Genomic DNA, 288,358 nt, shown 5'->3' on the forward strand with positions numbered 1-288,358 from the left:
TTCGTCGCGAATTATTATAGTCATCGTCAACATTATTTGTCCTCTTCATCATCTTCTTCACCATCTTCGTCATCACCACCATCATCATTATCTTAACCATCGCCATTTGTCATCATCACCATCATCATCATCACCATCATCTTCACCATCTTCATCATTACCATGAGTTACCATCATCATTAACATAGCAAGAATCAAACACACATATAACAATAACACTATAGACAGATAAAAAAGGGCTTAAAGGAACTACATCACATTTGATTAGAAATGTACAAATCTAAAGACAACTTTATTCATAACATCTTTTCAATAAGATTATTACACATTGATATAAAAAAAACATAACAATCATTTCATACAACATAAATAGTCAATGAAAAGGGTTGCAATTTAATCAGATAACGATTACGATTAGAATAGATGGATTCATTCACCGTGATTTTGGTGGAAATTTTTTTTTGAATGCACTTAATGATTATCATCACAAACACAAAATCTTTACTAGGAAAATGACATATTACATGATATTAAATGATGAATAAGAAAAAAATAACTGCCCTTGGACTACAACCAGGTATGGTTTTATTGGCAAGAAAAATAACTTTATATCAATGTAAAGATGTACAACCACAAATTGTTTTTTAGTAGTTTTAGCCCAATTTAAACGATGTGTGCGATGCATCTAGCATGTTTATGAATAACGTTTTAAAACTCGAGGGGAAATATATTTCTGGATTCTAAAATCCCACATGAGGCGTTTCCATCTGGAATTTAGTGCAACAATGGTATCGTAGTACAATACAATCAATAATGTAAACATTGTTGTATACCTTGAAATTGTGCTATGACGCACAAGAATCCGAAGATGTTTCAAGTTTTATTATTGCATATTTCATGGAGGTTAGAGTGTAACTAATGAACATCTGCAAAAGGGGTATTTTCCAGCATGATATTACGACACTATTCTCATTACCGTCCTAAAACTAGTTTACTGGAAACTAGTTTAACATGTAATGAGAACGGTTGAAGCAATTTCCAAACCAGTTCAGAATCATCTCGCGATCTAATGTTAAAAATCTCTTTTTAACAATTTAAGAGGCGCGATAGCTCAGTCGGTAGAGCGGGTGTTTCGGATTCCGGTGACCCGGGTTCGATTCCCAAGTGGTGCGCTAGTGCCCTTTGGTAAGGCATTTATCCTCATTACCAGGTCCCTCGGAGAGGACCTTAAGCCGTTGGTCCCCTGGTTGCTTGCTCACAGGCATTCGTGCTTTCTTAGCAGTCAGGTAAAACAACCTCGGTATAACAATAACAAAAGTGAGGACAAAACCTATCTTCGAGAAGCGACAATGTGCTACTCCACACACTGTGTGTAGAATGCGTACGCAGTGGTTTCAAATTTTGCGTGTACGTGTCACCCCACTGAGAGTGTTCGCATAGCAACAAGATCGATTACGTGAAGTGGTCTTGAAAACCACTTTCAGGTGATCGAATGGGAACAATAGCAAAGCGATCTTCCAAACTGGTTTCTGAACTGGTTTCCAGTAAACTAGTTTTAGAAAGTATAATGAGAATGAGGTCTAAGATGGTAAAAAAAATATCACTATTAACATTTTAAAATATTCAAACAATTGTTGCTGATTAATCGAGCATATTTACATTCAATAGCAAACACAATGCACTTGATGGCGTAATGGATACACAATCTGGAACTGCCAAAAGAAAGCATGTAGATATAAACGTGAATAGTGTAATAAGTTGATCAATCAAAATAAATGTATTTCGGGGTGGTTTGAAAACATGTGGTCAAGAATGAGTAGAAAAAGCCCTACAGTTGATTGCCCCCAATAATTGATAATCGTAACAAGAATAAACAATAAAAAGAGTATTCTACATTGTACACATTATATTCTTACTAGAAAATTTCATTCAGAGCTGAACATACCTACCATGAAAGAAAGAAAAAAATAAATCTATTCACAAAACACTGTCATGAAATCTGAATTAAGCAAGCATCAATCCCAAACTGAGGAAAGAATACCAATTAAAGCTAACAAAATACACAAAAAATCTCACTGATGGTGACTGAATATGATTTTCTATTTCACTTACTTTATACTCTACATCATTTTACCATATATATGATTTGCACATTGTTTTTATAAATTAAAGTCCTTTATTGCATTTTCCGTATAGATCATTAACCTAACTTAAGTTTACTTCACATGAAATTCAAAGCTTGAGATGAAAAATATACTATTTTCATACAATATAATAAAAAAATATTGTTGATAAAGACACATACATTTACACATAAATGTACTACTCTGACAAGTATTACTAATATTTCACAGCACAAACTTTTTCCCTACTTGTAAAGTATTAGATACAATGAATAAACCATACATTTGCAGATTGAAAAAAAAATATCAAGAGTTTTTAAGCTGAAAATTATAAATATAAAGATTTGGCTATCCTTTACAGATTAATGACATTAACAAGATGATTTGAGTATCAAAAATAGTTAAGCTTGAGTTGTAAAAATTCAAACATATTCCACAACAAGTGGAATGCCTCTGGCCGTCTCACCTGCATCACGCGATTCAATATAGCAGCAGTGCTGATTTTGAAAACTACTATAACTCGCACAAGATGTTCAGTGATACTTGGTTACTCTTATTTCCACGTTTTATGAACTAGACCAATACACTTATAGAGATATGATGGCAATTCAACAAATACCCCCAACGTGGCCAAAGTTCTTTGACCTTACATGACCTTTGACCTTGATCATGTGACCTGAAACTCGCACAGGATGTTCAGTGATACTTGATTACTATTATGTCCAAGTTTTATGAACTAGACCAACACACTTTCAAATTTATGGCTGTAATTCAACAAATACCCCAATTTGGCCAAAGTTCATTGACCCTAAATGACCTTTGACCTTGATCATGTGACCTGACACTTGCACAGGATGTTCAGTAATACTTGATTACTATTATGTCCAAGTTTCATGAATCAGATCCATAAACTTTCAAAGTTATGATGGTAATTCAACAGATACCCCCAATTCGGCCAAAGTTCATTGACCCTAAATGACCTTTGACCTTGGTCATGTGATGTGAAACTCATGCAGGATGTTCAGTGATACTTGATTAACCTTATGTATAAGTTTCATGAACTAGGTCCATATATTTTCTAAGTTATGATGACATTTCAAAAACTTAACCTTAGGTTAAGATTTTGATGTTGATTCCCCCAACATGGTCTAAGTTCATTGACCCTAAATGACCTTTGACCTTGGTCATGTGACATGAAACTCAGGCAGGATGTTCAGTAATACTTGATTAACCTTATGGCCAAGTTTCATGAACTAGGTCCATATACTTTCTAAGTTATGCTGTCATTTCAAAAACTTAACCTCAGGTTAAGATTTGGTGTTGACGCCGCCGCCGCCGTCGCCGTCGCCGCCGCCGTCGCCGTCGGAAAAGCGGCGCCTATAGTCTCACTCTGCTATGCAGGTGAGACAAAAACTGTACAAACAATAAATCAATCAATAAAATACACTTTGAAGACTGAATGGTCTTTTTATAATAAAAAATACATGATAAAATATTCATAAAACAAAAACCTAACTTACTGTTAGTTCATAGCATGAATGGGAACTGAAAGAACTGCTTGTAAATTTAAACACAAGAGGAAATTGATAAAATTAATCTATTACAATATATTTCATTATCAACAAAAAAGTATTGCCTTTTATTTGCTAGTTTAATTGCCTGCATTACACACTATACATACTGTGAAAAGAATTTACATTATGTAAAAATATGGCATATGACAAAAATATAACACTATAGAAAAGCAGAAGATCAAAAGAAGATTTCATCTGATTTATACAAGGCAGATCTAAACAAAAAATCATAATGTTAGACACAAATATTAAGATGAAAGACTACATGATTTAAATGTTTCATACACAGTACTGTTTAATAGTATTCATTTCATTTCTTTGTTCTTAGGAGGTAAACTTAAATATGTTGATTTCTAAATTTGGTTACTAAAAATTGTTACTTTGTATTTGAATAATAATTCTTATAATCAATGCTTAACACTCATAGTTATCCGTTTCATTCACATGTGTAGAACTGTTTGCATATATATATAGGGATATACCTTTGTAAGGTCTTGAGGTCTATTGTTAATCCCACCACTTTCTGTTATTTACTTTATTTATAATGTACCCTTTTGTATTCATGTTTGAATGCATTTTTGAATGTGTTTTTATGCTATTGTACCTGTATTTTTATCAGATTGTGGAAAATAAATAAATTTAAATATACATGTATTCATAAGTGAATGGATCATAAAAACTATCTATGAAACCCCAATTTAGAAATTAATTTTAGTGCCACATACATGTAAGTTAATCTGGAATGATATAGCAATTGGTGTAACCTAAGCAATTCTTAACATACACTTTTTTTCTTTTCTAGACCTCCAACATGTACATGCATGTAATCAAATTAATCATTACATTTAATACACACAGCTGGTGACCCTTTCTTGTACTAAACGAGATAAACTACATTTCCTGGTTTAACCCATAAGAGACTGAATGATTTCACTATAACACATGTTTTCCATAGACTCCATCCACATATATGCGGCTTGGTCCCTGATGGGTTAACATAATGGCATAAATGAATGTTCTCAGGCACATGTCAAGTTTAGTTTGAAAAAATAAATCTTTGGTTTCGTTGAGAAAGAAATGATGCATTGAACTGTTTGGTATGTATAAGCCAAAAAGAAATTCTTCAAAAGCTAAATTAAAAAAAACCCTGTGTTTACATATGCAAAAAAAAATATTCAGTATTGTGAAGATGAGAGATACATTACATGTAACTCTATATTGGGTTTGTTTAAGAAATTTTAAAACCTATTGGATGTCACTTCATTCTTTATTTACTTGAGAGAAATGTGAAGTATTATTAATGTTTTGAGTTCATTTACTGATTGTGTAATAATGTTTGCTGGTGTATATTTTGATATTATTTGACTCAATAAAAGGCATTTGGGGGGCTAAAAAGTTAAGGGAAAAAAATCATAATAGGAGTGCAATTCCAAAAACAATAATCTTATCATGAGAAATATTTCATTTTTCATTCAGACTTTTGGCTCAAAATTTGATATTTCAATCAGAATGACTAAAGTTCAATTTTACCTGATGAGAATCAAAGGAGTGAAAATCTTAATAAGCACCCTAAAAAAAGGTTACCAGTCATCAGTTATTAATTCCTATGTCATACATGATATACAGACAACTTTATTTAAAACCATCCAAGTAGGATTCACAATAGTAGTAGTAATATTATTTCAGTACTAATTCGGTGCCATTATTGCTGTAACCAAAGAAAAAAAATTCTGATAGCTGCATGATTTATATTCGCATAAATTAGTAATAATTGCTTTCAAAGTGATCTAAGGCTTATCAAGAAGATAAAAGGGAGTACTGGAATTATGAATACTTATATCTTTGGTGTAATTACTTAAAAATAAGGAATGACTTTAATAGTTTCATCTATGTCTGTTGCTCAAGCATTCTGTTATTTTATTCATGGAGTTTCATCAATACAAACATGATAGAGGTGAAATCAGTTTTGGTATTCATAATGGGAAGCCTACCTCAAAATCTTCAAATTTTCCAGTTTAGAGTGACTGTATATGTGAATTTGAAACAGGCAAACAATATTTGATTGGAATTTTATATGAGCATATAGACCAGAATACATGTCTAAATTCATGTTAAATCAATATTTTAGCATGCAGATAATTTCAGGTAATTTGAAAACTTGGCTATCTATTCATTTTCATTTACTTGATTCTTGTGTCGTTTTTATTTGCAGCAATGGTAATGTAAAGAAGGTAAAAATCTGGAGAGCATTTCATCAACATGTTTGTCTAACAAATTTTATTTAATTTGATTGGCTGAGAAGCTATATTACTTTGGCAACTGTCAGATGAAACTGGACTTGTCAGATAAAACGTCCACCAAGTCATTTCCTGGGAATTTCCCACTGCTTCTTCATGAGATTAAAGACTCCTATTCTACAAAAGCTTATGTTTCCTCCGAAGAACAATTATCAATGAAGTCTTCCCATGTCTGTGCTAATGAAAACAAACATATCTGCATAGGTGTCCAAGAGAGGACAGCATAACATTATCTCCCATTAGTACTCAAGTTTCCACTGAGAGCAAATCTGTGGAAAATGGACACAATGCACTGTTCTGTTGCCATTTTCAAAAAGAATACAAAAGGGCTATAAACAGGGAAAGAAAATGGCTAAAGAATGACAAGTTCAGCACATGACAAATTTAGCCAAATCAAAGAGCGGACATTGGGCCATTTTTCAAGTCTCTTCATGATACACATTGGTACCCAAGCGATGTATTCAAGACACCAGCGACACAATCTCCCATTACTATTCATGTTCAATGTGACAAACTCCTATATTGCAGAACTGGCCTGAAGACCGACTCCAAAGCTAATCCATGATACATATTAGTGTCCAAAGAAGCTTTCAACACTGCGACATCATTATCTGCTTTCTGGATTCAGATTACAGCATGTGGTGAACCCTCCCATATTACTGAACTGGCCACAGACTGCTTCTGAAGTTCCTCTGTCATAGATGTTGGTGTCCAAAAGAAGTGTACACGAAATAAGCAACACCATCTCTCATGAGTATTCAGTGACACACATTAACATATTGCAGATTTATGCAGAACTACATTATCAAAACACTGTTTCTAAAGTTCCTTTGTGATAAATGTTGGTGTCAAATTGAAGTGTCCTCGACATAAGCAACACTATCTGCTATCAGTATTCAGATTACTACATGTAACAAACCCTCCCATCATATGGCAGAACTGACAGAGGTAGGCTGGTTTCTCTTGCCCTGCCATGATGGTGCGTTTGCATAGCATGCAGCTCTTAGCGTTTGGAAATCGTGGACATTTCAGAGGATGCTGCTGACATCGGTAGGCTGAAAGATTAAGAAACAACATAACACAGGAGGTAATTATAATAATTGTGCATTTATATCGCACAATTTATATATGTATAAACTCAATTGCGCATTACAATGATATTATTATTACCCCAGCTATAGCCGTGCTGCCAACATGCGCTCTGGCATTTGCAGGAATTTCTTCCTGCCAGTACCCAATCACCTCACCTGGGTTGAGTGCAGCACAATGTGGGTAAATTTCTTGCTGAAGGAAACATTCCATGGCTGGGAATTGAACCCACATCCTTCAGATTGAAAGACAAGAGTCATAACCACAAGACCATGACCTCAAAGATGTTATAATGCAAAAGCATATTCCTGATCAATTATACAAATCATAAATCTGGCATAAATTAATGAGGCACTTAAACCCCTGTATAATATTATAATCATTTGGTTCTACATATTCTACACAACCTAACTTCTATTTCAAATCTTGCTTACCTTTATTGCTGTCTTTCCTGAACATTTGGTTCACAAAATGGCCACATAGAATACAGCTCTCTGCATTGCACCAGACTTCGTTGCCAAAGGCATTACGTTGAGGACCACAGAAATTACAAAGAAAGAGTTGGGTTTGGAACGGTCCTTTTGTGTTGATCATCGCTCGACAACGACAATGCTGGAATTCAGAAAAATTGTATAATTTACCTTGTTAAAAATTGAGCTGCGAGAAGTTAAAAAAAATTGAGCTAATCTATTGCAATGTCGTCATCTTGACCGAAGAGCAAATGGAGAAAACATCTCAAGCTTATCAGATCTGCTAATTAGACTGAAAAACTTCCATACCTCTTAATGAGCATATCAAAGAAAGACAGAGAATCATAGAATGGGTATGTCATTAGTTGAAACCTGAAGTGACCTGACATTAAAAAAAGATAAGGCTTTGCAGAACTTGGTGACCATGGCTAGTTCTTCTCCTCTTCTATCACAACCATGACTATCATTTTTACATCTGCTATTATATCCTACATAGAGTAAATCCTGTATAGTGATTGGTTCAAGTAGCATCATGTGACCTAATATATTTCAACTATGATGTTGCGCGACGTCAGACCTCGATATATTTTTGGATATACCAATATTATGACGTCATTATTTCACAAAACTGGATATCTCGGCGCACCGGCTTGCGCGCTCTCTCTCCCGGGCGCGCAAGTCCAGCGCGATGCGTCAGCGCAGACACTAATCTGCGTTCCGCTGAGCGCGGTGGAGAAAAGTAGGTAATTCAACGCAAGTAACAGGACTTTGCATGCTTAGCGCATAGATTTTGGTTATAAATTATTAAAAGTAGGATATAAAACAAATATATCAGGCGTTTCATTCGAAAGTATAGTGGGAATTATTAATCCTCGGTTGGACTGGCAAAACTACTATATTTCCCTCGGGGCTTCGCCCCTCGGGGAAAAATAGTAATTGCCAGACCAACCTCGGATAAATAATTCCACTATACTTTCTCAAAGCCTGATATATTTGTTTACTATTACGACCCTATTACCATGACTACTATGACAATAACACTAGGCCTCCTACTACTACTACTACTACTACTACTACTACTTTACTACAACTACTACTACTACTACTACTACTTTACTACTACTACCACTACTACTACTGCTACTACTACTACTACTACTACTACTACTACTACTACTATTACTACTACTACTACTACTACTACTACTACTACTACTACTACTACTACTACTACTACTACTACTACTGCTACTACTACTACTACTACTACTACTGCTACTTTACTAATACTACTACTACTACTGCTACTACTACTACTACTACTACTACTACTGCTACTACTACTACTACTACTACTACTGCTACTACTACTACTATTACTACTACTACTACTACTACTACTACTACTACTACTGCTACTACTACTTCTACTATGTATCCACCATCACCACCTCCACCACAACTACTTCTGCAGTACAATGAGTACTTCTTCTACACTAACATCACTACTACTACTACTACTACTTCTACTACATCGAAGTATATCACTGTTATCAAATCTCACCTTGAGGTAGCCAGATTTGAGGACCGGTCCTAAGAACCTGCTACGTTTGTCCTTAGTGAGGAAGTTCACCAAGCGGCCCTTGTCATTGGACTTACTGAGATGGAAGGCTGCATTCTTTGCTGCCAAATCATCACTGTACTCATACCAGTTCAAGTAGTACTCTGCCATGTGAAGATTGTATTTTGCCAGCTCGGTAGCATCGGCAAGCAACGTCTTTCTCACAACCTGGTAATGACGTGAATAAAACATTCAGACATAAGAGCAATCCGTTGCTGGGCTGACAAAACCTCGTATCTCAAAATTCAAAAATTTTGAGTGCAGCGTAGAAAAGGCTGTCTTTTAAAAATATAGCAATGGTGGCAGTCTTGTATTGTCTGAAAACAGTCCCCTGATACCTGTGAAAAACTCTTTTGAGGCAAAAGAAGGTTGCTACCAAAGTCATAACTATAAAAGCTAGCTCATTCTGAGCTGTCATCAATATATTTAAATTTTGAGATACAAGGTTTTATCAGCCCACCCATCATATGTATGTTTACTCTTAAATTGCATAAGGGAAGGGGCTTGTTTGCATATGCGTGTTTGGTCCCCTGACATTTTTCAGAAACTCTAGACCATAAAAAAAATCACCTTGATGTTTCATGACTTTTTTTTATTTCTCATAAAACCTTATAAACCAATTTCAGGATGCCCAAGTAAGCGGTTCCTAAGTTATGGAACCTTTTGTTAGGCCATGTTAGACAAAAAAATTGCTCAAATTAGGGGCTAATTTTCTCAGAATTTTGGGAGCTATTTCTTTCATTTGAAGGGCTACTTTTAGGGGTAAAAGTAATCGTGCAGTAAAAGTAAATATTATTCTTCTGCCACAGTTAGAACATTGATTTTCTAAAAACTCTAGAACATTTTTTGGAACAGATCTTGAGGCAACTCTAGAAAGAATGGCCGCCCAAAAGCATACATGGTTTGGGGGGGTCAGGGGCAATTTGAGCTGTCATCAGGGCGAAATGGCCTGTCGCCTTTATGTATGTCCTATGCTGAGACAAGATCTTACCCATCCAATAGCATGATGGAAGAATGTGATGCATTCCACTTTGCACATACCGCTGATTCTCCTGAGGAATGGTTTGAGGGTTCTTCGTACCATGGCAAGGTGTAGCTTAGGTATGGGTGTCTTGGTCTCCATGTCCCCTAGGAGACACTCTAACTCCTGTTCTGTGAGACCTTTCATACAGCACTCCAAGAAGCAAAGAGTCTGGACAAGAGGTAGACAAAAGAAGTTAATATTGAATACTGATTACAGTCACTGACTATATCAGGTCTTTCAATAACCAAAGGCGATAACTGCGATTAAGCCTTTCTCTAGATCTGACCTTAAATAACCCTGTTACTTTTATGTTCTCAATATCTGGAGGGTATCTAACATGTCATTCCAAGATCCAAAAATATAAATCAACACCTAAAAAGACACAATTCTTTACAGGTACCTACATGCTTAATTAAATTCTTTACCTTCTCAACTAATCCTGTCTCATCTTCTGATCTCAATCTCTGCAGGATGTCACACACCATACCTTCTAGGTTATCTGGTAGATCCCTGATCAGTGCAGTCAATGCTTCAAATGCCCCAAAGACTCTCAGTTCTTCACAGGCTAGAGCTAGCCACAGAGCATTCTCAGCTCCAGGAGAGCGTGTCAAGATTTCCAACTGCTCTGGATCAAGTTTCTGAAGGTCAAAGAAGGGAGAAAAAAACGACCTGATGAAATTAACAGAACCATTTCAATTTGGCTATAAAAAATTGATGTCAATGAATCAAATTGTAAGACAGGCCGACCCAATATGTCATGGATCATTGTGGTGTAGAGGTTCTGACTTTCATCTTGCACTGAGAGGATTGTGTGTTCAAATCTCAGCACAGCCTTGTGTCCACTGGCAAGGCGTCAGTCCACAATTTGCCACTCTTCACACAGGTGTTAAATGGGTACCTGGTACGATGCAATTATAGCCTATGCCTATCAATCGAGTTTGAAAATCTTATTGGAATGTTCCCCAGGGAAAGGAGAAAGTAAATGGTAAATGGTGGTGATTTTTTACCAAATTGCTAAGAAAGCATGAAGGCTTGTCAGCAAGCAACAAGAGAACCAACGGCTTACAGTCCTCTCCGAGGGACCTGGTAATGAGGATAAATGCCTTACTTAAGGGCACTAGCGCACTAAGTGGGAATCGAACCCGGGTAACCGGAATCCGAATCCTAGCTCTACAGACTGAGCTATCGCGCCTCTGAGATAGTGCTTACATTGTGTGCGGGCAAGCCAGGATCCATTGACAGGGGTAATGATATATCTCTATAGCACTGAGAGACATTGTTCTGTTGTACAAAGTGCTATATAAAAGCAGAATATCATTATCATGTCATATCTGTAAGTGTTTAGAAGCATTAGCAGGTAAACTATAACACTCACCTTGTTGTACTGGTCAAAGAAGTTCTCAACAATGGTCACTCGAGCACAATGGTCAAGATGACCAAGCTCAAGGTACCGAAGAGAGGGTACCTTTGCTTTTATTTCCTTCATTTTATATTCCTCTTGGACGAGACTGAATACCATGTAGACATCACCCTCTAGAGAATCAGGAATCCAGTCTGACCAACTCGCATCATCAAGTTGCAACTAGAAAGGTTTGAAATTAGAAATAAATATTTTATTTTGAATAAAGAAAATATCAGTGTCCTCTTTTTTTATGCATCTTTCGACTTATATACACTAAATTATCTACGATATACTAAAAGCAAATTTTTTTAATACAATTTGCACTTTTCAGTTGGGTTCCATTATCAAATTGACTGCACACTGCTTCTGATTTCCTTATTATTTCTTTCATCTTATTCCATTCCATTGCCTGGTGATCAATCAGCATATTTATTCATTATATATTCCATGTACATAAACTCATCACATAATCTTTACATAGGTGCATAGACAGAAAGGGGACTAAAAATGCTCTCAAATAATAGAAATTTTTAAGTATTGTACCGGTTAAAGGAGACACGAATGCTCAAACATTAACTACAGAACTTAAGGGATCGATACTATGGCACATTAGATCTACGTGTAATACTGGCAACTGCACATACTTTGTGTAGTTATCAAGCTTCATAAAGTTTTGAGCTAGTAAATGTAATGCTATTAACTACTCTGTTGGAAAAGGGTAAATTTGACTACAAATGTAAATTTGATTTACCTGAGTTAAATCATCAATGACGATGACAAGCTGTTTTCCTTCATCCATGTATTCTTTGAGAAGAGTTCTACTCAACTTCACAACATTCTCTGTTGACATGTCTTTCAACTTAGATATTCTCTCATCTAAAGGACGAAAATGTAACAGATTTGAACTAACTTGCATCACAGTAGTTGAACTGATAAACAATGCACCTAACTGATCAATGTGATATACATTTGACAGATGAATCGAATGGGTCTATACGAAACTTACTTGTGTTGGGCCGAGCTCTATTGAATCAAGAACTATCAAAACCCTAAATGATTTGAACTGATCTGTATTAAACTGACTTTTATAGAAATGATAAAGGACTTACAACTGTTGTAACTTCGTCATCATAAAGAGTTATGACTGTTGTAACTGTCATAATGGCAACTACCATGGTAACCTTGATTTTGATTGGCTGCTGAGCCCTGTTACCATGGTAGTTGCCATTATGACAGTTACAACAGTCATAACTCTTTATGAAACAGGTCCCTGTACTGCAAATATTTGTATTGTATTGACAACACTAGAGTTATCAGTATGAGATTTTAATAACTCAATCTATATCTCACTGATTACAGTGAATAGAAATGACTTAATTATCTTGACATTGACATTAGAATTCATCTCCACACTTTGCACAATTTGTCTGTACTTCTGTTATAAACAGTTTGTGACTAGTCTGCTGTGCAAACCCTTCACTCAGGTGGTCTGAGAAAGTTTTATGTGTGCTAGTCTTGTTTGAACACCCACTTGTTGAACAAAGTTTCAATAAGAGTATGCCCCATCAAGCTTTTTTGTGTCTGAAGCTTTTAACTGTGCGAAGGCAAAAACATTTATTTTCAGTTCTTCAGGAAATAAAAGATGATTATGCAACTATGCAACTAATCACTCACTGACTGGGACACATCTCACCTTCAGAGGGCGCCAGATAGTGACACAACCTTGCTAGCATCTTGATCAGGCTAAGACTGTCCCCACTGCAACCTACAAGGTGGAAGAATACATTCAGTCCAGCCTGTGGTGGGAAATGTAAGGGAAAATTGAAGCGAACAGTTTTTATATCAGGTTATATGTCAGCTGGGGGAACATAATATAAGCAGGTGGTTACTAAAGTAGTGATCATTTGTCTAAGCACTTTTAAAAGATATATTATTACCTAGGCCATCGGATTCAATCACTTTCCAAACCCTCCACCATTAAAATTGTGATCTCTTTCATTCTGGCTAAAGAAGTTAGAATCAAGATGATTTTCCTCACCTGTTTAGCTTCCATGATGAATCTGGCCATCAATGATGATTTGCCCTGACCGGACTGGGCTACCACGGCAACAGGAGAATGCCGAGTCTTATTCTCTTTTTCACTTTCCTCTTCATCCTTCTTTTCATCACTTTCTGGTTCATTCTTCTCTTCTGCTTCAACTTGGACAATAAAACAAGGAAAAAGACATGAAAAAAACATGTAGGCAACTAGACTCCCTTAACTTTCACAACTAAATATAAACATCGAAGGGAAATAAGTGATAAATTTTACTCACAAAGGACTTGTTTGCATTTTTCAGGATAGAATCTAGACTGCCATTGCTCTGCCAGACTTTCTTTGGAGTAATCTCCGGCACCTGTCACATAGTCCTGTAGATATTTGATTTCTCTTTCCCGGCCGTAGATCAACTGACCCTTGTGACCAAGATACAGAGTCTGACGATCACTTTCTGTTTGGAATGAAATAGAAATGCAGAGAAATAAATACTTAATTTGAACTAATAGTAATATTCAAAATTGAAGGTACACTCAAGCTTCTATCATTCCTCTACAAGAATGGTTTAACAGCAGCATCATCATCTCACCATCATCAACATCATCATCATTACTATAATCCCCATCATTATTATCATTATCATAATCATCATCATCATCACCCTTATCATTACCAAAACCATGATTACTATAATAATCATCATAGCAGTTGCATCATAGTTATAATCATTACCATAATCACCATTATCATCACTATCGTCATCATCATCATCATCATCACCACCATCACTTACATGACCACCACCACCATCATTATCATCACTTTAGTATTGTCCTCACCTTGCTCTTCTGGTGTGAGTTCCACAGCTTCCTTAGGGTATTTACGATCGATAACAAACTTGAAGTATTCAAGGACCCCCTGCCCAAATTTTTCCAATCCAACAAGTTTAATCTGAAATATAAATAAAGATATGGATGTTTACAAAACAAGTGGAATGCCTCTGGTAGTCTCGCCTGCATTACAAGATTCGATATAGCAGCAGTGCTGATTTTGAAAACAGCTATTGAATAATTATTCACAAAAAAAACATTCATATGATAATAAAATGCTATGTCCATTGACCCAAAATGACCTTTGACCATGATCATGTGATCTACGATGTGTGCAAAACAATCATTTATACTTGATTAACCTTATGTCTATGTTTCATGTACTAGATCCATAGACTTTAAGTTGTGATGCCAATTCCACAAACTATACCTCCAACATGACCAAAGTTCATTGACCCTAGAAGACCTTTGATCTTGGTCATGTGACCTGAAACTCGAACAGGGTGTTCAGTGATAGGCCTACTTGATTACTCTTATGTCTAAGTTTTATAAACTAGCTCCATAAAAATTTAAAGTTACTATGGAAATTCAACAAAATAATACTCCTAACATGCCCAAAGTTTATTGATCCTAAACGACCTTTGACCTTGGTCATGTGACCAGAAACTCTGGCAGGATGTAGAGTAATACTTCATTACCTTTATGTGTAAGTTTCATGAACTAGGTCCATATAATTGTTAAGTTATGATGACATTTCAAGAACTTAACCTTAGGTTAAAATTTTGATATTGATCCCCCTTACATGGTCTAAGTTCATTGACCCTACATGACCTTTGACCTTGGTCATGTGACCTAAAACCAAGGCAGGATGTTCAGCAATACTTGATTACCCTCATGTCTTAAAGTTTCATGAACTAGGTCCATATACTTTCTAAGTTATGATGACATTTCAAAAACTTAACCTTAAGTTAAGATTTGATGTTGACGCCGCCGCCACTGTCGGAAAAGCGGCGCCTATAGCCTCGCTCTGCTATTAAGGCGAGACAAAAATTATGAAAAAAGTATGAACATACGTTAGAAGATTGCTTGGGGACTGATCTACAGACCTAGATAAATATACTTAAAGCCATCAAAAACTACACTTAAAGCCATAGAAAGTACACTTAAAGTCCCCCGAAAAAACACACTTAAAGCCATGAGAAATATTCTTAAAGCATACTTACACAACTTGTATCTGATGGGTCATACTGACAGGTGTAATTGTGTGCTTGCTCTGGAAATCTTGAGGCTAACTTTGTCCTCAATCTCTGTCAATCAAAGGAAATTAAAATGATTTATAGAAAAAATATATATTGAACTAACATTTCAGCTAACATTGAAACTCTGCCAAAAGATTGTTTCCCTCTTATGGTGTCACTGGTCATTATTAAATGAAATTACAAGGTTGAATCCTACAATAAATGAAAGAAATGGTAAAAAAAGGGAAAACATTCAGAAAATTTTATTATGGAAATAAAACTATTTTACTGCCATTTCAATGTCATCTTACAATCGCTCAGTAATTATCCTCCATTCGAAATGGAATCTTACATCAATCTGTCGAAGGCCAAGATCAGTGGGGTCTGCAAACTTTGCCTTCACATCATCCGGCATGTCTTCCACCTCTCGCAGGAAAAATGCAGCGTTGCGGTTGCAGAATCGGTAAGCCCCGTGTAGGATCTCCATGTGGGTGATAGAACTATTGCCGACCCAGTCATACTTCTTAGCTATGTCTTCAGGGACATCATCTTTGGTCGGAACCCAGCCATATCTACAGACAGGAAGTCAACAGGAAAGGGAAAAAGGATACCGGATTTATAACATTTCATCAAAATTACTACTTTCAGCCAGAATTTTAGGATTGTTCAGACATGGCATGAAAAATCAAAGCTCGATACTGAGGCACAATGTCAGAGCACAGCATCATGTTTGTGTTCATGGTCTTTGGGTGAGTGAGACATCCAAGAATTCTATTAAGGTAGAAGATATTATATCTCTTGTTGCATGGTGACAAATTTCTATGAAGTCATCGCAAATTTGTACAAGAATGCCTGGACTAACTCATAATACCAATTCAAATAATTTGTGATATCATAATGAAATCATTATGATATCATGGACAGGTACATGAAAGACATAGTAATTTAACCATTATGACATCCTGAGGTTATCCTTGGAAGATCTCTTGAGACCTGAACCATGTAATTCATAAGTGGGCCACTTGTTAGAACGCATCTGAACAAGGATTCATCAGGAAGTCATAAAACTTGGCGTTTTCGTTATTGTTTTCACCTTATTGACTCACATGCATGTACATCCTGTTTGGCTTCAAGACAAAGCTCCTGAATTGTTTTGCAGAAATTCTACATTGTATTCGGTGATCTTAAAAATAAACTAAATGAATACAAATAAAAACCCCACAAAAAACCCCTATGACATTAGAATGGCATCAATTTCATACATGACTGTAGGTAAATAACATGAGCTTTTCCTGACCTTTCACCGAGCATGTTAAGGAAGAATGGTTCTCCCTCCGTATCTTCATGGCATCGGTCGATCTCCTCCATGCAAGTGCAGAGGACTGTCCGCGTCGTCGAGTCTCGCGGCACGCCCCATCGTAAGTCACACTCGATGAAATGGATCCGTCGTTTCTCACACCACTCACGTAGCTCAGGAAACACCTGGTAGTATGAAACAATGATGGCAATAAAAATGAAATATATAACAAAAAAAGTAATAACAAAGGTAATGATATAAATAATGAGCATAAGGGCAATTCCATAGGTTGGTGGACATAAGCTCAATGTGTCTTTGTACATATAGCCCATCTAAACCGTAACGTGAGTAACCACTTTATCTGCACCCCTTGTAAAAACCATACATGTGTTCTTTATTTTTTTAATTATATACAAATTTGTCTCCCTAATATACTTCTTTGAAATGGATATAATCAACTTTCATAAAAGCCTTGCATGAGGACACTTTTCACTTATGTCCACTTTTCATTTTATGCATGTCCAAATCATGTAACATGAGTAACCGACACATTTCAAAGATTTGCCAGGAGCATAATGAAATTTCCCAAGTTTTGTTTTTATACAAAGGATAGTCAGACTGCGTACTATGTTGTGATAAAGAGATGTTTAGTTCCTATCAATAATAATGGAGTTACAGCTCCAAGTATGAGTCAAGGTGTCTCCAAATGTAACGTGAGTAACCATGGAATAGCCCATAACCGTAATCATGATAATAATCACAATATTAGTAAGAAAAATCAATAAAAATAAAAACGGTAATTTAGAATAACGACAACAAAATAATACTGATTTAACAACATAATAATAATAATAGTTGAATGTATAAATACGTTGCTTGATACTTTGTTTCTACTTGCAAGTGTTACTATCATTATCATAATGTAAATGTTAAAAGTGCACCTTCTCCATCATCTATTAATTCAAGTACGTTACTACATATATTCAAGCATACACAACACAATGCTCAGTCTAGTCATTCATTTGAAGCCAACCTTAGAACATATCTATCATCATACTTCAAATAACATCCCTTCCCCCTTCTGTGTAATAATTCCCTCTGCGCCTCTGAATAGGAAACTAGATAGAAAGCGCACTCTAAATGCTTTATTACTATTAACCCAAGGCATACTGTATGAATATGATTCATATTTACATGTTTCACTATACAAGTACATTGTGCATTTTAACCATTTAAATACAAACCCACTCGATATGTCCTTATTTTTATCCCAGCACCCACTTTATACCATTCCAGACACTAATTGCATGAAAATAGAAACTTCCCCTACAAGGCCTTGAAATGTGCCATATCAATGAATAAGAGAAATAACTACAGTAACTGCTTCGCACAACAATAGTTAACAACAGAGAGATAGATTTACTTGCAAGTTTTAAGCAATTTTACACTTTCATGAATGAATTGAATACACAGGTGTGGGAGGGCTAAAAATACAATGCATAATATATGTCCTTGATCTGCATGGTCCATATTCACTAGCAAAATACTGCCATGCAAAACTGCAACAAACAAATAATTTGAAAATGTGTGCTACTGCATTTATACATCTTGCCTTCATCTTTTTTTTTAATTCTCCTGTTTTATTGTTGGTGCTGCTGTTGTCTTGTCTGGTCAAGGTTATACATATACATGTACATGTATATGTATTCAATAACAATTATACTATCTACTAAAACAGGGTACTATAAAATAAATTAGTGTTGTAATGCTAAGGTCCCAGCTCTACTATTATGCTTTTCACACTGTACTTTTTTCCTTAACCCCGGGAAATTGGTGGGGCTAAGGGGGGAGCCTTAGCCCCACCAATTTCCCGGGGTTAAGCTTAGCCCACTTCATTTTCACACGTTTTAGCAAAGTGGGCTAGCAGTAGCACGGTAAATAGTACGGTACTATCTGGCCCTGCAAAAAAGCAGGATTAGCCGGCTTATTGTGGTGCTAGCACCACAATTGCGGTGCTAACGAAACTGGGCTAAGGAAAAGTGGGGCTAAGCAATAGCCAATCACAGAAGTCAAAATTGCACGTTAATCACGCTCTGTATGGTAGAATCATCAATATTCATGAGCTGTGGGATAATCCGGGGTTAAGGCGTTAACCCCGGCTAAGCAGATAGTATGGGGTGAAGAAAGACAGTGTGAATCAAAAAAAAGATAGTATGGGTTTAAGGATAGTCCGGGGTTAAGGATAGTATGGGGTTAAGGAAATGTGAAAAGCATATATGTGTACTGGTCATACTGAATCAAATTATTTTCTCACTTTAAGTAAAAAATATAAAATATCATTCAACCATTGAAAGAATTCATTAACAAAGAGCCAATTTCCATTTGGTTCATTTGTGCATATATATGTATCATTCCAGCTGGAATCATGAAAATTTACATTGTACATTTATGTAGGACGGCATGTTATCCATAAGTTTGGATGTGGATGCAAAGTAAACCACCTCTTCATAAACAGATAAGGGATACTAATTGTTTGTATAGTCATCCCAAAGAAATGTTTGCATACCATTCACAAATATTTGTTTGCTGTAAAAGTAAACAAAATAGCTACAGTACATGTACATATATGTACCTTCACAGTTTAAGGCAAATACCAGGATCATAACCATTTTTTATTTAATAATGACTACATTCTGCTATTGACATTTTTTTCTGTATCTCTTTCTCTCTCGCTCCAAAATAGAAATAAAGATAAGCTTACCTTCTTGACCAATATTTCTCTCTCATTCTGAAAATCATGAAAAGTTGAAGACACAAAGAGTCTAACAACCTTCCATCCGGTCAGTGTCTGGGTGAGATTGGTGTGAGACAATGGATAGAGCAGACATTGGTCATCGATCTCATTCCAAACCTCAGCCACCACCTCATTGACGGTGGTTGCGTTGGTGGGCCATGGCCATTTGGTTGGGGTAGGGTGAGATGGGGGAGGCTTATTGTGTGCACCGTGAGATACTGAATGGAATTTAAGAAAAATAATAATCATGTCCATGTAGTAGAGGAAATAATCCCAATTTATTCATTATTTATCATTTCTTTGTCTTCTTTACCAAGGGGTGAGAAGGGGGAGGCTAATTGTGTGCACCAGGAGAAACTGAATGGAATTAATAATGATCATGGTAATTTATAAAGAAATAATTCTGATTGTAAAAGTTAGCAGTTTGGGACATTGGGAAAAGGATTTATAACAAGTGGAATGCCTCTGGCCGTCTCACCTGCATCACGCGATTCAATATAGCAGCAGTGCTGATTTTGAAAACTACTATAACTCGCACAAGATGTTCAGTGATACTTGGTTACTCTTATTTCCACGTTTTATGAACTAGACCAATACACTTATAGAGATATGATGGCAATTCGACAAATACCCCCAACGTGGCCAAAGTTCTTTGACCTTAAATGACCTTTGACCTTGATCATGTGACCTGAAACTCGCACAGGATGTTCAGTGATACTTGATTACTATTATGTCCAAGTTTTATGAACTAGACCAACACACTTTCAAATTTATGGCTGTAATTCAACAAATACCCCAATTTGGCCAAAGTTCATTAACCCTAAATGACCTTTGACCTTGATCATGTGACCTGAAACTTGCACAGGATGTTCAGTAATACTTGATTACTATTATGTCCAAGTTTCATGAATCAGATCCATAAACTTTCAAAGTTATGATGGTAATTCAACAGATACCCCCAATTCGGCCAAAGTTCATTGACCCTAAATGACCTTTGACCTTGGTCATGTGATGTGAAACTCATGCAGGATGTTCAGTGATACTTGATTAACCTTATGTATAAGTTTCATGAACTAGGTCCATATATTTTCTAAGTTATGATGACATTTCAAAAACTTAACCTTAGGTTAAGATTTTGATGTTGATTCCCCCAACATGGTCTAAGTTCATTGACCCTAAATGACCTTTGACCTTGGTCATGTGACATGAAACTCAGGCAGGATGTTCAGTAATACTTGATTAACCTTATGGCCAAGTTTCATGAACTAGGTCCATATACTTTCTAAGTTATGCTGTCATTTCAAAAACTTAACCTCAGGTTAAGATTTGGTGTTGACGCCGCCGCCGCCGTCGCCGCCGCCGCCGTCGGAAAAGCGGCGCCTATAGTCTCACTCTGCTATGCAGGTGAGACAAAAACTTAGTTTGCAAACTATTGTGAAATGCAATACAAAGGATATTTTGCGTCACAATCATATTGAACAAAATACATATAAAATGCATAGCAAAATCATAATGTAACGCTACAACATTCTGACTTCGCTTTTTCTATACTGCTACTATGAAATTAATTTATTTTCTACACAATAATATTTGAGTTACAATACTGACATTCAACCTTAACAGCAATAACTTTCAAGGTTTCATTTTTATATCTGCCATTATCATAGCAATACAGTGTATCTAAGCACTTTACAGATTACCGAGGTCATTAGAAACTTACCCTGTGCCCCATGACTGATTCCTTCAGTCTGCTTTGCAGAGGCATCATTATCTTTTTCCTTGCTTATTGGATCCTGTTTTTCTCCGGTGACAACATCCTCATCCTTTTCCTTTTCTTTTGCTGTCCTTGTCTCCTTCTCACTAGCCTCCTCTTTCAAATCCATCCCCTCATCATTCAGTTCTTCTCTTTCTTTAATCTCTCCTGCATCACCCTTTGGTCCAACTGCAATTTCCTTGTCAGGTTCATATGCCTTTGAGGTATCCTCAAGAGTCCTTTGTGCTTCTTTTACCTCCTCTGCCTCCTTAACTTCCTTCTCCTTCAATTTCTCACCATCCCCTCCTACAGCCTTCCCCCTCTCTTCTGCAGACCCGTTGCAAGCACTATCCCTCTTTTCAATCTCATCCTTCCTCTCTGATTCCATGCTGCCTTTCTCCTTGTACTCTAGCGGCTGTTCCAGACCCCCAGACTCTGATCTGCTCAGGTCAGTGGCATGGTATGATCCTCGATTGCTAACGTTGCTGGTTTCATTCCCAGGAAGATGGGATCGAGGACGTGGACGGGAGCGTACGTTTCCCATTGTCTCTGGAGATCAAGTGCAGGATTCTGTCAACAAGGAAATAAATAATATTTTGAACAGTGTACATGATAAACACTTGCAAATCATGATCATTTCCTAATCAATAAACTTTGATCAATAAACTTACAGGGGAACCCAGCCTTGGTCATAAATATTGTGTTGGAAAGGAGAAAAATAAAGAATGGTGAAAATTTGAAAGAATTCAGACAAGTGATAAGAAAGTTATTTCTGCTTTAAAATTGAGATCCCTAAGACTAAGTAGATTTCAAATTGGCAACTGGGTAAGTAAATCATGACAAGGGGCAAGGACAACTTTCCCATAGGCCACGTACTTAATTATCAGGTATTGTGGTTTTCTCAAGTACCAATTCCCCTGGGGTAGTAATCTAAATATAACCCAGGTATATGAAAAAAATATATAATTTGAAGTATAACTTTTGAAAAAAAATGACATAATAGCCATTTTACATGTATGTAATGGAGTACATGTAGGGGGACCATTGCCTTACATCACTTACATATGCGGCCAATTTGAAGTCTCCATGGGCATAATGATTTCCAATTTTTACACCTTATAGAATTGATAACTTTCTAATTGTTGCTCCGATATTGTTCAAACTTTCACCTATCATCTTGTCTGATTTTTCTTTTTTCTCAAAAAACAAGTTTTTATTTGGGCTGGATTCCCCTTACGAAGCCTCGATCAAATAAAATGTACAATATAATCTGGCATGACGAGACGGCTGGGACTGGTACATAGCATATGAAACAGATTTTTTTTATCCAAGTCTGTTAATGTATATTACCTGTACATGTACATACAGAGAATTAAACGTTGTATAGTTTAGCAGAGAGTTTATATATCATCATTTTTGTTTCCAGTACACTTCTCACTCCCCTCTATCACCCTCTCCCATTCAAAACGTACCTCTCTCTATACTGTACTTGTTTCATAGCAAAGCATTAAATTTAAGAGTGTCAAAGATAGTTATATTCATTTATTTAATTAGTTTTATTTCAACAGGGTAGCCCCATCAGTAATTTGAATACTGTTTTACATGGGGGCCCTGCAAAAACAAAAGAACACATAAAATTACAAACATATAAACAAAAGATAGTAATAGTAAAATAAACAGTCAACTGAAATCTCTGCCAGTCAAAAGGGGATCATATCCTTTAGATACTTTAATGAAAGGCTATGTCTACTGCAATCACCTTCAATGGGCAGAGGCATAAAAGATATCCTGGTATGGATAGAGTTCAAATGAAGCTTTTAAAATACCTTTGGATGAATGTAAATTAAAATAACACGTGGAGGGACTGCTCTATAAAATGCTTATAACCAGGTACATGTAGATGGTCTAAATTATGAGCAGGCAGAGAATATAGACAGGTCCCTGTATGACTCAGGAGGGAACATTATTCTTTATAGACAGATGGTAGTCTTCTACAGATTTCTTTTTTTCTCCCTTGCTTCCACTACAATATCCCTCCTCACTCTCTCTGCTTTCTTTTGTCAATAAGCAAAGATAATACTTTTTAATGCCAACTGCAAGTTATGCCAATCTTTTGAAACTGCAAGTTGCATCATATACAGTGTATGCTACTTCAGTTCAGATGCAATCAACTGAACAGAGAATGACTGGATGCTGTGAAACATTCAAGGATATGAAAGTGATATAATTGTCAGGGATAAATCATGTATGAAGAGAATATTCTCACTACAATGATTCTAATACATTACTGTAAATTATAAAAGGACTACTGAAAATCTAATACCTAGTTCCCACTTCTGTGATTCGCCCCCCGATTGAAACTGTGATCTTAATCAAGGGATCTTCATCATGTTATAATCGTAGTGATCATATCAGATCAGTCTTTGCAAACATACTGATTTTTTTTTTGAATAGTTCACAAATTCTCATTATCAAAATATGGAAAGCAAATCGTGGTGTTCATAAAGGATCGCATAACAGTGGGAACAAAGCATAAGGGACATTGAAGATTCAGATTATCAGTGTTTTTGAATTTGAAGAGTAGTTTAGGCTACTTCCCTGCCCAAGGAAAAACAAACAGAATATTTCAACACACTGTGTACATCTGTACACACTATTTGTGTACTGAGGAGTCAGGACAATTTGATACAAATTATGCAAATGGGATGAACAAAGGTCAATGTCCTCTATAAATGTATCAAATAATGGTGCACTGATGAACAGTACTCAACAAACTTGTCTCCAATATCAAACTTTAAAGCCTCTTTAAGTTTTGGTTTTTCAAATGTTAAAAGAGCTTTCTTGTGAAAGATGCAATATAAGATCCAACATAACTATCCCAATTAAAACATCTAAATTATTGTTGTGTCCCTGTTGTAATCAATGCTTATTTTTATTTCTTTCTTTTTTTATAATTATAATACACGTCAAAGGGATCTTGTTCGTCAGCCATTTGCGAGAACAAATGTAACTCTGACCCCCTTTCATATATCCTGCATTAAAGAATGGAACAGTTTACCTATTGATATGAAAAATAGTAAAACTCTTTCCATGTTCAAAAGGTTATCCAAAACTTATTTTCTTGAAAGATTATGACTATTTTCCTTCAATATGTATTTTAGTACTTTTTTGCATTTAAGTTGATGAACAACATTGTACTCAGTATGTGCATGTGTCGGTTGATGTGGGTGTGTGCGTATATGTGTGTTTGTAAAATAGTTTTCCATTCTAGTTTAGCATCTTAATCTTATTATATAATTCTTTTTATCTTTTTTGTATTTTGTAGTTACCTTGTTACCTTGAAGTTACCTTGATGGCCACATCTCACTGTCTTCACGACGAGGGTGTAAAGATGAGTGTGGCAGGGTTAAGGAGGCTCTTAGAGCCCATTTAAAAACCCAGATTAGTATATCCTATATTTTATGTTATTAGTCATGTTAAGTATTCCATGGCCCCGCTCGCAAGCCTTGCTTTTAAAGGGGTCCTAAACCAATTTGTCTAGATGGTATAATCTATTAAAAATTGATACATGTTTATGAACTCATTTACATTGTACAGGTATGTATATTTATTTTGATTTAAAAATGTTTTGGTTTTGAATAAATAAACTTCAACTTGAATGCAAATTTGTTATCTAGACAAAATTCATAAAAGTATCATTATTTCTACTTTTAGTTCCTGATTAAGAAAAATAGAATTCCTACATGTATCACAATACAAGTATGATCAAAATAGTGCCGCTTGCAATTTCCATTGGAAAAAAATGAGCAATAAAAAGTAAGACAAAGAAATGTATAAGATATTGAAAAACAAATAAGATACTTTTAAGACAAATCTTTGAAGTACATTTTCTGTAAATCCTATCGAGTGCCTATAGATACCAAAAGTCAGTATTAAAGGGATGCTCCAGGCTGATAATATTTATATCTAAATTAATAGAATAAAATTCACAGAGCAAAATGCTGAAAATCAAAATTTCATCAAAGTTGGATAACAAATAAAAGTTATTCAATTTTAAAGTGTACATGTAGCAATATTTTGTGAAAACAATTATATGCACATCATCATGAATATTCATTAGGTGGGCTGATGATTTCACATCCCCACTTTCCTTTTTCTTACGTTATTACATGAAATCATAATTGTTTCATTTTTTTCATACATGATGTGTCTCCATTATGATGAAATTAGCTGCAGTAATAAATAACTAATGCACTTAATCAGTTGTTAATCCAATTGTTTTTAAATTTTAAGTTCTTAGTAGAAAATTTGTGAATAAACCTAATTTCATATAATACAAAAGAACAAGTGGGGATATGACATCATCAGCCCACCTAATGAATATTCATGAAGACATGCCTATCTTTAAAAATTCAATTCAATTCTTTGAACTTTGTTATCAGATTTTGATCAAATTTTCAGCAATTTCCTCTGTGAATTTTAATATCTTCAGCCTGGAGCATCACTTTAAGTTCAGAGCTTTACTTAATGATTGACAGCCAAATTCACAGAATATATACATAAAGCAAAATTTGAATACTTTCAGCAATTAGCTACACAACTCAGTAGATTTTATTGTATGACTTTCATCAGGATCATGTGATCAATAGCAGAAATCTGAGGGAGAGGCCTAATACATGTAAGCCCCCCCCCTCATCAATAGACTATATGCACTTTAAAAATAGCTCAGGCCATGTGGGGGTTAATGAAAATGTCTCCTGTTACAAATGCACAAGAAAACAAACTGATGAAAACAAAATTAATTGTACCTTCTTTTATAACAGTAGTAGGCCTGTAGTGTCAGTGTTTGTGATCCATCCCCTTGTTAGACACTTACACACTTACATATGTAGCTAAAGTGCTGAGTCATTATATCATAACTTGCTTATATCTGGCACAATGACAATGACACAGCAAAAAAAAATCAAGTCACCTTCTCTCTCTCACTCTCTTTTTAAAGCTACACTTTTTCTTAAATATTGCTCGTCAATCCCCATGTACATGTAAGATTTTCTTGTTCTTTTTTTTCTACTTTAAACTGTTTAAAAGTCCTTTCCTCGTTTTGATAAATCCCCTTTGTTTGTCACGGTACCTGTTCACATATTTATGTCATTACATGATATGAAACATGGACAGTAATTTATAATCTTACAGGAATATCTATTTTGACTGATTGCCTGTATTTTTTTTCATGTAAAACCACTTTAAAATTTAAAGAGAACGAAAAATACAGTGGAAAAGAGCATAAAAGGAGAACTAGTTTCAAATCTACTTCTTTTTAATAGAGGGGAAGTCTTCCAAATGAAGGTAAACAAGCATTTGTGTAATCCATCATGTCAATGGAATTTTATTTGGAGAATTTTAACTTACAGAAAAGCTACTTGTCCTCAGCATGACAAATGAAAAAAAAAAAATTATTGTAATCACTGACAATCAAAATGTTCTACCCCCAAACAGTTACAACTAATACAAGCAAACAGAAATTTGATCAAAAGGGTCTAGTGCCTACTTTTACATTTAATTTTCAGATTTACCCCCTCCCATGGCCCATGCCCTTGTCACACTTCGCAACAAGCCAACATCAAATATCATGATATTAATTAACATTATCAATGTCACACACTCAACTCTCAAGTTCAAACTTGTTTACTTAATTTTTAAAGCTGCCAGCTGCCGAAGATAAATTGGTTCTGAATCCGCCCACCCTGTCCCTGTCCTTGATATTGCCCGTACCAGCGGACAGCAAGATAGACAGGAATAACCGTCGTTTCTGGGGAATTATTTAACAATTTCTGACATGTTACTATCATCCCCATTATTTTTTTTAGTGGAGCCAACGCAGTTCAACGGAACAACCAAATACATACCCAGGGTCAGGGAGCGCTACGGCAGCCCTCGGTTGACCGACTGCCTCGCAGTGTCGCACCATGGTAAGCCATGGGCTAACCCAGGGAGCTCCGGCCCGCTTCGCGAGCCGGAGCTCCCTGGGTTAACCATGATTATCATCATTCATGGGCATGGCCGTGGTGCTCGCATCATCACCACGATCACGGTGCACATGAAGCCTTAATGTTTTTTTTTCTGAAACCGTGAATCATTATGTTATTGTAGAAATCTGATGATAATTTGCCTACCTTATATCAGATTGAGCATCACTAGAATTTAGAAATACGCGAAGAGTTGCGAACGGTATTCGAAAATGATCGTAGGTATTTGTCGAAATGTCGTCAGCTAGCGTACCGGGTATGCTGTCTTCAAATGAGCCAAATATTGATAGATGGGGGGGGGGGGGGGGGGATTCAGACCTTAAAACCGGACATCTAACTAAAACAGGATGTTATCTAACTAAACAATCAATACGAGCGCGAAGCGCGAGCTGAAAACTTTTCATTTCGATACTGGAGACTGAAACCTTTTAAGCATGTTTTTAATTATATAAAGAAAAATACACTGTAATGGAAAAGAAAAGAAAAATAATGCGAGCACAAGTCGCAAGATGCTATTTTTTGATGGAAATTAGATTTAAAAATTCTAAGTACTTATTTTTGTAATGAACAGGATTCTAGCTGTAAACGATTGCTGTGAGCTGTTTTTTTTTTAGATGTTCTGTTCTGGAAGCGAGGCATTTTAAACAGGATTTAGGATGCCTATCTCACTAAAATGATTAATGTGAACGCAAGGCTCGAGCTGCCTTATTTGCGAGATTTAGATATAAAAACCGGGAAATTATGTGATTAACAAAATGGTACTATATATATACAAGCGCTAGTCACGAGTTGAAAATATTTTACTGACCCCCCAAAAGGAATATTTTAAGGACGTTCCACAGTTATGTTTGTGCGCATTATGATCTGCGCATAGTTTACACTCTGCGCGCTGACGTCACAATGGATGAACAGGTGATTAATTAGCTGCGGGTATGTGCTGATTTTTCTCATCTTCTGCACTTTAACTGCAGATCCGATGCGTTATTTCATGAAGCTAAAAAATTGAATTATTCCATGGACCATTCAAAAAAAGATTCTCTACAATTTCAAAATACTTTACTCTGCAGTGCTGCCAAGAATCACGAGTATTACCCCGAGTTTGAATAAATGGTAGAGTGGTTTTGATTTTTTCTTCACATAGATACAAAGCATTCGGCGCATTTTTGGTGTTTTAAAAAGCACATTTGCTCTAATAAAAATAATGATAGTTTAAAAACAAGCACATGAACCCCTATTTTTTAATGTTTGTTCCTCTTAGGTATACCTTCCTCTACAACTCTACAAATTTTGGTGAAAATGACATGGATTTTGAATAAAGTGCAGCATTTATTGTACTTTTGTAGTTTGTTACTGAAATTTCACATTTTTTAGATTGGGATTTTGTTATCTTTTACGCCATTTTTAAGAACTGACAGTGCTGTTAAACTTAAAATTGCAAACAAATAGCACTATAAATATATTCTCCATTCTAACGATACAATTATTAACTCTCTTGCGAAATTTGATGACTTTTTCATGTATTTTGACTGAGTAATACAGGTTTAAACTCATTGTAGTAATCTTGGGCGGTCTAAAAATGCCAAATTCTTTTAAATGCGCAATTCTTAAGAACATCAATTTGGGTGAACTTTGAAGTTCTATAGCAAAAAATCAAGCACATGGACCTATGTTAATTTTTGCATATTTCGAATATTAAGGTTCTAAAGTATCTATGTGCAAAGTTTGGTGAAAATGACATGGATTTCACTTTAACTGTGGAACGTCCTTAAGGACTCTTTATGGGAATTCATGAAGAGGATATACTATCTCAGAGGGGGCGGAACGTCAGGCTCATACAATGAAGTGTCTGAGCCTGATGTTCCGCCGCCTCTGTACTATCCAACCTGGTACTCCCGACCTTTCGTTGGAGAACGCGAACGCTTATTTGCGACGGTAGTTGATTTTGGAAGAGACTTTTGGGCCCCGGGGGGGGGGGGGGGCACTCGACCAAAAAAGTAGTGGGTATGTGCCGCGGGCGAGACAAAAAAACGGGGGCCTTGGATGGAGCGCGCGGGCTTATTGTAAAAAGGAGGGTCCTCGGAACGGGCTTCGGAACTACAAATATTTGTGAAAACGGGGGTCCTTGGACGCGAACGGGTCCCTGCGTGTGAGTGCGTATGCACCCCTATGGAACGTGCATGCAGCTGCTTTGCAGCTAGCCCAGCGGCACGGGCGCCGGGTGCGCTAGCGCAGAGGCGATGGTTGGACAGCGCTCTGCGGCCGCTTTTCACCAAAATTGCGGCTCATTGTAGCAAAACAATGCGACCAGAACGGCGTAACGGAAAATATGCGAAGCCTTGGAGCGGATTTATTTCTTCTTTTTCTCGATAAGAAGAAAATGCTATGCTTTGGAGCGGCTTTCTTTGTTCTTTTTCTCAATATTAAGACAAAAATGATATGCCTTGGAACGGAAATTTGAGTGTAAAAATGGGGGTCCCCTCCGCGGCACATACCCACTATATGCATTATATACTGAGTGCCCCCCGGGTTTTGGGCCCGTCGTCATTCAATTCAATTCAATTCAATCATTTTATTTTCCACTTTCAATTTCATATTTACAATTTTTGATACAATTGACATAGTAACATATAATCACATTTGAAGTACATACAAAAAATTGATAACATTATAAAATTACAATAGACAATTATCAAATCGAAATATAAATAATTAAAAGGGAGGGAGGGCCAACTGATAAGCAGAGCTTGTATAATGTAGGCCCCCCTAATGTTGTAATTACGTGTTTATAGCAACTGAATTGCTCTTTTGTAAAAACAAACAAACAAACAAACAAACAAATAACAATATTTACATTATGTAATATATACATTATTATACAAATCATATGCATCATATTAAAAAATATATGAATCACTCATAGTGTATACAAATTATTAAAGGTTTCCTTCTTAGCACTGAAGGCTTAATTTGTAATTGATGAATTAAATATTTAGTAATAATTCAGGAGAAATGATTTAAGTCGTTTTTTGAACATTTGTATAGAATTGCTTTGTTTTATATCAATTGTAAAAGAATTCCATAGCTTAGGACCCATAAAAATAAACGTTTTTTGAGCAAATGATGTTCTGTTCAGTGGTAAATGAAAAGAGTTTGCTTGGCGTGTGAAGTGACTATGAATCGAACTATTTTTAAAAAACATATCAATTAGAGGCATAGGTAGTTGTTTAGTATTAAGCTTGAACATAAACTGTCCAAGTTGAAAAGTGTACAGTTCTTTAATTTTCAGAATTTTATTTTTCAAGAATAGATTATTTGTATGTGCCCGGAAATCTGCATTATTTATTACACGAATAGCTCTTTTTTGCAATATAAATAGTCTATCGATCAGCCAAATTGTTGCATTACCCCAAGCAATAAGTCCATAATTTAAGTAAGGGAGGATTAATGTAGAATACAAGGATAACATAATAGTGTGTGGTAAGAATTGTTTTAATTTACCAAGGATCCCAGTATTTCAAGCAATGATTTTGCAGACATTGTCAACGTGCGGTTTCCAGGAAAGCTTGTCATCTATGATTAGCCCAAGGAATCTAGTTGATCGGACCCTTTGGATGACAGTACCATCAAAAATTACATCATTTGGTAAAGCTTCAAATTTATTACTAAACAGCATATAACTAGTTTTATCAAGGTTTAGTGATAATTTGTTTGCTTTTATCCAATTTGCAACGTTTTTAAGTTCTTTATTTAACATTTGCGTCAATTGTTTTGGATCATGATGTGAGAAAAATATATTTGAATCATCAGCAAAAAGAATGAATTGAAGTAACCTAGACGACTTTTCAATGTCATTTATATAAATTATAAACAAAAGTGGACCCAGAATACTGCCCTGCGGAACTCCGCAAAGGACAGGCTTGTGTTCAGAGAAATCGTCATTAAGTGAAACGAACTGGGAGCGCCCTTTAAGATAATTCCTAAACCATATCAATGGTTTTCCCCGAATGCCGTAATGAGAAAGTTTGAAAAGAAGGATGTCGTGATCAACAGTATCAAATGCTTTAGAAAAATCTATGAACAAACCAACCGTATTAGAAGACTGGTCACTTTCTTTAGCTACCTTTTGAACTAAAGAAAGTATTGCATGAGTAGTGCTACTCTTTTCTCGGAAGTCATATTGAGTATTAGAAAGAATATTGTGCTTATGAAAGAAATTTGTTGTACGAATGTGGACCAACTTTTCAAGGATTTTGGACAAAGTTGTTAGCAATGAAATGGGTCTATAATTATTTGTTAGCTCTCTATCACCCTTTTTGAAAACCGGAATTATTTTCGAAATTTTCATTGATTCTGGAATATGTCCAGATGATAAAGACAGATTGAATATATGAACGAGAGGATGAACAATATAATTCATAGTTTTTTGCAGAAGGTTGTTATCGATTCCATCAAATCCTGCACTCTTATTCAATTTCAGCCCATATATGATTTTGATTATTTCTTGTGGGTAGGTAGGAGAGAAAAATAAAGAACTTTCGTTTCTATCAGTCAGATAATTATGAAAAGAGTGATCTGTTGATGGTATAATTATGGCTAGCGAGGTTAAAACCTACATTGGAAAAATAATTGTTAAAAATATTTGCCATTTGAATTGTATTCTCAATTATAGCATTATCATGCCTAAGCTTAGTAATCTTAGGATGCTTTGATCCATTGTGAAGGGTAGAATTTATTATCTTCCATGTTCGTCTTAGATCATTTTGACAGCGATTAAATTGGTCATGATAATATACCTTTTTTGCTGTGCGGATGACACTTGTAAGTACATTCTTATAACTGGTATACTGAATCCTTGTTTGATCAGTACATTTAGACAAGTGTTTATAGTATAACCTATATTTTTTCGATTTATCGATCGCAGAATCGAATTCGTAATCCAAGGAAGTCTTGGCGACTTCTTATAATTTTTAGACTTATGTGTAGAATAAGGAATATTTCGATTTACGTGAGACATGAAAATGTCAATAAATTTATCATACGAATGATTAACATCTTCGTTATTAAATACATCATGCCAAGTTTCTTCCTCAAGGCTTAACTTCAAACGATCAATGTTTTCGTCACTAAACACGCGTCTTTTTGTAAAATCACTGGGGGTATTATTTGGTTCAAATTTATCAGTGTAATGCATAAATATCGGAAAATGATCGGATATATCTGACAGAACAATTCCAGCATTAAACTCTGACTGTATATTTGAAAAGAAGTTGTCAATGAGAGTTGCTGAAGTTCTGGTTATTCTATAGTGGGTTTAGAAATGAGTGGCAGGAAGGAAGCAGAGAGGAATGTCTCTAAAAATTCATGTGTGGAAATATTAATATTACTCGATAAAAGATCATAATTAAAATCTCCCATTATTATACACTTTTTGTTTTGAACAGAATGATGATTTAATAAATTATTCAATGAGTCAAGAAAATCAGTATGGTTGCTTTGAGGTGGCTTTGAGGTGGCTTATAGATAACTCCTAAGATGGTCGTAAAACTCGGTCCTGCAATGCAAATTGTGTGACATGAGATTTTTTTCGTTTCGCATCTGGAACGGAAACATTCAATCTGCGTTTCGTGTGCAAAATTCTGGTTGCTACTATGGTAACAGCGATATATCCGATTTAGGACGACTTTCCAAAGCCACATTTGGTTCCTCCCAGAGCTCGAGAGGCCGCCCGGGGGGCCCACTTCCATTGAAGAGTGGATACCAGGCGCGATCACGCGTAAAAAGGGAAAGAGTGGGCAATACGTTACGTATAGGCCTATGTAACGTTATAAGGGTGTCAAAAACGATGTTTAAAATACTGAAAAGGAGGATATGTTTTCAATACTTGTAGGGTTTCACAAGCTAAATACTTGTTAAGAGATGCATTTTCATATTCTGGAAAAGCATTGCTTCCCTTGTTTAGGGTGCTTTTCGAAACTGCATGGTCGTGCCTGGTATCCACTCATCAATGGAAGTGGTCCCCCCGGGAATTCGAATCTAATCCCCATTTCTGGGGAAAGTAAAACTTAATGCCCATGATATTGTGTGCTAGAGGCATATCGTTTGTGTAGAAGTAAACAAAAGAAATTTCGGCTGGTACGTGTTCAGACCGAGATAACTCCTTGTTCAGACGTATACATGCTGTGTACATAATCAACGCATGCGAAATGGTTTCTGCTGGAGAGCTGATTTGACCCATGGAATCAATTGCCAGAGATCCACCAATAATCCACATTAAATGCAATATCGATTCGATGGACTGTAATGATCTATATCTAAGCCTTAATTCAGTAACTTTTTCTTCACTCAATATGTACTCGATTTGTTTGAAAAACCACTTTCTTATCCATGTCATAATCTTTTGTAGGTCCTGCATTTCGAATATCTCCAGCCATCAGTCGTAATGAACATGCATGTATGGTGCGGGTGTCGCGGGAAAGAATTTTGCACACGAAAAGCAGAACTGTAGGGCCTGTAACCCCCCTGTAACACAAAGCTTAGCATTGATTAGACAGGGCCGTAGCCAGAAGCATTTTGTTGGGGGGTGTACCAGCTAAATTTGCCAACTAAATTTGGTGTGATAGCGCCAATGTGAGCACAGGGGGAGTCTGATGGGGGATGTGACCCCCTACAATAATCACATGCTAAAAGATTTTGAATTTTTAGAATTGAATTAGTGGCATTTGGTGAATACTTTAAGGTAAATTATACAAATATATACAAAGATATTTGCACTGTAAAAATAAACATTTTGGATCAAAATAGAAAGGCTAGTGTGCCGTAATTGCTAACTTGCAGTATAATGATATACCCTATGCATTAATAATATCAAAATCAAAGATTTGTTAATTTTTAATTGACCTAATTCTGTGCAAGATGTAACTAAAATTTCAAGAGTGCTACTGCTAACATGTATCTCTTTCAGCCATTAAAAATGTTACAGAAATTATTGAAGTTATACCTTTATCTTGTATATTATTCTATACCATATTTAACGTCTTGGGCAACCCCAACCTGACCCCACTCCCACCCATCCCCACCCCAAGCACATTCTGACACCATAAATAAAAAAAAAATCTTCGGCGACAGAATTTAGTAAAAATAACTTAGAACATTTTGTGTTTTTTTGCCAACTGCAAACTTGTAGACAAGTCTACAAGTTGTAGACTTGTCTTCATGAATTTGCCAACTGCAGAGTTACCATTTTTAAAGTATTGTGTTCTGTTCTTTTCAGATCTGAAACGGGGCAGTACTTGTACATCACTTTGCTGACTGGTAGAGCGTAGTGTTCTGCCACTTTATAAATTATTTGCCAACTATACTTTGGCTTTGATTATTATTCAACTTAAACCTTGAAAATTCATCCCACCCCATATTTCTTTACTTAGTCTTGCCTCTAATTTTACAAAACTAATGTGTTTGTTAAATCGTCAATAATTGTGGTATAATTTGCAAACTCACAAGCTTGTTTATATTGGGGGAGGACCGGGGGCTTACTTTGTGTGTTATAGCTCCGTCTGTTTTGTCCTTTGTATTTTGCTGACTAGTAGGGCTCTAAGCCTGGCTACATGGACTTGCCAACTGGTTGTCTTTACTCTATAAGTCGTAACCTTCTTCGAAGTTAGTACCCCTGTTTTTCTTTCCCTTTTTTTCTTACTTTCTTTCTTTCTTTCTCTCCCCCTCTCTCCTTCTTTCTTTTTTCTCTTCCTTTCTTTCCCTCTTTCTTTTTCTCCCCTATCCTCCATTTTGCCAACTGGTACATGATTTTGCCAACTGCCATGTATGTTGGGGGTGTGCCATGAATGTACACCCCCCAACATTCATGGCAGTCGGCAAAATCATGTACCAGCTGGCAAAATGGAGGATAGGGGAGAAAAAGAAAGAGGGAAAGAAAGGAAGAGAAAAAAGAAAGGAGAGAGGGGGAGAGAAAGAAAGAAAGCACACCCCCATACACCCCTCTAGCTACGGCCCTGATTGTAGAGCAGTTTTCTACGTTTGATTCTATTGACCATAATGTACAATCAATCTTAAAAATCAAGTGTATGATTATGCGTTAACTTTTGTGTTAGGGGACCCCAATATTAGCGTCCGTGAGGTTTGCGAAAGGTCCCAACTGTCTCACTCATGCGATCGAGAGCGAAGCGTGCGCTGATAATTTTGGAGACGTATTCAGCACTTTCTTAATCACAATGATCCGCAACTTGCTAAACAAAATATTGAGAGCCTAATTCGCGAGTAGAGAATATGACGGAATATTGATTGAAAACTTCTCCAAAAAAAGGAAAGAAATGTGAAGGAGAGGAAAAAAGGTATAAAAAGGATAAAAAAGTATATCCCGTTTTCAAGTCAATTTAAACAGATTGATATGCTCACGATTCGATTTTTTTGTAGCTTTTTTTCAGCGAGACACGCGATTACGCATCCTGTTCATGTTTACAAAAAGTGCTGAATATGGAAAAAATGTTCAGCTCGCGCTACGCGCTCGCATCATTTGATTAGAGAGATAATTATATCCCATTCCCGAACTCCATAACAGTCTTCGAAATATCAACTTTTCATGTCAGGAGGCCACTATAGGCCTATAACAAATGCATTCGCATTAATTGTTTAGTTATAGATACTCATCCTGTTCATGATAGTACAAAAGGAGTTTAGAATGTTGAGTTGGTATAGAGCTAAATCCCCCACCAAAATTCTGCTCGCTTCACTCAGGGGTGGCGGAACCGGGGGGGGGGGGCAGGGCCCCCGCAAAAATTCCCCGTAGGAAAAGATTGCCCCTTTTCAAAATGGAACCCCCTTTTTGAAGTAAAACATTATTAATACATTTTAGATTAGAAAATTACAAAAACATTTGGCTCGGGCTCGCATCAATTATTTTTTACAAGAATGCTTAGAATGTTCAGTTTTCAGGTTGGAAAATCGCAATTTTTTGGCTCACGTTTCGCACTCACATCAATTATTATTTAGTAAGTCACTCATTGTGCTTTTGGTCTGCAAAACATAGTGTAATCAAAAGCTCGCCCAACCAAATGTGAAAGCCCCTGTAACTATAAGGGGGAGATGAGGGGAAGACAGAGAGGGATATACATAATATATATATATATATATATATATATATATATATATATATATATATATATATATATATATATATATATTCTAAACTCCTTTTGTACTATCATGAACAGGATGAGTATCTATAACTAAACAATTAATGCGAATGCATTTGTTATAGGCCTATAGTGGCCTCCTGACATGAAAAGTTGATATTTCGAAGACTGTTATGGAGTTCGGGAATGGGATATAATTATCTCTCTAATCAAATGATGCGAGCGCGTAGCGCGAGCTGAACATTTTTTCCATATTCAGCACTTTTTGTAATCATGAACAGGATGCGTAATCGCGTGTCTCGCTGAAAAAAAGCTACAAAAAAATCGAATCGTGAGCATATCAATCTGTTTAAATTGACTTGAAAACGGGATATACTTTTTTATCCTTTTTATACCTTTTTTCCTCTCCTTCACATTTCTTTCCTTTTTTTGGAGAAGTTTTCAATCAATATTCCGTCATATTCTCTACTCGCGAATTAGGCTCTCAATATTTTGTTTAGCAAGTTGCGGATCATTGTGATTAAGAAAGTGCTGAATACGTCTCCAAAATTATCAGCGCACGCTTCGCTCTCGATCGCATGAGTGAGACAGTTGGGACCTTTCGCAAACCTCACGGACGCTAATATTGGGGTCCCCTAACACAAAAGTTAACGCATAATCATACACTTGATTTTTAAGATTGATTGTACATTATGGTCAATAGAATCAAACGTAGAAAACTGCTCTACAATCAGGGCCGTAGCTAGAGGGGTGTATGGGGGTGTGCTTTCTTTCTTTCTCTCCCCCTCTCTCCTTTCTTTTTTCTCTTCCTTTCTTTCCCTCTTTCTTTTTCTCCCCTATCCTCCATTTTGCCAGCTGGTACATGATTTTGCCGACTGCCATGAATGTTGGGGGTGTACATTCATGGCACACCCCCAACATACATGGCATATATATATATATATATATATATATATATATATATATATATATATATATATATATATATATATATATATTATGTATATCCCTCTCTGTCTTCCCCTCATCTCCCCCTTATAGTTACAGGGGCTTTCACATTTGGTTGGGCGAGCTTTTGATTACACTATGTTTTGCAGACCAAAAGCACAATGAGTGACTTACTAAATAATAATTGATGTGAGTGCGAAACGTGAGCCAAAAAATTGCGATTTTCCAACCTGAAAACTGAACATTCTAAGCATTCTTGTAAAAAATAATTGATGCGAGCCCGAGCCAAATGTTTTTGTAATTTTCTAATCTAAAATGTATTAATAATGTTTTACTTCAAAAAGGGGGTTCCATTTTGAAAAGGGGCAATCTTTTCCTACGGGGAATTTTTGCGGGGGCCCTGCCCCCCCCCCCCCCCCCGGTTCCGCCACCCCTGAGTGAAGCGAGCAGAATTTTGGTGGGGGATTTAGCTCTATACCAACTCAACATTCTAAACTCCTTTTGTACTATCATGAACAGGATGAGTATCTATAACTAAACAATTAATGCGAATGCATTTGTTATAGGCCTATAGTGGCCTCCTGACATGAAAAGTTGATATTTCGAAGACTGTTATGGAGTTCGGGAATGGGATATAATTATCTCTCTAATCAAATGATGCGAGCGCGTAGCGCGAGCTGAACATTTTTTCCATATTCAGCACTTTTTGTAATCATGAACAGGATGCGTAATCGCGTGTCTCGCTGAAAAAAAGCTACAAAAAAATCGAATCGTGAGCATATCAATCTGTTTAAATTGACTTGAAAACGGGATATACTTTTTTATCCTTTTTATACCTTTTTTCCTCTCCTTCACATTTCTTTCCTTTTTTTGGAGAAGTTTTCAATCAATATTCCGTCATATTCTCTACTCGCGAATTAGGCTCTCAATATTTTGTTTAGCAAGTTGCGGATCATTGTGATTAAGAAAGTGCTGAATACGTCTCCAAAATTAGCAGCGCACGCTTCGCTCTCGATCGCATGAGTGAGACAGTTGGGACCTTTCGCAAACCTCACGGACGCTAATATTGGGGTCCCCTAACACAAAAGTTAACGCATAATCATACACTTGATTTTTAAGATTGATTGTACATTATGGTCAATAGAATCAAACGTAGAAAACTGCTCTACAATCAGGGCCGTAGCTAGAGGGGTGTATGGGGGTGTGCTTTCTTTCTTTCTCTCCCCCTCTCTCCTTTCTTTTTTCTCTTCCTTTCTTTCCCTCTTTCTTTTTCTCCCCTATCCTCCATTTTGCCAGCTGGTACATGATTTTGCCGACTGCCATGAATGTTGGGGGGTGTACATTCATGGCACACCCCCAACATACATGGCATATATATATATATATATATATATATATATATATATATGCCATGTATGTTGGGGGTGTGCCATGAATGTACACCCCCCAACATTCATGGCAGTCGGCAAAATCATGTACCAGCTGGCAAAATGGAGGATAGGGGAGAAAAAGAAAGAGGGAAAGAAAGGAAGAGAAAAAAGAAAGGAGAGAGGGGGAGAGAAAGAAAGAAAGCACACCCCCATACACCCCTCTAGCTACGGCCCTGATTGTAGAGCAGTTTTCTACGTTTGATTCTATTGACCATAATGTACAATCAATCTTAAAAATCAAGTGTATGATTATGCGTTAACTTTTGTGTTAGGGGACCCCAATATTAGCGTCCGTGAGGTTTGCGAAAGGTCCCAACTGTCTCACTCATGCGATCGAGAGCGAAGCGTGCGCTGATAATTTTGGAGACGTTGTAGGGTCGTTTACAGCTCACGAAATAAACTTCCTACACGGAGGGAAACTATAACGTTCTAACGCACACAAACTTGAAAGTCACCACGACGCTTAATAAATCACCACGAAGACCTTGTCTTAAAGTTCCAACCAATAAAACCTTGTTGCATTTATTCAATGGATAAAGATCGACGAGCAATAACAAATGTCGAAGTGTCACTTGATTCGTAACATAAACTTGTGTGTGAACACGACTTGAGCGTAATGTGTGAACACTGCCTGAGCTTATATGACGTACATGTGAATACAACCAGTCGCACGTGTTCCACTGTGCGTAGGTGTGTATGTATGACCAACGTGTGTGTGTGTCACTGCGTATGTGTGTGGTTAGCTGAAACAAATAAACATAAACATGAATTAATAAGTAAATTGTATAAGTTAAATTAAACTGTCTGATTACATACATGAATAGTCTATATGATATTATACTTGTTTAACTACATGATAAACACCAAATGTAATATTGTGATATATGATTAATATTCTTATTAAACCAAAGTAAATTGTTTGTGGACTTATCTTTCAAATGTGACTTGGGCTCTTAATAGCATAAGATGCGTTAATGATACATCGATCATAACTTGTTATTCATGATCTATTCTATACATTAGATACTGAGATTAAATATAAGCAATAAACATTAACTGAATACATGTATACGTAACACATGAATTATTCCTTTAACTTTGCTGTAGTACAACAACTAATAAGAACTTCAAACTAAACTTTTGTTTCTGTCTCTAAATGACATTCCTATAAACCCCATTCACACTGACTTGGATCAGTGAGAATTAAGTTTGGGTCGGAACAGATCCTCTAACAGTGGTTTTCTCTGAAACTCTGCTCTGGAGTCCGATTCATCACCAGCCAGAGAGTGGTCTGCATCCCCTCACACACACACACTGGTATTGGTGTATTGCATGCATTGTATGCACAGTGTAGGGCTTCCCTTTGTGAGGAGATGCGAGCACTGTCCAGAGTATGATGATGAGTCATAAACTCCTTCTCGCTCTAAACTTACTTTCACTTCTTTCCCTAACTTGACTATATACACAATATGTGATATATAAGCGAGGCTACTAATGAATTACATACATCTATAACTGAAACAACTTATCCCAGATAATATACAAGGATTAAATGAATCTTAAACTAAGATGAATCTATCATACATATAATAGAATATACATCAAATGTAAATTATATCTTGCTGGGTGTGCCCATTTATATGCTGCACACATAATTATCTCGCATCACAGAAACATATATATAATCCATGAGAGAGTTGGTATAATTACTGACCAACTTGCAATATGTATCTTCCTAAGTTAAATCTTGCAATTAGTACATTAATATATAATTACAACATTATGCAATATAATAAATGAAAATAATTAAACTCACCAACTGTTATATACCCCAAAATGATGAATTCTTGTCAACTTGCTGTGAGCTTCTTTAAGAGCAACTGCATCCAACTTTCTTTTTCTAAGCAAAGAGCTCTTTGTGCAAGTATGATGCCCACTCCTTGGGCTTGACCACAGATATGCAAATTAGGGGTTACACTCCTAACATGCCTAATAGGGGTGTTACTCATATATTCTTTAAGGTAAATTTTGGGAACTAATTCTGACTGGTAGCCGCCGTAACATACCGGCCCCAATGAACTGACCACGGGATGATCATTTTCTAACTATCAAAGGCGGCGTGAATATCACACCAAACATGATATCATCATGTTATAACATACATAGTAAACTTTTCTTGAACAGGCATATAACAAATTAAACATGATATAAGAAACACATTTATAGATTCAGTACATGGAATACATAACAAGAGCAATATACCTAAATTCAAGTAATTTGTACTTGATTGAATACGCAACAATCAAATTTCTTCTGAGTTACACAATAGAACTTAAACACAACCTCGAGAGAGATAGAGTAAATTAGATACCAAATTAGGAATTATGACCATGAGCTTCCAGTAAGCATAATTTGGAAATGGGACGTTTTAGAATTTTTGACCCAACCCTGACTTCAACTTGTCGGACCCTACCCTGCTTGTCTGGATAAGTTTCGACAACCCTACCCAGGGGCCACTGACCACGTGGGAAGTTGTCATCGGCTATGAGGACTAGGTCATTTGGTTCAAAGTTTCTTTGTGGTTTTGTCCACTTCTGTCTTTCTTGCAGAAGGGGTAGATACTCCCTCACCCATCTCTTCCAGAATTGATCGGCCATATATTGAACTTGTCGCCACCTCTTCCTGACATAGCAATCTTCTTTGTTGAAGATGCCAGGTGGAAGTGATTGGCTTCTTCTCAGAAGAAGGAGATGGTTTGGAGTTAGAGGTTCGTGGTCTCGTGGGTCTAAGCTTATCTTAGTCAAGGGTCTGGCATTAAGAATTGCCTCTACTTCAGTTAATAGTGTCAAGAGGGATTCGTCCGTTAAGGTCTGTTGATTCAGAAGGCTTTCTAGGATCTTCCTTACGGAACGTATGATCCTTTCCCAGACTCCACCCATATGGCTTGCTCCTGGTGGGTTGAATTCCCACTGGATTCCTGTCTGGGCAAGATACCTTCCGACCTTCTTCGAATTTAGAGCGGTGATGCTTTCTTTCAGCTCCCTGTGCCCACTCTTGAAGTTGGTGCCATTGTCACTGTATATCTTGTCTGGGCATCCTCTACGGTTGATAAACCGTCGTAGAGCATTGATGAAGGAGTCCGTATCCAGTGAATGTGCAACTTCAAGATGAACTGCTCTTGACGCAAGGCAGGTGAAGACACAGCCATATCGCTTCTCCTGACTGCGTCCTCTTTTCACAAGGAATGGACCGAAATAGTCCAATCCGGTGGTTGTGAACGGAGGTCTGTCTGGGGTCACTCTTTCCTCAGGGAGGTCGGCCATGAACTGCTTCCCTCTAGGAGAGTTTCTTCTTTTGCATTTGAAGCAGTTGCCGATGATCCTTCTTACCGTTGCTCCTCCTCTGAGGACCCAGAACTTTTGTCTCAGAGCTGTCCATGTGATTCCAGCACCTGAGTGCCCAACCTGTTGATGATGCTCGTTGATTATCAAAGTTGTCACATGGTGGTCATTAGGGAGGATGATGGGATGCTTTTCCTCATCCGTCAGAGGAGCTCTTGAAAGCCTTCCTCCTACCCTCAATAAACCATCAACCTTGATTGGATGGAGCTTATCCAGACGAGATGACTTTTGTCTTGAGGACGATTCGCTCATCTCTTCTGGGAAGCTCTGATTCTGTACGTACCTGATTAATTCTACTTCCGCAGCCTTCAACTCTTGAGGCGACAGGTCATCAGTGCTTACTGTCTTATCATCACCCCGAGATTTGAGGTACTGCTTGTATCGAAGTAGCCAGGCTACACCTCTCAGAAGACTTATCCATGATGAGTATCTTGTGATGAGCTCGTCTATGGAGTTCTTGGAGGTAATCGTATGGACTTGTACCTTTTTAACTTCAAGGTCTTCTGCTGAAAGTTCCTGGATGACATCTGGTGGAGCTGGCCAATTCTCCTCATCCTGCTGCAGGAATTGTGGTCCTTGTAACCAGCGAGGATTGTCTATCAACTCCTTTGCAGTCATGCCCCTGGAACCGTCATCAGCTGGATTGATCTTTGTTCCAACGTGCCGCCACTGTGATACATGAGATGCTTCATGTATCTTGGCAACTCTGTTGGCGACGAAAGTATGGAATCTCCTACTTTCGTTCCGAATATACTGCAGGACTGCTGTTGAGTCCGTCCAGTAGAAGGTCTCATTTACTGGAACATCAAGTTCCTCTTGCAGGAATCGATTGACGTCGACTGCGAGAACTGCAGCAGATAATTCCAGTCGTGGAATAGACACCGTCTTCAATGGGGATAGTCTTGACTTACCCATGACGAAGGCGCAGTGTATTCTCCCACTTTCATCGGTTAAGCGCAGGTAAGCCACTGAGGAGTATCCGATCTCGGATGCATCGCAGAAGTGGTGGAGTTGAGCTGACACCACGTCCTTGAAGTAGGTGGGCTTGAGGCATCTGCTTATCTTGAGGCCGGTTAGAATGGGGAGACTTTGGAGCCAGTTGCTCCATTCCCTTTCCTCGTCCTCTGGGATGGGCTCATCCCAACCAAGTCCTTCCCTACAAAGTTTCTGTAGCAGAGCTTTGGCAGGGAGGACAAAGGGAGCTACGAACCCTAGTGGATCATAGAGGGAGCTTGCGGTAGATAAGATCCCTCGTCTTGTGGTTGGTTTCTCTTTGATATTCACCTTGAAACCGAAGGAGTCTTGGTCCACATCCCAAAGTATACCGAGTGTTCGCTCCACTGGTAACTTATCTAGATCCATATTCGGTACAGATGCTGCTCTTTCGGCTTCTGGAACAGACGACAGTACATTACGGTCATTACTAATCCACTTTGTGAGCCTAAACCCACCTTTGCTCAGCAGCTCTCTCAATTCATTAACTAACCTTGAGGCTTCTTCAGCAGACTTTACTGACGTTAGGCAATCGTCTACATAGAAATTCCGTCTGACGATCTTGGTTGCCTGATGGTTGTCAGTTGTCTCATTGTCGTCTGCTGTCTTTCTCAAGGCGTATCCAGCAACACTTGGTGATGAGGTTGCACCAAATAGATGCACCGTCATCCTATATTCTGATGGTTCATGGCTTGTGTCGCCATCTTTCCACCAGAGAAATCTAAGGGCGTCCCTGTGGTCAACTCTCACCTTGACTTGGTGGAACATTGCTTCCACGTCCGCTACCAAGGCAATGGGTTCCTGTCGAAATCTTGTGAGTACTCCTACAAGGCTGTTTGTATAATCGGGGCCCTGTAGAAGCTGATCGTTCAGGGATTGGCCTTTCGACCGTGCCGCACAGTCGAAGACCACCCTCACCTTGTTTGGCTTATGAGGGTGCAGGACCGGATGATGCGGTAAGTACCACAGAGGCTTGGTAGGAGAACCTTGGTCCTCATATGGTCCTACTTCTTCCGCATAGCCCTTGTCTATGTACTCTTGTACAGTTGCATTGTACTTGTTGTACATCTCTTCATTCCTATTGAATTTTCCCTTCAAGTAGTGAAGCCTTGAGGCAGCCATCTTTCTACTGTCTGGTAGGAATGCTGGACTATGGCGCCACGGAAGACCAACCTCGTAGTGACCTTCAACTAGTGTAGTACTTTCCTCCATCATCTTTCTCGCCCTTCTGTCTTCTATGGACTCTCCTACCTTGTCTCCAACCATATATGCTCCGAAGTCTGTTGTCCAGAATTGCTTAAGCTGGTCATCAAGCCTCTGGTCCTCCAGACGAGCAAAGTTGACATGGTTTGGAGTGTTGGCGTCTGCTGACCTTGTTGGTCCAAGAAGAGTCCATCCTAGCAAAGACCTTACTGCATAGGGTTCCTTTCTCTTCCCAATCCTCTGCTCCATCACCCAGAAAGCCTCTGGAGTGTCTGCTCCTATCAGGATCCGAACTTCCCTTTCTTCGATACGGGGAAGTTCGATTCCTCGTAGATGTGACCATTTGTTTACATCTGTGCCATCTGGGATGCAGGATTCGGATATAGGAAGGCTTTCAACCGTCCATACCCTTGACATGGTTATGCTTTCATTGTCGTGGATGTTTTCTACATTGAGCCTTACCTCCAGACCAGTCTTGATGGTGCCCACAGTGTCCACTGTGGTGAGTTGGAAGCTTCTTTTGACTCCCTGTATGCCCAGTTCCTCGACTAGTTTCCTGTCACACAGCGATACATCACTTCCTTGGTCCAGGAGTGCCCAGGTGAAAACGTCCTTGTCTTTGCCCCTGACTTTCACAGGAACAGCTCTCAGGCACACCTTCTTTCGGGAAGACACACTATGGCATTGACCGGCTTCTGTGACGTCACTTGCTGGCTCAGGTGGAATCCCTTCCCTTTCACCGGCCCCAGTTGTAGCTGTCCTGGAGCTTTGTTTCGTGGAGGAATGAAGAAGGGTGTGATGCTTCTTCTGGCATCCTTCTCGCCTGCACCTACCTTCGCTGGTGCAGTTCTTCGCCATGTGTGATGGCAGGAGGCAGTTGAAACATACCCTCACCTTTTGTGCCAGCTTGAATCTGTCTTCATAAGGCTTTTGCTTGAAGACCTTGCAAGCACTCAGCCTATGATCTTCAGAACAACAGGGGCACTTGTTGCCTGGCCTGCTATCCTGTCCCGGCGTCTGCTGTTTTGGGCTCTTACCTTGCGTTGTCAGGGTGGTGCCCTTTCTCTTAGGTTGCATCTTCGAAGATTGTGTATTTTCCTTCGTGGAGGACCGCCCAATGTTTTGGCCAAACATATTGTTGGCCAGTTTAGCGGCCTTCTCCACGAAGGTTGTCATCACTTCGAACGTCGGAACTGCGTTGTTCTCCATCAACCTGTGTGCTTGCTTGGCCCACTCTGACTGGAGATGGATTGGGAGAAGCTGTTGAATCTTTAGTAAATTATCTGAGTTATTGACGTTTGCCATATAACCCATTTGACTAAGAACCATCTGACATCTTTGCATGTCCCTAGCCAATGACCACATCCTAGCCCCATCATTCGATTTTACTTGGGGGCGATTTAGGACTTTCTTTAGATGGTCCTGGGCTACTATGTAAGGTTGTCCAAACTGTTCCCTAAGTATTCTTTTGGCTTCTAGGTACCCAAGATCCCCACCCATTAGGACACAATTCTCAATGCTGCTCCTTGCTACCCCTGAGCAGTATTGAATAAGGTACATCAACCTTGTCCTATTATCTGTAATCTTTCCCTCTATATTGATTTCAAAGTTGTTAATAAATGACTGGTAATCTATTGGTTTACCATCAAATGTCATCAAATCAGGTTTGGGGAGATTTACAGAAAGATTCAGGGCCTGAAAGAGTTGAGGTAAATCGAGTCCCTGTGCAACATTTTGATTGGTCTGCCATACTGGGGCATTAGGGTTCAGATTAGACAGACCTGTGTTACATGTATCTTTAACTACATTTTCAGTTGGCCGCTCTTCCTTATTTGGTTCCTTATTTACCCTATGTGGTACATGTACATGCATAATATCATTAACATCATAGTCACTTCTTACCTTTAACTCAACTTCACTCTCAGTATCTTCTAAGAGCTGAGCTTCTACCTCAGCATTTTTTATTTCATTTTCTATCTCCATAGCGTCCAACTGTTCTTTGAGCCTTTCCTGCTCTCGTTTAACTTTTTGAGCTTTCTTTAATTGTTCTAACTTGAGCTTGGCGAGATGCGCTTTCACCTTGACATCCCTTAGTCGCGATGAAGATGAGCTCAAGCCGCTTGCCCGACTGGAACCGCTTCTTCTTGTTGCCGATGACCGAACAGATAGCTTGTCTGAGTTCTCAGATTGTAGATCTTCCACCATGGGTTGTCTCATCTGATCGGCCCATTCTGAGTATCGGCGGTCAAATTCAACCTTATTTTCCATCTGAGATTCATATAATTTCATCTCGGCTCGCTTTTCATCGGTTGATAGTTCGCGAAAGTAGTCTTTGCACTTCCTTTCATATAGAAGGAATGTACCTTTAAGTTGGCTGTACTTGAGTTCAGCTTCATCAAAGTTGTCTCCACTTAGCATGAGAAACTCAAGTTCTTGGAACTGTCTTGCCAAGCTTCTTATGTAACCTTGGCAAGAATGCCGCATTGACGCGACATCTTCTGACTGCTCAGTTTTTGCTTTAATTGGCGTGCTATCATCTGACGGCGAGTCCCTTGATGTATCCTTGTGATCAACAGGCTTGCTCGTCGTCGAACTCTTTTCTGAAGAAGACATCTTAACTAATATAGCGAGTTGTTAACTGACTTATATATCGAGTTGCTAACTGACGTGTAGGGTCGTTTACAGCTCACGAAATAAACTTCCTACACGGAGGGAAACTATAACGTTCTAACGCACACAAACTTGAAAGTCACCACGACGCTTAATAAATCACCACGAAGACCTTGTCTTAAAGTTCCAACCAATAAAACCTTGTTGCATTTATTCAATGGATAAAGATCGACGAGCAATAACAAATGTCGAAGTGTCACTTGATTCGTAACATAAACTTGTGTGTGAACACGACTTGAGCGTAATGTGTGAACACTGCCTGAGCTTATATGACGTACATGTGAATACAACCAGTCGCACGTGTTCCACTGTGCGTAGGTGTGTATGTATGACCAACGTGTGTGTGTGTCACTGCGTATGTGTGTGGTTAGCTGAAACAAATAAACATAAACATGAATTAATAAGTAAATTGTATAAGTTAAATTAAACTGTCTGATTACATACATGAATAGTCTATATGATATTATACTTGTTTAACTACATGATAAACACCAAATGTAATATTGTGATATATGATTAATATTCTTATTAAACCAAAGTAAATTGTTTGTGGACTTATCTTTCAAATGTGACTTGGGCTCTTAATAGCATAAGATGCGTTAATGATACATCGATCATAACTTGTTATTCATGATCTATTCTATACATTAGATACTGAGATTAAATATAAGCAATAAACATTAACTGAATACATGTATACGTAACACATGAATTATTCCTTTAACTTTGCTGTAGTACAACAACTAATAAGAACTTCAAACTAAACTTTTGTTTCTGTCTCTAAATGACATTCCTATAAACCCCATTCACACTGACTTGGATCAGTGAGAATTAAGTTTGGGTCGGAACAGATCCTCTAACAGTGGTTTTCTCTGAAACTCTGCTCTGGAGTCCGATTCATCACCAGCCAGAGAGTGGTCTGCATCCCCTCACACACACACACTGGTATTGGTGTATTGCATGCATTGTATGCACAGTGTAGGGCTTCCCTTTGTGAGGAGATGCGAGCACTGTCCAGAGTATGATGATGAGTCATAAACTCCTTCTCGCTCTAAACTTACTTTCACTTCTTTCCCTAACTTGACTATATACACAATATGTGATATATAAGCGAGGCTACTAATGAATTACATACATCTATAACTGAAACAACTTATCCCAGATAATATACAAGGATTAAATGAATCTTAAACTAAGATGAATCTATCATACATATAATAGAATATACATCAAATGTAAATTATATCTTGCTGGGTGTGCCCATTTATATGCTGCACACATAATTATCTCGCATCACAGAAACATATATATAATCCATGAGAGAGTTGGTATAATTACTGACCAACTTGCAATATGTATCTTCCTAAGTTAAATCTTGCAATTAGTACATTAATATATAATTACAACATTATGCAATATAATAAATGAAAATAATTAAACTCACCAACTGTTATATACCCCAAAATGATGAATTCTTGTCAACTTGCTGTGAGCTTCTTTAAGAGCAACTGCATCCAACTTTCTTTTTCTAAGCAAAGAGCTCTTTGTGCAAGTATGATGCCCACTCCTTGGGCTTGACCACAGATATGCAAATTAGGGGTTACACTCCTAACATGCCTAATAGGGGTGTTACTCATATATTCTTTAAGGTAAATTTTGGGAACTAATTCTGACTGGTAGCCGCCGTAACAGACGTATTCAGCACTTTCTTAATCACAATGATCCGCAACTTGCTAAACAAAATATTGAGAGCCTAATTCGCGAGTAGAGAATATGACGGAATATTGATTGAAAACTTCTCCAAAAAAAGGAAAGAAATGTGAAGGAGAGGAAAAAAGGTATAAAAAGGATAAAAAAGTATATCCCGTTTTCAAGTCAATTTAAACAGATTGATATGCTCACGATTCGATTTTTTTGTAGCTTTTTTTCAGCGAGACACGCGATTACGCATCCTGTTCATGATTACAAAAAGTGCTGAATATGGAAAAAATGTTCAGCTCGCGCTACGCGCTCGCATCATTTGATTAGAGAGATAATTATATCCCATTCCCGAACTCCATAACAGTCTTCGAAATATCAACTTTTCATGTCAGGAGGCCACTATAGGCCTATAACAAATGCATTCGCATTAATTGTTTAGTTATAGATACTCATCCTGTTCATGATAGTACAAAAGGAGTTTAGAATGTTGAGTTGGTATAGAGCTAAATCCCCCACCAAAATTCTGCTCGCTTCACTCAGGGGTGGCGGAACCGGGGGGGGGGGGGGGGGGGCAGGGCCCCCGCAAAAATTCCCCGTAGGAAAAGATTGCCCCTTTTCAAAATGGAACCCCCTTTTTGAAGTAAAACATTATTAATACATTTTAGATTAGAAAATTACAAAAACATTTGGCTCGGGCTCGCATCAATTATTTTTTACAAGAATGCTTAGAATGTTCAGTTTTCAGGTTGGAAAATCGCAATTTTTTGGCTCACGTTTCGCACTCACATCAATTATTATTTAGTAAGTCACTCATTGTGCTTTTGGTCTGCAAAACATAGTGTATATATATATATATATATATATATATATATATATATATATATATATATATATATATATATATATATATATATATATATATATATATATATATATATATATATATATATATATATATATATATATATATATATATATATATATATATATATATATATATATATATATATATATATATATATATATATATATATATATATATATATATATATATATATATATATATATATATATATATATATATATATATATATATGTGTGTAAAGTTTTTCGGGGTCGCCCTAGCCACTAACCCGTCTCTGTGGTCTAGTGGTTAAGGCACCGGCGTTCAAAGCTGGGGGCCCGGGTTCGATTCCCGGCAGAGACATTTTTTCGGCATCACCAATTTTTCCAAAGGGTAGATAGCTCTGGGGAACCTTGATTTAAGCTACGCCTACCATTGTTCTCTTCATCCATTTCTTTACAATATATATATATATATATATATACATATATATATATATATATACATATATATATATGATACTTATTCCTTTTTTTGTAAATCATGGAAAGGATAGGTAAATCGGGTATTTTGCTACATTAATAATGGGAGCGCGAAAGTGGATAATTCAAACGCGTTTTAAATAAAGAACAAGCTGTGTATCTCAATAAACATGAGTGTTTTAGATTTAGACCTAGAATATGTGCATTATCTAAATACATTTCTTTTATTATGAAAATCAGTGATGCGAGCGCGAGCTGAAAAACAGGTGATATTCCGACCTAAAGAAGGGTAAATTTAAGCATTATTTCAAGCACTGCGTAGGTAAATTGTGAAGTGGTTACGGTTAGCATTTTATAAACGGTGCGAGCGCGAAGCGCGAGCCGAATTTTTTAAAATTATTATTTTTGACCTAGGATCAGAACATTTTAAGGACATTTTGTCATAATATATAAAATAATGACTACTTTCCTATTCTTCTTCCTAAACTCGAGATGAACTCGTCGATATTCCATTCTGAAAAAACGGGGACACTGTAATTATTATAGGAATTCATGGATATGTTATTATCTTATTTATATATCTAATAACCCTTATGAGAGCGCGAAATTTGTTGATATTAAGACCTGAAGTGAAAACTTTACACTTTCAGCACTTTTTGTCTCACCTGCAAAGCAGAGTGAGACTATATAGGCGCCGCTTTTCCGACGGCGACGGCGGCGTCAACACCAAATCTTAACCGAAGATTAAGTTTTTGAAATGACAACATAACTTAGAAAGTATATGGACTTACTTCATGAAACTTAGCCATAAGGTTAATCAAGTATTACTAAATATCCTGCCTTAGTTTCAGGTCACATGACTAAGGTCAAAGGTCATTTAGGGTCAATGAACTTAGACCATGTTGGGGGAATCAACATCAAAATCTTAACCTAAGGTTAAGTTTTTGAAATGTCATCATAACTTAGAAAATATATGGACCTAGTTCATGAAACTTGGACATAGTAGTAATCAAGTAACACTGAATATCCTGTGCAAGTTTCAGGTCACATGATTAAAGGTCAAAGGTCATTTAGGGTCAATGAACTTTGGCCAAGTTGGGGATATTTGTTGAATTACCGTCATAACTTTGAAAGTTTATTGGTCTAGTTAATAAAACTTGGACATAAGAGTAATCAAGTATCACTGAACATCTTGTGCGAGTTTCAGGTCACATGACGAAAGTCAAAGGTCTTTTAAGGTCATTGAACTTTGGCCATTTTAGAGGTAATTATTAGATTGCTGTCATAACTTTCAAAGTCTGTAGATTTAGTGGTTCCCGATATAGTGTATAAAATGTGGATAAAGTGGTAATCAAGTATCACTGACAAGTTTTAGGTCACATGATCAAGGTCAAATATCAATGTATTGTATGAATGGTGTTTTTTGTGAATAATTATTTTATAGTAGTTTTCAAAGTCAGCACTGCTGCTATATTGAATTGCGTGATGCAGGTGAGACAGCCAGAGGCATTCCACTTGTTTAAATTATGAATTGAATAGGATGCATTGGTTCATATATTATTCAACAATGCAATCGCAAATCGCGAGCCGAAATTTATGATAAAACTGTAATGAAAATGGAAATTTTAAGTACGTTTTTTTATAGCGGTATACATAACTCACCTGGATCTGCCTATAAAAATCGTTTGCATTTTTTTGTTTATTCATTGGCAAAAAAGAATGGCAATATATTAAAATTCCTGCGTAAATGTTCCAATGATAATTTATGGAATCATTTCCCGCCTGGAGCGTGCGGAAAATCATAATTTCGTATTATACTATAGATGTAAAACCCAAATTGTACACTGTATTTGGTTAATTTACCAATTTTTTTGTTTTATTTATTTATTTATTTTTTTTTTTGGGGGGGGGGGGGGACAAAACGCTATGCTTGCCCCAATATTTTCGTTGGTGCACGGGGCGATCGCCCCCTGGCCCCTGCCCCCCAGGATCGACGACTCTTATATCCTGCCATCATAAAAAGCAACAAATGGGTATGAAAATTCAATCTGTATTTTTTTCGATGTGCCTTTTGGGATTCCGTAAAAAATCAAATCATATAATTATGTAACCGCATGGACCTACTACAGTGCGTATCAAAAAAAAGTTTACACTTTGAAAAAGCCCTGGGAATTAAAAAGATACAACATGTGGGTAATTTTTTCACGTACAATCTTGGGTTTGGGTCTCATCTATCCAATGAAAGTAAAAGTTTGACAGAATGTTACACCTGAGAGAGCACTGTCCATTTTTGTAAAGCTCGCAGAAATGCTCGTTTTCACGCTGTGTCAAGGGGAAAGGGTGAAATCAAACTTACCCTGCGAAACATTTCTCATACATTTCCCACTGCACTTTTTGTCAATTGTAATAAATGGATACATTCAAGCATTTTGTTACAATTTTTTCACCAAAATTGAACTTGAATTTCAACACTTAGTAAGCACAACCTTTACCCTTTTTGTGCTTTGCAGCTGCATGCCGATCTGAGGACATAACGAAATCTGAACAAAAGTTTATATCAGACATCTCCAGCATTTTTTCACTAAGTTTTTATCATTTAAAGTGGGTTTACATTTCATTTTTCATTTAATACTTGTTTCTCCACACTTTTTCCAAGCTTGACAATGATTAACAAAATGAAAATCAAGCCTAAGCCATTTCATATAAATCACAGCTCAGTGTAAAGCAAATATCGTCACGATCGATAGCCTCGGTGTGTAGGGGAGTGGGGTGGGGCGCAATGCACTCTTCGAAGTGTTTTGGGCAAGGAAACAAGTTAAAAAGGTAAAAGATATCTTCAAATCAATTTTACTAGCTAAATTCAACGTGTTCTTCATGATTAAGGTCTACTTTTATTCGCATAACTATTTCAAAGTTCTGCGCAAATCATTTTTCACTAACTTTTCAAAAGTAAGTGGTGCTCACTCAAGCGGAAATATTTTTCGACAGTTACATCGTCATTTGCTTAAATGGATCTGTACCAATGTTAAAATGTGGAAAAATCTTCAGGATATTACAAATGCATAATTTTACAGGATTTTTTCTAAGTGTAAACTTTTTTTTGATACGCACTGTAGAGAGTATTAAACCGTACCTTGGTATTCTGATTTTTTTTCTCTCTTTCGATTTGACGTTTCGGCGACACAACACACTTTGCAGCAGCTTTTCAAATCGAGGAAGTCTGTTTGTTTATTTACAGCAAGTTGAACTTTTTTCATGGTATCTGAGATATCCCTGTATCGGTATGTACGTGTTTTAATTGTAATTTTTTTCAATTATTGTCCTTAAAATTAATCAATTGACATATTTCTAAGTTATTCTAGATCTTCGCAGATGAGAGAGGGAGAAAAGAAAGTTGTTGTGCCATGCGTATAAATTCATGTACCGGTACCGTAAGGGCGCTAGTATACACCCAATTTCGGAAACTTGCTCGAATAACCATGAAAATTGAATTTACCTTTTTTACTTTCCTATCATACTTTGAAGAGGAAATACTGGGCTTCTTGATACCAGAGCTCGATTGAAAAAAAATTCGCCGATACGCGCCAGAGATCGAATTATGCGCAGGTAATTTTCACCACTAGTTTCCACCCAGACGTCACTAGTATACACCCACTGATAGATGGCGCTATTCCCATATCCTATAGTGGGATAATTGACTTTCCTTACGCACAGTTCCATGATAATAAACAGACGTAATATTGTCATTGTGATTATTTCAGGGAAATATAACCATGATAACCAACTTTCAAAGGAAAGATATAAACATCTACCTCCCCCCTTACCCTCCCCCCCAAAAAGTGTTGGTGATAATCCCTCGATCACAGGCGGCTCATCAGGACACTGAAGATATAGTTGGATTTGGTGGGGGCCCTCGGTTGGGGCAATGGATGAGACGCTCTGCTTCAGTTGAAACATCGAGCATTTTCCCTGAACTTGATACATTCCAATTTAATTTGTATATATATACCCTCATTAATTTTTTTTCTCTGTGATATAAAAACCCCTTCTATTTTTTTTGTTTCTACTAAAAATGCTGTTTAAATATGTGAAAACCTTACTTTTAACTCTCATTCTCTTTTCACATATCAGTTTTGTCTCATTAATTATCATTCTTCCTTTTAATGCCAATTCTCTTTGCCATTTGTATACCACGTTTTTCTTCTTGTTTTTCGCTATTTTTTTCTCCTCCTCCACCTCCTACATCCCCCTTCATTAAATATTTCACATCTTTTGCTCTTTATTTGATTTGGTTTTTATTATAAGTGTCATATAGTCTTCATTATATAGGCCTATTTACGTATTTTCCTCCTCATGCTCCCAAAAATAGTTTACTTTCATGTCACTCTCTATCAACAAACGTCATAAACTTAAAAGAATTCAAACGACAAGCAAATTAATATACATCACGGTAGAAGCCGTTTTTTTTTCTTTTTGAAAATAATCACATTTAACAGTTATACATAAAATGTAAATGTTAACAAATATTGGCATTGATGTAGAAGCCTTTTAATAATTTATTCTTGCTAGAAAGAACAACATGTTAAAGCAGATACTCCCCTTTAATACATTTCGGGGAAAAAAAAACAAAAGAGAAAGGGGACAGGTAACTGCGCTATGCCAACCGAGCAGCAGGAATCTACATGTTATAGCAGAAACAAGTTCATGACGGATGAATATATTGTTATGTGATGATATCTCACATATTCAATATATTAAAAAACAAATCAATACATATTTAATAACATATCAATACATAATCAATACTTAATCAAATCTTCTACAAGAAGTATAACAGGAAACTATATGTCTATCAATTCCATCTTTCTTAAGAAAGTATTACTCATTCTTCTTCCAGCTAAACTTTTGACGCACGCACATAAACCGGTTTCTTATTTACTATATTTCATCTTCTCCCTAAAAGGTCAACTCCCTCCAATTCAGAATAATTATATTTTGGTCAAGCATTCAAGGTTGACAAAAACCTGTTTGGCTGTAAAGTCTTGACCAGAACAATTATTAAAGGGGTTAGAGAACTTCTGAAACCAATTAATAATATAGATTGCATGGTTACAGAATAGATTGCAGATATAGAGATTGGAGTCTAGATTAGAGAATGGTGTAGAGATATAACTATAGAATAGTTTACATTTTACACTACATTAGATTGCAGAGGTTATATTATATATTCAGAGTATAGTCACCATCAGACTTGCTCATGTAAGAGAAATTGCACTTTTTGACATAACATAACTCATACTTATTCAATTTTAACAGAAATTACACTTAAACATATACTTATTTACATCTACAATTGGTACATCACAAAGAGCAGAGCACTTGTGATGTACCCACGCCATACAGTAATCACATCCAATCCACTCATCATCATTCATCATCAAACATTCAGGGCATACATACACATCATCGTCATCATCATCCACCCTCACACTCTTCTCTCTCCTCTTACCGCCCTTTTTTTTCTCTCTCTCTGCCTCTCTTTCTTTCTTCTCTCTCGCTTTCCTCTCAATCACTTCTTTCATCCGCTGTAACTTCTCTCTTACTCTCCTCTCCCGTTCTAGTTTCCTCTGCTCAAGTTCTTGTTGTCGTTTTCGCCTCTTCTCCTTTTCAACTTCCTTCCTTCTCTCTTTTTCCACTCTATTCTGTTCCCGTTCCTCTCTTCTCTGTTTTTTCCTCTCCTCCTCCGCTCTTTTCTCTCTCGCTCGTTCCTCGGCGAATCTTATAAACGTCTCTCCACTTATTGCCTCAGGCAGTTGCCTTTTCCTTCTCCTTTGATTTGAGACTTCAATCTCGGGATAAACGAGGCATTCATCTAGCGACGGCGAGATGAATGCCTCGTTTAGAGGCCTCTCTCCACATGGAGCATCACCATTGATACTCGAAGTATCCACGATGCAGCTGACTCCATGTTCCCGATGAGCTGATGACGAAGATGGTGCATCATCATCAGGTTCATCGGGTTGAGATGACCTCATGTCATCGTCTACCGGAATAAAAGCACTATTCCTAGATGATGGTGTCTCTCCTTCTTGAGGATTCTTATCTATGAAACTGTACAAGTCTGCTGGACGTAGTAGCTCTTCACGAAACAATTTCGTAAACGGGTAGATCCCTGCTGCCCGAAAACCAGAAGATGCAATTTCTGGCTTCCCCAGAAGCTCCTTCCACGCGCCGGCGAACACGCGCGAAAACGTCACTCTTGTGACATAATCACCGGGGTTTTGGTAACGGAACTGCTCCTCTGCTCGATTCCACGATGCCTTTAATGATCTGAACACAGACACATCGCACGGCTGGAGGATGTGCGTAGCATTGGGAGGGAATCGGTACAAAAGAATCCGATTCGCCTCACAATGCTTCGCTACCTCCAGCGTTTGATGTGCCGAAAGGCCATCGACGAGCAGGAGCACTGGAAGGGGTACTTTCATCTGGACCAAATACGGCTGGAAAAGATTAGCAATGAAACCATAAAAGGCTTTGCTATCCATCCAGCCGTTTTTGGTCCTAGCAAAGAAAGCACCCCTTGGCGCTCCTTGGTATGCAGAACCGTCACCGTGTCGCCCCGGTAAAACAATCATTGGTGGCAAAAAGCTACCACTCGCGCATGCAGTGACAAGCACAGTTACCTGTCCCTTTTCAGCATTCTTAAATTGTTGGATGACTCTCTCGCCTTTTAATGACAATACCCGATCAGAAGCTCTTCCACCAAGCGGGAATCCTGACTCATCGGCATTGAAGAGTCGATTTGGCTCTTCAAGAATGCTTCTTGCATTGTTTTCTCCTAAGTAATCTTCTAATTCTTTGAACCATCTGTGAATGAGGGAGAAACACAAAGGTATGTGGAACACCTTCACTCATATGTATTTAATTAATGACTTGCATGTATGATGGGGATTGGGTGTCCAGACATTTTAATATTTTGAAGCCTTATTTTTGTCTCTTGATTAACACACACACACAACATGATTATTATTTCAGTAATTTGTTCCATATATTATTGTCATCCATTTAATTTTGTACCAAAAATGAATGAAACTTATCTGGTTACTTTTTCCAAATGGCTGTTTAAAAATCGATTGTCCAAACACACAACAACTAGGATTATGCCATTCATGAAAATCTTGATGAAAATCTTGGGCAAAATATCATCATAGAATATGACTCGTTTCCTAGAAGAAGTAGAAGAAACAGGATAAGAAGAAAATGAAAAAAGGGAGAAGAATAAGAAGAAAATATTAGGAACAAGAAAAATAAAAGGAAGAAGAAAAATAAAAGAAGGATATAATGGCAACATTTTATTTAAAAAAGAATACTCGGTCTGTATTGAACCTATTTTAACAGAAATATATATATAATTGTGAAGACATACTTGTCTATTCGATTCTTTGTCACTGCTGTTCGCTCTTTTCCAATTGGTTGCGGCTTCCTGAAAACTAACTGAGGGTGCCTTGCACGGAAACTGCTCCACCAACGCTTCCCAGGCTTGTTGTCTACAAAGGGGTTTGCCCTACCATCTTTGTCAAGCATTTTCTTCACGACCTGAATAGCAAGAAAAGCAAAGACTTTCATTTTATTATCCATCTTTATTTTAGTGGATTAAATACCTTTCTGCAATTTTCTTGAAAGATCATGGTGTTATGAGGAATATTTCCTCATATTATCATGGTGTTATGAGGAATATTTCCTTTTCTTTTTTAACAGTTACATGTAAGGGCTAATGAATAATTTATAGTGTTATACAGTTATTATTCATTACTTTATTTGTCTTTATTTTAATTTATTGTATTATTAGCTGTGTTAATAACATTATAATCTATATAACAAATATAATTGTCAAAAATTATCTTCCATTATTACTATTAGTATCATTGTTGTTATTATTATTATCATTACCATTCATATTATATCAATTTTTACTATCATTATTATTGTTGTTGTAATAACAGTAAAAAAGCAGTAGCCCTTAATAAGCAGCATTACTTATCGATTAATCACGTTAGCTACATGATGAAATTTGTTTTGTTAATGACAGACAAGTCCACCCGAACCCGAAGGTTATTCAAATAATAGGAGAAAAGTCAAATTTCATCAAAATTGGATGTAAAATAAGAGTTAAACATTTTAAATTTTTTCTTTAATTTCAGTCACAAAACAGTTAAATGCACATCCTGGTCCAGTCAGTATGCAAATGAGGGGATTGATAACGTCACTCACTATGTAATGTGCATGAAATATGAAATAATTTCATTTTCTTCTCATTCTTACGTGAAACAAAAAGTTTTATTCATCCAAGAATATGTAGAATTAATTCAATTTTATATCATTTTATGGTTCAGTCAAGTTGGTCCTAATTGTCAAATCTGTAATTCGACATGATAATTAAAACAATAAAAAATAGTGAGTGATGGACATCATCCATTCTCTCATTTGCATGCGTGTCACTGAGTTGTGCATAAAACTGTTTTGTGAAAAATAAGTGAAACTTACAAATATCATAACCTCCTTATTTTACATCCGATAACGATGATATTTTCAGCGATATTTTTGTTTGATTGTTTTCTATTGTTACCAATCAACATTTTTCTAGGATGGACTCGACCTTTCCCGAAGCATCAGGAAGAAAACTTACGGACTGAATGTCTCCCCTGGTTTGTCCAAAACCGATTCTCCCCATCTTGATTGTCCATCGGACTATCTCCTCCTCCTCTTTCTCCGTCAGGAATGGCCGTGGACCGAATCTTTTAACTGATGTCGGATTTCTCCCTGACACTTTGTCCCGCAGGGTTTCGTACGGAATTCCATATTCCTGCGAAGCCTTTCTTATCGAAAGTTCCCCGTAACGTACTCTACGTAACGCCGCAGCGACGTCGTCCTCTTTCCATTTAGGAGCACGGGGCATGATCTAAGGGAGAAATAGAATTTGTTCATCATCAAATCATCATCATTATCATTACCCACCAATATCATTTCCACCACCATCATCATCATCATCATCATCATCATCATTATTACATCATATTCATCCATCATCATCACCAAATTATCATCATGAAATTATTATAATCATCCATCATGATCACCAAATTATTATCACCATTATCCACCACCACCATCATCATCATCATCATCATCATCAGCATTCACCATCATCGTCATCATCATTATCATCATCACCAAATTATCATCATGAAAATATTATAATCATCCATCATTATCACCAAATTATTATCACCATTATCCACCACCACCATCATCATCATCATCATCATCATCATCATCATCATCATTATCATCATCATCATCACCAAATTATCATCATGAAATTATTATAATCATCCATCATGATCACCAAATTATTATCACCATTATCCACCACCACCATCATCCATCATCATCATCATCAGCATTCACCATCATCGTCATCATCATTATCATCATCATCAAATTATCATCATGAAAATATTATAATCATCCATCATTATCACCAAATTATTATCACCATTATCCACCACCACCATCATTCATCATCATCCATCATCATCAGCATTCACCATCATCGTCATCATCATTATCATCATCACCAAATTATCATCATGGAATTATTATAATCATCCATCATTATCACCAAATTATTATCACCATTATCCACCACCACCATCATCATCATCATCATCATCATCATCATTATCATCATCATCATCACCAAATTATCATCATGAAATTATTATAATCATCCATCATGATCACCAAATTATTATCACCATTATCCACCACCACCATCATCCATCATCATCATCAGCATTCACCATCATCGTCATCATCATTATCATCATCACCAAATTATCATCATGAAAATATTATAATCATCCATCATGATCACCAAATTATTATCACCATTATCCACCACCACCATCATTCATCATCATCCATCATCATCAGCATTCACCATCATCGTCATCATCATTATCATCATCACCAAATTATCATCATGAAATTATTATAATCATCCATCATTATCACCAAATTATTATCACCATTATCCACCACCACCATCATCATCATCATCATCATCATCATCATTATCATCATCATCATCACCAAATTATCATCATGAAATTATTATAATCATCCATCATGATCACCAAATTATTATCACCATTATCCACCACCACCATCATCATCATCATCATCATCATCATCATCATCATCATTATCATCATCATCATCACCAAATTATCATCATGAAAATATTATAATCATCCATCATGATCACCAAATTATTATCACCATTATCCACCACCACCATCATTCATCATCATCCATCATCATCAGCATTCACCATCATCGTCATCATCATTATCATCATCATCAAATTATCATCATGAAAATATTATAATCATCCATCATTATCACCAAATTATTATCACCATTATCCACCACCACCATCATTCATCATCATCCATCATCGTCAGCATTCACCATCATCATTATCATCATCATCATCACCAAATTATTATCATCATGAATTTATTATAATCATCCATCATCATCACCAAATTAGTATCATCATTATCCACCACCACCATCATCCATCCTCTTCTATCATCATCATCATTATTATCACATCATGAAATTATTACATCATCATCCATCATCATCGTCATCATCATCATCACGTCATTATCATTATCCATCACTTCATTATCCATCATCATCATAATTATACACCACCATCATCATTATTATCCATAATCGGTTAATCACCATCATAATCATCCATCATCAAGTCACTTTTATATTCTTAACATATCTCATAATCTCCTTTATTTTCATCACGGAGTAATCACCGGTGAAACTAAAGCTGACTGTAGTACTAGTACATATTTTCAAATCAATCAATTAATAGATCTAGAATATACCGGTAAGTCTACCTCAGTAACTGTAGTAACTTAAGAGTAAGGCTAACTGTTGTTAGTTAAGTAACTCACTTACATGCAGGCCTGCTTACATGTAGACTGAGTCTTAGACGGCTGGCAGCCGTCTGTTTCAAGGATTTTTTTTTTAAATCCTCACACACGGTTTGCAATACAAATACAAAAAACCCAGGCGGGGATCGGATCTTTCATTCTTTGTAGGCCTACATCATTTTTTTGCATGTGGCAAATCATCCATAGACTGTGTACAACGGATAGATTGTCTCTGCTCAGCGAATCGGAGACCGCTGATTGGTCACTCGCGCAGATCACGTCATGACTCCGTGGTCGCCAAAATAATTCCTTCGGACTGCATGCGAAAGTATCGATAGCGATAACGATATCCGATCTCATTGTCTATGCGGGAAATGGTCTTGGTTTGTGATAGGATCGCTCCATTATCGATCGCAAATCATCGAAACTCTGCAATTTCATGCATATTCAGGCGACGCTCCGAAACCCGGAAATCAATTGACTTTGTGCATGTTGCGATAGACTCTACAAACTCCAATGAACACGATGCCATATCGACGCTAATTCGTGAGATTTTGACGGAAAAGCAAGAAGTAATCGAATTTCGCTTACCTGTGCGGTATTGGTGAGAAAATTGATTCTCCGAGAATACCTTTCATTGTCTGAAATGCACCAAACGGGGGGAAAAAAAACTTAAAGGAAAAAAAGCAGTGACTTACTTCGACTTTCGTGCAAGTGGTGCAACTCCCACTTCCCTGGTATATCCGAAAGTGCTACACAAACATGGCCATTAGAAAAAATTCCAGGTCGAAACCATTGGCCAATCACATCATCCCTTCAATATCGGGTTGGATGGCTTGTCGATCGTACGCAAGCGACAAACGTTCAACTCACAGAAATATCCGGGCACTGTAAATGACGTAAGGGTCAAGGGGTGGAGTCTGTCGTCACTTTCATGAATGTTCTGAGCCATTAAGATGGCAGCTTACAGATTCCAATGAATGATTGGAATCTCATGAAGAAATTGATCATAAACCAGTTTCCAGGCCGGAATATAGGATAAGAAATTATTCCAAGTGTACGATATAAATACAGTGGTTGTTTGTTGGGGTTCTTTTTAACTTATCTATTTCTGCCATTGAGTCCCTGTACAGATCAAGTTAGAACTTCCCTCTGTAATAGATGAGTGGAGCCAACGGATTTCAGCGGAACAACCAATATAACAGAGACCGAAGCTTTTGGTCTATTTCCATTACAGCTATTCATCATATTACTTGGGCCTTACTAAATTGAATTCTTTTAATGAAGTAGCATTTTTACAATTTGTAGTTCAGGTGAATGTGAATCTTCCAATCTAAATCCTTTGGAACCTAAGAAATCTTCTTCAAGATTTTAATTCAATAGAATACAAATAATTGCTTTGCATGTACACTTTATGATAATTACTTCAACTATGAAGGCAATTTTTCAATTCAATTCAATATTTGACTTGTAGAAGGCTGACCTATGCAAACTCAACTCTATTTATTATTTGATCTTGAAATACTAATCTGGAAACTCCTATGATCCCCCTTCCTCTTCAATAGATTGTACATGGACATTGCAGAATATACCAATAGTCTTTTGAAGATATGCATTTCTAGATGACCACTATAGACAGATAATGAGAAGGAGTCAGCAGACTAACTTACCAGGTAAATTATTTTTTTCAAGTAAATAATAATATGCAACATTCATATAATCCTCAATACAATATTTCTATATGCTGCATACTTTGACCCCAGCTTTAGCACTGCTATACCCTTGTCAGGTGTTCAAGCAAGAATACATTGTATATTTTTAAAAAAGAATTTATAAGTGTTCATATCAAAGCCCTGCCTGCTTTGATATTCTGGATCGGGATATGAGTTGTAAATGGGTGTAGACGATGATGGTGGTGGATTGGTGGTGATGATGGTGAGGAGGAGGATGGTGATGAGTATGGTGGTGGATGTAATGATGATGGTGGTGGTGGTAATGATGAAAATGATGATGGTGTTGGTGGTGGTGAATGTGTTCACTATGTATATGATGACGGTGATGTTGATGGTAGTAATGGCGGTGTTTATGGTGTTGATTACAGCTTGTACATGATAATGCCTGATGATAGCAATGATTATGATGATGGTGGTGGTCATGGGCAAAAATCCCAGGGGGGATGTGTCCCCCCTACCCAAAATAGTAGGGGAGACAGAATATCAAATGTCCCCCTACTATTTTTGGTCTTTTATGATGGAAAGAAATACATCATTCAAAATCTAAATAAAACATGTATTTTAGTCCTAATAACCTTACATAAAGCAGGATAAAGGGTGATAACCTCTTTTTTTTTTTTTGCTTGTCAAATTTTTCAGACCCTGGTCCCCCCTACATTTGGGGAGAGATTTCCACCCTTGGTGGTGGTGATGGTGGTGGTGGGTGGTATGATGTTAATCAAATGTATGATGTTAATCAAATGTATGATGATAGTGATGATGATGAGATAATCAAAATAAGAGTCACACAATAAAAACAACAACAGAAAAACATGCCAAATATACCCCCCAGCAAATGAACATGTTCTGTACTGTAAATGAAGGCTTTTTATTAAACACTTTATTGCAATTTGCATTTTTTTAAAATATTGCTTTATATGTCTTCACAGGTGAATGTATATCAGGGACCAAGAAGATGGCCTTTCAATCCCGTGCCTCCAGATGGAGCCCTCGTAAGAATGATAGAAAGCCTGTATTTCCAAAAGAAGGTAAAATTGTTTAACCTATCATTATCATACTTGTAATAAAAAACTTGATATGCATGTACAATGTATACATGTATCGATTTTCCTCTTTTATGTTCCAATGATTTGCCTTTATTTAGCATCTCATATTGAATTAATAATTTAGAATTGCCTGGCAATGCAGATTTCGAATGTAAAGTATCAATCTGTAAAACGAGGAGTGTCTTTAGCCTCCCAGATTACTGCAATTTCTTCTCTGAACATGACTGTATTGTCTTTGACACAAGAGGGCAGTATGTAAAATTAAATATATTTGATTGTTGGCTGTGCAGTGATTATTGGACCAAGAGCTTTATAACTGCACCAGGGTGCTACATAACTTTTTAGAAGCACTTGCCCAGTTGGGCAAGTAAATTTTAAATAGTTGGAATATACATGTAATTGCTCAAAAATCTATTTCACTTGCCCAAAAAAATCATTGAAAAAAAAAGTTTTACCTCTTCAAAAGAAAGTTTTGCAGTTTTATAAACTTACCTACTTTGATATTGCATTTCTTTTTCCAAAGTGATTTTATCTTGCCTGCCATGACCAAAATTAGGGTCAATATATCATATCGACCCTAATTTTAGTCACTCTACTGTGAACATTTTGTTTGCTCAATTCGGGCAAGTAGTTTTGGTCTTTACTTCAAAACACTTGCCCAACTCTAACTTTTACTTGCTCTGGCAATCGGGCAAGTGCTTATGTAGCACCCTGCTGCACTCATGATGAAAATAAAATGAAAACATAAACAAGTCTTGTGATTTTTTAAAAATAAATTTTCTTATGTAAATTATATAAATGAATACTTCACAGCCTTGACTTTTTACTTTATATTGTTTATTGAGTAAAATATCAAAGCAAGGATGAATGTGTACATTTATCAAGTATAATGTAAGGCATTTATTTTCATCATCTTTAAAAGAGGCATAGAGGAGAATAATGAAGGTTGAAATATAAAAAGCTAAATGCTACATGTTCTGAACAAGTACTTATCATTTCTAATATTGATGTATACAATTTTGCAAATGTGTTTATCATGTTTCAATATAATCTGAAGGGTGAGGGCGGATGGATGAGATGGGGACAGAGGAAAATAGACAAACTAAAAGAGCAATGGTATCCTATGGTTGAGCAGGAATTAAAAAGAGATGTTTAATTTCTAACTAAAGGCTGAGACCTCTCCAAAAAGTTCAGAAAATCAAACAATGTATTGTCAAAATTTCATCAGAATAGAACGATTTATACTGTGAACTAGGAAAGTTATGATGTGAAAAATACATGTACAGGATACCCAGTTGTTGGGTGTCCAGACGATCAATAGTAAACAGCCATTTGGAAAAATTGACAAGGAAAGTCTCATCAATTTCTAGTACAAAATGTTTTAGAGAACAATATACATGTAGAAGATGATTACAACTATTGAATTCATATTCGTAGTATAATCTAATCTATAGACAAAAAATGAAAGCTTCAAAATTTTAAAATGTCCGGACTTTAAACTTTCATTTTAGTGTCCTATTTCATCATCGGGAATATATCTTGATTGTTTCATGTTATTACGCATTTTATGATTTTATGATTGAAAATAATTGAATTAGGCTGAACTGAGCTAGTTTATATCCTACACACCATAAAACAACATGTAATTTGGAGATATGAACCAAACTAAAGATGGGCTTTTAAAAGCATTCTGTATCAGAGCACCAAATAAATTTGACACAAGTGATTAATTATTTCAAGCTAAAAGTACTGGGACTGTGAGGTTATCAGGCTTCACTACTGTCAAAGTGCAACAAGTGGACATTTCACACAATTAAAAACTCTGATGCAAGATCCCCCTGTTCTTGACAAGCACATCCAAACAAAGACCCCTCCCCACAAACCTTCTATAAGAACCAGGTTATGCAATGTCTCCATTGTTTGATCAAGGAACTGACGAACAGTTATAATCATAATATAGTGCTGTGTTGTTGAGTGTTCTTGAGTTTGGTTATTAAATGTTTGCTCTACTTCTAAACTTTTTAAGCTAGTGCATGGATGGGGCTTTACTCAAAATGTTCACATTTACACCCACCCTAACAGAAAAATATTGAATAAATGGCAATAAATGTATCACAATCATGAAATGAAATCGGTACATACATGTCTTTTGAGGAAGATCTAGGTCCACTGGACATTTAAAATATAATTAAAGGAGAATGAAACCCTTGAAACCAGCTGAATCCATATCAAAGAGAAAAATCAAAGAAACATATTGTTGAAAGTTTGAGGAAGATTGAATGAATAATAAGAAAGTTATGAGCATTTGAATATTGAGATCACTAATGCCATGTAGATCTTCCCATTGGCAATGCGACCAAGATCTGTGATGTCACACATGTACAACTCCCTCATTACTTTAGTACTTATTTCAGTTATATTCTCACTTTTATAGAGTCTATCACAAGGTGAGGTGTTCTCTTTATATGAGAGGACAAGTACAGAGGTTTCACAACATTATATCATTGATGAATCGTTTGTCATATGATTAGAATGAGCAAAAAGAGATGTTTTGGGGTATATTTTCAGTGTCCAAATGGGGAGAGTTGTTCATCTGTGACATCATAGATCTTGGTCGCATTGCCAATTGGAAGATCTCCATAGCATTAATGATCCCGACATTCAAATGCTCATAACCCTTCTATTGCTAGTCCTATTTTACTCAAACTTTTGTTAATCTTATTCTTTGATTTTTCTGCTTTCACAAAAGCTAACTTGCTCCAAGAGTTTCATTCTCCTTTAAGAATTGCCTTTTGAAAAAAATATGCATGTGCCTGCCTGAAGTAGGTAAAGTTCTTGTTGTTCTAAGCCTGTACGGTGCACATAATATCCTTCTTAAGTTTTCGTAATTTTGCCTTCACTCTAGGCGGTGCTGCACCATCCCGAGTTTGCTCAATCTCGAGATTTTAGCCCGATCGGCCCTCTTCGCGATTAATCTCGAGATTCAAGAAACCCCGTCTCCACCATCGCAAGAAGAGCGATTCCTGCTCGAGCGAAGCATCGATGCATTATGGTCTGACGCCGTGAATAAATAATCCCGAGTGCGTCTGCACCTACGAATTAGCGTGATAATTCGTAAAATAGCGCTCTTTTTTTCAAATAATCCCAAGTTGACTTGGGATTGCAATCTCGAGATTAATCCTGCGAACTAGCGCGATAATTGCGTCTCCATTGCAAATAATCTCGAGATTGTTTAGATCGGGATAATTTGCCGCATCAGAAATAGCGTGTTAATTTGAAAACTCGGGATGGTGCAGACGGCCCTTCTGCATACATCTCTGTGACCTTGGATGAATTAATCTTTTGGAAAGCTCCGATAATATTGAAAATCACCTACTAATTTACAGGTATTTTTTGTAAGAATATTTGGAAAAAGGGATTTTACACTGGCAGAATGCCTGATATTTTGGGGTTTAATTTATCTGGGTAGCCTGTGCTTTGCTTTGACACTGACTGTCAAAACACTCTGATCCAGTAGGTGTAAACGTGCTTTGACACCGACTGTCAAAACACTCTGATCCAGTAGGTGTAAACGCACAATCTTTTCTTTACACTCTTGAACACACTAAGCTATCTCTGTTATGCAAATAGCATAGACAGCTAAGTCCGCTCTTTTTTACAGGTGCTTTCATGGTTGAATTAGAGCTTGTGTCTCCCTCTCTCTAGTCTTGCAAGGCAATGATTTTCATCTGCAATAGAGATTGGATATATACTGAGGAATATCAAAGCTAAAAGATGATCTTTCCAGAAAGTTGTGATGGTTGGATCGGTGAGAGGATTGATTATCAGGCGAATTCCACAGTGGGTCTACAGTACTTCTTGAAATTCAGATTTGATACTGACTTGTATTGGATTAGCTTCGGGAATATTAGCTTTCTACTAGTAATTGGATTTTCATTCGATAGGGGTTACATACATGTACATTGGAGACGTGGTACTGTGTATGGCTTGTCCTGACTGGAGCATCCTGACTGAAATGATCTTTAATTTGCATATTTCATTGCTGAAACCATTTTCTTTTTAAATGCTTGAGGAATATATTCTGTGATATTAGACTTTCTTTACATACTCAGTCATCTTCCATTGGTTTCGGGGCTTGTTTCTATGAATCCAAATATTTGATTTCGATCATAGGTCTTGATGAACATATGATTGTTTTTAAAGACAGTTGTGTTTAAATATATTTCAATGTACCAATATTTATTGGTTATTTTGCCTTTGGCCTTCTATTTTTTCCTCTTCTATTTTCCCTCCTTTGTTCCTCTCTCTGGTGTGTTTTTCTTTAATGAATTTGCATATTTCAAGATACAGTATGTGTAATATAAAGTATATATGTCTTGAAGAATTTTAGCCTGGATAGTTAATTGCAAAAAAATATGCTTTTGTTCTTCTTTGCAGAATTAAATACCATATTTCAATTTTCTCATTCTGTCAGGTTAATTAGAAAGTTTTCCACCTCTTTATCGAGTACCTACATTGCTACAGTGTAGGCTAATCTATTTGAGAAAAAAAAGTTGATTTCCAGAGAATATCACAGTCAGAATGAATAATGGGAATACATTTTTCCAATTTACCAAGTCACTTGTTATGATGTGGCAATGAGTGGGAGTACTACAGTATAACCATTGAGTCACCTATCTTGGATGATACTCTCTTTATAGTACCAATGACACATTCAGGGGTGTTGTCTCTCGTCCCGCCCCCAGTGGGATCAGTGATCTCATCCTCTTCATTCCTTTCCCAATCTATTTTTCATTAATATCAAACTTATTTTCTCCCCGATTGAGTTTAGAGCATGCTTTTAGGCGTATCATTGCTCCATGTTCATCTGTTTCCATTAGTTTATCCGGTGATGCATTGGTGCATGGATAAGAGAGCGTGAGTCATTTTTGTAGATGCCATTCACCTAGATTTCTTACTTCGTAAAGGATGGCATGCAGTCAAGTGTCCACTTTGTCATTGTTTTTGCGTTGACCAGTGTAGGTTGTCTCCAATTTTGTCCTCGGGTCTACCTTTATTTGTTGTGTACCGATCTAATTTTAGGCAATAAAACTGGAAATTATTAACCTGGATGTTACTGCATTGTGGATAAGTGTTTTGATCATTATTGTGTCTAGAGCTGTATAGAAGAGGATATGGTTTGTAAGGTTTTGGATTACAGTTTGCTTTGAGATGGAAAGAAATCACAGCAAATGGGATATGGATTGAGCAACGTATGATTTCAGAATATCAAATAGGAAATAATTAAACCTGGATGATAATTTTTTATTAATGTTGTGTTCCGGTGTGTGGAAGAGGATACATGTTTGTAGTTCATTCTTCTAAGTTTTGGATATTGTAGTTTGTTATGAATGGAGTGGAATATGTATTTATACAAAGGAGGATACAAATTGGTAGTGGGATTTAAAGATGAGATTGTCAGAATTTTTGTTCTAAAGCTTTTAATATCTGGTGGTAATTTAAAAGAGAGACTCAGTCTGTCTCTCAGTTGCATTACTCAGGGTTCCCAGCCCATCAGCTGGGAAAATTATTTTACTTTCTTCAGTCAGGGAATTTGATAAAAAATATCTAAAATCAGGGGAAAATGCCTCAAATGAGGGAAAATTAGGGAATTTTGATCGGCCCAAAAGTCGAAAGCAGGGTAGTCAGTCAGACTCTGTTATATTTTGTTGCATATCAAAAGAACATCCATTGAATGAATGGTTATGGTGGTACTAATTAGTTTTACATTGTTTTTATACTGAAAATACATGTACATGTAATTCACTGCAACAACTTTGAAAACATGCGAAACTTGGAATGGGTTAAAATAATTGTCAGGGAATTTTAAACTTCATCAGGGAAAAATCAGGGAATTTTGTATTCTTGAAAAGCGGGGAACCCTGTTTACTTCTCCGACTGATTTTTTTTTACCAGGATGACCAGTAAACTTAATTTTGAATTCTGCTTGTGGTGCATTTATATACTGATATCAATATCAGTAGTTTACATGATTCCAAGTTGTTAAATTTTAGATATTTTGGTAAAAAACATACTACTACATGTATCATTCAGATTTGATGGGTAACACTTATGTAAATATGTCAGAGTGTGAAAAAGTGTACTGGTATTTACAATTTTACCCCATTTCCCTTTTAAGCAATGACTTGAATGTCAATACATCATACCCAGTCTGATATTTGTGAATTAATTGAGATATTAGGTTGATTAAATATAATGAAATTTTAATATTATATACCGTATGTATTTGGAGCCCCTGTGTACATTAGCAACTCATTACTGCCTAATTTGATCTATGCTGAAACTGAAAAGCAATTATCTCTAGCCTCTATGGGGACTTTGCGATGGAATACATGTAATTGTATCACTATGTTGCTTAGCAACAAGAATGTGGTGCATGCATCGTTTTCAGGGAGTCTATTAATTTCAGAGTTATTATAAGGCCAATTTTGTTAGGGAACATGTGTGAACCATCTGCAGTGTAGCTTATTTTATTTATGAATATTTCATAAATTGCCTGGGTAAGCCATCAATCGTATGACTCACTCATCTTATGTACAAGAAAAAGAAACACTAGAAATCATTGATACACTTTTTGTCATTTTACTATTTAGACAAGATGGTATTAAAGGGATAGTTTTACTTTGATATATATGAAATGCATAATAATTTAGACTAGAATGTGAAATTCATTCCAATTTTAAATTAATTTGAATTGAATTTGATTCAGCACTTTATCTCATATATTTGTATGTACTTTATTTTATTTATAGATTAAGATTAAAAATAAATTTTAGATTTTTATATGTTTTCTCATTAGACAATTGATATTGATTGCTAAATTTTCTCTTCTCTTCTTTTATCTTGAGTACCTTGTTATTTATGTATATACACTGTACATGAATACCGGTAGTTACATGTATAATGGCTCTTTTATTTGAATTGTTCGCTTTGCGATAAAAAAAGACAAAACAATATACACTACACAACCATATGGTTCAGATTATGTATGACTTTGGGAAAATAAAACAGAATCCATACATTTATCTATAGATACAGTACTGTTGTTGCATTAGAAATATGGTTATGGAAATTTAAGGGGTTGAAAATCAATTATATCCAGCTTTCCCTGCAGGCTCTCTCCATTAGAAACAGCTGCTCAAATTCTGACCGTGAGACATCTCCCTTGTGCATAAAAAAATCCCACAAAGCAATATGTTTTCATACAGCAACACATCAGTCTTATGAGGATTGTTGTACACGTATTCTGGATCTGTATAACATGTGTTCATCATCTTCAATGCATCATATCAATCATTTTAAGCTTGATGTATGGAAAATAACTGTTTATGAAAATATTTTCTCTTGTGAATTGGATGCAGGACAATAGAAGCGTATTACAGAGCGCTTGTTTGATTACGTGAGGACGTGCACAATTTGAATTATCTGATGATTTATTTTTTGATTGGCTGAGATGGTTTGATATGAATTCATTTTAACGCACTATTTGTGGATGTGAATTTCATTTTGAGGAAAACAGGATACTTTAGTGGATTGGATGTGCAGAAATGCATTTTGGAACCTTCTATTGCATGAATATGAGACAAGCGGTATGAATTGTTTGATAATCTTCACAAGTGACAAGTGTCACCTGTATGTGTACTAATCTACTAGATCCGAGATGTCATTCCTGGTGAATCATTTGGATTTAGAGTTCAATTGGATGCAGATTTTAACCTTTAAACACAGTGAGAGCGTCAAATTTGATTGGACTGATTTGGGTTTTTTGTTGTTTTTGTTTTACACTGTATTTTCTGCTCTGTCTTTGCACTTGTCCCTCATTTTTTGGTTTCATGGTTGTCAGGGTATAGCTCAGCTATGATAGCTCTAACTCATATTTAATACAGGAAAGGTACTCTTCCAGGATAATTACTGTTTTAAGACCATTACAATAGCAGAAAGGAGAAGCCTTTGAAAGGCAAATTCATTGATGATCAAGAATAAGACAGATTAAAAGAGGATTAGTGGATGTGATACCTGGTCAGATTTAATTTATTAATCCCAGAGAGTCCCTTTCCAATGGATGATATATAATAAATGAGAGAAGGGATTATCCCCCTCTTTTCAGGTCAATGGTTTGATCCTTCAAATTTTATGAGAGTCCTTTGAAGTATAAAACTGTCATCTGATAAAGACCTGATTTCAGGTGAAAGCTGCTTCAATGACTTGAAGGTTGTAGGTTTTGTATCACTTTTCTTTTTCATTGAAGACAGAGAAAAGTTTATCTTTCTTTATGGCTGGGTGTATATTTGGTTGTATTGTAGTCAATACAGTGATTCAATCAACTTGTCAGAATTGTGCTAAAGATTTCATATCATGTGTTTGCATTTAAAAAGCAACCCTTTTAATAGTTGGAGAATGTGTCTATCTGAGTTACTATGTTTTTTTGTAGAAGAATTTACACTTTACAGTGTAGGCACTACATACATGTATGGATGAAAATTGAACTTTTAAAAATAAACAAACTTGGCAGAGACAAAATGGTATCAATTGGTTGTATTTTTATGATGTGAATATCAATGTTTCATATGTTTATAAAACAAGAATTACACATGAGAAGTAGTATTTTTTCATTTGAAAATATCAATTTTCATTATATTTGCAGGGAATCTAGGATAATTCCAGACTTCGGCTGTATTCTTTTGATTATAAAAATGAAATCTTCACAATATGTGGCATTGCTAATTGATTGAAATTATTCGTAGACCTAAACAAGTGCACCCAATATTGAATATCAATAGTCATTGTACAGGTCCTTTTTGTTCTTCCTAGATTGGTCAAACCACAAATTCTATTTTTAGCTCAAGTGAATTGTTTGAAACCAACAATCAATATTACCCTTCACTGCTAGCATAGTGATATGCATTGGTCATGGTTATTACAGAACTTGTATTGTTTGGTAATCAATGATCACAATTGACAAGTAAGTTTTGGAATCTTGTTTGGAATGAAGTGAGAAGACTACATTTATCACCTTTGATTGTAGATGCTATAGGCCCTACATGTCTTTGATAGTTGATACTGCTGTAAGAAATCATGTGAAGGAAATCTTGAAGTTTGGATACTGAATCAGTTGCTTCTTGTTGTTTATCTTTTTATGCAACTGATATTTGCTGATTTTGCTCTTGGATATTTTGTTCTCTATAATTCTGAACTTGGAGGAATGAAAATCTAGCAGTCTGCTCTCTTCTTGTAATTTAGCGCACAGTTAACTGAGATTTTTGCACAATGTGCATGCTGTTTCATGATGGAATAGTGGGAATATTTTTTTTAATTTGTACATGACTTTCGATTATTTTGTTTTATTGTCCTTATTGTGTAACAATTATTATCTTTCAAGCATCAAAGCAGATTTGGTTCGCTTATTCAAGAAGGTTACTTTAGTCACAATGCTGGCTCTACAGTACAATCATTACATTTTAGCATGCTGATGTTTCTGGTAGCTGTAAAGTGTGGAGAGCTTTTTTTAACAGGGGGGGGGGGGGAGGTAGAATTCTTCATGTATGAAGAAACTGTAAAGGTGTTTATATGTACTATGGTGGATTTTATTGGACTCTGTTTAATTAATTTAATGACTTCCAAGCTTTTAACATATAGCCGAGATGTTTTTTAGTGATCATGTTGAAATCCTTTTCAATTTAGTGTTCTTGAGGGCACCCTACCATGATAAAATGTGTTGTCCATTTTATTGTGATTACATGTACATGTATGTGTCCCCGAGGTCTTTTATTTAGAAGGAAAGACTTTTCTGAAATAACTTTCTAGGAATAGTTGCTTAGGTTTTTTTTTAGCTCTTGTGTGTTGAGAAGGTCTGTTTGTTTGAATAAAACCTGAGTTTGTTACTGTTGGCATATTATTTTGAAGAAGGCTTGAGGAGATGTCTGCATGATTCAGTTCTGTTGGTACCATGATTTCTAGAGGAAAACTGGATTTCTTTGATATTCTTCTTCTTAATCGTCAAAGTGCTCTGTTGCGTACGGAATCTCGAATATTAGCTCTAAAAGGTAAGGGATACTACACATATAGTATTTGCATAAAGTTGCCTGTGATTCATAATTTGTCAATATGAGTCAGATATTTGACGGAAAATCAAACTTATATAATTTATGAAAATTTTCTCCCCTTTTCCCACTACATTTAAAGTCAGTATACTGTATGCAGTTTTCTTATGGAGTTGATACTATATTTTGATTTTTACATATATGTATATATTTTTGGAAATCTTTCCAGTACAAGTGTATACTCAACCTGCTTGACTGTTTTTGATTGTCCCATTCTCTTTTGGCTAGCTCTCGAGTAACAGGCTAGATAAAATATATTGATCGGTATGCAGCTTTTTAATTAGCTGGTTTCAGAGACTGGCTAGTCAGAGATAGAATCTCCTCTTCTGCACTCTAATACATGTACACACACAGTCACTGGTTTATTAATTAAGAGAGGTTGATTAAAATCACACAGAGTTGATAGGATAGTAATTGTCAGCTTTCAACTGTAAACATGCATTTATTTGTCATGGAAATGAAAATGTGTGCTCAAAATTGCTGGATGCTGGTGCTGCAGAAATGAAAGGAATTGAAGCCAAAGAGGATGCATCAAAATCTTGCATTGATTTTTGTTCATTCTGTGCTTTATGTGACTTTGTACATCGGGCAAGCCAGGTTATATTTCATGGATTGACTTTATTACAAAGACATGATTGATATTTCTGATGTAGAGGATTTCGATCAGCTGTTTGTTTGATTGACAAATATCTTTGATGACATTGTAGGTTAAAAACTGCATGAACCATACTGAATTTGGAGGGAAGAATCCCGATTTCTTACATTCAAAGCTCTTGTTTACATCTGATTTCCTTTTTAAAAATATTTTTACTGTCTGTTCATATGGAAAATGTAATTAATTTCATATCTTTGAGCAAAATCATCCTGAGTTTTCAATTAGGAAGGCTGGGAGGTCTGCATTTTGCAAAAAAGAGAAGAGTTAGGAGACCTTAAATTTGTCAATATATCAAGCACTATTGAGTTTGTAGTTAGCTGCATAATTTGAAGGATTTATTTCACACATGCAATCCATAATTCAAATATTTCCCAGAAGAACCACGTTTCTTTACTGTTGATCTACTTTTGATCTGTATTTCGGAATGTTTTGCAACTGAAAATTTGCACGGAAAACGCTGAAAAATAAGACTGGATTAGTATATATACATGTACAGTATGCACATGAATATAATCAGGTTAAAAAAAGAGACTTTATTTAAGTTTGCTTTTCTGAAAGTCATTTGATTAAAACATTTCCACCTGCAAGCAATACAGCTAAAGTTAAAATGTAGAAAGAGTACTTATTCCCTTAATTTTCAGTAGATTTTCATATCTTGCTTGACTGATTCTATTGACGATTCATTGGATAGTGTCCCGAGTCTTCATGGTCAAAAGTTTTATCTATCCATGGTAATTCACCTGTTTTCCTTTCTTAAAAAATATACTATCAATATTCTTGGTTGGTTGGAAGATAAATTGCATTGAATGCATTTCTACTATCAGATACTCTGGGAGAATAGGATGAAATATTTTCAGTGCTATCTCCCATCTTTATACCTTTTAGGGGCATCAGGTAATTATCTGATCGATCACTCTGTGTGATTAATGACAACAAGTCATTATACATTGTATGTGCCTCTCTGGAAATTAATGAAATATCAAGGTCTACATTTTTGTTTGAGCTGTGCAGAGCTGTTTTGTGTGTCTGATACTGTTCCGTGGAAATGGTTGAATTTGCTCAGGGCCTGACATCATCTGGTTGCTATAGCAACAGGAATATATATATCCCAGATCTTGGTATCTCTTACCTCATCAAGTGTTATGTTCCTGTTTCATTAAAGACCTTAAAAAGTCACACTGGTAAAGTGTTTTACATTAATAGGTGGTTTCAGACCGCCTCGAAGTTCGCCAGTTCCAGGTATTCTCTGATCGGGAAATTTTCCCCGATCAGAAAATACCAGGTATTTTGGCGGTCTGAAAGCAAACTACGCGTAATATCCCCGAAAGAAAATACCCGATAAATAGTAGGTACTTGGCGAAATTACGAGAACTTTCGCGGGGATTTTTCCAAGGTCGTGGGTATTTTGGCGGTCTGAAAGCAAATTACGGGAACTTTTAGCCCAGCGTGTCGTTGGGTGCGGCGCCGTGCATGGGTTGCTGCTGGGCTAGTGATTTTGAATTTCGCGCCTTGCTGCTTATCAGACCATACTGCGCATGCTCGTAACTTCAGGAACTTATCCCGAAGGGTATGTTTCAGGGCGGTGTGAATGCAGGAATAATTAATGGGTATTTTTCAGCCTAAAAAAGTTCTCGTAATTTAACGGGGATTCTTGTGATCGAGGCAGTTTGAAACCACCTATTTTGAATGACATTCCATTTGACAGTTTGGGTATAATTTGTTGGTGTGGCTGTACATAGCATTAGGGTTGATAAGATCTGCCTGTGACAGGCATATTTGAACATTCATTGTGGTATGTACATACATGATGTTGTTACTAGTATCTTGATGTTGTTGTAGAGATCAGTATACTTCCTTTACTTCCTAAAAGTGTTTTCAGGAACTGTTTATTATTCCTATTTCAACTCTCCCCGTGACATACATGCATTTCTTTGGGGTGTTTTCACAATTTTATCGGTGATTTTTTTTCACTGAATTCTGTTGTAAGCTACTGAAATCCTTGTATCTGATTGGTTGAGGGCAGATTTGTCAGTCACAGGGTACTTCATGAAAGAACCCTGTACGTTATTTCCTACATGTATGGCATGTTGGTACATGATTTTTAGGCTGATGATATCATCTAATACGGATAGATAGATTATCATTGGTTATCAATCATGGACTTTTTCTTTATAAAGTGACATGATGATGATGAATAACATCATGATTTGTATGAAAGGACAGAACTGATACATTTTCATTTACAAATCATAGGAATCAGAATATTTCACCCAAGAATAGAGCGATCACATATGTAAACTGACGGCAGCATTAGGATGATTACATGGTGTGCAGATTTGATAATCATGAGATCGACAATGTGAATAAGGGAACCAGCATTATTTCAACATAAATCGGAATACATCATGAGTGCAATAAAGAGAAAAATAGCGAGGAGGAAACACAGGGATGACTCTGATGTCTTTCTTGAAGACGACCATCGCAGAGACGTTGATCGCGGTGAAAATAAAGGCTTTTTTCAAAAATACCTGAGTCGGTCACTTCAGAACCTGGATGACTTGTACTGTTTAGATGATGATGGTGAGGTGGAATTGGACAATGAATCGGTTATTTCGCTTCCATTGACGGCTACAACGGTCACAGACAATGAAGGAAGTGATTATGACCAACAGTTTGCAGGTAATTTCAAAGAATGTTTTGTTAGTTTTTTTTTTTTGTATGAGTTGAAATGCTCTCTTTTTGTGAGTTCATTGAGATGTCACAGCCATTGTTTCTGTTCTCTGCTGTATGTTCTACAACTTGCTTGTGAATTGTTTTGATTAAATTTTAGGATTAATTTTCTTTGTTTACTTCATTTTAGTACTTTGTCTGTCATAGTGATTTACATGTATACATGCACATGTAGATGATTTTTTAATCGTGTAAAGAGTGAGACAGTTATTGGTGAGTATACAACTTTATGTTTATTCATCAGAGTGCTCATGTCCATACTCCCAAAGTGTAAAGAATGTGGTACTAGCAGGATTACATGATTTGTACTACATGTAGTGTTTAGATTTATGGACTTTAATGGAAACCTTAATATCTCATTATTGCCATTTTAGTTAACAACTTCATGAGCAATCTAGATGCCATCATATTGTGATTTGATGCCAATGTACAGTATAGAGCTCTGCAAAGTTTGCATTGATCCGAAACAGCAATATATACGAGATAAGCATTTATAAATGCAAAGTCCACATGATTATGACATGATTTCTTTAAAAAAAAATCACAGACGCTATGAGCAATACCATGGCAACGTTTGTTTGCATCTCCACATGTGCAAGAACAATGCATATCTTTGTTTGTTTATCACTGCACTGTTTACATTTTATCCAAAGAAGAAGTGTATCTTTAATGTGATGATCAGATAATACCAGCCATAGTTTATTTATTCAGACTTCGATGTCAATACTATTAACCTTTGATTCATATCATGATTATTCAATGAATGTTGACATTGAAAGATAGTCAAAACACTACCTGTAGTAATCCTGCACAGACTTTCAACCCAGTGGAGAATCTTGAATGTTCATTGTTATTTGAATCTCAAAATTCAAAATGCAAAACACTCGATGATGTAAAAACTTTTTCTACATTTTGTTTTTGTCGAAAAAGTATAGGCACTTGTGTATTTCAGTATTTGAAAGGAAATATGCTTTTATAATGACCATGTAAGAGGGAATGTAAGAAAATAATTGATTTTTGTGACTCAATAGACACATTGTACAGTAGAGGTATGGGGACTTCCATTTATACTCTGTCTGAGACTAACTCATATATAATGTAGCAATTGCACATGTATACCATAGAGCTATTACATAGCTCTATGATACTACCAAGATGGAAAATTTATATTGAACTTCAGGTACATGTTGTTGTATAATGTTCAATTCACACAGGAATTTTCACATCCTTGTGTAGTATTTTTACCAGAGCTGTTTTGTGTAGGTGTAATTAAGCCTACAAACATCTGGTTGGAATATGAATTAAAAATCAGGCAATCAATACTAGTATGGCAGATGAGAGGGCAAGGGATGGAGAGGGGGAGAGAAAGGGAGTGTGTGAGTGAGAGATGGATAGGGGTGGGGGATACACAGGCACAGAGAGAGATAAATAAACATATGTTGTTGTTGATTATCTCCATGTTTGCAGTCATTACATAGCTCTATGATACTACCAAGATGGAAAATTTATATTGAACTTCAGGTACATGTTGTTGTATAATGTTCAATTCACACAGGAATTTTCACATCCTTGTGTAGTATTTTTACCAGAGCTGTTTTGTGTAGGTGTAATTAAGCCTACAAACATCTGGTTGGAATATGAATTAAAAATCAGGCAATCAATACTAGTATGGCAGATGAGAGGGCAAGGGATGGAGAGGGGGAGAGAAAGGGAGTGTGTGAGTGAGAGATGGATAGGGGTGGGGGATACACAGGCACAGAGAGAGATAAATAAACATATGTTGTTGTTGATTATCTCCATGTTTGCAGTCATTTTTATTTCTTCATAGGAAAAATTATCAACTTATTTGGATTTCAACAGTTATTTTGTTTTCATTGCTAGAATATTGCACAATTCAAAGGTCATTATTCCACCCACCTGTATTATTATGAAGTATCATACTTAGTATCCCGTAATTAGTAACCATCTGGAATAAAATTATTGGAAATGGTTTTTTGACTGATTTGAGTAGGTATGGGTGTCAACATTTACCAAAAAAAAGTTAGGAGGAATACGGGTTGGGGAAAGTGCTTTTTTCAAGGTCAAAGGTCAATGACCTTTTTAAATATACTGTATCATGGTATCTCCCAGATAAAATATTACAGGATGGTGATAATGGTGTCAAAATGCACATATTCTAACAAGAAGATCAAATAAAATAAAATCAAGCACCTACAATGCTCATTCACCCATAAAATTCAAGGTCAAAGCCTTTCAAAGGTCAATGACCTTTTTTACATTATATACCATATACGGTATAATGGTATATCTGAGATGAAAAGGCGCAGGTTGGTAATCTTGGTGTCAAAATGCAGAGGTTCTTACAGGAAGATCAAATGAAATAAAATCAAGTACCCAGAATGCAAATTAAACAATAACATTCAAGGTCAAATCCTTTCAAAGGTCAATAACCTTTTTTACATTATATACCATATACGGTATAATGGTATCTCAGAAAAAAGAAAAGGCGCAGGTTGGTGATCTTGGTGTCAAAATGCACAGATTCTTACAAGAAGATCAAATATAATCAAATTAAGTGCCTACAATGCTCATTCACACATGAAATTCAAGGTCAAAGCCTTTCAAAGGTCAATGAACCCTTTTTACATTATCATGGTATCTCCGAGATGAAAAATCGCAGGTTGGTGATCTTGGTGTCAAAATGTAGATTTTCTTACAGGAAAATAAAAAAAAATAAAATTAAGTACACAGAATGCACATTAAACAATAACACTCAAGGTCAAAGCCTTTCAAAGGTCAATGACCTTTTTAACATCATGTATCATACGGTATAATAGTATATCTGAACTGAAATGGCACACTTGGGTTGGTGATCGTTGTGTCAAAATGCACAGATTCTTACAGGAAGGTCCAATAGGATAAAGTTAATCACCTAGAATGAATATTGATCCCTAAAGTTCAAATTCAAAGGTCAATGACCTTTTTTACATAGGCTATATATCGTATAATGGTATCTCTGAGATAAAACGCTGCATGTTGGTGATTTTTGTGTCAAAAAGCAATTTTTGCAATAAGATAAAAAGGTACAAAATAATCAAAAGGAATAATCCCTCACCTTTGATATCCAAAGTCAAAGGTCAAAAGTTAATAAATATTTATATATCCATGCATGATTCCCCCAAAAGAAATTAATCCAGTCTATTCACATTCTATTTGTGAATAATAGAAATAAAGATAGCTAATTGTTATGAAAATTTGGATGTTTAAATAATAATTCTACTCTGAAATAAGGATAAATAATCATGATGGCCATGAAAATAATATTTAGGGGTTAGAGGTCAATCAACTATGTCAATAACGTCAGGTCAACGTACTTATTTCTCTGTAGCAATAGGTCACTAACTTCAAATGCTACAATCAATACTATAAACTATAACTTAATCTGTAAATGAAAATGATAGGCTTAACTCTTATGGCAAGCATCATCCGAGAATATTTTCATATAGCCAGGGACAATGGGGAAGAATTAAAATAAGGCAATCATTACAGCTGCAGCTTTTGTCATAGTAAATTAAGTGTCTCAACTTCAGCAAAGATTAATTAAACTCTTGAAAAACTTCTGCCATTTTCAGGACTTTGATCTGGCCCATTCAATGAAAGCCTAAAGTTCTGTCAAGGGATATGATACCAGGATCTATATTATTACTGATATGTTGCACAGCTTGATTCTCAAGAACTGGAAGTGGTGCTGTAGGAGTTTTGTTAGGTCGATGGATGTGTACTTATAAGCTATTATCTCCTTTTGAATTTCATTATTATATGCCAAATTTGGGCATGATAACAATCAGTTGTTCTGGACCAAATACATGATCCTACCTGGTAGAAGTAGCATCCTGGGTGAAGTTCAGCAGAGAGTGGATAATGAAGTTTTGTCCTGCAGCATTAGCATCTCAAGAGATTCTGGCAGCTCGCAATGAGAGGTAATTAATCATAAAACAGGAATACATCTCTGTTGAAGTTTAGATACATGTCATTTACTAGGACGGAAGCTGCAGCTCTAATGGCGGCCTTCATTTCATCTTCATCATCATCCCTCTGTTGTTTGGAAATGCTCTTAGATGATGTTAGCTGTGACATGAAAGTTAGACCTATCCTATCCATTTTCAGAAGATTAAGCTAATAGTTTAGTATTTATTATAGCATTGAGGTGAGTGGCCTATCGCTGGAGAGGAAAAGAAACGACAGCCTTGATTTAGATGATGCATTAAATGATGCTACTTAAGATAAAATCATTTCAAATTATATACTTGATTCTATTCATTTCCATTGATATTTTGGAAAGAGTTCATTGACCTCTGACCCCTAAATACATTCTCCATGACCTTCATTATTTCAGATTAAATTATGAAACATCCATGTTTTCATTACAAATTAGCCATCTTTATTTACAATATTCACAAATAAAGTATGAACACAGAGGATAAAGTTTGGGTTTTTATGTCATATAGCTTATGTATATATTTCCTCTGATCTTGGATTTCAAGGGTGAAAGTTTATTCTTTATACTTATTTTGGTGTTGTTTAATCTTCTTGCACAAATCTTTGAATTTTGGCACCAAGATCACCAACCTGCAGTGTTTTATCTCAGAAATACCATTATTATTATCTTATGTTAAAAAGGACATTGACCTTTGTCCTTGAATTTCATGGGTGAATTTGCACTCTCGATGCTTAATGTTATTTTATTTAATCTTCCTGTACGAATCTGTGTATTTTTACACCAAGAACACCAACCTGCGCCGTTTTATCTCTGAGATACCATTATACTGTATATGGTATATAATGTAAAAAAAGGTTATTGACCTTTGGCCTTAAATTTATGGGTGAATGTGCATTCTTGGTACTTAATTTTATTTTATTTGATCTTCTGGTAAGAATCTGTGCATTTTGACACCAAGATCACCAGCCTGTGCCATTTCATCTCACAGATACCATTATACGGTATGGTATATAATGTAAACAAAGGTCATTGACCTTTAAAAGGCTTTGACCTTGAATTTCATGGGTGAATGTCCATTCTAAGTACTTCAATCATTTCATTTTATCTTCTTGTAAGAATCTGTACATTTTGACACCATGATCACCAGCCTGTACCTTATCATCTCAGAGATACCATTATACAGTATGGTATATAATGTAAAAAAGGCCATTGACCTTTGAAAGGCTTTGGCCTTGAATTATATCGGTGAATGTGGATTCTAGGTACTTAATTTTATTTTATTTGATATTCCGGTAAGAATTTGTGCATTTTGACACCATTTTCAACAACCTGCGCCTTTCCATCTCAGAGATACCATTATACAGTATATGTGAAAAGGTCATTGACCTTTGACCTTGAAAAAAAGCACTTTCCCCAACCCGTATTCCTCCTAACTTTTTTTTGGTAAATGTTGACACCCATACCTACTCAAATCAGTTGAAAAACCATTTCCAATAATTTTATTCCAGACTGGCTGTTTTGAGGTCTAATTTAGGGATACTAACTGTATATTTCATTGAATAATACTTGGTAGTACAATTACTCATGGGGTTTCTTAGAAGTATAATGGCAATCCCATGATTGTTCTAGTTACCAGTACTGCCAGCATAATGATAACTTGAGTCAGTTATCTAATTTGTCAAGAATCAGGATACAGATTGGCTTGATAATGATAGTGAAGAGTAGTGCTGTAGTATAATGCTACAGGTGGATGCCAGAAAACTCTAGTTGAAAGAATGCATAGAGCATCAACAATTTGTGCAAAAGGTATCGGCATACTATTTACTTGTTATTTGTGTGTTTTGTTGTTTTCTTTCAAATGTGTTATTAGAAATAATTGTACATTGTAAATTTATGAATTATGAGAAGACTCACATGATCCTGATTTCCCTTCTAATCTATATTTCATGTTTATTTACCGGTATTCCCCCCATCTTTCCGTTCTATCCCTCTTTCCACCCTATCCCTCTCTCCCCCCTTTCGCTTACCTCTTCTTAAAGGTAAATGCTAGTTTTGGTAACGATATCAAAACGAGTTCGTACAGAATCCAATGAAATGACCACCAAAGTGTCTGTTTGTATAAATAAAACGTATGTGCCAAAGGATTCTGGAAGAAATCGTGTAGTTGCTGAGAAATCAGCAAATAAGCACAGGATTCGGGTAGAGCGTCGGGCCCGACATTCAAAGCAATAATTATACACTGTCCCACGTGCGCTTATCTGTGTTGGGGATCTTCAGTCTGAACATTTTTCAGCGTAGATTTCAAGATTTCACGAAGTTCAGTTTATGTAACTGTACCAGATCTAGATCTTCGATGATATACTGACAATTAAGACTTGTTTTACAGACTTTCTCATGAAATCAGTGTTTACTGCAACTACTGGAATTTCTCTTTAATGTCACTCTGCTTGTTTGCCCCATCATCCTCCTGTCTGCCCCACCCCCTCTGCCCCCCTTCCCTCACTCTCCTGCATCTCACTACATTTTATCCCCCCTCTATACATCAATATTTCTATACCTTCTACCTGTCTCCATCTTCCTCTCACTCTCGCACCTCTTTCTCCCTCTACCCCTCCCTGTGCCACCCCTTGTTCCCCCTTTACAGAACCAACCCGCCAGCTGAAGGTAGCCCAGGTCCTGCCCAATAACAACCAGCTAGACAAGCCTAACACTCACTCTCCTCGATCTAATGGACATGCTGGTAGATATGGTACAAACTCACCTCTCTATATTATGTAATCAAATCTTTTACATTGGTGGTACATGTCTGCTCATATCATATCAATGTGAAATGTTGATGATAAAACATTCAGACCGCCTGTTCAATTCATGTCATTAAACTATTTAATCCAAATATCCACCAGCATATTACATAATTAGTCATTGTAATATATAATATTTGAATTAGAAGTATGTTTTAACAGCAGGGGCCATTCTGTAAAACTGCTTTGAAAATAATCACTGGAACGTGTATTTGCGTGAAAGGAGAAGTCTCAATCGTCCTTGGAGTGTTATCAAAGTAGGACTGATCTAACCTTCATCAAATTTTGACTTGTAATAAGTTTTCCATTCAAATGCTTGTTAAACAACAAGAATTTTAATGAATCTACAAGTTAAAAATCTACAAGTTATGAAATAAAAGTGATTTAGATTCTGATTTGAAATGTCAAATTGAACAGGCAACTCTGATTCACTGTTTTTTTTTTTTTTTTAATAAATCATATGTGAACAGGGAACCACATCAGATCACCAGAGGGGGAAAGGCTGATGAGTCCTAGAGCTCGCATAGGTGATGGGAGTGAAGACATCACAACCATGACAGACGGATATGATCCTGCCTTTGTTGATAATGATCTAAATATATCTAATCAAGACATGTTCCACCCTCTAGACTGGGACTATACTCTGAATGAGTCGAACATGGTTGCTGATACCACTTTAAAGGAAGTAAACCCTTCTCACCGCTCGCCAAAATCTCATTCTCAACTTTCCTCGTACTCCAAGGTTTCCCATCATCCGTTGAACAAGAGCCCTCGTCAGCACGGTGCGTTTGGAGGTATCGGCTACGGCCCCCCGGACTATACCGCGTATCCTGGACCTACGGATTTGGGTCTTGGTTCCAGGAGTGCTGGAAACCCGGTCCCATTCCACACCAAAATGAACTTGACTCAATGGCAGCAGAATTTAGACTCTCACTTCGGTCTCCAGCAGCAGATGCAGCACCTCCAACTCAATACTGGTTACCACCCCTCCGGTAGGAGTGGAACAGGCCATGATATGCATGTGCATAGTGCTGGGATGGGGTATCCTGTTGGAGATTCCAATTTTAGTTTTGGGCCTGTGAGGGGTTCAGAGTCGACTAATTTGGAGGGACTGATTCGAGCCAAGGAAAATATGCTTCATGAGAGGAATATCATAATTGAGAGGTGTGCATATAAAGTTTATGTATAAATAATAGGGGAAACTGATATAGCACCCAAGAACGGTTCCATGACATTTGCTTCGGCGGCAATTGCTTTGCTCTATTCCACACACTAATCGAATGACCAAATTTAACCCCGGGTTTAACACTACACCTAAACCGAAACCTTAACCTAACATAAAGCCCTACAGCAACCCTAACCTTACATCTTTGACGAAATTAAGCCGGGAGCTATTGTCGCAGGAGCAAATGTCATGTCGCCCCCATGAACATGCTAACATCAAATGTCAGTAGTATGTTTCAGTGTACTGTATATTTTTTTAAGAGAATATATTTAGATTTACAATCAAACCTATTTAATTACTTATAAGACAAACATAGGGAAAATAAAGCAACCTAAAAATAACCGGGAGTTCGCACCTCGGCCGCGTCAGACCAAAACATGTATTAAAGATGGGAGTTGCTGCTACCCTGTTTGGCGTTTTAGAGATAGAGCCTCGTCGATCTGGTGCTGCACACTGGTTGCTGGGCCCATGATCAATTGGGCAAATGACTTTTCCGAATATTTATCTTCTCAGATTTTTATTTCGAAAAATAAAATATGGATTTTCATTTTAAAAACATGAATTTTACCTTTATGAACAGTTCAATGAATGTGATTTGCTTTAATGCTGCCGTTGCAGTCACAAAATGTGACAGTGTTACCAGAAAAATCCAATTTGTGATCATAGGGGATATGGTTTTTATGTCTTTGAGGTGTCTTATTTTGTGTCACACTTTTGCAATTAATTGAAACAATCACAGTGTAATATAAGATAAACAAAAATTGAATATTAGTCTTTTCTCTTTTTTTAATCTTTGAGTTGTATTTTGTTGTGTCACATGTTTGCAGGCAAAAATTAGAGATTGCACACCTTACGAAACAGAATGATGAGCAAGAGAACATTGCAAGGCAACGCATCTATACAAGATCAAGGGATGAAGGGGATATGCTCTTTCTCAAAATGCAGGTTGGAATATTACATCAAATATTAATTTGAGACGAGAAAGCTTTAATAGTGATAATTTAACAGTATCTTTTTATTTGGTATTATTATATCATGCACCATTCAGTAATCATATGTACATGTAATCAGTTCTTGTATAGCTTGTAACATGTGTCATTCATTTAACCCATTGCCTACTGGAACCGAATGGGAATTACAGAATTCAGTATTCAACAGGTTAACATCTCTAGGCACTTCCGAAGGGACTTTGATATTATTACCCTGACTTTAGCATGACAAAATTATATTACAAAATAAGAATAACATGTTTTTAAAAAATACATGAAAAACATGGAATCAAATGTAGCAGTAGGAAACAGATTACAGTGAGTTAGATAAAAATGGTATAACAATAACAACCAACGACAACAAAATAATACAGACAGGGATGCCAGTTTTCCGGCAATCGTAAATTGACAATGTAAGATGTGAGAGCTTTATAATCATGTTTGAATTCAGTGTCATATTTCTATTATTTCTCTCTACCCAGGAGTACCAGTATGAGATAGCATCATTGAGAGCTCAGTTGGCTGAGATATCTACTGCTAAACTGGCTGAAGGAGAGCAATTGAGCAGAAAGTTAGGGTAAGAAGGGTTATGCCAAATTTCCCCCCATTAACCCCCCCCCCATGTATTTAATTGTGCAACATATAGTAACTTGATATTAAATAACTGAAAAACAATGAAGATGCAATATAATACTGTCATTTAAAAGTCACTGAAGAAGACCATTGACAGAACCTTCTAATCATCCCTGTGCCTTCTCTCATCAGATGTGTTTATGCCTAGTAATCATCATTCACATTCACATTCAGATGTATGATATGTGAGAGGTTAGAAGCATCCCATTAGAAGACTATTAACTGCATTTACTGGTATTGTGCCTCAGTCATTTATAGAGAATGGTAGTTTCAGTGGAGCTTTTTGTTTTATTAGAACAAATTGACAGTAGACAGAAGGGGGCAACATTTACTATGTAGGGGTGATGGTGTTTAATAGACAATTACAACATCTGCTAGTAGACTACATGTAATCCATCTCAATTATTCAATGTTCCTTTTTTATTTATTCCTGTAGTGAGGTTGAGGAGTCACAAGTAACCAATGAAATGACCATCAATGACCTCAAAACAAAGGTATGTAATTGATTTAAGGTTTCTTCACGCTCCATAGAGTGGGGAACATGTTTTACTTTGTGTATTGGTTTATAAGCCACGCTCTGATGACGAGGTTAATATATTTGTTGTTGGTTATTTTTTACCTTGATTGCTGAGAAGCATAACTGCTTGTTGGTATCAAAGGACTATAAACAGCTTAAGGTCCTTTCCAAGGGACCTGATAATGAGCAATATGCCTTTCTAAACTTAGTGCATTGACATATCAATCCTAGGTCGCCAGCTTATGAGACCACTGCTATGCCAACATGAGCTATCAAGCCTCCTATTTATGAAGTGGGGGGGGTGGGGGCAAAGCCGGCCCATGGCCACCCCCCCCCCCTTTGAGAAGTTTGAGAAGCACAATTAAAATTTGTAATGTAAAAATGTTAAAACAGAAGTGTGCCCCCCACTTTTGGAAAATGCTGGATCCGCCCCTGATTATTCATGTGGGCTTTCATCAAAACCACATTTCTTCTCTTGTTATACCTTTTCTGCTGAACTGTCATTTAAAAATAAGTGTATCTTAATTTATTTTCAAGAGTAGCATGAGACAATTTGTACATGGTATTTTCATTTGGTATGATGTCGTTATCTCTTCTTTGCCCTTAAAATGTTTCTTAATTTGGTAGTTTGTGCTTCTTGATGTGCACTAAAAAATAAAACCATCTGATTTGACATTACTGTTTGATTAATGACAATTTCTTCATATTATCTTCCAGTTGAAGTTGAAGGAAGCAGAGCTACAGGAGGTCAAAGGTCAACTGTTACATAGCAAGAAGGACTATGAGAAGCTGAAGAAGAAACTAAGTAAGATTGAGAAATATATGCAGAACCTTCCAACGGCTGAGGAGTACAGAGAGAGCTGTGATACTATATCCTTTACAGGGAGCAAACAAATAATGGGGGGGAGGGTTCTATCCTGCTATTGTTTATCCGCTAGTAATTTATGGGTATATATTTATTCATTTCTTTATATCCCATTTGTTTATTATCTTTTTATTCTTTATTTTATTATTATTATTATTATTATTATTATCATCATCATCATTTTCATCATCATCTTCATTTTCATATAATTTTTTCTAAATTTTATTTATTGATTGTTTTTTTTTTTTTTTTTGGGGGGGGAGTGGGTGTTAATTACCCTCATCCACATATAGTTTTCTTTGATTAGATTGATTAGATGAATAAATTGTATAATTAAGAGCTGGTGCTTTATGTCTTTTGCAAAAATCTTATTTCACCAACCAAAACATCAAGCATTCCTTGACAACATCTTTGATGCACATCCGAGATTTACGAGAGGAAGAGGAGTTGCTAAGGGAACGCATCGTCAGTCTAGAAGCATCTCTTTCCAAGGCTAAACAGAAAACTCACAGGAGCAAACAGGAATCCTCAGACCTTGAGGAGAAGAATCTTAGTCAACAGATGGAGATAGAAAGGTATTTATTCTAAAGGGGTCAGTTTCATGGAACTGTTGCAAGGATTAAGCTTAAAGACATACATGTAGAGATGTCTGTGGAATGTGCTGGAAGTTTGTTTGATAATGGTTCCAATGAATGTGACCCCATGGGTATTGCACAATAATTATGCTCTTTTTGTTCTTATATCTGTTTTATGGGTTTATATTATCTTGGTCTATAAGTAGTTGGTCTTTCTCTTAGATAGTATAATACCTCATGGGCTAGACCCGTTGGCCCGTATTCTGAAGTCAGGTTTAACTTAGACCATGGTCTAACTCTGTGCTAAAATTATGGGAAGCCAAAAGTGTCAAATTTTTATTAAGCTGTATGTTTCTTATGTTTACCGTGCTCTTTCCTGATTCATCGACGGTGAAAACAATCATCTTTTTATACTTCCTGGACAATTATGAATGATTTGAGAGCCAAATGAGCTGAAATATGATATCTCTACTGTTAGTGATTGATGTAACAATTGGCTATCCATACTTAAACCACAACGTTAAACCTTAGTTTAAGTTAAACCCGACTTCAGAATATGGGCCATTTGGTCTATCAACAATTTGGTCCGGTTACCCTTTAGTCCAGACACAACACTTGTCTTATAATTGTTTTACCATGTAGAAACCTTTTCATGAGATTTTGTATTTATGGGGCTGTTGAACCAACTTTTAATATGTGTTTTAGAACATCGAAATAGCATCTGGAGTAGCACACTCCACGTAGAGCCAAAGTATTATGAATTATTATTTATTCGATATACTCTCATTGTTATTAATTGAAGAATTATTTATTTTTGTTTGACTTAGTTTTTATGTGACATTTTTTTCGTATTATACAGGATGAAGAAGGAGCTGTCTAAGCTACAGAAAGCAATAGGATCCAAAGAGACTGGTGACCCAACTGATCTTGAGCTGTGCAGTAGGGAAGACATTGAACAACTTAGGGAAGAGAATAAGAGACATTCTTCTACTGTTGATCATTTGAAGAAGGTTTGTTCTTTCATATACTCCTCTGTTTCATTTACTGATTGATAATAATGCAGTTTAATACCAGAATGAATGTAATTGCCAGAAGCGACAGGGTGGTTTGATAATAAACAATGCGTTTCACTATGTAATCATGATAAACATGACTATTTCATTAGTTTATGTTGTACAATACCTAGTTGGCTTGTTGTATGCAATCTTGGGGGGGGGGATGGTAACTGCACAACATTTGTACCATCGCACAATTACTGTTCAAAATGTACTGTTGTACGGGAAGGTTACATCACAATACGATTCAATTCATAGCACTTGAAGAATGTGCAATACAGAAAGGGCCTATGGACTAAATGCGCATTACTGTTGATTGCTGTTGGAGATGTGATCCTCACTTGAATTAAGGAGAAACTTTGAATTGTAATTCAATAATCATGCATTAATGTTCTTATTCATGCAACCGTATGAGATTTTGCATTCAGTGAAATAGACACTCTCTTGAAATCGGATACACCTCATTGAATAGAGCATCTTTCTTTCACCTCATGCAAAGTCTCTTACTATCACACTCATTGCACCCATTCCTGTGCCTTGTAACATAAAAAGATATGGTCAATCTTTCAACAGGCATAGCTTTCAGTCTATGGCAAGCTATGTACAAACAACTACAATTGATTTGTGAATTCAAGCATATTGCTTTGTGTTACACACCCCCTAGGTAATAGACAGCAAACATCATCATCTGCAGAAGATCCAGAAAGAACACCAGAGGGCGCTAGATGAGATGGAATCTCGTCTAATGCAGGAGGAAGGTGTCATCACAGCACTCAGGGTTGAGCTCAAGAATAAAGATTCTGCTATACAAGACATGACAAGATCTATGAAAGAGGTAAACTTTCTTTCATTTAATTAGAAATGAATATTTGATCTGGAAAAATCTTTGTCTTTAATATTTTGGTAAATTCCCAGGTTTCGGAAAAAGCACCATAATATTACCTGATTAAATTGGATAGAATTTGAGTGGATGATAAAGTTTATGTGAGATGAGGAGGGTCCCAGTTCCCCATGTGATCAGTCGTAAAAAAGACTGTTGGGATGATGGAATGAACAGAAATTGATAAGAAATGAAAATATAGGAAATTTAGTGGGCATTAATTGGTAAGAAAATGTTTGGTTAGAGAATAGCATGGAATGTGTGAGGTGAGGTGCCGTCCTTTCAAGGGCTGCAAACCAGATGAGCTGTGATTACTTGGAGAAGGAGAAAAGATCTCCCAATAGCTTGACTACCCATCATTATCAAGGGAGCATTTCATGAAAGGATTCATCAGATATTTTATCTATCTGACAGTTACCATAGAAACTGTTCTTCTTGGCCAATCAAAACCAAGGATAGTTGTCAGATCTGACAATTTGTCGGACATCAAATGTTGATGAATTGCTCTCCGGGAACCTCCTTTATGTTTCCTACACTACCTTCAAAGATCATTAAACTTTCATGTGTTATCCTGTTTTCATGCTATCTTACAGCTTGCATCACAAAGCCAGGAGCTCTATGGCCACAACCTTTCCCTCCAGGAGAGCGTCCAGAGCCTTGAGAGACAAGTCTCTTCTGACAAGGCTCGTTGTACCAGTCAGTTGGTCAAGGAGCTTAGTCAGTGTGTACAGGAACTACAGAGATTAGTTGAGCTGATAAACCAACGGGCAGAGGGCCAGGAACCTAATGTCTCACTTCTTTTAGGATTTAGACGTAAGTTGAAACTTGTCTTTAGTTGCATGTTCCAGTGGGGGGTTCATAAAGCTGTTCGTAAGTTAAGAGCGACTGGTAAACCTTTCTTACGCGCTAAATAATCACAAATGAACATTTTATGGTCAATGTCATTTACCATAAGAAAGGATCACCAGTCGTTCTTATAGTCACTTAACTTACGAACAGCTTTATAAAATGGCCCTCAGGGGCCTCCGTTTCATAAAGGACTTTCTATTATGGTAACTGCTGCGGTAACGTGGCTCAGCAGCCAATCACAATCTAGGTTTTCATGATACCATAATGGCAAACTTCCCATAATCATATGTCTTTATGAAACAGGCCCAATCTGGGTCTCTTGTGCTGTAGGACACCTGCCAGTCATCAAGTATGTACACACTCTCTGTATAGTCAGTGCATGATGTGAACCCTATAGCCATTACTCTACAATGAATCCATATACATTGTGGTTGAATGGACACCTATTTTACTGTAATGCCTTCAAGATTATATTCCAGGGTCCTGTATTCAATTGTTGAAAATAGTCTAAATGGTTACTTGCAAGTTTTCTTCTTACTTTTGTTAAATATGTTAATGTAATTTTTTTTCTTTTTTTCCTCCCGTAATCCCTCCATCCCTCTGCGCCTCGGAATAGTTTCCTTGATTGATGGCGCATGATAAATGCTGTGTTTATTATTATTAAGCTTTTTTTTATACCTTCAAGCTTCAAGCAGGTTTGAAAAATAGTGCAAATGGATTTTATTACCTTTATATGAAGGAGGGACCTTCAATCATATAATCTCTTCAGAAATATAAGCACTTTGATTAATACATTTAACCATCTCTCTATGTAACTCCATCTATGAGATATCATGTCAAAATGTTAGTGCCACATCTTTCCTGCAGAGAACTTGCAAGCGTATTTTCGTTACTAATTCTCACTTACTTCATAGATGAAACAATGGGGAATGCCTGAGAGCCTTAATGGAAAGCCTTATCACACCTTTATAGTGGGATTTCTGCTAAAAGATGTGGCAGAGACTTTTGACAAGGTGCCTAACATTTCCCATCTTTTCTTTTTCCCATTCTCACTTGAACCTCAGCATCTTCAGCGATGTCCTTCGATGTCGACGACGATGAAAAGGCTGGAAGTGAGGACATGATCCGAGCCATGTTGACACAGGTCCATAAGCTAAGAGGTGACATTGATCTCATACGAAGCCTCATCTCAGATAGATACGCAGAGGACGTCGGTGCAAGCTGCATCACGCAATGACGAAAACAGGACTAAAGTACTTGACTGATTTTTTTTCAAATGATTCCTTAATGGGATTTAATTGGAGTCTATGCATTCTAATTTGTATTCTATGAGGAGACTGTGTGGTGTTTTTTATTTGGAACAAAGTTGGTACATTCCGAGAACTGCATTTTGAATAAAAATGAAGATAGAGATCAGCGGAAGATGTCTTTGCCACGCGCTTCACACAATGAAGAACAGGAGACAAGGGTCCATTCGTTCTAATTGCCCTTCTTTGTGGAGATTGTGTGGTGTTTTTTATTCTAAAGAAAGTTGGAACAGTCCTAGAACTTTCGGCCAATACGAGGATATGATTTTGATTGTTTCCTCTACTTTCCCTGAACCAAAGGGATGTTCTGCTCATCCCTTGCAGGTCTTATTTTGTAATCGAAGTAAAAAGCAAAGTCAAATGAGGAAAACATGAAAAATGTTCTATGCATTATAATTAGTCTCCTGTTTAGAGATTGTGTGTCTCTTCTTGATGTGGAACAAATATGGAACATTCCTCAAAATGTTGGCCAATAAGAGAGATGAATTTCCTTGTTAGCATTCCAAATGATAAGTAGAGGAAATGAGGAAAGTAGGACAAGGGTCTATGCATTCGTAAGTGTCTTCTTTGTGGAAATCATATGATATTGTTTATTTTCAACGGGAAATTGATTTGGTACATTCCTACAAGTATTGGCTAACATGTGCATGTAAGGATGTATTTGTGTCATTGAAAATGAAAATGATAGAATTTGTGAGAGGTTGTTAAAATTGGAAATCAGAAAAAAATACTATTGAGAGAGAGAAGAGGAGGGGAGGGGAAGAAGAGAGAGAGAGGGGGGTATGATTGATCAAAGGTAGAAGATGAGTTCATATTTGAGAGGATTTTTTCTTAAATCACTACAGAATAACTTTAGTTTTGAAATACATGTATGAAGAACATCATATACAATTGACATGGTCTTTAGACATCTCAAATTGTCTTTTTGAAATTTTTCTCATCTCCAAATGTGTTTTTGATGTACTAGTACTTGTATATGCAAAAGGGATACTTCTCCTTAGATATTTTAACTCTTGTGGAGCATTTCATGAAAGTTTTTTTTTCTAGTGATTTTCACTGATAACTTGCTCTTGGAGAATCAGATGTATGGATTTCATTAGCTTACAACATCCGTTGGTGAAGTCATTGACAAAACTCTTTGTGAAGAGTTCCCCTGGACCATCTGCTTGTAGCAAGGCTTTGTCAAGTATCATTCCATTGCCCTGTTTAACTGTACAGTACTACTGTCAATATGTACTAAATGCAACTGAATAGTGAATTGTATTTGTGATACATTTCAAATGTATCAAGTATCTCATATTTTCATCAAATCAGTGTGTTTTTTTCCTGAAGTAATCATCATCCAACTCATTTTATTTCTTTTTTGTTGTTCTTGGGGTGGTCATTGGAAAACATGGTTTGGTATGATCTGTTTTGTTTACTGTACAGAGTAATTTCCTTTGCTTTACAAAGCACAAAATTTATTCACCTTGTAACTTTAAATTGTTACAGCTATTCCAGCCTGTATAATGACACTGTAAATATTCCTATTCTTTATGCTGGGATGTAAACAGAGGCCTTCAGGTCTTAACCTAATTCCATTTTTATACTTGGCCATTTTCAAGCACTTAATTTATGTTAAGTATAAAGCCTCATGTGTGCATACTTTGTATATATACTGAAATAGTAATATATTCTGGACAAGTTATGAATATTAAGAAATATATGCAAATTTTTGTGATATTTTCTACATCAGATAAGTATGACAAACAGTTATCAGTATTTATTACAGAGATTACTAGATAGAAATATTACAACATATAATTTCTCAATATTTATCATTATTTTTCTTATTTATATTCCCCCCCAAAAAAAAAAAACTTTGAAGGGGGTATAGAGGAATCGACATATGGTGAGGATGCAGTCGGTCTGTTGCAAATCTTGTGGATGAAACTACTTTTTGCTCATTAGACTTTGCACAAACATTATTGGAGTGAATATGTGCAAGACCCATGGTTTAATGCATCAGATACTATATTGCCATGGTAACAGGCATCTTATGTCAACAAAACATGAAAAAAATTTGCGTATCAAACTACTTCCTCAGTTTATTCCCAATGCTCTTGAGACTTGGCTCACATAGAGATCGGAGTGAAATGTGTTTGGTATTGCATTGCCATTCCTCAGATAAGAATGTTGTGATAGGGCAGGGGTATTAATTGCCTTCAGTGATATTTCTAATTTGTTGGCTTGATCTCAGTACACTAAATTCAAATTATTGAGTTGAATATTGTTTATTTGTTATTACATTTCTAGAAAAATGGTTTTGGGGACATATGCTCTTCTTTAATACATGTTTATTGGTCTTGTACGAGTAACTGTATATTTGTTTTATTATTTGGGATTTATATTGTTTTGTCTTTTGTATTTTTCAATATTTCTCAGGTTAGTTGTGCTTATCAGAGGCTGTATTGTAACGAGCTAGTTGTATAGGGATATGTACACTGAAAGTGAATTTAATGCTTAGCAATTGATTATAAAAGAAATTGTCATGATTGATTGCATTGATCACAATACAATCAATTGTGAAATTAATTGCATGATCAGTCATTAAGCCTTGTGTGACAGTATGCAAATGTTGATATTTGATTTGTACTACCAATTACGTCGTAATGGAAAGAAATAAAATGTTAACATTCAACATTCAAATAATGTAATCTTGATCTCTCTAAAAAAAAAATCCTTGTCACGGATTTGAAGAAAATTAGGTATTCTGGCCAACGTTTTAGATGTATGAAGTTGAATTAATCAGTGCATTTCTTGTATGAATATTATTCAGAATTTAATCTAGATGAGGTGAATTGAATATTATTTTGAATGATTTGAATAAGATGTTACAACATATTTATAAATCATTCAAGAAAAAAATATTCTTATACCTTTTCTTGAAATGGTAATCCATTCAATTAGGGTATTATTGAAATATTGAAGATAAGTTATTAAATAATATTAATCATTGTATGACATAGATATGAATGAAGATCTGTCATTTATATATATATGTATGTTTGGTTTACTGTAAAAGAATGAAAGTACTATGCTGTGATAAAAATATTTTAAATATAGGCACTTATTAATTTGATTGGACATGATTGTCAAGTAAAAGGTATCTAGAAATGTATATCATCATATTCAATTTTAAAAATAATGTAGTCTTCCAGACAGTTAATGCCAGGGGTGTTGAGAGTAACGATTGTTCATTGTGGGCCACAGTGACCCTCATCTATCATAATAATTGATATATCAGATTCTTATGGATCACATATTAATTCATATCGATTGTAAAATCAAGTTTATGTTCTGTCCATCGCAACTTCAGAATGAAATTCGTACTATTCAAATTGAGATATATTTTGCATAATCTATGATGTAATCCTTAAGTATACCACATTCCTAATGATTACTTGATACTTTTCTTTAACTCTTCTTGATATTATCGATAATTTTTGTTTGTTTTCCTGACTACCAAGAAAGGATGAATGTTTTCTTGTGTTAAATCATTATTCTGTACAATGTATGAGTAGTCTCTGTATCTTTGTGTGTGCTTCTTTTGTATTCAGTTTACTTGTTTTATCAGTATTTGGTGAAGGAGAAACGGGACGGGCAAAGAAACCTTGTTAGACTTTGTATCCTATTTAGTAAATTTGTTGGATTTTGTATCCTATTTAGTCATCTTTTGTTGGATTTACATTCCATTACTTGTGTATGGCTATGGTCTTGTATAGGTTTTCTACAGTATTTGTTCAATTTTGGTTTCCTCTTTGTATTTTACATCAGTTGCAGCTACCTTTTCTATTTCAGTTCTTCAAAAGTATTTATACGTGGCCCTGAAACATAAGAGATACAATCTATTGTAGAATTAAGCATAGCTACAGTCTATGGATAGCTATGTACACAAAAAAACAATCATTTTGTCTTTGATTGAATGTCTGTATGTTACAGGGCCTTCAAAATGTTGTTTTTGGTTGAGAGCAAGTTGGTCTTGAAGATTTAGAGGGTTAGAGGTTGTATTGTACTTCCTTACTATCAGACTGTCTGGTGTTTATATATATATATTTGGTTTAGAAGCGATGTATCCGGTAGAACTGGACACTGATATCTGTTCATTGATATAGAATTTTGTACAGAGCTGGTATGATAGTGCCAAAGAGTCTATATATTTATTCAAATTTTGACTACAGCAATAAATAACAAGTTTATAGTGAAATTATTGTTAGTTTGTGTTTCATTTCTTACACAGTTGTTTTCATGCCAGAGTTGTCAAAGTAGAACTAGACATTTTCATTATCAATCTCGAAGAATTTGAAATCCCAGAAATGTAAAATTTTCTTTTGACCGATGACAACCATTTTTATTCAAAGTTCCTAGTATTTCAAAATGGTAGATTCCACTTGGATGCAAGCTGTTTTTATGCTAGGAGTCCACTGGGCTGGTGCCAGTTTGTACCATTTTGAAATGTTTGTCTCGCTAGATTCAATTTTTGGCACCGTTACGCGCCAGTTTGAAGACAGGTTTGAGCCACTAGGTGCCACAGCCGATTTGCGTTGGTGCAAACTGGCGTCGGCCCAGTGGACTCCTAGCATAAGCTTTTAATGTAATTTTCACCATTTACTTGAATTTCTTTACCAAATCTCACTTTCTTCTCCCTCTTATGTTCTTCTGTTCCTCCCATTTCTCTCTTACGCTAGTCTATCTGTCAAGTAATCTTTTGCCCACATGGTCAATTTCCACATTTTCTTTTCATTTTGCAAAAAAATTTCCAATTTCATATAGACAAACTCAAGACTAAACTGGTTATAGATGAACAAGGATTAGACCATGTGGGGTGAGGCCAAATAGAGAGTAGACAAAGTGGGTGTAGACCAAATGGCAATTAAGAAATGTTGCTGAATTTCAAAAGTTCAGAATAATTTGAATATCTCACAAATAAGACCCAGGTATGAGCTTAAATAAAACTCAAACATAGTACAACTCAAGAATTCAATGTGATCATAAAATATAACTTTATTTCAATCCACCACTTATTCATTTTATTGCAATACGGTATACTTCATACCATTTGGTCAACCTACTAAGCTATTAGCATTTTGTGAGTTCATGGTTTATAAATAGGATTCCACAACATTTGCTCCGGAGACAACTGCTCTGCTATAAATTTCAAACACTAATCAAATAACTTAACTTCAGCCCTGGCTATAATACTGTACACTACCCTAACCTAACATAAAACCCTCCATTACAACCCTAATCCTACATTTAAGATGAAATTAAGCCCAGAGCAATTGTCACAGAAGCAAATGTCATGCCACCATAATGAGAATAGTTACATCGTTCCAAACCCTGGAAATTGTAAATTGTAGACTGACCGTATTTGTCCCTGGAATATAAACAGATAATAAATTACATTGATATCACCTGTCAAAATTAAACAAATTGCCAAACCTTTCTTTCCAATGTAGGAATATTTTTTCACGCAACACATTAGGCTTTTTACAGTGGGTGCATGACGGATTATATACTTTGTAAGATTATTTCTGAATGTACGAAGTGCTGTATTTGGTAGAACTGAAGCTGGAGAAGTAATATCCAGTATTGCAAAAAACTCAAATGCGACTTAATGGTAGTTGTGTGGTGGAGGATACTACATTATATGCACTTCGAAACATTATTTCCCCGCTTTAGCTCTGCCAAATGTACAACTTCCTGTATTTCAGGAATAATCTTGGTGTACATACAGGTAATCTATCATGCATCCACTAAGACCAGATACTAGTATTAGTGTGGCATATTTTGTTCGTTGAAGTCATTACAAATGATCCGAGCCAGAATCAGAGTATACTATGTGGTAATTCACTAACGGCTGAAATCAATTTTAAGTAAATAAATACGTTTTCTGAAAATCTGATTGTTTGTAAGGTTTTAAAATTGATTTTAGCCATTATTGGATCACCTCATCTTTCACAGTTTGGAGACTGATTCACTGGACCCCAATGCTTTATGACCTTGCTCTATGCTTTGGCTATGCATATAATGTTATTCAATGATGTTTTTAAATTCCTAACATAGTACAGCAACATCAAATATTTCAGGGTTTTAACGGCACACATGCTAAGGATGAGTGAGTTTACAAAGCACAACCATGTGGGACTCGTCTTTGACTTATATCTTAAAGAATGGAAGCAAAATCTCCACATATCGAAATACCACAACAGAGCAGACACTAAATGTAAAATTAGTCTTCATATCCGCACATAGAATCTGCAGGCAATAATTTTTTTAATAAAAAAAATAGAAACACAAAACTAATAGTTTACAGTCCCAAACTGATAAACCATTAGATGACAAAAATGATGATTCAGAAGACAGAGCCATATATCTTTTCAAAGTACATCAAAAAGGCCCCTAATGTGCATAAATCAATCTTCTCTGTTTAAATTTAAATTTGACTTTAAATCACAGGTTGGCATGCTTTTTAGCTATAAACCATAAATGTATTTAATACTAAAACTCAAAATGATACATTCCTAATAAAAGAGTTTCGAGGGAATTATTTTAACCATCCATCCATATTTCCAAACAAGAAAGTGAAGCCTCAGGTGAAATGAGTATGCTGAACAAATTAATCAATAAATAAAGTATATCAAATAAATGACTGTTTTAAAAGTAACAAATTAAAAGTGAATGAAATTATATTGCAACAGATTCATTCATAATACTCTCTGAGATTTTTTTTTCACTAGGGGAAGAAATCTACATATCGTTTTGCACACTGAACACTCTGTGGAGTGAATTTTGTGCAAGATTAATCCCGCTAAAATAACAACGATTACAGACATTATCATAATTAAAGGACATATTTCTGTACACTCATGGAGACCAATCGATTGACCCACTCATAATGTGGACTACGTTCACGTGCAAAATATATTTCATGAGTATCAGCAATAAAAACACTTTCATACATAATATAAGCACAAAGGGTTTTTCATAATACCTATCTTAATCGCACATTCACAACTTCCACACATGCAAAAAATCATATTTTGATTGTAAACAGGAATGCACCCATTCACCAATGATATTTTCAACTCAAACATGATGACAACCAATAACTGTCAAGAGAAAAATAGTCCAATATATGAATGAAATACGCATTTTTCCCACAGAATTGTTCTATCCTTCTCCATGGCTACCTTTCAAATTCCAACAAAATCCTCTTCCAAAGAAAACATGAATACAGCATTCTTCTCCTAGCAAGTATCATCCCCATTATAATCTCTCAACGATGATCGCAGAAGCTCCGCCTCCTCCGTTACAGATGCCGGCCAATCCCTTTTCGCCTGGTTTGAGGTTATGAACCATGTGACCTGTGATCCTTGTCCCAGACATCCTGGGGAATCAAATAAAAGAAAAACAAAGGTTTGAATGAAATTGCTGGTTGAGGCTTGTTCATGTATATGGCATTTAAAAAAAAAAGATGTGGACAATAAATCTATAAAATCTCTTATTTCAGATTTAATGAGCACTTATTAAAGCTGATACGAACCAATAGCGCCATCACGAGTCTTAAACTACTCATACCTGGCCAGTTTCCTGACCCATAATGCTAGTGTAGTCTAGTAATATAGACCCACTTGAATGATAACATGCTAATTAGCTTCTCATTACATTCATACCGCAATAATTATGTTACCAAGTAGCAAAACAATTTCTTTTCCTCTCAAAACATTTTAGTTTCTCTATACAAAAATAATTATAGGTCAATTTATTCTCTGTAGTATGAGTAGATATCTGAAAATGTATATTTTAAGACTATGTATTCATAACACACGGTCAATGAGAGACCACACACAGTTCACTCCCCCTTTAAACATACCGTTATCAGAAAACATCTTTACCATAATCACAAAACCTACAAAGATAAATGATGCATGAATGCTCATGACAACAGGTGGAAAGTAGTCTCCTCAAAAGAAGGCAAAATGATATGAAACTCTATCATCTTTTGCAGACTAACTTACACCGTTAGAAAAAGGAAACAAACTCTTTAACTTTCTTTTTTCCCCCAATCAACAATATTCTTGAACAAATCTTTGAGGAAATTTATTCTGGTGCAAAAAAAGTTGGTAAGGATAAAATTGATATTGAACTGAACCCCATAAAATTAGATTTAACAACATGGGAGTAAGGGCGACTGGTGCAAGGTAAATCCAACTAGTCTTATTCACAGGGACAAATCTGCATTTGGAACTTTTGATAAACCTCTACTTTACTACAATAAAAACTCACCCGATTGGATGACCGATACTGACAGCACCCCCATTGATGTTGACCTTTGTAGGGTCAAGGTCAAGAAGTTTGACGTTGGCAAGGACGACCACACTGAAGGCCTCGTTGATTTCAAACATTGCAATGTCCTCCTTCTTAACACCTGTTTGTTCTAAGACCTGAAAAATACCAAAGGATTTTTAGATTTATTGAATTGAAACCAATATCTGAGAAGTAGGATGCTCAAAAGCTTCTTATTTTGATGAAGAAGCTTCAATATGTATTAGTTTCATTTCATAGATCATAAGGAATCAAACAATTATTCTTACGTCTTGCATGGCATGGGAGACAGCAAATGTATTAGTCTATGGGACTAATCACTGCATCTCAACCATACTCTTACAGTCAGTACATACCCTTTTTTATGTTTTTAGAGCTTATCTCAAATAACATTTCCATTGAATTTTATAACAAAAAGATTATAATTAATCAAATAATCAAATGTTATATTAACAACGGTTACAAGCTACTTAGATCTTGGTATCTTATTGGTTGATAGCAAATTGGCCAACTAATGTCAAAAAGAAGGAAATGGGAATCTGTTTTCATCAAATTTTCTTTACAAAACAACACTCCCTGAATAGCTCCTCCGTCTGTTTGAGAAATTGGAATGCATTCATTTCAAGGATCCTGTCAAATTTTTCATAGAACAATATTTTGTAACTGTGATGAGAGGGAATTACCTTTGGCATGGCATGAGCTGGAGCAATTGGAAACTCAATAGGAGCAACTGCTGCATCAGCAAACCCTGGATACAATACACAGAAAGAAAGCACATTTTGATCATTATTGCTAGAAGAAAATAAGTAAAATACACATTTTCCATAAATACATGTATGTGTTTTGAGAATCAACATTTAATAAACAATTTCTACTTCAGTCATAAAATCTATTGAGACACACACTTGGTTTGTCACATTCCATTTGTCCATATTAAAGTGATTGGTTAACATTGGTTTGACTTTTAAAAAATCTGAGCTAGAAGGTCACACTTGTCACCTGTGTCTGTGATATGTTACAAAATTGAAGCCCAGAAAAAATTGCGTTCGAAAATAATTATTTAGTGCTTCAAAAATTGAAATATAAAGTGACCGAAAACACCATCTTAATTTCATCTTATACACTTATGTGTACTATTTAGGCGTCTATTAGACGCCTATTTACAAAATCGGGGTTTGCCTTGTAGTTTTAGCTTTTCATTCTCAATAATGGTTGTTTTCAGGGTTTATTAGTTCTAATACATGCACTTGTACACATGTTTCATCTTGGTTTGATAATTTTTTAAATCGGCTGCTAACAAAGTTAAACAATACCTTTAAGGTTTTGTCAATCTTGATTTCTAAGACTTTCTCATGAAAGCCTTGTTTGCTGAAATTACAGGTATTTAGCTCTTACAGACAACCTGAAAATGTGAAATAGGAGGAGATTAGTTACTAAATTCGACAGTCCAGAGGACCGTTTTATGAAATGACTTGTCCGGCAATTACCACAGTAGTAAGTTTGTCAATCAAAATCAAGAAAAGATGTCAGGATCAGACCAAAAATGTTGATGAAATGCTTCCCAGACCTTACCTACTATCCTAGCTAGTGGTGTGACCTTTAATTTCTCTGCTGCTTGAGCTGTCATTAGAACCATAGCTGCGGCTCCATCATTTAATGTGCTGGCATTCGCTGCGGTTACTGTGCCTGTACAATAAGCAGAAGAAAATATATACATTGATGAATTATAAACTAGATGGATTCTTGACTGTATGATATTGGATTACATTGAACAAATTACATGGCAAACATGTGACTTGCTATCCTATATTATCATCATTATTGTTATTGGAAGAATTAGAGGACTTTGCAAGAAAGTTACAATCTATTACAGGTTAATCTCAGTCCATAAATCAATTACAAGTCTTTCAATTAACTAAAAATTGCAATCAATAGGTCATCTAAATCATCCTTAAATTTCTGCTGGTATTAAGGGGTTTTGTAGGAAACTTACAATCAATTGCAAGTTTAAATTTAGCCCCTAAAATAAACCTATCCTGTGTCTTGCAACTAACTGCAAATTGCAATCAATATCTACCTATAAATTTAAAAAATGTATCACTTGTAAATTTCAATTTGATTGATTTCAACTAGATTTATTTCATTGCTACCTAAGAGGAACACAGCAACAGATTAAAGATTGACTGGTAGGGGTCAACTTTTACTTCAAAAATATTCTGACAAGCAAAAACAAAATAGAAAAAAAACAATCCCTTCCCCTAGATACAAGGGGTAACCCCCCCCCCAAAGAAGAGATGTATGTACAATTCTCATTTATGCTTAGTATGGATGGTACCCCATATGAAGAGGGATAATAACTTACCATCTTTCTCAAAGACTGCCTTCAGACTACGGACTTTATCAAAGTTGACCTTGCTATATTCTTCATCTTCTGATACAACTACATCAGGTTTTCCTGTTGTAATGGAAACATGTGATGCAATGCTCAGTGACATATCATATATAACTTTATATATATTATTAAACATTCTGATATCAAAGTGTGATTTTTTTTCTTCAAAAGACAAGTTTATGAATTTTTTTAAATTCCAAAGCTTCTTCCACTTTTCAAAATTAAATTCTGAACTTATTTAATCACGTATATGATTTCTAATGATTTTAAAAAATACTGTTTCAATATCAAAATATCATCAGTGAAAACAGGAATGAAATGTTCTTATTTCACAAGAATTCATAGAAAAAGAAGGGAAAATATTTCAGCAACATTAAACAAAATAAACTGTTAACATCACTTGGGTCACTCTTTTCAAAACAAAACATTTGACAATATGAAAATCACAATAACCCACCTCTTTTCTGTGGGACACCAACAGGGATTATTTCCTTTTCAAATACTTTATTCTGAAGATAAAAACAAGAAATAATAAAGAAATCTGGTTAATCATCTTACAAAATGGAATATCAGTAAGGAAAAATAAAATTCAGTCACTTTTTCATACTTAATATCATTACCAAACACATTTATCTACATCACAATTTGAGTTGGGTTTTAATGAATAGATATTGGGTCCATACTATATCTCCTCTCAGAGAATGTACGGTATTCAGCACTACTTAATATCACACCAATCATCATATTAATTTTCGTGGGTGATTTCAAGTTTAGTGTTGACCTTTTGTTGTTGGTGTTTGGGCTAATTGTTACACTAGCAAAGCCCCAAACTATATCATGAAGATGGTCCTGGGATTAACCTCACCAGGGGCCCGTAACACAAAGCTTAGCAATGATCGCAGAACATTTTTCTACGATTGATTCCATTCACTACAATTGATTCCATTCACTACACGTAATTCCATTCACTACAATGTACAATCAATCGTGAAAATCAAGCGTACGATCAATCGCTAACCTTTGTGTTACTGGACCCAGGTGTTGAGCTGTAATTGATTTCGATCATTTTTGTAAACTCAGATTTGATATTGGAGCTGGGAAAGACAATCTGAATTGTGCTTCAAACACCAACACCCAACACCAACACCAGACTTGAAATCACCCAATGCACACATACCGCTCCTGCTGCTTGGCTCTTTTGGTAGGAGCTGATAGCAAAGTCATCTTGTTCTTCTCTTGATATTCCAAGTTTTCTAGCGGTATCCTCTCCACAGTTACCCATGTGAAACTTGTTATAAGCATCTGTGAGTCCATCACCTACAATAGCATCCTGAGAGAATAGAAATAAAATAGCATAAAACAAACATAATCAAACTTGTATTTACCCGATGATTACAGACTGCTAGAATTCCCTTTATACAGCAATCACCAGTCTACAGCAGGCAATAGCGAATAACAGATCTTTTTGCTGTAGGTGGGTCGGGTTGACCAGTTGGTTTGACCCAATGGCAATGAGCTGTGATGTACTACGTTAAAACCCTAAGCCCTGTTAAACCCCGAACACCATCCCGCCCCCTCTGTAGATCTGCCATTGGCAGACAAAACAGATTATAGGGAGATGTAAAACAAAACAAACTATTTAAATTCTTGGATATTTACAAAGAAAGTAAAATATATAGTAAATTGAAGATATTCTACTACAAAGGTGTGCTCTTCACTTGCATTCACATGCACAATACCTATGAGTTCAGCTGAAACATATATATGTGTGTAGTCCCATACATCCAATTCTGTGTGGGAGTAGTGTGTTTAATGTGGTCAGGAGGAACATCCTCAATGCTATGATCATCAGAGGCCCGTTTCATGAAGATTTGTTATAAGAACAAATAACAAATGTACAAGTCCAATAACAAGTTTATTTTATTACTTATTTTACCAGTCCTATAACAAGTTTATTGAAGGATTTCAGTAGCTTTTAACTGTTATTGTAAATTTGTTTTTATAACAAGTTTTATGAAACGGACCCAAGAAGTGTGTCTCTTACCTCTAGTCTGGCACCTCCATACCCAGGATCACCTCGAGCCATTAGAAGAGGGACATTAGACATACTCTCCATCCCACCAGCTACCATTACATCCTATCAAGAAAAAAATAAATATAAACTGTGAAAATTACTTCAAGCATACCAATAAAGGGGTGCCCTTTGTCTGTGAAAAAAAATTTAAACAAAATGTTTTGTAACACTTGCAATTGATATTATTCTTAGTATTCTGAAGAGTGCAAGGTATGTGTTATACAAATATATCACATCGTAATTAAGTGAAAGTTATATATTTTTGGAAGAAATGAAGGACATTTTCTTTTTCAGATTAAATATTGATGGCACAAATCTCTGTGAACAGAATAATTTTGCTCAAACTCAAGTATGTGTAAAAGATTATCTCTAGTGATCAATAAAATGTCAATTAAACATTATCACCACTTTTAGTTGAAAACCAATAGGTGATCAGTTAACTGTCATTCATACATCGTTGCCAATTGCAAGAGGTAGCACATTTTACTCTTCTTATCAATAGCATTGTACGAAGACCATTTTGAATCACAATGAAATGTGCATTGTCTATGCTGACAGGTACACATGTATCATAATAATTATTTCATCATGAATCGATATACTGCTCTGAATGGATTTTTCTCCTGTTTAATATGATTATGTTGCTATAGCTGATTATGTTTTGTATATGTAGGATATTACTTTATGCCATGTATTTATTATATCCTTTATACATAACATGTACAATCTTTGTCTCTGCACTGCTCTCTTTCGTTATCATTATCAGCCTCCCTCTAATGCCGGGTTAAATTCATTTCTTGTAAAAAAATCCAATAGACATGTTAAATCTTAATATATTAATTATGACACTATCAATCAATTATATATAGATTCAAAATAAACAATACATTTTCATGCCATGATGTGATACAGCCGTGCTGAGACATAGTATTTGTATGTAAAAGGGTTCCAACAGTTTCTTTTTTTTCTATGGTTGAGATGCTCAAAAGCATTGATTTTGACGTTATGCCAAATAATATTTCAATGTACTCCTTAAAAGCTTTTTATCATTTTCATCATCCCCATCTTCATTCCCCCTCACCATCATGTCATTCTTCACCATTATATCTTTGCTCCATTCTCCTTTCATCTCATGAACATTATCACTATACTATAATGACACAGATGATTTGTTTGCGTAATATTTGTTATGCGTTTAATCACAAAATATTGGTTTTAGTACAAATTTTCTGTGAATACTGACCTCGACTTGTTTTCGATTTACAATACCAACAATTTATCATCTGATAGTAACTATTATTCCGCTTCTGAATTTAACTCTAATTTTCATAAAACTGACCAAAGATTTAGTTTACTTCATGTGAATTCTAGAAGTCTTAGTAAAAATTTTGATTCTCTCGAAACAATGATTTTTACCCTCAATGATTTCCCCTTTTCAGTTATTGGTGTTTCGGAAACATGGCTTCATAATACCTCGCCTAATCTATTCAACTTGAAAAACTATACATTAATTAGGAAAGATCGTGAAGAAAAGAGAGGAGGGGGCATTGCGTTTTATATTAATGATCAATTGCAATTCAAACTCCGTAAAGAAATATCATTAGAACAATCTGAATCCTTATTTTTAGAAATCATCAATTCCAATAACAAAAACATAATAATTGGATTAATTTACAGACCACCTCATTGTGCTATTAATTCCTTTTGCGAAGATCTTGATAAATGCCTACATTCTTTTACGGGGGAAGGTAAACATGGATATTTAATGGGTGATTTCAATATTGATTTGTTATCGCAAAGTAATGATCATGATACCCTTCTCCACACTATATATGCTAATAGCTGTTATCCACATATATATAAACCAACAAGGATTGATAGTCATTCTTCTACTCTTATAGACAATATTTTTTCCAATATTTTCGATAAAGAAGTTACCAGTGGACTTCTATACTCTGATATATCTGACCATCTTCCAATTTTTGTAATGTGTAATAATGATATATCAATTAAGAAGTCAGACAAATCGAATATGTACAGAAAAGTAACAGCCCAAAATATTGAATCTTTTAAAAGTGATCTAACGAATGAAGAATGGTTGGATGTTTTTAGTGAATTAGATGCAAATATTTCGTATGAAAATTTTCATAAAAAATTACAGAAGTATTACGAGAAAAATTTCCCTCTTGTACCTATAAATGAAAATAATAAGACTGGTAAAATGCCATGGATATCGAAATCGATATTACGATCTATACATAAAAGGAATAAGCTATATAAAAAAAATTTGAGAAACCCAACTGATGATAATAAAAATAAATATAAAACATACCGAAATAGATTAACTAATATAATTCGCTCCTCTCGTAAAAGCTATTATTCTGAAAAAATTGACAGAGTAAAATCAAATATAAAGTCTACATGGGGGGTTATAAATGATTTAATTGGTAAGAAAAGAAAAGAATCACCCACTGACAATTTTACATTGGATAATGTGAATATAAATTCCCAAGACATAGCTCACTCTTTTAATTCTTTTTTTGTAAATATCGGACCTAAATTAGCAAAAAACCTTAGTAAACCAAATGAAAGCTTTACTAAGTTTCTCCCGGAACCTGCAATAGCTTCACTGTTTTTGAATCCTACAAATGATAATGAAATAATAGAAATAACAAAAACTCTTAAGTCCAGTAAAGCACAGGGCCACGATAGAATTAGTAATTTTCTCCTTAAACAAATTATACATTTTATTGCACCCCCTCTGACTCATATTTTTAATCTCTCACTCAATACTGGGAAATGTCCAGAGTGCTTAAAAATTGCTAAAGTAAATCCTATTTTTAAGAAAGACAACCCTCATGAAATAAGTAATTATAGACCTATATCGATTCTCCCTAGTATATCTAAAATCATTGAAAAGATTATTTACAAGAGGCTATACAAGTTTTTGGATACACATAATTTATTAAATTCAAATCAATATGGTTTCAGAAAAAGTCATTCAACTGACCTTGCGCTGATTAGATTATATGATAAAATAACAGATTCTATAGCCAATAAAGAACATGTAATAGGGGTATTTATGGATCTATCAAAGGCCTTTGATACCATTGACCACCAAATTTTACTTCAAAAACTTTACTCTTATGGAATTCGTGGTGTTGCTCTTTCCTGGTTTCAAAGCTATTTAACCAATAGAAAACAATATGTTGTATTTAATGATGTTTCTTCAACTTTTCTACCAATCCGATGCGGTGTCCCACAAGGATCAATATTAGGCCCATTACTTTTTTTATTATATATCAATGACTTAACTAATACAACTTCTCTTCTATCGTTTATATTATTTGCAGATGATACTAACATATTTTACTCACATTACAACCTTAACACTCTAGTTGACACACTAAATAATGAGTTACTGAAATTATCATTATGGTTTAAATGTAACAAATTGTCTCTCAATATCAACAAAACTAATTTCATGTAATTTAAACACATACAATCTCATATAAATGACGTACATTACAACATATTTATAGATAATGTTCCTCTTGATAGAAAGCATCAAACGAAGTTTTTGGGTGTCGTCATTGACGAAAATTTAAATTGGAACGAACATATACGCCATATAATAACTTCTATTTCTAGGAATGTTGGTATACTATATAAATTAAAGAAATGTATTCCTTGCAAAACACTTGCGTTGCTTTATAATTCATTGATTTTACCGTATATAACGTATAGCAATTTAGTATGGGCCACAACAAACAAAACAAAAATAAATTATATTCACTTATTGCAAAAGAAAGCGCTTCGCATTTGTACCGGTTCACAATATTTATCTCACTCCAAACCATTATTTTACCAATTAAAAACTCTGACAGTATTTGACATTAATACACTACAAAGTTTATTGTTCATTTTCAAGTATTTAAATGGGATGCTACCAAATTCATTTCAAAATTTTTATACTTTGAATAAAACCATTCATGATTACCCCACCCGTAATTCCTCTAATTTACATTTAGTCAATCCAAAACTACGTATTGCCCAGAGATCCGTAAGACATCATGGTCCTGATCTTTGGAATCCTCTCCCAGACTCAATTAAATCCTCTTGCTCCCTACACTCATTCAAAGCTAAAGTTAAGGTCATGTTACTATCGGAATATGTACAATAAACTTTCTTGTGTCATAATCATGTTCTAATATTCCGTTTCCATCATCATTAACATTATTTCCACCACCACCACCACCATCACCACTATCATCATCATCATCATCATCATCATCATCTTCATCATCTTCATTTGTCATTATCATTATTATTATTTTTTTTTTTACTTGATTATATATATTATAGCAAGTTTTGGCTTGTTAGATTTTGTTCTTCTCTTTTTATATTATACTTAATTGATACTTTAATAATTTGTTATTGTCCATTCTGCTCATAATATGATTATATGGTTAAAATATGTTTCGGTTTGTCATAATTTTCAAGCATTTTTTTGCTTACTATGGCAATCCATCTTCTGCTATTAATTTTATGCTAAATGATTTATACCTGATTTATTGTCAATGTATGTTTGTTACATTTATGTTATATTATATTGTTATGTAGAAGAAAAATAAATTCAAATCAAAAATCAAAATCAAATAATGGAAATAACAGCCCATTGTGCATTTTGAAACATTTCGCATAATCCTAGCTCCATCCACAATCATACTTGGTTGCTACTATGAGTGATCTGAAGCCACTGGCTACAGACCCGGCTACAATATCTGATAATTGTGTGTGCATTCACTGAATATTGTTTTGATGATTTGCTTACCGGTATTCACTTTTCAATCATCACCAAATGTATAAGGGTGTATAAAGAAAACTATTTCACTGAAAGCTTTAATACCTGATGTCCACACATAAGGCTTTGTGCTGCCATCATAACACTCTTCATTCCCGATGCACAGACCTTGTTGACAGTAGTACAGGGTGTTCCAAGAGGAAGACCTGAAACAGGAGAAATTCAAACTTTGATCAGATAATAATAATGGGATTTGATGTTCCAAGAGGAAGACCTGCACTAGGGCCCGTTTCATTAAGGACTTGCAACTCTTGTAACTTTGCCATAATGGCAAATACCATGGCAACAGGGCTCAGCAGCCAATCAAAATCAAGGTTACCATGGTAGTTGCCATAATGACAAAGTTACAACAGTTGCAAGTTCTTTATGAAACGGGCCCCTGGGGCCCGTCCCGTTTCATAAAGAAGGAGGAACCCAATGTTTGATCAAATATGGTAACTAGATATCTTCTTTACAATGATCATGGTGTGATAAAAAGGCTTGTAAACTCAACTCCCATTTTTTTAACCAAGAACCGATACTTTCTTCTCTCATGCTTCATTTTCTTAGACCCACGGCATGTTAAGCAAGCTGAGGTCAATGTGTATTTCACTAACCACACCATGCATCTTATCACAGTGCATTCAACTAGTGTGGCTTTGGAAACACTTCAGAAAATAGACTGTATATCATATGGCCTCAATATCTATTTCCTCCAATCCTATTTGACCTCCCTTCAATTACTCAAGTTCTACCTAATAATATTCATATCACACTGAACTATTATTGGTAGGAAAAAGTAGTTAAGCAAGATAAAGAATGTCATTTGCCAAAGGTACCATACGTCCAAAATCTTCACAACTGACAGTAATTCTTTAAACTGTTCCCTCCTGAGGAGTAATGTTCTAGTTAAAATGAATACATGTTATCATTAACATACCTGCTCCTAGAGCTGCTTGTCTTGTTGGTGCTTGACCTTGACCAGCCTGAAGGACATTGCCCATGTAGACTTCATTCACATCTTCAGGAGTGATACCTAATCAAAACATGAGGAAATAATTCATAAAATTTCTGATACACTATAATCAAACAATAAACAAAATATGAATTAATGTATCAAAATGCAAAAAACAAACAAACTGGAAATGTGAAGGAATACATGTACATGCCAAAGTTTATTTTGATTAAATCAGGTCATAAATGATTAATATCAAAATTCATATAGATTATAGTGCAAAAAAACCTATGCATCTGTTCAGTCAACATATTGACCAGCTAGCCCAAGACAAGTGTCGAAAGAAAGGATTGCGAACACATACATGTACTGAGGGAAGAAGTTGTTTTTCACTTTTTGGCTTCCTGTAATATTCTCCAACCCCACCGGTCTAAGTTCATAGTTAACCGGAATCATGCTCTTCAGGACCCAGGAATCCCTAAGACCTTGGATCAGGATGACCTACATGCCTTCACATCTCTTGTTCTCTTCCCTGATCCTACTCTCTCCAACTCTGCTTCCTCTACCTCCACTCTGATTGCCTTACGTTATATCCTCCAAATCCACTTATGCCATGCAGCCATATCCAACTCCTAAACCCCCTGTGCTCCTGACTTACTACTGTATATCTGGAATTCCAGCTGATGATCTCCGACCTCAGCGGATGAAGAATATCAAGAAGAAGACTGAACAATTACCTAAACTGAAGTCGACAAATATTTAATTGATTACAACATGTGCATTCTGAATAAAACCAAGTTTTGAAGAAAAGAAAAATTGGGCACTACTGGTGCACATACAGTATACATGTATTATTACCTGCTTTTTCGACAGCTGCCTGAATGACCATGCTACCCATTCTATGGGCTGGAAGGGATGCTAGTGCACTCCTGAATGAACCAATAGGAGTCCTCACTGAGCTTACAATAACTACATCCTGTCAAGAAATAATAGTAGTAAAAGAAAAGAAAATATTGAGAGATCTTGTCACAGGATCTACGATAAGAACTCAGCTACACCAAACAACAAACAAATGATGCATAGGCCTACATGCAAAATGTACAATAGGACCTTCTTTTTAATTTCCTTTTGGCTCTTTTTCGTCATTCCCAAGTACTAAAATGGAGTAGTAAACATCACCCAGATTCCCAATAAAATTTGACCAAACAAAATCTTAGAGACAACATTGGGTATGGTGTGGTTTATGGTTTTGAATGAATGAATTAATATTTGTTCAACACTGATTACACAGGATTGGAAATGAAATAACAGTGGGTGACTTCAGGGGAATGTTTCAAGAAGCATTCTGTCAGTTATTTTCACTGATTAACTTGCTCTGAACCAATCAGATGCAAGGATTTCACTAGCTTATAACAACTGGCCTGTGAAAATAACTGACTGCTTGTTGTTTGATGAAATGCTCCTTAGATTTGGTGTTGACTTCCGATATTGGAACTGAGCCAGTTTTAACCACAAAACCAAACTTAAATTTGAGGTGGTTCTAAGATGAATTTCACTGGGGTTTGAATTATCAATAACGAGAATTGAATAATTTTTTTGTAAATCAACATTGGGTGTCGGAGCTGCACAATAAGGCATTCTGAATTGTGCTTCCAACTACAGAACACTGAACTAGAGATTATACACAGAGAATCTATAGAGCTAAGTCATGGCCCTGGAATAATGGGGTGCTGAAGCAACCCCCCACCCCTTCTTTAAAAGTTGTTCCCAGGCACCTACGCTAAGTTGTAACATGGATTTGGGGGATATTTTTGTTAATTTGAATTTTAGTAATAAAGTACTTACATTAAGGCCCTTCACTGTTGAAAAGTGACGAAAGCTGCAACTCTGTCTTACCTGCATGTACAACATGAATAAAAAATTCAAAATAATATTTCATTTATGGTTGGTGACTTTTGATGAAGAGATATCTGAATTGTTTGGTCCATACTTAGCATCTGTACACAGTGCTGCAGGTGAACTCCCAGTTGAACCTATAGGCCCGAATTCACAAAGATGGTTTTTAAAACCATCGGTTGAACCCATGGTTTATGCAGATTTCCTGTATAAATTACGCTTATTTACCAATATTGTTTTGAATTAATGAGTCCACTCTTCGAACAATGGACTCATGAATAAAATAACTTCCTTAACCATGGCAACAGGCAGCAATTTGGCGCACTGTGACAAAAGCGTGCATCCTCCAAAAATTGACGCAGTTTTTTAAGACTTTGCCAAGGCATCCAATGCTATGCCTCATGATGTACTTTTGAAGAAATTAGCCACACAGTTTAAAGACCCAGACCGGACCCCAAAATGAAATTGACAAATCATGTACCAATTGAAAGCTAATAAAATACTTAATATAGAAATGCAAGCTTTATGCATTTTTAACGCTTAACAGCTGAGTATTTTGCTTAAGAATAGACCCAATTATCGGGCTTTGAAAATAGACTTTCTTGTAAATGCTTTCACCGGCCTCGAGACCGTGGCATCATGTTGTGTTAAAAGCAGTGTAATTCCATCGAATTGTACACAGAAAAAGTGGGTGATTTTCCCCCTTTCTTATTACGCCTTTTATTTTCTTCACTTCTATCATATAGAGATATCATAATATATTTTTCTGCAAGCCTAAATTAATGAAATTTAGGGCTTTTGCGAGTTTTCCCCATATTTTATTTCCTGCTTATTTAGCACAGCTTTTGAATTATATCTTCTTTCAGAGTATGTGTAACAAGTTTTCCTGACATAGCATTTAGGCCTAATAAGAACTAAGAAAAGAAATAGCAACAAATCTAGAGATGAGTTGTAGGTTTCCATCCATTTGAGCACTGAATAATTGTCATTGTCATTTTTTTTCTGCAATTGAAAAAAATCAAATTCAAAATCTGAAAAGCAGAAAAATAATCCTTTTTCAGCGTAAAGCCTATGGAATCACAACGATTCTAACAAACATGACGTCACGGTCGTGAGAACGGAGAAAGGCAATGGAAATTGGAAAGCCTTTTGTCAAAATCCCAAGCGAAACCCTTTGAATTGTTTTTCTTAAGCAAAATACTAAGCTGCCAAGAGGTGAATATGCATAAAACGTACACTGTTGTACTATGTAGCTTACATATTTCCCATTTGTCAATTGCACTTTTAGCTCCAGTCTGGGTCTTTAATCATTTTGTAATCTGTAGGCCTACATGCTATTCATTTAATTGCACAGCGCCCTCTTCATCTTGACTGTGTCAGTCTTAGTACGTACTCACATTACAGCTCCAAAAGTTTGGTGTTGTAAGCCCTACTTGTACCCAGGGTGACACTTTCTTCTTTAAACTTTTGATTATATCTTATTGTTAAACTATGTGTGAGTCTGATGTTTTGTGATCTTCAACTATTAGTCATACACTATTACATTCTTTTTGTGTGAAGTCACATGGATTGGAAAAGAAGACCTTCGGGTTAGTTATTAAGTTAATCTTTTTCTTTTCCTGGCAACCATGTGACTCTGCTTTTCCCATTGTCTGTATATGTTGTTTATATGTTTGATTATGCAGAATAAAACAATGATAATAATAATGACTTCTTTTACGGGTTCAAATACAGCTTTTGTTAGTCTTTATTTTTTATATTAGTTTAGTTTACTCCAACGATGTTGTAGGACTAAGCCTGTTCATCGATCAAATTAGAATGTATATTGCTGCTCTCCTTCAGACAAAATTAGATGCACTACTTCAAAGAGCAAGTCTACCCCAACAAAATTTTAATTGATCAAACAAGTTTAATGCTGGAAATATCATAATCAGATGTAAAATTAGAAAGGTATAACATTTTAAACAAACATCATTTCACCAAACTTTACAAGTACGCTGCACATCCTGGTTGGTATGTAAATGAAGGGACCAATGACGCCATTCATCATTTCTTGTCATATAATTTGGTAAGAGTTCCATATGCACCCCCCACTAAAATTGAAAATAAAAACATGGAGAAGGTTCAGAATAATATATCTAGCCCTAATATCAGAATATATGATGGGGAAGTGGAAATACATACCAAAATATGGCTTTATTCCGTCAAATTTCGAGCGAGATCTTGTGCGTGTAATTGTCCATAGACATCGGTTTATTTAGTCAGTAAAGGGTCTGCGAGTCAAGACTAGTCGAACTATCGGCTGATAATCGTAAAAATACCCTTTCCGGTATCAGCGCTTCTCGCTAGCATAGCGGGAAAGGTCTTGACTACAGATCAAACGAGGTGAGTTCAAGTCCCAACTAAGGTAAGCAACAGTAAAAAATTGATAGAAAAATCTGGAGTGAACGAACCGGAAGTCTCAACAATCTTTTGTTATTTTTGGTGGGGGGTGCATATGGAACTCTTTCCTATTATTTTATGAAATATTAATAGGGATCTAGTCAAATTTTCTCATCATAATGTGATTTATTTTCCCCATGGAAATGTGGCCTTTTCCATATTTTCACATATTTCGAGAAACTGGTAAACTGATTGTATTCATAAAAATTTAATTTCCATTCGGCCTCCGGCGCTTTGTTTCTCCCTTTAAAATATGTTGGATTTAAGGAGAAATTGAAGAGGGTGAGGTAGCACACCCTTTTCCCCATAGACGCTGTACTTAAGCCGTCTTTCCGTTGATGCCCACAATCAAAGTGTTGATTATCATGGCAAAGAAAGCCTCACATGAACCACCATTACAATTAAGAATGTCTTCCATGATTCTATCTGTGTCTCTCAGAGGAGGAGCTTAGCCAGGTTAGTTAGGGATAGGACTTTTTTTTTAATTTTAGGAGGGCTGAACAAATCAGAAAATGTAAAAAAAAAAAACTCCTCCAAAAGACAGCTGATTTTTCGGGTTTTTTCCGTCTAGATCCAGTGGCCGCATTGATTTATGCATCAGATTCGTACATCTAAATAATGACTTGGCATAAGATAGATCGCATGAATTTTACCGGCGATCGCGACCCCCCTCTCCATAGCGCCGGCCCTTGTTCAAACCCCGACCGCGAATCAGAGCGGTAAACCATTTAGCAGGCACTGTTCTTGGGCACTTACCGCTCACGCGATTAAAGTCCACAGCCATCCTCTCACTCACCTCAGCTCTCTCTCTCACTCCCTCTAAAAATTGTTATTAAAAAATATCGGATGTTATTCGATACGAATATTCTAAAAATCTTACCAGCTTCCGAGGCAAAGCCCTCATCATGTTTGAAGCCATTTCCAATTCCAAATATGATGCCGGATCGAGAATTATTGATCTTGACTTGTGTGTCTCCAATTCACGAGATCGAGAGTTGTATGTACTGTAGCGCCACTTACGATACGAGATGATGATGCGCCAGTTATTTTTTGGTCCAGTGAAAATGAACTGAATTGGAAAAAAAAATTGAGATTTTGTGAAAAATTGTAGAGCCTAGGGCTAAGTCACTATAAAGGCAAGCTATGGGCATTTAAAAGGTTTGACTCAGAAATATATTTTTCCTTTGGAGTAAAAATGAAATAATAATAAGTAATCTATATCTAAACTCTTTTGGCTAAGAATAAACCTCTGTTTTACATTTTTTTTTTTTTTGATTGATTGAATTTATTTTTACATTATGTTCTGCCTTTTTTCTTTTTACTCTTAACATCATTTTTTTTATGTTTATGGTTTTTGCCCTTTAAAAGCACAGAACGGACAGCTAGGTACAGCTTTTGCCAGTAAATGGAAGGATCTCAGTATTTGATAAACTTTGATGAAAATGGATACCACAGTTTTTGAAAACGTAAATATTTGCATAGGGAAACGGTATAGGCCTACTACTTCACTGAAGCACTGCAAAAATTGGAAGAAGATTTTCTAACTTCTGTAATTGCTCTCCAATAAAAACTTAATGTTTATACCCAAGGATTTGACGCAACCTTATCACATTCTTGACAAAAAGCAATGCATATTTGAAATAATCATTAGATTGTTCATTAGGTTCATAAAAGCTGTATAGTCTTGAATGGAATGAAAATGTCTGAAACATAATAAACTAAAGGCTTTTCAAAGTAATAACTTGATAGACGTAATCGACTCATAAAAATTATAGCTTGAAGAATATTATTCAGAATTCTTTCCTATTTCGCCTTTTCTTATCCCAATACTCCCATCACTCTTAGATTGAAAATCAATCTAATTAATGTGTTATTATTAGGAACTAACCAAAAATAAATTTTAAATCAATGACATTGACTACCCATTCTATAATATTTAAAATTTGTGATCTCTGGTTCTCTGTCCCTAAATATACACTTCAAGGAGTTAAGATGTAGGGCGGGGTGTAGGGGGGGGGGGGCAGTGGCGTACCTAGGATTTTCCACAGGGGGGGGGGCAAAACCGTCCACCAAAAAATTTGAAAAGCAAAAAAAAAAAAAAAAAAAAGGTCTTCAAGCTCGTCAGGGGGGCAATAAAGGTCTTCAAGCTCGTCAGGGGGGGGGGCAAAACAGGTTTTTCAAGCCCGTCAGGTGGGGCAAAGATACGTCTTTTGCATTGGTTGTGACTCGTCAGGGGGGCAGAGTGCCCCCCCCCCCGTAGGTACGCTAGTGGGGGGGGGGGGTATCCGAGATCGCCAAGCCGCGTCTAATGTATAGTTTTTTAGGGGATTAATAAAGGTATAATAAGGCCCCAAAAATGACATTCATGCAACTTGCTGCCCCCCCCCTCTCCGACCCATTACAATATAACTGATTACGTTATGCATAATTTGTATTTTGTCATTTCTGTGAGTCACCCGATGATACAATATCACAGATTGTCGTTTTATATATAAAATACAAATTACTATTTGAATTTCTGCTCCAAAAATGCAAAAAGTGTAAAATCATCATTATTGTAATTTATCATCAATTTAATATTTAAGAAAAAAATCAAGTTATACAGATTCTTCATAACAAGTCGAAATAATGCAATTAAGGCTATGAGAAAAACAAATAAAATTCAGGATTTTCACTTTAAATTTAAAGTGATCAAAGGTCTAGTCCACCTCAGAGTAATGTTGATTTGAATCAATAGAGAAAATCAAACAAGCATAATGCTGAACATTTCATTAAAATCGAATGTAAAATGAGAAAGTTATGACATTTTGAAGTTTCCCTTATTTTTCACAAAATAATTATATGCACAATTTAGTCACGTGCAAATGAGAGAATCAATGATGTCCCTCACTCAATATTTCTTTTGTTTTTTATTGTTTGAATTATACAATATTTCTATTTTTACAGATTTGACAATATGCCTGAGGACCAACTTGACTGAAACATAAAATTTTAAACAATGGTAATTCCACATCAGGGAGAAATAAAACTTTGTTTCACAGGACAATGGGGAAAAATAGAATATTTCATATAATAAAATACAAAAGAAAATTACAGTGAGTGAGTGATGTCATCAGTTCCCTAATTTGCATACCAACCGGTATGTGCATAACAATTTTGTGAAATTAAGCGAAACTTAAAAATGTTATAATTTTCTTATTTTACATCCGATATTGATGACATTTTCAGCGTTATGTGCTTGTTGGATTTTTTTTTTTTTTTATTAAATTCAACTTTTTGTTGGGGTGGACTTGTTCTTTAAGGAAGGTATTCCTGTGGTGAGAAAGAGACAATAAATGATAATCTGAAGATTTTAAAAAGATCGAAAATAAGTTGGGATAGACAGATTAGATAGATAAATGGATAGATATATTGGTTGATCGATAGATAAACTTTATAGAGGGGTGCCTATGGGAAGAAAGAAAAATGGGGGAAATGCCGTATTAAAGGGGAAGTTCACCCTGAAGAAAAGTTGGTTGTAAAAATAGCAGAAAAAAATAATAAAAAATATTGGTGAAGGTTTCAGAAAAATCCGTTAAAGATTGAGAAAATTTTATTAGAATTTTAAGTTTTCGATTTGTGACGTCATAAACGAGCAGCTGCCCTCATTGTTATGTAATATAAAATGCATGAATTTCATTTTTTTAATGGTTCCTGATGACTAATTTTTGTTTTATTTTCATGATCGTGTGTAAAATTATTTGTGTATTGATATACAAAAGGTACAGTCAAAGCCATGACATTTCATTGATTTTCTACCATTCGTTATGTAGGAATGCTACTCGCATAAATTATTATGACGCCACTAATCAACTAACTGAAATTCTAATAAACTTTTTATTTCTTTGATGGATTTTTCTCAAACCTTCGGCGATATTTTTTATTGTTTTTTCTGCTATTTCTGCAATATTTGTTTTTGTCAGGGTGAACTTTCCCTTTAATGTCATTGAATTTCACCGTTCAATGTACTAAAGAACTGCTCATAAACGTATCAGAATGATATACATTATAAGATTCAGGTAATAATCATCAGTCATCATACATTGGTTGTGTACTTTTTTTAAAGGAACCTACCAGGCTACCCTGCATCGGCAGTGGGTATTACAGGTATATTGTTCCGTATCGATTTTGAGGATATGAGGGAAAGTATTATTGAAGGGGCCTATTGTATCAAACAATGAACATCGCAGGTAGCAACAAGACAATTCTGTTTACACTTCTTAACTACGAGCAGTCTGCCACTCTCTGGTTGGTACAGATAGGCGGATGGGAGGGGGGGTGGGATGTCAATCAAATTAATTGATCACGAAGTGTTTTTAAAAGATATTTAAAATAAAGGACAGAATGATTTTGTGGTATATTTCCTAATCATGCCATACATAAATCACCGTGCCTTCGACATTAAAATAATTCTCTAAAGTTCATCTATGTGACTGTCTCAAAAACAATCTATGTTTGTAGTATGTATATAATATTTCATATAATTTTGATATAGACCCACGATATGATGTTTTCCCTTTATTTAATGCACTTTGTATCTTATTGGAAGTCGATTTACGCCTGTAAATGAAATTCGTCATCACTGTTCCTATCATCCATTTTGAAAGTGTAATATTACTCATGTAATGAAATATTATACGCATGTAAGAACATCAAGTAAACTTAACATGATTCCAAACAAGATAGCGGATTGTAATATAAATTTATTATCAAAAGGAAGAACAGGAATAGTTTTATACTTTTAAAGATTGAAGTCAGCAATTTAGCATAATCATGCAGAATTGCAATATTAGTTCGGTTTCATTTTGCTCTAGATGTTGCTCCCGGCAACAGTATCTATGGGGTTTTATTTGTCTAAACGAACACAGACGACCCCCCCCCCACATGCACCATTCTTCAAACAAGACAAGATAACAACAAAACAATCATCGATATTAGATTCGCAACCACTATAATGGCAACCTAACGATGCGAACTTTACAAGCAATACCAACGGCTATAAAGTGTTCGCTCGAGCTGATCGACTCATCGCCATTGGTCAATTATTTGTTTATGGTCAAGCCGCATAGCAACGGCTAAGGTGTATAAATGAACGTCGGGGAGTGAAGTCGCCATATTCAGATTTTGCTCAAGACACATCGCACGTCGAAGGCATTTCGTGAATTTGCGACTTTTAAGTCAATATTTTTTCTTCGTTAAATACTTCATAACTCAAGAACTTCAAGATGGTATGTGTATTTCATTTATTTTTTTAACGTCAGTTAATAATTGTGATCATTGTGCCAACCTGTTGCTCTTTTAGATGAATATTTTTTTACTGGTTCTGATTACTACTCTACAAAATTTAAATCGATGTGACTATTAGATACTAGTTTTTGTAAAGTTTATAATCAATATATACAGCTTGTCAACTTAAGTGAGGAAATACACCAGAGTGACATTGTATATTCAAAGAGCGACCTACTATCTTTGGCAAAAACCATTACCTTACAGTTATCAACCGCCTTTGATATCTTTGACATTTTAGATTGTCTATAATAGAATACTTTATGATATATATATTTTTAAATATAAATATATTCATCAAAATTTTATATCTTATGTCTAAATTAATCTCACTTTCTCTCATTATTATAGCGTGAATGTATCTCTATCCACGTCGGCCAAGCCGGAGTCCAGATCGGTAATGCCTGCTGGGAGTTGTACTGCCTTGAGCACGGCATCCAGCCTGATGGTCAGATGCCCTCAGACAAGACCATCGGAGGTGGTGATGACTCCTTCAACACCTTCTTCAGTGAGACTGGAGCTGGCAAGCACGTCCCCCGTGCCGTCTTCGTCGACCTCGAGCCAACCGTAGTCGGTAAGCATGAAACTTACATTCGTCAAAAGAATGAAGATGCTAATTAAAAAAAATTTATTGATCTTATGTATTGATCCTATTCAGTAAAGTCTTAGATTTCCATGTTATCATTTTGCGTATCATGGAAAAATATTGTTAACAAAACTTATATTGACTAATTCTTCATCAGTAACCATGGTAACAGTAAAATATTACAAACTGTATCTGTTACTTTTCAGTTTATCGTTTAACGACATAAAGTATCATTCTCGTTCTCATTTTATTTCATCTTAATAATGATTTTTTTCCCCTCTACTTTAGATGAGGTCCGTACCGGAACCTACCGTCAGCTCTTCCACCCTGAGCAGCTGATCACCGGCAAGGAGGATGCTGCCAACAACTACGCCCGTGGTCACTACACAGTCGGAAAGGAACTCATCGATATCGTCCTCGACAGGATCAGGAAGTTGGCTGACCAGTGCACAGGTCTTCAGGGATTCCTCATCTTCCACAGCTTCGGTGGTGGCACCGGCTCTGGCTTCACCTCCCTGCTCATGGAGCGTCTGTCTGTTGATTACGGAAAGAAGTCCAAGCTCGAGTTCGCCATCTACCCTGCCCCTCAGATCTCCACCGCTGTCGTCGAGCCCTACAACTCCATCCTGACCACCCATACCACCCTCGAGCATTCCGACTGTGCCTTCATGGTCGACAACGAAGCCATCTACGATATCTGCCGTCGCAACCTTGACATCGAGCGTCCCACCTACACCAACTTGAACCGTCTCATCGGACAGATTGTCTCCTCCATCACCGCATCTCTGCGATTCGATGGTGCCCTCAACGTCGATCTTACCGAGTTCCAGACCAACTTGGTGCCCTACCCACGTATCCATTTCCCTCTTGCAGTCTATGCCCCAGTCATCTCTGCCGAGAAGGCCTACCATGAGCAGCTGACTGTTGCCGAGATCACCAACGCCTGCTTCGAGCCTGCCAACCAGATGGTGAAGTGCGATCCCCGTCACGGCAAGTACATGGCCTGCTGTCTCCTTTACCGTGGTGATGTCGTCCCCAAGGATGTCAACGCTGCCATTGCTACCATCAAGACCAAGCGTACCATCCAGTTCGTCGATTGGTGTCCAACTGGTTTCAAGGTCGGTATCAACTACCAACCACCCACCGTCGTTCCCGGTGGTGATCTTGCCAAGGTCCAGCGTGCCGTCTGCATGTTGAGCAACACCACCGCCATCGCCGAGGCATGGGCTCGTCTTGACCACAAGTTCGATCTGATGTACGCCAAGCGTGCTTTCGTCCATTGGTACGTCGGAGAGGGTATGGAGGAAGGAGAATTCTCCGAGGCTCGTGAGGATTTGGCCGCTCTCGAGAAGGACTACGAAGAAGTCGGAACCGACTCCGTCGATGCAGAGGGAGAGGAGGAGGAAGGCGACGAATATTAGACAGGTTCTTACACTCATGACGCTAATCTACATTACGAACTGAAATGACCTATTACTTTCTAGCAATAATGATAAAATATTTGCTCTGAACTCTATATAATTTTGGACTTTACCCAGTATCACAGATAAAGAGAAGATCTGTGCCACATTATTTCAAATAAACATGTCTCTGAACATAATATTTTTAAAGAAATACTCATTCCTTCTTTCCATTATTTTTGCAGCATCACAGGTTAAGATGATGTTTGGTCTGCGGGTGATTATAAAGGAGAATTGTAATAGATGTGATTTCATTGTGATTATGTTGGTGATGTTTATGATTATGATGATGATGGTGATGATAATATGACGACGATGATGATGGTGATGATGATGATGATGGTGATGATGATGATGGTGATATTGATGATGATGATGATGGTGATGATGTTGATGATGATGGTGATGATGTTGATGATGTTGATGATGTTGATGATGATGGTGATGATGTTGATGGTGATGATGATGGATGATGTTGATGATGATGTGGTGGTGATGGTGGTAGTGAGGATGATAGTGGTGATGTTGATGATGATGATGGTGATGGTGATGGTGATGATGATGATGATGATGATAATGGTGATGATGATGATGATGGTGATGATGATGATAATGGTGATGATGATGGTGATGATGATGATGATAATGGTGATGTTGATGATGATGATAATGGTGATGATAATGGTGATGTTGATGATGATGATGATGATGGTGATCATGTTGATGACGATGATGGTGATGATGATGATGATGTGGTGGTAGTGATGATGATGTGGTGGTAGTGGTGATGATGATGGCGTTGGAGTTGGTGGTAGCAGCGACTGATAGCGGATTGACACGTAAAGTCCCCCAAAAGGTTATCACCCAAATCACACCCCCATTGACATTTTTCTATTTTCTTTTTCTAAAATATGAATAGTTTACCCTCCAGGGAGTTCCACCCATGCACCGCCTTGGAGGACAAAATATCACATTTTAGAAATAGACCATAAGATGACTAGGTGAACTGGATGAATATGATGACGATGATGAATATGATGACGATGATAATGATGATGATGATGATAATGATGAGGATAATGATGATGATGATAACGATCATGATGATGATAATGATCATGATATGAGTCTATTACGATTAAATAAAATTTAATTCAAGCTTTGAATATGAAATGAGGTAAGAGAATACAATTCCCAGTTGAAAATACTATTTCTGGGATTATCAAAAGGTCCAAACACTTTATAAAAATTATATTTTTCAGGAGAATAAGTTTATGAGCGTCTCTTATATTTGATCATTCCATTTAAAAAGATATAGACTGTGTTGATGAAATTGTATAGATATAGTGATGAATCATAAATGGTTAGCAAGCTCAGTGATTGGCAAACTTCCACTACAACTTTATTTGGTAGTGCGGCATTTTAATAGTTTCCTGTCCCATGTTATTACATAAAATAGAGTGATTTAACATATTTCCGATAGGTCAGTAGTTAGATGATCATTAGTGAATAAGGGGATGGACGTGGCACTTCACCCCAAAAGTTAGAAAAATGAAAAACAATATTCTTGTCATTTATAAAATTCTACATTTTTATTGAATAAAAAGTAGTCGAATGTGGGAAAATTGATATGATTCCAAAACAATCATTATTAAATTGAAAACACACTAAAAGCAAACTTGTACTATTACTGTTAAACGGGCTTGAAATTGACTGCATGTCATTTATTTTTAATAAAATTTGATTATGTGTCCCGGCCAGTTTGAATAATCCTTGGACGCGTCAGTATGATGCTTTCCCTGTAATCAGAGAGTCGTGTGTTCGAATCCCACCACATCCTAGCGTCATTTGGCAAGGCATCAATCCACTCTTTGCCTTTGGAATACTCAGTGAGTGCAGAAATTGCAAACATAATTGTGTGCGGGTATGTCAGGATTCGATGGAATAAACTCTATATAAGAAAGAAATATAAATATCATTTTTATTGACTATATCCACCTATTATTACGTGTATCAATAGAACGTGTGTACTGGTGTATGGACCGTTTCAGACGGGTTTTTTATACCAAAAAACCCCAAACAAAAGAAAACAAAACACCTGTTGAACCAGTTACCTCCTGCAACCGCGCTGCATGTGTATACAGTATACACATAAGTATCTACGTTTCACGCTATATAACATTTAAAGACATCAAAGTGGACGTATTATTTTCCCTATCATTCTGATGAAGGCTTCGTGACTGCTTATCGACTTGTAGGCCTATAGGCAATGATAGGTATAAACATTTTCATCTTTTCTTGGTGATCGACTGGTCCCACTTTTTGAAGCAGTGCGGAATATGATTTTCTACTAATAAAGCGACTACCTTTCTGATTTTCCTGTAATTCGGCATATATGGTAAGAAGTACTCTTTATGATAGTTTGATCACACTTTTCGTCTATAGTATTGGGATAATCTCTTTAAAAAATAGAGAGAATTATAAACTTCTCTGACAAAGGGAATACAACTTATAAATTAAGAGTGAAATTCAGTCTTTAAATCACATTTTTGTGAAGTATTCGTATGTCAACTTTAAATTTACTCTAACTTCACTTCATTATCAATTCGAGTGAAAACGGAGTGATTTTAAACCTAATTTAAACAAAAATCAAATTCTTGATAGATATTGACATAATATTCTGAAAATCATAATTTACACCTTTTTCATTACTTTTTCTTAGGTTTTTTTTTTTTTTTTTTTTTTTTTTTTTTTTTTTGGGGGGGGGGGGGTCCATAGTCCCCAAGCCCCGCCTCTATATTCGCGGGTGGTAAGGACCATTGGTTATGAAACAAGGTGAAGGCTTATATAGAAGCTGTTACATTTAGCCAAAAATTATGAAAAGCGCCTTCTCTCCTTTGGTGGAGACAGCTAGCCACATTGTGATGAAAAATGACATTCCGTATTAATTTCAGTTAAGCAAAGCAACTGTGTGTTAACATATAAGTGACAAGAATATTTTTTACAAAGATTTAGCGTTATATCATATGTGCTACACAAGAACGATGTTTTATCACTTATTAACATTTCAAATCATATGCATGAAGGGGCGCACCTATTAATAACTGTGTTTTTCTTCCTGGACCAAGGTCGATAGGTTCTGTTTTTTGTTGTTGTTTTTTTTTGTAGTTCAGGGCCCAGTTTATAATGACCTGATGGCCGAATCCCATATTGATTTCTGTTAGGATGCCGGAAAACGCAGAACTTGGTATAAAGCGATGGTATAATCATAATCAGGAGTCCAGAGTTCGAACCTATTCAACACGCTATTATGTGTCTGCCACAGCCACTGATCTGAATACTAACTTATAGTATGTACAATAACAGGTCGTACTGGCCTATTAACATCGGGAAGGTAACAGATATTCATTCGAGTCAACCCATGCTCAAAATTATTTTGAAATGGTTGATTGACAAGTGTATCATGATTGTCCATGTAACACTGATTCTATATTGGTAATTACTGAACTCAGTCCTTTTCTCAAATTGGGAAGAAATATCACCAACTTTGGAACTATATTTTTAATGACGGAAGGATAAGGGTTATTTTACTGTTTCAGGTGATGAATTTGATCCCTGAGCTGGAGAGTCCTTTATAAATGCCGATTTATTTTAAAATTGAGCCAGTCGAGTGACCCTTTTCTAGTCAGATGTGGATTGTCAGATATATATCATATCCACTGCATGGTAGTAACATTCGACCCCCGAATTTCATCCTTATTTTTTAATGAATTTTTTAACACACGAGTCTATGGGAAATGTTTTAGGCCTGCGATGCCTATACAGATCCAATGATATAGTTAGCCTGCGTCATAAGAGTTTTTAGTATAGGCCTATATCTCTATGGTTTTACAGTTTGACGATTATTCGTGTTTTCAACAGCATGGAATGCAAATTGAATTGAATGTCGATTAGGAAAAAAACATTAATGAATGTTGATTAACAAAATACAATGAAGGTGACCAGTGCTCCTTAAAAAATTGCAACTGATCATATTGGGATTGTAATTTATCATAATCAATTTATTCTTAATCATTCTTTAATGTATGCACATCAAAGTAAAATATCAACATCAAATCTTAATAGAAAAAACTTATTTTAAATAATGGGATCCGTAAAACAATTCTATTGCAATGATAATGAAAGATGTTCTCATTACTGTATAACACTTTTAAGTCATCCATAGTTATCTTAATTTTTTGTTGTTATATTTTAAATCGAGCATTTTACCATCAGCTGATCTCGATCTTCTTCAAGCAGAGTTTATTTCAAAGGAATACACAAAACTATCGAAGGCTAATAGTAATAAAATGGGTGAGTATATTCACTTAAATCTGATTTTTGAAAGTAAAATATAGAATTTGCCCGCGACGACAGAGCCTACTCAGTTGTGGCTCATTCACTCTGGAACTCACTCCCCCGTACTGCTTTTGAAATCTTTCTTCTCTTAATTCATTCAAAGTAGCGCTGAAGTCACAATTTCTAATAACAATAATTAAGTCTGCATTAGTTGACCAGTGCTAAATGTATTGAATTAGTCAAGTTGTGAATTTATTGTAAAGCGTTTAGATATTTTTATTAGACGCTATATAAATCATTCTTAATTATTCTTATTTTTCGCCTTCGAAAGACAGAAAAAGATGGCGACCAAACTCAAGAATGTTCTTTGCCTTCATGTGCTTTTGGTGTGTGACTTGCATGGATTCTTTACGTATTAACCCTAGCGTCGCCATCACGGCGATGGCTGTTTCCAATCACGCAAAAGAAAATGTATCACGTGGTCCAAACAACTCTACGCATGCGTGTATCAATGATGGAATCACAGAAGATGCGGATGATACGGATATCAAGGTAAAAGAACAAAATATGATCCTCAAACAAACAGCACTAAGCTATATTGATCTAGGATGAATTAAATAAAAAAACATATATTTTGACTCCTTAAGTTGAAGGGTTTTTTTGGAGAAAATATAGGAAAGAGAAAGGAAATATAAATCTATGATGTTTCCTCCTGAGTAGAATTCTTCTCATCGTTGTATTCATAGGCCTGCGCTTAATTTTCAATGATTGTTTTCAGATGATATTCCTGATTTTTCCATGACCTAATAATATAATAGTTTGGTACATTCTTTCTGGTCTTAGAACACCTTTAAGCATGTAAAGTGCAATGCGTTGAATCTTTCAGACCATGCAGAAAGGTGTGAAATTGCATCTGTAGGCCTATATAAAACGTGTTTAGTGTGGCATTACTATAAAAGAATAAAGTTGTACTATTTCTTCTCATAGTACATCAATTAAATTATTTTCCTGATTACAGCCTGAATTCATATGGAGCAGTCGGACACAAGAGCTTCTTCTTTCCGCGTTCTTCATCGGGCTACCCATAACCCAACTCCCAGGCGGCTGGCTCGCCGATAGAGTTGGCGGGAAATGGGTAGTCATGATTGGAGGTGTAGTGACTGCTGTAATGAACATGCTCGTTCCTGTAGCAGCCAGGACAGGAGCTGGGTATTTCTTTGGAGTGAGGCTGTTGGCTGGACTAGCTGAGGTGAGTCAGGCATACTGATCGATTAACATTGACCATATTCATGATATTAGGATTTTGCAATATGGGGCACGGAGCAGGTATACACAGAAAGTTGATCGATTTTGTTTGTCAGTTAACATTACAAGCGAAAAGAAGTAAAGATATCACTCCCTCAATTATTGTCGAAAATGATAATTATCCTTAAGGGGGAAGTTCACCCTTACAAAAATTTCATTTTAAAAATAGCAGAAAAAATAAGGTCTGAGGAAAATCCATCAAAGAAGAAGAAAGTTATTAGAATTCGAAGCTTTTTTTTTATATTTGTGCTGTCTTAGACGAGTAGCTACCCCCTATCGTTATGTAATATATGCATAAATTTCAATTTTTTAGTGGTTCATGATGACTAAACAAATTATTCTTTCAGGAGCGGGTGTTGAATAATTTGTCTGTTGATATACTATAATAAGTATAATAAAACGCATTTTTTTCCTTTTTTTTTTTTTTTATAGAAAATGACATTTGATTTCAGTAATTCACATGTGAAGCTGCTCGCATGTGACGTCACAAATGAAAAAAATCTCTTTTTAAATCTTTGATAGATATTCCTCGAACCGTCACCAATATGTTTTTATCATTTTTTCTCCGATTTTTACAATAAACTTCAATAAATTTCAGGGTATACTTCCCCTTTACAAATAATCTCAAAATAAGAATTGAAAAGCAATCGTCACACGACCCCAGATATTAAAAGGAGAAATACTTTTCTTTGGCGTCTTTACCATTAGTATGCATTTCCGTTCTAATAGTTGCACACCAACAAAGTAACACAGGGGCATCGCCAGGAAATTTTGATAGGGAGGGGCGGGTGTTTTTTCTTTATTAAATCATAATAATTATTGGGTTAATATAGCCCATAACTTGTACCCTTCATCCTTCTCTCCTTCCCTTTTCTCATCCTTTCACTACATGAGCAATCATGTGGATGGTTACCCCATGCCCCCCCCCTTGTCACCGCTCCTTCAGTTAAAACCATTAAATCCTTGTTGTTGTTTTTTAAGGATGTTTTTATTGTATTCTCTCAAATCAAAATAAAACATTCACATTCCATAAGCAAGTAGTACAAACTATTTGAAACATGATTATAAATTATACAATAAATCCATAACAAGTATAATTATACATCAAACTTCAAAGATACTGGAAATTAATAATGCGTTTCAGCATTTACAAAATGAAATATTAACAAAATGTATGAAATGATAAGAGAAAAAAAAGTCATGTGATCGATATTGTCCTACTGAACATGAAAGAAAATACACTAAACCGCGACAAAACATTTTCACTGGTATGTAGCGAAGTGAGATCATGCTTCACTAGTCGTGCAAACAGTTTCAAAAAACAGTGATAAACATGAGGGATTCAATTTTGCATAAAACAAAAAATGGAAATACGTCCCAACTGCGTGAGAAATGTATGTAAAGTGTACTTTTGAAATAACTATAATCATAACCATGACCCATAACTATTGACTATCAATTATTGTGCGTGGTTGATTGTATTACTGTTTCCTTTTAGGTTCAGGCAAAAGTTACATGGAGAGATCTGTCTGTCGTAACGGTCGTGTTCAACGAAAAATGTTATAAGCTACTGTGAATCCTTGCTTCTGATTGGCTGGGTGCAGATACGTCAGTAAAAATCACAGACAAACCTCTTTATGAAATGCTTGCCTGGACTGCGGAAATGATGATCCAAGTCAACGTAATCATTTGTGATGTCACGTTGCTGATTAAAGCATGCGGCGATGGTGGGGGGGGGGGCTCTTTTTTCATTCAAAAGATGTATTATTTCATTTAATTGAATTTAATTTCATTTTTCACAACAAAAATCTGGACAAGAGAATATTGACATCAAGACAATGAACAAAATAAATTTATATATAAAACATTAAAATGTATGTATCATACATAAATAAAAAATCTAAGTGGTATTTTCTGTTACACAATAAATAAGATGGTTGCAACAAAAGCAAAGCTTGAAAGCGTGACAGCAATGGAGAATAACCAAAATAATTACATCTACTGGAAATAGGAAAAACGGGGGGAGAAAAACAGAAAGAAAGATTATTATAAATAGATGAATATGTAAGGTATCCTTACGATATCTCAAGGCCAGTATCATAATTATATAATTCGCTATATTTTTGTAATAATATGATTCAAAGGGCACCGTTGTTCCTGCTATGTTCACGTTACTCGGAAAATGGTCAACAGTCGATACCAACACAAGAATATCATCATTCGCTCTAGCTGGTAAATATTCTATTTCAAATCAATCTCATACAGCCCGGTGGTTTAGATATGCGTTTACAACTTTCTCTCCTATAGTTTTGATCATAATTTATCCTTTTCATGTGAAATTCCATGTTACCAAGTGTTTTTATAATTTGAGCAAGTAACTTTGCGAAACTAACTATACAAATTTCTTATTTCAATGTTAAAGATTCAATTTCATCCATTAATTGCTGTTTTGTTGTATTATGTTTACTGTGTAAATTGCTTCATCATTGTTTGATGGCAAGTGTAATTTACTCAAATTTGTATAATATACACTGTAAAAACTGTGGTGTTAAAACTGACACCAATTGGTGTTAATAGAGGACCACACCCTGAGGTGTTAAAATAACACCCTAGAGATTGAACATAACACCAAAGAGTGTAAATGTTACAACCTTATGGTGTTGTAATAACACCTTTAGGTGTAAAACTAACACCACCAATTTAACATCGGTGTAAAATAACTGATGTGGTCCTCTATGTACACCGGTTAACACCACAGTTTTTGCTGTGTACAAGAAGTGAAACAATCCGTCCCAACATGATTCATGCTTAATAATATTGATTATTTTTGCTGGGATATAGGAAAAATCAATTGTTTCCTTTTCCTCGACACATCAGATAATTATGTTCCGCTCTGGAACTCTGCAAATGAAATGAAATAGTTTCCGTTGAAGTAGTATGTCGTGCTCGTTGCCGACGTTCACACAATGACTGCCGAATTCTCATAATAACCATCAACTTTACGTTTTCAATTGCCCGTATTCTAAAGTCAGGTTTAACTCAACCTCAGGTTTAAAGTTGTTGTTTAAGTATGGACAGCCAATTGTTACATAAATCACTAATGGTAGAGATATCATATTTCAGCTCATTTGGCTCTCAAATCATTCATAATTGTCTAGGAAATATAAATAGATTATTGTCTTCACCTTCGATGAATCAGGAAAGAGCACAGTAAACATAAGAAACGTACAACTTGATAAAAAAATTTGATACTTTTGGCTTCCCATACTTAAACCACAACTTTAAACTTGAGTTTAAGTTAAACCTGACTTCAGAATACGGGCCTATTGGTTTAATAGTATAATATCCAGTGATCATCGAACTGATCGCGTTGTGATAACACGAGACTAGAGCCAGAGATTATGAAGTAGTTTTCTTAACCACCACGCACACACTTTTTTGAACGTAAACAATCTATTTTTAAAAGTTCTCAGTCTTTGTCGAAAATCGGTGAATCAAAACAGCGGGGACTGTGTATAGAAAACGACATATTTGCCATTTTTCGTCCGCTCCGAATCTTACGACGAAGTGCTGTTCCGGTTCACTAATTTTCGACAAAGACCTCTTAGCTGCTCATTGCGATTTGACAGGTATTTTCAATAGATTTACTATGTTTTCGAGTCCGTCCCCGTTGCAATTGCGAAAACATGATATTATCTTATGGCTCGAACTCTGGCTCGACATATGATAAAAGGTTTTTGAGCTGCTGTAGGCCTGCAGCAATATTAATATACATCATCTATGATCATTTGCGGCGGAAGCCAAAAAAATTAGGGGGGTCCACCTGAAATTTTGGGATGGACACAGGTAAAAAATTGGACAAGCAAAAAAAAAAAAGAAAGGTTATCAACAGATAATTTAGGGGGGGGGGGGTCCGTCCCCCACCTCAAATTTAGGAGGGGAGAAATGACTCCCCCCCCCGCTTCCGTCGCCTATATCTATATATGTTCAGTGCCCCGTGACACAAAGCGTAGCGATCGATCGTAGCGCCGATTTTTACGGTTGTTTACATTAAATATTAATGCAATAAATCGTAGAAACGATCAATCGCTAAGGTTTGTGGCACGGGGCACTGATGAAAGATGACGTACACTGTTAGAAAATGTATCCTTGAAATAAAAGAAGTTCCTGCAGTCTCGAGAACACCTGTAATCTTACCAGATTGCGTAATCTTACAGTAAATTCGTATTTGGTGTATGGAACCTTTAAAATTTCCTATAATAAAACACCCTTTTCCCCTTTTTAAACAGACCTGTTCTGTTAAATTGCAGAAAAAAATCCTGTTTTATGAATTTACAGAATTATTCTGTTATTGCTTTCTGCAAAATCTTATTTTTTCTGTAATATCACGTTTTTTTAACAGTGTATGATTGGTGTAGCAGCTCAAAGAGTTTGATCATACAGGACTCAGATCATCAACGAAGGTCTGGTGAAGCTTGTAGGATCGTCAACGAAAACTTGGAAATCAACTTGAAAAGGAAAAAAAAATCGATGATTTTGACAAAAGAACTCATCATTTTGTAATTCTCAATTTTCAGGTGCTCCATTCGGATTGGCTGTAGGTCAAACTCTATCTGGTTTGATATGCTCAACCCCCTGGCTTGGATGGCCGTTCTCATTCTATATCTTAGGTATGATATAAATGTTAAGATGAACATATCAATTAATGATTGCCAACAATCCAGCAGAAAATATAGATTTATTTTTGATGTCTCATGCGAGAACCCCCCCCCCCTATTATGTCACTTTACATGAATTCCATGAGTTGACATTATCTCTGTCTTTTGCTTTTAACATTATGTGAAATGTTATTTAATTATTAATAACTTAAAGGGGATTGAACTGTGTGTGGTCTCTCATTGACTGTGTGTTATAAATACATAGTCTTAAAATATACGTTTTCAGATATCTACTAATACTATATACAGAGAATAAATTGACCTATAATTGTATTTGTAAAGAGAAACAACTAAAATGTTTTGAGAGGAAAAGTAATTATTTTGCTACTTGGTAACATAATTATTGCGGTACAAATGTATTGAGTAGTTAATTAGCATGTTATCATTCAAGTGGGTCTATATTACTAGACTACACTAGCATTATGGGTCAGGAAACTGGCCAGGTATGAGTAGTTGAGGACTCGAGATGGCGCAATTGGTTCGTATCTGCTTTAAGAGTGGGAATTCATGGAATTTATATCACGACTCAGTCAGTCCGCAAGCCCTGAAAAAGTAGCTTCTTTTATCAAAGTGATATTCATGACTAGAGGGTTTTTGCATAGTTAATGAGCTTGGTGCGAACCAAAACATCTCTCTTTATTCGGCCATTGCTGCTCTAAATATTGACCAAATTTCATGTTTTTGATATCTTTGTGAAGAAGAAGAATAATTCTTTCAGGTCATGTGTTTGGATTTTTAAAAGAATGTTGTAATATAGGAAAAACTTTTGATCTAAAACATGAAACAAAATATTTTTTTCATGCAACAAAAGTTATTGTTTTCACACTTAATTTCTGTTTGGGCACAAATGATTTTTAGATCATGATAAAGCTGAAGATCTAAGCTTTAATATGATATAATTTTTTTAAGAAGATGTATTTTAGATGGGTCAGCCAGCTTTTCATAGGCCAAGTACATTTTGCAGCTCAAAAACAAGAATACTGCGCTCTGATTGGTCATATAGACCACACACCCACGCAAATTCCAATGTTCCCCACACTGGGCCTCTGCAAGGTCACACTCACCATGTGGTAATCTCTTCAAATTACCCGCGCCTGTTTGTTTTGAAAACAGTATTCAGCCAATTTCAGAAATCTCGTTTTGCATCTTGATGGAAAAAGCTGGCTGCTGACCCATCTAAAAGATGCCACATATCAAGAGTGACATTGTAAGAAAGTATAGAGTTTGAGCTTTCTGATGATATAAATAATGTTGGTGCCTAAAACACAAAGTGTTGCATAATTTGCAAGTGAAAACAGAGGAAGAAAATTCTGTTTGATGCATCTTTTCAGGTAAAAAATTCACTTATTTATCATATTTCATTCAAAAGAAATGATCAATATAAAAGGGTAACATTAACTCTTGCCCATGGTAAAAAAATAATCAATATTACTCAAGGAGAAAGTGGTTAAATTCTTTGAGAAAGAAAGTCTCACAATTCACGAGATTTTGCAGGGACATGAATTCAGCCACGAGAGGACTTGGATAAATCTTGCGGACTGACTGGACTATACTCGCATGTGTTGTTGTCACTCAATCAAAACAGTACAAACTCACGATATACTGGACTTTTCTGGGGTTTTTTAATACCAATTGTGGTCAGGGTGGACTCCCCTTTTGATAGGAGTGTATATACTTGTCAAATAAAATGGAATAGGTCTTGTCAATTGGATGATGTTCAGAAATAAATTTCTGAGTAAAATGAAATGTTCTATTTCAATAGAATGAAAAGTTCAAATTCAATTTCATTCAACGGGGTACTGCACCATAATACTTTTACTTTTTTTACCCCCCTGGTCCGCGCCTGGGAATGAATCTTGTAACTAAATAATGTGTTTGGAGTTCAGTACCCTTTTTAGACACGCTGAAATTTCCTTAACCCCGTACTATATAGGTGGGGCTAAATTGCCATTTAGCCCCACCTATAGTACGGGGTTAAGCTTAGCCCACTTTCTTTTTACACAGCATTTTTGCAAAGTGGGTTAACCCCATCTTTAGTACGGGATTATTTGGCCCTGCAAAAAAAGCAGGGTTATTCCAGCAATTGCGGTGCTAAGAGCGATAGTACGGGGTTAAGATCGCTAGTGTAAAACGAAAGTGGGCTAAGCTTAACCCCGTACTATAGGTGGGGCTAAATGGCAATTTAGCCCCACCTATAGTACGGGGTAAAGGAAATTTTAGCGTGTGTAAAAAGGGTACGAGTGAATGAGCTACCACTAGTCCGGGGTTAGCGAGTTTCGTGTGTGAAAAGCAAGCATTCCTTATCCGGGGTTAGCAATAACAATTTGGCATGTGTGAAAAGGAAAAAAAATAGTACGGGGTTAAGGATAGTACGGGGTTAAGAAAATTCTGTGTAAAAAGGGTAAAAGTAATAAAGTGGTGACGATGCCGGTGATAATGGTCGTGATGAAGACGGGGTGATGATAATGATGGTGGCGATGATGGTGCTATAGTGATGCTGCTACTGCTGATGATTATGATTTATGTTGGTGGTGCTGGTGGTGATGCTGTAGTGGTAGTGATGCTAATGATGATGATTATGATGGTGATTATATAAAGATGATAATGATACCATAATAATGATTTGATGATAATGATGGCAATAGTGGCATTGAATATGAAAATGTTAAACAAAAGTTCAGACTAATACAACCATCAAATGCACCAAATGATCCCAAACACTTGATTTGTTTTGTGGTGTACAGGTTCAAACGCCCTTGTTTGGGCAATATGTTGGGGGCTCTTCATCAAAGAAAAACCTGATGAAGATACACCGGCTTCGAGTGAAGATGTATCTCACAATGATGACCTACAACAAACACAGGAAAATAATTCGAAGAAGGTTAGTTATTCTGAGAGCAGGTTTCTACTTTTCCTTGAAGGTCAAGTAGAAATGCTCCAAAATCGCTGCACTAAAGGAAATAATTTTGTCCGTAACATATCCCAAAACTATCTTTTTAATTTCACTTTATCAAACTGATCTTTCTGGAGGTGGAGGGTCACATAAACTATTTAAAGATATCAACGGATCAGTTTGGACGGGGAATGATGAGAGTGTGCACCAAATGCCCTCCCTTGATCAGCGCCATGACATTTCAAACCTCTTTAAATTTCCCCTGTCTATCTCCATCAGTAAATGTGTGGGTATCTATTAAAAAACACAAATGTTATACGATCCCTTACGAAACGAAAAACATAATTTTATCTCTGATTTCGTTTTTTTTTTTTTTTTTTGCTTTTTCTTTACGGGCATCTTTTTGATGCCCGTATATCATAAAGAGTTACAACTATGATATCACGGAACCCATAATAATCAAGGCCTCCATAAATGTAGTTACAAAAAAATTCAAAGTACTCGTATCCTCTTTGTATGACAATATCAACTCTTGGTAAATTCTATCTCACAGTCTCTATCTTCATCTTCCTCACCCAGAAATCCTACCCAATATTCAAAGTTCTGACGTCACTTCCTGTGTATGCCTTAATCATCCTGCGATTTTCAATCCATGGTTGGGTTGTGGGAACTCTGCTCACCAACCTACCTATCTTCATGAAGTACATCCTAGGATTCAAAGTGAGAGAGGTAAGGAGATCTAAACAAAATCAAAATAACAAACAATCCAACGCGTGCAGAAAAAGGTATATTAAAGTTGTAATTTCTTTTTCTTCTATTTGTTTTTTTTCTCATTATTTTAATGTTATTCTGTATTCCAAAGTAAACTTTTCACCGCTACCATTAACCTAACCATGTTAACGTGAAGGTTGGAAACCCTGTCTCGCGGAATGTGTTAATGGGTTTTTTTTTTTTTTGGGGGGGGGTAGAAATTTTGTTTTAATACCGAAACTAAAACAACAAAGCCAACAACACGACCAGTGCAAAAAAGTGAATCACAATTTCTCATTCATTTTTTTTGGTCTTAATATCAATGTAAGGTTGGACTTTTGGCCTCTGTTCCCTACATCTGCCAAATGATTACGTGTATAATTACGTCACAGATATCAGACTTTCTCATTGGTCGAGGCATCAGTGTGACGAAGGTTCGAAAGACATCAGCAAGCATTGGTGCGTATTATTACCAGCTAAACATGATCTATATATCATTATTTTCCCGCGAGTTATGACCTTGTTAAATCTCTATTATATTAAATTGATATTTTTCCTGGGGGTGGAGGCGGGAGGTTGGCATTCGTCACTATGCATCCTTTCCATTGAAACAATCATCATAATAGGATGCAGGCATTATCATGTTCAATGCCTAGAGATCAGTACCACCCCCCTCACATAATTCAAAAATCCCAAGCTCTATAATTGGAACCGTCTCATTAAAAAAAAATTATGAAAAGAATAATACTTCAGACTTTAAGAAAAGATTATTTGCCTTTAATCCTGAAATATGGAAAGTTATTTTTAAGGAAGCATTTATGGATGTATTCTGTAGATTTAATCTCACTTTTGTCACTTTTAATGTTGCTTTATGTTTTATTTTTCAAGGTGCCATACTGATAGCTGGGTCACTTATACCGGTTGCTTTTCTCGTATGTAACCGGTATTTCGGCATGGCACTGGTGATCATCGCAACCATAGGAACCGGTGTGGCGTATCCGTCGGTTTTTTCAAATACGGTTGATTTGGCGCCCCGGTCAACGGGTACTCTATATGGAATATCAAATACCATTGGGATATCCGCGAGTTTTATATCACCGTTGATAACCGGAATACTAATTGTCGACCAGGTAAATGATTTTTTTAATTATCATTTATTATAGGAATCAACGACTTCATCACTACCATTGTAAAAAATAATTAAAAAATTGCTTGTAAGAAAAATGTGTGTATCTATATACTTACTCATGAAATTCCGGATTCGTTCCTATCTAGACCTGTTGGCCCCCCTAGCTCATTGCTCAATTTCTTTCTCTTTCTGCTTCACCATCTATATAATTATTACAGAATCTTTTCTTTTTCTTTCCTAACGCTGCATTCTCCTTGATATATGTCGCAAATTATTTTACTTAATTAGATGTTATGACGCGATGCAACTTGACAGAACACTTAAAATAACGCCACCATTTATCGATTGAGGGAAGGGATGCGGCTGCATTTGATTGCGTAGAATCATTTTGTGGAAATACCAGCAGAAGAATTTATCCACCAATCAGAAATCGATGTATGAATAATGGTATAAATAGATACTAGTTGTTATTTATATATCATACCAAGGCTCCCCTTGTAATTAAATATCATCATTTTGATAATCAGCATTGCGATCCAGAGGCCATTCTCCTGTTGATATTTCAAGTCCTTACGACGAAAGTCTCCATTTATGCATTCCTACTTTTTTCTATTATTTTTTTTCATAATTTCAGTATGATCCTGTAAGTTGGAGGTATGTGTTTTACATCGCTTCAGCAATCGCAGCTTTTTCCGCTATTTTTTTCCATACGTTTGGATCGGGAGAAGATCAGAAATGGGTCAAAGACGACGAGACAGAGGAAGTCGAGAATGCCAAGGAAATTGATTTTTATTCGAACCATGGTTATGACAATGGGCAAGATTTTGACAAATGAACTTTTTTTAATTGAGTTGGTCAACGGATTTGTCGGGGCACGCTGCAGTGTTCTCTCTTACAATGACTTACAAAGGTTTTTTTTTTTATTGTTATTGATTTTGGAAAGCTAGCAACCTCGATCATGTGGAGAATTCGGATATAATACAAAATCCCATGCGGTATGAACTTGAAATATATAATTATCATTCATTAAGTAATACTATAAATAAGTTCTCTATAAGTTTAACATTTACATGTTTTTAGGCAGTGAACATCACATAATGACGTTTTTTTGGAGGTTGGATGATATTTGAATCCTGATGACGATCAAAGTATACTGGTCGAAACTTTTCATTAATTCCAACTTAAATGTATCTACAAGGTGTACTTTGAGGGCTGTTATTTCAATAACATTGTAACCTTTATGAATGTCTTAATGTGAATAATGCTTAGACTTTGGAAATATATGTTAATGAACTGAAATAGAAATTGATTTTTTTTTAATGAAGCTTATCTCCGATACTAAATGAAATGTGCATTTCGTGCGAATCATGGGTAAACTTCTTTGGACTTTAATCGAATAACAGACAGACAAAATAACACGATGCCTTATATCAGCTCGAAGAAAGTCAACAACAATAAAACAAAAAGAGAAAGATTGTTAATTAATTCATTTATTCAGGTATTTTTAATATACCTATTATCAAAAACATACAGAGGTAACAAACAAATTTGTGGATAATATCATGGCATAAACACTGAAATATACAAGTACATAAAAGTTTATAAAAAAAAAGAATATAATGTAAAAACTTTTTATCAGGTGAAAATGTAGAACGAAAAAAATACTATTCTGCAAAACACGACCTTTTAAAGTGTAAAGTTCACTGTAACTTGTAAGCACTGATACAAGGTCCTGGCTCCGTAACACAAAGGTTTGCGATGAATTGCAAATATGAAAGAACCGCACTCATTGGCTCCCAGTCAGTATTTTAAACAGAGTGCGCATGCAACGATGATCTTGATTGGTCATGGGTATTCAGCGATTGATTGCAAACCTTTGTGTTAAGGAGCCCTGATGAGTACTGTAATAAAGTAGATATTCCTATAAAACAATATGTTCTTTATCAACGGCTCGAGCATGCATAACTCAGAATGAAATAACTAACAAACAAAAAGGAAGTTGATAGGGGGCCTAGTCATCACGTTCACTGGCGGATCCAGGGGGTGGGGGGCTCAGACGGCCCGTGCCCCCACCTTTGAGAGGCACAATTAAAATGTGTAATGTAACAATGCGGTTAAAACAGAAGTATGCCCTCCCCCTTTTGAAAATCAAGACCTTTTTTTTATATTTTTGCTTGTCAAATTTCTTCGGGGACGAAATGAAATGACCTTAGATTTTAGGTGGAAACCTTTTTTTTTGGCTTGTCGAATTTTTCATCGGGAAAATGCGCCCCCCCCCCCCCTTGGAAAATCCTGAGCCCTGTCTTACAAAGAGTTGTGATTGATCCGATCAATCACAACTATGGACGGCCAGCAACGTCAACATCTAACATGCATGCATGTTTGTTTAAAATATTTTCTAAGATGTATATTCATACATTCATCGTTCTCTTGATGATTCAGTGTGATTCTCTCTGTTTACTGGGGAGATTGCACACATTTACTGTAGAAAAAATTATGACACTGATGGATTTCCATATAGTTACGATTGATTCGTAATCGTAACTCTTTGTAAGACGGGGTCCAGGATCCGCCCGGATCATGTTCATACCTTATCCATTTGGATATTCATATAGCTTTATCACAATACCTCATCGCACGTTAAGACAAGTGACGGCATAGTCGCTTTAAACAGAACCGGCCTAAGACCAAAACTGTTCACAAAGTTCCTGGACCATTACCCATAATGCAATGTTCTGATATTGTAGTCTCAAGATTACATATATATATATATATCTTCTAAAATATATATATTTATATAATATATTCATATCAAATGTTTATTAAAAATAAAATGTTTACTTTTAATAAAAATAAAAAAATTAAATATTAATTTAAACCGAAATTCACAATAGATTTCTGATTATTTTGTAAAAGTACGCGTATCAAAGGTATCCTATATAGCGTTCATGATCTTATGGCAAGAATTCACTGTGTGAAAAGTCTCCTTGGCCTTTTATTATATCAAAATATGACTTGTGTGATGGAAAGATGAAACTCGAGAGAGATGCTACTTATTAATAACAATGGTATCTCCATTCTTATCATTATAAAATAAAAAAATTGGATGTCGTTCGAATGCCCAAACCTAATAAAAATGTATTTGGAGTGCAGTTGAAATATATTTCAATATACAACGGGCAATTTTTTCCCTCTCCAAATGCGCCTCGAAAGTTTTGCGACGTCCAACATTGTGACCCAAAATAGAGCTCGCCGAACATGCACGGTTTTAGTTTGACAAAGTTTTAAGGAAAAAAGAGAGAAATTTTTGCAAATGGTTCTCTCTTTCTCGAACAATATCTTAGGTTTTCAAACCGTTAAAAGTTTGCCTTAAAATCATTTTTATTTTTTTGTACGACATTCTCAAGGGGTTTGCTATTTCGACATAACAGGCTGCTGGCCTGTAAGATCAGGGAATTTCTACCTCCCAGCTCTCAGCGAAGATGGGTCACTATCTACGTTTGTTGAATAAATTAATGTTAACCTCACAAATCTAGGCCTATATCAAGCGAAGGGTTCGAATGGCATCCTTCTTCTAAATCTTCTTTCTGGTAATCATTTTTGGTAGGGACCACATAGGAAACTGCATTGGTGCTTATATGGCTGACATGAATAGATTTATCCGTATATTTTTCCTCTTCTTTCTCGGGGTTTCTGGCCCAAGCTTGTTCCTCTCCAGATCCAAATATTTGAAAGACGATGGCGACAAAGACTGCGATTCCTGAAGCGATATAGAAGACATCTCTCCATTGCTCCGGGTCTGACTGTATATTAAAATAAATTTGAAATAACAATTAACAAATCATGCTTTATTAATTAATTATAACAGCAGTCCGAATGCTTGACCCAGAGTTAGAGATAAACCTAGTAGAACGATATTCAACATGGGAATCATATTGTAAAAATAATTATCTGCGAAGATAGTTAACATTCATCATTTCTCACAAGATGAAAATGTAACAAAGTTTGGAAAAGGTTAAAATAAAGAAATAAAGTAAAAACATGCATGGTACAACCGGAAATAAAACGAAGGAAAACTATTTTTGTTCACTGCAATTTTGATTTTAACTTTGTAAAAAAAAAACAAGCGTGGAAAATATGATTTTTGTCTTTCACTTGAAATATAATGCTACGGTACACTGTATGTTCCAAGAACAATGGTTTAGACCTGGATTTAGATAACAAGTGTCATAGGCTCTGCAAAGATATCTGGAACTTCCTTTCGTCAATTTTCGTATCTAATTTGACCTACCTGGTCCGTCACTAAATATCCAGTTACTATTGGTGATATAAAGCTGGCGGATAGTGCGACGGTATTTGCAAGACCCATCAGCGTACCCGAAAACCGAGGTGCCAGGTCCACTGCGTTAGAGAAAATTGACGGATAGGTGATTCCGGTTCCCGTGGCCGCTACTACGATCAAACCCAAACCGAGGAACCGATTGCAACCGATGAAGGAAACCGGAAGGAGTGTTGCAACGATGATCACAACACCTGTAAATAGGTATAATAACATTCCTGTTATGATTTATGTGCTTATTCCTTAAAAATAATATGGCAATCTGAATAACTGAATCAGATTTCTTTAAAGGGGGTGTGCATGTGAACTTTTTGTGGTGTCTCATTGAATGTGTGTTATAAATAAATAGTCTTAAAATATACGTTTTCAGATATCTACTAATACTACAGAGAATAAATTGACCAATAATTGTATTTGTATAGAGAAACTAAAATGTTTTGAGAGGAAAAGTAATTGTTTTGCTACATGGTAACATAATAACTGCGGTATAAATGTACTGAGTATTTAATTAACATGTTATCATTAAAGTGGGTCTATATTACACTAGCATTATGGGTCAGGAAACCGGCCATGTATGAGTAGTTGAGGACTCGAGATGGGACTATTGGTTCGTATCTGCTTTAAGAGAAGGCTGACTTCTTTAAAATATTAGGTAAAATATGGTTCACCTTCTCTTGATCGCTTAGTGAAAAAGTTGAAGTGATATGAAATAGTTATTTCTCTTGCACGTTGAGATTGGCGAAAGAATACATATGTGGAGGCATGTATCAGAACATCACAAAATTCAAACTATTTTTCTCTCTCTCTTTTTTTTTTGGGGGGGGGTTCTAGAGACAACATACATACCGATGCACATCATTGCCTTGCGAATAAGCGTAACGCTGATATTTCGACCAATCAAAAAGTCGGCCACCTGTGACGTCATCATCGATATTATCGTCTGACAAACATATGGTATTGACGCTAGTAATCCAATCTTGAAGAAGAAAAAAGAATATGATTAAGGTTTAACGATTAATTGTTATCTTATATTTAGTGCGTTAGGGTATCAGTTATTCTTAAATCCAATCATTTTTCTTTCTTCAAGATCTTGTTGAAGAATGTGCTGCTTCAAGGATAGTACGTTTGTAATTCTGAAAAAAAATCCGTGTATGTATAGCTAGTCATTTTATTCTTACCACTGCTACTCAAACTACTCTGTTTTGTAGACAATTAACAAACTAGCAATCATAAAATGTAAAAAAGTAATTCTAATCATTAAAATAAAAAAATTGCAGCTTATATGGTAAATCATTGTTTTAATGTCGCAAAAATGGTGAGATTTTTAATTTCAGGTTAGAAATGGAAAAGGAAAAAAAAAAGAAATAGAATAGAATAACAATGAGAAAAACGAGAAAGAAGAAGTAGAAAAAGAGGAGGAGGAGAAGAAGAAGATGATGATGAAGAAAGTATACTAAGAGAATAAGACATATAAGAGACGATGATGAAAAAGAAGAAGGGACAGTACGAGGACAGGAGAAGAAGAAAGTTGAGAAAGTGAAAGATAAACGTACCTCTCTAATGGAGAATCCAAGGACGTATTTCATATATAGTGGAAGGTTGGTAAGAAGAGTTCCTACAACCCAACCTTGTATCCCAAACCGGATCAGAATAAATGAATATACAGGAAGTGACGTCAATAGGTCACGGACTGGTACAGTGGCGCTAGGCTTAAATACGAAGGAAAAGAAGAAGAAAAAAATCATGTAAAATCAAGAAGTCACTAAATTTATATAATGACAGGGCAAAGGGTATGTTCGTTTATCACCCATTCACCTATAGATATTCTACCCTGATCAGATACTGGTGCATTTCTTCCTACCGGGTACCCATGATACTACACCCGAGTGTCAAATGCATAGCTAACGCTTGGACAAAAGACACGAGTGTTGCGGTGGGATTTAGAACCCCGAACCTTGTGGTTCAAAGTTCAGGGGCCCGTTTCATAAAGAGTTACAACTGTTGTACCTTTGCCATTATGGCAACTACCATGGTAACCTTGATTTTGATCGGCTGCTGAGCCCCGTTACCATGGTAGTTGCCATAATGGCAAAGTTACAACAGTTGCAACTCTTTATGAAACGGACCCCTGATTTTTTACCACTGAGCCACCACATCTATACGTCACTGTATGCTTTTTTATCAGTAAAGAAACAAGGTCTATCCAACACAAAGTCAAATAACTTTTTTTTAAAGATGACAAAATTATGTAATAAATTGAATTTCTAAATGTTGACGAAGGTTTGTTTAACGTAAAATTCTTACCAAATTAGAACAACAACAAAAATCACCTTTTTAATCTGACTGTCCTTTTCGCTCTCTTTCTTTTCTGACTGGCCTTCAACCTCTAAATTTTCCTTCGTTTCAATCGGACTCTCTCGTATTATAAGAACCCATAGGATGGCCCAAGTAAGATAACTGGAACCTAAAACAGATGAAAACATTTTACAATTGAAATAAGTAATGGTGGTAAATACATAAGTTTCGTTTTAAAGGTTGTCGACATTTAAATAAAATACAAATTTAGTTAATCCTCATCATTTCATTTACTGCATTAGAAGGCTGTCTTCATAAGATAGTAACGTCCATACAATGTTCCTGTATTCGGCAATTATAATATTATGATTTATCTAAACACAGCGCTACTAGCAGTTTGAGGGTACTGTCATTCTTTCATTCGGCAATTAAATAAATATACTTTAAACAAAACGTGATTTTCGATATGGCTGTCATGCAAAAAGAATATAGAGAATATTTCAATGAAATGAATTCGATAAAAGGTGATGATTTACTATACCTAAGATGTAGAATGAGAAAGGCCATCCAAGCTGAGGGGTAGAGCAGATAAAACCTGATACAATTTGTCCTATCGCCAGCCCAAATGGATTACCTGAAACATAAAAATAAATCGATTGTTTCCAACTTAATGATGGAGAGAATAATATTGATAGAAATGTGCGCCACATTGAGCAATATATACAGTCATTACAGTGCATTGGTAACTGAAATAGAAAGTTTAGATTATCAGTTTGAATATGTCTCTTGTTTTATTGAACTATTCATGTACCTCCTTATCACACTGTGTGTTCATAGCGAGAAATACGACGAGTGAATTACAGTTTCACGTGGTGGGGCGTATAAACCGACACTGTGTAGTCAAATATAAGACTGTGGTTACTTACGATATGATCTTCACACGGATAATGACTAATAATAGTCGAATATGCAAACAATGTGAACACACTATTGGACACTGTGGACATATGCAAATACACACTCAACATACCGCGGGAAATTTTGAAGCTACTATGAACACACTGTGGACATTGTTGTGGCCCCACTCTGGGACCACACTGGGTGTACATGATGGGTTACTGTGAATACGCTGATGATATATAGACTGTGAACACACTGGGAACACACCACACTCTTTGAACACGTGTTGTGATCACTTTGAACTTATTGCAGGAAAGTGTGAAGACACTATGCATACACTGTGAACGTTATTGTGGACACACTGGCACACACTATGGGATACGAGGAAAGCACTACAAAACAGACGGTTGTACATTGTTAACACAACATACTGAACACATTGAAGGTCACTGTGAACATGTAAAACACTGGGGGCACAAGAAAGGACAATGTAAACACATTGTGAATACACACTTTGAACACACTGGAAACACACGATGTAACATTGTGAAGATACTATAAAGGCGCATTGAAGACACCTCAAACACACTTTAGGACTGTTCATACACCCACCTGCCATTGCAAACGATGTGACTCTAGTCTTGGTCTTGTTCGTAGTCCAGTTACTGATCAGTGTGAACATGGCTGGTACTACAGCACCCTTGAAAGGAGAAAGAGACAGAAAGTAAGAATGTGTTTGAGTGTGTGTGTGGGGGGTGGGGGTGTGTGAGAGAGAGGGGGCAAAATATCAAAATGTTGAGGGGAAAAAAAGAGAGCTCCCTTTTCCTGACTTAAATTTGTTCTACTTTTATAATTCAGTATTTTTATATATCTTTATTAATTCATTACTTATTGCTTACATTATTTTCATTTAAAAAATCTATTTCCAACTTTTTTCATGACTATGATTATCTTTCTTATTATATATTCATTCATTAATATATTTTGATGGGGTCTGTTTATCATTAGGCCTATTAAAACAAAAAAATATGAGCACTAAAACTTCCCGCCATATAAGCGTGTATAAATAGATCCAACATCATCAGTCATTGTGTCTATCAATGTGATTTTTATGTCATTATTCACAAATTATTGTTTTCAAGTTTTCGTGCCATCCTTACCTCGAAAATCCCAGCTAATAACCTGACTACGAAGAAATATGATGCTCCTGTTCGGGCCGCTACTGGTACAAGCATGTTCATAATGGCAGTCATCGCAGCTCCGGTCGCTACTACCCACTTCCCGCCTACTCTGTCGGCGATCCACCCGCCTGGGAGTTGGGTTATGGGTAGCCCGATGAAGAATGCAGAGAGGAGAAGCTCTTGTGTTCGACTACTCCAAGAAAACTCAGGCTGGACAAAAGAAAGTTTGATATTTTTTTTAATTAATCTTCGGCTATATATTGGTATCATAGTGGATCTGGGGTTATCAAACTCACAGGTTAGGGAAATAAAATGAATACGGAGTGGGGGGGGGGGGTAGCGGGAATGAGGAGGCCTGGGGAGCATTTCATGTAAGGAATTATGTTTTATCTCACAAGTCTTATTTTATCCGGCAGTTACCACAGTAGCAGTGCTTCGCACCCATTCAAAATTATAGAAAGTTGTCAGATCTAACGATCGGATGACAAATGTTGATAAAACTCTCCACGGGTATAGAGCAAAATGCTGACTTCGAAGAGAGCATACTAACCGTAATATCATCAGTGTGATTTCCTTCTACGTCTTCATTTCGGTTCAAACAGCCGTGATTGGTCGCATTGTGGTCACGTGTCGAGTTGCTTGAACCGTGATTGGATGCTGCCATAGCAGTGATGGCAACACTCGGGTTGATACGGAGTGTGTTAAAATTAGCTACTCCCAAGAAACACATCAGAGCGAAAAGTATCCTCGAGTTCGTATAACAGATCTTTACAGCTGAATCGTATGAATAAAAACGGTATAAAGTAAAATCAAACATATTAATAAAGTTTATCTTTTGACAAACTATTCAGAAAATTATATCATATTTCATCCTTTAGCCTTTCATTTTCTTCTCTTTTCTCCTTTATTTCTTGGTCGTGAAACTTTTTTTTTGGGGGGGGGAGCATAGCCCCTAAGCCCCCCTCCCATATGTAATTCAGCGACTCCAATACACAAAATGGTTATTATTCGACATTTTTCCTTTAAATTACATTTTCTCTTCATGAGGACATAAGACAATATGCTATAGGGCATATGTGTTATCTCTTGATTACTGCCCAAAGAGGAATATGCATTACTGAGAAAACAACTTATCTCCAATTATCAAGTTCACGTGCAGCCTATGGGAGAATTTTCCTAACAATGTCATGAAACTTGACAATGCAAATAAATCGTATAAGTCCCAGAATCAAGAATAATGGCGCTTTGCAAGAAAGTTGACTTGCAATGGCAACGCAAATCACAGACGAATTTGCGATTTATCAAATTGAAATCAACTACAAAAGGGACGTACGTTTTACTTTCGAATTGAACACTAGTTTCTTGTAACACCCTCATGACCCTACTAGATGTGTAGGAATCAATAAACTTACCCATGATTTCTGTAATGATGCTGGATCTGAGTCTTGCTCCAATCAATCTCTAGTTCTCCCTCCATGCAGACTTAAGATCTGGATGGTTTATAGGTGACGAGGACCTATTATGAAAGTATAATAATCAAGTAACCCGTCTGAGTTAGTCGTAAATACATCAGCAGTTTACTACCAAAAACTCCTTGTATGAATTTTTTTAATTGGTTAAACTTTTAAGTAAAATGTTAGATAATTACATGGCTATTTATTCCCCTCTAGTACTCACCTACTTGCGTAATATGGTCTTCTTCCAACTCCCTGGTCTAGGTGATAACTGCAATTGTACAATTTGTTTCTATGAATGTGTTCACATGCATGGGTTGTGTTCGTAAAGCTATACTTGATATCTCAGTTGGTCATAAGGCAATATCGCATTACAGATCATAAATTGCTTCAGTAACTTTATGTCTTATCGTACAGCAGGGGCAGATCCAAGATTTTCCAAGGAGGGGGGGGGGCACATTTTCCCGATGGAAATTTGACAAGCAAAAACAAACACAACAAAAAGTCCTCGCTTTCAAAAAGGGATGGGGAGTGCACACATGGGTTAAATGGCATTTTTACATTAAAAATTTTGATTATGGCTGTTAAAAGGGGGCACGAGCCGATGTGCCTCCCCTGGATCCGCCAGTGTCGTACAGTCATTTTATGATGGAAACGTATGACAGAAAATAAGCGGACGATGCTGTAAATATTTACACAAATTTTATAACGCACTTACATGTACTTTGTTCAGATATTTTTCAGAAGTCATAAAAAGCCTTTCTGCATGAATAATATCGATTTGGTTTGCGACGTTTTAGCCCCCATTTTAGTGGAAGATTCGGGGAAGGGGTGGGTGGGTGTGTGTGTGTGTGGGGTGGTTCTTGGACCCCATCTCAAGTCCTAAACTACTAATCTCTGCCCAGGTTTGTTAACCATAATGCAACATTCTCAATGTAATCTTGTAATAACACACAAATTCACTATATTCGATACGTTCATACACACTGATTATGTTACCAAATAGCAAAACAGGTGCCTTTCCACTCAGAAGATGTATATAATTTTCTATACACAAATACAATTATTGGCTAATTTGTCCTCAATGTTACTAATAGTTGTCTCAAAATATGTATTTTTTATAGCATATAGCACACAGCTCCATGGGAGGAAACAGACAGTGTTAACTCGCCCGATCGCTCCGATTTCTAAAATTGTATAGAAGATATCAGGGAAATGTTTCTTAGATGCGAGGTGGGATGCCGCCAATGTCATTTCAGAAAAGAAAAAAAATAGTTATCATGAACCATGGTAAATTTGAAATTTATGTATTTCATATCACATAACATAACATGGGGCAGCTGCTCCTATATGACGTCATGAATCAAAAACTTAGAATTTTAATAATTCTCTGATGGATTTTTCCTCGAACCTTCATCAATATTTTCATGACTTTTTTTTCTGGTATTCAACGACAAACTCTTCGTCAGAGTGAACTTCCCCTAATGATATGTTTTCAAAACAAATAAGGGCTAAGGCAAATATTGAAATAAATATATACAATGAAAATTATTTGCAAAAAAAGTACGATAATGTAAAAAGTTTTGAACACTATACATGTAGGTCTATTGTTGAAATATAAGATTTACAGTTACATTAAAAGTTATTTGTAAAATAAACACAATACGTACAGGACATAATAAATAAACGCATCTCATTTTCCAGTGTAGGCTTAATTTCCCTTCTTAATTCAATTTTAATCTAAATGTTATGCACGGGGCTATGTACTTACCATGTGCAGCATTCAAAACAGTCTAAGTCTATGGTCTATGCATGGAGCTATTAGAGAGCTCTATGGTCTATGCTTATACCAAATAGACGGTACGTACTCCGACATCCAATGCACTGACTGACTATTGTCCGAAGTCATCGCTGATGACCATTATAATGTTTATTGATTGCCTATAGGATGATCACATGTAAGGACACGAGGTCTGCGTGAAAGAAGAGAGATCGTGGATGCACTTTCGGGCCCCTGAAAGTGAGATACGCCGGAGATACGTCGATGGAGAGACTTGAAATAAGGAATGTGGAATCTTTGAAATCTGATGAAGCGTTTACTACGTAAAGATATCAATTAATGAAACAACATTATGACTGAATTCATTTCTAGTAGGTTACCCGTTGTAGCAGAACATCAACAATCAAAACCCGAGTCGGACTGGACACTGTGCGTGCACAGACTCTTCTCATCAGCGTACATGGCGTACATCTTGTCTTGACCAAAGTCTTTTAAGGTCTGACTGGACACAACAATGCCCACCCCTTTCTCTCTTACCTAGACCAAGGAGTTTACCAACTCCTTGCCTAGACACATATTCAATCAGCACGACAAAACTTAAAGGAGAATGAAACCATTGGAACAAGATAGCAAGTGTGAAAACAGAAAAATCAAAGAAACAGATCAACGAAAGTTTGAGAAAAATCGGACAGATAATGAGAAAGTTATGAGCATTTGAATATTGCGATCAATAATGCTATGGAGATCCTCACAATGGGAATGCGACAAAGATGTGTGATGTCACTTGTGAATAACTCTCCCCATTACCTTAATATATATTTCACATAAACTGCCTCTTTTATCAAATTTATCAGTAGATAATGTGTTCTTTCAATAGGAGGGCATGTAATACAGATTTTTAAAGAATACATCATGGATAAAGAGTTTGTATAACCATAAGAAAAAGCAAAAAGAGGCATCATTTTGGGGGCATTTTATAGTCCATCAACTGAGGGAAAGTTGTTCAAATGTGACATCTCATTACTTTCTCATTATTTGTCCGATTTTTCTCAAACTTTCTTTGTTCTTATTCGTTGATTTTTCTGTTTCAACACAAGCCTACTTGTTCCAAAGGTTTCATTCCCCTTTAAACTGACCTTTATTAATTAACTTTCGACATAGCTCTTTACATTCAGTTTCCTTTTATTTTATACTGCATGACCTTCAGGTTTACAAACATAACAACATTATAATCCTATTGCTAGAAAAAAAAGTACATGTTTAGGCATATGTATCAAAAAGTGATTGTTAAATTACTGGATGACCATCAATTTTTGCAAACAAAATAATATAAGAGTGTATACATGGCTTGTATGCATAAAGTCGTTTAACCCTAAAAGAGCCGGGTTATTTGGACCCATCTCACAGCCGAGGGGGGGGGGGGGGGCGGAATCCGATCTCGGTCTTCGATGGCGCGAGCGCCGCGACAATTTGCACGGTGGTAGTACAATATACAAGGCTGTATGGTTATTTTTTTTCAAATAATAAGATTTTTTATTTAATGAATTAATTATGCTAATTTATGCATGAAATAAATCATTTGCTCTAATCAACTATCATACGGCCCCAAAACTGCTATTTTTTTTATTCACAGACACTTTGTAGGATCCCGATCAAATGTACTTAAAAAAAATTGGTATCGCAAATTTTTTCTTCTGTATTTTATTGTTTTTTTTTAATTCTTATGTATTTCTTTGTTTTTCGACTTGTTGTTCTTTATTGTTTTTTCGATGGAAAATGTTGATTCTGATCATAAACAAGACAAAATTAATTTAGTTAAATCAGTAAAAGTACAAATAATGATACACTTATGAATTTTGGCTAAATACACAATTTGCATTGGATTTGTACATAATTTCACGTTTTTGAGCAGTTTTGGGTCTGACATGCACTTCCTTATTAATTTTGCGTAATTTCGTAACCGCCTACCCGGGCATCGCAAATTTTTTCTCAAAAGTTGTGCGAGATTTGAAAGTAAAAAGTCAGCAAGCGGCGCGGTTGAAAATTATCGCGCGGCGGATTTATCGCGAAAGATGTAGAGGGGGGGGGGGGGGCGGATTCCGCCCCCGGGCCTTTTAGGGTTAAAGCAAGGAGTTCTGAGAATTCTTGGTTAAAAGTAATAAGAAGATATAGTTACGGATAGTGAGTTATAACATGGACCTGTCGAACCCGAAAGAGGGCGGTAATACCAGACAAAGATAATGAGTATCACTCCATGAGCTATATAGCCATCGGAATTCGACTGTGCACAAAGCAGGTGATCAATAAAAAGATGATTTTCTTTATCATTAACACCAACATCGCTGTTAATATCGTTTGTATTGTTTTTGTTGTTGTAAAAATAACGATTTTCAAACCAAGATATTTTTTTGTCAAATCCGTGATATTGAATTTTTAAAAGAAAGTCATAGGTACCAAATCAAATTCAAACCTCTTTTATAGTATTACAATTCTGACAGATGACCCACTGACGTACAGAATCGGGATAATGGAAAAGAAAATGAGAAGAAAAAATTATTAAATATTATATTATGTCTAATTTTATCACACCCTTTTTTATATTTTAAAAAGGCCAAAATATTGACTCGCTTGCGAAGATATTTTTACACACATGCCATATTGTGCCCTCTTATTAGTATTACGCCACTGCAAAGAACTGACAAGTTTGATTACATGAATGCTCAGATATACTGAGCCTCAAGCCTAATATTACCTTTCATGCATTCAACCCTGTCGGACTTGACATCAACCAGACTTAATTTTGCAGAAGTGCCTGCCGATCTCCGAACAGCGGAGGAACTGAAACGAGAGAGAGAGAGAGGGGGGGGGGGGGGGGAGAGATACCTGGGGCGTTTAATCAACATTTTCGTCCGACAAGTTGTCAAATCTGACAACTTTTCGTGGTTTTGATTGGCTGAGAAGCACTGTTACTTTGGTAAATGGTAACTGTCGGATAAAATAGAACTTGTCGGATGAAACAAGTCCTTTCGTGATAAGCTTCCCCGGGTTTAATGTGAAGGGACGCTGAAAATAAATTGTCATCAAAGTTCAATGCATCAGCAACAAAGGCCGATTATCGTTCGTTCGACTGGAAACATTTGTAAAGAAATCATCACAATATCATGATAAGTGTGATAATCACGGCCCTCGCGGTTAGAAGTTGTTGTTGTATAATGGACCCCACATAGTAGGTCCATGGTTGTATTGATAGTATTACCCGTGAGTGGTAGTGTAGCAATGAACTGGAAGTAGTATCACAAAGGGTACAGTTCATTGACCGGTTTCATGGGCTATCCTGTCAAGGTATTACTATATATTTTATTTGTACCTGTTTGCTGTTTCTGACTGTTTCTGTTATACCTCGCCAAAATCAAAATCAATCACCAAGGTCGGTTCGAGGTTTAACCGTCATTACTCTACAAGCGCTTTCAAATCTGATATGATTGAAACTAACAATTATCAAAATATTCATCGAAGGATAGAGTTTGGCGGACTGCTTCCATGTACACCGAAATTTGCGCGCGTGTCTTGCGATCACTGGGATCGGTACATTGATCAGTTGATGTTTTATACGTTTTAAGAGGTCATAGTCATCCTGCTGTTATCAACCTGAGCCGGTCAATGATGCAGCCTTCATAGAGGAAGGAGGACGTTTGAATTCGACTGGAACAAGAAACAGACGCAGAGGCGATTTCAGTAATCATGGGTAAGTCCACATACAGCCGGGACTACAGCATATCAGGGGAACCGATTCATAATAGGACTTGACGAATGTTTATATTCGAAAAGTTTATTTCATCAAACAGGCCTACCATTGTAGTATTGGATTGACACTTCTCAGCCAGTAAACATGGTCAAAGTCAAAGAAAGTCGTTAGATCTGACAATTTGAAGAACGGAAAATGTTGGTGAAAAAAAGACCCCTATTGTGCGACGTTATACTAATAAATGAATTCTTCCGATTTAAATTAATGTCGTGATCCTAAAAAGGTGAATTTCCAAAATGTAATTATAAATCTCATGAAAACGATGATGGGAGCGCGAAGTGTGAGCTGAATTATTTGTAAATCCTAACCTGAAAATTTTATGCTTTAAGGATTAGGGCCGGTTGTAGGAAGTTATGAACATGATATGTGTCTCACAAAGAAAAGTGCGAACACAGAGCTCGAGCCAATTTTTTTTTCCTGACCTGAAAACGGGACCATTTAAGCACATTCTTTAATAGTGAATAGCGTGCACATCTCATCAAGAATATATATTGTGAGCGCGAAGCTCGAGCTAGCTGTTCAAAACCTATTTTTGAGTATTGACTTGACAACATTTCATCAATTTTTTAATTGTAAATATGAATACGATACGTCTCCCACTATTCATGCGAGCGCGGAGATCGAGGTGAAATTCAAATCAATACACTGACCTGGAAACGTTAAGGGTGGAAGTGTAGAAAGAATTCAAACCCCTTTTGCCTAGCATGCATTATGGACTAAGGGAGGGAGAAGGGCTTTCCTTCATTATATTCACTTTAAGTATACAATATTCTAAAAAATGCAAAGTTAATGACTTTACTTCTTAATCAAGCATGATACGTTGTTTAGTAGGCCTATACATGATAAAATTGTAATATTGATTTGAATGAAAATTAATGATAAGCTGACATAATATAACACGGCCAGTCATTTTTGCTAAAATGAATGTTTGCTATTGACTGGTATTAATGACTTGTTCTATATATAGTTTTGAGATGAGGAGGTTTATCAAATAACAAGGATCCAAATCAATTTTAAGAATATTAAACGTATTATACACATCATTCTGCTTGGGCATTATAAAAATTACACATACTTTTTATACCTTTGAAACATTCATCACGCCCTCTCGGCTGTAACTCAGAAGTGTTCCAAAGATACCACATGCGTGTATAATGTCATCGATGATGTTATTATTAGCATGATTAGTTTGTATGTTTTTTATCAAAATGTTTTACTCTATACATGTATTATACTGTTTTTTTTCTTCAAATGTCCTATGTTTCAGCTTTAAAAATCTGTTATCCAAACTCGAGGATACTTTTCGCTCTGATGTGTTTCGTAGGACTCGCTGGCATTAACACACTCCGTATCAATCCGAGCGTCGCCATCACCGCTATGGCAGCATCCATTCACGGCCAAAGAAACTCGACACGTGACCACGATGTGACCAATGATGGTTGTTGGAAACGAGATAAAGCGTTCCAAGGAAACTACACGGATGATATTAAAGTTAGTATACTCTCTTCGTATTCAGCATTTTGATATACCCCACCCCCTTCTCCCTCACCGCCCCTCCTCTCATAGCCGTTCACCCCACCCTTTCCCTCCTCTCGCTCCCCGCTCCCGATCCTCTTCTCTCCCTCTGACATGCTGGTGATGCTGGTTTTGAGCCCGTTAGTTGTCTATTTTGAATGTTCCAATTAATGTTCACTGATATAAAAAAAATTCAGTTGTATAAACACCCATCATCTGGATTTTGTATGCACGCTGACTACTTCAATAATTGCTCATTGCCACGAGTTGAATTGGCCAATTAAACTTTATATGTTATTTTATGAGATGCTTTATTCACTTAATGATTTCCTATATATTCTTGAATAAAAAGGAAGGTATGAAAACAGGAAATCTTTAATATTACTCTCAACCTTTGTCTTTCCTTCTGTCTACCTAATGGTTTCCTTAAGGCCCTGTATAATGTATTGCGATTTAATGCCGTTCCGTTAATATCATTGATGATAATCTGCACGGAACTTGTCTAATGTGGTTCTCAGATATTGAGTCTCCTTTCACTTAAAATCCAAGTCAAATTTGAAAGAAAATAGTGAAGAGTCCATGTCACTTTCTCTGATGGAAAATCATAATTATGATTAATCCAAACTTAAAATCTGATATCAAATCTAAACTTAGGCCTACCCTATCATACCATGCTATTCTTGACCAAAAGCTCAATCACAACTTTACTCTTTTTCTCCTCAGAAATTGAGCCGGGCATTTACCGCAGGAAAAAAAATTATGTGGTCCCACAGTATAATCCATTATCCATTACCCCCTGTTATGTTCTTTTTAATCATTTCATCTCCCGAAATTAAGACAATTTCATCCACAATTATAAGTGGCAGATTCGGGGGAGGGGAGTGCCCGAGGAAAATGTGATGTAACATAAGAAGACAAGAAAAAAAAAGTGTGAAAACCAGTTTTTGATGTTCGTGGGATTTGATTTGAGTGAAATTATTTGATGAAAAAGTGGGACTTCCCCGAAGAAAACCTTGAGATCTGATAGATCTGCAAACGTGAATGAATACAAAACCAACATAAATGAAGCCTAAGGATAACGTTCCAGCAGCCTTATAACTGTAATCATCATTTTTTTTTTGTCCAGCCTGAATTTTCTTGGAGTAGTCGAACACAAGAGCTTCTCCTCTCTGCATTCTTCATCGGGCTACCAATAACCCAACTCCCAGGCGGCTGGCTCGCCGATAGAGTAGGCGGGAAATGGGTAGTAGCGACCGGAGCTGCGATGACTGCCATTATGAACATGCTTGCACCACTAGCGGCCCGAACAGGAGCATCCTATTTCTTCACTGTGAGGTTATTAGCTGGATTATGCGAGGTAAAAGAGAAAGAAAATGTTTCCATAAGCTAAAAGTTATGATTTTTGGAATAATAATAAACCAAAAACGCACCATAATTATAAAATTTTTAAAAGTAGAACAAATTGAAATTAAGACAAACATTTAATTCTCTCATTCTCTTTTTTCACCTCTGTCTCACATTCTCACCCTCTGTCTCTTTCTCCTTTCAAGGGTGCTGTAGTACCAGCCATGTTCACACTGATCAGTAACTGGACTACAAACAAGACCAAGACTAGAGTCACATCGTTTGCAATGGCAGGTGGGTGTATGAATAGGAAACTTGATGAGTTGAGTTGATTGAGCTGATTTACCTTTTTTTCTTAAATTCCACATTAACTTCTCTTTGAAATCAAAGGTCATCATTTAGCAAGAAGCAATTTTCTATAATCGCAACGGGACACACTATCATGATTGTATTTTAAGGGGGGTTTTGCAGTGTGTTCAATGTGTTCACAGTGTGTTTGTTGTGTGTTCTCACTGTGTGTTCAATGTGTTCACAGTGTGTTTGTTGTGTGTTCACATTGTGTGTTCACAGTGTGTTTGTTGTGTGTTCACACTGTGTGTTCACAGTGTGTTTGTTGTGTGTTCACACTATGTGTTCAATGTGTCCACAGTGTGTTTGTTGTTCGGTCAGACTGTGTGTTCAATGTGTTCACAGTGTGTTTATTGTGTGTTTACACTGTGTGTTCAATGTGTTCACAGTGTGTTTGTTGTGTGTTCACACTGTGTGTTCAATGTGTTCATAGTGTGTTTATTGTGTGTTCAAACTGTGTTCAATGTGACCACAGTGTGTTTGTTGTGTGTTCACATTTTTGGTAGCATATTCAGTGTGTTCACAATAAATTTATAGTGTGTTTAAGGTCTAGCACAGTATGTTCTGTTAATGAAAATGTGTTTATAGTGTCATCACAATATCACACATATTATGTCCAATGTATTCCCAGTGTATTGTCTCAGTGTCTCAAGGTACGGTGTTAAAATTTTGTTTATAATGTTATCACGGTGTCCTACAGTGTGATCAGTGTGCTCATAGTGTGTTAATAGTATCATCACAGTATCCCAAAGTATGTTCTGTTTATTCATAGTGCGTTCATCAGTGGCGTAGACAGGTTCGTACACCTGGGGGGGGGATGACTGGGCTGCCAACGCTAGTGAGGGCGCGAAGCGCCCGAGCGAGAGAGCGAAGCGACCGAGCGGGGGAGGGTGTGGGAGGTGGGTGTCCCCCCTCCCACGGTAGGGAGCTTTTGCAATTTTGAACTTGAAATCGTGCAATCTGATGCATACTTAATGAGGTAAAATAACACACACAAGCGCGCACGCACATACACACATACTCACACACACCCCCCCCCCACACACACACACACACCCTCACACACACACGGGTGCGCGCAACACACACATACTACGCCTTGAATGGACAGACATACATCGACAAGATCTACACACCGTGGCATACGAATACAGAATGGACTGACACATAGTATTGCATATTGAACCACACTACGTATTTATTTATCTCTGTAAATTTTGCTGTTACACCTCTTCAGAAAAAAAAACCAATGTCAACTGTGTACACGCAGGTATAGTCTTTGTTGTCTTGATATGGGTATGTGGTTATGAATGAAAACAGCCTCTGTGGCCATTTGTGAATAGAACACATAAACAACAAACAAATAACAATATGTCTGTTCATTATAAAGCATAATAAATACGTACATACTATGCTTTTTTTTACCTCAAAGAAACAGGCATAGTATCCATACATGGATATTGGCTGGCGGCTCATTAACATACAGATACAAAAAACATAAACAATATCACTATGATCCATGGAGTAACAATACTGCTTTGTAAGTTTGTGAAGAAATCGGAACCATAACGGCATTGCATCGTTTCAAATTAGGGCATTATTTACTTCTATTTGATCTCAGTCTTATAATAATAATAATAATAATAATAATAATAATAATAATAATAATAATACACAGGTCTACAACAAATTGGGATGGTCTGGAATATGGAAGCAACGAACCTCGCCAACTACCTATCCAATCCACCTGATATACTGACGAGTATATCCCTCGATTATGATAAATGTCAAGCAATATACTCCATTATTCAAGCAAGCATCTATCTTATTGGCACAACATCGACTGACACTACCCTACGGTGAAAAAGAGAAGGCAAGACTTAAATGCTCCTTTCACAAGAAACTTCAAGAGCAACTTAAATCCAAGCGACTTCATGGCCACCATGAAAAACAGACGCATCGGGAGTTCGTAGACCAGAAAGACACCCATCAATGGCTTAAGTCGGCGGGACTAAGAGGTGAAACTGAAGGGTTCGTCTATGCTATTCAGGACCAGGTGGTGAGGACCCGTGCCTACGAAAAATCTATCCTCAGAACAGACACAGACGACACTTGCAGGATGTGTGGAAAAGAGACCGAAACAATCATGCATTTGGTATCAGCATGTTCGACTCTTGCTGGAACTGAGTACATCACAAGACATGACAATATTGCCAAACTTATCCATTGGCAACTACTGAAGGATCGCGGTAAAATGACTTGTGATCACGCTTGGGAACATCAGCCACAAACGATCACCACGATCAATAACAGCACCATATATTGGAACTGTGGCATACTAACGGATAGAACCATCAACTGCAACAAGCCAGACATCATCGTCAGAGACAACAACGTAGTAAATATCATTGAGGTCTCTGTTCCCCACGATATCAACATTGCTGTAAAGGAAAGAGACAAACGGCTCAAGTATCAAGACCTAAGGATTGAGATCGAGAGGATGTGGAACGTGAAAGCAGAGGTCACACCAGTCATCATTGGTCACTCAGGAATTGTGAAGAAGGGAATGGAAGCCTGCATAACCAAGATCTCTCCTCACCTTCGGATGTACGACATTCAGAAGGCAGCTATCTTGGGTACAACCAGATTGATAAGAAAGACTCTCGGACATTAGTAGTGTAAAGTTCCTAGTTGCACTTGAAATTACTTGGTGCTTTTTGTTAGAGCAAAAAATACGGACTTGATCCTGTTTAGAGGAATAATAATAATAATAATAATAATAATAATATTAATAATAATACAAATAAAAAATAATACTAATACAAATAATAATGCTAATACTAATAGGTTCCTTTTATCTCGCATTTCAAGACAGGGTAAATTCACACTGCGCTTTACATGAAACAAACTTCTTTAAACATTTCAAACTTATGTCTTCATGCATCAATCAACATACTTTAAACGAATACAAAACAAAGTGCATCTTAAATAAAACAAAAATGAATAAATAGTTAACAATACAGAAAAGATGTAGCTGCTGCAAGCTTAACAACAAACTAATGTATACCAGTCAGTCCTGATATCAGTATTAGTGTAACAATAGTCATATAGTGGGAGCATGAAGTTGAACAATTCATGATTATACATAATTATATATGTTTGTTTGAATAATACTTGTTATAAAGATAGTAGTATGGTACTCTCTGTCACGAATTATTATGTATACTGTTGTATCACATTCATTTTCTATTCTGTTTTAGATTGCGCTGATGCATTTTGCACACAATGTATAATGCCGAATACACGAGTGGGCCAGACCACACATGTATTTCAATAAAAACCGACTTGAGAAAATAACGTGTATATAAATATATAATAAAAAAATAAATAAATGCATATAATGTATATATATATGTATAAATATCATATACCTGTAATATAATCTGATATAAACTAATAAATAAATAAATAAATATAATACATATCATATATGAGAAGGTATTGCTAGTACTCGGTTCGTGCCTGAAAAGTAGTCTCGATGAAAAGAAAAAAGTTGTTGCTTCATTCCCATACCAAAAACAGCTTGATTAACAGTTGCTAATCAGATAATAGAGAAATCCGCATCCCTGATTTTCAATAGCTTCTTTCACACGTTAAAAGCCAATCTTGTGGTTATCTTGTGGTTATCTTGTGGTTTACAATCTTAGAGGTATCTTGTGGTTATCTTGTGGTTTGCCCCATTTGAACACGCAAAACTCGTGGTTATCTTTTGGTTTCCACACCACGAGATTGCGCACACTGCAAAATATGCGCGATTAATCTTGTGGTTATCTTGTGGTTTCCAAACCACAAGATAACCACAGAATACTTGTAAGATTTTCTTTTTTTACCGTCTGAATTGGCTTTCACCGTGTGAATGCAGCTAATAACAATAAACACAATTACAATAATGATGATTATTATTATTATCATCACCATAATTATTATTATTATTAATATTATAATTGTTATCATTATTATTATTACTATTTATTATTATCATCATTATGACTTATTAAGTAACCAAATATCATTCCCCAAAACCTGGGGGGATGATTGTACATGCCATCCCCCCCACCTTGTGATGTGGGGGGGGGATGCATCCCCCTCATCCCCCCCGTTGTCTACGCCCCTGGCGTTCATCCTTTTTGTTTATTTCCACTTCGTCTAATGCTAATTCGTCCAATAGCCAACTCACCTACTATCATTTGGTCTTCCATCAGTTTGTCCAATATCCACATGGTCTAATTGCCTATTCGTCCACTCACCACTTCGTCTAATAACCAGCTTGTCCAATAGCCATTTTAGTCTATGTACCATTTGGTCTAATTGGACTAAGTGTTAATTGGGCGAACTGAAGGAAAATGAAATGGATATTAGACCAACTGGTTATGAGACGAAAACATGGTCATAGACGAAATTGTCATTAGACGAAGTGATGATTGGACCAAATGGTCATTGGACCAAATGGTTGTTAAACAAAAATGTTGATAGACGGAATGGCATTAGACAAAATGAAAGTAGGCAATGTGGTAAGTGGACGAATTGGCAATTTACCATCATTTGTATTCAACAGTGTGAATGTGGACACTTCTGCAGCGTATTTTACCACATAATGATGAGAGTGACATTGACAGAATCTCATATCTCACTGCCATGCTCACCAATGCCGCATTTTCTATCATTTTCTCCATATTTATGGAGTCGATTCAAACCATTCTTTGGTTTTGTTTCAGGTTGTCCATTTGGACTTGCGATAGGACAAATTGTATCTGGTTTTATCTGCTCAACCCCTCAGCTTGGATGGCCTTTCTCATTCTACATCTTAGGTATTGTAATGAGCAACTTTTATATCGTAATCCTTCGCTTCTATTGTTTTCGGCATTGGACATTTTTTGATATACACGGTAAAATGAGCGTAATTTATACAGGAAATCTGCATAAACCATGGACTCAACCCTGGGTTTTCATCAAAATGCCAATGACGTGTACAGATGATTAACCGATCGTTACTATCTTATGAAGACAGCATTTCATTGCAATCTACAGAAAACCTTGTCAACTTAATTTTCTTGTTAATCTGTACATATTTTAAATATATCTACACTTTGTGAAATAAATTTTATATCTACCACATTTCTCATTTTTATGTGTTCATGCATTTTTTTTATATAGATTCCATCTATCTAACTTGGGCTATCCTATGGGCTGTTATTGTACGAGAAAGTCCGATAGAAACAGAAGAAAATTACCAGAATGTACCCCTGTCAGATAAACAGGAATATGAAAAGAGAAACCAGATTAAAAAGGTGACTTCCCCCCCCCCCCCTAACAATGCCAGAACTATACGTTTATGTATTCATGTACCTTAACCAAATCTAAAAATGTGATTATGATAACCTATTTTTGGTCATTTAATTGATTTTATTTTGCTTTATCTTTGGATCGAACTTTTTTTTCGGAGGAAGCAAATATCTATGCAAGATACAGTGATTATAACTAATGGATCTATCCACTGCAGATGCAAAAGAAAAGCAGTCATACGGTTGATAGATATTGAGAATCATTGGTATTATATTAAGCCATTTTTTTTTCTTCGCTTTTCAAGTCTCGCGCAACTGTACCAGTTCGTGACCTGCTGACGTCACTTCCTGTATATTCATTTATTCTGATCCGGTTTGGTATCCAAGGTTGGGTTGTAGGAACTCTTCTTACCAATCTACCTATCTACATGAAATACGTCCTTGGATTCTCCATTAGAGAGGTACGGATTCTCCTTCACTTCCTTATCCTTCTCCTTTTCTCCTATTCTTCCTTCTTGTTCTTCCCCATCATCCTTTTCTTCTCAGTTTTCTTCCCTTTTTCCTCTCATCCCTTCTCTTCCTATTCCTCTTCCTCTTTGCTTTTGTTCTTTTCCTTTTCTTTTCTTTCTATTCCTTTTATTGTTGTTCATGTACTTGATTTTTCTCTTCGTTTTAACTCTTCCACACATTTCAATTCATTTATTTTATCTCTTTGTGAGGAAGTGTGTGTGTGTGTTTGGGGGGGGGGGTTATTATTTGATATGAATTTAATACACAATATTTTCTTACGAGGTTTAAATAATGCTTTTTTCTGTCAACTATACCATGATGATGAACATAATTAGTTTAATATAAACAAATAATGTGTACACTGATTGCGCATTGGTATGAATATATATATACCCGATAACTCATCTCATTGAAGAAAAGAGTTAACTATTCTGATACAATAAATTTCAAATTAGTAAAATGTATACTCATTCAGGCGCTTTGATATCACTTAGCCGATTACATTGTTTTCTTTATTATACATTATATTTCAACTCTACTTATATTTATTATTACGTTTACTATTTCTTTTAACTTTAAAAAACAATGATTATTATTATTATCCAACTAAAGCTATTTAATTGTCTACCGTAATCATTTTCTTTTTCCCATTGAAGGTTGGATTATTAGCGTCAATTCCTTATGTTTGTCAGACGATGGTAGCGATGGTGACGTCACAAGTGGCTGACTCTCTGATTGGTCGAAATAGTAGCGTAACTAATGTCCGCAAGACAATGATGTTCATTGGTATATATATGGTCTCTATATGAAATCGTGTTAATTATGTCATGTTCTGTTACTATCATGCCTGCACAATATGTTGATACGTTAATCCGAATAAAAATGAATAAGTCTATGATATCCGTCCAACTTTTCATTAAGAAGATAAGAGAAAATGAACCGTATTTGTCTAATATTAGAGAAGTGGGTCTATACTCTGAAAGATGATTGATTCAGTTATTCAGATATCGTTTTATTTTTTTCTACAGGAATAAGTACATGAAAAATATAATATGAAATATCATACCTTACTTACAGGTGTTGTGGTCATCGTTGCAACCCTCCTGCCGGTTGCTTTCATCGGTTGCAATCGGTACTTCGGTTTGGGTTTCATCATAGTAGCCGCCACAGGAACCGGAATCACCTATCCGTCGGTTTTCTCTAACGCAGTGGACCTGGCACCTCGGTTTTCGGGTACGCTGATGGGTCTTGCAAATACCATCGCACTATCCGCCAGCTTTATATCACCAATAGTAACCGGTTATCTAGTGGACGATCAGGTATGTATGTTAAGTCTATCCCATTTTGATTATTTAAGAGAATTAGTGACAACAACCTGATATTAATCACTGAGAGTGATTTATTTTGTTTTCAAAATTTTGCTTTTTATATTATTCAAGAACCAATTTATATAACTTAAAGTGTAAATTTGATTTATGCGACATGGTGAAAGAAAAATCAAATTGTAGAAAATGCAATCACGGCTGGTAATGTCTTTCTTAACAGCGCCAGCTATTTATTTTCAGTCATTCTTTCCACTGCCCTCGGTGTGGAAGGATTATCTAATAAAAACTGCAGTGAATGGATAAAGCTTTCTGTTATTTGCTTCTGAATACACCATAAATTGAATATATATTTTCGAATTAATCCTGACATACAGTCTGACCCGGAGGAATGGAGAGATGTATTCTATATCGCATCAGGGATCGCAGTCTTTGTCACCATCTTCTTTCAATTATTCGGATCTGGAGAGGAACAAACCTGGGCCAAAGACCCAGAGAAAGAAGATGAAAAATACACGGATAAATGTCAGTCTAGATCTACAGAAAGGATGCCATTCAAACCCTTGGTTTGAAACCGGTTAGTGAGGTTAATATTATTGGTACGACAAGAATGATCTTCAGATGATGTCTCATTGCGCTTGCAACTAGCAAGGTTTCCACTTTGGCGAGTTGGAGTTGCGAGTCATACGCGAGCTGCGCGAGCTCTAACTCGCCTTAGCTCGCACAAGCTCGCGTGAAATTTACATTTTTTCCTGGAATTTGCTTCAGTGACAAAATACTCAACATCGAGTTCACTACGCTCGTTGTACGAGTGAACCGAGCGCGAAACGAGTCAGGCCGAGCTTAGTATGAGTTGCGGTGACCTTTATACGACTTAAAGCGAGCTATGAACGAGTTATAAAGATTTTGTTACGAGTGATAAGAGTTTCATACGACCAAGGGGCGGGATATGCACATATTTGGCACTCAAAGATGGATGCCGGCGGCGGCGGCGTCAACACCAAATCTTAACCGAAGGTTAAGTTTTTGAAATGGCATCATAACTTAGAAAGTATATGAACCTAGTTCAAGAAACTTGACCATAATGTTTATCAAGCATTACTAAACATCCTTCTTGAGTTTCAGGTCACAAGACCAAGGTCAGAGGTCATTTATGGTAAATGAACTTAGACCATGTTTAGGGAATCAACATCAAAATCTTAACCTACGGTTAAGTTTTTGAAATGTCATCATAACTTAGAAAATGTATGAACCTAGTTCATGAAACGTGGACATAAGGTTATTAAAGTATATAAACATCCTGCTTGAGTCGAGTTTCAAGTCACATGACTAAGGTCAAAGGTCAATTAGGGTCAATGGACTTTGGCCAATTGGGGTATTTGTTAAATTAACATTATAGCTTTAAAAGTTTATGAATCTGATTCATGAAACTTGAACATAATAGTAATCAGGTATCACTAAAAATCCTGTGCGAATTTCAGGTCACATGTCCAAGGTCAAAGGTCATTGAACTTTAGTGATGTTCGGGTGATCTGTTGAATTACCATCATAACTTTGAAAGTTTATAGATCTGATTCATGAAACTTGAATATAAGAGTAATCAAGTATTACTAAACATCCTGTGCGAGTTTGAGGTCACATGACGAAGGTCAAAGGTCATTTAAGTTCAATGAACTTTGGCTATGTTGGGGGTATTTGTTGAATTACCATCATAACATTGAAAGCTTATGGATATGATTCATCAACTTGGATATTAGAGTAGTCAAGTATCACCGAAAATATCATGCCAGTTTCAGGTCACATGACCAAAGTCGAAGGTCATTTAAGGTTATTGAACTTTGGCCATTTTGGAGATTAATACTATATTGCTGTCATAACTTTCAAAGTTTAGATACAGTTTATAAAATGTGGATATAGGGGTAATCAAGTATCACTGACAAGTCTTAGGTCACATGATCAAGGTCAAATGTCATTTATTGTCAATGAACGTAGTATTGTATCATTGTATGAATGGTGTTTTTGTGAATAATTATTTTATAGTAGTTTTCAAAGTCAGCACTGCTACTATATTGGATAGCGTGATGCAGGTGAGAATGCCAGAGGCGCTCCACTTGGACCTTGTCTAGTTTGATGTCTTGTTCTTTTACCTTGGCTCTGCTCGTCATTGACCTCCTCTTCCGTTTCAATTGTCTCTTCCTGCACTTCTTCTACCCTTGTTTGAATGTCATCTTCTTTCGCTGTTTCCCTACCTGAATGGCCACAACTCTTGGATCTTTTGGATCGAGGCATATTTCTCTCCTTATTTGTTGAAAGTTGTAATAATGCAGTTGCAACAGCCTTTTTAAAAGTACGTGTACATTGCGTGGGTCAGTTAAAATGTGCTCTCACTTTAAAATAAACTCCTCAAAAAAAGTTTGGAAATCCGACTTTAATCAAAACTCCCTCCTCTGTTTTAGTAAATATCAATTATTATTAATATCAATGATTAGATCATTTGATTTTCTTTAAAATGATACCCTACATGATATGATTATGGTTCACATTGAGGTGAAGTGCCTTGAAATGTGGGGCAAGGTCAAAATTCAAACTTAAGTTGCAAAGTTACACAATATTGAAAGTTACTGTTCCTTTTCCGTGGTGATGAGTGAGTTTTTAAGCGGTTTCTTTTGAGTTTGATCGGTAATCTCGCCTCGGTTTTAGTAAATATCAATGTTGAATTAATATCAATGAATAGATCATTTGATTTTCTTTAAAATGATACTTTCCATGATATGATTTTGGCTCACATGGAGGTGCAGTGCCTTGAAATGTGGGGCAAGGTCAAAATTCAAAATTTGCAAAATGACACAATATTGAAAGTCACTGTTCTTTTCTTCCATGATGATGAGTGAGATTCTCAGCAATTGTTTTCATGCACCTTAACATCAACATTCAAATGGAATCAAACACACGAGTTATCGCGAGTGCCTCATTTTGGCAACTCGCTATAACTCGCCATAACTCGCGATGTTAACTCGCCAAAGTGGAAACCTTGCTTTTTAAGGATGTTTTCAAGACTTCACAGCGATCGACTACTACAACATCCCCGTGACTGTCGGACAAAGTGCTTGTAACCTTGCCTGAGACTTCGCGTAGACGTCTCTGCAATGCAACTAGCCACAATTAATGTGGATTCGCAAACTAAGGTTTCCACTTTGGCGAGTTAACATCGCGAGTTATGGCGAGTTATAGCGAGTTGCCAAAATGAGGCACTCGCGATAACTCGCATAAAGCTCACCATGAAACTCGGGATAACTCGCGACAACTCGGCATGGCTCGGCGGAGCTCGTTCAAGCTCGGGACAACTCTCCTTGAAATCGTGAGCAGTTTCAAAATTTTTGAACATGTTCAAAAATTTTGCTAACTCGCTGTAACTCGTGCTGAACTCACCTAAACTCGTTATATACTCGCAGTACTCGCAATAACTCGTAAGAAGCTCGAGATAAACTCACAATAACTCGTAATAACTCGCCAAATCTGAGTATACGCGAGTGCGTTCCGAGTTTTCAAGAGCGAGATACGAGCATTGCGATCGTTTTACGAGTCAACTGGAGGTGCCCACGAGATTAGCGCGACTTTAGATCGAGCACCCCGAGTTACAGCGAGTTTCGTATGAGTTTATTCCGAGTGCGTTGCAAGTGCTCAGAGGCATGCCAGCTGAATGATAAATGTCCAGTGATCTATATATCCCCCACATATAAACCCCTCAAAAAAAGTTAGGAAATTTGAGTTTGGCCATTAATTTTTCCCAACTCCAAAATTTACACATTGCATATTTGACATCATCAAAAGGTCATCCAATTCTCTTTACAATGATACCATGCTTGTTATGATCATGCCATCACGAAAAGAGCAGGATTCAAAAGTGTTGGATGAAGTCTGAATTGAAAAGCTGCAAAACGAGCAAAAAAGTTTGGAAATCTGAGTTTGGCCATTAATTTCTCCCGACTCCAAATTTTACACAATGCATATTTGATATCTTTCAAAAGATCATTTGATTCTCTTTAAAATGATCCCATGCTTGTTTAATGATCATGCCATCAAAAAAAGAGCAAAATTGAAAAGTGTTGGATGAGGTCTGAAGTAAAAAGCTGCAAAACGAGCAGAAATAATCATGAAGGGTCAATACAGAACATGATTCTTTTGTCTGTGTCAATAAAGATGAAAATCCATTCAAATCAAACCCCTGCTTTTTCATTTCATAATGTTTTGTTGTGGCTTATGTTTGTTTGTTGTGTGTTTGCTTGTGCAGAGGTGTGTTTGATTCCATTTGAATGTTGATGTTAAGGTGCATGAAAACAATTGCTGAGAATCTCACTCATCATCATGGAAGAAAAGAACAGTGACTTTCAATATTGTGTCATTTTGCAAATTTTGAATTTTGACCTTGCCCCACATTTCAAGGCACTGCACCTCCATGTGAGCCAAAATCATATCATGGAAAGTATCATTTTAAAGAAAATCAAATGATCTATTCATTGATATTAATTCAACATTGATATTTACTAAAACCGAGGCGAGATTACCGATCAAACTCAAAAGAAACCGCTTAAAAACTCACTCATCACCACGGAAAAGGAACAGTAACTTTCAATATTGTGTAACTTTGCAACTTAAGTTTGAATTTTGACCTTGCCCCACATTTCAAGGCACTTCACCTCAATGTGAACCATAATCATATCATGTAGGGTATCATTTTAAAGAAAATTAAATGATCTAATCATTGATATTAATAATAATTGATATTTACTAAAAACAGAGGAGGGAGTTTTGATTAAAGTCGGATTTCCAAACTTTTTTTGAGGAGTTTATTTTAAAGTGAGAGCACATTTTAACTGACCCACGCAATGTACACGTACTTTTAAAAAGGCTGTTGCAACTGCATTATTACAACTTTCAACAAATAAGGAGAGAAATATGCCTCGATCCAAAAGATCCAAGAGTTGTGGCCATTCAGGTAGGGAAACAGCGAAAGAAGATGACATTCAAACAAGGGTAGAAGAAGTGCAGGAAGAGACAATTGAAACGGAAGAGGAGGTCAATGACGAGCAGAGCCAAGGTAAAAGAACAAGACATCAAACTAGACAAGGTCCAAGTGGAGCGCCTCTGGCATTCTCACCTGCATCACGCTATCCAATATAGTAGCAGTGCTGACTTTGAAAACTACTATAAAATAATTATTCACAAAAACACCATTCATACAATGATACAATACTACGTTCATTGACAATAAATGACATTTGACCTTGATCATGTGACCTAAGACTTGTCAGTGATACTTGATTACCCCTATATCCACATTTTATAAACTGTATCTAAACTTTGAAAGTTATGACAGCAATATAGTATTAATCTCCAAAATGGCCAAAGTTCAATAACCTTAAATGACCTTCGACTTTGGTCATGTGACCTGAAACTGGCATGATATTTTCGGTGATACTTGACTACTCTAATATCCAAGTTGATGAATCATATCCATAAGCTTTCAATGTTATGATGGTAATTCAACAAATACCCCCAACATGGCCAAAGTTCATTGAACTTAAATGACCTTTGACCTTCGTCATGTGACCTCAAACTCGCACAGGATGTTTAGTAATACTTGATTACTCTTATATTCAAGTTTCATGAATCAGATCTATAAACTTTCAAAGTTATGATGGTAATTCAACAGATCACCCGAACATCACTAAAGTTCAATGACCTTTGACCTTGGACATGTGACCTGAAATTCGCACAGGATTTTTAGTGATACCTGATTACTATTATGTTCAAGTTTCATGAATCAGATTCATAAACTTTTAAAGCTATAATGTTAATTTAACAAATACCCCAATTGGCCAAAGTCCATTGACCCTAATTGACCTTTGACCTTAGTCATGTGACTTGAAACTCAAGCAGGATGTTTATATACTTTAATAACCTTATGTCCACGTTTCATGAACTAGGTTCATACATTTTCTAAGTTATGATGACATTTCAAAAACTTAACCGTAGGTTAAGATTTTGATGTTGATTCCCTAAACATGGTCTAAGTTCATTTACCATAAATGACCTCTGACCTTGGTCTTGTGACCTGAAACTCAAGAAGGATGTTTAGTAATGCTTGATAAACATTATGGTCAAGTTTCTTGAACTAGGTTCATATACTTTCTAAGTTATGATGCCATTTCAAAAACTTAACCTTCGGTTAAGATTTGGTGTTGACGCCGCCGCCGCCGGCATCCATCTTTGAGTGCCAAATATGTGCATATCCCGCCCCTTGGTCGTATGAAACTCTTATCACTCGTAACAAAATCTTTATAACTCGTTCATAGCTCGCTTTAAGTCGTATAAAGGTCACCGCAACTCATACTAAGCTCGGCCTGACTCGTTTCGCGCTCGGTTCACTCGTACAACGAGCGTAGTGAACTCGATGTTGAGTATTTTGTCACTGAAGCAAATTCCAGGAATTTCACGCGAGCTTGTGCGAGCTAAGGCGAGTTAGAGCTCGCGCAGCTCGCGTATGACTCGCAACTCCAACTCGCCAAAGTGGAAACCTAGACTGAGGAAAGCCTCCGAGGTGTTGCAGAGACGTCTCTTTGCATAGACAGAAGAAACATTTATGTTGCGGATGTCTCCCTCTGCGACATCTCCTTTGATGAGATATGGATCCTTTAAGTCTTGCAGATACCTCGGTATATCAAGGCATTTTCGATATAATTCGTGCCAAATTCATACCAGCGTTGTCAACAACCAATAGCTATATTTTAGTTTGTTGAGTCTTGACCCGGTGGCTTGTGTTTGGTTTTTTTTTTTCGCTTGTGATTCGTTTTATATACATGAGTGGATCAAATAAATACACACAATGTGCCCTGATTTTTACCTCCATGATAGTTTCGATTCGATTAGTATGGCCTATTGACATGCCTGTATTTTGTCATTATGGTAAGCTCATTGAGATGTAGTTAATGAGCTATAGTGCATGCGTATGGATAAAGTATGAATATCAGTTTCAGTTTTGTGTAACGTTTAGGTGTATAACATTGAGCTGATGCATGTTCAAATCTTTGATGAAATAACAAGATTAATGTGGAGAATACCCACACTGCCAAATTACCCAGCCTTTTACCAATGACAATATTTACAGTAAACTTTACGCTTTAAAAGTTCGTATCTTTCAGAGTATTTGTCTTCTGATAATGTATACGTTATATAATCTTTTTTTTTTCAATTTCTTTTTCTGTATAATTTCGTGCATCGCATGTCTCGCTATATCCTCCACAAAATTTTACTGCCTATGTATATTTGGGTATTGGTATTGGAAATATCTGAATTAATGACTGACTGAATTATACAGAATCTAACTGAAGTTCATCAATCTTCCCCCTTTTACTAATTTTAGTAATATTGTCGTTTCTTCGTTAAATTCCATGGGCCAAGTTGACCATTTTATTAGTCCGTCTTCTATTCGATTAAAGTCTGATATTTAGTTAAATTTCACACAGATGTTACATTTTGGTTTTGACACGCAATGCACATTTCATTTGATATTAAGGGAGATAACCGACCCGAGAGTTATTACGTCACGGTATCACTTTAGACAAAGGGAATACAAAATAAATAAACGACAATAACGTCGAACCACAGCCAAGAAGAAGGTCAATATACGGATAATGTAACATTGACGTAGATGTTGCAAATTGATTACATAAAAAAATCATACAAAGTTCGGTTCATTTAAATCCCCAAACATCTTGTCCGGATATCTATTCGCGGTAAGGATTACGGTTTCTATCATAAAAACCCGACTAGATAATCTGTTGGGGAATATTCTAATATATCACCGTTCCGCCTTCTTTAGGCGGTTTTGTCTGTCATACTTCTGATACCAAGGGCTTATTTAATATATCTTGTTCCTTTCTTATCAATATACATCCAGTAAAATGACTGTACTTATCGAGCATTATAATAAAATCAAGTTCAGGGAAAACCCCTTCTTTAAACAAAACATTTATAGTATAACCGAGAGGATCATGGCGTGAATAAAATGAAATACTCATTTTTTTGCATTATATGTTTTAAATGAAAGTATTGTAGCGATTGAAGTACATAGTATCCGACAATAGTTTACCTGTATTCTGAACTCGATTTTAATGTAAACTCTGATCTGAATGTTGTAATTTGACTGTATGGATAGCCAATTGTGGCACAAAACTCACAGTATAGGTCTGATTTATAATTTCACTGTCACTCAGATTATTCATAACTGTTAGGAATATTGAATAAAGCAGTTTTATTTGCAATTATAGCATGGAAGAGGACGGTGGGTATAAACAAACATACAATGTTAAAAGATATTTGACATTTTTCGCTTCCAATAATTTTAACCCAGATTTAGATAATGGCCTAACTTAAACCTGACTTCTGAATACAGGCCAATGTGTTCACATGGTGGAACACATTGTGTAATCATCTTCACACTGTTTGATATATATTATCTGTTAAGCAAGATAAAAACAGCCTGACAATTGAAAATGTCACTTGTCCTCAATTCAAATTTATTCAAATAGAACTCCCCCTATACAACAAATGAAAAAAAAAATCATTTATCACGCTATATCCTTCATTTCCAGATTTATTATACATCGTATTAATTGCTAGGCTGTTAATAATATTGACTTCCAATTAGGCCTTAACTTGATATTCACGTGATATTTCCTGTTTATGTTGATTGAATACATTGCTTGTTAAATCAGTAATTAGTCCTCATTAAATGTTCGATTAATAGCGCATAAACCTTCTTTCCTGTCAAATTTACTTCAATCCTAAACCCTGAGGGAGTGGCAAGGAACAAGAAACTGTCGGGGATTTGGGTTTATTACCCTACTTTAATAAGTCTGAGTTTAAGAATTTGTTTGAATAAAAGAATTATGTGTCACCTGATTGGCAGGGAAAGTGATCCGTTATGTTTTTCTTAAGAATAAGCATTCGAAAGTTATAAGAAAGTTCAATTGAAAGAAAAGCTTAATCCAATTGCCCACAACTTAAGAGCTTGAATAATTCATTCATCATCATGCAAGGTAATTCGTGATTCGTGATTTATATGTATCATAATTTATATGTCCCTTTTCTGTTGGAAATGAAAATAAACAGGAATTCAATCTTGAATTTTAATAAGCCATCATAAAGCTTACGTGTTGCTTCTCATCAATTTTGTACGAACTAAAATATTGAAAATAATAAAATATTTCGTTAAACATTTTACAAAACTTTCTCAGATGGAGCTCTCGTAAAACAAGTTGTACCCTACTATAGTACTCTGAATAGGGAGTCACAAACTAACTACAGGCAAAAGTGTCGTGGGTTACATCATCTTGATATAAGTTCTAAGAGCATTAGTTGCTTACTTTACTTTTTTTTTAATGCATATATCTTAGAATGTCTTCAATAAATAGGCTTTTTCGTACCGGTAATACACGACAATTAACACTATTTCATGAAAACAACTAGAGAAAATGTGACAATTTTAAGGGGCGCACTTTTTTTTATTATTTATTTTGGGGGTTTGCAGCTTTCTACAACGAAGTGAAGAATTGATGAAGAATTACTGTCATTCCTCCATTTGTCTTTAGCCTGGATAATCCGAAGAAAGAAACTATGAGCTGTATTTAATTCATTAGATCAGGAACATTCATTGTTAGATCAAACAAGACTAGGGACCATCACCTGTATGATTACACATTACACATCTCGTTTCCTTAAACGACAGTATTATAAGACATGTAAAAGAGCTGATAAGTTCTTTGCATCGATTATCTCTAATTAGTCAGATAGCTTCACTTGTCATCACACTGTGTTTTGTTCCCCTAATTCATGTTCTATCCATCTATCCCCTTGTTACTATGACTCGTTATCACGTGACGTAGTTTGAGAGAATCTCTTCTAATCCGTCATGATGTCTTGCTTCTTGATGGAACCCTGAAGAATTGATTTGTAACCATGGAAACAAAAACATGACAGAATACATTAACTTTGCCTACACAGGTGGTTTAAATTCAAATTGAGCACATTTTAGCGAATTATCAAACCGAGATCTGATTATTGTTTTTTATGTTTTTTTTTACAATTTTATAAAAAAAGAGACAGTTATATTATTTTGGTGTATCTACATTTTCGCAACGGGTATACAGCAATTTAAATATTTCAAGTTTATTCTAAACGTTCTGAAACCATCGATGGATTAAACGCGTTTTTCTTCAATTAATTATTCTGTTCTTTGAGATGTCCATATAATCAGGAAAAATCTAATTGGGATTAATGCAATGTAATAAAAAATTGAATTTTTAAAGTAATATCAATTTAAATATAATTTTTTTTTTTAAATTAAAGTTTTCCGGGTTTTTTCAATTTTTTTTCTGTTTAAGAATGGAGAGGAAGGGGTGACAAAATAATGCACCCCTTCGCTGTATATGCTTCCGTGCACACTGTCAAAATTACATACTCGGTTTTCCCGCCTAATTAAGCGAACTTCCCGCCTCAATTAACAATTCACTCTTCTCAAGGTTGTTCATTCACCCCTCTTCAAATTCATAAACCAAACCATGAAGAGTGATTCTAACATCACTGTCGTACCCATCATTCTCATCTCATCTTCTGTTTCACCGCAGTGAGATCCATCACCCAGATTAGGAGGATTTCCGGTGTGATGAAGTAATTTCACCAAGAAACCTCATTTCATATTTCTTCAAGACACCTCTGAGGATTGGATTTCGTAGGATATGCAGAAAAGCATTGAAAAGTAAAAGTTATTGTTCGGAAATCAAAATGAAATTAGGGTCATAAAAAGATGATTCACAATTTGTTCAGTTGTAAGTGTTAGAGTGATTTGGATGACTTGACAAAAGTACATATTGTCTGTAGTTTAGGTATAGTTGTAACTGGATATCAGTGTTCATGGTCGTGATGATGTTTGAGCCAAAACCTTTCGGAGGATGGGAGATTTTTATTTAATTTTGACATTTGACCGGACCGGCCAACTTTAGTTACTTAGAATAGGAACTATTATAAATGGCAGGAACTTTGTGGCGTGATGAAAATCGACTTGCTAATAAATTGATAACTGCATATGCAAATTCACCCTCTTAACCAGTGATCACAATGAAAGAAAGACAGAAAGAAAGAAAGCCTATACGTCTTCCTTGAATTAATATTAAGTGTATGCATCATGTTATGTTTGTGGGTGATATTTCTATTAAAAAATCACAAAATGTTGCAAAATTGTATTTATTTTTTAAGCCCTATTGTATCATCCATACAGAGAAAATACGATATTGTTTGGCGGCCATTATCTGTCGTCGTACTTTAAAATTCACTTTTTTTCCAGACTAAGTTCAAATAAAAGTCACTGTGCCTTTTCTTGATGACTATCGCTTGAAAAGTAAGAAGTCACTGTAGCGACGAGACTGTTCTTAGGTTGAAGGAAGATTACCGTTGAGGTCCCTGGTGGCTTCAACAATATAGGAGGACGCCCCTACCGCCCCCGAAATAGCTGAATAATACCAATCGTTTACCTTGAAATCGACAAACCATGACGTCACAATGTCTGGAAACATGAAGCCCAAGCCCTCTGATGTTTCAAAATGGTATGCACCCGAGAGTTCAAAAATAAATGTCTACTCAGTTGTCCTAGGTCATGAAGGTCCAGGGGACCATTTGAATCGGATAAGAGGACGGTGACACCTGGTTGCAAGGGTGTTGAAGGCTTAAAGATTTATAAAATGCCCTGATGATCGAGGGCAGGTGAAATCATTTCGCAAATTATCATATTTCATTCAGATTTTTTTATAGACCTATATACCACACTGTGTATATCTTTCGTTCCTTAAACTTCACATAGTAATTGCTAGGTTTTTTTTATATATATAAATATCCCACCAATTTCTGGGAATAATAAAATCAGCAACAAAATATCGCATGATGTGAAAATGAAAGAAAAATGCCGATAGATCCACTCCAACCTGAAAAAAGATCAAAGTAGGCCTACACTCTAAAGAATATTGGGCAAAAATGCTCCACGAGGGTAATTATGACTTGTGTCCAACCAACATTGATCATTTCTTTGGGGGCATTTTCATTTATCAGCGTGATGAAAATTTTGCCCATTCTAAAGTAATTTCTGCTTATTTTTTTAACCTTACTGGTCAATATGCTTCCCGCATTGGGTAAAATACTGCCAAATATTGGTTGGACACATAATTACCCTCGTGGTGGTAAAAATTTTACCCACTTTGAATTAAACTTTTACAACGCATAACAATTATGATAGCTTACAGATATGACCTAATATAATTCCTGGAAGTGTCGCCCTTGATCTAAATTTTACATTTAACCGTGAACTTTTGTCCTCATTCCTTACTGTATCGGCTAGAAGATGACCATGAATAATGCCAGTGATGCAGGGTATTGTCATAGGAACAAAAAACCGCAGTGGCTCCCATACCTGAAATGGAAAACGGATGAATCCTTTCACACCTTGAGGCAAGAAAATCCATACTTTTTAATTACTGGCATTTTTTTATGGGAAAGAGATCTGTTGAATTAAAGAGATAGTGACTTCGTATATCCTTCTTGCACATTATATATTCAGCAGAAATGATATTATTCGTTGTTGAATTGTCAAAGTTGGTCAAAGATTCGTAAAGCATTCCATAAGATCAGTCGATGTCAAAATAAGAAGGGCATAAGAGTTATCGAACAGATGCCTATCTCTTGACAATAAAAAATAAACAATTCTATAAATACTGCGCTCCCATTAAAGACGGGCCCGTTGCAGAAAGAGTTGCGTTTAAACGCAAGTCAACAAATCAATCGCAAATCCAAAATGCGCGCTGTTGATTGGTTGAAAATCAAGTTGCGCGTGATTTTTTAGAGTTGCGATTGATTGCAACTCTTTCTGCAACGGGTCCATGATGATTCATAACTTTGAAACATTAGGACTTTAATTTTCATTAATATGAAAGTGATGAAGGTTTTTTTTCAACGATTTAAAGTCACCACGATATTACATGTTCCAAGACAACAAAAGACATTATCTGGTAGTGACAAATTTGTTTATCAATTTGCATAATTCCAAAACTGTACGAATCGATTTTGTTTTATATAATATAAATCTTTAAATGCAGTATCTTGACCATTATCTGAATCTGATATTATTCTGTTGTAAACTTCAGTTGGAATAGAAAAGAATGTCTCGTAGCCCCGATTCAATACGCGATGTAGATGTACTTCTTCGTGATTTGACTTTCAAATGGTTTGAAAATAGTCTTATAGCTAAAAATCAATAATTGAATGATATAAAATGCATTGTCATGGAGAATACTGATCATGTACTACCGGAGCGCACAGGAAGTTAAATTGGGAACAGAATCGCTCTTCTTCATCTTGCCTAACATGAAGACAAGGTATTGAAAAACGGTGTTACGGGAAAGTTTCCGCCAAGGAAGCGGGTGTCGCCTGCTCTAAAGCAGCCGTTAATGTGTTAATCCTTTCGAGCTTACCGAGGATTGTGATTTCAGAGTTCCTTGCTACCTGAGCTGACATGAGAGTCAGTAAATATGAAATATTAATTTAAAAACTAAGTTGATTGTTAAGCTTAAATGTGACGCAATATATATGAGGTCATTACGTGTAAGATATAGTGTAAAGATGAGTCACATAAAGAGTGAAGATCTTTTAGGGGCACTCTTAAAATAGTTGGGCAAAAAATGCCAACTTTTAACCAACCCTGGGTAACATACTGTCCATATATCGGTTATAATCTGCCCAAATTGGGTAATAAAAACTAATAATTGGGTAATAAATTTGTTCATTTGGATAATAATTGCCCAGATTATAATAAATATATATATATATATATATATGCGTAAATAAATCAAGCATTAACGCTAGACGTAGCTTCCAAGTATCTCTTTTATTGCGAGCTTTCGGCCAGTGGGGCCTTCATCAGGCCTATAATGCATTGAAACAAACAAAATAGAACAAAACCATACAAATAAAATTGTAATAACAACAAAGTAAATAATGTGTAACAAAGGGTACAGAACAGAAGGATTACACTAAGATAACAAAAAATAACAACAGAGGGGGTTGAGTACAGAACAGAAGGGTTACAGTAAGATAACAAAAAATAACAACAGAGGGGGTAATGGCTTAAACGAGATGGTGGAATACAATAGAAACGATTGGGAAACTTAAGTGTGTGGAAAGACAAGGTATTTACCAGCATTGAAATTAACTTTGGTTTCTGTTCATCTGGAGGAGTAGTAGTCTTGTGTAGGTAATACTATGAAAAAGGAGGATAATGTTTCAAGTAAAATGACAACTCGTTTCAATATTATTCTATATCTCGTATTTGAGTACATAACTATATTGATCTGTTTACATAGTATTCAAGTAACTGGTGATACAAGTTATAGTTTGAGAGTTTGACATAAAAAGGTACATTGTCATGCGCAGGGAAATATATATGTATAATTTATATTGATGTTTGAGCGGTTTGTTATTACAATTTTATTTTATTTGTATGGTTTTGTTCTATTTTGTTTGTTTCAATGCATTATAGGCCTGATGAAGGCCCCACTGGCCGAAAGCTCGCAATAAAAGAGATACTTGGAAGCTACGTCTAGCGTTAATGCTTGATTTATTTACGCATATACGTAGAACATGACGCGCTGCAATACACGTTGTGCAAAGGGCCCTCTTCCTTTATATATATATATATATATATATATATATATTGCCCAACATTTTAAGTGTGGGTGGGTGAAAACAATGCGGAAGAAGAAAGGGGAAAAGGAAGAGAGATTAGTAAAGACACAAATGGGGCAAATTGGAAGAAACTTATGGAGAGAGAGAGTTGAGAATATGAGAGAGGGGGGAAGATGGAGAGAGGGGGCGATATGATATTGAGATATAGCAGCAGGGGTGGAGAGCAAGCGGAAGGAATTATAAACGAGAGGATGTGATTATTGGTGTGCAACTGTGAAGAATTAAAATGTTCCAAGTTTTTCATCAAAACAATATTCCACATGCCCCATACACATTTCAATTGCTGAAATACATAATAGCACATTTGATTCAGGTTAATTCATATATTTTCATGGTATGATTTCCCATTTCCTCAAACTTTCCCCGTAGCGTTGCTTAAAGGGAGTGAATAAATAATTGAAAAAGAAATGCAAAACTTAAAAAGCATAAATTCTGCCAATGAAGGTAAAACGCACTGGTGTTATTGTACATGTAATTATTTATCAATAAATATGCAACTTTAAACCTCATCTTTAGTGACAACGGTGCCAGTGGTGAGGTGATAATATAATCATTCGAATATCATTAGACCTATACACTCTTGAAAAATGATTGGTCAAATTATGAATATGACTGAGTCCCACCGATAAAAATCGTCAAAATACATGTATATGAACCTGATTTCTATTAGATTCTTCTTAATAAATGGGTTGATTTTAATTAATTTTGTCTGGTCGGACCATATATTCACCAACAACATGGCTAGTTTGACTAATCCTTTTTCATAGTGTACTAATTCTTTTAAAAGCATAATTTTATAGATACATTTAAGTGCCAATAGTGTACCGTACCCTTATTTTAATTAGTTAATTAAAAATCAAATCAGTCTCCCTAATTCATCACTTCTATACGATATATGTTGTTTACGATGCACTGGGCAAACTGCTATAATCAAGTATTGCACGTACCTGTATAATATTTTATGTCATTTTATGTAATGATTGATATTGCTTTTGTAATCCTGAATATGCATGTTTGAAGTGCCGAATAAATAAAAAATGAATAACGAGATTATGTTATTTACGTACTATCAATTTTTATCACTTCTCTTTCAATTTGGAACAAACTTTTATTTACATCTTCAAGGGGGTGGTGACTTTGTTTTCATGGTAACAAAGGAGAAATAACAAGGAACTTTAAAAGATTATAAATTGCTTGGAAGGATGGGATGATTATATGGATACAGGAACAAGCAATTTTCAAACCACATGTTTAGATCGTTTTACTTCCATTTAATAATCAAATTCCAGATAATAATACCAATAAATTACGTTACACACGTCATCAAGATCACATGACTCAGATTGATAGCAATCATTGGTTTAGTTGATCAGACCGCTTGTTTGTTTGTTCATTAGGCAAATTTAGGCACATTCTATAATTTCCCACCTTTTTAAAAATAATGATCTTGCATATTCATTTGTACAATTATAAGTAATTCAGCATTCGAATCGTTGACATTCCGGCATCTTTAGGATCTCCAGATAAAACCAAAGCGATATTGCAAAATCGGAGCTTTTGCAAGAAGACGGAGAAAATCCCTTAATCATCGTTATTTCTTAAATCCTAATCTGAGATCATAAAATGATTATGACGCAGTTTTATACATTTTGAGATTAGAGTCAGATGTCTTGCTTCTTTGTCTGAGCAGGATTTGAAGGGAAAATACCTGTCTGGGGCTCGAAGATTCAATCAACAACGTAAACCCCACCCTGTAATACAAACATTTGTGACGCACCATGAATAAATGTTGGTGATACATCGCTGACACGATTGTAAATGAGTGGGACCTAAAAGCTAAAGAAAATAATCCTTGTAATAGTTTAATCTGTCTTGATTACAAAATAATCTAACTTTAATTTGTTGAAATTACAAAAATAATATATGACAATGAAGGGAACATGAAAATTTTTTCTTACTTTTTGTAATGGCAAAACTGTTGATCCCAGGAATGGTAATACACATTTCTTCCTTTGATTATTTATTCAATGGCACTGACTGCATGACTAGATGCATTGATATTGAGCTGCAAGCCTGCAACATGAACAATATTTGGTGATCATTGTACTCTTTTAAGTAGGAATAAATTCAAATGCACAATAATTACCATTCCTAGGCTACACCCCCCATATTACAGTGAAAACCCTGTTGTTTTAGATAATTCTTCATTGTGAGAATATGAAGAAGATAAAATGAGTTAATGGCTAAATCAAATTGTGATGCAAATATCCAAAGACAACGCCATCCATAGGTCTTACGCCGGAATCTATGAAGAGAAGTAATAAAAGATTCTACTTTGATGACGTCAGATAGGGGATTTGAGTGTAGATCTCTTTGGCTCATTGTCAAGGCTCTATAAGAAAAAAATATGATTAAACGTCTTGTGTTAAGAGAAAACAATTCGCTGGGTTGAAATAACATCATGACCAAGCATTAGACTTACTTTGACTGAAATATACTAGAGGAATGGAGAGAGAGAGAGAGGGAGAGAGGGGGCGGGGGAGGGGGGTGAGGAGGCATGGACCTGGCCACGGAGGATTATCTATTGTTACTGGGGGTGCTGTGACAATGCTCAGCACCCCCAGTAACAATAGACTAATCCTCCGTGGCCAGGTCCCTGTGAGGAGGGGGAGTTAGGGGAGTGAGTGTACAATGTTAGAAAAAACAGAAGATTTTACAGAAGAAAAAAAATATTTTACAGAAAGATAAAACCAAATCATTCTGTAAATTGTTATAACAGGAAAGATTTTGTACATTATTTCTACAATTTTACAGAACAGGTCTGTTTAAAAAAAAGGGGCAAACAGTTTTATTACAAGAAATCTGCAAGGTTACATACACCAAATACCAATTTTCTGTAATTTTACACAAATGTATGTAAGATTACACAGTGCAGTAACATTGCAGGTGTTCTCGAGACTCTGCTGCAGGAGTTCTTGTTTTTTCAGTAGAAATGTTCTAATAGTGTATTGTTCCCAGTATGTTACTCATGCCCTTCAGCATGTCATTTTATGTAAAATGCTCTTTTTTATTATTAGAATATGAAAATGATACGGGAATTATTGAAATTATTGAGCTTGTAAAACGCTTTGAGAATTCTTAAGAACCCGATGGGAACCTTTCATGTCGATATTCTGATAACGTTTTATAATAATAATTGGCATTTATATAGCGCTTTATCAATCTACGACTGTTCAAAGCGCTTCACAATTATTATTACCCGGTCACTGGATTCATAGCATTTCAAGCTGCCTGTTAGGCGCACACTTGCTAAACCAACCACAATGACGGTTGTTTCCTACCGGTACCCAATTAGCACCTGGGTGAGAGTGGCAAAGTGTGCATTGACGCCTTGCCAAAGGACGCTAGGCCATGGTGGGATTCGAACACACGACCCTCTGATTACAAGGTAAGTCAGAACCGCTACACCACGGCGCTTCCATAATTTAGAGGTCAAATTTTTAGTCTTATGTGTCAGAAAGAAGCAGGTGAGTAGTTTGCGTGCTTAATTAATCCAGACCAGAGCCACAAGACATGACGTTAATATGCAATGACGTGGAGTTAATACTTAACCTTTTTATTTTAATAATGTCTATAACATGGCATGCTTTTAGTTTTCAAAGTAATGGTCCAATGCCATGTTAACCATGTTGACCTCAATTTATATATAACACGAAAGACATTAATGAACCACATAATCTTGACGCCGAGAGTAAATGAAAAGATGATGGATCTTTATATATATTATAAGATCCACCATATTATCATTTATGCTACCCACGAATGGGTTGCCTAATTGAGAAATAAAAAGACAAGTCATGTATATCAAAAGATTGATGACATTAGCATGAGGTAAATGTTTGCTGAATTTGATAAACCATGGTGATAAAGGTAATAAAATGTGCAGTTATACACAGAAAAAATGAAAAACAAAATATTAAAACAATCTACAGAGAGGGGGAGAGAGAGAAAGAGAAAGAAAGAAAAAAAGAGGACGGGATGTGTGTGGGTGTGTATGTTTGACGTGTGAGTGAGGGTTTTGTTCGTGGGAGAGGGGGGGTACATACGCATGTAATGTAGGTCTACCACACACCATAGTAACACGAACTCTAACAGGTGAACAGAATGACAGCTGTATCCTCTGTAAGCTTTTGGATGAAAATCAGGCAAAAAATTGGCGCCAACTAGAATATAGGGAAATCCTACACTCTCTACGTGAGTGTATTTACTGTCTACAACATACTCTTACAAATGTGTATATGTGAGAAAGAAGGAGAAGAAGTGCGATAAGAAGAACACAAAAAAGGAAGAGGGGAAAAATAAGAGGAAGAAGAAGAACATAAATGATAAAGGCAAAAAAAAAAAACACAAGAAAAAAATACTCCCCCCCCCAAAAAAAAAAAGGGAGAGAGGAGGAAATGAAGGATAGGAGTGGTGCTGAGAATAATAGATCACATTAATGATAATGGTATCAACAAATATTAATGAAAGTAATCAATACTGATAATAATGATTTTAGTCATGATGAGAAAAATTAAAGAGTAGGGAATGTAAGGCAAGTTTGAAGGGAAAAAATGTAGAGATGTATCGGTGATGTGCTAAGGCCTCGGGAGATGAAATTGCAAATATACCGGAAAAGAAATCCATAAAACGGTAACAATAAATGAAAAAGAAATGGGTGAAAAGTGTAGATTAAAGAAAGGTAGAATGATAATATAAAACCTATTTTAGATCTCGTAATGATAAGGAACAGAATATGAGGTTGCAAAAGTTAGACCTTTTTAAATAGAAGCCTTCTCATGATCATCTTATCAATATCCTTCCCTCCGTAATGCCATCATAACAGTAACATGAGAGATACGGACGTTTTCTTTTCGGTCTGACGAAGATAAGACACCATATTTATGAAATTTTATATCGATGTTAACCCTTTGAACACCATGGCACAATGTAGGTATTGATATTAAAAAAACAGTGCCGTGACTGTGAACCGTCAAACTATTGAACGTTTTAACTGATAGGAAATGAAGTTACACGTATAAGAATATTGTTTTAGATATGTTTCAAGGTGCAGGTACATCTCAGTACAGGGCCTTTTGCGCGAGTCCCTCGAATCCCGAAATACATGAAAATGAACATTTTAAATTCTCGTGGAAGAAAATATGGATCTATTTCTACCTTATTGGTCGACCGTTATTGTCGATGAAAAGCAAATAATTTGCAAGGTAATACCCCCTCTGAAAAAATATTGTAGAGAATTGCACCGGTTTCATTGATCATTTCTCTGAAAATACAAGTGTACTATTTTCAAGAGAGGCTCACATATACATGTTGCAAAGGCTTCGTGATTGTCGACCATCGGCTTTGTTTTTACTGTTGATTTCATTACCTTTTTTCTCAGGTTGACAATGATTGTCTCGTCTGTCATTATATATATATATATTTCTACTCGATTCATAAATCCTGTTTCAACATTCAATATCTTAGTAAACATCACATGTACATTTATTTCATGAAATCATGTTCGACAAAGTCGTTAATCAAGAAGGGCAGGTCCCACAAATTCTTACATTTCAAGAAACTCAATGCAAGTTTTAAGGACATATCCAGCCCTTTGCTTAATACCCTATCCCTTTTCGCTTCTGGAGCTAATATAAAGATTCAAAGAGAGTATTCGATTACGGGTTATTAAACTCCCATTAGGAAGGCTTCGTGATTAGGGTTGATATGAAAGGGAAGTTTGTAATTACTGAGGCGCAAGAAACAGTTGTGACCATATTATACACCGCTTGGACCCCGATCAGATTCAGAGGAAACGGCTTCATTCGTGCTAATTATAGAAGTTATAGTTGTCGTATGTTTTTGTTCTATGTTTCTTCTTCGTGTTAACAATGTTATAGGGGTGATAACCATGTTGTGAATAAATTCGTTAAGAGAGAATAGGCAGTCAACAAGTGTATTGAAGACATTTCCATTTTAAAACTGATGAGATCATCTATCTCTACGTGAAGTAGAGTTTCCCCTATCTAATACATGTAATAGGGAAAACAAATTATGAAATTCTTGATAAAATGGAATGCATTTAATCTACACATGATACATGTACATGTAAGTAACGAATGAAATGGGAACATAATAACATAATCGAAATTATGTAAAATATAATAAATGTAAATTGTTTTGATTAAAAATGTAATGATCATCTAATACTCATTATGTTAAAGGTCAAGTCCACCTCAGAAAAATGTTGATTTGAATCAATAGAGAAAAATCAGACAAGCACAATGCTGAAAATTTCATCAAAATCGGATGTAAAATAAGAAAGTTATGACATTTCAAAGTTTCGCTTATTTTTAACAAAATAGTTATATGAACGAGCCAGTTACATTCAAATGAGAGAGTCGATGATGTCACTCACTCACTAATTCTTTTGTTTTTTATTGTTTGAATTATACAAAATTTCAATTTTTGCGAATTTGACGATTAGGACCTCCTTGCCTGAAGCACAAAATGTTAAAATAATGGAATTCCACATGTTCAGGGAGGAATGAAACTTCATTTCACATGACAATGATGAGAAAATCAAAATATTTCATATTTCATATAATAAAATACAAACGAAATAGTGAGTGAGTGATGTCATCAGTTCCCTCATTTGCATACCGACCAGGATGTGCATATAACTATTTTGTGAAATTAAGCAAAATTTTGAAATGTCATAACTTTCTTATTTTACATCCGATTTTGATGAAATTTTCAGTGTTATACTTGTTGGATTTTTCTCTTTTTATTCCAATCAACTTTTTGTTGGGGTGGACTTGTCCTTTAAGCGCACACACCGTACAAAGACGCTCATGCATGCGCTAAAATGAATTCAAATTCAGGTCTATGTCGAAATATAGATACCACGAAAACATAATTAGGGTCACGTAACACATAGGTTAGCAATGAAATCGTAGGCTTGATTTTTAAGATTGATTGTACATTATAGTAAATAGAAATCAATCGTGAACAGAACTGCTCTACGATGATTGCAAAGCTTTGTGTTACGGGGCCCTGGTTGATATAAGATTGGAACAAATTATGAACAATGTCGGGTTTTTTTTTTTTTTTTTTGGGGGGGGGGGCAAAAGTTTCATTTGTCCATCTGGAGGTTGATATAGTAGTACGTTGACATGTGTGGTTATAGTAACACAATTAGTCTCCTGAGCGTCGAGGACTTTGAATCTTAAAGAAGTATGCAAGACAAACATGTGTTCTTTTTTTAAAGAATACATTTAAATAGTTGAATCAGATCCCCAAAAGTTGTTTTCACAAGTGCCCTTATATTCTCAATTTCAACAATGAACATCAATGTTATACATGAAAATAGATCATACAGGCAAAATATCATTGATTTGTCAATGTTTAAGCATGCTAAGTAATATGGATAAACGTATGCATGAAAATATATGATGAATGAGTTGCGAAATCATTTGGTTAAAGTAGAGAGATAGCAAGAGGAGCGGGAGAGAGGGGAGCAAAGATAGGGAGAGGTGGGTCGAGAAAGGGAATAGGAATATATGTGTAAAGTAAGCGACTATAATTCTCACTCATACAATTCATGGACAGAACTTTAAAACTAACTGTTTATAAGTGCTCAATATTTTCTGACACACTGAAACCCAAGGATGAGTCTTTCGTGATAGCACGCACACACGTTTGTCATCAGTTGACTCGCGTGCTGCTTGCTATCTACCTCGACTTAAACTCGGCGCACACACCGTAGCGCTTATCATTCCAGCACAAGGCCACCGATCAGAACAGACGTGTTCGAGCAAGAGGCAAGTGAACATGACGCATCACTGTTTGAACTTATCATAAACCTGGACTAGTGCCTTTGTATTTCATCTTTGATATCCTGTGTCATTCTGAACTACATGTACTCCTAAAGAAAGCATAAACATTCTGTCAAGATGTCTGTAACTTGCAGTTTAATTGTAATGTTTTCAACTTTAATGAGTGGAGTTTTGACACAGCACTATGGTCATAACCAGGAACTACCCCATTTCACCAAGGAACCCGCTAATGTTACTGCTTTTCTTGGGGAATCGGCTCTCCTGACTTGTTCAGTGACACACCTCGGTGGTAACCAAGCCGTAGCGTGGATGAAGCTGAACCCGACATCGTCCTTCCTGACGAGTGGTACACAGTCCTTTGCATCGGAGCAAGGAAAGCTGGTGGTTGTTGGAGAACAGATCGAAGGAAATCTCCAGTACGACCTGCTCATCACCAACGTGACAGAAGATGATGCCGGCGAGTATATCTGCACGGTGGTGGAATTCGGGGAGTTGAACTATCGACGGTGGCGTCGATCTCAGGTGGCCATTGTAAATGTCATCGCCCCGAAACCACGCCCGACTCTGAGATGTATTGGGGACCCAAATCCTGGTCACCTGCACGTCGGGGTGCACTTTCGACTGGGATGTAAGCTTGATGGCGCAGGGCATTTGGATACCAAGATCAGCATGAATTGGACGAAGAATGGGAATATGGTGGTTTCCAGGACAAGGTTTGAAGGTATTCAGTTTGGGAGTGGGAGATATTTTCCGGAGCTGATGCACCTGTTTCAAGTGTCCGTTCGTGATATGGGGGCAGTGTTTGAATGTTCGGTAGAATATGATCATTATAATGGTACGGACTGGGGAACTATCCGAGATACTTGTACTATTGAGCCGCTTTATGTAAAACCCTATTCCAACCTTGTTCTTCGTAAACGATCAATGGCTTCAGTCGACGAAGGACAGGAAGTAAGGTTTCATTGTCCATCTACAGGAGGACCTAAAACCCAAGAACCAATGCTTCAGGCTTTTACTTGGAATATTGTCCCCACCATCTCACCATCGCGATTTCGCTTATCACACCATGGTGACGAACTGATCATCCATCGTATCATTGCAGAAGATACTGGGCTCAAGATATCTTGTTTCATTCCTCCTCTTTCGCAGGCCACTCCAAAACGGGAGCTCTACCTCAAGGTACGATCCGTTGATTCTTCCCTACTCTGGGAGCCTCGTCAACCAGCTATCGTTGTTCCATTTGGACCAGAGTCACTGACAAATTCTAGTGATTCAGTAAACTCAACGGGTGCACCTATGACAGGATCTGGTTCTGGTAACGCAACAACGGATGCACCTTCCACTGTGACGCCTGTACCAGAGTTTAACACTAGTCTAACAATGGATTCTGGTTCGAGCCCAAACTATTTGAATGCAGGGTACTCTGACAAAATTAACGGGACGGGTAGAGACCATAACAATGCGAATAAGAATGGATCAACGGCAACTCAAAGTGCTTTATCAGTTGGAAACCTGACAATTGCATTTCAGCTGATACCACCATCATCTGTAACAGACGCAGCAAATATTTTAGCACAAATGACTTCATCGTCATCATCGTCGTCTTCATCGTCGTCATCATCATCTTCATCATCGTCTGGTTCATCAGACAAGGGTGACGGTGGTTTGATGGATGCAGATGATGGTGGATACATAGATGGTGGTGATGGTGGTTACATGGATGGTGGTGATGGCGGTTTCATAAACGGCGGTGATCCTTTCCTGGGACATCCAAATCTGGACTACACCTACGACCCTGGAACCGATGCAGTTAGCCAAAATATAAATCGGACAACCATCCAACCTAGTGATCTCACTTCATCAGATTTCATCTTCATCTTTGTCATGATCGCCGAAGTTTTACTCACTATCCTCCTAGTCGTTCTCCTCCTCGTCACTGGACCCGTCTGCTTCGCTTCGAAACGAAACAAGGACATGGAGCACACAAAAGACACTGACATTGAGAAATCAGCAGCACCTTTTCCGGTCATAATTGCGCCCTCGAGCATGGAATCGTCGAAAACAATAAAACCTATGAATGAGAAAGTGAAATCGTCAAAAATGATTCCATCTCCTGGTGATGTAGTGAAACCCTTGAACAAAGAGATTCCTACCGTCGATATCACACTTTCATTTGAAATAAAGGAGAAATCAAAAGACGTGGTGAAAGATTCGAGAAGCGACAGGAGTGATGTTTCTACCGTATCCGGTTCTATCAAAGATGAACATGCAAGTGATGCAAGCACTGTGGAATTCAAGACATTTGGATACCCACGAAGTGACGATTCGTCAGAAGCATGAACTCAAGAGAAAATAATTGATTGAATTAAACAATCGTTGAGGATGAAATGTGAAAACATATGTAAACTGATACATGCAATGGTAAGCACATTGTGTCTTCTTGTAGAATTATCTCTACGATGTGTGACTCGAAAGAGCGCCTTCTCGCATCACTGGTATTGGAATGATGCTTTATGAATAATAGTGCCAAAGAATTGAGAAATACGCAGAATGCAATTTTGAGAAAATTATTTTGAATGACAAAAGATGAAATGCATTCTTGAGGGTATGTATTAGAATGTGATTGTCATAGAACTGTTGTGAATGTGTAATGACACATTTACGTTTGATTCATACTTTTCCTATGAGTTTGAATTTTTTATGTTGTATTTTCAATGTGGAGAGTGAGGATTCATTCATTATGAGGCTAAAAACAATCAGGGTGTGACTCTTCTTGTTATGTTATGTTACGCTAGTACGCCTCCATGCTACTAATATATGTTTCTTAATGAGAGTCATCGTATTGGTCTATAATCATTCAAAAGAATACTAAAACGAAATTCTTGGAATCTAATTCCTTAAACTCTTATATGCACATTTCTTTGACTTCTTCTCAATTTTTTTAAATATGAAATATAGATTAAAAATGTCATGTTCTTCCAACCATGTATCAGTGCTTTCATAATTGTCTCGGTCACAAAATTCATGCGAAATCTCGAAAGTGAAACTAGGGCCGATGTTAATTGTCCTTAGGAGAGGTGATACGTCAGTGATGAACAACCATGGGAACGTGAGAGATTACATTAATTAGTTCCTATCTTTCTTTCCAAGACATTGATAGGTTTATAACATGTGGTACGTTTAGACTGGTTTTTCCATGACCTATATCCGTTCGATCATCAGACATCAGTTGTCAAAATTATGCACTTGTTCAACCAACCAAGTAAATATAACTAATTTATTTAAAAAATGCAATTTTTTAAATTCATCATTATTCATGACAATATTTGATATCACCGCGTCAAATCATCTCCATAGTACGTACATGTATCATGCAAAAAGGGAGGCTGGCACGTTTGAACTTCGTTATAAGTGCAGTTGGCAAACCTTTTGTAAACCCAGCCCTTTTTGACAAATGCATGCCGAAAATGGATCTGTTTGTTATTTGGAATTATGTATCAATGTTTCGACACAATGACGGCATTACACCCACGGCTTGTGATCCTTTTACGCGGCCAAATTTAGACACGTGTCCGAAAGTTGAGTTATACTCGCATAATATGATATACGTGATTTCCGGTGCCTATCCCGACATGCCCTCCTGAAAGAAAGAACTAGATTGATAGGATACTCACAGCTGAACACAGGGACAAAATTAATCGCATCCTTATAGGTAAAAAAAAAAAGAAAGATCATTCATGATTTCGACACCACGTTGATGCAATGGTTCGAAAGTGGACCTCACTATCACATCCGTCTCTTTGTAGTTTGATTCTGTCAATTCATTCTTCATGTTGGCATAATATAATGCATTTTGGTGAGCAGGTGTTCAGCGATATAAACAACAATGTAATTTGATAATAACATATAAATCACTAAATGAGAAGAATATAAATACTGAATGACAAGAAAAAATCTCTCCAGACTAAATACTACATAACCTGAGAGCGACGGTGCCCCTGCTTAGTGTTCATGGTATACATAACCAACATTCCCTAATTTGATTAGTTTGAACTGTTTCTTTATCCCTAAATACCTAGTGAATCAAACAGTTTTGAGTAACATGCGTTGTCTCATAATTTGTCAAGATTGATTTAGGATATGAATGTGTACCTTCAGGTAAATAATTGATATTTCTATAGACTCTACACAAAATACATAATTTATTCCAGCATATCCATGCTCATAACATTTCTTATTTCACCCGTGGGATTTTCTAAAATACTCCTTGCAATGTCGTGTTGTAGAGGTTACACCAAAATGATGAACCCATAGAGTGTGATGATGCATCCCTAATTATACACCCATTTCTTGATCTTACCAGTCACAGTGATCTTCCGAAGATGTCAAAGTCTTGAGGGAACAGGTGTTACCCCTTTGATCCCTTCGGCTCAGGTATAATGACCCTGACTGGAGTCCGTAGGGGTGACGGGGATTCCATCACCATGCATGCTCATAGTCTTGTGATGTGTATACATTCATATAGGGGTGTAGGAATGTACCCCGGAAGGGGTGTAGGAATGTACCCCGGAAGGGGCGTAAGGGTAAACCCTTTCAACATATTTAAAAGGGGTACAAGATACCTTTGTATATCTTGACATCTGGTTTCGGGCATGCTATACTTGCGAAATCGCCAAGGAAGTTTCTGGAATCTGATTATCTAACATGTCTAACCTGTCCCCTGGAGTCTTTGAACGTGTCTGAACTTAGTGCAAATTTGGAAAGGTTCTAAGAACAAAAGCAATGATGAGTGCCAGAAATATATCTCGAAGCCATGGATGTTATAATGAACCCCTGCAGGCTAAGAGAAGCATCATTCTCGAAGCCCAACAAGTGTGTATTGGGGTGTAAGACGTATCCAAAGATCACCCCTTCCAGGGATCCTCGGGCAACTATGTTCTAAGTTTGTACCAGAATCTCAGAAGGTTTCGCACTTCATTACTTGCCTATTCCTTTTCCACTTCCGCTGTTGGCACAGATTGACAATATGTATATTGACAGTTTGGTTCATAATCAAATTACCGTAGGGTTTCCGTTCATTATCATCATCCATGTGATGAGAATTATAACTGGCTTTTGGGCCGCCATTGGCAAAGTTTTTAATTTTCAATATAACACAAACCAGTACAATACAGAAACATTTCAGTAATCATACAGGTGAAGTAACTGCTGACATCATGGTCCCTATAATAATTTGATACCAGGACTTCACATTAACGCTTTTAATCTAATACCATGTTCCATCATTAAAGATACTGTCTTATCTGTTAGCTGGCATTTACTGTTAATTTCAAAAATGGGGTTGATATCGTAAGGTGAAACCCGCATTGCATTTCCCAAATGATTTTTGGCTGATTGGTGACTGTTATGGAAGTGGCGATCGGGGGCTGGGAATTGTGGTCACGCTATCCAATAATTTTGGAGCGGAAGGGAATATGAAGATAACATCATACACACACGACATCCATCTATAGCCGTTTGTGTAAAATACCCTTGTCACGATGAAGGTCATTGTAACATCATCGCACTTCTACTGGAGATAACGCTAGTGGCAGAACAACAATAATACTAAAATACTCCCAATATTCAGCGTTTCTTGCTCGATCAATTAAACAAATTATATACGTCTTAAAAAGGTTATTATTCAATCTCAATTCATGAAAATACTCAGTCCCAATTCTACTACAGATAGAGCTGTCTGATGCTTATGGATATTTGTGTGTGCTAACTTTGAACAAGTAAAGTCAGTTAAGTTCCATCAACGCCGATCTTCAATTCTTTCCCTTTTTTAACGACACCATACGGTCAACTTGTCACTAATTACCCCCTCTTAGTGGAACTACCCTTTATGACGTCAGTCAATGTCTTATCTATATACCGCCACTGAAACTGCAATTAGGAAAATTTAACACACTCTGACCACTTCATGTTAAGCTAATTTGCTGCTTGTGCAGCATATAGGTGCCATATTTTCATTTAAAAAGGTCAGTTTTAAATTGTCGCGACTTCCAAAATAGATACCAAATTGTAACCTAGGTACCTTAAATAATTCTTCCAGGTCAGTGTCTGAAATAAAACAGGGAACCTCTCCACACCCTTGTAAGATTTCAGTGAAGAGTCGGTTTTTTTTCTTCATTCTCCTGCAAGAATTATTTAATTCATTTTCACAAAAAGGAAGGGGAAGGTTTAAGTGTCTATATTTAGCTCATTCATTATGTTTGTATCATGCACCCCCCCCCCCTCCGTTACAACAAACTTCTGCAAAAGTACAGCTTGTCAATATATCAGGAAATTCAATCGGAGGGCCCAGTATAGCGTAAAACAGTGAGTATTATTACGATCAGGATTTTACGTGTTCAAGATTCGACGAAGATTTGGGGTACTAAAATGGGGGTCTTGTTCGACTCGCTCGCTATTTTTAGTCTGTCTTCGGGAAATGTTTGGTTAAAACAAGATATGAGGCTCTTTTGGCAATTAATTATCTCGTAAAGCTATTCTTTGAAATGATGACATATTGAATGAATTGAAAGAGTCGTCTTAGACCAGGCAAGTGTTCTGTCAGCGTTGATTGTGAAAGTACAATGTCTTTTGTCATGAATATGGTTTTTTGTAATCCAAAATACATTCTTTATTGTGACTTCAAGAAAATTAGCATTGGTTTGACCCGACAAATTTTGTTTCATTAATTCCCGACCGACTTCTTGTATTCGCCACTCGATAGTCAGTTAGATAAGAAACTTCAAATAATGAGAAAAATGATTAACTGAAACACCGATGAACAAAAAAGAAAATGTCTAGACCACAGGATAAATGGGAAACCCCTCCCCGAATGGAGAAACTTGTAACCTTAAATAGCCATAACAAATCGACAAAATGTCATCCATTAAATCATTACATTATCATGACTAGGTCATATTGGCTGCTCCCAGGGTGACTAAGCTGACGACACAATACTGTATATTGAATGACGAATATTAAGAATCTAGGGGTGTAAAAAACAGGTGGATCCTCCAAGGAGTCTTTGCTTTCTCATGTAGGTTAAGAAACCGAGCGTTCATTAGTAAAGAGGTCAAAAATAATAAATCATTGGTGATAAAAACATAACTTCGACCTTTCGAGTGAGTTTGCATTGTGCAAGGCACGATTCGGACTTTATATATTGTGTGGTACTGCAAACAAAGCAATAAAAAGTGCAAAGGGATGGCTGATAATGCAATTATAATATTCTGATAATTCAGATATCAAACGTAATGTTCAATTTGTGTATTTTCATTGACAATCTTGTATGTCTGAACAAGAATACAAATACATTAATTCTTACTTTGTTTAATTTTGTTTACATTGTGATCTATTTTTATCAAATGATTAGAATACTCTGAAACGTTTCAAGTCTGAAACACAGAAGATCATTTAACGAAAATGAAATTGCATATCAATATGATTTGGCGCTGTTACCAGGAAAACAATTTTTTGTACTTAGGTTTGGATTCCTTGGGTGCACGACCACCTTATCAGGAGGGCTCAGGCAAAGATAGGGGTAGGAGAATAAAGTTTTAAGACGTCAGGAGCGCCATGTGAAAAAAATATTTCTATCACTTGACATATATTCAAATAAATTCAATTTTGACGATTGTTTAAATCTCATTAATCCCGACTAACATCCAACATGACATGATGTTACTCGACTCCTAGATGTGCTGTCACGTGACTCCATCATCAGGAATAGCATGATTTTTCATTAATCACGAAATGAATCTTTCCCCTACTGAGAGGACAGAGGGGTTGTCAATGTTTTCATTAAATAGGACACTGACCGATCATGGAATATAATTATCATGACTAGGTTAATCTTAGAGGAGAAAAAAATTCGTTTTCTCCATTTTCATGTTCTCGATGACTTCGAGCTGCAAATATATTTTCAATCCTTATGTCATTATTTTGACTCTTGATGATATAACATGGTTGTCGTGTAGCTATTCTATTTAAAGCCTGTGATCCGAATAATTACCCTTAAACAGCGAGTAACTTACCATCATTAAAATTTATTATGAGGCAAAAAACAGCAAAATATTGAAAACAAATTAATGCAGTATTATGATATCATTTATTGTTTGAAATTGCAATTTTTGAATAAAATAACTTTCTTTCTTTCACTTTTTACATGATTTAGCTTTGCTATCATACGCAAACAAATCCATTGATATCGTCGCTTTCCGCTTGCAATATCTTTTTTTTTTACACAAAAAGGATTATAATTTCTGGCTTCCATTATTCTACGCACTTCAAATCCTGCCAATAAATAATCTGTTTCCTAATTGTTTTGTTGATTAGAGTCGTATGGACAGGATATATCAAGATTCACTTCATTGTCGACATCCCTAGTTTTCTTTTCACTTTAGGCAATGATTTACAAAACAAAATAAAAGAAACAAATTACTTTCATGTGGGTTTCCACTCCGTGCACGTCCCTCCATGCCTAAAGGTACAGTTCTAGCCCTCATTTCCTTTTTCGATAATTCAGTTGGGCTGCAAGGGGCAACTCGTCCAGCTATTCGGAAGTTAAATTTTATTCCATAAGAGATTTCAAAATAATCATTTATTCTGCGGTTTCCCCTTCAGAATACCTTTCCGGGCCCGTAGGTATAGGCATTGCCAGATTTCTGGTTGGTCTGTAGGGTTTGGGGCGCAGGAACAAAATTTGCCCCTCTGCGAGTCCGGGATCGGATATTGATGTAATGAGGGTTATTTTGTCTACATGTGATCATGGTGATGGTGAACTCTGGTAAAGGGGATGAGTAGCCCTACATAGTTATCTCTTCAAGAATTAGGCGTCATCAGACGATCATAACATCATGCAAAGAAAATTATTTTGCCTTTTTTGTAATGTGATAATCCTTTTCAAATTTATAGATACGTAAAAAAAACTTGACTTTAAGTCATTTTCATGTTTTGGGTTTTTTGTCTCACCTGCATAGCAGAGTGAGACTATAGGCGCCGCTTTTCCGACGGCGACGGCGGCGGCGACGGCGGCGGCGGCGGCGGCGGCGACGGCGGCGTCAACACCAAATCTTAACCTGAGGTTAAGTTTTTGAAATGACAGCATAACTTAGAAAGTATATGAACCTAGTTCGTGAAACTTGGCCATAAGGTTAATCAAGTATTACTGAACATCCTGCCTGAGTTTCATGTCACATGACCAAGGTCAAAGGTCATTTAGGGTCAATGAACTTAGACCATGTTGGGGGAATCAACATCAAAATCTTAACCTAAGGTTAAGTTTTTGAAATGTCATCATAACTTAGAAAATATATGGACCTAGTTCATGAAACTTATACATAAGGTTAATCAAGTATCACTGAACATCCTGCATGAGTTTCACGTCACATGACCAAGGTCAAAGGTCATTTAGGGTCAATGAACTTTGGCCGAATTGGGGGTATCTGTTGAATTACCATCATAACTTTGAAAGTTTATGGATCTGATTCATGAGACTTAGACATAATAGTAATCAAGTATTACTGAACATCCTGTGCAAGTTTCAGGTCACATGATCAAGGTCAAAGGTCATTTAGGGTCAATGAACTTTGGCCAAATTGGGGTATTTGTTGAATTACAGCCATAAATTTGAAAGTGTGTTGGTCTAGTTAATAAAACTTGGACATAATAGTAATCAAGTATCACTGAACATCCTGTGCGAGTTTCAGGTCACATGATCAAGGTCAAAGGTCATGTAAGGTCAAAGAACTTTGGCCACGTTGGGGGTATTTGTTGAATTGCCATCATATCTCTATAAGTGTATTGGTCTAGTTCATAAAACGTGGAAATAAGAGTAACCAAGTATCACTGAACATCTTGTGCGAGTTATAGTAGTTTTCAAAATCAGCACTGCTGCTATATTGAATCGCGTGATGCAGGTGAGACGGCCAGAGGCATTCCACTTGTTTCTAAGCAACGCTCACTTGACAGCAGTTTACTTTAGTTTAATGATACCTATACCGGTATAAAGAGTTTGATCAATCAATCGTTTCAGATATATTCTCAGAACGCTTGGATCAATTGTTGGTTTATTAAAGGTTTCTAGACAATTATTCATACATAACTGTATGTAAGAGGAAATGAATATTGTCAAATCATCTGGCTATGACTTCCGCTTAAGATCACAAAGTCCTTAGAGTTTGCTAAGGTATTTAAGATGTCTTCAATCTAAGAATCTTTATCCTATCTCGAAAGTTGTACTCCTCAACTACATGGTATATTTTCATCCTCTTTATCTTATATTGCTTTGTCACGCGGCTGAAGATAAAAAAATTCGCGAATGACAAAATGTGAAGGAAAGCACGGTAATCTTCACCCCAATCTATGGCGGAAGTTGATCTTAGATCTTTCTTAAGTTGGCGCCGTTTTTAAGAGACATGGAAGCACCTCATGGGTTTAATTTTAGAAACTGGTGTAACATAAGGCCTCATCCTTCTTTTTTTTCTTAAGACCAACGATGACTTATTATCGAATACCTATAGCTTATAATCTCTGAACTTGGAAGGTTCATGAAATTAGGTAATTTTGAGGAAGTGTTGCTTAATTGCATTTTCACGCGAGATCTTAACGCCTCCGCTGCAGGGCCAATGTATACAGAATATAAGATGGAAACGGAAATTAGTGATAATTTTATAAAATGTTTCAGAAGAATACATGAAAAAAATCATCTGAGAATTTCGAAGTATGTGTATATGTAATCATGCTGGATTACATCTTGCAAATGCAGAAAAATTAAAACAACTATAGGTATCAAAGTCTCTTTCCTATACTGCTCCCCTCTCCTTCAACAATTCACTTATTCGGTTGACAGCACTGTACACTGAACTGTCATTCAGAATGCATGATTAATACGCAATTCAAAAAACTCAATTTTGTAGTTATATATTCACATCTTTTATCCTATCACACACAATTGACTAACAGTGAATTCCCCACGAAGCATGGACAAGACATTTGCGCCACACTTTAAGTAATGACCGAATTCAGAGCACTTTAAATGCAAGAGTCACACCAACGAAACTGACTTCAAAACGACCGATGGTATGCCTTTCGAAATAACGTAATAGGGGTAATAGCTTTGATCGGTCTGGAGTCGGTTTCAATGGTGTGGCTCTGTCATGAGCGTACTACAACATACATAGACATCACTAAAACCAGAAATACCTATACAAACGTCTTCATCAGTCGAAACTCAGGGGGGCTAACAACGAAAGATCACTCCATTCATCTTTTGACAGCCCCTACCGTGTCTGAGCCATCTCGCTGTTCATTCTCTCAACGGATTAAGAAGGGATTTATTTTGGATTAGGATTGTCAGAGCTTACCCCCTGACTCACACTATAGCTCCCGTGGTGATAGTTTCTCTCATTCCATGCAACATGGTCACGTGACCCAAGAATAGAAAACGCTTTAATACGCAGTATCAATCAATTTAGGTTTATTGCTATTAATAGTTTCCATTAATTGTGTCCAAAAATTTAAAAAGTCAAATTGTCACTATTGCGGGAGTAAGTGTCATTGCATCATTATAAGGGAATGATTATGATAACAACATAGCAATTTATAACGTTTTCAGAGAAAATGTAGTCAACATTTTTTTTTACTTTAAAGATACATCGATGATTTCTCATTTTATTTTACTTACTACTTTTATACAAAGCAATAGTAACGGATGAATTTTATACAAGAAAATTTATAGATTTGATTTCATATTATTTTGAAATGTGTATTTGTTGCTAAATTTGCAACAAAATTATTTATGCAACAATTCTATAAATGTGTGCAACAATGATTAATTTCTCAATCATATCAATAGATATAATTATGTATAGTGCGAGTAAGATTTATGAAATTGTGTTGTTCTTGATTTTGTTCAGTAGCTGAAAATAAGATATTTTGTGTGTTTTTTTCTTTACCCTCTAAAAATATAGGTTATTGTTAAGATTTGTTAATTTAGATAGTAAATGCTTTGTCTTTACCGACTATTCCTTTTTTCATTAAATTTTTTTTTGATATTATTATCAAAGAAATCTAGTTTTTATGAGAAGAATCAATATAAAATAAATGTTTTCTATGCCAATGTTGTTTTTTATTATGTTTTTTTAATGATTATGAATGTTGTATGATTTCATTTTACTCTCAAAAGCTATGTCTTATTCAGTTTACTTATTTTGTTAGAACAACCAACTACCTGTTTATGATTTCAGGGCTAATAGATTTTTATTTACCCTTATTAAGAATTTTAGTTTCATCTTCTTGTTCCTCGCAATATTAAATACCTGTAATGATGTATCTATTTTTGTACAATACTCCTATTCCTGTATATGTTGATCCCGTGTAAATATGGAAATTCATTAAATTAATAAAATGCATAAATCAAACGAAAGAAAAATAGTTCGTGTGTTTATTAGGATGCGCGATAGCTCAGTCGGTAGAGCGGGGGATTCGTATTCTGGTGACCCGGGTTCGATCCCACTTGGTGCGCTAGTGCCCTTTGGTAAGGCATTAATCCTCATTACCAGGTCCTTCGGAGAGGACCTTAAGCAGTCGGTCCTCTGGTTGCTTGATTACAAGCATTCATGCTTTCTTAGCAATCAGGTAAAAAAAAAAATCCCCACCAATCACTTATTACATTGCTGAATACATTGCGTAGAAATAAGATTATTGTATTGATGACATCACGTTACTAAAGGATATCCTCGCCACACTGTTTCCTACTTTCCAATAGCAATTCTTGTTTAAAACTTTTTTTAAAGAGGATTCTTCAGCTTAAATCTTTTTAGAAATATTAATGGTGGAGTGGATGCAAAAGTGATTTGAAAGTATGAAAAGACCAATCCGGAGGCAATTCCGCACAATATTCTTCATGCAAGGTGAGGAACACCATACATTTTATATTTGAAATCAGAAAAGGTGTAATTAGTTTCTTTTAAGCAACATTTTTGGTTGTTTACAATTGATGTGGTCACTTGGGAATGTAACCTTCGATAAGTGCTATTGACATAAAGAATCGTTATTATGGAAAATTAATATGAACGCTTGGTCAGAAAGCATCAGATTCGCAACACTGCATGATCTACCATCATCCAAAATTTAAAAAACGTTTCTCCGATAAAACAATAAAAGACTGAGAGATGAGGGTCTTTGAGGTAAGAACTACAAAATTATGTAGACAAGGCATCTTGAGAGATAAGAGAGAGAAAAAAGTGTTAACATATGAAATGGAGAGATGAGTAATAAGAAGAGAGAGGAGGGTCAGGAGATGGGGGAGAAAGATTTGCCAATTTTTTTCGAATATATCCAGGACTTAGATATCCTGGTTGTTAATCCATGATAAAGGAAATAAACCAGGTACTAAGAAGATAACAATATAAGGATGACATTTTTCTTCATATTATCTTTTTCTTGCCAAAATACTTCATAGCTTTGTATACGGAGCCAAACGAGATATGATGCTATAATTCAATCGCGTTACACAATACCTTGCATGCAGGGGATTGACACAATTACTGTGATTTATTCTGGATGTAGCCATCGTTTGGGTATAGTCATCAGGATAAATATGAAAACTTCCGATTTAAATTCAACGGGGCCCTCAATAATATGAGGTATAGATAACTGATGTCAGTCAAGTCTAAAACTTGTTGACATATTGTCAGTGGCTGTATTCAGGATTTAGACAAAACTTTTGAAATTAAATTACAGCACTTTTGTCCCAAAATAACCGACGGTGCAGGAAAGTATAGAATTATGATTATGTTATTTCGAAAATTGAGGGTAATGTGTTATTGGTTGATTATGTTATTGATTATGCGATAGATGTAATAAAAATGTTGCTATTCATCGTGGTATATTTCATTTGTTATAATATAAATGTTATGATTATCTACATAATTGCATCAATATTTTGTTTGTTATTGCATAAATATTATCGTTATTTTTATAAGTGAAATCCATACCTCCCTTAAAAATTCAATTTTCAAAGATCGACAGAATATCATTAAAACTTTGAGTCCGATCTTTTCTCAATGAAAGTCTAATTTTAGGCGTGGAGCATTGGTCTAATATGATATTTAGTTACTTCATTAATAGAAAATAGTAACTAATAGCGAAAATTTTAATATTATTGTCTCATCAGTCGATTAGAATCGTTACATAATCATCAAAGGTATGACATATTATCTCCCATGCTGATACTGATATGGTTCTGAAAGTAAACTGGGTTTGTTGACTATGTTCTTTAGTCACGACTTTAAATTAACATCATCAGGTCAGATAGAAGTTGTCACTCAAAAGATCATAATCCAAGATATTTACAGCCGAACAAGGTGTCACATTCCTGAATATAGGACATGGATGTCGGGCTTCGAATGCTAGATGAAAGATAACATTTGGCAAATTCTTGATAAACGTCGTTGTATATATATGTTCTCAGGACGAAGCTTTCACAATTCAAACAAACTGAACCCATTTCTCACTCTGTTTATAAAATGATGTTAGTAACAGGAACGGAATAACGGAACAGGGGGAGGAGGCTGTGAGACTGAGCCCCCCCCCCCCCAAAAAAAAAAAAAAAACCCACAATAATACTAATTACTCTAAAGCCATGTACAAACACGGTAAAAATGACCATCTGATTGTGACTTTTGCTGGTCAGCCCCCCCCCCCCACACACACATATTATGCTAAAAAGGAAAATGTTAAATCAACAATTTGAGTGTTGGGTCGAACCATTTAAAGTGGTAAAGACAACATTTAGAAAGGGTTGTCACTCCTCCAGCTGGAGAGAGGGTGTATCATTCTTCATTGGCAGCACCCCCTGGAATTCAGGTAGGTGTTAAAACAAATGAGAAATGTTAGCAAAATGACCTTCATTCTGTAGTGAAAATCTTTTCTTTATTTTTTTTTGCATGTGTTAAAAATTGAGAAATGTTAGCAAAATTAAGGCCTACCTTCATTCTGTAGTGAAAATATTTTCTTTCTTTTTTTGCATGTGTTAAAAATTGAGAAATGTTAGCAAAGTTGCCTTCATTCTGTAGTGAAAAACTTTTCTTGCTTTTTTTTTGCATGTCAAATTTACATCGGCACCCCTAGTAAAAAAATCGTTACCATGGCCCTGACTCCAACCTTCCAACATTATTGCCGTGGCATCATATTCAAACTATTGGCTGATTATGTCATGTATGTTGTTATGAGTACAAAATGCTAAAATTACCTATGAAAATGGATAATTATCTCGATCAGTCGCTATCAAATATCCCTCGCATATACTAATAATTCATTGATCTTTTATGTGTTGACGTGACAGACCAACATAAAAATTGAGTCTCGCCCTAACCTCGGTCGAGAAAAGAAATTGCCGCCCTGTTATAATTTGACCTCAACCTTCCTTTATTTGTCCCATATAGCTCGATAATTATGTTCGGCGTCCATTAAAATACAATATGGAATTACAACTTTTTATAGTAAGTGAATAATGATGAAGATACAATCTTAAAGTCTCATGTGTCCCACCGGAATAGGAACAATAGTTAGATTTTATCAAATGCATCCTAAATCTTTACTACTCATATTTTGTTTCAATGGACAGTCCAGCTTGTAAGCTAGCCTCTGTTTGACCACGCTTACTAATCATAACCATCATTCGACAGAAATAATCTTTGACTGGACATTATTTGTCATTCACGGTCTTGGATTTCAAATATCAAAATATCATTTCTACACTAGAAAATGGATCATGTTGTATAAAAAGCGTGACAGGGATGTGCTTTGAATGTGGGCTATCTAGACCCGATATAGATGAAAGATAATTTTAGGTAAATCATTTGATACTGGGTTAGAGATTCGCTATCGTGATGAAGTATTCATGCAACTCTTGAATCTTGCTAAAATTAGAAACGTTATGTTTTCTCGTACCTACATATTCATTTCGTTCTTTTCTTCTCATTTTTTTCTATCAGAGTCCTCTTCTCGCAGTTTCTCAGTAAATAAGTTGTAACATCGGTCTTTCCCCTTCCGTGCAGATTATCAACCATAAACAGTATCATCAGCGAGATATTAGTGTTTCCCTATATGTCTTTGGATCATATATTTTGTTTTTAAAGGCAAATTCAATCTCCACTATTTCTCAATTATAAAGGACATGCATGTCAATGTTCATCGTCAACATGTTAACTCAACACAAGGGTCTATACGTTGGACCTCAAATACAAATTGATGAGGAAATGGAAACTCTCCCTTCGCAATCCCCCAATTATTCATGTTCCCTTTCATTCTTTAAACTCTACCCATCCTAGTAGCCTCGGTACATAAAATCGGTTATCTTATCCCAAAATTACCGACCTAGAAAGCTGGGGATGCCTAAGAATATCTCTACTGCATGCACGCGACCAGGTTTCTGTTGTGACACCCCAAACAAGATATCAGCAGCGATCATGATCAACATCCGGATCCTCGTCTTATTATTGGCCGGAAGTTTCTGGGCAAGTGGCTCGTAGCTCGACGACAGATTGGCTATCCTTCCATGGGTAGCTCTCTCCACGATTAGAAGTGTAGCCCAGTAAAGTTGTCTTAGAACTTTTGTTCGTCTAATAATCATGATCCCTCTCCATTTGAACATTGTCATTCCTTCTTGAGGGATCATGTGTTCAATTTATTTTAACACTGTTAACATTATTCTATTCATGTTCTTGAATTTTATAATAATAATACGAATAATGATAATAATACTACTTCTACTTCTAAAAATAACAATAACAGCAATAATAATTATAATCATACTTGCAGTTGCTATAGCGCTTAACACTTACTTTATTTCTGTTTTCCATTACTGGTTTCACGTTTTGCTATCTACATATCTATTCCCACGTTGTCATTTTTAAGATTGGTGATCGTCTGTCAGAAGTATTATATATTTGCCTTTCTTAGGCCTATCTCTTTTTATTGTCCTTTTTCATCATTATTTCACTTAAAGGGATTGTTTCACTTTGTGAGCAATTTAAAAAAATATCATATTGCTTTTTGAAAATGGTATGAACATTTGACTAACAGCTCAAAAATACCCATGTGAAAGTTTGGGATCTGTGGGCGAAGTTAGTTTGTTTTGGGTTTTTTCTGTGTCTCCGCTCGGTGTGTGCGATAAGCGATCGATGCATGTGCGTTGCTTATTGCCTGTGTGAAAGGGTGTAGCTGTACGTGTGTGTCGCTTGTGCATAACACTGGGGGAATATCATAGGTCCATGATCATACTGTCAAACTGTGTCGAACTCGTGAATGTCCATTCCGTCTGTGGTCTGTACATTTGAATATGCTATATGTATGCCTCATAATGAACTTTGTAGACTTACAGACCATGGGATTTTGATGAATTTATATTTTGGCGACGTAAATTAGTAGCAAATAAAACGACAACAACAGAAAAGAACGCGACAAACCGGGGCTACAAATACAATCTCGGATCTACAGTGTAGAGTAATAGTAGTTTTTTTTGTGGATCATGGGGGCCGGGGATGGAGCGTGATTTTCCAGAAGCTATATTGTGCCCCCCCCCCCCAAAAAAAAAAATCCCCTCTGTTCTTTTCTTTAGTTTACCTTTGCATGCACTACAAGATATATCCTTGTGGTTGTTGATAATTCTCTTTTACCTGGTCACGATATAGCAAACGTCTGTCGACTGATTCGAGAAGAGAATGCAATATAGCTCCATGTAATGCAATATCATGGAGCTGTAATATGTATCCGAACTCCACTCTGGTCATGTTACGTCCACGTAGTCACAGGCCTTCGTGTGTCATGTGCATGTTTACATGCACGGGGCATAGCTGGGTAGGAACTCGGAATAAAGGCAGTGACCTATCCTTCTCGATCCCCCCCCCCCCCCTGGCATGGAAACATCCACCATCGTGGGTTAGGGTGTGTGTGTGTGTGTGTTTTTTTTTTTTTTTTACGTTCTCCACGAGCTCCCCCAACAAAGATATTCCCATCCCGGATTTCCCATCCCATCAAAATCTTCGGTAGGCCTATCTTCACGTAAGATGCTTATGAGAAACTCCCGGGGAGAAACTATATGATCAACATGATCAACGTATTGCCCCCCCCCCCCCTCCGATCGATCGGGGCCTATCCGTTTTGAACTTTATTTTGGAACGTGGTAGATAGGGTAGTTGCAAACCCAAAATCCTAGACCCCGGACTATAATGACTATTAGACCTACAAATTATTATCCATAAACTTTGTTGGTTTTTTATTTTTTTTATTTGAATGTTTTTTTTGTAATGGGTAGGAATCGTATTTAATTTTATCCATGATTGGGGTCAATAATTCTTTCAGTTTCTCCGCCATATAATCCGCTCATGACATCTTTCAAATCATATCACTTTTCTTTTACATTTTCCATTTCTTTCGGCCGCTCTTTTCTTTTCTTCTGCTTCCCCTCTCTCGATCCTCCTTCCGTAAATTCTTTACAGTAAAAAAGAAGTCTGATTTTTTTTACACATCCCTGATTACTATATGAACCTTACGTGAAAATAGTGTTTTGTGTTCTTTTCTAGCTCGTTTACCTGAAAACCTGTAAATTGGTTATTGATTTTCTTTATACAATTTATATGAAACCTCAGCGTATATGAAGCATCCTTTACCTTCGATCTGGTATTGTTTATATTGGTTGGTTATATTCACGATTAAAAAAATGCATAAATATAAACAAAATAACATTACATAATCAAATAATAAAAAAAAAACAATATAACAATTTTTTTTTTTTTTTTTTTTTTTTTTATAATTCTGTTTTTATTATACAAATTGAAATATAACAGTAATGAAGCTTACAATGCATGTAATACAGAATCGTAGGGATAGACCCGTTTCAGATTGGCTATTGATAGCCAACCTGTTCTTCCCCGGGGTCCCTAAAAATAAATTAATTAAATTAGCATTACAATATGAAAATTTCTAATAAATACGAGTATAACAAATCAATATAAAACAAATGTAAAATAATATATCCTCATGATATCATTCATTTGGGGAAAATAATGAAAAATGAAATAGTGTAATTAGTCACACGTTATCAATCACGAAAGTTCCCTTTTCTGCTCGATCCAATCACTGAAACATTCAAATTCCATGGAACAATTAGTCATACATCATCACCACAACTATCACATAACAATACACTTAAATTCGTGTATTTTAAAACAAATTCTTGTGAATGAGCATAATTGTATTTCCGTCGATATTAAAAGGCCGTCTCTAACAGGGTATGACCCCCCCCCTTCCCATGTCGGGGTAGGGGGGAGAGGGGGAAAATAGAAGTGAGGATGGAAAAAGTGAGAAAGAAGAAAAGTGGAAGAAGGAAAGAAAAAAATGAAAAGAAAAGAGGCTGTCGGACTGACACCTACCAGAAAAATGATATAACTGTTGGGTCACGAAGGAATGTTCCATTACTCCGTGTATATATATGCTATACCGACAGTGATTAGAATATACTGTCACACAGGGCGGTTCTAATTAATTGCTTCATGTTCCGAGAGAGATTTGAATGTATATAGGTTTTAGGTCTAAATCGCCTTACAATCAAGCCCATTCTTTTTTACGTACAGTGATTAAAATTGCCCAGCCATATGTCCCAGTCGCCAAAATTGTTAGCTCGCGCTTCGCGCTCGCATCATTCAGACTGTTCCATTATCATCTTCACAAGTTTCTTACGTGTTGGGCAGCGCTTTTAATATATTCACTTTTATGTCAGTAAATTTAGTTCGCGCTACAAACAGCTTGTTCTTTATTGTTTTACAACGTCCAGTCATGATCAATTATATATTAAAAAAAAATATATTGTTGAGCATGATATACCCTTCGTATTCATTATTACAAGAAGTGCAAAAGGAATGTCTAGTTTTTATGTCTACATGTAAAAAATAGCTTATTGTGCTTCGCGCTTGCAATTATTGTTTGATGAGGTACATATAATTTGATATTTACATTAAAAAAACCTGCTTAGAATGTCCAGTTGTCGGGCCATAATAATATTCAGCTCGCGCTATTCGCTCGCATTGTTTAATTTAATGTCCACCATGTCCACAGTGGCGTATCTAGAACAAACGAGGCCCGGGCAAGTGCTAAAATCGCACCCCTTTCAAAATATAGGTCTATTGTATATACTCTGCACTCGACCAGTCAAAATAAAACATAATATTCTAGTCCGGGTTTTTTTATCATGAAAATGATGCGTATCTAACGAAAACAACGTATGCGAGCGCTAAGCACGTGCCTATTACTTTCAGTATTAAGATCTTAAAAAGGAATATTCTAAGCACTTTTTGTAATAATTAACATGATGCATATCCAGACAATGAACGCATTCGCGAAGCGTGAGCCGAAAATTATTGATATTGAGACCTACAATCGGGACATATCGATGCTTGTCTAATTAAGCATTTCATGCAAGCACGAGGGGCGAGCTGAAAAATTAATATTGAGGGGAAATCTTAATAATAATGATGATAATGATAATAATTATAATAATTATAATAATTATAATAACAATAATTGGTGGCTTCTTATATAGCGCACGCGTCCACCTTTCGGTGCTCATGGCGCTTGTAGAAAAATAAACACAACACCCAACAACAATAGAAAACGAAAAAGAATAGAATTTGAATTCTCCTGAATGTTAATGGGAGATCAAAATTTAGTTTTCACTGGGACTTGAATGTTTCTGTTGATGAAAATTTGGCGTAATTGGATAGGCAATCGATTCCATAGCTTTGGTCCTATAACAGAGAATGCATCCCCCCATTTGTGTTTGGTTCTGGGTGTCTGGAGCAATAGAGCATCAGAATGACGAGCGGAGACTGCGTGAAGGCTGATATTTTGAGATAGAGCTGCGGAGATATTTTGGGGAAGAGAGAATAAATTGAATAATAGTAAAATAATTTTGAAGGAGATTCTTTTATCAACAGGCAGCCAATGTAAGGATTGGCGAGATGGAGTCATACTTTTTAGTGTATGTTAGGAGACGGGCAGCAGAGTTTTGTAGACGTTGAAGTTTTGTCCAATCTTTTTGCGGGAGGTTAAAGAACAATGAGTTTGAAAAAATCTAAACGGGAGGAAATCAAAGCATGGATAATTTTAGGGGCTTTTTGTAGGAATTCATGAAAAGGATACGTATCTCATCGGGGTAGGCCCTAATGTGAGCGCGAAGCGCGAGATGATATTTTGTATATCCTCACCTAAAAATGTATAATGGAGAGTTTTTATCTCCCTCATCAAAATCAGAGCGTGGTGAGAAGCCTTTACAAACCAGAAAATTATATTTCTGAACTGTTTGCAAGAATTAATGAAAAGAAAGGTATAAAAATAATGCAAACTCGTAGCTATAGATGAAAAGTTATGACATTTGAGTTTGAAAAACTATTTTTTTTTAGAAGGAGTGTTTGTTGGAATTCATGGAGAGAATATAAGTATATCACTAATTAAAAGTTGCACGAATATTCATCCCTGGGTAAAGACATGAAAGATTATTTTTTTACGTTGAAAAGTGCATTAATGGTCCAGAGAACGGGGGTATTACCGTCAGCGGTATTCCTTTTTTCAGCGTCTTAATTCCTTTGCTTTTTCTATTCATTTTTTCCCTTTCTTTCTTTGCATCTATCTCCCGTTTTTGCACCACTGAAAGTAGCACCCGGGGCACGTGCCTCCATTGCCGCCCCGGCTAGATACGCCATGTAATAAAGTCCACTTTTCATGTCGGAAGAAATATCAGCTTGCGCTCCGCGCTCTAATCGATTGTTGAGTTATATATATATATATATATATATATATATATGTATAACATGTACATGTATATATGTATAACATGTACATGTATAACTTCACACATTTATATATATATATATATAGCCATTCTGTTCATGGTTCCATTGCTTTTTATGTCTTGTTTTAGGTCTAAATCTAGGGGGAAAATCACCTCGCGTCTAATTCTCTAATATGACGTTTCTTCTTTAAATAAAAAACGGACTTGAACTTTCCAGTTTTTAGATCTGAATTAAAAAAAATAATAATCAGCACGCGCTTCGCGCTCGCATTAATTGTTTGATTACATACTCATCCAGGTTATGATTTCAAAACGTGGTTAACATGTTCAGTTCTCAATAATACTCATATTGTACATGACAGAAAAAGTGCTTAGATTGTCCGAGTTTCGGGCGGAAAATTAGAATTTCTGTTCGCGCTTCATGCACGCTCGCATCATAAAGTTATGCTTATATATCCATCAAATTTTTGGTTGAAAATGTGATTCGAATATACATTTTTTAGTCCCAGATATTGAAAATGTACAACTCGCTCTCGCATTTTATTGATTGGTGAGATTTGTATTACATGTACATTCATGAGTCACTGCAAAACGAATACTTTTGTAGGTGAGTATATTAAAAATTACTTCTGTGTTTCGCGCTCGCACGAATCTTTTCGTTAGATACGCATCTTCTTCATGATTACAATAACTGCCCAGAATATTCAATTCTCAGTTCTAAATAAAAATATACAATAAATTTAGCTTGCATGTGATATATTTAGACCTCATGAGATAAGGTAAGATAAGACTGTATTAGAACTTCGATCTTTAGTTAGGTCAAGCCCTCTAATATAAAATGAATAAATAAATAAATAATAACGTGAATAATGCCCCCCCCCCCAAAAAAAAAAAAAAAAAATGATTTTGGCGGCCTATCGGGAAAATGTGAATGATAATTCCCACCCCTACCTTTAACTGATGAAAGCCTGTACTGCCCTGGGTATGGTGGAAGAAAATGTGACTGAGGAGAGTGTTGAACACTTCCAAGACTCATGGTCGTATAGCTGACGTCGGTACACGTTACCGATATACATTTGTAGAATCAAGGGCTATACCGACAAACATTTTGAACATTTTCGATGGAGTGTAGCTCGTGAGCAAAAAATAAAATAATATAATCACTTTTTAAAATGAACACCACTTCTCCCCCCCCCCCTCTCCCTTGCATGGTTGTGGAAGTTCGTAGTGTTTTTCGTTTGCGCGGCTGAGGGGCTCAAATAAAGGATTATAGGTATGTTCGTTTTGATCACACGAATCAAGCAGTGATAATAATACATGGGCACATTGAGCACCTAACAAGATGGACACGTGTGCTATATATATATTATATTATTTTATTACTATTATTATCATTACTTAGAACTTATACGCTACTCGCCCCTCCCACTTCCCTCGTCTCCATTTTTTTTTGAGGGGGCCGCAGGTATAGGCATAATCTATAGCGTTCCCGCTCCCCCTTTCAATAATTTTATTTTTTTTTCATCGTCCATTCTGGAGATATATGATTTCATCTCTCCGATCCGCCTCGTCAGTGTGTAAATGCGCTAGCGTGAAGGGAGGGGGTCGCTAGCAACCAACCTCCAACCTTGGACAACACAAGAAATAGGAGAAAAAATAAAGGACATTTTAATATTAGAAACGAAAATGTCTGCTATGTTCTTGTTTGTCTTTTCCCCTGTTTATATTCCATAATGATGTAATGATTTTCATTTCAAGATTTCAAAAATCACATGTTCAGACCCCCCATTCCTCCATGTCCAGGGTTGCACTTTGTGAATAAGAGAATTCAACCTGGTCACACGTCGTTTTATTTTCGTTTTCAGATCCTTTCATTTTACTTCTCTCTCCCAATTTTCTTTCTTTAGTCATGTTCGTTGTGTTGTAGAACAATAGAGTGGACTCTTTGACGTCGAAATAAGGTTACCAGACTAACGAAGGGAATGGGAAAGGTAGCGATAAATGGAAGCGAGGGGAAGGGGCACGCCCTCCTAAATTTTAGATAAGTGGGGTAGTTACCCCCTTAAAAAGGAAGAGGGAAAGAAAGAAAGAAAAAAGAAAAGAAAGGAAAAATGTGAAAATAAAAATAAGAAAAAGATGAATATCACATGTTTACTAAAACCAATAATACCAAAATAGCAGTTTTGACAAAGGAAAATACTTAAAATTTAAAGCAAAATAATCATACAATCAAAAATAAAAAGTTTGTTTTCCGCACCAAAATGAAGGTGTTTGGATCAAACCTGTACATCACCCCCATATAAATCTTGGAGGTGATTTAGCACCCCCGCTTACAAAGGCCATGTGCATCGGTGTTTCCACAGATCCAAAACAAACTTCTCGAATTTATAGACATTTCCTAGAATTTTTAGTTTGATTTTAACAAAAATTGTACAAAAATGTAGCCAGCCGAAACTTTCAGCAAACAATTTTAAAAATATAACATGAATGTTGACAGTTGCTATGTTTAATTATTGTTTACTTGTAATCTTTGGATTTCCCGAAATTTCCTGCATGGATTTGTTTCATTCGGAACCTTTCCTGGAAAAGGTAAAATTTCCCGAAATTTCGGGAGGAGTGGAAACACTGATGTGCATCACGGGAATATCTATATATAACCCTTCATAATGCAATGTTATAAGGGGTTATAAGTAATATCACGAACATGCTATTGAAATAAAAATGTAGGATTTTAATATAAAATCGAAAAACTTTTCAAATTCAACTCTTTGCGTTTACTCGCATTTCTCTATTTTATTACTAAACTTTATATGCCCTGTCGCCGAACCCTGCATGTGTCTTTCCACATTTTTTAAAATCGGATTAAAGTGACATTTTTAGATTGGTGACTTCATTTTTTTGTACAAAATACCATCTGGACGTCTCAGGATTCTGGAGTTTCTTGGGGCTTTGCTATCTATGCCTAGAGAAAGGGGAAATAGAGAGGAACGATAAGAAAGGATATAAGAAGAAGAAAAGTGAATGAAATAAGAAAAGAGGAACGATTTGAAAACAGAAAAAGTAGAAATCATTATACAAAAAAAATCAATCGCGAATATACTTTTTAAAAAATCAGCTTGCGTTTTACATGCGCTCTTATCATTATTCAGGAAAATATGCAGCAATATTACAAAACAGTTTATACAATGTTTCGTATTAAGATATTAATTTCAACAAATATCAGCTCGCTTGGCGTATAAACTTTATACTTACCATAAGACCGTATTTGATTAGAATGACCCGATTCAGCTCTTCATGTCAAAATATTAATAATTTTCAACTCGTTCTTCGTGCTCCGCGCTCGCACCATTCTGTTGTATAATCAATGCAATTTAATAAGTTTGAATCTCGGGTTTTCAGTTATTTTTTTCCAAGCAATGTGCTTATAATGACAATCCTCGGTCCTGCTAATTGTTAATATCATAATATGTTGGGTGTGGATCATTTGGTGTGTGTGGGTTGAATCATATTTTTAATAAGTACACTTTATTATTCATGCCAAAATTTTAAACGATATTATGTTTCTTTTGTTATGAAAATGCTAATACGCATTTACGAGAACAATAAATCAAATCGAATTGTTTAAGATGAACATACCCTGCGTGATTACCAAAAGTGAGTAAAATGACCCGTTTAAGATGTTCATGTTCATAAAAAAGTTCGCGCTCCTATATTTATTTTCAAGGCGAAATATAAAAATAAACATTACCTTGCGCGCTTCGCGCTCGCATCATTAATTTAGGCCATAGTAGGTCCATGATTGTAAGAATAAAGCTACGATGTACTTAAAAATTCAGACTTTAGTTGCATGGGACACCCCCCCTAAATGATAATAATCAAGCATTTATCAGCCGATGTGGAAGAAATGTGGATGGAAATATTTCTTACCCCCCCCCCCCCCCGAAGTACGTAAAAATATACATTCTGGCACTGGCGGCGGAAGATCATGCTTCAACACCGCCGGAACACCGCCAATCCAGAATCTAATATTTTTATGCTTTCGCCGCCGGCCACAGAATAATGCAATTATTTTTATGTCCTTTTTATCCCCAGCATATACCTTTATATTTTATATATTTTATGCTGCACCAAATCTTTTTATATAATTATTATAAAAATGTTTGTTATATACATTGGTTGTTGGGCTGTGCAGTTATGTGTTGGAGGGGGGGGGGGACAGCTTTACGTTGTGCAGGGGTGGATCCAGGTTTTTCTAAAGGGAGGAGGCACAATTCATGAGAAAATTTTGAAAAGAAAAAAAAAAGGTTTTCATCTAAAAATTTACAATCTAAAGGTATTTCGCCAAAAATTTGTCAAGCAAAAGAAGAAGAAGAAAGGACCTCGCGTTCAAAGGAAAGGAGTGCATACGTGAGTAAAATATGGCAGATTTACTACACAAGTTTTGACTACTACTCTCAAAAAGGTGCTCGGCCCATTAGAGAAACAGTCTTGAATAAATGAAATGTTATAATCATGTGACTGCACAATTAAAAATGAATGTCCTGTATTATGTTCATTTTTCGAGCGATATGGGAAGAGTCTTACGTAATACCAAGTAATTTGCATACCCACATAAACAACGAAACGTTCACGCATGGGATAAAGCCATCCTTCCCTCAGCTAGCCATGGTCCATGCCTCAGCTCACGACACACGCAGAGCTCGAGAGACCACATGTTCTTATTCTATTCTCAAGTACATGTATGATGTTCTGGATCGCACATATTTTATTCTGGTGCTACACTTTCGCTTTATCTTCATGTAATATTAAAGTACATCGCCCCAAATTTGCCACGTTACTACCATCCCGGCGAGGAGTCAGTAAGTCTGCATTTTTCTTATCTTAGATGGTCTGTACATAGCTTTCGTTGCGCTATCAGAATCTGTTTTTCTTTTTTCATACTACTTTCTCTGCTTCGACTAGAACCGTCAAGGCACTATAGAAAAGAGCCAGCAGAGAACATGCGCTGCATGTAATGTTTACAATTCTCAGTGCATGCCGGACGGAGCGGCCTTGCCCCCATTCACTATTGGTTGATTGACAGTTCTCGCTTGCGTGTCCGTTACGATCTCAACGCAGAGGGAGGCATACAATTTTATTTTCAAATCGGGATGTCACAGTAATTTGGGAAATCGTCTAGTAGACGAGTTCTAATATAATCACATTTTCCTACCTACTAACAACTTTTCATTCAAAATAAAGATGATTTCTAGGGTTTCTTAGAACAAGTACATAAACTCATAAACATAATTCATCTTAATTTGAGAATTTTTTAAATCAGCTTCTCACAATGTTAAACGATCCCTTTAACCACATCTTTCATTTTTATAATTTATTTGATAGAAATATATACACAAAAAACATTAGTGACAGTTTATTAGCGACGAGAGATTTCAATGTCTTGAAAAATACATAAATGCACATGTAGATGATATCCCCCAAAAAATATAATACTGATAAGAAGAAAATGGGAGGTCAATGAAAGGTCTTTCTTTGAATATTACCATGGATATTTATCTAACTGTCTCACAATTCATGATATAGTGATAGAAAAGACACTTATCTGCAAAAGATGAAGATAAAAGTATTCATTAAATATGAATCCTCCAATCTTGTTCATCTACACAAGAATTAGGTAGACTTTATGAAAACTATAGCGTGAGAGTTTGAATATCTTAAATTTGATTATTGAAAGCTTTTCGACCTTTATTTTCTTTGCAATCAAAATCTCCTCCCAGTTTACAATAGAAATCACCGCCCATGCTTAATGGCATTAACACTGTCAAAATTATTCGCTCTGTTCTTCCTCCCAAACGGACAATAGACGGAATGCCCTTCACAGTTATGCATTGTAATAATTTATAGATATCTATAGTTAATCCCTGACAACCAGGGTACACCCTATATGACTGGTAACGCCCCAATCATGCCAATGATTATCTTCTAGGGTCAGCGGAATGGTCTTGAAAGGGGGGGGGGGTGAGCCAACAATGGGGGGCTGACTATGCAGAAAATAACACAATTAGATGGTAATTTTTACGTTTTTCACAAATTTTTGTACACTATTTCCAAAGAAAATATAATCGGTCGGTTTAAAGTCACTTCCATTAGTGGGACTGTACCTAAGTCATAAGTCCATAAAGACAAAAGAGTGTTGTCATGGCTTCGAACCGTGATCAACGGGACCCGAGAGAGCTGCTCTAACTGCCGAACAAAATTCAAAAACTCAAATGTGCTCTTTGCTGTACCATTATTAATCATAGACCTTAACTGAAGTTAACTTACAAAAAAAAACATTTATTTCAATTTATTTCAATATTTATCGCCTGGATGGACCAGGTCGTAAGTCACATCTCCCTGGATAGACCACGAGGCGGGGGTAATCACAGGGTATCGAAAGATTACTCCTACACTCTGGTGTTACATCTTATCCTCTCCTTAAAGCTCATAAAATCAGGAAATTAGACAAGTCAAGACGGTTCACCTCCCGGTGCGATCTGTCTCCTTTAGTATACCACTATTGATACCTATTAGATTTATATCAATCATATTGGTAATTTATTGAGCAAAGTTTTTAGAAGTATGATGTTAAAAGATATTTGAGGAGGAGTTATTTTTGTTGCTGTTAAAATGACAATTTATGAGAATAGTTTTAAATAAGATTCAAGCAGCCACAATCGACCATGCATGTCCTATTGAAGATTGCGCAAAATGTTGATAATTATGATTGATATTAGGAATAAATGCTAGATTGTGGGGTCAATAAACGACTTGGCCTATAAAGCGAGGGTACAAACTACAGACTTCGTAATTGTTGAAAAAATGACGTAGAAACAATCTAAGTTTCGGGTTTATACACATTTGTATTCATGACTGAACACTATTAAATGGAATTGAATATGGGTATTGTAATGAGAGTTATAAAGTCGCCTGCAATTGCGTAATTTCCTCAACTCTGAAAATAGGTTTTTGCATACCCTGTCATAATATTACATTTCAAATGTATGTGACAGATTCGAATGGAAAAAAAATCACTGAAAGTCACACAATCATATTTAGATGATGGAGAGAGAGAAAAATAAAGAGTGAGAGGAGAGAGAAAAGAAGGAGAAAAGATGAAAAGAGACAAATGATATTATAGAGATTGAGAGGAAGGCGGGAAGAAAGGGGAAAGACAATAAAAATTAAAGATTTGTGAACGCCATCAAGTGAAACAAAAAAAGTGATCTCAATGCCGTAGGAGGGAAAAGTATTTTTTCCCGCTTCATGACTCAGTAAAAACTAAACACCGAGAAAGTTAAAAATGACTTATATCGGTAAACGCCCAGTCTAAGTCAGCCTCCTCTGGTTGATATTACACGATATTACCCCTAATTAAGTGATATTCGAGCATATTTAATTGGATTCTAGAGTCTTATGTTACCCCCTCGGATAGAACATTTATATCCAGGTCCGTCTTTGAATGCAGTTCGCCCACTTGTTACTTTTTATGTGTATCTATATTCCCCAAGGCCTTGACAGTCTTTAAATATTGTAGATGTGCCAACAATGTTGTTAACATTTTTTTGTGTTACGAGTAAAAGCCTTCTTCTGTTTGTGTTTTGTTTATTTGTTGTTGTTATTTTGAAGGGAGGGGTTATAATTTTCAGTATATATTTCGTGCCCCACTTATTGTTTCATAAAATGATAGAATATTATGAAAACTCGTAATCTTTGATTTGAATTTAAAAAGCAAGAGAGATAAAAATGTTGCCTGCACATCTTTGCCTATTACTGTATATTTGCCCATTGCCCCCTCTCTCTTAATATATCATTTCAATTAAAGGAAGCGATAGAGAGAAAAAAATATGTTGCCTGCAACTCTATCCCTCATTTTTTTCATAATCTCAATCCCCCCTCTCTCCGTCTGTCTGTCTGTCTGTCTGTCTGTCTGTCTGTCTATCTCTGTCTTTCCCTGTCTGCCTTTCTCTCTCCCCTTTTACCCGCTCTTTCTTCTCCCCACCCCCCTCCTTTCCCCCCTTTTCATCCTCTCTTCCCATCTCCCATTCTTCCTTCACCACCCTCCCTTTCTTGTCCCTCCTCCTTCATAGCTAGCTACCCTTTCCTCCCTTCTATTCCCCTTTTATTCTTCCTACCTGCTTAGCAATCTTGTTAATATCAATAGCTATATATGTACTAATTTGTCTAGATCAAATATTAACTGCTGAATGCCCTCCATGCTACCCCGATGTCATAGTATTTGATATACAGAGTTGTTGTTGCAGCCTTGGCTTTGCACGCGAACCAAGAGGGGAATCCTTATAGTTTCAACATCCGGGAAACCACCGCCTACCCCTGAGCCTTACCATAAGATACTCTCACAATTCATTTCCGTTTCATGTCTGTGATATTTGACTGGATGTCGTCACTGGGTAATGTCACCCCTGCTACATTACTTCCGGTTTACGTCTTATCGGTAATAAATCGACCCCCTTTTTGTTATGAAAAATGAGAAGAAATGAAAGGATAGTCATACGGGTCTGAGATTCCTTCCAGCGGTGCATGCATTCCTTCACGGATGCATTTTATTTCCTATTATGAAAAGTTATTGATAGATACTTGAAGATGGTATTATTTATAACTCAACAACCACGAACTCATAATGAGAGACAGGTCTTCTAAGGGGGTATCCCCATCCGTAGCTGTGACATTGGCTCGATGATTTCCGCCAGGATTTTAAGGTCACGTTGAATTTCTTTGATTCGTCTCTGCAAAGAATGCCTTCCTAATTTTGACAATTTTAGCTCAAAATTGTCTTTTTTCTATTTTAGGAGTACCTTTGAGTTTCTTCTAACGATGCTGATCTTTATTAATCAAAATAATCGATATTCATGAACTTAAGGGACAGAGAACATTAAATAGACAACAAGATATGAGGTTTCTTGACGTTGCTATCATGGCACATCAATGGTATCCTTCCTTAAATGGAGTAGGGAAGAAGAGAGAGAAGGGGAGAGAGGAGGGGAGGGGGAGGAAGAGAGGATGGCAAATTGATAGGAATTCAGTCATACTTTCTGGTGAGGAAGGAGTCAATCGAATCAGCAAACTTCATACATATAGTACGGAACAAACTGATGAAACAAATATATAGCGTCACTTAGATTTCACAAGAGGTTAATTCCTATAATTTTGTTTTAAACGAGCATCCGCGCTGATGTTGAAAAGTTGGTTTATCAATGCAGGTTACATTGGCATGATTGGGGTTTAGTGGGCATCGACCGATATCTCCATCTTCAATGAAATATCGTTTGTATGACAGGGTTGCATACTCTTCTTTAGCATTTTTTATCTCCATAGTTTTTCGAGTTATCAATACCTTGAGATAATTTTCTAAAATAATTAAGATAATTTAAGCGTGAATGACGCTTAAATCCACTCGAAGTGTTCTCTCAATTAAATACGACTAGAGACAATCGTACCTATACCGTGAATTAGAACGGGTACCCACCCCTCTCTCTGTCTCCCCCTCCCCCGTCCCTGCCACAGGTCCACGTTTTTCTGACTTACTTACCCGTCTGTCTGTTTTTATATCCTAGCCTAGCTTCCCCTCCCTCTCCTGTGACCAAGATGGTCACTCTCTCCTCTTTTATCACTATTTCAATTCTTTATTTCATTACTTGTCCGTTTTCAAGCAAATTAAACTGGGAGCAGATTTGAATAATGGAATCGACATGACTTGTGCCACTTTCTCATGGCGTCGACTGGATGATAAGATGTATAACTTCCTGAATGATATTAAATGATCACCACAGAGCCCTGTCCAAGTAATTCATTTCTTTTGTGGTTTAATTTCATAGTTTGTTATCAATTACACAAAGTATTTCTCATAGGCCTATCTAAGTTATCGCCATACCAGCTGTGACTGGTAATGATTTACAACTTATCTGTCAGAAGAAGCTCCTTTTTTTTTTTTTTGCAAAGAAAATTGGCACAGTCGAGATTATAAGCCAGGAATGATCAGTTTACACATAAAATGGTTATAGAAATAAACTTTTCATGTGATAGTAACATATTAAATGACGGTAATATTACGTTAACCATGAATTTATTAAGAGCAATATTTAATCAATCACTGTTTATTTCCAGATACGTCAACAAAATGCAAGCTGACACTATCACAATGGTAAAACGCAGGAATTTATTGCAGTTATTAATATATTCTGATAATGATGTTTTGGCATTTGGCAGGCAGTCAAAATTTACCTTTATTCTGTCGCTTCCTTTCCTATACTGTATATAAATTATTTCAAATATGATGATTAAAGCATTCTATTTCCCCTGTTCTTTGGACCTACATAATAATTGTCTCCTTAAAATCTCATTTTGGTATGAAATTTCACTTTTTGCTTTCATTATAGCCCTCCCTGACTTTCTATCTATCTCTCTCTCTCTTTCTCTCTCTCTCCCTCTTTTCTCTTTGTAATATCTCCTAGATAATCGACATTGCTTTCTTGCAACATACAATCTTAAAAAGGTTGGGCAAAAAAGGCCCAAATTTTAACCATCACTGGGCAACATACTGTCCACACATATTGGTTAAAATTTGTCAAAATTGGGTAATAAAAACTAATGATTGTGTAATGAATTTGCTCAATTGGATGATGATTGCCCAGAATATATATATATATATATATATATATATATATATTGCTCAACATTTTAAGTGTGTAAGTCTGTTTGGTTGGGGATATTTCATTCTGCCTTTACTTAAAATGTACTCCATTTCAGTCAGTCCGCAAGCCCTGAAAAAGTAGCTTATTTTATCCAAGTGATATTCATGACAAGAGGGTTTTTGCATAGTTAATGAGCTTGGTGCGAACCAAAACACCTCTTTTTATTCGGCCATTGCTGCTCTAAATATTGACCAAATTTCATGTTTTTGGTATCTTTGTAAAGAAGAAGAATCATTCTTTTAGGTCATGTGTTTGGATTTTTAAAAAAATGTTGTAATATAGGAAAAACTTTTGATCTAAAACATGAAACAAAATATTTTTTTTCATGCAACAAAAGTTGTTGTTTTCACACTTAATTTCTGTTTGGGCACAAATGATTTTTAAATCATGATAAAGCTGAAGATCTAAGCTTTAATATGATATAATTTTTATAAGAAGATGTATTTTAGATGGGTCAGCAGCCAGCTTTTCATAGACCAAGTACATTTTGCAGCTCAAAAACAAGAATACTGCGCTCTGATTGGTCATAGACCACACACCCACGCAAATTCCAATGTTCCCCACACTGGGCCTCTGCAAGGTCACACTCACCATGTGGTAATCTCTTCAAATTACCCGCGCCTGTTTGTTTTGAAAACAGTATTCAGCCAATCAGAACTCTGGATTTTATGTTACTCAGAAATTTCAGAAATCTCGTCTTGCATCTTGATGGAAATAACTGGCTGCTGACCCATCTAAAAGATGCCACATATCAAGAGTGACATTGTAAGAAAGTATAAAGTTTGAGCTTTCTGATGATATAAATAATGTTGGTGCCTAAAACACAAAATGTTGCACAATTTGCAAGTGAAAACAGAGGAAGAAAATTTTGTTTGATGCATCTTTTCAGGTAAAAAATTCACTTATTTATCAAAATATTTCATTCAAAAGAAATAACCAATATAAAAGGGTAACATTTACTCTTGCCCATGGTACAAAAATAATCAATATTACTCAAGGAGAAAGTGGTTAAATTCTTTGAGAAAGAAAGTCTCACAATTCACGAGATTTTGCAGGGACATGAATTCAGCCACGAGAGGACTTGGATAAATCTTGCTCATTTGCTCATTAACACGGGGGCTTGCGGACTGACTGATTTCGTTGCTGTTTTGAAGTAGAAGTTCCAGAAATAAGATATCCATTTACAAGGAAGCGAAGCATTTTGCTTAATGTAATAAGACTTTCCCATCCTGCTGCTAATTTTTCCCAAGTAAACCAACATAACCAGGGGAGGATTTCATTAAACAAAATAGTCAATGGCTTTTACCGACTTTTTGTGATGATCTACTGAAATCCCTGCTTCTGATTGGCTCAGAGAAAATTTGTCAGTAAAATTACTGACAAATTTGCTTCATGAAACAGACCACAAATTGTGCTTATATCATTCTCTGACATTCCAGTTTAGATTTCCCATACTATTTTTCGTTTTAACTAATGCCGTATTGATTATTATAATTCCATTCCACAAATAAAATCCCTATAGTAAATGCAGGGGTGTATTTTGGGGATAAAATTAGCACATTAATAATCAACAACAACCATTTATTATTATTTTGATTTTGATATGCTGGATATGAAGAGCTCCTTGCAAAAGGGGTTATATCCATTTTTTCATCAAATTTTTTTTTTCTCAATGTCTAGACGTTTAGTAGCTCTATAAGATGATATCGAAGAAAGATTGAATTTCCCCGCATTAAAAAGTGAACAAAAATGACAAAGAAAAACTACCTTTTTTCAATAGGGGTTAGATCCACAAAGGAAATTTTTGGAAAAGAATATTTAAAAAGATATGAAGACAGGTAGATTTCTTTTATACCCAATTTTATGTTCACGAACAGTAGGGTATCATACAAATTTAGTTTCGCATAAGAATATTGCAATGTGGGAGAATGACAAACATTATTTTCTTGGAGTGGATCTAACTCCTTTTGCAAGCAAATTATTCTGAAGAGCTCATTTGTCAAAAAGGGTTAAATCCATTTTTCATAAAATTTCATAGTGCAATCCCCATTAATTTGATCGGTATACTGCTGTATAAAAGACCCCTTTTAATGTTGATTTATTTGACTAGACAGATTTATCAAGTATATTTTCATGAAAATTAATCTCGCTTCATTACTGTCTGACTTAAAGTTCGTATGAACTTTAAAAATTTCTTTTACAAAATTATCTCGAGTGGTGAAAGACGAAAGGAAATTAATGGTGGCATTTTAAGGAATGCATTTTGTTAGCGCAAGGCCATTCCTATTCACAGAAACAAGAACAAACGAATTGAAACTGACTATTTATGAACTTAAATGATTGAATTTGTTTGGATGTTTTAAGATTGATAATATTAATGAACTCCACCTGAGTTATGTACTTTATTCAGGTCATGTGCCATGACATGGCAAATACGTGTTTCGAATTTAGCTTTATGCAAACTAAACACAATTAACTTTTGAGCGACATAATTTTTTTAGAGGAGTGTTTTTAAATTAATTGAATACTTCAGTTTACAAATCCAACTGAGCATGAATTTAAATAAGACGAATTATTTTACCCTTCTGATTTGTGCTTTCTCAACAATGTCGTGGTTACAACCTCTCATGCTCTTTCAATAATATTTATATTACTGAGAAGTTTTCCCAAACATGCCCAATGAACATAATGAACTTTACAATGTCAGTATTGTGAAAAAATTACATAATTCAGTCGAGTATCCCTTGAAAATAATATTTAGTGTCAGGCGACGTTTTAGGGGACCGGGGATGGATGAATAATATCAATAATCTGCCTTATGTTCATCATGGAATAAACTGTCGAATTATTTTGATAAAACCAATGACCCTGCCCTCTTACCCTCTTCTGATATCCCTCTCGTTTTGGATATCTTGAGAAATTGGGCAGTAGCTCCTGATTTTGAGTGACCGGAGATTGAACACTTGGACCATGATATCCTTGCATTACATGTTATTCAAATCTACTACTTCATCCGATCAAACGATGACACACAAAAGCCTTCAAATTTCCTCCTCTCCTAATTTCTTAGTTTAGATTGTTTTGACTAGTCTAGACTACTGCTTCGAAGAGTGAGATTGAGAGAGTGAATGAATGAAAGTTGCAAACGTCCACTTGAGAAACAGTTTTTTTTTTAATGGGATTCACTTTGTGTCATATTTTGGCTCTCGTCCCGACGGAAAAATCAGTGTCAAACACAGTGTGATATATTAAGGATAGAACACTATGTGAATTTGGCTCGTTTTCACAGTGGTCAATTGTGTTGAGTGTTAATAACTCAGAAGCATTATTTTCACACTTGCACAGTATGAAAACAATGTGAACACAGTGCAGCATCGTGTTCACATTGTTTGACACAGAGGGTTTTTTCCGTCAGAGGGTGACATTACTGCGGCAGCCAACGCGAAGTGGCGACGTCGCATGGTTGACAGAAACGGTTTGAGCAGCCTCAACATTTTCCTTCCAGAAATTTTGACCCCCCCAAAAAAAAAAAAAAAATTAACGTTATTAATCCGTAAACATGCACAATTAAACGCGTTTATATGTTTACTTATTTTACTTATTTCTTTAAGGAGGGAGGGGGAGATTATGTCCTGGTTCATGTTAGCACTCGGTCACAAGCCCACAAGCAGCCCCAAACACCTAACGTTTATAACGCCTAAGCCATTTCTGATTCATGTTTGCTTTTTTGAGGACCCCGGCCGCCCAAAGGACGTGCGCTCGAATTGAACTGCTAGATTTTCTCCGAAAACTTTGGGCCAATGGCAAGAGGAGGTGATGAAATTTCTGCCAAGGTTGCTATAATTTAGGTAAGACACTCAGTTTCTCAAGATTATCAAGAATTATTTTGCATTGCTGCTGTTAAAATCTCATTTTGGATTGAAAGGGTGATATTCTCCGGTCATTTATGTGTTTTGTCTACCGACTTCTCGCAGAGGACGATTTTCACGCGCCCCGCCTATTGACATCCGTGTTTGTATGGAGGGAACTAACCCAGGCCAGGGAGCTCCCGCCCGCTGCGCGTGCGGGAGCCCAGGGGCAGGGCAGGGGCTTACCGTGTATTTGACCATACTCACGGGACTAACTTAGGGTGATTTATGGTCTAAATATTTCTCCAAATGAATTGTGAAAACAGAAATTATGCACTTACCACGATTATATGGATGAAGGTCTAACGAGTGGCAGTTTCCTGACATCTGGCCTTATGGGCACAGACTGGAACCTCAAAAAACAAAAGGTTCTCTCCTTCTGCTTCTGTTCTACCCCTGTCTCGATTGGCCATTTTTGTTATGAATTGTAACAAAATGGCCGATCGAGACTGGGGTAGAAGGAGAGAACTTTTCGTTTTTTTGAGGTTCCAGTTTGTGCCCAGAATATGTCAGGAAACTGCCACTCGTTAGACCTTCATCCATATAGGCCTAAATCGTGGTAAGTGCATAATTTCTGTTTTCACAATTCATTTGGAGAAATATTTAGACCATAAATCACCCTCGTCCCGTGAGTATGGTAAAATACACGGTAAGCCCCAGGGAGCTCCCGCCCGCGCAGCGGGCGGGAGCTCCCTGGGTTAGGAGGGACCTTGCCCCGGGGACCTCGACACGTACGGTCTAGTTTAGACGGTACACTGTGTTCGGGCTGCCGCAGTAAGGAGGGACCTAACCCAGGCCAGGGAGCGGGCCGGAGTAGACCATGCAAAACGAGGGAGACACTGGGGTAGATTGGGGTCTCAATAGTAATCTTAATAAAATGTGGAAACAGGAATTATGCACTTACCACGATTATAATTTATATGGATGATCATGAAGATTGAAGGTCTATCGTGACACACAAATCCTGACATCAAGGCACAGACTGGAACCTAAAAAAAAACGAAAAGTTATGTCGCGATACCTCTCCTTCTTTCAAAATTCAAAAGAAAATGGCAGATCGAGACCGAGGCTATATTTTGTTTTTTTTAGGTCAGTTCCAGTCTGTGCCTCGATCGATGTCAGGATTTGTGTGTCACAATAGACCTTCATCCATATAATCGTGGTAAGTGCATAATTTCTGTTTCCACCTTTTATTAAGATTACTATTGTCTATTGAGACCAAAGACCTTATAATATATTACTAGACCGAAAGCTGCGTGCGCGTTCAGCACAAAACAAATGAGATTAGGCTCCGCCTACCGCGATCATTTGAAGACAAAAATAAGCCCTCATTGACATTCATGAGCATGAAGATATTCATAATCCGGCCTTTTCATTGGCTAAGAGCGTCATTAATACGCGATTTCCCCGATTCTTTGCCATCGATACTAGTGGTATCGTGTTACAGAATTAATTATTCATTTGACCTCATTACGTCATCTAATTTATTCATTCAGAAACTTTTCTTTCCACACATAAAATGGACCTACGAACACTCCGGTGAGTACGTATAAATTGATATAACCACATTAATTCAGTGGACTATTTACACATTTCACACTGTATTTGTGATCTTAGGTTATTTCTTTAACAAATTAGAGAGTTTGCTATCATTCTTCTGTTAAAGGAAAGCAGAATTTGGTCTTTGAAATTGAAGTTAGATTGTCATCGTCGCCCTGTGCAGCCTGTATGTTGCTTGCAGTGTTGTGGTTATGCCGCTGTGTTAACCACATGTATTTTGTACGGGCTCCTAGCCAGCTGGGAATCGAGAGCTAGAGATAATCGGGCTGGACCAACCCACGATTGATTAAAACAAAAAGAATGAGGCTTCTTTTTGTACACTGTAACGTTAGATCTAGAGGGAGATCTGCATCTATCTTCAGTAGATCGAAACTCAGTCAGGAATAAACTGTGAAGCGGAGTGTGGATGAAGATACGCCTGTCATTGATTGTGTCAATCCTCAGTCCTCACTTTGTTTCAGATATCAAATTTATTTTGCATGCCATAACTTCAGGCTTCTGCATTTAGCCCCCAACCATTTTAACTCTTAAGTCTTATTGTTATTTATAAATATAGTTAGACTCGGTCTTAGAAATATCATGCTGCTCTGCATGTTTGTCTTATTATCAATAGATCTAGGACCTAGATCTTCTTAATCCTAGGCCCTACTTACTTTATACTTACTTAGATCTAGGCTGCTTTACTTTTATTTATTCATCGATGCTATCAAGAGCTAATTCAAATCTAGTCTAACTTATACTTTCCCCAACCCTCGACACTTACCCCCAGGGCTTATGATCTAGGTCTGTAATTTAGGCCTAGATTTAGGTCTGGGCCTAAACGGCTCCATTTACATGTACGAGTATGACTGTCGGTGGACCAAGGGCTAGATCTAGATCTACTCTCGGTCAATAATGGCAATGAAGTCTTGGCCAGGAATAGAAGTCAGAGTCAGACATCAAAAATTTCTAAACCGATATAGGGTCTAGATCTCGGTTTAGAACCGAAGCTTTACTTTCTAGGTCTAGATAGATCGAGAGTCCATCGTTAGTCTAGATCTAGTAGTCTAGACCTAAATTAGATACAAAGTCATTAATGCTGTCGCACAGCACTGAGCCTCGTAGGATTAGATCTATACTTTCTTACAAATAGATCTAGACCTAGTGCATGAGATTATGAAATTATGTTAAAATCAAATGAAATAAGACTCGGAAATAAAAAGATCCAGATTTTTTTTAATATTTTTTTTTTTGGGGGGGGGGCGGGCAGACATGTGAAAAAATTTAGAGAAACCTAAAATTCAGAAAGCGAGGGCCAGAAGCGACCAATATTACCTAGGGCCGTTTTGTGCATTTTCTAAAGTAAAATTGAAGGATATCATGCAATTCTTTTTTTGATGAAGGTTTTCACATTTCAGCTCTTATCCAAACCCCTCCCCCTATACATACGGCCATGAAAAAGATCACTTCTTATTATTGTTCTCTGTTTTCTTTCACAAACAGGTAGAGTTTGAAGAACAAGAAAAACAGTAGAGGTCTACCTGTATGGTACAACATGATGATCATATAAGTGCATGCATCATTTTGCAGATTCTCATCCAGGTATAAAACTTAAACTAACCCATACAAAATTACAGATACATTACATGCATTGAATGTTAACCATGTTTACATTAAATAAAAATAATCCGAGCCACAAAGAGGTAGGATCTGTAATGAATATACACTTTTTAAATGCAGGCTCTCGAGTCTAAAATAGAACCAATGCCAAAAGTTATGTACCTTGGGCAAATTTATAAAATAACGTCATGTCCTTGATCTACTAGTAATTAAATGGCCTTTTTATTTCCTATTTGTTTATAAACAAAGCAATATTTATTTTTCATATTTTACAAAATTCATTTTATTCATTCTTTAGTGTGATATTCATATTTGTAGATTTACGATTTTTTTAAATTCTTTTTATTTTACATTTTGTCCAATAGGATGATGCAGTTTTACAATTTCCATGGAGGTGATTGATGATGATAAATAATTGGTGAAGTAGGCCTAATAGAACAGCGACTAGACCACAAAGAGAAATACAACCTACAGCAGTTATATGAGTGAGTTAATTAGTGATTATTTTTAATAATGGAGGTTGTTCACATTTTTTTGGCAACAAATAGACCTGCCTTTGAAAAAATTCATTTCAATTTTGTTTTTAGATTATAGTTAGTGTCGTTTTTAATCACAGATCAAAATATTCTGTGCAACAAAACATATCAACTTTAATTCTGACTATTTATATAATTTACATATGTTGATTCATATATTCATATTTATGAGAAATCTCTGACATTTTTTCATAGAGTACATGTAGTTATAATGGAGAGTGGTATGTAAAATGCATAGAACAGGTTTAAGTGATATGCTTTATAGAAGTACAAGTTTATAATTGGTAGAAGTAAGATTTCCTGTTATGTGTTGAAGAAACATATATATGTTTAGTCTCACTTTTCTTAAAACATTTATGTTTTATAAATCACGACAATTTTAATTTAAATTCATTGATTTTCTTTCTCTATTTTTTCAATCTGCATGACTGTTGTAACAGATGTTTTCATTCAAGAAATCCAACAATCAACATTGAAGAGTCTGACTTAGCAACCACTTGATGAAGATGGAAAAGGTTTTTTTTTCCAAGTCCAATTTTTCAAAAAACAAAACAAAATTATTATCACAACCCCAAATTCATGACATATGAAATTTCTTGTTGATTTTCATTAAAACTTGTTGCAAAAGGAGAAGCTATAAACATACAAATAGGAGCGGCGGAGTGAAGTTGAAAGTGGGGCATAGGGAAAATGATGTATTACGTGAAATTTTTAAGAAGTTGCGAGCGAGCAAAATTTCGACATTTTTAAAAAGAAAATCTTAAATATTCAGAATGATATATTTCACCCTTTTCTTTCCTTTTTTTTTTTTTTTTTGGTCGTGATTTTTTTTTTTTTGGGGGGGGGTGGAAGAGTCCTTCAAGCCCACCCCCCCCCCATCTGTACAAAACTGCTTATATACCCCCATTCACATGAATTATTAAACTTAATGCACAAAGGATTTCCTTCATAAGTATATTATAGAAATGAGAATATTGTTTTTTTGTTTCAAAGGGCACTCATCATGGTGACCATAAAACAGGTCCTTCTCAGGTGAAAGGGGCACAGAACAAGTTCTTTAGGAGCACTTTTCTTGGGTAAAAGGGGGCAGTGATTCGACAAAGGGCACTTACAAGAAGGCGAGGGGGCACTCATTAACACATGAAACGGGCCCTCAGATGAAAGGGCACAGAACATGTTCGGGGGGTGGGCATTTTTGGGTAAAAAATTGCATACAAGGAAGAGCACTTGGTAACACCTAAAACAGGTTCTCGTCAGGTGAAAGGGACACAGTACACGTTCGCGAGGGGGCATTTTTCTTGCATAAAAAGGCACTTTTCAGTAAAGTAGGGGGAACTGTTCCCCCCCCCCCGATCGCTGCCCCAGCATACAAAAAAAAAATATTTTGGTTCAAAGTATTAACATACGCTTAAGAAAAAGGTAAAGCTTAATCCTCTGATAATATGATATTTTTTCTGGCTAATTAATAAAATTCACTACTAACCAGAGAATTCCTTCATGTCTTTCATTTGTGTTCATATAGTATTTGTACAGAGCTTAAATTAAAGGGATTCGGAATTGGCAAAATTCAAAATGAGATGGAGAACGAGAGAGGGAAAGAGTGATGAGAAAGAAATTGAGGGGCACATATGAAGAGATAATTTAGAGGGGGGGTGGTAAGAGAGCTAGAATGTGGGAAGTAGGAAGAATAGGGGTGGAAGAGAAATAAGAAGAAATTTATGGAGACAGATAACAAGTGGGAAAAGAAGAAGGAAATATATGAAGAGTTTAGTTGCAAAAGGGGTTAGGTCCATTCCGAGAAAAACCATGTTTTTATTCGCACTTATTGCAATATTCTTATGCGAAACTGAATTTTCATGATACCCTACCATGAGAACATAAAATTGGGTATAAAAGAAATGTACCGGTACTTGTCTTCATATTTTTTAAAGATATTATTTTCCAAAAAAAAAATCTGTGTGGACCTAATCCCTTTTGCAACTAAACTGAAATGGACCTAACCCCTTTTGAAAAAAGGTTATTTTTCTTTGCCATTTTATTTCACTTTTTAATAGGAATTTCAACTTTTCTATGATATCTTATAGAGCTACTAAAAATCTATACATTAAGACATAAAAATCAAATTTGATGAAAAATTGACCTAACCCTTTTGAAAATGAGCTCTTCATATGTAGGAGAAAGGCGGCACAAAAGAAATAGAGTGGGAAAATGATAATAAATGGAAAAAAAAAACAGAGTAAGGAATGCTGGAGAATAAAGGGGACAGGAAACGTATTAAACCATAAACATGATAAACTGGGGCCCGTTTCATCATGCGTTACAAGTATGGTAACTACGATTATAACCAACCAATCATTATCAAGGTTACCACGGTAATCACAATAATAGCGATGTTTAAATAGCTGTAATTCATTATGAAACGGACGCCAGATGAAGAAAGATGAAGATTTTTTTTTTGCTTCTCGAAATTTGTAACAAAATTAATGTACTCTTTTAGTGGTGACAGTTATTTAACCCTAACCCTATAGTAACCATACTCAACCAGTGAAAATTACCATCAAATTGTAACAACCATGTTTTGCCCCCACACCTCCCCCCCCCCCCCCCTCCCCCCAAAAAAAAGAAAATAAAACTTTTGGGTCAGTACAACAGCCCCCTTTGATCTTTCCGCAGCCTCTGCCGGCTATTTAGAGTCGAGATTATTTACATTTGTTAAAAACTAAGATTGCTGTATATCTTAACATGTGACAATTTGGGGATGGCAAAAGCACTGGAGACCTCTTTACCTAATCACGACTTGATCTAATCTACTCTTCATCTTTCCTTTTAGAATTAGCATAGGCCTATACGACACAATACAAGCAATGCTTTGTTTTTGAGTGATATCGCTTGTGCTATCGATACTTTATAGAGCGCAACGTATCGTCTCAAATTTGCGCTTGCTTGATTCGCTGAATCCTTCGCGTCACGAGCGCGTAACAAAATGAATACATTAATGAATTTGCCAAGTTGACCTTTGTCTTTGCGCTGATGTGCGTATTGTCTAATACACGTACAAAACCACAGTTGACGAGGGAGCATCTTACGAAATTAATATTAATGAGGGCTTATTTTAGCTTCTAATGGATTAAACAAAATGGCGGTAGCTTCGGGGGCTTGATTGAGACCCCAATCTACCCCAGTCCCGTGTCTCCCTCGTTTTGCACAGTCGACTCCTGGGCTCTGGCCCGCGAAGTGGGCTGGAGCTCCCTGGGTTAGGAGGGACCCAAATGTCTGCGCGTAATTTAGATTCTAATTCAATTGGAATTTTAGACCAAACATGAATATCTAAGAATTCTATATAAATTTCTCTTTATATTGTTCCTTGTATTACCAAGAGTAAGTGTGCCAAAAATCTCAAGTTTAGAAAATAAAATTTCAGACAAAAACTGTCCATTTGAATTGATTTTGAAATTTGAAAATAAAACTGTTTGACAATTTTTGTTTATATTGGCCTTTGCATCTCAATCTCAGATCGAGACACTCATTCAATAAAATGAACAAGAATTCTTTATAAATGTTCTCTGTTACATCTCCATGTGTGGCAAAATAAGGTTGGCAATTTTTGGCTTATTTTCTCTTTTTCTTTGGGGACAAATGCTTAATATTTTACACTGTCAGTTTCCATTTATTTACAGCTTATTCTTCATAATAACTTGGCTTAAGTAAATTTGATTCTTTAAATTATTTTTTTCTTAATCAAAGGTAGAAATTAAAAATTCTTGCCATATTGCTTTCCACTAATAGAGGGTGTACAAAAAAAAACAGACAAAAGACTCCCAGGACTCGTATTTCGTAATACAATGGTGGTGGTTTCACGCGATGCTTAACTAACGTTATGCCTATATCTACAGCGTCTATCACTAGTTCTATCTAACCCTCTTTGATTTCTCCTTAAATTCCACTTTTAGGGGGAAACAAAGCGCCAGAAAGAAAATTAACTTTTTATGAATACAATCAGCTTACCCATTTCTTGAAATATGTGATGTAAAATCAAAAATTTTGATTCCAAACAGACAGGGTCAGGTGTGTTAATACATGCAAATGCACCAGCCGATCACATTTGTGTTACCATTACTGCATGATGCCTACCAGTACCACTACCACTGTGGTGCGTATGGGAATCATCCATCTATGTAGGGATGGGATGCAGCGGAGCATATCCTAACCAGAACGGTCTAAGTCAGAGTCAGAACATTAATAGTACCCAAGTACTACCCATGTCTGTGCACCCATTCATTTGACAGGCGTATTACACGCTTTTCTTTTAGGGGTGGCAAAGGAGACCGTCTTTTTATGGCTTTAACTTTAGACCCTAACATCTATGTGAAATTGATTAAATTCAAACTTTTCAACTAGACCTAGATCTATGTCCATTTTCTTTACTCTCTAACTTAAAGTTTGTTAGATCATGTAGTAGGTCCATGGTTAGATAAAGACCTTGTGGATTTTAAGTTTATGGTCGTTGTGAGCATTCTTTGAAGTTTGATTAGAATTGTATTTGTCATCTATCTAGACTAACCATGCTAACATTAGAGGTCTATTTAATGAAGTTATTTTTGTTTTATTTTTTGTTCAGTTATTAAAAGTAGGCCTCATCATCTGTGCACAACCGCGTAGCCAGGATTTTGTTTTGGAGGGGGCGGTAAACGCACGCAAAGCGTGCCAACACTTACAGAGCGCGCGAAGCGCGCTCCCTAGGGGGTGGGTGCAGGGAGGGGGAGTTTCCCCCTCCCTCGCGAAGCGCTAAGCTTTCGGTGTTTCATAAATTAAAATGAAAAGGAGCCGTCTATTCAGTTGACTAAATTGTGATTTTGAACCTTGTTTTCAAAAGTGATTGTGAACGCACAAAAGAGGGATAAAATGGAGGAAGTTAAAATAATATTAACCCCGCGCAAAGCGCGGAAGCTAAAGCGTTTTATCATTTTTTTTTGCAAAGAAAAGGATCCCGAGAAAAGGGTATCCTCTAAGTTATATTGAATACTTCCCTTGGATAGATCAGATTTGATTACAAACAGTTTAGCGACAGTGCATATCTGAACTCGCAAAACAGAGGAGAAGAAGGATATATGCCGGGAGGAATTAAGATAAGGTCGGACGTTTCATCAAATGCAGATATCTGTAATACCACCATCGGCTCTAATTCTAATCCAACCAGAAGTTGCGCGTTCAATTTAAAAAAAGATAACTTCATATACTTCGGCCTATCCTTTCTCTAATTTCATACCCTAATGTATATATTTGAACTTTGACTGGCAAGAAACACACATAGCTGAGGTGGAAAAACAGGGTTAGAGAAAGGGTGAGGGAAACAAAGGAGAACTGCAACATTGTCATTTAACCGCACGCAGCGCGGAAGCAAAATTCATATATATAAATTTAGAGCAAGAGTGAAGGAGTTTCTTTTTTTTTGAAAAAAAATAAAGAATGAAAAGAAAAACCCACAAAGCTACCTTTCTTCCCTTTCCTTCCTTCGCTTTTCCTTTCTCCTCTCTTTTTCCCCTTCTTTTTTTTTCTTTTTGGGGACGTTTTTTTTGGGGGCAACCGCCCCCACCGCCCCCCTGGCTACGCGCCTGTCTGTGCAGCTAAAATTTGAAGTGAATCAATCAAAAGTTCTTTCAATAGTCTTGGGCAATGTTAAAAAGATCTCATTTTATCATCCTTGGGCTAAATTGCATATTGATCAAACGCCGTCCCAGTCTTACAGTCTAACATCATGTGGTCAATTATTGTTTCATCTTTCAATGTTTCGTCCATTACCAAATGGTCCAATTGGTCCATTGGCAGTTTCATCCAAACAATTACTTAGTCTAAAATCATTTAATATAAAAATTGTTTTGTCCAATGACCATGTGGTCTAGATCTATTTCCATTCTGTTTCTGTTTATGGTAACTCTCGTTAGAACTCGGCAATACAGCTTTTTGCTGGTAAACGCCAAGCTGGTATAACCAATTCCATAGAAAACTTTTTAGGTCCAAGTTAATCAGGCATAGTGGCTGACCTTATAAACGACAGAAATAACTCCTGGGTCTTTTTTATCAAAGTGGAGACAATGGCAGAGCGGGGATTTGAACTCACAACCTTATCAAGTCCAATGCTCTAACCCCTATACCATACAACCAATGATGATTGTCTATTGTCATTTGTCCAATAACAAATGTGGCTATAAATACCAGTTCGATCAATGCTGTCTATAACCATAATGTTTTTTAAACCCATTGGATCATATTCTCAAATGAAGTTTCACTTGTTAACCATCATCGTTCATTCAAGCATGAATTTAGCACCCTTTGCCATTTGTGCATTTGAACTTTTCTTAGTGTACACAATGAAATAAGCGTCATTATGTACAAGAAATCTGCCTAGTTACGTAACATGGTACTATTGAAACTGCATATATGAATTCAGGCAATGAGGTCCAATGATCGTGAGAATGATTTATGTGAACCTCAAATTATTATTATTTCAAATTAATTTGAAAATACAGAAATCATGACGGAGGCCACGCATTCACACCCTTCTGAAAGTGAACAGGAATCCCTTGTGACCAAAGAACCAGACCATGGCATTCAGCTAGATCCAGCCTTTGTAGACAGGCTGAAGATAGCTGCTGCAACTGCAATAGTCAAGCAGAAACCACCCTCCATGTCTGGCAAGGACTATGCAAAACAGCTGGCTGAGAGGCTAAGAAGGAAAGAAGATTCATGGAAAACAAAGACTAAAAATCTGGAGATGGAATTACTGAAGACTCAGCAGGAACTCTTATTAGCTAAAACTAAAGCTTCTCCTCATAACGACTTGATTGGTAAGCTTTTTTTTAATGTTGATGCATATTTCCACCATATCTATATATTTTCACTATCTTCTTTGAGATTGGGAATTATATCAGCATCTTGCATTATCCCCAAACAAAGTTTGAGTGTCTACAAAGTCTAAATAACTCATTAAAGCAAAGAACACAATGATCTAACTGTAAGTACAATTGATCATGAAGAGTGCATAAAGTCATACAGGGACTTTGCTTCTGTGTTTGGGTTTGGTTATTTTCAATTTCTATGGATTCTTTTGGTTCATTAATTTGAAAAGTTTTCGTAATTAGAGTTCTAATAAGGCAATGCATAAACAGTTAAATAAGAAGCATTACATGTCATTTTTCTTCTATATTCCTTTATTATTGTAGAAAGAGAGGCAGTAAATGCTTTCCACAGTGAGTCAGTCTCCGATGAACCTGCATTCTTAACTCCTCCTTCTTCATCAGAAGAATATCATATTGATCACCAGATGGCGCTCTCCAGAAATACAAAATTTCTTCATAGTCTCTCAACCCTATCTGCAGTAAGCAAGACAGAAGGCAACATCAAGGTGATGGAAAGGTCATCAGAGGTCATAGTCAACAGTGTGAAAACTACAGTAGAATATATCATTGGAAAATCAAAAGGTAATATAGCTCTCATTTGCTAACTGATGAGAATAACAAAATAGAATTGAATTTGAAGTAAGATTTTAATTTTCATTGGTAAACACATCTCTTTTTTTATATGTGAAAATGATCTCCATCTGGTAAAAATGAAATATATTCCAGGCTAACATTTGATGAAAAAATATCAAATATATACATCTTGTAAAATTATTTGTATACCTTTGTATTCCACTTTCTTCAATTTATTTTTTTAATCATCCATAAAATTACCAATAAGTACTTCTGAATTCAATATTAATGTCTTCTGTGTAATTCTGAAAATCTATTTCTTGTCAGGTAAGTTTTTGTTGTCATTGAACTTTTTGAATGTCATGACTTTACTCATTGACTGGTAAATTGACTATGAGAGGGCTGTTTTATTTTAAAGTTAATTATGTAATACTCACATTTGTATCTGATGTGTATTTTGTACTTTCAAAAGCAGATAATAACTTTCATTTTTTCTTTATTTCTCTCCTTATCTAGTTAGAGGACAAACCCATCCCAACAAAAAGTTTATTTGAATAAAAAGAAATAAATACAACAAGCATAACACTGAAAATTTCATCAAAATCGATTGTAAAATAAGAAAATTATGACATTTTGAAGTTTTGCTTATTTTCACAAAACAGTTATATGTACATCCTGGTCGGTATGCAAATAAGGAGGCTGATGACGTCATTCACTCACTATATCTTTTGTATTTTTTATTATATGAAATATGAAATTTTCTATTTTTTTCCTCATTGTCAAGTGAAACAACGGTTAATTCCTCCCTGAACCTGTGGAATTAGCATTGTTTAATACTATATGGTTCAGTCAAGTTGGTCCTTATTGTCAAATATGGAAAAAATGAAATATTGTAGAATTCAAACAATAAAAAACAAAAGAAATAGTGAGTGAAGGACATCATCAACTGCCTCATTTGCACATCACTGAATTTGTGCATATCACTGTTTTGCAAAAAATAAGCGAAACTTTAAAATGTCATAACTTTCTTATATTTCATCCGATTTTGATGACATTTTCAGCGTTATGGTAGTTCGATTTTTTCTCTTTATTCAAATCAACATTTTTCTGGGGTGGACTTGACCTTTAATTCTTCCTTTTGTTCTGTTTTTCTGTTTCTACTTTCAAAGACAAAGTCCCAGGTCATCACCTATCATCCCGGATGCTCCAGAAGGCTGCTGATGCTATGGTGAAGACCTTGGATACCAGGTTACCCCCAGGATGCAAAGATGATGCTATCTCTTTAATAGGCAAGATGGTTGAGAATGTTCTAGATGATGTGATGGAGAACTCCAAGATATGCAATGTGAGTAGTTTCAATAAGTGTGACAAGTATGACATTTAAACTGCTGTGAACATTAATATCTAATCAATGTCTTTTTTTAATGCTAAAGAAAAAAGCTCTCACAGTTAATCTATCTCGTCCTTACAATGAGGTGTGATAACAATTGTTTGGGGGTATACTTTTGTTTTTGTTTTTGCCTTTAGACATACTGTCAGAGAGAATCCTGTTGCATCCTCCTCCGTCTCTCAAAATCTTCACATCTGCTTCCGACCATCCTCACCTCCATCCTGGAGAAAATTGAAAAGGTATCCATCTCCCTCCGCAACATCCGTCTCCATGGCAACTGCATGGATGTGCAGCTCCTTGAGAACTCATTCTTCCTCTTCTCAACAATGGAAGATATTCTGGTTTCTATACAGGCATCATCGCCATCGTCGTCAGATACATTGTCGTCTAAAGGAAACACTCTGTTAAGCACAAAGGAAACACATTCCCAGACCAGGACTAGCTCCAATCATCATTCAACACAGAATCCATCTTCAGTTTGTGATGAGGATGATAACACTAGTGATCAGGACACAAGAGCGAAATCTTTGAGAGGTAAGACTGGCAACCAAACACAAAAACTAAGCTTGGATCAGGGCTTCCGGATGAATATACAACAGAGATTGGAGGACAGTCTTCTTCATATCTCCAACGACTTTCCTCTCTATGCTCAGTATGTATGGAGGTTGACTGGAATCTTGGAATTAATGAATGTCTAGAGATTGTATTTTTTTATGCACATGTTATGTCCGTTATGACATTCTATTTCATCTGTCCTTGCAATCTTGAAATGATGTTTGACCGTATCTTGCCCATTTATCATTTGTTTTACCGCTGTAATACACTTGGGATATTAATTTATCATCTTTGCTTGTAAAAAGAATACTCACAGAGAGCTCCATTAATTAAAAGCCATGGATTGTATTCAATAATGAAAAGTGAAAATTCTCACATATACATTAAGTTCACATTTCTCAAAAGTGGTCATTTCAGGACTACAAGTATGGTTGCTCATTCAATAAATGCAATTGATGGAAGCTATTGAAACAGCGCCACCATGTGGTGACATTTTTAAAACTTCTGATATACCACATCACCCTATTGTTTTAATTTAGTTTTTGATGATGATTTTGAATTTAGAACAGTCTATTTTACTGCAATACTATCATGAATATACATGTAGTTTCAATAATATTATTACCCTTTTAAACATCATGGTCATCATTATCATCAGAATCCTGATCACCAAAATCTGTATCAGAATCATCAACATTAACATAAATCACAACCATCTCCATCTTCATCATAATCTTCATTAACCACCATCATCGTCATCATCATCACCACCATCATCATCATCACCACCACCATCATCATCATCACCACCACCACCACCATCATCATCACCATCGTCATCTTCATCATCACCACCACCACCATCATCATCATCAACACCACCACCACCATCATCATCACCATCATCATCTTCATCATCACCACCACCATCATCATCATTATCATCATCACCACCACTACCATCATCATTATTATTATCATCTTCATTACCACCACTTCTACTATGACTATTATTATTATCATCATCTTCATCATCATTTCTCATTATTTGGACACAAAATACAAGGGGCCACCAACTCTATCTCATGGACATGATGGTGCACAGCCCCTCCTCAGAATTGAATAAAGTCTACCATGAAATAAAAAAACAAAGCAGACAAATCCAATATCAGGTGATTAAAACTTTAATAACCAATGTCTGAACAACAATACAATTCCATTTGTCACAAACTGGCATGAAATATTTCCAGAGTCTGTCGAAAGAAGAAAATAGTGATACATTCCTATTCACAAACAATCATCACACCCGCTTTAATTCTATCATAATGGGATGGCAAGTCCAGTCAAAATTCTTGTAAGAAATAAATCGCACTGAAATACAGTCCTTTTCGTCACAGTCATTCCTTTTTTTATTTAATCGATTTTAAGAAACAAAATTATGGCACGTTAGTATGTTACAATGGTTCGATTATTTCACCATCAAAGTTAATATCACTGAGGTATTCTAATAATAAATCTTAGAACGTCGTTTCAAACCTTTGAACATACAAGTCAATTGGATTTATGTCAAGAAAAAAATATGATTAGCAAACATGAATACCTTAACTTGACATGAGTTCAGATAATAAGAGAGAGGGGGGGGGGAGGGGGGGGAAGAGAGATGGGGAGGGGTGAAGAAAAGGAGGTTGAGAGAATAAATGAAGAGTAATTGGAAATGGATCAGAGTGCAGTGGGATAAGGGGGATGGTACAAGGACCTTTAGATTTGGAGTATGGAAGGAGTCTCAGTTATTAATTAGAAGGGTGGCAGAGGGTATATAATCATATTAAATCTTGTAAAATTTCAACTTTACCATATAATTAATAGTATTTTGATTATAAAAAGACAAGTGCATTATTGCAACGCATTAAATGTTTATATCGGGATACTCTTTACCATTCCCAAATTTGCCCAACATGTATATTGAGAGGCCGACCAAATAATATTAACGTTTATTTCGAATGGATTATCGTTTTTTTTAGTCGTATTCGATGGTGTGATTGTTCGGAGTCAAAATATCGGATGATTCATATATGTGTGTGTGTTTATACATGTACATATTATTATTATTGTTGCCCAGTCTTTACTATTAATCAAATGTTGAAATCCAAGTATTTCGTATTTATTATGAAATTAATTGTTATAATGGTATTGTGATATTGACTATAATACGACTGATAGTAAAATTGATGAATACTTATTAATGATTTAACCAGAATCAAAGTACCATCTAACACGCCAAAGCATTAGAATTAACTTCTTGTCTTGTTACAAAAGAAAATGAGAGAGAGAGGGGGAGGGGGAGGTGGGGGAATGATCAGTTATTCTACAATTAACATAGATGTTTGGGACTGTCACAGATGTTGACAGATTATTAACAAAAGATTGACCACATGCATAAAGAATTTTGGATTTGTAAAATGAATAAGTTACCTTTACATTGTCCGTGTAAAAAAAGCACCGATGTCGCTCAATTCCATCCATGAATTATAAAATTTAATGTATTTTATGCTACATTTTGAATACATAATTATTAATTCCATGCAATAATTAATTTAAATATTAAACAAGTAATTTCTCAAAATATACTTGCTTTTTTTCTAACATACATCTACAAGTTTAAAACTGTACATACGATTGCAACTGTTTTCCGCCTAAAAATATCAACATTAAAAAAGAGAGCTATGCACAAATTGACTGAAAAGTGAAAATTCGCAATACAGTCTTACAAAACACAAATACAATTATTTCAGTTCGGATATGAATGTTTTCTAATTTTTTTCTTATTTAATTTATACGATAATTTTTTATTATTAATGAATTAATCTTACAATTACTTTTTATTTTAAATCTACAGTCCGACAGTTTACTCTTTGTATTCATTGTCCATCATTAAAAAGTTGTAACGTCAATCATAAGTTTATATAAACCTCGTCACGATAAATAAGGGCTCATTCATTTTTTTATAGGAATTATGTTTAACCTAAATTTTACCACCCAACGACACTTTACTGCTGAATACCAAAGGAAATGTAATAAATTGATTCTCAAACCATGTTAACGTCATTTTCACAAATGCATTGTTATGTCACAGAAATATCAGTAATCCTCGTATAGACGTTTCTTTTCAATTTAATTTCCAAATAGCATGAATAGATAATATCCATGGCGAAACAGAGAACGTAAAATTACAATTGTTTTTTTTTTTTAGCTTGATATTTGAAAATGAAATGATGAGGGATGTAGTCGTGGCTGGTACTACCGAGTGACGAGGCTACTGGAGAAAAAACTTTTCCCATAGACTTTGTACATGTGACTCGGCCCAAGACCAAGTCCAGCAAAAGGTGATTTCAATCATGGCCGTACTCAGATTTTTTGCTGCGAGGGGCAGGACACATAAACCTCGAAAGCAAGGGAGTGAAGCAACCGAGCTTGTTGTTGGTGACGTTTTTTTTACATTTTGTAAAGTAAAATGAAGGATTTCATTCATCCTTTTTGTAAATTTTGTGAAAATTTTTAGTAAAAAATCTAAGCTTTCAAAAAAAAATTTGGGAGGGGCAACTGCCCCCTTCTGCGTACGGCCGTGATCTTGATGCCGGCCTCGACTTCATCCCTTGAAACGATCTCGAGCTTATTCTATACAGTTACACTAACAGAACCGGCTGTGACCGGTATGAAGTCGGTCCGGCGGTAGTATGACTGTATCATTAACCTGGTACGATTAACCGTTAAATGTTTCTTTCTAACGAGTTATCACCAAGTGGTATTTTGCTTTCCGATCGTAAACATTATCGTCATTTCGGGAAATTATTTGTTTTATAAAAGGATTTAATATTTGTTCCAATCTTTGCCCCATTCTCCAAGTGCTAACCTGAAAATGTTAATTATGGTTTCTGTCTTGTCATATCACATTAAAGATTAAATGTTGATGATTTTGAGCAAGGGTGACGCTGCGGATGGGGGGGGGGCAGGGGCGACTGCCCTCTTAAGATTATCAAGAAGAGAAACATAAAAAGGAGGACAAGAGAAAATGTGAAGAAAGGGTTAAAAACATGATAAAGAAAAATATTTTAGAAGAGAGGTATGGGCCGTGTATTTCTTTTAATATGAATTATTCAATGAAAAAAAAAATGATATCATCATCTTCATGTCGTTTTGCCTCCCGGCGCCACCCCTGGCAATGTGAGTGGTCTATTCGACCAATTTGAATAAGTGGAGGCTTTCATTACATTAGTAACGTGATTAATTGCTGTTTGCAATATTGACTAAACCTTTAAAAAATGAAAATACAGATACATCTAAAAAGCGAATCGCATCTCATTTACTCAGTTAACACTTAACAAGAGTAAGAACATAAAAATCATATTGAATGCCCAATATTTAGGATAAATGTTTATCTTTTATCTGAGTTCAGGAGTTTTCTCTCTCTCAGTAAGCATATGCATTGTGGAGATCTTTTAGATGAGCGCCATTTGCATACCATCCTAAACCTGTTCTATCACACATCGTGGTAGAGTTATGAAAGTAAGGGTATTCTTTGGGATCACGACATTGGTCCGCTATTGCCGCCTCCGACGTCCCATAAGCGGCGTAAGCCGACGTCCGCGCTAGAGCCGTGTTCCCTGAATAGCACATCGACGAGTCCTTATTGGCTGAATAATAGTCAGTGAGACGGGAGGTACCATTTATGGACGGGGGTGAAGTGTGTCCATTACGGAGGGATGATGTCCTACGACTTGGACTGGTACTTCTTGCGCTATCGTAGGTAGATGTGTGACGGTTGAGGTCCGACGTGCGCGTTGAATACGAAATATCATGAAGGTCTCTTGAATCGCGATTATCGGTTGCACCGGAGGAATTCTTTCTTATCGATGAGTTCTCTGAAGAATTTCTTCTTGTTTCTGATTGGCCCATATGATGGGTGTTCGTTACGTCATTTTGAGATGTATTTACACCATTCAACCTGCTGTTGTTCAGTTTATGACGTTCTTCCTTGACAAGTCTTTCTGTTGCGTGTACCAGACTCTCAAACTTCCTGCTGCTATTGCTGACTGTATCACTTTCCCTTCTTTGTCGCGATTTGTCATGACTATATGCCCTCGGAGAAACGGTCGTAACGCCTGAAGGGCTACCCGTTTGCGCTGGTGACGTTACAGTGTGAGATTGTTCGGTGGAAACGCCATTATTCGGTGACGTCATTGAGGTGCAGGATTGAGAAAGTGTTTCTAAATGTCGGACATCGCTGGTATCATTGCAACATGTGGATGTACTTGGAGCACTTCTCACGTTATCCGTCGCTGAATAAGAATGCGAACTCTTGCGCGTATCCGCGTAAGACGATGCGTCTGTCCCGTAGCCATGCGCGGCGGTCCACGTGAAATAACTTCTCGCCGCGTCTGTCGATCCGTAATACCGGTCATCCCCATAATGTCCGCGGTATGACGAGAATCTATCGTTCACGCAATGCGCGTATGCCTCGGCGGTCGGGTACGCGAACGAATTTCCGTACGCACCGTATGTTCCATCAGCGTACACGTTATGTTGGTAGCCTGCGGCATAGCTTGCCGAATACATGGCATTATATCTATCCAATCCTTCCTGGTAGGCTGCTGTCAATTGCGGCGTAGGTACAGGAACCTCACAAGCCGTTGCATATTGACCATAAGTCCTTGCTTGAGTGTATTCACTTGCAGCAGCTGCTGCTGACATAGCATCTTGATAGAGCAAGGTCTGTGCAGGAGGTTGCACTTGATATGGTTGGTATTTAGATGATTTGCTTTTCTTTTTGCTTTTACTTGGTCTCGTCTTTTCCTCGACAGTGGAGAAACTCGACTCCGTTTTGGCTTGGAGTTGATCAAACTGAAGAATAAGCTCCTTTTCTTCCATTTTGCTGAAAAAAAAGAAAGTACAGACGAACGGAAATTAAGTTATTATCCTTAAACATATTTCTATGGATTTATGCGAACATCAAATGTTAGGGCTTATCTGAGTCTGAGAGTACTTAAGCGAACAAATACGAAAAGGGTGACGAAACTTCCATTTTTATATGTACTTTGAGACATGTGAGAGGTTCGCCAATTTTGCATCCAATTTGGGAAGTATCGTCAATTTTGTTTCTAGGTTAGAAATTTATTATGTCTTTTTCGCAAGGTGCGGAAACATCAATGGATTTAGCCTTTCCCTAACATAGGAGCGAATGTAGGATTTTCTTTTGCTGGAGAATTTGCTCTATTGCTAACATCCGCGTCCTTAAAAAAAAAAAAATTATGCCTATGACAATACTCTAAAACTTGCCAACAGTCGATCGGTTGAAAATATAGGAAAATGGCATAGCGTTATCCTTGAATATATTATTATCTACCTTGTTTTGAAGGAAATTTGAGCTTTTTTTTCAAGTCCATAAATCAAAAAGACAACATTTTCATGTTTTTTTTTCTCTCGTAAATCTTCCCCTACTTTCAAGAACTTCGTCAAATAACTTACGGTAAAAGCAGCATTTTGCTCTTATCAGGTATCAGCATTAATTGCAGTAATTGGTAGTGTTACTTCTGAGAAAAGAATGTAAACGAGTGAATAAAATCAACCCAGTACAAATAAAATCATCGATAATTGATCTCACCTTAGTACAGTGTTTACACTAACGATACAGTGTGGTCTAGATGATCGGCTGTTGTGGACAATAGTAGCAGCACTCTGCATCCAAACCCATCCTCCTTGCTTCGATAGAAATCGGTAGTACCGGGTTGTGGCTTGACCTTTTAATAACACTGGCAAAATAAAATCATGAATTAAATCAAACAATGTTTAATGATATATCCATTCTTCCTTCGTAATTGGATAATGTTGTGAAAAGCATGTTTGTTCGATCGAAACTGAAGAGGGACATTACATAACTCTTGTGTTGAGAATCATTTTAGTCAGAGTTCACTAATGGGTTGTCTATCATTTTGTGTCTCTTAGATCATGCGTGTTCTAAATAAACTACTAGTAGTTTCAGAAGCCTTCTTGATTAAAACTTTTCGATTAACCATTAACAGGCCTATATTTTATTTTGTTTAAATGTCGATTCCATTCTTGTGTGATTTAGCCATAGTTTCTGATGTCAAAGTTTCCATCAAATTTTATGTAAAGTAGACCCTAATCATTGTGACTTACATGTATGATGTGCATATCGTATATGCATGATATCCATAGGATGTACAAAGTGATAAAGCGTCTTCTCAATCAAGTCCTGTGGTTCATACCCAGTTAGAACTGCCACTCTGAAAGACAGTACAAAGAAGATTGTATCAAGGAACAATTTTCAGGGATGATGGAATGTCAATGACAATTAAAACGAAAGTGAAAAGAGCAATATGTGTTGATATGGCAGTATGTATTTCAACAAGTATTCATACTTTACTGCATTTCATAAATTTACATGTTAAGTATAGGATTGAAAGTGGAAAGTCCGTATGTAAAAGGTATACAATTTATTTGTATTTCCCATATACTGTTGAACAAATACATTAGTATATATGTTATGCATCAACATACTCGTCATGCTTGTTAAACAATGTATGAGATAGAAAAGACAGTATTGATAATAAAACGGAAACTTCATCAGTTCATATTTTCAATCTTCAGTTCCAGATTAAGTGGAACGGGAACAAACAGGCACAATGATTTCGCTGTCAGTTAATTGCCTCATAATTTATGATTGAAAGAAAAAGAATAACGTACAGTATACACTAAACGAAAATTGAATTGTCCCAGAATACATTTATTTCATTTTTTTTGTCAAATGTTATCTATTCTCTATTACGTTTTGATATCAACAAAAGAGTTTATAGAGTTTAAAAGATTTCTCTCAGCAGCTGAAAAAATGTCGAACACTTATCGACCAGGATTTATGAAAAAAAAATTATTCATCGATATGTTGCCTACTTACTTGCCATCAAGGAAGATTAGTTTCATATCAAGACTGGCCCTGAACATGAACATGTTGTTATATAGTTTAACCTCGGTGAGTGAGCTAGGAGGTAACGAGTGACCGATAGCAACCAAACCAACATTCTGATAACATCCGTCGTAGGGGGCGATGTCCATGGTGTATTGTTTGATCTTCAAGTAACCATGGCAATGGATCACCTGATGGAGAAAGATTTAGAAAAAAAATATATTGAATAGAAACAGTGATAAAGCAAAATGCAAATGTTTGTTGGAAATAAATGCTGAATTTTCAGGAATACTTCGTACGAACTATAAAAAGAAAGAAAGGAAAACAAGCATTATACGGATGAATGTTTCACTATACTTTAACACACATGAAGGATTATCAAATACGCCCTAAAACATGATTCTATGAAGAAGGGAAATGTGAATGAATTATTAATACATCAAATTAATTCTTTTTGTAGCCTTATTTCATTATTTGGCTTCAAACATAAGGCCTGATACTGTTGGATAATCATAAGTGTTAGTCCTCCATTCGGCAGGCATGGTTGGAGTCTAAAGAAAAGAGAAAGTCTTAACACTTTTCACTTCTTCTGCTGTACTTTTCAAACATCTGATTTGTCTCTGCAGTACTTGTCTCCCATTATCCCACCCTTTTGTCTCCCCTTCCTACCAGTAGTTACCCCGTCCTAATTGTCGCCATTTTGATATCCACCACACGTCATATATTAGCAATCTTGTATCGTTCCACCAAACCTCTTTAGTACAATTACATCGTCATCACATAGACACGCGTGTTAATTACAACTCGCATGCTTCAAAGGGGGAAGTTCAACTAATCACAGTTTTGTGATAGGTTACCATTAATGCTATCAATCGTTTTCAAATGCACGTGGATGGCTATTTCCAATCCACCAATATGCTACGATTATATATATCCCTGCCAGCCAATATCCTACCTTGTAACCGCCCGAAGTTAATCCAGCATTCCGCTTGGCCAGCACGCACTTCATTCTCAAGAAAAACTGACGTTCCAGTTCATAATCTGAAAATGAAATCGGGAGAGAAAAGAATGGACTTAATGCATTCAGTTTCTTTTGACCGGCCCTTTTTTTTTTGTTATCAAACTTGGATGGGAAATGACATATTAATGACTAATCGGTTCCATCGCGTGAATATTTTGAAACTGATATGAACTATTTTGTTCCTTTTTGGCCTCTAAGAATTTTTTTTTTAGGGGGACCCCATCCCCCATTAACAAAAAATACTCGTTCGACAAAGCAGTACTTATTGCAAGTGGATGCAGAATATTGTAATAAGTCTATTTTTACACTTCATGTATCATTATTTTGATTGCTATACACTGTAAGTTACACTCATATTGTTAAATTTAAATATATCTATACATACTTTATTGATAACGAATATTGTTATCTGGTCTCAACGTTAAAATAAATGTTTAAATCATGGACTGTTTTTTTTAACAATGAATGCATGGCACATAATGATTGCCTATCATAAACCATTGTATATATATTATATCAATAACATCATAATAATTGGGGGGAAATGGATCACAAACTATTATCAAATTGGAAAAAAATACATCATTATGAGTTAATTCATTTGTTTTTATTAATATCATAGAATCAGTATTTTTCAGTTTATAAATTATTTAAAATTCTCAAAATTTCCTTATCGGTTTGTCTATTTGCCCATAAATATATATATTTTGAGATTGATGTCTAATTTCAGTAGTTTTTAATGTACATGTAAATGTTTACCTGTAAGTAGATGTGTATGGTATGGTTGGTGAGCAGTGAGTAAAGCAGTCATCTCATCATGATCAGCAGGATGGATATATTCATAAATACTATTACCCGTTAGCTCAACCTAGATGATACAATGTAAGAAAATATACCACACAATTATGTCATTACATATCTCCATTATTCTATTTATACGAGTTGGATGGACATATCTGTAACCACCATTTTCCATTGGCTCCATCTTAAACATAGAATATAATAAAATAAACCAAATATGTCATTATTTTCAGTTAGTCATCATTTCTCTCTGTCTTTCTGATGACTCAAGTACCCACCTCTCCGTCAACTCATTTCAAAGAATTATATCAACAAAGCAAAAGTATATTTGCGGTAATGAAACATCAAAATTATACCACAACAAATACCAGAAAACAAACTTCTCGTGCCCTTGCCACGTAAAAGGTGCCTTTTAGAATCTAGATCATGCAGCGTAGGACTATAAAGAACGACTGGATGCAACTGTTTCATGTTTGCCAAACTCTTAGCGGAAGAAAAAAAGTTCAAGACCAAGGGTTCAAAAGCTCAAAAGTGCAACGTCAAATTTACCATGAGGAGATTCATTTTATACACAGTCTGATTGTACTTTTGGTGAACTTTGACTTTGCCAGCCATTGTTACCCTTGACAGAGGGGGCCCGGGTGAATGGAAAATGATGGAGAGAGGGTTTTGGTTGGCCCCGTTATATGCCTTGGAGCGGAATGCGGATTGGGGAACAATAGGGGGACAATGGACAGCAATCCATTACCATGTAACTTGTTGGATGTCTGACGTCCGATTGATGCTAGTTACGACATGGGAGGAGAGCTAGAGGACGGGATGAGGTGGAAGGGTGGAAAGCGGGAGTGGTGGTGTTGGTGGTGGTGGTGTTGGTGGTGGAGTTGATGGTGGTGTTGGTGGTGGAGGTGGTGGAGTTGATGGTGGTAGAGTGCATGGTAGAGCGATGGAGCGGTGTCGATTTAGCTTAGTGAAACAGGAATAATGCTATCCAAAAGCGAGGGAATTATGTAGAAGCGCGTGCACACACACACCCACACTTACAAAATACTAGATGAAGTACAGATGTGAATAAAGTGATTTTTTAAGGAAACAAGCAACGATCAGAAAATCTGAACAGATATGGATTCAAAGGTTGGAACATGTTAAATAAATTTTTAGATGAATTTTGAAGCAGAAAATGAAGACAACAAGAAAGGAAGATAGATATAGAATGAACGAGAACAGAAAAGGGAGGGAGGGAGACGGATGTGCAAGAAAGGCAGGGTGGGATGGGGAGGGGAGAGGGGTAAACACGGTAAAGAGAGCAATAGCAAAGGTGGACGATGTCTTTGTCACGGTTGTACTTTTTTCGACTCAATTCTTCGCTCAGGGCGTCATGAGATTTGGAAGAGGGTACTATGACAAAAACTCTAAAGTTGGTACGTAGTTGCACTGTATTGATACGTCTTTTCTCCCCTCTCGATATTGCACTTTTTGAGGGAATATACCGGTTGAAGAATAAAGTACATCTGACCCAGGCACTGCTACGTCAAGATACTTTGCTTCCAAAATGGAGTCGCGAGATGAAGAAGGAACATTTCTTTATGTACATGGAGTATCAATTTCAAATGGTCGTGGTCTTAGCACTTTTGTCTGCTTTCGGGTCATGGTACAGACAAAAGTGCCAAAAAAGAAATAAAAATGTCAAAGTGGGGTTGAAAATTAGAGGGACAGAAAATGAAATTTGTCCAGATTCATCGGCAACAACTAATTTTGGGGTAAATGTAGCTACTCGTTATGAGTAGTTGCTTAAACAATAATGAGATCCAGATGAGTGGTGTAATTAGCGAAATGCTTTGAGGTGCAAATTCTTTTTAGAAAATCGCAAGCAAGCGAACATTTTTCTTTAAAATGAAAATCTAATTTTTGTTACAAGTTTTTGCATAGTAATAAAATAAATCATATTCACCTTTATTTCCTTTCATCTTCTTTCCTTTCCTCCTTTTTTTCTTGGTGGTTAAACTTTATTCATTTATTTCATTTATATATTCATTTTTGGTGGGCGTCACGTGTGCCAAGGCCCCACCTCCTTCTATACGACATGAGTTAGATTAATACATTTCTAGCCGTTTTAATTTATTGTTTGAGATTCATAGTAATTTTATTATTAGATGTAGAATCTTTTGTGCCATTTTGAGGGAACATTTTGTTAGAAAGAAATGCCAAAGATAAGCTTACCTGCGATAAACCAAGATGGACCGAAGCAGTCTCTGAGATGTAGATGATCTTCCCATCGGGAGCTACTACGAAAATAAATCCATCAAGGGTCTGTGCGAAGACAAGAGATGTTCAACTTGAGACTGAATGATCACCACAGCATCATTTCTAAAATATGTGTTTCCTTCAAATGCAATAGATTTCCACTGAAAAATTGCTAGATTTCTTTTATCACCAATAATTGATCAATCATATAAGCAAAGGTAATGAACATAAAACTCAGACTATCTGTTTTTACCGAACACGATACAGGCTGATATCAAGAGACATTCATCATTTGTGGTTTCATCATTCAGAACATTTGTATATCTGTAATTAACGGCCAACAAAATAATGATTGGAAATGCACTACTTTTCCCAAAAGATTTGTATGCGTTGTTGACACTAATAATTATGAATGATGTTTCCCAGATGGACGCCCAACCACTCCCCTTGAAGCAACGAACTCTATAATCGCAAATGTTTGTAATTTTCTAACGTTTACCTATATTTTATTTCACCCTTGAACTTGATTAATCCTTCGGCTAAACTGCTTTGATTGTATACAGATCGAGCTCTATACGAATTAGAAGACAAATTATAAATAATAACCTCTTTTGGTGTAAATCCTGATAAACATACCTGCAAAAGATGTGCTCCTAATTCCCTAGTCATAGCATCAAGGGTAGAGATATTCCGACTACCCCAGGAATCACCAAGACCTAAATGAACCAACGAAACAAAATATTGAAATGTTAGGTATATAAATAGCCCATATCTTAAATAAGGACATTCGAGATCACATGAAAGACGATACAAATAGATATATGTCATTTTGTTTACGTATACATTGACGAAATAAGTTCTGAGCTCCGTAACACTGACATTTGCGATTAATTTAAATTTGCAAACAATTTGATTGGTTGATAGAGGATATGGTAAACGAAGTAAGCATAACATAGTTGTCTTGATCATTTTTTCTTATTTTATGATTAATTGCCATGCTTTGTGTTGTAAAGCACAGGACTCGTTGAATGAAATTACTTCCACTAACGATTTTCTTCAACAACCACTCTTTTCCATTAGAATAAAAGGGAAAAGGGGAATAAAAGATGCATCAGCTGACTACTCATGTAAACGTCATGGATGCCACGTCAGTGAAAATGATTAGTGCCAATTCTGAAGTATAAGTGCATACATAGTTATAGAAACAGATGAGCATATTTGTTATGCATCCTCTTCAAATTCAGTCAATGAAAATCATTTAAAGATTCAGTATGGCACCAATGAGCACCGAATGTTCGAAGACGTGAACGGCTGATTCATTGGCGTCACTAGGATATTACAGCTGCTATTTCTCGTTGACACACTTTTCATACCAAGTGTGTGAAAGGTTCCAGAGTGAAAGAAATATATCTTCCTGATACCCCTTCCCATAGACCAATTATTTGATATTGTAGAAAATCACAAGGAATCACAATATAGCAATCTGAGTGACGTAACAACAGAAATTTAAAAAAAAATATTACGCTCGAAGATGATGACGAAACAATTTGCGCGCGACGTGGTAACCATGAGGTACCTATGATGAAATCATAGGAGAAATATATCATCACCATTTTTATTTTTATACAAGAAATTGAAGGAAATGACATGTTTTACTTCCACCAAGCATATCAAGAGGCAATGACGTGAACGATTACACATTTGGGGTAAGTCGAGTAAAGTTATTTAATGTTTATCACGTGTTTTGCGATCGAAAATAAGCGAAACTTCAAACGAAGAGCAAATTAGCCTTTCCTGGCATGCATGCATAGTTAGAATGTTGAATTTTATAATAATTTAGGCATAAAGTAGACACCATTCGATAAAATCTAAGTTTGATTGACAACATTATATAGAATGGTTTTAATTACCCTAAAGAAAACGCACAAGCCCTGATGCAATACAACAGATAGAATTAGAAATACATCGTTATATACTTATATGTAATTTTTCTTTTTTCTTTTGAGCGACCGCAATATTCTGTCACTGGCAGAACTTGACAGTAACGATAAAAACAAGTTACGTGATTCTCTTATTTGATTATTATATCTATATATTCTTGCTATCTGTAGTTTGCACAGGCTAGCATTGTTTTTGTTCATACTGTATTGGATTTACTTATTTGCCATCAATTCCACCAATATCATTCAATCAAATACAGAACCTATCCTTTAATATAAAACTGTATCCCAATTAGGGTATGGGACTAATAAAAACTTGATTTTAGTAAACTTCAGAATTTGAGAAATTATAATTTTAGGGTGACGATATTGGATAGCCTACCCTTTTATTGTAAAATAAAACCAGCAATAAATCAAATAAGGTTGATCAATCCTGAAATTAATTTTTGGTTTTGATTCATGATTTGTTCTCAGACACACACAAAGTTTACGCACAAATCGCGAAGTATGGTAGTTTGAAAGAAAGAAAAGATGGACGTTAATATCGTATGATAGCGAACTTATTATATTTTTTCCTCAGAAACCCATATAATGTAAAGACATCTTGGCAGAAGTGAGATTCAGTGAATGGAATCGATCCGATCATTGCTAAAAACGTCCCTCCCTAAACCCCTTGGGCATCGGAAGTTAAACAAGCTTGCGAAGGAAAACGTTTACTCAGATTTGTCATTCATAAAGTCGGCTTTTTAAAATATATTGCTGCGATCGTATTACATTTCATCAGGCTCTCACAGCAAGACGACGTTAATGAAATCTTATCGAGATACACTCTCCCAGATATCACCCTTTCTGGTTCAAAATCGGGGCTATGTCCTAGAAATTAAAAAAAAATGGAAAAGAAGAAGAGAAGGCGAAAAAAAGAGAATGGACAGGAACGTCTTTATTTGTTATTCATTTAGTCCAACCTCTAATCAAAGACAGTTTGTCAGATAGATTCAGCGCATATGCATATCATGGTTTTGGACGAATGTAGGATAGGAGAAAGCTATACCGATATCATCCTTTATATTCTAATAGGCATGATAAGTGGGACAATGATTGGTATTCCTGAGTCCAAGTTTACCCGCGCCGCGTGCGCCTTCTTCGAATGTCTATTGATTTCGCTCGGGAATGGAGAGGGGGAAACTGACAGGGGAAATGCACGTCAAGGCTCCCAGTGCCTTCGACAAACTGAATCGCAGAAAAGAGTTGTAAACTATTCATTTCTGTGCAAATTTTATCGGTTGCCATGATATTCCAAGGGGCGCTTGTGGAGAAGGGAAGAAGGGGGCACGTTGACCAAACACTGGCCAGTCTCGCTTTGTTAGATACGAAATAAAAATTCTCGACCGAGAAACGACAAGGAAGGTACATGATATAGGCCTACATACGTCAAATACGCCCAAAAACCATGACACCGCCAATCTTAGTTCACTCATTTCATTTTTAAGTAGCCAATCTTCAAGACAAACTGTTCACTGGAGCTCATCTGATTTCTTATAAACACCATACTTACCAAAAGAAGACCATTGTAAGTCCAAGCCTTTGTGGGAATGTTTTTTTTTTTACATTGTTTGAAGAAAAATCTGCCACTGCAATAAACCAATCCCTGGCTTACTAAATATTTTACCTTTATGTAGTTTAATTTAGGAGTATTTTGGAGCAAAGTTCGAGATTTTAAAAGAGAAGGAGCGATAGACAGACAGTAGAAAAAGGGAGGGGGAAACAGAAAGGAGTGTTGGACCATTTTTTTGTGTGTTTCGTTTGCAAGTCAATATTAGCTCAGGACCAAAAAGCTTTAGTCTGTCTCAATGTCATAACGCCTTGGAAATACTCGCAAACACACCCTCATTCAACCCTTCACAAAATGGGGCATTATGTTATTGAGTCGATGGTGGCGTAGACCAAGTTATGAGAAGAAGATGAAGAAGAATAAAAGCTAATATACCAAGCTCCTTGGTGTATTATTCAGTCCTCGATTCGACCCAATGTTGATATTTCTTGGATGACTCTCCTAAGTTTGCACTGGGATTCATTTAAAACCACTACCTTCAATCTTCCTCTCTTTTTTTCCCTTGGTCAGGAAAATTGGATCATAGCTAATTAAACGGAATGAGTGGATATGGGCAATTGTAAACTGAATCTGAGCTGCATTGACTACTGTGTAAACTTAAACAAACGGTATGTTTGACTGAAATGAGAAAGAGATCTTTAGAAATAAATTGAGCGACAAATGCGTGTGCATAAGAAGACGAAAAACCCATAAGCCCAAACGTGGGGTTATAGAGTATGGCACGGTAAAAGAAGGTATAATTAACTTGTGAAAAATTATGGGTCACTTTGTGATAATGCCGTTTAATCAAAGCGATTTCTATATAAGGGTATTCGTATTCTGGGAACAATGTAAACTCTGACCACACTGAATCTTCTATAAAATTGCTATGAAAATTGTCTTCTTATACCTTTTTCGAAACTTATGTCTAGTGACTACTATTCCTACATGTCTTTTATTATACATTATTTAGTTCCTATCTTGATTCTTTCCTTTGTTTTTGAAATACCCTTTTACCCGACGGCAATACAACCTGAGCTGCAACACAGCAAAAACTGTGGTGTTAACCGGTGTACATAGAGGACCACACCAGTTATTTTACTCCGGTGTTAAATTGATGGTGTTAGTTTAACACCTATAGGTGTTATTACAACACCTTTGGTTGTTACATTTACACTCTTTGGTGTTATGTTCAATCTCTAGGGTGTAATTTTAACACCTCGGGGTGTGGTCCTCTATTAACACCAACTGGTGTCAGTTTTAACACCACAGTCTTTACAGTGAAGATAATACAATCGAAGAAAAAATTTTCCGTAATATTTCTGGGCCCCGTTTCAAATAGACAATTTGTATAACAAGTTTACTATCAGCCAATAATATTGGCTGATTTAAGTAGCTTTAAACTGTGATTGCGAATTTGTTATTATAAATAGTTTTGTGATATGGGTCTTGTTTTAAGGAGGATCATGTGAAGATTACGAATAATAACTTGAAATTCTACTTATAATTCAACCAGGTCAACAAATTGTCTATAAACAGCGATGTCATTATCAGCACCATGATATCAACATTAAACTTTTAATCATTTATCGTCTCAAACAGCGTGTTGTTATACATATATCTTTATTGTAATATTGCACTATTGAAAAATATTGTTTTTGGATTCTGTGAAAATGGAATTGCAGAGCGATTCTGAAAACGCGTTGAGCGCCATCATCTGTTCAAACTCAAGCAATGTTCACGATGACTTTGGTCGTTGCGAAGGGTGTCCAGTTGTGAGGAGGAAGATAATTCGGCATTCCTTGACATTGTACCAAGTGTTATAAAATAAATTGAAGGGGTGAATTCTTGAGATCTATCAATTCCAAAATACCAAACGGTACTTGTTATACCTGCAGATCCTATTCATCACGAAATGTCAAATGTATTCTACCCTATAGGCCCAGATTCATGTCGATGTTAAAAAATCTATGTCTTAGCTTTACGCTAAGACATGGTTCAGTTAATCGTTCAATCAACCTTTACTGTAAGTCTATCGTGTCTATGGCAAACCAAGTCCAAGGAGAGGAAATCAATATTGTTTATATTAAACGTATATCTTTGTGTTATACACTGCACTATGATCAATATCTATCCCTCTGTCATGTCTGTCGTCAACCAGTCCTATGTTACATAAATAATTGTGTCAGTAATTTTGTAAATTTACCTAACTTTAATGCTTTCACATTAATGACAAAAATTATGTTTTTTGTGATTAATAAGGAGAAATTAAGGCTATTTCATTTGTGATTTCATTAATCAATTTGACTAATTTCGGATGAGGTCGATTACCTTTTTCTGTATACAAGCGCGGTATACAGTAAAATCATTTATTCATTGCTGACTCGACATAATTACAATTGTTTTTTGTTATGCTTTATTCATTCGTGTTTTCTGTTCCGTGGAAAATAAAATCCATTAAAAAAATAAGAACATTGAAAGATGCTTTTCAGAAAACAAACTGCAATTGAAGAAAACCATAAACTATTTAAATCGATTTTATTCCATTAATTAGGCCTATTACTAATAACAAAAATATAGATCATCTACCGCTTTTATCATGAGATGATAACTTAATTCTTAACCTAAATCTCATGATTTCTAGATTAGATTCCTCCCATAAACATGATAAAACGCGGAGAAAAATAATTTTTAAAAAAGAAGAAAAAAGAGGGAAATCCGGTCATACGGCCCGAATAGTACTTTGCTCTCGGGATAGCCTATTCGCATGGCATACTTTAAAGAATAGGTTATTTCTGGCACTTCTTTCGCTCATCAAAAGAACGACGTGACAGACACGAAATTTTCGAGATGCAATTTCACATTTTCTAGCAGCGCAAGCAGAATGCTCTTGAAATACTTGTCATGGAGGTTGTTTTTATCTTCTTAGTGAACAGGAAAAATAGAAGTGGAAGAAGAAGCAGCTTGAGTCAAAAGTGGGTTTCGCGCTATTTGCCCGGCCAAGTTCGGATTTCTTTTTCGAGTACGTGTGAGGATGCGCTGTCCTTTTCATGGTTTAAATAGCCATTCTCTTATCCTCATCCTTGTATTTCCATCCACCCCTACCCCTTCATCTACCCCACCCCCATCTGTGATTCTGGATCCATCTCTTCGTGTCTTCAACACCTATTTCTATTTTTGATTAGTCGGCTACATTATTTATTCTTTCATGTGTAAGATAATAGCAAAGTTTAAGTCTGAGCAGTAATTAACATTTCGGTGTGTTACTAAGAACATAATGATTTGTCTCCACTGGAGTATACTATATAGCTGCGGTATTGGCGCTGCTGCCGCCCCATCCCGACCGGGAAAAAAGTTTCCACCTATTATTTTTTCATCATCATCATGATTTTAATTTCATCATAATTATTAAATACCTTAAGTGCAAAATCTTCGACAGAGTTTATCATTCATGATAAAGAATGAATTTGCATTTCTTAAAGGAGCTTGCATAGGCCCTATTCATGCTATTGGAGGAGAAAGAACATTTAAAATAAATAATATAATGACGGAGTGACAGTTACAGGAAAACATATAGATTTAGAAAATGACGAAAGTCAGAAACATTTATTTTTAAGAAAAAGAAACCAATAAAGTATAATGAGCAAAATAAGTGAAACGAACAAGTTGATGAAAGAGTGGAGAAGAAAAAGAAAAAAAAGGAAAACAAATAATTATTAGGATAAGAAGGGTGAAAAGGAGATGTGAAAAAGAACACGAAAACAACAGTAGAATAATGACAAAGAGGGGAAAATGATGGGAGATGTGAATAGATATAAGACGATAAAAGTGAAGAAGAGATCATTGATAAAGCAGGATGTTGGTTTGAAAAATAAGGAGAAGAGATGGAGAAATAGAGGAGAAGATATAAAGGGAGAAATTAGTAAAGCGAGAGAGGGGGGGGGTAGTTATCACATAAAAAACGAGATAGTGAAACAGAGAAAACAATCCCTGTAAAAAAAGAGAAAAGGAGAAGGAATAAAGAAAGAAAAGGAGTTGTAGATATAGGGTATAGAGTTTAGAAGCCAAAGAGAGATGGAAGGGCGGGAATCCCAAAGGAGATGTTTTCATACCGGTGGGGTCTCGAGAAAAATGTTGAGTGTGTGTCTACTTCAGGTGAGTTAACACGGGAATGGGACGGGTATCTTGAGTTATACCGTGTTTTCTCCGCACATACAGGTGTCGGGCTTGTTTTTCCCCGCGTCGTCCCCGCCGACAAGCGTCGAAGAAGGTCGACATTCAGTGCGCCTTCGGAGTGCGATGTGCGAAAAGGTTCGAGAGCCGTTAAGAGTGTCTTCAGTGCAAAGTGATTGTGAAATTTCGAGAAGAGGAAAAAAAAATATTGTATACGAGGAGGAAAGAACGGAGATGAAAACTGGGAGGAATTCCAAACGATTAGAGACCGATTAAATAACTGATTTTATGCAGTAAAGGCAGAATGGTAGAAATTTTGCACACTTGAGTTGGAAATTCAAGCTTGTTCTTGTAAACATTTAGTGATGTACTTTGAGTTGGTCTCAAGAAAAAAATTCTGATAAAAAAAAATGGGGAAAAAATTGTAAAAAGAGAAAGAGATGGGTTGGTGCGCAATATATCCTTCATATAGCGGAGACATCTTTGTGTGGCTATATCTTTTTTTTTTATAATTCTGTTTTTATTATACAAATTGAAATAAATCACAAAATTTACAAATGATTAATAGGTGATTGCAAATCACATAAACACAATTTAGTTACACAAAAAAATAACAACCTTGTGTGGCTATATCTTTGCATTTGATCAGTAATTATGTTTACATCAATCTGATTTCGACCTTTCTGTTCCTTATTTTTTCTTTGCTGTATATATACGCATATATGAATAAGTCGACAATATATTTTTTTTTTTTTTCATTTCCAAGGGGGATCCACACTTTACAAGCTTTGCTTTTAGAGGACCCCCCTCATTTACATTTCATGCTCAATTTTATACTAGTCTGGGTTTTTTTTACGAAGTAAGAATGTTCATCTGTAAAATTGTATCTGATTTATATTACTTTGTTTTATGCTTTGAATGGAAATGTAATAAAGAATTGAATTGAATTGAGAAGTAAGCCTATTACTCAGCACTGGATAACAATACCATAAGCCTTAAGAATATTTGTTTCATGTGAATCATTGTGTCCGACAAAAATAATCTAGAATTCGACTTTTAGAGTACACTCTGAAAAGGATAGGTCAAAATAGTCAATGTGTTGGGGAATTATGTCCGACCAACAAAAATGGTCAAATTCAACCCTTTTTCTTCTTTTTTTTTTTTTTTTTTTTTTGGGGGGGGGGGGGGGAAAGTATCTATCAGAATTTTGGTTGACATCATCATCCTACACCTGTAAGTGTCTTACAAAGAGGGATCTTAAAAAGGAAACTTGAAGAATTTAGTAATAATAATAACCTTAATATCGATCAGTTTTGCGTTAATCCTTTCCCTTTATGATTTGCTTGCTTGCTTTTCAAATTTGCTGATAGGAAAATTAAACGGTTTCTTGGAAACGTGATCCAAAATCATATGACAATGTTGTCACCACCCCCATTCACCCCCTCCTCTTTCCAAAATTGTACATGCTTGTAAAGAAAGCCTTCAGACGACCAATCTGGTAAAAATGCTGAAAATGAAATTGCAAAGTCATACATGTATGATAGCAGGAAGCACATATTTGAACACCTTTCTCGTTTGGCCGCTAGCTTTTTCGCTGGTCGTCCCTAAACAAACCGCCCTGACCCTCCCACGTAATGTTTGGATCGTAATCTTAGCCCCAGGCTTTCGCGAAATAATACCATCCTATAACGCCTCGGGCAGCGGAAGAGACATGAACCATACAAACCGACTTAGAATATTAAGGAGATTAATAGAAATATAATTTATGGTGGACATGAATTTATTTTCAATTTTGATATAACTCATTATGATCACCATCTGATATTGTTTTCCTTAAAAAAAAAGTTCCACTGAGCACTTCATTGACTATGGCATGGTTTTTCCTCATAAATCATGAGTATGGTCATTTTGTATTCCAATTAAAACAAACGTGAATGTGCAATGAAGTTGTAACACCAACACAGAATGATGCAGAATTAGTGTGGGAGACAGTAACCTTCGCAAGAGAGAGATAATGCTGACTGAAATAAATTATGACGATGATGATAATAAATATGTAACAACTAAAACATGATCCTTCTGAAATTTACATGAATCATTTTCATTTCGATTACGCTATAAACTATACCGAGAAAGCAATACAACATGAAATTAAAAAATATACAACATGATCGAATAATCAATTTTAGAAAAATATCTATGGTATCAATGGACAAATTCCTAAATCACTTCTTATATTATTCCTGCATAAACAGAGGCAGAAATAATAAAATTATTTTTCATACAACTTTTTGACAATTACTTGTGGGCATTTTGGCAGCGTGAAACCACATATAGCTGTCAGAAAGCGTTTGATTAAAATTACAAATGACATGTAAATGACCACAGTAAATATGAAAGATGACATAGCAAACGTCAAAATGACAAGCTAACGTAAGAAACGAAAATATTTCTTGGAATGTTGAAAGAAAAAGTAAGATTTCAAGATGATTTCATACCCAGATTAGACATTCCCAACAGGTATTCAGCGGTTGGTAACCAATATACATTCCACATCATTTTACTGGTGTTTATCAAAACAAAACTAATGCAAATTGCCCCTAACTAAAGTATTGCCAAGCTGATATAACAAATAATCCTTTAATATCAAAATTATCATGATTATGAGGAATATCTTAGAATTCTAAAATATTATTTGCAAAATAGAGATAAAACATGAATTGTCTGTAAACGAACCATATGACTACAAAAAAAAAGGAAACGAAATTTTGACATCATCTGAACATGGTGCTCTGCAATGGTAAAGCAAGATACAAAGAATTAGTAAACTTGATTATGATATTAAAAATTAAAGTCATGAAAATATTCTTATTCTTATGGGGTTGCCTCACGGAAAAGATCAAATTCTCTCCAAATTTGTTTCTTTCTTTCGTTTTCTGCTGACGTGAATTAAATGAACTGTTCTTCAATCGCCTATTATTTTCTGAATTAAAATTTGAAATAAAAACAAGTACTTGGTTGATTTATGTCACCGAAACATGAAAATGTGAAGAATATAATCAACAAACCCAAATCGAATTTTGAGGTGGCTGCGTATAAGTAAGACCCCTAAGGTCGTATAAGGCATAATATTTCAGAAATATAAGTAACAAAATTTGTAAAATGTCATTACGGTCGAAATCCCGCTTCTTATAACCGCAATTTAACTTTTTTCCCCTCACTTTGTTGTTGGCCATGTAAAGAAGTATTTCTTGCTTAATATATTGGGCTAATACTCTACACCAGCACCCGAGCAAGAATGCACAGGGTTCGTGAAAAAAAGCGGGGAATTATCTGGGCTTAGCTCCCCATATTCTATTTCAAAATAAAACGTGCGAATGAATTTATTGTTACGATTATTCACCCACACGGCCGCCAGTCCTCGCACAATCAGAGGAAGAATTACTCATGACTTTACCCAGTACATCAACCCGCGTTATCATGTTTGAATGTAATACTTTTTTTGTGTTTGAGTGGATGTGTTTTATAATATTTTTTCCCTTCATCTCTCGAGGCGATGTGATTTGTAACATTGCTTTCACCCGAGTTTTACGGGTGACCAGCGGGCTGGGAAAAGACGGTAACATGCGAGGTGCAAGTATAATTACCGGGAATATGATAGGAGTAATGGTCATGTTGCTAGATAATTATAGCGTAAAGTTGACAACCACCCCCCCCCCCATTTCGCGCCAGTTTTCACCAATTTCTTGAGGGAGGGGGTGGTTCCACATCTTTATTTTATCAAAGATCATAATTATTTCATGACATTCTTTAAACGGCAACGCCGAATGATGTATTAAATACACACCAATACAGGTGTATAAATGATATTAATTTTTAAGTGATTTTGCACCTCCTTTCGTTATTTACTTTTTAATTCTGACTTTAACTGAATGATAGATTTTCATCTCTGTGTTTAGTTCCCCCAAAGGCTTTGTGATTTGACCATTCACAGGCATGGGGCATAACCGATTTTTTTTTTCAAAGGCGCGACAAGCGATTGAAGCCATGATGCTAGAAAAGAATAGACACAGGTTAAACAAAATAAAAATTACAATGATCTGAAAATTCAATTATTTTGCATTATCTTTTGTTCAATCAACGAAATATTGGAATCTATCGGAATCGACATTTTACATTCATTTTATAGCCTATCACCGCTTATACATATCCCATTATCATTATTATTGAGGTTTAGATGGAAATGCCCTCTTCTATATAGGTCATTGCGTTTGTAGGTTTTAAAGCTCAAGACAAGTGGGCTATTTCATAGAAAATACTGTATTTAATTTCAATTTTCAGTCATTAATTCATATTGTAAAATAATATATCGACTGGGGGTCTAAATTGATTATTTTGTTTTGTCCACGTAATTTAAAAGAAGGTCTCAAAAATAGAATCAAGTTCAATAACTTTCGTATTTCTGATCTACAATTTTGCAAGAAATACTTTAAAGAGTGGTTCATTGCGTTATCTTTAATGCCCTGTTTCTTTTTATCATTTTTTAAGGGATGCATGTGGTCTTCGGGCAATATTTCTGTCATATAGTCAATACAATTCATTCCCCTTTAAAAGAAGAGCACTTTGAAGGAAGGAAATAGCATTAAACTGAATTAGTCTAAAAGCAACGAGGCAGGAACGATATATTCTATTATAGATGAAGTATAAGAAATCGCTCTCAGTCGCAATGAGTCTTTATATTACATGTATTATTAAATGAGCGTGACTTTTGGTTGTTTTTGGCCGCTAAAAAAAAGCGTATGGGGAAAGATGAACCACTGCTCAATACATGCGTAGTACGGAACAAAAGGATATGATATATGAAGGGAAGAAACTATTACCGCCAGTAATGTCATTATCTACTTCAAGGCTCAGCTAAAATTTTCAACTAAATAACAAAAATCCGAAGAAAGAAGGCCTGTAATTTTTTATAATGACCTTTTGAAAGTATATAGGTGATGTATAAAGCGGTCATTTTTCTTTTGTTATAACTATTCAGGTATAGCGGCAGGTAACAAACGAATTCAATTGTTAAGGCCTGATACAACTAACAACGATCAAATAATTTCCTTGTGTAATTCAAGGCTAAATTGCTATGGGCCATTTTTTGAATTTTCCAAACATACATTGCTTTTTGTTTCTTTTTTTGTTTATCGAAAATAATGGGGAAAAAATAGCAAAATAGTAGTGCATGTTATGCAAGTCATGTATAAAACAATGTTATTATCCACTCCGTAACAGTACTTAAGGCGCTGTTGAATAGATTTGATTCGTTTTAAAATGAATCATTTATATTCCATCTTTACAAAAACATATTAATATTCAAAATAAGCACTTCAAAAACAGATAATACAAGGAAAAACGTAAAGAATGGTAACAACAATAAATGGAATGGTCTACTGAAAAGCTAAGCTTGTGGGATGTCGACCATTTTCATTTACCGGGTAATCGTATTTGCTTGTTTGTATATTGCTTGATTTTAAGCGGTAAATAAAATCTAAAACTAAATTTCAAAATATTACTGCTCTCACTGCTTCTTCTGCAAATAATAGTAATGTATGCAGAAAGCATGCACCTCGATAAAGAGAGGTATAAGCATGCAGTTCAAAGGATGATACCCGGATAAATAGACCCATTTTAAATATTTTGTCATAAGATTTCTTGCTTGACAGTAATACAAGCCTGAACTAAGTTCAAAATACATCATGTAGACTATAGTGTTGTTAGTATGATGGTAGCTGAAAATGTACTATACTATAAAACAAACTAAAACAGTGAAATTCAATTTCATTACAAAGGAATGGCAATGCTTTTAATAAAGATGACTGGGGGTAAGAGTATATTTTTATATCTGAATAATTGATCAACCGTAAGTGGAAGTATGAATGTAATCCTTCAACCCTTCTCTTCTACCAATTCATTAACTTTTTTCATCAAAGAAAAGGTATTGGCGTTACCATGACAACGGCAGGGAGAGTAGTCTTGTGTCATGAATATTTCAAACGTTTAGTCATAAGATTATGCGAGTCTAGTCAAGAATACGTCAAAACGGTCGCAGTATAAGGTCAATTTGATTGAGGTAAACTTGACCAATCAATTATCGTTATTTTATTGGAATTTTGAAAATGAAATGAATAAAAATATAAATGTCAGACTGTAGGAGAATAAAGAGCAATATCAACGAATTAAGAATGTAATATAACAGAAAAGATGGCAGCAGTAAATGAATAAGTATAAAGTAATAATTCATCACAGTATCTGCACTGTCTCCTAACGGAGAATCGAATCAAAACCACAAAGAAAAAGGGAGGGAGACAATGAATATTTTTAACGTCGATCGTAAATAATCGGTAATCTTGATATTAATTTTCGGTAAGTTTGACAAAAAAGAATACCGTATCACTAAGTTCGATTTTCTTGCGTACTATCACCATGTGTTAGGAATGTATTGCACATGTCAGGATAGAAATTCAAATAATTACATTTATGAACGATGAAACAAAAGAAATTTAATATTTGTAGGAAGAAGTAAGACCAACCAACTTTCTGTGATTTAATCAGTGACTAATGATATGCGAAATTATATATTTTAAAGAATTTACAAGATACGTGTGAATATAGAAGACCATTTTATCATCCTATTGTGATTAATGCCTATTGTATCCGTTAAATAAAATAATCAAACTGAAGTGGCAAATATCTATCTACAGCAAGGTATAACTCAGGCAGCATGTCTGTATGCAGCGGGGAGGGTGCGATGGGGGCGGTTGGCCCCAGGAATGTTGAAAACTTATATATTTTACTGAAAATTTTCAGAAAATCCACCAAAGGTGTGCATGAAATCCTTATTATTTCACTCTAAACAATGCAAACTCGTCCCCACAACTAGCTTGGTCACTTTGCTCTCTCGATTTCAAGATTCTGTGACATTTTTTATGCTTCTTGCCCCCCCCCCCCCATGAAAGAAAACTTCGTATACGAAAGTGTGAACAACAGTTTACAAGAATTAGATCAGGCTAGGCGCACTTTATCAAGGCCAGACATAGCCCAGGTCTTGGAGTGACCATGTCACTTGACCACGGGCTACTTCACCTTAGAATGTACTCTACCAACATTCCACAACACCAGGACCCTACTGGACAATGGTCAACACAAAGTCTCTGTTCAAGGAAACAACAAAATAATAGCTATTTAAAGTCAAGGTTCAAACTTGACCAAAAGCTGGTGAAAGTCAATTATTGATGTTTTTGGACAATTTATTATAGCATGACAATAGGGAAAGGAAGAATTGAATTGCCTTTAAGTCCCTAATAGTAACCTCCTTCATTATGTCGACCCCCAAAAAAAAATCACTTTCCCTGTGTAAACTACATCAGATTACTTATTCGTACCCCCCTCTGAACCTTACAAAGGGGGTTTATCAATATTTTTATGCTGGAAACTGGAGGTATAAAACACAAATTATGTCCATTCATCAATAATACTCTCTCGGAATGACATCAAGATCTTTTCGTGTCACGGTATTCAGAGTAATACACCGCTTCCATGGATGACACAGCTTTATGACCTTGTCCTTGTCATGCTTTGAAATATATATTTTTTTATTATAGCTATTCAAGATCAGGTTTTATTTCCACTACAGCAAGAGAAATAAAAACTTTAAATACATATTAACATAATTATCGAAAGTAAGCATACATTCTCTTTTTTTTCAACATCAACGTCTGCATGACACAATGGATAAAAAGGGATTTTTCATTGATAGTGGAAAATAGAAATCAACAGGAAAGTATAGCTTGTAGTTACGTATATTCTTCAAGAAAGAAAATAAAACCAATAATATTGCACCACTTCTAAATATGAATAACAATGAATGAATAAATTTCGTCAACGATGACTCATTTGATAGAGGAATGTGAACAGGGTGAATTTTAGCAAAGCCCCTGATCAAAGCATGAATTATCTATTTTGTATTGTGTTTTTTTCTTCCTAATATAACATTTTGAAGTTTACTTTTAAAATTGAGGTAGTGACTGGTGATAAGACAACTGATGGTTTTGATTTGACCAGTGAAATGACCAATGTCCTTTCGCTCGGTCATTTGATAATGACGTCCCGTCGAGTGTCTGGTCAAGAATTGACCGTCCTAAGATAATACAACCAACATGTTTTCTTGGTCAGTGCATCTGGGACTCACATGGCCACTGATGGTCAGAAAATGATGCGAGATTTATTGGAGCGATGTGTCCTTAGAAAATACCATGCAATCAGTTAACAAAGAACTAGATTTGTGCGTTTTTCTTTTTATGTTAATGATAATTTTTTTCAGTCGGTCAATACACAAAGACGTATATTTATTCAATGCATGTATTTACTATTCCCATCGTTATATATCCTTTTATATGAAAGTATGAATTGGTTATCATTCAGAACTCTATTTCGATTGTTGTAATAATGATACCTTAGGACATTAAGGGACATTTTCAGTCATGTATCTGTTGGCTCCAATGATTATGTTCGTTGTGTCTGACGATTCAACAGAGTTGAAGAATTATAAAACAAAGCTTTTAAATAAAAAGTATGAATCACCTTTTCGAAATATTAGGCCAATTTGCTCCTGTGGAGAATATCGCGATTGTGACCTTGTCCATAGACGAATGGTCATTGTCAGTTCCTCCTTGTAATTGTTCTTATATTTCATTGTCTGTCCTTGAGTAGAAAAACATAACGCCATAATTTTATGAAATATCACGACGTATGTTCTAAAGGAGCATTCGACAAGTTAAGATACCTCTACCCTTCTGATCCCTTAGACAATTTTTTTGGAAAAAGAGATTGCCGCCTTATACATCTGTTGCAAGTTATGGGGGAAGAAAATAATAGACTGAAAGAAAATTGAAGAAAGCCCTAATTGAAAAAATATGTTTATTACGTAACCATTTTTATTGTCTTGCAACTCCCACCCCATATTAACTATATTAACTATCATGGCGCCGCCCTAAAATGGTAAATCTTTTTTTTTTAGATCATACTAAAACCTTTTCACCTCTAAGATGAAAATGCGATTTTTAAGTTGTGGAGGTCCTACGAAAAATATTTTCATTTAAATAAATGAAAGATAAATCTTTGCAAAAGTATGTTTTTTTTTTAGAATTACATAATGCATCTTAAAAACACATTTTCATCTGCACTTGGAAGAGCTGTCACATAATACTTTGGAAGGAAACGCAATGTAGCAAATGTCAGTAAACAATTTGACTATAACGACTGCAGGTACATCCCTCCTTGTAATAACAATGATGGTTGATAATGTCTGTGGTGTCGTTGAAATGTATCGCATCCTCTCAAGGAAATTTAGTGTTCCCCTTCATCTAAATAAACACACCAATTGAGCTCAATGCTGTTTCACATATATCAATTAACGGGAAGGTTGTTGAAAATGATCTGAAGGGGGTATATCTGTCCAGGCTTACTCTAAAGTGGGCTTGATGGATGGATAATGTTAAGATTGTGCACGTGTAGTGGTGTTGGAAAACCATGGAAAACCTCCTCATTCGTGTCAAAATATTTGTAAATTAATGAGAGCATGAGGGGAGTGTTCTGAAATAACCCGTGGCATTTTTACCCCTCGGATTTTCTATTTATATTCCTATTTTCACGTCAGACCATGCAGTGCCCGCTTCTACATACACTTAGCACAGGAATAATAAACAGATTGAGCGTCGCTTCCACGCCTGTAGTTACCCGAAAGCGATGATGGTGTGTACGTTGTGCGTGAGATCTCGAGATCGGGCATCGCTTTTTTTTCCACCACTCAAAGTATATGGGGGTTGCAAATGACAAGTGTGCTATAGTAAATCAATTAGCGTATTTGCATCGCGTGCTGGGCACATACTTGTCATGTGATCGACTAATCGTATTCTCACCTATCTCGCTATATTGGACACCTCTCCGACCTACAAGTGTCTTCAGGACAAATATTATTTCCACTCTACAATCTTTTTCAGAATACACACCTGTCTATTCAAGCACAAGAAGTTCATGATCATGGATTTGACATTGTATGAAAAGTACAGACATATTGACTCGAGTGTGGCATAAAACATGACTATTCTGATCACACAGGCCTGTCAATGCGAAATTTCAAAATCTTGAAAATGGAAGAGGTTTATGATCACTTTAGTTGCATTGACGACAATTTTCTGTTTCTGTTTCTAAAACTGCCAACGCGTGATCGATTATCAATAAATAAGTGAAATTATAGCAGGCCATTTATTGTATGGTATTTATATCAAATACGGCCTACATTCAATATTTGTTGCTATCAGGTCTATCTCTTATTATGGATCGTGTTAAACGAATTAACACTTATTGAAGTAAAATTGGTGTTCTCTCACAATCTTATACCGTGGTCACAAGCTTAATCCCAACCCCACACACACACACACACTCATCTAAGCATATACATTCTCTTCTCATTGCCAGTGAGTCACTCGGTATGTAATTATAGTTCCCTCCACCATAAAATAAGTTTGACATTTCAAATACAGAAAAGGGCATGATATTTATTTATTGCACTTTTAATATATAATATAGCACTTTAAACCCTAGACCTACATATCACGTATATGTTTATTTGGGGGAAACAACACCTTTATTGTGCAAATTTTAGGAAAATGGGGATGTGAACATTTTCATAACATTGATCATGTTTTTTTACATTTCAGAATTTCACCCGTAAAAGAATGTTTTCTTTTTTTACCAATACTGGGTAAAATTTTACTCAACTTTACATCGTCAGTAGATATGAAACAACTAAATTTACAAAAAAAGTGAATATTTGCAGAAAGAATATTTCACTTTAACTTAATAAGTTTGAAGTGACAGGTCATTATGTTTAAGGCTATTAATGATGATTAACATAAAATAATAAATGCACATTGTAATTTGGGCCATGCCCTTTAAGCATTAAATGTTTTGCCTTTTTATGGTCAAAACCATAGTTTGTATATCCATTTGCCATGCATTATATTTTCTTCTTATAAGGTTGAATGAATCGGAAATTAAAATGATATTGAGATTGAAAATTATATTTAGATTATAAGGTTGAATTCGTATTTCATTTTCAAGTGTCATTGGCGCCATGATTTCAGTATATAATTTATGGAAAACTTTTATTTCCCAATACTCATTCATTCTACATTCCTATCTCAAACGTTTGCTTCATTTTCTGCAAAACTTAACAGCATGATTATATGAAAGAAGGAACTTTATTTTGATTATCCGGAAATATATTTTATCTTTCATGTTCATATTTACTTTGTTTGATTTAAAGTGTGATAGCAAATACAAAAACAACACAAAGACATTATCAACATTAATCTACAGATTAAACCTGCAGAATACTGAAAAATTCCTTGTGATCTCCTGTTGACGTTTTAAAAGAAGATGATATGACAGAACTCATCCACTTTCTTGTCTATTGGTAATCAAATACCGTACTAATGGGCTGATTAAGTCACTTTTAATGCATCCTTTAACAGACTAAACGAAAACATTTGATCCTTAGATCGTTAATACTCAAGTATTTCGAAATGTTTAATTCCATTAAATCGCACATCGATGACGTATGATTAAATAACACAGGCGCCTCACAGATGCACCCCAGGATTTTTTCGCGCCTTTTTTTCCCGCGCTTTTTTTTCTTCTTTCTAACTCAATCGCCTGTCGCGCTCAGGTTTGTTGTGTGTAATTTAAACGCACAGGCGGCAAGTAGTAAGGGCTTTGATGATAAGAAGGACAAATTAAGCAAGGAAGAAGGAAAGAAGCGAGGAAAGACAGAGGGAGAAAGAGAGAGAGAGACGGGGAGAGAGTTTGTGAAAGAGAGATGGGGTAGGTGAAAACAGAAGAAAATTCGAATGAGCGGGAAAAAATCGAATACCATCAAACTGAAATGGAGCGAATAGCGGAAGATGTTTCGTCCTAAGCGCTGCTAAAACCCGCCTCAGTTTACTTCTATGACAAGGCATTAACTTCTCCTTAATGGCCGCCGTTTCCGGTAAGGTGAACGTCGTGGGGCACCCTGGCAGGGACTGCTCCTATCATATTCCCTCTGTCTTATCGATATACCCATCCCTCCAACCCCCTCCTCTTCTTTCCCCATCTCACTCCTTTAATCTATGAATCTTGTCTGTACCTTCTCTCTCACTTGAAGCTACAACTGAGAAAAGGGCATGTTATCGATCGAGTTTGTAAATTTGACTGTATAAGTCGGATAAATAAATCGTGGAGAGAGATAGAGGGAAGGGAAAGAGAAGAAAAGAGAGGGAGGGAGAGAAGGATGAGGAAAATAGTAAGTGTTTAACGAACGGGACCCTATCCCCTCTTTCTGGTAAGACGAGCTCGGGGAAGCTCGGGCGAGGCAATCGATCGATTCCCGCCTCAGACGGAGGCTACTTTAAAACCCAGCGGAAACTGCACATCTTTACAACGGTGTGTGTTTCCCCATAGCACACATGGAACACGGGCGACGGGACTTGGAGCTTTCTCTTTTGCCCCCGCGGCAAATGACTGGGCGATTGTCAAGAAAGCAACCGCCGTGCTTCAGCCTTTTTATACACCTACAAAAAACGACACCCCTCTAAAATAGCGCTTCAAAAAATATGCATTTCAAATTTCACTCTTCCATCTCTCTGTGGAGGCAACCGACCTTTTGATTCTATCCATGAGGTCAACAAAACATGGGCCTCATCAGAATACATTTATGCAAGACATTTATTTTAGCCCCCCCCCCCCATCTTGTGGGTCTATGTCTGATCGCGTGAGTGTATGTTTGCTAAGATGAGTATACTCTCATTTACCTTGTTTAAACAAGTCGACAGGCATAATTTATACATATTCAATCTGGCCTCTATGTTTTTCACTGCATCATCATGATATTCTAGGAAGTATTTCCCAATATATTATAAACTTGACTGTAAACATTCCTCACTGAAGTCGATCAAATATAGTGCACATTTATATCGTTTGCTCAGAGTGCAGGCTAACACTCCTATGTAACATTTTGCTCACAGTCATAATGACGTCCAATATTTAGGATTCAAAATCAGATAATCCCGTCATTATAGTTCTTCTATCAAGTTTATCAAGGTCAGTGGGGTAGGAATGATAATTATAATAGAACATAGTTTTTATTTCCTCTTTGACCTGAGAATTCATATTTCTTATATCCTATAATTTTATTACTGTCATTTTTGAACTCCTTCGAATTAAATCGACTCCATCCATTCTTTTACTCCTAAAAAAAGATCTGAAAGGAACATTCCACTGAATGTATTATTGATTAATTTTTGTATCATTATCATATGATTCTTTTAAAATTTTGTCATTTACTATTTTGAAAAAAATAACCATCATATAATATGGCCAGTGGATGTGCGAATCGTGATATTTTATTTATGATGAGCACACAACTTATCATGATCTTACACTGCAAAATTACACGGATTAAAATCAAATCCAGACAGTCTTCAGTTTGCAGTGAATTTGTCCAGTTGAATCCTCGACTAAATTCTACAAAAAAGTTATAATTTCAAACATTATTATCAAAGAATTGAGATTAATTTTTCTATCAGCTGTTCAGGTTTTAATCTAAATCCATATCCAAATGGTCACCGTTCACAGCTGATCTATTTTGAATCCATTATATTCATAATGTATATACACCTGTCCACTGTAATTATCTAATCGAGGATGATTTTAAGCAGTTGGCCAAAAATAGAAGAAAACAAAAAAGAAGAAACAATGAATTTTACCCTGCATCAATGTCTCAATCAATGGGTTCATGTATCTCTCTTTCTTTGAATTTTCCCCCTTTTCCCTTTCAACCTTACCATCCATACTCCCCTCTCCCCCTCCCTCCCTCTCACTCTACCTCCTCCCCCTCTCTGTCTTTCTCTCTTCCTCCCCTCTCTTTCCTCCTTTTTTCTCTCTCTATCTATCTCTATATTTTTATCATCTTTCCATCTCTTTTCAAAATCTATATTACTATCTTCATATTAGAAACCCCCCTTCCATCGCTAATACTTTCATCTATCATAAATCTCTCTCTCTCTCTAATAATTTCATCAATCAAATTGATCAACAGATCTATCCGTCTCTACCCCCTTCTTTCTCTCTTCCTTAGTCCTTCACTCTCACCATGTCATCATTATACATATCACAGCGCGTGGAAAACCCAAAATGGCCAAATCCCTAATGTGTATGTACATTCTAATATTTCATTTCACAGAGTATACATCATTGATTTTAGTGTTTATCTGTAAAATGCAGCTCGGCCCTCAGTGTTCGGAGCAGCGAACTATGTAAACTCCTGTATATATCTCAAATGCATAATGATGTTGGACCGTTATGAAAAGCAGTAGGCAAGCACTAGGTGCAGCTGAATATATCGTCTATTTCGGTCGTGATAAAATGAATTTGTGTTTTATACCATTACAATTATGATAAATTTAAGACCCAAGACACCCCTTCCTTCCTAGTCAGGTGGGTTTGTCGAGCAACTCCTTTTATCATAGAGAATATTCCACTTTCGTTTAAAGTAAAAATTCATTTTGTTAGCTAGGATTTTGACATGCTCTTCTTTTGTTTGTAAAAAAATAATATTTTACAGTAATCATTAAAAATCACCAAATCATATTACCGTCGACTTTCGAGCGTTTATATTCAGCTATTCAGCTATGTATGAAATTGGAAAAGAATAATAATTCAACTATATTCCAAAAGATTTGATATAAGATAAACATTGATTAAAATTGTTTATGACAAAAGTAAATCTGTAAGAGATTAGACCCAATATGCCTCTCTGTAACCAGGTGAAGAACTGGTCTATTCAATATATTCCACTATACTCCAACACTATATACTAAAGTTATATCTCCTACATTATACTCCAGTACATATACCACATTGATACTTTCCACTGTCATGACTGTGTACTACATTCATAATTATCTACCAATATACTAACAAAATATACTAACTTCATATAAAACTACATGTACTTCATATATACATTCATAATACCATAATAATTATAACAATGTATATTTCATTCATATCTACCATTATACTACATTCCTATCTACCGTTATAATACAATCATATACCACTATAATGCTACATTACAATGCATTCATATCGACCACTATAGGCTACATAATATAAACTACGTATACATTCATATCTACCACTATGTACTAAATTATACTAAACTTTCCTTTTTTCCACCGTTATACACTACATTCATAACTACTAGTATATACTACATTGTACTACATCCAGTTCTTCTATCATACACTACATTCATATGAACCAGTATAATACTATGTTCATATCTACCATAATATATACTACCATGATATCTACCACTTCATACTGCATTCATATCTAAAATTTATATACTACCGTTATATACTAGCATGATATCTACTACTATATACTACATTCATATCTACCACTGACAGGCTAGGCCTACTATTCTCCGGCATAGATAGATCTCTCAACTCAAGCATTTTCCGTTTGATCTCAACCTGACTCTACAAGGATTCCACTTTACCTGAAGATTTCCGTTTCCAAGTTGGAGTGCTAACACAATACCAATCCCCTTTACCCCCCTCACACCAATAGATTCATTGCTGGACTCTCTTAATAGGGGGCCGTTCACACTGGTGGTTTTTAACCTCGTAATCTGACAATTACATCGTTTGGACGTCCAACTTTTTTAAACTTTAAATTAAAAAAAAGTTGAGTTCTTGCTCGTTGTTATTTACACAATACAATCGCATGAATGTGTGTATTGCTAGACTTCCCAAGGATCGTTCACACAAACAACTATTATCTAATTACAAGTCACTAACTATTATTTCTATCACAAATACTATCATGAAGGAAAGGATATTGATATAGAGTTTTCATTTTTTTTCCCAACCGATAGATCTTATGCCTATCATAATTTTCTTTCTCATAGAATACATTACCCGTAGAACACGATTGCATGTCTGTCTATTTGAAATCAAACCGTAATGGCCTTCGCTCTTTATACCAAAGCCTACTCTCGAATGTTTTAAGAGTTGTTTTAAATATGCTGGCGGCTTGGGTTGGAATAGCCTTCCATCTGATATTCAAAATGCAAATTCTCTAAAAAAATTTTAAACGTTATGTATAAATGTCATTATTTTAAAGCTGTCGTTTAATGCCATAATATGTATTTGTTCTCTAAAGACTCTAATTGACCGAACATCTTTTATTTCTTTCTCCCTCCTCTCTCTCCCCCTCTTTCTCTTACCTTCCTCTCTCGTCTTTCTTCTTTCTTTTATCCTGTTCTCCATCTAGGTCAGACCGTTTATGAACTTTTATATTGTGAGCCATTGTAGTCGTTACTCCTTTTTAAATAACTTGTGAATTGTATGCATTTTGTGTGTGTGTCAGGACGATGATGTAAAACAGCCTCGGCTGATCGTGTTTTATCTTTATCCTGAATAAATATGTTACAATAAAAAATAAATAAAATATGAACTAATACATTGTAAATATAACAAAATTGAATAACAGAAAGCAAGGAGTGTTTCGAAAAAGTCTGTTTTTTAACTTGAATAGATATTGAAAATAACCCCATTAAATTTGTGGAAGCAGAAATAATATCAAGTAACAGTGGACGTCAGAGCATATAAAATATTTTTTTATAAACACCTGTGTATGTGAACGTCACATTTGAAATTCCAGAGAATGTCCCAACATTCGCTATGAAAACGATTTGTTTTCAGACTCAATAAAGAAAATTCTTTTTTTTTACGGCGGATGGGGTCGCCCCAATAATAATGAATCAACTTGAGACATTATTCATTAACATGATTAATGTGCATATAATTCTTGGTGACATCATCCTTATCTCATCCTTTACCCACCATGTTGATAGCGTGCGGGGTTGTGTGGACATTAATTATGAAAGGAATAATCAATGAACAATCTATATACATTGATGGGACTGAGGGCAGGGATCTAATCAAAGGAAGTTTGGGGTGCATGCGTCATCATCAAAGCTAAGAAAATGACTCTTTTATTGTCTTCCAGGAGACATTTTGATAAATTTAATCATGATTCAGACTACATTGATATAAATATACGTTTAATTGAAATCGAATTTATCAATTCAAAGATTATAACGGTAGCAACAAGAATAAATAAAATCACACAACAGTTCACAAAATCGTAAACGCTTAACTTTATCATTTTTATGAATCCTACCAGTAAAAATTGCTTATCTGGACAACTGAAATATTTCTGATCTTCGTTTTCGATGCGCGGTAGTATTAATGACTTAATGTTGAAAGGGAAGTATAATGTATAAAATAATAATATAAAACAATCAAATAGTTCCAAGTAAGATTTTAATTCAAATTCTGATCTTTCTTGAGGTGAATCTATAACTTATTAAACATTCATACATAGTGTTTGGGTGCATTAAGAATAACTCCTTTTTTGAAACTCGGAAACAAATCGCTATCAGTCTTTTTGTTCACTCTAGAGCTAAAACAAGAATAAAAATATTAACATGTCGACAGGTGAATACAGAAAATCGCATTTGGAATCTGACATCGCTATTTCAAAGTGATGGGCCAAAACAAAAAAGGGTCGGCTTCCGAGGACGTCGCATGAGATATTTCGGAATTACAGAAGCAATTTGGATGTCAGTTTGTAATGATTAAATGTCAAAAAGAAAGAAAGGAAGATGCCAAGAAGACGTCCTAATTATATACCATAGTTGACAAGATAATGCAAGAACTTGGCCTGCTATAATCACCAGCAAACATGCACGTACAACGCAGCAGGCCCGCATATCATGGACGAGGAAAAAAAATTGAAGTGAGTTCCCTTTTCTTTGCCCCATGACGGGTTCATTGCGTTGCCAATTTAACAGCGTCTTGACATCTTCATCCTTTTTTAGTGATGGACTCACGATTTATTCGCATAATTATGTTTAACCAGAGGTAGGTTTGTAATCCTCTGAACACAGTTTCTATCCTCCTCTCATTCTACATTTCCTTCCTTTAGTCTTCTTCCCAATTTACCCCCCCCCCTTCCCTCGTTCTATCATCATCTCGAAATGCTCTATCACTCTACCCTACCCTCCTATACATCCAGTGCCTTCCTTTCAAAACTCCCGTTTCTTTATATTCCCTCTCAGTCTATCTCACTTCCCTTTTCTTTCTCCCCCTCCCTCTCCCCCTCTCTCCAACTCTCACCTAGTCTTTTAAACATAATTTTCTTCTCTCTCTCCTTTCTGGAGCTACAACCCCTTTTTTTCTATTTTCGTCCCCCTTTCCATCAATTCCCATTAGACCACATTTGGTGGTGGAAGCTGAGTTTTAAACGCCAGACGAACACACAAACCCTACCCCCATAGCAGCCCGCCTGCCAGAGCATCCCGAGTTGTGTACCGAAGGGCGTAACGGGCGCCCAGGGGAACAATGAGATAGGAGGGGGTGTTGGCATGGGGGGTCCATTTTTATGAAAGTTTTGTACTCATTAGATCTAATGTTGCCGAAATCAAGATATATTGCTAGAATTAAAGATTTAATTTTGGCTACATTGCATGGTCTGTTTATTCATCGAGGAATAGGTAGTAGCATGCTCTTTTATCAGTATTTATTTATTTCTTTATTTCTTTCTTTATTTCTTTATTTATTTATTTATTTAATCATTTATTTCTTTATTTCTTTATTTCTTTATTTCTATATTTATTTCTTTCTTTCTTTATTTATTTCTTTCTTTATCTATTTATTTATTCATTTATTTATTTCTTTCTTTATTTATTTATTCATTTATTTATTTATTTATTTATGTATGTGTGTGTGTGGGGTATTCATATTGGTTAGATAATATTGCGTTAATCAGAGGCTTTGTAAAGTCATGAACACAACTTCAAATTTTGCCACAAGATAAACATGTTAAAACAGAATAAAGTATTATAGGAGCAAAAATATGTCATGTTTATCATATATATCGATTTGAAATGTGTGTGTTGGTGCTGCTTGAATTTTGAACAACTTAAATTACCGAAATTACGTTGTATATATGGCTTGACATCATGATTCATATGTTTTGTCTGGTATGTTTAATGAAGTTAAAAGTATTTAAGAAACCATACAATGATATCGTAGTTTGATAAAAAAAAAATGGTCTAAATACATGATTTGATATTTTTATCAATTTATTCATTGTTGCTTTTAATATTCTATGATTGATGTTCACAGAATGATAATAAGTCCTAGTGTGAAAAAATCATAATCATTTTGTCCCAAAACTGTTCGATTTTCAGGGGGAAGCCATCACTAGACTGCACCATATTCCCCTCCCTTCTCCTCGCCCATCCCTGTCCGCCTGGGAGTACTTCATCAGGTTGTTCAAACATGGCAGAATTAAGTCATCTTTCGGGCGCACGAACCATATTAGATCCCCTACCAAACAAACTTTATGCATGTAGCAAAGAGGAAGCGACATCGAGATAGCAGGGAGATAGAAAAAGACAAGGAGAGAACAGAAATAAGAGAGAGAGATAGAGGGAGGGAGAGAGAGATGAAAAGAGAGATAGAATTATTTCAAGATAGGATGGGCATATAGTGCTATGCCTGCTCGCTCATTCTCAATTATGACTCTCTACGGTATTCTTAAATTGGTTTAAAAGCAAAATTAATGTATTATTAGAGGAACGAGTCACTTTGCTTCGCTCTGAAAATGGCGTGACAGATTGTGTAATAGCAAATGCCAAGCACCACTTTAGCTGTAGAATAAATGATTCGTTCTTCCTTCAAAATGATACTGTGTTATTAAACGTGAAAGTCATTTAGTTTACACCTACAACAAAAATCTGTGAACAATAAAGGCTCTTACAAACTACTTTACTTATCAAGAGTAAATTAACATTAATGTTTAAAAAACTTAAGTGTTAAATTGCATATTTGTTTAAATTCATTATGATAAAAACCCGATAACTTTTGACGAAATTAATTAGAATGAAATTTTGCTTTTAGCTTTACAAAACATGAATGGATTGGTTACTTTGGTTACCACACGAATATCGATGATTTTGTTGTTGTTTTTTTAACATCTTTTTCAATCACCATCACTTCGCTGTTTCCTTAAACCATGTCTGCATGTGGGAGGTAGTTGCCCTATTCTTCTATTGGTTCAAATCAGAAAATTGAGAGAAATATCGTTAGCATTAAAGAGTTCAAAGTCAACCTAAGCTCTCAAAATCTTCACGGGCGCCCAGTGCAGGTGCCTCAAAAGCCACCACAAGCAAGAAAATAGATCATCACCCCCTCCCCGACGCAAATGGGACAAAAAAAACCCAACATATTACACTCTTATCTATGAAAATCAGCATTGTTACTGGGGTGGGCCACTGTCATCATTGATTTATTCTTGTGGATTATAATACAGTTTGATGGAAATCCATGTACAGAATTTCGTGGAATTGTTTTTTATGAAATTATTGGCAGAAATGTCTAGCAGCAAAATTATATAACATAGCTTATATTTTTTTCATTTAAGTTTGACATACTTAAAAAGTTGAAATACTGTATATTACAGCATTACTTCATTTCATAATTTTGACCACTTTCCTATCGCATTATTGATTTTGCCCCCTTAAGTATACCAAAGAGAGAGAAATGGAGAAGAGAAAGAGAGAGATATTAATGAAAGGGGTGGGGGAGTTGACAACTGTAGTGCAAAATTTCGGCGTTATTTTATTTATATTTTTGTCTCCTTTTTTAGGGGGGGGGGGGCTTCACTTTACAAGATAATAAAGTTTCGCAGGAATACGTGGCGCCCCAACGCACAGCATTTCTCAATCATGACAATGGTGACTCCGCATACCCGAATTCATTGAATATTTAATGAATAAACTCCTCTCTCTGTATTATGACCTCACAATGATTACATTTATATCAAGAGTGAATTCTCCTCTGACTTCCGTCTAAAATATAAAGCTTGGTTCTTCTTTTCTCTCTGTCTGTTTGCTTCCATTCTCTACGCCTGGTCTACGGGCGACCTTCATGTTGATTTTACCACGCATTTTGACGTGCAAGACGGATGGTGTGTAAACGTTTCTACCCCATGTTACATTGTTGTTACAATGACCAAAGTCACTCGACTGCTTCTGTAACTTCTCTGCTCTTGAAAGGATTGTAATGTGGGTTTACATTTCGAGTCTGGCATTGAATATGTATGCGAAGGTTCCGAGAAGGGCACGGTGTATAATCACAAATATAAATGCTTTAAAGAGAATCAACGCAGGCCTATTTTAAAGAGCTAAAATATATAGTGTTAAAATTACCCTTTGATGAAGATCGAGTGGTTATAAGCTATAGTTGTAATAACGTTCATTTAAGCACAACTACTATATAAATTGCACATTTTGATATCACATACCTCTCCCGTCCCACATATCCTTTTGCATATATTCTTGACTACAATATACGAAGACATCTTTTTATGATTATAGGTGTATGTACTCTATATTGTCCATTTAATTAATGTTTGTTTCCATCAATAATCAGCTTAACTATTAATCTGAAATCAACATTGTTATTACTTAGTCCGATGCCTTTTCGATTGATTGTTTTTTGTTTTGTTACATGCATCTTTACTTTTATATCATTTATATTTATCTACTTATCTACTTTTATCATTATCTATAATATTCATTGTGTCCTATTGATTGGATAATAACTCGAGCAAACTCTTGGATACATCTAAAACAAGACATACAATAAGCATATATACGACTCTGCTATTATAGAATAGTTTCCGGAGAGAAATTAAGTTACTGGGCGATAAATTTATGTCTCTGGGATATATCCTCGTTAGGCTACGCCAAGAAGAGGAAATATTACAGATCACGTGATCTGATGGTTTACAAAAAAGACCCTTTGGTCACGCCCAAGCTGGTCTAACAAAAGTTGACAATAGATGACATGACTTTTATACAAACAAACATCAGTAACGCACCACATACAGAATAAATAACCCCAACCAGACTGTGGTAATGAGAAAGAAATAAGCAAAAGGTCGATCTCCTTGATATAATTTTTTTTTTTCGGTGAGACCCGACGTCTATACCCCTTTCATGGAGTATAAAGTGCAAAGCTAGGTTGAAAGTGAAAAGCCGAGCGGACGTTAATCAGGTGATCGTGACTTTTCCCGCGCGATGGGTACACGATCATCGGAATTCAAATCAGCCATGGAAATATACATCATGGGGGTTTGGATCAAAACAGGTGCAGGTTTTATAGGGCCCCTATATCGAACTGCGACTACCCCGTGGGCCTAAAGAGTACGGGCTCGGAGGGGGGCACAGACCGGGAACCCTTCGGGGAACGTTTTGGTGTTGTCGCAGTAGTGTTTGAACACCAGGTTTATACCAGTCTCCCCGGAGATATTTTCAAACATTCGCAAGAAGGAAAACAAACACTATTCGTAACGTCATTTCGTTCTTTTACGGTAGTAAACTTTAAAAATTCAGAATGATCTATACCAAAAAACATAATTATCGAAATTCGTGCCGTCATTCCGTTCTTTTATATGAAAAATGATAATGTTTTGTTGATTGTACTATAATATATGTTTGTTTTTTTATTTTGGAGAGAAAAAAAAACATTACTTAAAAAAAGTAATTCCGTTCTTTTACGGTACTAAGCTTTCATATTTCAAAATGATCTACCAAAAACATAACTAAATGTTCACTTGTGTATTGGACGATCAGTTATTACAGCTGATCAAAATATTCTTAGCATTAAGCTCAGATACTTCATTTCATTTTCTGTCCTTTTTAAATATCGATTGTATATTCTGCAGTACAAGATAAGGTAATATATACTCGTCTACATTTTACAAGATAAAGATATCATGCAAACACTAGAGTTATATCATCCTCAAGTTCGAAATACATATCCCTTTCCCAATCATTCTTAAACCTCCTAATCCACCATTTTGGCCAAGTATATCAAATTATCTTTGATGTCATCACCTCCATCAGTTTCTAAGCTTTAGCAAGCTTCGATTTTCATCTGAATAAAGCCAAATTGTAAGTCAATTTGAAAGGCAATCTTTTTGGAATCATTACCTAAGATCACTCCCTCCGCGAATCTTTGAGGCGGAGGTTGTGATACTGTTGCCGACGGTACTAAAACACTGCTTCCAACAAAATTTGTGGGGACAATTTCGTAACTTAAGGCCATTATTCTGTGGAAATTGTATCAGAGAGGACTTTAGGTCCAAATGAAATGGAGGATCGTATGTGGACAGAGGAGAAAACAAGTCTACTGCAGCACAGACAGAAGGAATTTGTTTCAAAATGGGTGAATTAGCGAACGAGCCTAATCGACCAAGTGTGAGATTCCAGCAACCTAATCCCCAGTTTAGTATTCATGAACACGGTGGGTTTATACCTTGGTGTATTGTTATGGTTGCTCTTTCTCTATTCCCCATTTCGTATTTTCTGGAATACCATGTTTAATTTACGAAAGAGGATTTCGTTTGAATTATACTACATTTACGTCAACAATTTGAAATATACTCGCATGGAGGAACAAGTAACAATTCCCTTTTTAATTGAGTGCGGCGATAGAAATATATTAATGTTTGTAATTTTGAAAAATCGTCATCCTCCTCCTTGGCCTTGATTTAGTTATTTTGGATTATTAGCAATTCTTTCATCAGCAAATATGGTGTCGTAATATGTAGAAGATAAAGGACCCCCCCCAAAAAAAAAAAAAGACCCTTAGTTCCCGTTTTTACGTACTATACGTACTGTGTTTTTGTTTGGGGGGCGGCGGCTATACAGTTTTATTGTAAATACAATTTATGACATTCAACCGAGTAAATATGCCATAAGTGCCATGAATTGTATTTATAATAATTATATCGAACCTTTCCCAGCATAGAGTTTGAATTACGCTCTAAAAACCAATCTACTAAAATTTGAAAATTAAACCTCGTTAGAGTAGTAATAATTAATAGAAGTTCTGTGAAAGGATCGATAAATTTTTCCCTTTTCAAAACAAAAATTATATTCGTTTTGAAAGAAAATCTAGTCATTTTATGAAAGAAGTTCCATTAACATGATTAAGTGCCCATAGGACAAGATATCTTTCAAAATCAGAATATAGATTGTTATAGGAAAGTGAATTTTTTATTCAAAATACTAGTTAAGATCTTGGGCGGCTGGCTTGTGACAAACTAATTAAATAATCTGAGAATAAAATATGACACAAAGACAATAGGGGATTTCATCGATATAGAATCAACTCGGCCATAATAAAATCGCCCACCTCGGTATCCTTATAGAGTGTTACGGTGTAAGCCAATCGTGTTAAGTGATCTGTCTGTTATTTTTATGCTATTCTGGATGGCCACTAATCCACCAAATAAGATGTCCTTCAAGTCAACTGTACCATTCTCTACGAGTCCCACCTCCCTTTGTTTCCCAACCCTCCAAACTTCCAAAGGAGAGGGGAATAGTTATTATATACACCGGTCCTCTTCCACCAGACGCTATAAGGGACGGTGCGGCTTGTTGGCAGAGCGTGACTAGAACATTAACTTTGCCCAAAAAACTTTGGGAACTTTTTTTTATCAAATCGAAGGGGGCAGGAGGAGCACCCACAAAGATAAAGACAAAAATGGACTGTGGTATGTCTCTCATATCAGCGGACAAGGAAAGGCAATGGTTGTTCTTGTCTTTTGTCCGGTGCCGGGGATAGGTTTCGTCTTAAAATGTCGCTCCAAGAATAGGTTATTGTTTGAAGGCGTGAAAAACACTCGTGGTTAAGCTTATAGTCCAACGTGTCAATCAAAATTAACAGACGTATATTATTGGGACGTATAAGAGATGGAAGGGCGAGTCGTTTGTCTTTCATAAAAACATGGAAACGTTCAGATCAACATTAGGAAATAAGAACTCGAAGGTCCTTGTTTAACTCTTTAGGAATACGAGTTTTATGCATTACGTAATAAAGGTGGGTGTTCCAGAAATTGTCTGCAATATTCATCTAATCATCTATCATCTATCAATATCGTTTATGGTCATGAAATACCATTCAAATAATGTGTTATAAAATAAGTGCTTAATTTTCTTAAGTTGTCTTTTTCGTAATCAGATTAAGATTTGGTTTTATTTTAATTCATAGAGAATCATTATAGTTATTATGCCCTTCTGAAATACCCTCTATTATTATTATTAATCCATACGAAATTTTTAGGCTAAATATACATTTATACCCCTTGAAACATTATGAATGTCCACATAGTACATTAACATATAACCTATCTTGCATCGAAATTATCCCAAACATAATTAATATTGGTATACATATAAAACTTTGAATATATATAATATAGATTAAAAATGAATATAGATAAATTGAAATATAAAATAGAAAAATAGAATACAACTGAAAGTGGAAATATTACACTTTTTTAAAACGGCATGTACATCCCTTGTCCTTTCTTGTCAATTTTCGATTGTTCATAATATTTCACCTGCTTTTACTTTATTATATTCTAAGCTAACATTACGCTCCCCATCATTCTTCATAGTTCATGTCAATAAGAGAATTTAGACCCCTGTCAAAAAACAAGTGTCAATCTTTTAAATCAGAGACTGCTCATCTGGCGGATATTTGGTTAGTATCCGTTACTTGAGCGACAAATAGCCAGAAAACGCCAAAAAAGATTACGTCAAAGCATTACAAGCAATAATACGTGCGCATCTGATATTTTACCTGATGTAAATGTTATTCTAGGAAAAATTCACATACACAGTACACATTGCTTCTTATAGATGTGCAATGCTACAGTCATACCAAGAAAACCGACCCGAAACCGACAAGCGATATGTTATTGGTAATAATGTAGTAGCTTTTGTCGGTCTCGAGTCGGTTTGCCCGGTCCCGATGTGACTGCAACATTTAACAGTGACACCGGCAAAACCGACTCGAGACCGACAAAATCTATAACTTACATTATAACTAATGACAGATTATCAGTCGGTTTGGAGTCGGATTTTGTGTGTGTGAGTGTGTGTGTGTGTGTGTGAGACATTAGTAACGTCAAACCTAACTTGGTGTATATAATTATCTTTAAAAGTACATTCAACAATGAACCCAATTATCACCTCTTATTTCCATCTTTATTTACTTTTATCATGTTTATAACAAAGAAACATCTAACGACTTTTTTCTATATAAAAATATACAATAATCCTGTCATTCTACAAAAATCGTGAATAATACTACTATAGTTTGTATACTTTTTGTATACTTTATTTCCTATTCTTTTTGTTGTGTTATTTAATTTTCATAATTAAGAAAATGAACTCTTGAAACGTTGAGAAAAAACATTGATGTGTTTTCAAAGAAAGTCACAGATGATATGAAACAATTTTAATCTAACTTCATCAACACAGACACTGGGTAAATATTAACATGTAACCATTCTATATTAATTGAAAAGTATAGAGGCAAACAATTCTCATTCTTAATAAACATCACAAAGACCTTGACGTCCCGAAGGGTGAATTACGTAAAATAATTGAAAGACAGGAGGCAAATTGATCTAAAGGTTAGAGATGTTGGTGATATTATTATGAGTAAATCATGACGGCTAAATTAAGCAAGAAATCTATATGATAAGCTTTGCCTTTGGATGCGAATGTTTTCCAATAATATTTGAGGTTAAAGGGTAAGTCTGTTTGGTTGTTTGCCTCTCATATCCAACCCGCCAATCCAAGGCTCAAAAACAAATATTTCCTCGCACTGAAAAGAAATTTTCTGACCGTGAGTAAATTCTAGAAAAATGGAGTAGAATAAGCGAGGAGAACGAGGAGAGGACTCGAGGAGAAATTTTCTTGAAGACGGGGATGTAGAACTACCCCCCCCCCCCCGCCACCTCCCCTTATGGGCTTCTTTTCGGTCATTCTTGCTCGTTTAACGCTTATAATTTATTTTAATTCCTCGTTTTAATAGTCAAAGAGTATTTACATTTTTCCTCTCTTTCTACTAAAATGTGTTTGTTTGATTTACCAATATATTACCCAATGTTGTGCACGAGTACTTTACTTTGCATTTTTCGATTTTATTCATTATTCGATGATGGAAACACTGATATATGTAATCAAAATCACGTTTTCATATTAATAGTTTTTTCTCCATTCCTTGAAAGATGTTACAATTCTATCACCCCCCCCCCCCCCCGTTTCGAAAGACACACATACACACGCAATCGCTCTGCTGTATCCTCGCCTCTTTCATCTCCATCACCCCTCCCTCTCCTCCTCCCTCACCCCGAGCTCCCCCCCCCCATGTCACATCACCGCCACCCATTAATTTTGACATACTGTCTGAATGTCCCACTCTTCCCACTACCCCCCCCCCCTTCGTCTAAGAGCGACACCTCTCTCCCTCCATAACTCCATCTCGCCTTTCTCCCCCTTGCGTGTGTTCATATTTAAGCAGATTTTTATCCCAATATTTGTCAAACTTATTCAAAGGTGTCTGACAAATAGAGGGTGGAGTGGTTCCGGTGTTTCGCCCCCACTCTTTGTCTCCTATCTGAACTCGGTATGTTTGTTGACAAGGCTACCGTAGTCCTACACATTTAATTATCTTCTCCTTCTTATTCTTTCTCTTCAATATCGTCCTTGGATTGTGGTATCATCATACAATACAGTGTGTGTTTTGAGGATGTGTTAACGTTAATAGCGCGCCATACGATCTTCATGAATTTGAATAATGCGAAATGTTAATTACACAATCATGATTTATGAATATTTGAATATATCGTTTGAAACGTATGAAAACAATATTTTTTATAGAATCAATATGTTCTTCGGTTGTTATTAACTTTTTGAAAAAATTTCGTATGATTTGAATAATCGAAATAAATTAGATCGCAGTATGTTAACTAGTTTCAACAAAGTATTGTTCAGTGAAATTGTATTCCATGACCGGCCAATGGACCTTTGAGCCTAATAATTGACTGTACCATTGTCACATTTTCTTTATTATTGTATTCATAGCTTTGGGTTTTTTTACTTTGATAGAGCGGAAGGAATATTATTTGACAAACAATTTGTTTCGTTGTTTTTTGTTAACAGGGCTACATGGAAGACCACTAGGTTGGGGATATGTGCTACCCTGTATAAATATCATAACGAAATAAATAAATTATTTCGTCTCATATTGGTACACAACGTAACTCGACTATACAGCATATTGCTATAATAACAATTAACTATATCAATAAGCCTATAGTGTCAATATAGCTCGTTTTCCAATGTAAATCATAATTTCGGGCATTTTAAATGGTCCCTCGAAATATGAATGATTTCAAAGTTAAAAAAAAATCTTCTTAATTAGAACACTGATTCGGACTTCAATGCACCTCCACAGATTCAAATCCAGCATTGAATGTTATCAATCCAATAGTAATGTATTTTCTTTCCAGTGGTTTTCATTTTATGTGACCTTGAATCGTGTTTCCAATCACTGCTAAGCTCATCATCTCACCCCCAAATGAATGATTTAATGAGATATAATTTACCTAAAGTTTAATTTTCTCATTAAACCTGGGTTGGCCCCTAGCAATTTGCTTTCATTACACTGTAAAAAAATATCGGGTAACCAGCGCGAGGGTAATTATGTGTCCAATCGATTTGGGGCAGTATTTTACCCAACTCGGGAAGCATATTGTCCAGGAAGGTTTAAAAAATAAGCAGCAATAACTTTAGAATGGGCAAAATTCTCATCACACTGGATGAATAAAAATGCCCAGAAGAAATGTCTGATGTTGGTTGGACACATAATTACCCTCATGGATCTTTTTTACCCAATATTTTTTAGAGTATGTATTGTTAATATACGTCGTCTCCAGCTAGAGACCCGTTTAATAAAGCTAAAAATTTATCGTGGGCTGATATTTACGATTACTTGTATCGATTATTGTATATAATCAATCGTAAGAATCTGTCTCAAGATCAATTGCTAAGTTTCATGTAACGGGACCTAGGGTTTGAGATACGCGACCCTGTCTTAATGGAGAAACTTACATCAGGGGCCAGTTTCATAAAGCTTATCAATTGATCGTGTGGCTGGTTTCTACGATTGATTGCATTGAGTAATGTGTATGATCAATTATAGATATCAGCCTTATGATCAATTGCAAAGCTTCATGTAACTGGGTCCAGGTTTGAAGATACGCGACCCTGTCTTAATGGAGAAACTTACATCAGGGGGCAGTAACATGAAGCTTAGCGATTGATGGTGGAGCTGATCACTACGATTGATTGCATTGATTATTGTATATGATCAATCGTAAAAATTTGCCCTATACAATCAATTGGTATGATTTATGTAATGGGGGACCAGGTAATATTAAATCTGAAGTGCATTGCCTCAAGGGGAACATAGAAATGCTATCGGCATGATGAGGTCACGTTTTGGGGGGAAATATAAACATTTTGTCTAGATTTCTTTTCAACTCAAGAAGAAAAAGGGGTAATTACAATTTATAAACCGTTCCAAAGTAATTCATTACAGATTAACAGAAAATTGTTTTTACCATTTAAAAATTAATTTCATTTTATATATACTACCTTCGCATGGATCTGGAGTAAATCAAGATCGACTGTGGTTAGGGATCAATCGCATTATGGAATCCAATATGAATCCAAAAAAATTATTTTATTTTATTTTAAATCTTTAATTAAAATTATTTTAAATCTATGAATAAATTCATGATTCAAATAAAACCAAGAATTCGATTGATTCCTAACCACAGTCAACATGGTCAATCTGGATTTATCTTGGATCCATGTAATTTAGATTTTTAGCATCTTCGTTGAGTTTTCACTGGTCCTTTGGATTAACATGAACATGTTGATATTTATCCGAAGCCATTTTTACCATGGAATATGTATGATGAAATAATATCATGCTATCAATTATTATCCAGGGCACATTTTACTCCAAATTATGTTTGTTCTTTTCATAATTTGATCATTTAAATGAATTTGAGTCTAAAGGTCTAAATCAAGTACAAACGGTAAAATAAAAATCATGATTTTTTTATATAGGCCTACTGTGTTTTGGATTGGTCAACATTGGCGTATAAAGGTCGTATTCCCTGAAATAAAGATGTTAGAGACATAATCAGCCCGCTGGTATCCCGGTAAGATTGTGATTAAAGAAAATAAAAATGTCATGTTTTTGTAAAAACCAATAACGAGTTAAAATGAGTCCTTGTACAGTCATGGGGTGTGGCCTTAACACACCCTTGAGAGAGAGAGTCAAGCGGTGTGGGAATGGCTTGTCGTGTTTTGCCTTTTTGATAAGTCGAGTTAAGCAAACGTGCGATTTAAAAATATTTGCGATTTTTTTTTCAAATTCAAAAGAGAGTGTATGGGTCAGTTCTTGGGCCGATGCGACCACTGGACATCGACTGACCAGGCCAAAACGTGCCGGTTCCGTCGGCCTAATACACCACAAAGCATGTTCACCCACCATGGTCACTTTCTCTGACATTCTCCTCGTAATGTCCGGTCTTTTGTCCGAAGTCCTAATCTCGATTTTGCTAGTGTTTTCACGTACTGACCCTCAACGCAGTAGGACGTTGCAATGACAAAAGCACACTTTTTTTCTACCTTACTTTGTTTTCCCGCCTCTTATCTTAACCCTAGAAAAGTCATGCTCATTAATTGTTCCTTTTCTCAGATAAATGACTCCAATTAAATTGAAGAAGGTGAGAGGACCTGAATTGGAAGAAATAAGAGAGAGTTTGTATAAATAGGGAGGGTCGGGCGGGGCTGATTGGAGTTCGTATTTTTTAGTTGGACAAGAATGTTCGAGTTACTGTCTCCTTTGGTATATATTGGATTAAATTTGTGTAACTGGATCAATTCACAGGTGAATATTGTACGTACTTTTATATTAACCTTGATTGCATTTAAAATTCCTTTGTTTTCCCAGATACTAAAAACAAATGGTCTGTTGTTGGGCTTATTTGATAATAGATCGCCTTTCATAACTAT

At 36.0% G+C, this 288,358-nt stretch overlaps 12 protein-coding genes and 1 long non-coding RNA gene across 16 annotated transcripts; 7 read left to right on the forward strand and 6 right to left on the reverse strand.

Moving 5' to 3' along the window:
• Positions 1 to 1,746: 1,746 nt before the first annotated feature.
• LOC129259180 (TPR repeat-containing protein DDB_G0287407-like) lies at positions 1,747 to 27,848 on the reverse strand. Its single transcript, XM_064098075.1, has 17 exons — positions 27,721 to 27,848; positions 21,515 to 22,117; positions 19,762 to 20,012; positions 17,001 to 17,185; positions 16,056 to 16,275; positions 15,689 to 15,772; positions 14,475 to 14,586; positions 13,916 to 14,089; positions 13,639 to 13,799; positions 13,294 to 13,396; positions 12,352 to 12,476; positions 11,574 to 11,780; positions 10,624 to 10,836; positions 10,166 to 10,366; positions 9,118 to 9,342; positions 7,518 to 7,695; positions 1,747 to 7,049 (listed from the first exon to the last, which is right to left on the reverse strand). Exons 2-17 carry the CDS (start codon positions 22,089 to 22,091, stop codon positions 6,874 to 6,876), a joined length of 3,192 nt encoding a protein of 1,063 aa, XP_063954145.1. The 5' UTR covers positions 22,092 to 22,117; positions 27,721 to 27,848; the 3' UTR covers positions 1,747 to 6,873.
• An 11,624-nt stretch (positions 27,849 to 39,472) lies between these two features.
• LOC129265602 (uncharacterized) lies at positions 39,473 to 49,045 on the reverse strand. Of its 2 annotated transcripts, none has more exons than XR_010293305.1 (2): positions 40,914 to 49,045; positions 39,473 to 39,840 (listed from the first exon to the last, which is right to left on the reverse strand). XR_010293305.1 is itself a non-coding variant. In XM_064098076.1 (2 exons), exon 2 carries the CDS (start codon positions 47,305 to 47,307, stop codon positions 41,473 to 41,475), a length of 5,835 nt encoding a protein of 1,944 aa, XP_063954146.1. In that variant the 5' UTR covers positions 47,308 to 47,735; positions 48,809 to 49,045; the 3' UTR covers positions 39,473 to 41,472. The 2 variants fall into 2 exon arrangements, 1 of the variants encoding a protein (XP_063954146.1); XM_064098076.1 differs by having other exon boundaries at positions 39,473 to 47,735; positions 48,809 to 49,045.
• A 4,528-nt stretch (positions 49,046 to 53,573) lies between these two features.
• Positions 53,574 to 66,274, forward strand: LOC129258565 (uncharacterized). Its single transcript, XR_008584304.2, has 3 exons — positions 53,574 to 53,672; positions 62,984 to 63,091; positions 64,081 to 66,274. It is a non-coding gene; the product is annotated as an uncharacterized LOC129258565 (long non-coding RNA).
• LOC129283361 (uncharacterized) lies at positions 54,873 to 60,367 on the reverse strand. Its single transcript, XM_064098078.1, has 3 exons — positions 59,081 to 60,367; positions 57,821 to 57,990; positions 54,873 to 57,261 (listed from the first exon to the last, which is right to left on the reverse strand). Exons 1-3 carry the CDS (start codon positions 59,348 to 59,350, stop codon positions 55,701 to 55,703), a joined length of 2,001 nt encoding a protein of 666 aa, XP_063954148.1. The 5' UTR covers positions 59,351 to 60,367; the 3' UTR covers positions 54,873 to 55,700.
• A 1,603-nt stretch (positions 66,275 to 67,877) lies between the features above and the next one.
• On the forward strand, positions 67,878 to 97,684 carry LOC129259178 (centrosomal protein of 85 kDa-like). 3 transcript variants are annotated; one of them, XM_064098080.1, is made up of 13 exons: positions 67,878 to 68,118; positions 77,266 to 77,691; positions 84,387 to 84,491; positions 85,014 to 85,707; positions 86,596 to 86,713; positions 87,240 to 87,334; positions 87,827 to 87,884; positions 88,625 to 88,777; positions 89,193 to 89,347; positions 90,207 to 90,357; positions 91,067 to 91,237; positions 91,876 to 92,095; positions 93,196 to 97,684. In XM_064098080.1, the coding sequence occupies exons 2-13, from the start codon at positions 77,418 to 77,420 to the stop codon at positions 93,366 to 93,368; spliced, it is 2,367 nt and encodes a 788-aa protein (XP_063954150.1). In that variant the 5' UTR covers positions 67,878 to 68,118; positions 77,266 to 77,417; the 3' UTR covers positions 93,369 to 97,684. The 3 variants fall into 3 exon arrangements, with proteins under 3 accessions (XP_063954150.1, XP_054753455.2, XP_063954149.1); XM_054897480.2 differs by having other exon boundaries at positions 67,907 to 68,005; XM_064098079.1 differs by having other exon boundaries at positions 67,914 to 68,037.
• A 772-nt stretch (positions 97,685 to 98,456) lies between these two features.
• Positions 98,457 to 117,418, reverse strand: LOC129259177 (acetyl-CoA acetyltransferase, mitochondrial-like). The gene is made up of 13 exons (XM_054897479.2): positions 117,288 to 117,418; positions 113,915 to 113,965; positions 112,928 to 113,045; positions 112,055 to 112,150; positions 111,181 to 111,281; positions 106,242 to 106,334; positions 105,375 to 105,527; positions 104,655 to 104,706; positions 104,168 to 104,260; positions 103,378 to 103,491; positions 102,489 to 102,553; positions 101,767 to 101,924; positions 98,457 to 100,867 (listed from the first exon to the last, which is right to left on the reverse strand). Exons 1-13 carry the CDS (start codon positions 117,324 to 117,326, stop codon positions 100,747 to 100,749), a joined length of 1,254 nt encoding a protein of 417 aa, XP_054753454.2. The 5' UTR covers positions 117,327 to 117,418; the 3' UTR covers positions 98,457 to 100,746.
• A 3,930-nt stretch (positions 117,419 to 121,348) lies between these two features.
• Positions 121,349 to 123,932, forward strand: LOC129259176 (tubulin alpha-1 chain-like). The gene is made up of 3 exons (XM_054897478.2): positions 121,349 to 121,674; positions 122,084 to 122,306; positions 122,607 to 123,932. Exons 1-3 carry the CDS (start codon positions 121,672 to 121,674, stop codon positions 123,737 to 123,739), a joined length of 1,359 nt encoding a protein of 452 aa, XP_054753453.1. The 5' UTR covers positions 121,349 to 121,671; the 3' UTR covers positions 123,740 to 123,932.
• A 1,991-nt stretch (positions 123,933 to 125,923) lies between these two features.
• LOC129258564 (sialin-like) lies at positions 125,924 to 140,516 on the forward strand. Its single transcript, XM_064098082.1, has 11 exons — positions 125,924 to 126,176; positions 128,040 to 128,131; positions 128,448 to 128,668; positions 129,135 to 129,365; positions 131,566 to 131,653; positions 133,999 to 134,091; positions 136,884 to 137,020; positions 137,612 to 137,761; positions 138,112 to 138,241; positions 138,671 to 138,912; positions 139,546 to 140,516. The coding sequence occupies exons 2-11, from the start codon at positions 128,128 to 128,130 to the stop codon at positions 139,744 to 139,746; spliced, it is 1,497 nt and encodes a 498-aa protein (XP_063954152.1). The 5' UTR covers positions 125,924 to 126,176; positions 128,040 to 128,127; the 3' UTR covers positions 139,747 to 140,516.
• Positions 140,517 to 141,709: 1,193 nt separating this feature from the next.
• Positions 141,710 to 151,376, reverse strand: LOC129259175 (sialin-like). The gene is made up of 11 exons (XM_064098081.1): positions 150,852 to 151,376; positions 149,039 to 149,142; positions 148,177 to 148,400; positions 147,606 to 147,836; positions 147,058 to 147,145; positions 146,087 to 146,179; positions 145,581 to 145,714; positions 144,804 to 144,959; positions 144,097 to 144,226; positions 143,203 to 143,444; positions 141,710 to 142,714 (listed from the first exon to the last, which is right to left on the reverse strand). Exons 2-11 carry the CDS (start codon positions 149,040 to 149,042, stop codon positions 142,436 to 142,438), a joined length of 1,581 nt encoding a protein of 526 aa, XP_063954151.1. The 5' UTR covers positions 149,043 to 149,142; positions 150,852 to 151,376; the 3' UTR covers positions 141,710 to 142,435.
• Positions 151,377 to 154,094: 2,718 nt separating this feature from the next.
• LOC129259174 (sialin-like) lies at positions 154,095 to 174,255 on the forward strand. The gene is made up of 11 exons (XM_064098083.1): positions 154,095 to 154,605; positions 155,933 to 156,156; positions 157,307 to 157,537; positions 157,731 to 157,818; positions 162,648 to 162,740; positions 163,087 to 163,220; positions 163,520 to 163,675; positions 164,381 to 164,510; positions 164,802 to 165,043; positions 165,424 to 165,741; positions 171,559 to 174,255. The coding sequence occupies exons 1-10, from the start codon at positions 154,602 to 154,604 to the stop codon at positions 165,616 to 165,618; spliced, it is 1,497 nt and encodes a 498-aa protein (XP_063954153.1). The 5' UTR covers positions 154,095 to 154,601; the 3' UTR covers positions 165,619 to 165,741; positions 171,559 to 174,255.
• A 13,459-nt stretch (positions 174,256 to 187,714) lies between these two features.
• LOC129258563 (uncharacterized) lies at positions 187,715 to 200,221 on the forward strand. The gene has a single exon (XM_064098084.1). It carries the CDS (start codon positions 187,888 to 187,890, stop codon positions 190,108 to 190,110), a length of 2,223 nt encoding a protein of 740 aa, XP_063954154.1. The 5' UTR covers positions 187,715 to 187,887; the 3' UTR covers positions 190,111 to 200,221.
• A 34,315-nt stretch (positions 200,222 to 234,536) lies between these two features.
• On the forward strand, positions 234,537 to 238,805 carry LOC129259705 (meiosis-specific protein MEI4-like). Its single transcript, XM_064098086.1, has 4 exons — positions 234,537 to 234,855; positions 235,231 to 235,488; positions 236,649 to 236,824; positions 237,007 to 238,805. The coding sequence occupies exons 1-4, from the start codon at positions 234,543 to 234,545 to the stop codon at positions 237,565 to 237,567; spliced, it is 1,308 nt and encodes a 435-aa protein (XP_063954156.1). The 5' UTR covers positions 234,537 to 234,542; the 3' UTR covers positions 237,568 to 238,805.
• Positions 238,593 to 250,187, reverse strand: LOC129259173 (single-minded homolog 1-like). The gene is made up of 8 exons (XM_054897475.2): positions 250,102 to 250,187; positions 249,442 to 249,531; positions 247,183 to 247,291; positions 246,358 to 246,443; positions 245,394 to 245,593; positions 244,619 to 244,725; positions 244,083 to 244,230; positions 238,593 to 243,353 (listed from the first exon to the last, which is right to left on the reverse strand). The coding sequence occupies exons 1-8, from the start codon at positions 250,132 to 250,134 to the stop codon at positions 241,892 to 241,894; spliced, it is 2,235 nt and encodes a 744-aa protein (XP_054753450.2). The 5' UTR covers positions 250,135 to 250,187; the 3' UTR covers positions 238,593 to 241,891.
• Positions 250,188 to 288,358: the final 38,171 nt, after the last annotated feature.

Source organism: Lytechinus pictus, chromosome 4, assembly GCF_037042905.1.
Source record: "Lytechinus pictus isolate F3 Inbred chromosome 4, Lp3.0, whole genome shotgun sequence".
Lineage (NCBI taxonomy): Eukaryota > Metazoa > Echinodermata > Echinoidea > Temnopleuroida > Toxopneustidae > Lytechinus > Lytechinus pictus.

What these genes read in the sequence shown, in the direction of transcription:
- LOC129259180 (XM_064098075.1), bottom strand. Translation starts at nt 22,091, where the DNA reads ATGGGAAACGTACGCTCCCGTCCACGTCCTCGATCCCATCTTCCTGGG. An exon ending in CTTAACATGCTCGGTGAAAG is followed by an intron (nt 16,276 to 17,000) that starts GTCAGGAAAAGC and finishes TCCTGTCTGTAG; the next exon opens with ATATGGCTGGGTTCCGACCA. An exon ending in TCTTTGACCAGTACAACAAG is followed by an intron (nt 10,837 to 11,573) that starts GTGAGTGTTATA and finishes TTTGACCTTCAG; the next exon opens with AAACTTGATCCAGAGCAGTT.
- LOC129265602 (XM_064098076.1), bottom strand. Translation starts at nt 47,307, where the DNA reads ATGTCTTCTTCAGAAAAGAGTTCGACGACGAGCAAGCCTGTTGATCAC.
- LOC129283361 (XM_064098078.1), bottom strand. Translation starts at nt 59,350, where the DNA reads ATGCCCCGTGCTCCTAAATGGAAAGAGGACGACGTCGCTGCGGCGTTA. An exon ending in CCAGGGGAGACATTCAGTCC is followed by an intron (nt 57,991 to 59,080) that starts GTAAGTTTTCTT and finishes CTTGCTATTCAG; the next exon opens with GTCGTGAAGAAAATGCTTGA. An exon ending in ACAAAGAATCGAATAGACAA is followed by an intron (nt 57,262 to 57,820) that starts GTATGTCTTCAC and finishes CCTCATTCACAG; the next exon opens with ATGGTTCAAAGAATTAGAAG.
- LOC129259178 (XM_064098080.1), top strand. Translation starts at nt 77,418, where the DNA reads ATGAGTGCAATAAAGAGAAAAATAGCGAGGAGGAAACACAGGGATGAC. An exon ending in AGGAATATCATAATTGAGAG is followed by an intron (nt 85,708 to 86,595) that starts GTGTGCATATAA and finishes ACATGTTTGCAG; the next exon opens with GCAAAAATTAGAGATTGCAC. An exon ending in CTGTTGATCATTTGAAGAAG is followed by an intron (nt 90,358 to 91,066) that starts GTTTGTTCTTTC and finishes CACACCCCCTAG; the next exon opens with GTAATAGACAGCAAACATCA.
- LOC129259177 (XM_054897479.2), bottom strand. Translation starts at nt 117,326, where the DNA reads ATGGCTTCAAACATGATGAGGGCTTTGCCTCGGAAGCTG. An exon ending in ACAAGCAGCTCTAGGAGCAG is followed by an intron (nt 111,282 to 112,054) that starts GTATGTTAATGA and finishes CTCCTGTTTCAG; the next exon opens with GTCTTCCTCTTGGAACACCC. An exon ending in GCCTTATGTGTGGACATCAG is followed by an intron (nt 106,335 to 111,180) that starts GTATTAAAGCTT and finishes TTTTCTTGATAG; the next exon opens with GATGTAATGGTAGCTGGTGG.
- LOC129259176 (XM_054897478.2), top strand. An exon ending in CCTCGAGCCAACCGTAGTCG is followed by an intron (nt 122,307 to 122,606) that starts GTAAGCATGAAA and finishes CCTCTACTTTAG; the next exon opens with ATGAGGTCCGTACCGGAACC.
- LOC129258564 (XM_064098082.1), top strand. An exon ending in CGGATGATACGGATATCAAG is followed by an intron (nt 128,669 to 129,134) that starts GTAAAAGAACAA and finishes TCCTGATTACAG; the next exon opens with CCTGAATTCATATGGAGCAG. An exon ending in GAATACTAATTGTCGACCAG is followed by an intron (nt 138,913 to 139,545) that starts GTAAATGATTTT and finishes TCATAATTTCAG; the next exon opens with TATGATCCTGTAAGTTGGAG.
- LOC129259175 (XM_064098081.1), bottom strand. An exon ending in AGGACAGTCAGATTAAAAAG is followed by an intron (nt 144,960 to 145,580) that starts GTGATTTTTGTT and finishes TTCGTATTTAAG; the next exon opens with CCTAGCGCCACTGTACCAGT. An exon ending in GATATTTAGTGACGGACCAG is followed by an intron (nt 142,715 to 143,202) that starts GTAGGTCAAATT and finishes TTTAATATACAG; the next exon opens with TCAGACCCGGAGCAATGGAG.
- LOC129259174 (XM_064098083.1), top strand. An exon ending in CACATCGTTTGCAATGGCAG is followed by an intron (nt 157,819 to 162,647) that starts GTGGGTGTATGA and finishes GTTTTGTTTCAG; the next exon opens with GTTGTCCATTTGGACTTGCG. An exon ending in AGAGAAACCAGATTAAAAAG is followed by an intron (nt 163,221 to 163,519) that starts GTGACTTCCCCC and finishes TCGCTTTTCAAG; the next exon opens with TCTCGCGCAACTGTACCAGT.
- LOC129258563 (XM_064098084.1), top strand. Translation starts at nt 187,888, where the DNA reads ATGTCTGTAACTTGCAGTTTAATTGTAATGTTTTCAACTTTAATGAGT.
- LOC129259705 (XM_064098086.1), top strand. Translation starts at nt 234,543, where the DNA reads ATGACGGAGGCCACGCATTCACACCCTTCTGAAAGTGAACAGGAATCC. An exon ending in TCCTCATAACGACTTGATTG is followed by an intron (nt 234,856 to 235,230) that starts GTAAGCTTTTTT and finishes TTATTATTGTAG; the next exon opens with AAAGAGAGGCAGTAAATGCT. An exon ending in TATCATTGGAAAATCAAAAG is followed by an intron (nt 235,489 to 236,648) that starts GTAATATAGCTC and finishes CTACTTTCAAAG; the next exon opens with ACAAAGTCCCAGGTCATCAC.
- LOC129259173 (XM_054897475.2), bottom strand. Translation starts at nt 250,134, where the DNA reads ATGACTAGGGAATTAGGAGCACATCTTTTGCAG. An exon ending in TAGGAGCACATCTTTTGCAG is followed by an intron (nt 249,532 to 250,101) that starts GTATGTTTATCA and finishes GTCTTCGCACAG; the next exon opens with ACCCTTGATGGATTTATTTT. An exon ending in TAACTTCGGGCGGTTACAAG is followed by an intron (nt 245,594 to 246,357) that starts GTAGGATATTGG and finishes TTTCTCCATCAG; the next exon opens with GTGATCCATTGCCATGGTTA.